Genomic DNA, 270,090 nt, shown 5'->3' on the forward strand with positions numbered 1-270,090 from the left:
GTAAATTAAGCATTAATTTATTGGAAGCCAACGGCGGATCCAGGGGGGGGTCATGGGGGTCATGACCCCCCCTGAGCTAGTTCCAGGACTTGAACTAACTTGGACTAATTGAAGAACATCATGATTTATTTATTATCTATTGTTATCAAAATTTAATTATAAGTTCTTAACTTGCCCGCGACTATGTGACCCCCTCCTGGCGCCAAAGCTGGATCCGCCCTTGTTGGAAGCGTTGACCTCATCGAAGCGTCAGTGTTGCGTGAGCGTAAATCATACTTCCTGATGGCTTCTAAACTGCTTTCTAGTACCGCATTATCCCAATAAATAAAGTACCAAGAAATAAATTAAACACGGAACTTCATTTGCTTTTGATTCCTGAATTTAATTGCTATTTCAAAAATCAACACCATTTAATCGAGGATGGGTCCGTTTTAAACGTTTTGCAGTTGCAATCGTGATTTGAGAAACGAATGAATTTTTCTTCTTTGCTCTCTGGTGCTAGCTGTAAACATCCAGCTTGAGTGCTGAACAAACGTTTGTGTTGCCAACGCAAATATACTAGTCTGCTGGCGAGACATTAATTGATTTTCGATTTCCATCTAAATACGAGGAAATGCAGTCACAATTATTAGAGTGAATTTCTTTTTTATCTCGACGTGATTGCGCGCCATTAATACAACTAGTGGACCCCCGGTAGTCGAAATTCGACTATAATTAATTGAAATTATAAGCTTGTATATACACTATTATGATTCTATTGTCAAAGACCATTATACTTTTATAATCACAGATTTCGCCAAGACTACACTTTAAATAAATAACAATAAAGAAAAAACAATATTTAATGTATTCACAAATAGACCACCGACTATAAGCAATAAGAAAAGTTTGACAATAAACAAATTCGACGATACTTGTAGTAGGTATGCATGCGTGTGTGGGTCAAAAACATGGTGGCGTGCGTAATGGGTTTTTTTTAATGATTTAATGTGATTTTTATGCATAATTTAAAAAAGTATTAACATTCTGCACTCTTTCTCTATATTCTCTACTAGCGACCCGCCCTCGCTTCGCTTCGGAAACATTAAAACACACATGAAACCAAAAAAAATAATAATAAAAAAATTAAAAAAAAGTAGCCTATGTTCATCAGGGACAATGTCGGCTTCTAATGGAAAAAGAATTTTTCAAATCGGTCCAGTAGTTTCGGAGCCTATTCGAAACAAACAAACAAACAAATCTTTCCTCTTTATAATATTAGTATAGATATAGATTAGTATAGATAAGTGTGGGAAATTTCATACTTCTCCGTCCGCGCAATTTTCGTAAAAAGGGGTACAAAGTTTTTGCTTCACGTATTAATATGAAGATGAAATGAGGTGACAGAATGTCCGCCATCAATATTGCCATCCCTTCCACCGAATAAACCTAGCATTTAATTCGACAAAAAAAATAAATAAATATTTGTCGTTGATATTAAAAAAAAATACGGACACTTTACTCTACTTACATTCTAGTTTTACCCCGAAAAGTACTTGGTCTAGATTTTACACTAACAAAACAACCCCGCAGTTTATATATTCTTGTTACGTACAAAATAAGTGTAAAAGGAGTTAGGCAATGTTTTTTTTCTTCCAAAAAAAACTGTGTCAACGAGCGTGTATAATAAAACCCTCGGACCATTACACCTACTTACGAATTGATTTCGAAAAGACTAATAAAAAGTTAGGCTGGCTTTTGTGAACGTATCGAACGAATTGCCTTGTAGAAAATATTATAGTGACCACGTGAAAATTTGTTCTGACGTTTTCATTTATCCAAACTATCATTTTATTGTACACTAGCGACCCGCCCTCGCTTCGCTTCGGAAACTGTAATTTATTATTGATTTCTCCACTATTTAATGGATGTTATTATATATATAAACCTTCCTCTTCAATCACTCTATCTATTAAAAAAAAACACATCAAAATCCGTTGCGCAGTTTTAAAGATTTAAGCATACATAGGGACAGACCATAGAGTTGTTGTAGGTACTTATTAACTCCATGGGACAGACAAATATAGGGACAGAGAAAGCAACTTTGTTTTATACTATGTAGTGATTACCGGTTCCTGTTCTACAGTACTGAAACTCTTTAAACTCATTGATAGAGAAATCAATATTAAAAATATTAAAATTCTAGTTTGCTTAGTTGTATTATAAAATTTTTGGTGTATTTAAACAGTTTAAAATATTGAATATTTAACATTGTCAAATGTTTTGATGCACAATTGCTAAGATCTTGCTTGAGATATGTACTTAGTCAGGTCATAAGTATTGTCACACAGTAAAAACTTTTCTTTTAGAATGCTAGCCACAAAAAAGTTTATTGAATTCGAATTTGGAATTGTTCATGAAAATAAAAATGTATACTTTTAGAATTTTACTCCTATTTTAAATATGGAGTGGACGCTTAAAGAAGACCGTGTTGCAGTTATTGCGTTGCATCGTTGCGGTTACGCGCCAATTCAAATTTTTAACATACTGAAAAATTTGAATATAACCAAAAGATTCGTTTATCGTACCATCAAACGATACAATGAAGACTCTAGTGTAGATGACAGGTCAAGAAGTGGTCGCCCTCGGTCTGTTAGGACTCCAACAGTGATAAAAGCTGTGAAGGCGCGAATTCAAAGAAATCCCAAACGTAAGCAGAAACTGTTGGCCCTTCAGATGGGGTTAAGCAGAACCACGGTGAAAAGGGTGTTAAATGAAGACTTAGGGCTTCGGGCATATCGAAGAAAAACAGGACATCGTTTGAATTCTCGTCTAATGGACCTGAGACTGAAGAGATGCCGCGCTTTGTTGAAGCGGTACGCGGGAAAAAAATATCGGGAAATTCTTTTTTCAGATGAAAACATTTTTACCGTAGAAGAGAGCTACAACAAACAAAATGATAAGGTGTACGCACACAGTAGTGAAGAAGCGAGCAACCGTATTCCGCGTGTCCAACGAGATCATTTTCCATCCTCGCTCATGGTATGGTTGGGAGTTTCTTATTGGGGCTTAACAGAGGTACATTTTTGTGAGAAAGGTGTAAAAACGAATGCAGTTGTGTATCAAAATACAGTCCTGACGAACCTTGTGGAACCTGTTTCTCATACCATGTTCAATAACAGACAGGTGGAATTGTTGGAATAACAAGATTCGGCGCCAGCTCATAGAGCGAAGAGCACACAAGACTGGCTGGCGGCGCGTGAAATCGACTTCATCCGGCACGAAGACTGGCCCTCCTCCAGTCCAGATTTGAATCCGTTAGATTACAAGATATGGCAACACTTGGAGGAAAAGGCGTGCTCAAAGCCTCATCCCAATTTGGAGTCACTCAAGACATCCTTGATTAAGGCAGCCGCCGATATTGACATGGACCTCGTTCGTGCTGCGATAGACGACTGGCCGCGCAGATTGAAGGCCTGTATTCAAAACCACGGAGGTCATTTTGAATAAACTTTAGTGTCATAAGAATCTATGTTTTGTTAAGTTCATTTTGGTATATGAATGGTTACATAATGAATAAACTTGTTTCAATTATTTTACATTAAACATGTGACAGAATTTATGACCTGACTAGGTATATATATATTTTTCAAATGTTACTATAACGTCTTATTTTAGCCGTGGGACATTGTAGAAATGATGTACTGAAATGACTAGTATGTTGAATGAAAAACTAAGACTATATACTATCGCAATTTCTAGATTCCTATTGGTTAGTTCGGGACTATTCCTAAACTAAAGGGATTACTGAACCCATGACACTTTGAGAGCCACAGATGGCATTAAGATACCGACGGAACCAGTACACTACGAAAACTTTGAGAATCCGTCACAATTTTGATATAGGTCTCTCTGGGTTGGTAGTAACGAAATTGATTTTTATTTTTGCGATTTTATTTTGTATCTCCCATAGACATTACGCGGATACTCCTTTAGCGGTCTCCCTACCACTCAAACCGGAAAGCATTACTGCTTTACGGCACGGCACAAACAGACTAGATAGTGGTAACCACCCGTTTGGCCTTACAATAGATCCCACCATCAGTAAATGCCGGACGATGTATCAGCAGCTGTCCTCTGGTATATTTTAGAGACGTCTTTTTGACCACCATGGGTGTGGTGATGTTATTCTAGACCGAAATACAACAATTAAAAGTGTTATTATTATTATCATAAACTAATTTAACGTCCGCTCTTTATGTTTAAATTCATTAATAGATTATTTTAAAAAGGTATTGCTGCGGAAAACGATTTTATGCTCTATAAAACATTCAATGGCATCGCGCAAAGGTAAGTGAGTAGTTAATACGTTTTCCTCCTTTCTGCTTTGTGAATAACCTTAGGTACGGGATCCGCATTTTGTTAATCAATGATAATAGTTGGTAATGTAAAAAAAAAATCGGCAAAATTAATTTAAAACCGTACAGCCCTGTCTGTGAATCCGGAATTATCCGGTTTACTTTCGTTTCCACTTCACAATGGGTATCTTGAAGTTTTCTGGGTTCAACATTCTGCCCACGTCAATAAAGCCGGCCGGCCGGTTTTCATCTTTTGTGATTGATCCGGGTATAGTGTATGACGTGGGATGCTTCAGTTACGATTTGTAGATAGTTGAATAAATAATTTTCGGCAGTCCTCAAATTGGAGTCCAATTTGAAAAGGTTCTTTTTTATATAGCGGTATCAAGAAAAGATCCAGACATTGTAATCTGAAATTCATGTGTTTGTCTCTTGTTTTTTTGTTGTTGTTTCTTTGTTGGCATTTAATTAGTGACTCTGCGCGATCGAGTTTCGCGCTCGACCCTAACGATTCGTTGTGATATTAAACTTTCGAAATTTAATTAGGCAGCTGTCATAGAAACTGCGCAGTTTGGCAAAAATGGAGAAGCCTGACAGAAGCTCTCGGCAATCCTCGTATGCCGGTCAGAACAAAAAGCAAAATATCCAAGACGGCCATTACACTTGCGATATATGGCGCCAAGTATTGTAGGTACGACGAAATGAAGCCACGAGCAAAAACTAAATGCAAACGAGATGAAAATGCTAAGATGATCAAGAGGAGACAATGGACTGGACAAATTGCGAAATGAGCGTATATGTACGTGGAAGTTTTGAAGTTGTTCCAATTGTTGAAAAACTCACAGAGAGCCGTTTAGATGGTACGGGCACTTGATTCGGAGGGATAATATTTACGCCGTTCACTGGGCAGTGGGCCTACCTGAAAAAAGGAGTGGAAGAGGACAATCTATGTACAAATATCACCCGAACACTTAGAAAGGCCCAACTTGATAGTGCGACAAATCAGGATAGAGATTCCTAGTGCAGACAAATTAGGAGAGCCGAGCCCACTAAAGAGAGATAAGGAATAGAAGATGAATATTAAACAGGTGATATGTAACCAAAAAAGAAATTATACATAATCAATTTGATATAAGTATCATCTTAGACAACTACATATTATGTTTAGTCAAATATATACGTCTTTATGGCACGAGTGACGTATCGTACGTATTTTTTCTGGTGGCAGGACCTCTTATGAGTCCGCGCGGGTAGGTACCACCACCCCGCCTATTTCTGCCGTGAAGCAGTAATGCGTTTCGGTTTGAAGGGTGGCGCGGCCGTTGTAACTGTACTTGAGACCTTAGAACTTATATCTCAAGGTGGGTGGCGCATTTACGTTGCAGATGTCTATGGGCTCCAGTAACCACTTAACACCAGGTGGGCTGTGAGCTCGTTTACCCATCTAAACAATAAAAAAAAATCTAAATGAATCATCATCATCATCTTAGGCCTTACAGCCCAGGGTGGGCCTTAGCCTGGTCCAGTATGTCTCTCCAGACTGCTCTGTTCAGGGCTTTCTCCTTCTAGTTCTTGACGCCGATATTTTTGAGGTCGCGCTCCACGCCATCCAACCATCGAAGTTTGGGTCTGCCACGACTTCTGCGGCCCTCTGGTTTGCCATAGAGCAATTGTCTCGGCATTCTGGTACTCTCCATTCGAACCACATGTCCTGCCCATCGTAGGCGTCCAATCTTTATAGTTGTTATGATGTTAGGATCTTTGTAAACATCATACAACTCGTGGTTATAGCGCGTCCTCCATATCTCGTTTTCCTGCACAGCACCGAATATCCGTCTTAGAATCTTACGCTCGAACACAAGTAGACGGTTCTCATCTAAATGAATGCCTAGCGCTAAATTCCTTTTCTTTAAACGTCTCTATTTCAAACATCTAAAATGAAAAAAATAAACCGCAAAACGTTTGCTTAATCAAGCCTACCCAACATTTTACTTCAACGCGACTTTTTCATTTTGTATTCTCCTTGTATAATGTGACAGAAGGCTCTATCCAATATTACTTTTATTTTCGCCGAAATTGACTTTTTATGCGAAAAAGTCTATTGCATGCGACGTTATTACCAGTACTACTTAATCTATCTTGTTCGTTATCCTATGGTGAATTTTCTAATACTGCTACTTGGCATTTCTGTACAGACTTTGTGGCTGCGATCGAACGAAGGTAAATTGTCCAGTTAATTATATATTAGATTTAATTTAATTAAATAGTAACTTACATAATATTTGTGTGAGTGTGCGTGCGTGCGGTTTTGTGAGTATGAGCGTATTTGTGTATGTATATATGAGTCGTCTATTATCAAAGGTGGCAATCTGTGCATTTGGACAAAAAAATGTTATTGATATGTCAATACAGATTGATTTGAATATAATCGTCTCCTTCAAAGAATACGGTTCAAAACCTGCATTAAATAAAGGTTAATACTTAACCTGTTATTTATCTAAGATGTCGTTCAGAAGAGTTTTGTGACTGCCAATGGAATACAAAGTCAATAATTCGTTTTTCTGATTTACTAATAATTGTCCAAAAGTCACATTGCCGGCTTTGATAATAGTCGACTCATATACACACAAGGTATTTAGGCATCTGTTCTGTTGTTATAATTTTTCTGTATGCACCTGTTTGAATTGCAATCCAGATTGTTATATTACCTAAATATTAGGTGACCCGGCGAACTTTGTTCCGCCTTAGAGGCAATAAATGAGCAGACTTTTGATTTCATCAAGGTCAATTTTTTTTATGGATAATTAATGTAAATTAAAATAGCAACTATTTTAATGAATATTTATTGGCCATGTATTTTAGCTGTTATTATTATTATTGTATTGGAACGAAGTTCCTTATCGCGCGTTGTGAAAGGGGGCTAGACGGAAAAAATTCTTACGAAAAGTTGTCACGACACTTTTTAGATCCGTCATTCTGACCAATCAACGTGTAGGCGCTTATCGCGTGACATTGCTCGTATCCGATTGGTCCGCGTAATGAGTACAGTTTCTCGAGATAGCGTTTCAACAATAGTAATTTAGTTTATAGTATTGTTTTTTTCTTCTTCATAATGCCGTAATTTATTATTATAACTTAAAAAAAATTTACAATTCCTTCACTAATTAATCGAAAGGAACTTCGTTCCATCCGGGTGTCCCTTGACACCTCTGAAGTTTTTTTCTTGTTCTTCTTCAGTCCTTTCACTCGCAATGTTTCGAATCCTAGTTGCATTACGGCTTCGTCGGGAAAGATTTGATCGTGTTGGTCGCGCCATGGCTTTCTTAATGATTACCTATCTCGGCACAATAAGCTAAAAGAGACTCGAAACAAACACATCAACCGGTCAACTTCAAAATTCTACTGTAATTAACCATAGACTTTTATTTGGTACAATTTTTCCTTATTAGGAAAGGCAAGGGGATCTAAGCCCATACAGCCTTGTCTGTTCTATTTAACCATAGACTACATTACGTTTAGCTGTCAGTTGCGTTCTGTTATTCCATATCAGTTGCGTTTAGTTACACCACGTTTTATGTCACGTCCCACGGGAACATGATAAAAAGTTCTTATGTCCTTCTCCTGGTTCTAAGCTACCTCCCCACCTTATGTTTGGAATTAATATGTATTTGTCAGTATCACTTGACTGAAGATTGGTGGTGGTATTTGCATACATACATTTTGCTGGTGCTAGGACGTCTTGTGAGTCCGCACGGGTAGGTACAAGCACCCTGCCTGTTTCTATCATGAAGCAGTAATGCGTTTCGGTTTGAAGGGCGAGGCAGCCATTGTTCAGATAAAACTGAGACCTAAGAGCTCATATCTCAAGGCGGCGGCATTTACGTTGTAGACGTCTATGGGCTCCGGTAGCCACTTAACACCAGGTGGGACCTGAGCCGTGAGCTCTGAGTCCACCCAAATCTATCTATCTATGTATATAAAAATGAATTGCTGTTCGTTAGTCTCGCTATAACTCGAGAACGGCTGGACCGATTTGGCTAATTTTGATCTTGAATCTTGAATTATTTGTGGAAGTCCAGAAAAGGTTTAAAAGGTAGATAAATATGAAAACGCTCGGAATTAAATGAAAATAACGATTTTGTTTTTCCGTTGATGTGTCCCCCGTCGGACGGATTCATTTTGTTTGTTTTATGTTTATTTTTATTTATCGATTGGGGCACTACGAAGTCTGCCGGGTCAGTTATTGTGCAATAAAAAAACCTACATACCTATTAGGTATATTCATACTTAGTACCTATCTAATATTTACGTAATCACTCCAAATCAGGTAGGCTACGAACTCATTTACAATTCTAGAACAAAAGAAAGACTGTTGTTTGATTAGCCGATGCCTACGCGCGCATTGCTGGTAGCGTGGACCTTTATGTTACTTATGACGACGCTTGCAGCTGAAAGTAAATATTGTACTTTTTGACGAAGCATGTTGCTGATAACTTCATTTCTGTAATCTGACGAAGCATGTTGCGGATAATAACATGTACTTTTAGGTTAGGAATATTGTGTTCTTTTTTTTATAATAAATAATTAAAAGAAAGACAGTTTTAATGGTTATATAGGTACTTGTTGGCAATAGACTGATTCGCTGACGTTGTGGTTAAAGACCCAGACTGCACGACCGAAGGTTCATTTCCTACATCGGGCAAACATTTGTGTGATAAACAGTTTTGTTTGCTCTTTGTCTGGGCGTTTAATATCTGCAAATGCATATACTAGCTTTTGCCCGCAACTCCGTCCGCGTGGAATAGTTACTTTGGCTTGACGCAAAATTTTACCCCCACTTCATTTACGTAGAAAGTGAAAATACATTTGAATGATAGAATGTTAAGGAGCTATTTAAACCCTCTATTTTGAAACATTCTTTATTGGTGCTCCGCTTGTATTGGTCTTACCATATTGTTATATAGCCTTCCTCAATAAATGGGCTATCTAACACTGAAAGAATTTTTCAAATCGGACCAATAGTTCCTGAGATTAGCGCGTTTAAACAAACAAACTCTTTAGCTTCATAATATTAGTATAAGCATATATTTAATCGTGTACAATGCTTATTAGTTTCTGGTTCCCATGGTACAGGGAAACCTATTTTTATATATTTTTCTCCCGGTTATAATTATCATTATTCTCATCTACATTTATACATATAAAATCTTAATAATTATACACAATTTTTTTTAAAAGATATTAAAAATACAATTTAAATAATAATAAAAAACTATATAAGCATAGATTGCCGCTGATGGCGGTGTCTGCGACACAAGCCACCAGTGGTTAGGACTCCAATGTGAGAAATCTTATTACAATAAGTATTTGTTGGGCGGTACTTGTGAAGTAGGTTGTGATTAAAAGTGCTCTTAGTTAAATACATTTTTAAAATAGTAAATCAGTTTAATTTTAAAGTGTAATGATATATATGCATAGACTGTAACACTTTTAACCTGCCGGCAGTGATTCCACTGGATAAAAACACTACAGAACTTTTTTTTTTTTATTAAACTTCACAATCAATTGATGGCGAGTGTGAGCCTGTGAGGATTGCTAATCTGTTTAGGAACCATTTCAGGGTACAATCACCCGGTCAGTTAAGTAGAGGTGCTGATGCTGGGGTGGTGGACCCGAGTCGACCCTCGCAAGTACCACCTCGGATAACAACGAAGGAAATAACTAAAATTATAATGAATATGACTAAGGGTAAGTCTCCCGGTCATGACCACCTCAGCATTGAGCACTTTCAACACGCCGGTCCGCATTTACCTAGATTGCTAGCGCTCTTATATACCTTCTGTATCAGACATTCGTATCTGCCCGGGGCGTTAATGAGAACGGTCGTTGTCCCGATTTTAAAAAATAAAACAGGCGACGTATCGGATCGTAACAACTATCGGCCGATCTCCCTGGCAACCATAACTGCTAAGGTACTCGATGCAGTGCTCGAGCGGCAGGTGAGTGATCATCTTACATTAAGTGATGCTCAGTTCGGTTTTAGACCGATGCTATCTACCGAGTGTGCAATCCTGTCGCTAAAGCATGTGGTGGGATACTACACGGAGAGGAATACGCCTGTTTATGCAGTGTTTCTCGATCTTTCGAAGGCTTTCGACCTAGTCAGGTACGACTTGTTGTGGGGTAAGTTGAGGCAGACGGGCGTACCGGGACCTTACGTGGACTTGTTCTCCCATTGGTACGAGTATCAGACCAATCAGGTAAGATGGTCAAACACACTTTCGGAGGAGTACAGGTTGGAATGCGGGGTGAGGCAGGGGGGCTTAACCTCACCGGCGCTTTTCAACCTGTATATTAATGAGTTGATCGAGGCACTCGGTGAGGCACGTGTCGGCTGCTCGATCGATGGTCACTGTGTGAACAGCATCAGTTACGCTGACGACATGGTGCTGTTGAGCCCATCGATCGGTGCTCTCCGGCGGTTGTTGTCCATCTGTGAGAGGTACGCGGAATTTCACGGGCTCCGCTATAATGTTAAAAAAAGTGAACTGCTCGTCTTTAAGGCAGCAAAGACAAAACCGAGTTATGTGCCACCAGTGACGCTCGGAGGTACTCCACTGAAGAGGGTTACTGAGTTCAAATACCTTGGCCATATTGTAACTGAGCACCTTAAAGATGATGCAGATATTGAAAGGGAACGGAGAGCGTTGGCTGTCCGCTGCAGTATGCTGGCCCGCAGGTTCTACCGTTGTACCGCACAGGTTAAGGTAACCTTGTTCAAGGCGTTTTGCCAGTCCTTATATACCTGTACCCTGTGGGTTCGATATGCGCGGCGGGCATACAATGCTCTCCGAGTGCAATATAATAATGCTTTCAGGATGTTGTTGGGGCTCCCGCGGTACTGTAGCGCATCAGGTATGTTTGCGGATGCTCACGTGGATGATTTTTCATCAATCATCCGCAAACGAACGGCCTCACTGATGCGTGGGGTTCGTGCGAGTACTAATAATATCCTGATGGTTATAGGTAATAAACCCGAATGTGCTGTTTTGAGACACTGGGTTCATATACATACCCATATACCAGGTGCCTCAAAGCAGCGCAGATTTATGAATTAAATGTTTAAATGTTTTAATTGCTAATTTTAATTTTAATTTTAATTTTACTAACATAGTTCTAAGTATTATTCAACTTACAACATATGGACTTAAGAGGGTCTGAATTAAATGAATTTTATTTTATTTTATTTTTTATTTTTTATTATAATAAATAAATGCCAACAATCTCACAATGGAAGGTATTCAGCAGTCCATGGCACAATTGACTGATACATTCAACAAGAAATTTGCAGAATTTGAGGTAAGACAGCAGAAACTGAGCGCTCCCTCCACTTCAACACTCTCCACACTGGAAGAAGAGTTTCTTGCTTTTAAAACTTTCACTCTGAATGCGCTTCGTGCACTACAGACTCAAGTGGAGCTCATTTCACTTGAAAATGATCGCCTAGAAATGCACTCAAGGAGAAAAATTCTTCTGATACACGGTGTTCCTGAACAACAGAAAGAGGACACTTTAGCTACAGTTGTCGAAACCATTGTCAGTAAATTGAAACTTATGGACTTTAATACATCTAACATTTCCCGGTGTCACAGAATGGGTAAAACATTTACTCCAGAAAGATCTAGGCCCATTCTTTTGAAGCTATGCGACATGAACCTGCGTTCTAAGGTTTGGGCTGCCAAGACTTCGCTCAAGGGCTCAGGAATAACACTCTCCGAGTTCTTGACTAAAAGACGTCATGATATTTTTATGTCTGCACGTCAACGCTTCGGAGTAACCAGGTGCTGGACTCGGGACGGCTGCGTTTACGTTCAGGGATCGGATGGGGTGCGACATCGTGTCGAAGTGATGTCTGATCTGGATGCTCTTGCCAAGACGACTATGCCGGAAGATGCTGCTCAAAAGAGGGCACAAACCGGCAAGGACACAAAGGAGTCTGCAGCTGCGACCAGACCAAAACGTGTGGCTGCGAACAAGAAGTAGTGTTCGTTCTCGGTGTCATTCACTGCTTCTTTATTTGTTACCCACTGCAATTGTCTGTCCATTATTGTCATTGTCCAAATTTAGTAATAACTGATGTAGAATGTAGTTTAGAATTTAGTTAAAATATTATTTTTAGTAGGTAAATACTCAAAGTTATTGTATTTTTGACTGTTGACATTACTTGTCATTAGTAGTTGTTGTTTTTGTATAAGGCTATGGAAGCTGCCATACAGCCACTCTGTTTATATGTTATTTGTTACGTTTTGTTTTTGCTGTTACATTATTCTTACGTTCTATTAATGTTTTAACAACTTTTTAAGTTTCCTTTTATTTTTAATTACCTATTAGTGTTATAATTAGTTATTTTTAATAATTTTGTGTTAATATTTTTTATTTTTTTTTGTATTTGTTTTGTTTTAATTTATAAATAGTTTATTTTATTTTATTCTACATCAGTTCGTAATTTACAATTGCACTTCATGTTGTATTTGGCAAATGCAATGCACATGGTAAAATTTGTTTCTGTCTTGTTTAAGTTTTAATTTTTAAGTTTTCTCTTCGTATCAGACGCCGGCAGGTTGAGTGAATGTATTTATTTTTTGTTTATTAGTATTGTTTATGTATATATATATATATATATATATTATTGTTAGTGTTATATATATTTTTGTTACTTATTTGTGTTTATAATAGGTATTATCTTTATGACTGATATGTTGAATTGTAGTGATAGTAGTGACTATTTATCTATTACTTCATCCAGTAGCGGAAGTGAAGATAGCTTCTTGAGTATCCCTTCTCTCGCAGAAACGTTGGACTCTAATTTCTCCGATGTGCCTAGGAATCTGAATGTAGTTCACATAAATGCGCAGAGCATTCCGGCTCATTTCTCTGATATGCTGGTATCTATTGATATAAAAAACATCCATGCTGTATTAGTCTCCGAGTCTTGGCTTAAACCGTCTCTTCCTTCTATCTCGTATTCTTTACCCGGCTTCAACCTAATTCGCAATGATAGAATCGGCAAAGGCGGCGGTGGTGTTGCCATATATTTACGCTCCCATATACCATATACTATCGTTAGCGCCTCCGACCAATCACCCTTGCCGAATGTCAGCGAGCACTTGTTCATTGAAGTCGGTCTAACACATGCTAAAATCTTACTTGGAGTCTTTTATAGCCCATCTCTTCACATTAATTATTTTTCTTCTTTTGAAAAGGTCTTGGAAGACCTACTTCCTTGCTATGAGCACACCATAATTATGGGTGACTTCAATACCTGCCTTCTTAAACGTGATCATCGTTCTTCTTCCTTAGAAAGCATTGTCACGTCGAGCAACATGCACATTCTCCCACTTAGCGCTACCCACCATTTTCCAAATTCTTCCCCATCCCTGCTTGATCTCATCTTAGTTTCTTCCCTAGCGCATGTTGCCAGGCACGGACAATGCTCAGCTGACTCTTTTTCCTACCATCATCTGATTTTCTTATCCTACAAAATTCGGCCTCCTAAACGTAAACCTACTGTTATTCTGCAACGCAATTTTGGTAGAATGGACATGGATGCATTTGTTGCGGATGCCAAAACTGTAGATTGGGAGCCTGTGATAGCGGCTAGCTCAATCGATGACCAAGTGGCAATATTTAATTCACTAATGATCAGTTTATATGACATCCATGCTCCCTTAAGGGCGATAAAAATTAAACATCAGCCGGCGCCTTGGATCACTGACCATATTAGAGATCTGAAGAGGAGGAAGTCTGCGGCTAAGACTAAGTATAAGTTGCGCCCAACCGAGTTTAACCGAACACGTTATGTTAAGATCAGAAATCGTTGCAATATGGTGTGTAGAGACGCTCAAAGACGTCACATTCATGATTCCGTTAAAGTTGAAGATCCAGCAAAAGTCTGGAAATTTCTAAGGTCATTAGGAGTTGGTAAATCTCGTCAAGAGTGTAATTCTACAAACATTAACATTGATCAGATGAACATTTTCTTTACTTCTTCGTCTTTATTAGATGACGTTGTTAAGTCATCTACCATTAATTCTCTTTCTAACATTACCGCTCCTGACCATTCTTCTTTTAAATTTCGTCAATTCACAGCTTGTGATGTTCGAAGGAGTATCCTTTCTATAGTGTCCAATGCTATCGGAACAGATAGTATAAGTCGTAATATGGTCATCCCATTAGTTGATATCCTGCTTCCTATTCTTTGCCACATCCTTAATTATTCAATTTCCAACTGTGTGTTTCCTTCTGTTTGGAAAGAAGCACAGATAATACCTCTGCCAAAAAAACCTAACCCTAAATCCTTTTCCGACTATCGACCTATATCCATTCTTCCTTTCCTATCTAAAGTCCTCGAACGCCTTATCCATAACCAGTTGAGTTCGTTCCTTAATAGTCATGATCTCCTGAACCCCTTTCAGTCCGGTTTTCGTCCTGGCCATAGTACAGTCACTGCTCTGGTAAAAATCACCGACGACATACGCCTGGGTATGGAAAACGGTCAGTTAACTGTGTTGACACTGCTGGACTTCAGCAATGCATTCAATACGGTTGATTTTGACATACTACTTGCCGTTCTTCGCTCCTTCAACATATCTCCAACTGTGATTGAATGGTTTCGTAATTACCTGTACGGACGCCGACAGTGTGTTCGCCTTGGTGAATCGATTTCATCTTGGTGTAATACATCTGCCGGAGTGCCTCAGGGTGGCGTTTTATCTCCTCTTTTGTTTTCTCTTTTCATTAATTCAATATCTTGTAATCTCACTTCGTCCTACCACCTTTATGCAGACGATCTTCAGCTGTATTGTCAGGCTCCACTTCCTCAGTTACATGATGCTATTCGAACTATGGATAGCGACTTACGCGTCTTATCTGAGTGGAGTAACGCGTACGGCCTTAAACTGAATCCAACAAAAACGCAGTGTATAATTGTTGGCAGCCAAAGGACATGCAGTAAGATAGAGTGGACACATCTGCCCCAATTGTCTCTTGACGGGATAACCATCCCGTTTAGTGACACCGTTAAAAATCTTGGTGTTATCATTGACCGCAGTTTGTCATGGGGACCACAACTGGTGTCAGTCAGTCGCAAACTATTTTCCTCTGCAGGTTCCTTACGTAGGTTGCGTAATTTTCTTCCAACATCTACTAAAATTGCACTTGCACAGTCTCTGTTACTCCCCATTATTGATTATGCCGACGCCAGCTACCTTGATCTAACCGAGGCCCAGCTAAATAAACTTGAGCGGCTTCAAAATTTTATCATAAGGTTTATATTTGGTTTACGCAAATATGACCACGTCTCTGAGTATCGAGTTAAGCTCAAGTGGCTTCCTATTCGTTATCGCCGGAATGTTCATATATTGTCTCTTCTTTACAGTGTCCTGTTTAATTCCTCGTCCCCGCGCTACCTTCAGGAACGTTTTGATTTCCTACATACTGCAAGCTCTCATTCACTCAGGTCATCGGAGAATTTAATGCTGAAGTTTCCGGCTCACGGGACGTCATTTTATGACCATTCCTTTGCGGTTGAAGCTGTCCGTTTATGGAATGCGTTACCTTTAAGCGTTAAACAATCGTCCTCGCCGGAAATTTTCAAGTCCAGATTGAAATCGCACTACTTTGCTTCTATGATATAGCTGTATAAGTTTCTACTTCTTTTGTATTTTATCTTGTATATTTTTAGTATTTATTTGTATTTAATCGTATGTAAGTTTATCTTATATGGTATTTATTTTTCACATGTGTATTTAAGTATATATTTTTATGTAAGTTTATTAAGATATAGCACCGTCCAGTTAACTTATTCCTCTCCCTGCAAGGTTGCCTGGAAGAGATCGCTTTCAGCGATAAGGCCGCCGATTTATATACCGACTTTTGTTTTATTACTTTACTGTGTACATATTAAGGTGTTATATAAATAAAGAGTTATTATTATTATTATTATTATTATTTAATAAACACATCGATCATATTATCTAAATTATAAAATGGTTACCCTATCTTAGAACACGGAACGCACAATTGGTTTGTAACAGAAATATATGTATTATTATTGCTTAGATGGGTGGACGAGCTCACAGCCCAACTGGTGTTAAGTGGTTACTGGAGCCCATAGACATCTACAACGTAAATGCGTCACCCACCTTGAGATATAAGTATCTCAAGTATAGTTACAACGGCTGCCCCACCCTTCAAACCGAAACGCATTACTGCTTCACGGCAGAAATAGGCAGGGCGATGGTACCTACCCGCGCGGACTCACAAGAGGTCTTACCACCAGTAAGTGTACAACCTACAACCAGTAAATGTATGTATGTATACATAGACTCCCTGTAACCGATTTCTTTGTCAAAAATAAGTAAATTACCCTAATCACCTAAGCACAGAGGTCCGACCCGTTTCAAGGCTCTATTCACAAAAGCCTGGACCCCTCCGCGAAAATCTGGCTTTAAAGTTAAGATTAGATTCAAATACGGGTGTAATTAAGCTACGAATCGTGCTTGAAGTGAAGGGAGAAGGATTGGCGTTTATTCGAGCCCGTTATGCCTCCACGAATTAAAAATTGCGCACTTTTTAGATTTGTTTAAGTGAGATTTTGTAATGGACTTAGAACTGGCTTCTTCACAGAACTACTTCCGATGAGCTACGGACTTGAAATTTCGAGAGAGTATTTTAGAATGAAATTTAAGCTTTTTCACGTTTGTTAGCCGATTTCAGAAACGGAGGACGTTCTCAATTTGATGGTAGGACCTCTTGTGAGTCCGCACGGGTAGGTACCACCACCCAGCCTATCTCTGTATAGCCCGAGAGCCCGTGGGATCTACCTGTATGTATTTGACCAGACCTGAATTTTCGTACATTGAGACCCCTATACCTACCATGCATGAGGTGGGGACTCACTAAGCTCAAAGTGGTCGACGCGCCGAGCGCTCAGGTAGGACAGGTACCGATTTTGACGGATTTTAAATCCATTTGACCACGTCTGCCGTTTTGAAATTTTGAAAATATATGATTATTATTATCGGAAAATAAGAATGGCAGACCATTATCGCGCATTTTACTTTGTGGCAGACCACTTTGAAAATGCTAAAAAAATTAAATTTTGAAAGTAATTGACCAGATCTGCCATTGATATAATAATATATGCTGTTTATTATAGTCTTAAAAACTTATATTGATCACGGCAGACCTCTACATTGCGTACACACATCAACATATAATAAAATCTGAGCTACTACCCGGCCAGATGTATATTATGTTTTCCGTTCACTGTTTTAGAGGAATATAATTTACTTGCGATTTACTTTAGCAATGTATTTACCGAAATTAATATTTTTTTATATTATATATACTAAACTTCATTAGTTAGACAATTAAGAAGTTAATTTTTTATGGAATAATTATAAATAATACGGTATAATGCTGATCAAAAAATAATTCAATTCCTCATTTTTATCATTCAACATTTAACTTGCCAGCTATACAATGCCAAAAAATCTAGTTATGTAGATGATGGAAGGTTCCAGCTATTCGTTAGCAACTATAAAGATTCAGACATCAATGAAAATTATAGAAAAAAATTTCAAAAATTTGAGGCAAGCTCAATACCACCGCATAAGAGTGAGCTTTATCAACAACTTTTGAGGACCCACTATATTTCTTCTATTTGGAGAAATGCTTACAAAAAGCAACTCACAACTTTAGACCCATTGGAGTATGGTTGGATTGAGCAGGACAACATATATGCCTTCAAAGGGTTCGAAGGTGACCAACTTCCATATTTTGTGAGTGACTTAATCACCAATGTTCCTGGTAAGTTGATAACAATTCTTTCTCGAACATGTTCAGATGAATTTACGTTCATTTTACAATTTATGCTTTATTTTTGCAGTATTCGATTCAATGGTTGATGAAGACGAGTCGCCTAACGATAAAGATGACTCCGATGATGATGATGATGAATGAAGATTGATATATATAATATGTAATGCATGCATGATATATTTTTTTAACTGATTTAACACTTTTAAATTTTGTCTTGACGAAATAAAAATGAGGAATTGAATTATTTTTTGATCAGCATTGTACCGTATTATTTATAATTATTCCATAAAAAATTAACTTCTTAATTGTCTAACTAATGAAGTTTAGTATATATAATATAAAAAAATATTAATTTCGGTAAATACATTGCTAAAGTAAATCGCAAGTAAATTATATTCCTCTAAAACAGTGAACGGAAAACATCATATACATCTGGCCGGGTAGTAGCTCAGATTTTCATGGTCAGGAACGACAGGCTCTCTGCTCGTGGTGGTGGTACCGTCATTTACTATAGAAGAGCCCTGCATTGCGTCCCACTCGATCCTCCCGCGCTCGCTAATATCGAAGCATCAGTGTGCCGAATCTCACTGACGGGACACGCGCCGATCGTTATCGCGTCCGTTTATCTTCCACCGGATAAGATCGTGCTAAGCAGTGATATCGAGGCGCTGCTCGGCATGGGGAGCTCTGTCATTCTGGCGGGCGACCTAAATTGTAAACACATCAGGTGGAACTCACACACCACAACCCCGAATGGCAGGCGGCTTGACGCGTTAGTCGATAATCTCGCCTTCGATATCGTCGCTCCGCTAATCCCGACTCACTACCCGCTAAATATCGCGCATCGCCCGGATATACTCGACATAGCGTTATTAAAAAACGTAACTCTGCGCTTACACTCGATTGAAGTAGTTTCAGAGTTAGACTCAGACCACCGTCCCGTCGTTATGAAGCTCGGTCGCGCTCCAGATTCCGTTCCCGTCACGAGGACTGTGGTGGATTGGCACACGCTGGGCATCAGCCTGGCTGAATCTGATCCACCATCGCTACCGTTTAGCCCGGACTCTACCCCGTCTCCTCAGGATACCGCTGAAGCCATAGACATCTTAACGTCACACATCACCTCGACATTAGATAGGTCATCGAAACAAGTTGTAGCGGAGGACTTCCTTCACCGCTTCAAATTGTCCGACGATATTAGGGAACTCCTTAGAGCTAAGAACGCCTCGATACGCGCCTACGACAGGTATCCTACCGCGGAAAATCGTATTCGAATGCGTGCCCTACAACGCGACGTAAAGTCTCGCATCGCCGAAGTCCGAGATGCCAGATGGTCTGATTTCTTAGAAGGACTCGCGCCCTCCCAAAGGTCTTACTACCGCTTAGCTCGTACTCTCAAATCGGATACGGTAGTAACTATGCCCCCCCTCGTAGGCCCCTCAGGCCGACTCACGGCGTTCGATGATGACGAAAAAGCAGAGCTGCTGGCCGATACATTGCAAACCCAGTGTACGCCCAGCACTCAATCCGTGGACCCTGTTCATGTAGAATTAGTAGACAGTGAGGTTGAACGTAGAGCCTCCTTGCCACCCTCTGATGCGTTACCACCCGTCACTCCGATGGAAGTTAAAGACTTGATCAAAGACCTACGTCCTCGCAAGGCTCCCGGTTCCGACGGTATATCCAATCGCGTTATTAAACTTCTACCCGTCCAACTCATCGTGATGTTGGCATCTATTTTCAATGCCGCTATGGCGAACTGTATCTTTCCCGCGGTGTGGAAAGAAGCGGACGTTATCGGCATACATAAACCCGGTAAACCAAAAAATCATCCGACGAGCTACCGCCCGATCAGCCTCCTCATGTCTCTAGGCAAACTGTATGAGCGTCTGCTCTACAAACGCCTCAGAGACTTCGTCTCATCCAAGGGCATTCTCATCGATGAACAATTCGGATTCCGTACAAATCACTCATGCGTTCAACAGGTGCACCGCCTCACGGAGCACATTCTTGTGGGGCTTAATCGACCAAAACCGTTATACACGGGAGCTCTCTTCTTCGACGTCGCAAAAGCGTTCGACAAAGTCTGGCACAATGGTTTGATTTTCAAACTATTCAACATGGGCGTGCCGGATAGTCTCGTGCTCATCATACGGGACTTCTTGTCGAACCGCTCTTTTCGATATCGAGTCGAGGGAACCCGCTCCTCCCCACGACCTCTCACAGCTGGAGTCCCGCAAGGCTCTGTCCTCTCACCCCTCCTATTTAGCCTATTCGTTAACGATATTCCCCGGTCGCCGCCGACCCATTTAGCTTTATTCGCCGACGACACGACTGTTTACTATTCCAGTAGAAACAAGTCCCTAATCGCAAAGAAGCTTCAGAGCGCAGCCCTAGCCCTAGGACAGTGGTTCCGAAAATGGCGCATAGACATCAACCCAGCGAAAAGTACTGCGGTGCTCTTTCAGAGGGGAAGCTCCACACGGATTTCCTCCCGTATTAGGAGGAGGAATCTCACACCCCCGATTACTCTCTTTAGTCAATCCATACCCTGGGCCAGGAAGGTCAAGTACCTGGGCGTTACCCTGGATGCATCGATGACATTCCGCCCGCATATAAAATCAGTCCGTGACCGTGCCGCGTTTATTCTCGGTAGACTCTACCCCATGATCTGTAAGCGGAGTAAAATGTCCCTTCGGAACAAGGTGACACTTTACAAAACTTGCATAAGGCCCGTCATGACTTACGCGAGTGTGGTGTTCGCTCACGCGGCCCGCACACACATAGACACCCTTCAATCTCTACAATCCCGCTTTGGCAGGTTAGCCGTCGGAGCTCCGTGGTTCGTGAGGAACGTTGACCTACACGACGACCTGGGCCTCGAATCTATACAGAAATACATGAAGTCAGCGTCGGAACGGTACTTCGATAAGGCTATGCGTCATGATAATCGCCTTATCGTAGCCGCCGCTGACTACTCCCCGAATCCTGATCATGCAGGAGCCAGTCACCGTCGACGCCCTAGACACGTCCTTACGGATCCATCAGATCCAATAACCTTCGCACTAGACGCCTTCAGCTCTGGGAGCAGGCTTAGGGACCTCGGTAACCGTACTCGTCGAACTCGACAAAGAGTTCGCCGTGCAACCTAACCCATGAATCAGCTCGCTGAGTTTCTCGCCGGATCTTCTCAGCGGGTCGCGATTCCGATCCGGTAGTAAATTCATTCGCGAAGCAGCTACTCTTGAGTTGTTAGGTCTCCTTCGGAGGCGCTCGGGTAGCTGTTAGCAAATCCCACCCCTCCTGGCTGAGCCTTTGCTCGCCCACCTGTCCTGGTGAAACTGGAAAGGCCTCCGGGCCACCAGTAATCCTTCAATCATAAAAAAAAAAAAAAAAAGCTCAGATTTTATTATATGTTGATGTGTGTACGCAATGTAGAGGTCTGCCGTGATCAATATAAATTTTTAAGACTATAATAAACAGCATATATTATTATATCAATGGCAGATCTGGTCAATTACTTTCAAAATTTTATTTTTTTAGCATTTTCAAAGTGGTCTGCCACAAAGTAAAATGCGCGATAATGGTCTGCCATTCTTATTTTCCGATAATAATAATCATATATTTTCAAAATTTCAAAACGGCAGACGTGGTCAAATGGATTTAAAATCCGTCAAAATCGGTACCTGTCCTACCTGAGCGCTCGGCGCGTCGACCACTTTGAGCTTAGTGAGTCCCCACCTCATGCATGGTAGGTATAGGGGTCTCAATGTACGAAAATTCAGGTCTGGTCAAATACATACAGGTAGATCCCACGGGCTCTCGGGCTAGTAGTGAAGCAGTTATGTGTTTCGGTTTGAAGGGTGGGGCAGCCGTTGTAACTATACTGAAGCCTTAGAACTTATATCTCAAGGTGGTTGACGCATTTACGTAGTACATGTCTATGGGCTCCAGTAACCACTTAACATCAGGTGGGCTGTGAGCTCGTCCACACAATTAAGCAATTAAAAAAAAATTGACTGTATTTTTTTATGTATGTAACTATGTGCTAGATAAAGCGATTTTGATGATTTTTTTTACTTTTAACTTTTTTTAATTTTGAAAGCCTTTCAATTTTATTAAGATCGTACTAGTAGTTGTTCTACATAGTAGTTTTGATATTTATGTTCTCTTTTTTTGTTTTGTTGAAGTCGATCTTCTTTGTTTTTTTTTATTCTGCTTTATTTTAATTCGTGTTCATGTGTGTTTATCTATATTCACGAAATAGAGATTTCCGATATTTAACTCCCTGATTTTGGATGCTGGACTGGATCTGAAAGTTTTTTATTGCTTAGGTGCGTGGACGAGCTCCCGGCCCCCCTGGTCTTAAGTGGTTACCAGAGCCCATAGACATCTACAACGTAGCCGCTACCCACCTCGATTCATGAGCTGTAAGATCTCAGGTTTTACAGCAACGGCTGCTCTACCCTTCAAACGCGTTACTGCTTCACGGCAGAAAAAGGCAGGACAGTGGTACCTACCCGTGCGGACATACGAGACGTCCTCTCTCTCTTCGATCGGTCCCTCACTGCTGAGGATCGTGACTCCGTCCGATTCCGTCAACCAGCTGTCTCCATCGATCCCGCCCTGCAGCCCGGTGGAGTGCGTCGCTGACAGGTATCCCCAATTCCTCCGCTATTTGGTCCGACCATCGTTTGGGACCTCTACCCCTAGGCCTTTTTGCCTCTATTTTACCGGTCACCACAAGGCGTTCCAAATTGCTGGTATCCCTGCGTGCAACATGACCAAAATACCGCAATATTCTTTGTAGGCAGGTTGTGGATAGACGTGGAATCTTTTCTATTTTGAACTGCCTGAGAATAGATATTGTTGGTGCGGCGTTCCGTCCATGGTATTCGTAGCATACGTCGCCAGCACCACCGAGACGTCCTACCATTAGTAAATATGAATTTCAATAGATTTGAAACCGTCTCCGTGCCATTCGTGAGCACATCCCTTATTATAAAACTATTGTGAGAGATTCATAACGCTTAAGTCCGAGTATACATATTATGAATAAAACGTAATGAGTTCAAAATACATTTGTTTTTGTAAGTCGCTCACGACCGTTGTAATGTTTACGGCCTAAGCTAGCCGTATTGTCCTTAATGCGTCCCAGTAATGTTAGAAAGCTCTCGTTGACAAATGTACTGAAACCTCTGTTTAATGTTCTTAGGTCGCCTGTACACTCGGAGATGTGACTATATGTATTATTTATCTTATGTGTAAAGAAGCAAATTTTGTAATAATTATTACTATATTGTGTATTTGTATATTTATAAATATATGTATGCGTGTATGTGTATATATATTTCACTGGATTGGTACACCGCGCGTAATTCGTTTCCAAATTATACTTGTCCGCCTGATGGTTGTCTGAAAGAGATCGCTCTTAGCGATGAGACCGCCAATTGTACTTTTTTGTGTTTAATGTAACGCATTGTTTTTTTTGTGTGGCACAATAAAGAATACTCTCTTTCTTTCTCTCCCTCTCTCTCTCTATCTCTCTCAAATCAAATCAAATCAAATCAAAAAAGTTTTATTCAACATAAATGAAAGTACATACTTGTTGAACGTCAAAAGAACTACCGCCAATTCACAAGAATTAGCCTCCGTCCTGAGAAGAATTGGCAAGAAACTCAGCGGGCATGTCTCTCTATGTAGCTACCGACATTTTATCGCTGAAATGCTTTTATTTTATGCTGTGACTATTGTGAAATTCGGGATCACTGATACACAATTTACCACTATGTACCCAATGTACAGGTTTCTAGAGACATTAACACCACAACTTTAAGATTTTCGTTTTGTTTTTATTGCCTTTATAAGCAAACGAACATACAGCCCACCCAGTGAGTGATTTCTGTCGCCTGTAGACAACAGCAATTCCAGGAGCACAAACAAGTTGCTGCCGTCGTGAAGGTCATGTTTTGTTTATATTGTTACCCCGATAAGAGTAACACCATCAATCGCTGAATAGCCGAACGAATATCGAAGGATCTAGTAACATCTAGAACGCTCAAGGAGCACAACGCCATCTATTGTCAGATAGCGGAAATATAATACTCGACTTGTGAGGAATATTTTCGACGATCCTAGGGATTTCGTCTCGACTATAGAGGCGTAGCAGAGATGGCACGTAGACAGTTAGTGATCGGAACTACTCGAAGCGAAACAGCGAACGGATCACCTGAAGCGAAGCGGAAGAAGCGAATTGAGAATTTTAAAGTGTTATGTGGGTGTTCTGAGTGATAAATACAGTTTTAAGTTGTACTTATGTCTGCTCCGTGCTATGTATACACTTCTAGAAAAGTTCCGGTCACCGTCCTCGTCGAACCCATCGCTTACAACGAATGGCTCGACGATTAAATTAACCCATAGACACAGCCCACGGATTTTCTCGCCGAATCTTATCAGTGGGTCGCATTTTCGATCCGGTGGTAGATTCTGCGAATCACTGCTCTTGCTAGGGACAGTGTTAGCAACAATCCTATACGGTACATACACTAAAATAGCATTTTTTACAATTTTTGTCTGTCTGCCTTATTGTTCCGGCGAATCTTTGGCACGGCTAGACCGATTTTGGCGAAACTTTCACTGATAGGTAGCTGATGATATATGAAGTAATTTAGACTACTTTTCTTAGACTAGCTTCGCCCCGCGGCCTCACCAGCGTTACGACAATAACTGCGGGCAACATCGCGGTGCTCAGCTATTAATATTAAAATGAAAGGGCGGATCGCTAATACATCTATATTTTTAAACATATTTAAGCATGTTTATCAGTCTCTGGTACACATAACCCGTTCAATCCTAAATTGGGATCGGATGATCGTGCGTGATTTGTTCCCATTTATTATTATTATCATTATAACAATAAGTTTCATAGTAACATTCGGTTTTAGTTCGTCTCCGATCTTAATGAAGACGACTGAAGCGTATGTTGTAAATTATTCAGCTCGTAAATATATCAGTCTGAGTTTTATCTCAATCCATTAACTAGCAGATTTAGAAGCCTGAACTCTTTCTATCTAAAAACGTAATTGGAATTTTGTCCGAAGTCAGTTTTGTTTTTAAATCCGACCGGGGCTCCGTATTCAAATAGATTCCCTTCTAAAGCTTTTCAGTTGGATGCGAGAAACAAAAATGGTTTCTCGTGATAAATTAATGTCCGTAAATACAACCGTATAGAAAAAAATATATTAAAAAAAAAAGGTCAGCTGTTGAGTCAATATGGCATATATTGGAAGTCCACACGGATCGTTACAACTATCCTGACTATTTCTGCCGCGAAGTAGTTATGCGTTAAGTAGTACTAGAGTCCAATTTTACTGTACAATGACCACCTTTTAAACAGGAAAGAAGAATCACTGTTTTGGTTTAGAATTGGCAGTAAGGAAATGCCTAACCGAGTCAGAATTTGCCACCAGTAATTTCTCTAGAACATATTCTACGACGAATTAGAAGCATGCTCGTTATGGTAGAGAGCGGCTTGGCTATGCTCATGGCATTGCTGACGTCGATGAGTGACGGTAACCATACACCATCAGGAGGGCTGTTTGCTCGTCTGCCTACAAGGGCAAAAAACTAAATGTTCCAAACAGAGAGATCGCAAATTTCCGATTTAGCTCCCCACCACGGTGTTTCCCGAGCGCTATGACATATCCTTCTTCAAACGAGGCTTGTGGAGAGTAGTACTTAACGGTACGCAGCGGTTTGACTCTGCCCCTAGCATTGCTGAAGTCCATGGGCTACGGTAACCACTCACCATCAGGTGGGCTGTATGCTCGTCTATCTACAAGAGCAATATGTTTTTTTTAGTAAAACCGCGCAACACAATAGTCGCATAGTCTATGTACAGCTTTAAGTCGAATCGTTATTTTTTCCGGTTGATATCAGGAAATGCTTGCTTAGGGCGACCACACGCCATCCAATACGGGTCGGCGAGCATCAGTACTTTTAACGTACTCAACCTAAGTACTAAACTTAATGTATAGTTCTGGTTACGGTTCAGTGGGCTATTGGAAGGATTTAATGAGCTTACGAGACGTTAAACAAAGTTGCCGGGTTTTTCATTTGTTTTTCTTGATTTTCTCTTCTGGACAGATTGCAAACGGGATTTAACAGGTTGACTGCTATTTAGGTCACCCTACGTGGCGCACTGAAGTAATTATGTCGATTTCTCCCTTCGATTTTCTTTCTAAGGCGCCAGAGTATCTTATAAACTCTGGGAAAGATGAATCCGAAGATACTGAGAATGAATCTGTTTCTAAGTGACCTAAAAGACTAAAACATACATGTTTTTTTTTATTTTTTTTATTGCCCAGATGGGTGGACGATTTCACAGCCCATCTGGTGTTAAGTGGTTACTGGAGCCTATTGACATATACAACGTAAATGCGCCAACCACCTTGAGATATAAGTTCTAAGGTCTCAGTATAGTTACAACAGCTGCCCTACCTTTCAAACCGAAATGCATTACTGTTTCACGGCAGAAATAGGCAGGGTTGTTGTACCTACCCGTGCGGACTCACAAGAGGTCCTACCACCAGTAAAATCGACATAATTACTTCAGTGCACCGCATAGGGCACTGGTGACCTACACAGCAGTCAACGTGTTAATCGCGTCGAGAAAATGTTTGCTGAACATTCGACTGTATGTATTACGATAATACAGAGTATTTTTCGTTAATTTTTGCGTTAAACACCGTCTAATCTTCAATAATCGTGCGAACTATAATACAAACTTTAATAGATAAGACTAGCTTTTGTCCGCGACTTCGTCCGCGTGGAATAGTTCACAAATAATGCTTTATTTTAGAACAAATTTGGTTAGCATAAAAAGCGTTATAGTGAGTCAACATATAGACATATGCTGTCATGGATTTTTTTTTAGATCCTTTATAGGGGAATTTTTTTGTCATACATTATTTTAGCGAAACTTTAACCGTTTCTGCAGCGCACGCAGCGGAAGCTCTCAAAAGGGAAAAAAAACGATTTTGAAACATTATTTATTGGTGCTCTGCTTGTATTGGTCTTAGCGTAATGTTATATAGCCTATAGCCTTCCTCAATAAATGGGCTATAGATAGCCCATTGACTTGATTTGACTGAAATTATTTCAGTACTAGCTGACCCGGCAGACTTCGTAGTGCCTCAAGCGATAAATAAAAGACACATCAAGGGGACACATCTAAGGAAAAAAAAAATTGTTTGTTTTTATATAATTCCAAGTATTTTCATATTTTTCCACCTTTCTCTGGACTTCCACGAATAATTCAAGACCAAAATTAGCCAAATCGGTCCAGCCGTTCTCGAGTTTTAGTGAGACTGACGAACAGCAATTCATTTTTATATATATAGATTAGAATACTGAAATAATTTCAGTCAAATCGGACCAGTAGTTCCTGAGATTAGCGCGTTCAAACAAACAAACTTTTCAGCTTTATAATATTAAGTATAGATGTTTAGAGGTCGTTTAATCTGGAATTTTCTTGTCATGATAAAAATCCTAGTTACAGAAACGACCATGCCTGATAGTTCTGTGTGACTTTACTAATGACTAGTTTCTCCTGAAATTAATTACACGAAAACAGCCGTTTAATTTTGATTGAACGTTCAACAAACAAATTTTCCATTTAGCTTTTTTTTTTGAAGTTAAAACAATTTCAATTTAATCCAGTTAGAATGTAAAAGCGTGTTTATTTAAATGTTTTAGTTTTATAAGATTAATTCTAATGAAGAAACTATCAAGGTTTCCTTAAGACAGTGCATTAATATATAGACCCCGTCTGGAAGTTGGCGCCGGACACCGCGGGCCTTTTTACTTCGTTTCCGGCTGTCTAGATGCTTCAAGAAATTCAAGCTTTTATCTTAATGTCATTTGTGTGCATTAGAAGTGCGATACATCTATCGCGTGAGTAAAACGCACAGATTACTCTCTCCATATTACAGTTCTAAATCACTTTAATGACTTTCTGGCGGGAACGCGAGGAGTGACGTTGTGTGATTTGTTTTATTTTGTCTATTAGTATTTCTTCGGGTTTAAATGTGTAATAATGGTGGTTTATTAACTGTTTAATATCTGTGAAAGTGGACAAATGTGGGAAAATGAAACAAAGCCGCTGGACGTAACTTCTCGGGATCCTCCAAAAAGTCCACTGAAAAAACCTTAGTAAATGACCACCATTTTGCTGAGATTATAATATTTCATCCCATATCATCTCATTTCATTTCATTTAATTTCATCCCAGTTGATTAATGTCTCAAATTAATAGTCTTCATTTCATTTCACTCCATAATATCATTTTTCATAAAAATATGAATATAAATTAAAATAAGACATGACTTAAAGGTCTCAGTTACCAGGTCATAAAATCCCTTAAAAAAAAAGAGTGTATAATCTATGTTCCGGGCGCTTTCGTTTTGAGTGTGAATGGCGTGCGCCCGCGTTTCAATGTAATTATCGTTTTAAAATTGAAAATTGTTTGCGTTTAAGAAAGATTAGGATTCGAAATTCGACACTGGTGACTAACCCATAGTTTTATTGAATAAAAATATCCCTGAGATCTAGCCCTCACTATATCTGGCGCCCAACGTCCCCTCACTATACACTTTAATTGCTCACAGACAAAACATGACATGACGCGGCGAATCGAGCATTACTCTACGAACTGCAGACTAAAATCCCTGCTCAATAATAAATCTGGCCGTTAACTTGACAGTTGAATCTGAATCACAATCAACACTTAATTACAACAATAAAATTAACATACAAATACACGATAAATAAAAAAGTTGTAATGGCTAATAGAGATGGGTGGTTGTTTGTCTGGCGCTCTTGCGAATGGTTCTATTTTTATTGAACGACTTGTCTTTAATGTGCATTTTTACTAGCCCAAGTTCCTGGGGCTCATAGATCTTTCTAGATAAATGCTCCCGCCATCTTGATACGTAGAGGGGACTTTATCTATAGTGCAGGGTACGGGTTTGTCAGAGGGCGCTGGCTTCTGGCATTTTGACCAGGCGCTTACTAGAGGATGCTGGGTGATGATTGTTTTTTTTTTCCCTTTTAGGCAAACGATCACACGGCCCACCTGATGGTGAGTGGTTACCGTCGCCCATGGACTTCAGCAATGTCAGGTGCAGAGCCAAGCCGCTGCCTACCGTGAAGGAAGGAGAGCTCATTCCAAAGCCCAATGGTAAGTGACAGAAAAGGTCTTTCTTAAAAAAATCTTTGAAAAGAGCTCTCAACTTTACATTTTGCTGATACTGTTGATCTCTGGTATTGCTGACGAGAGAAGGCGCCTGTCTACCACTAGTTTGACTATACGCTCGTCTACCTTGTCGTCTAAATTTTAGTTTGCGGACATAAACTGTACTATCAGCTTAGATTTTAATCTTTATTAAAAAAACCTTCAAAATAGACCTTTCTGGGACATTTTGGCGGGAACGCGAAGACCGAAGTAGTGTGAACTGTTTTGTTTTCTCAATGAAATGTTTCTTCAGATTAAAATTTGTAATAACAGTGGCTTATTAATTGTTTAGCATCTGTGAAAGTGCACAAATGTGGGACATTTAAACAAAGACGTGGGAAGTAGCTACACCAGTTCACCAGTAGTACAAAAGTAGTACATCAGTTCTTCAAAAAAGTCGAATGAAACAAGCTCAGTAAATACCCACCATTTTACTGAGACTTTATTTCATCATATTTCATCTCGATTCACATAATTTCAACCCAATTGCTTAAAGTTTCAAATTAATCAACTTTATCTGATTTCGGTTCATATTATAAGAGAATTTAAAAAGAAAATATACGACTTGGCTCAAAGGTCTCGTTACCAGGCCATAAAATGTACGAAAATAAAAAAAATCTTTCTGAACATTTTCATTTATTTATTACTCATATGATTTACAATACAATATTGCGAATTCAGATACGACAGTTTATTTATCACTACTATTCCTACCACGGGTACTGTTAATTCGAGGGCTATTCGGTTTAAGCGTCATTTCGCTTAATACGCGACATTTATATAAGTACTTTAGCACCGGTGGTAGGACTTCTTGTGAGTCCGAACGAGTAGGTACCACCACCCTGCCTATTTCTGCCGTGAAGCAGTAATGCGTTTCGGTTCGAAGGGTGGGGCAGCCGTTGTAACTATACTTGAGACCTTAGAACTTATATCTCAAGGTGGGTGACGCGTTTACGTTGTAGATGTCTATGGGCTCCAGTAACCACTTAACAACCATGTGGGCTGTGAGCTCACCACCAAACACAGCAAAAAAAGAATTTTTTTTTATTAAAGATACGTTTTATTTGGAATTAGCATCAAAACTTCGATGTTTTTAATTGAACTTCAATTACGAGGGCGGCACTGAAAATTTCGGGAATTAACGAAGTGACACAACATTACTATTTAAAAATGTATTTATTGCTTTTCGAAGTATTCTCCGCAAAATTTGACACATTTTCCATACGATGGAACCAATCATTGAAGCAACCATTCCATTCGGAAGTTGGGGTCTCCAAAATGGCCGTTTTGTAGGCGTCCACAGCTTCTTCAGGTGATGAAAATCTCTGTCCACGCAATTTATTCTTTATTTTAGGGAAAGTATAGAAATCATTAGGGCTTAGGTCGGGGCTGTACGGCGGATGGTCTAATAATTCTATGTTTTCTTGCTCTAAAAACTCTTTTGTTCTGTGCGCGGTGTGAGAACTCGCATTGTCGTGATGGAGGATGATGCGGCGGTTGCAGTTCTCTTTACGGAGTTCAGAAATGACCTGTGGCAAACAAATGCTAGCATACCATTCTGCATTAACCGTTCTTTGTCCCTCAAGAGGAATAGTCGTAACATGGCCGGTTTTTGAGACAAACGTGGCCACCATTTTTTTTGCAACACTCCGTGAACGAACAATTTTTGTTGGCTTTAACTCATTTTCGAACACCCAAACTCGTGACTGGTTTTTTGTTTCGGGTTCGTACGCATATATCCAGGATTCGTCACCTGATACAATGTTGTATACAGCATTTGAGGATCCTGCGTGGAATCTTTCGAGAGTTCTGATGCACCAAGTAACGCGAGCCGCTTGTTGCTCTTCACAGAGCGAATGCGGTATCCATCGGGAAAACAACTTTTTTACACCTAATTGTTCATGCAAGATTATTTGTATTCGACTCATGCCAATGTCTAAAGTTGCCTGAATTTCGCGGTATGTCACATGTCGATCTTCCTCAATCAGCTTACGCACAGCATCAACGTTTTCTTGGGTGACTGCAGTTTTTGGACGACCTTGACGGGGATCATCACTGAGCTTGACACGTCCACGTTGAAACTCAGCAAACCAGCGATAAATTGTGGTTTTGGATGGGGCTTCATCACTAAATGCAGAAATCATCCGGTCAATACACTGTTTTTGTGTGAAACCACTTCGAAAGTCATAATAAATCATCTCTCTTGAATTTTCTCGAGTCAATTCCATTTTCGCAACGACTAAACAAGTTTGACAAAACCTCGTGACAAGACCGATAATCTTTTTTAAAATAAATAAATGGTATTCGATTTTGAAAACCAAGGAGTTTTCAATTAAAAAGATTTTAATATGACAGGAACAGTGGAAATATTCAATTCCCGATACTTTTAGTGCAGCCTAGTAAGTTTAATTTATTGAAAGCTAGCGAACCGCCCTCGCTTCGCTTCGGAAACTGTAATTTATTATTGATTTCTCCACTATTTGATGGATGTTATCATACATATAAACCTTCCTCTTCAATCAATCTATCTATTAAAAAAAACCGCATCAAAATCCGTTGCGTAGTTGTAAAGATTTAAGCATACATAGGGACAGACAGGTATAGGGACAGAGAAAGCGACATTGTTTTATACTATGTAGTGAAGCTGAAGAAGTTTTTTTTTTGTTATGATAGTTTTTTTCTAAATAAATAGTTTTCTTCTGTAAAGTTGCAAAGAGGTCGCCTAAACGAAATAGCGTATCGCCCGTCGAATTATATTAGAGAGTGTCGCGGCGCCTGACTCGTTTAGCACAGCAAGCTAGCCAAAACGTCATACTAGAACATTTACTACTACCGGCACCGCGCGCTGACAGCATTCAACTACATTCTTAAGATACCTCACAATAATCATTATTGGCACAAGATCCTTCCTTTTCGAGAAAGGTCACATTCATACATTCATCGCAGAACAATCACGACTAAACCATTGTAAATTGTAATTAAAGCAAGTAGCAAGCATTCAATTAGTTTTATTATAGAAACAATAAAGCCCACAGTGTCTCGCGTAGACAGAGAGTTTTGCGGACATGCTCTTTTAATTTGCGTATTATTTATTTCCTGAAATCATAATCGGAATTCTGATTGCTCTTTCTATTATTTCTTATCCAGAGTATCACTACATAGTATAAAACAAAGTCGCTTTCTCTGTCCCTATATCCTTATGTATGCTTAAATCTTTAAAACTACGCAACGGATTTTGATGCGGTTTGTTTTTAATAGACAGAGTGATTGAAGAGGAAGGTTTATATGTATAATAACATCCATTAAATAGTGGAGAAATCAATAATAAATTACAGTTTCTGAAGCGAAGCGAGGGCGGGTCGCTAGTATGTATATAATTTAGTGAGAGCATGAAATAGAACGAAAAACATCAACACACACGACATTTTTTTTATTGCTTAGATGGGTGGACGAGCTCACAGCCAACCAACCAGACATCCACAACGTAAATGCGCTACCCACCTTGAGATATAAGTTCTAAGGTCTCAAGTATAGTTACAACGGTTGCCCCACCCTTCAAACCGAAACGCATGACTGCTTCACGGCAGAAATAAGCAGGGTGATGGTACCCACCCGCGCGGACTCACAAGTGGTCCTACCACCACTAATTACGCAAATTATAATTTTGCGGGTTTCATTTTTATTACACGATGTTATTCCTTCACTGTGGAAATCAATCGTGAACATTTGTTGAGTACGTATTTCATTAGAAAAATTCTGATTGCTCTTTCTATTATTTCTTATCCAGACTATTAATTTATTAATTGACTATCGAGAGCGCTTGAAATAGAACGAAAAACATCAACACACACGACATTAGAGCTACGAAAATAAAGCATCTCTTACTAGGATATTGTTTTAGTTCAAGCGCTTGTTAAAGATTTCTATTAAATTTCCTTCACCGGAAAATCACTAATCGTAAACGTCATGAAACTAAACACTTTTATGGTGCGTGGAAAGTGTGTTGTCGTCTAGATAATTAAACGTCAAACCATGAACTGAACACGTCAACAAGAGATATATATTGTTTCAGCCTTGATTCTCGCGTCTAATCTAGATTATTCTAGATGTTTTCGTTAAAAATGTGTGTTTATATTTTTCTCTGTTATTTCATTTACGTAATTTGGACGTAGTGTCCGTATTCTATAGTGTGATACGCCCAGTTTAATCTGTGGTTTGTTATTTGTATTCTCGGGATATTATGCTCCGAACACATGAAAGTCAACACACACCAATTCAACAATATAATAATATAATATGTGTACAATGTTCTATTATAAAGTAAAAAGAGTAAACGGGTCGCTAGGCACTACAAGACATAAATTAAAACTAAAATTATAATACGTTTTACAATCAACATAAATCGGCGCGCGCGAATCTCGCAATATGACGTCACGGGACACCTGCGCGTTCGGGAACTCCGATAGCATCCGATGACGCCCGAGTGCGACCGAGTGTTGCACGCTACAAATCGTTTTTTTTATTTTTTATTTTTTTATGATTGATATATTACTGGTGGCCCGGAGGCCTTTCCAGTTTCACCAGGACGACTGCAAATCGTATCTAGTGATCGCCTCATACTTTTGGGTAAAATTTATTTATACTCAAACATTCAAAGGCGACTGCACTAGATAATTTTTTCAAAAGTCTATATATTATGCCTCGGCAATAGTACTTTTTTCCAGATTAATTATGTCCTTTTACAACAATTTCTGCTGTCAGTAAAGACGCGATAAGGAAATTAAATGAAACTACCCAAAAGTTAATGTGAAAATCGCGTTGAGAGTCCCTTAGGGTAATTTATGTTTTTGGTCGATTCATTTCTTTCGACCCATTTATTTGGCAGAGTTGCAACTTTATGTACATGCTCATAGCATCAAATGATAGTAGATTGGACAAGGTGTAAGAAAAATAAAGTTTCAAAGCGGGACCTCACGGTACTTAGCAGGAATTTAATTTAATGTGACCCGCTCCATACAAAAAAACTACAAAACACATTTTTCTGACCAAACTATAAAGTTTTTGTAATTTTTATTCGATTATCGACTTTCAGTTGTTTTTTTTACTCAGCTCAGACAAAAAATATGGATACTTTGAAAATTCGAGTGATTTTTGAATACGAGTTCCGACGCGGAACTAACGCTGCAGACACAGCTCGCAATATCAATGTTGCGTTTGGAGAGGGGACTGCTAATGAACGCACCGTGCGATTTTGGTTTAAATGCTTTCGTACCTAATCTTCTTCAAAATTCTAAATTCATAAATCGGCAATTTCATACTTTAACCCTTAATATTACTCAGATGCTTGAATTCATAAATTAAATACATAATATAAGATTTAAAAAGGTTCCATTATTTTATCGCAGCAATTTATATCAGGCATGCAAGAACCCCTCTTATGTGAGGGCGTGAAGGCGTCTTCCAGAGCCAAAAGTAATACACAGTATTAATCAGAAGTCTTCTGACGTCCTTAACGCAAACGGGGCCCGGATTAATATGACGACAGTATTAAGGTCCGACCGAACTTGACCTTGGTTTCGCGCAACGTGGAAACGAGATGGTCATCAGACCGACGCCTTTATTATTTCAGCCCTTAACTGTTCGGGAAATGTACTGGAAACGAGAAAGGGCGGTTTATTACACTATTCCGTTGGACGAAATCATCGCAGATGAGTTTCTTTTTATTATATGAGGTTTCTGGGAATTTATTAAGATTTGGAGGGTGGGTCGTTTTTTTTTTTTTTAGTTCTTACGATACGGTACTTATGCTTTGTTGGGCGGTATTCATTTTAACTTTTAGTGTCTGTTCGTTTTTTTTGTTTTGTTGTTCGGGTATGTTTGGTTTATTTTAGGGACGTGGACAAAGTACTTTTTTTTATATAGTAATAAACTTGTAGTAAAGTAAATAAACCAGTTATAAACTTGATTTCGTTCGTAATAATACCTTTTATTGTACTTTTTTATCGAGTAACACTTCCGGTCTCACATAATAAATTATTTACGAACTAGTTAAGGTACATCCCAATGATTAGGCAATATATAGAACTTATTATTGTCTTATAATATAATTAGTAATTTCATAATTAAGTAAATAGTTGATTCATATTTCTTTATACTTATTTTATTGGCGCCTTTCGCTTGAAAGCTTACGGCGCAATAAACCTTTAATGTTATTTATGCTATATAATTCGATATTATTAAATAATAATTGTACGTAAATAATCAACAGAATAATTAAGACAAACAATGCTTAATATTACCTATTAAGTTTGTATTAAAATAGGTCAAGATGATTGTATAAATACAGGCGGTTAGCATATTTCTGATTCATTCGTATTCTGTACGTCCAAACGTGTAATAAAGAGAATATTATTATATTATTTTGTGTGGATATAAAAAGTTGCAATTGTCGCCACCATCCTGATAATCCTTTAACAATTTTGAATTGAGAAGTTGAGGAATGCGCGGTTGGGTAGGTATGGACATGTGATGAGACGAAATGAAAATGAGGTTGGTAAGAGAGTGTTAGCTATGAATGTGGAAGGCTATAGAGGAAGAGGTAGACCTAAGAAGAAATGGATGGATAGCGTGAAAGACGATATGTGTAAGCGGGGAGTGAGTGAAGAAATGGTATATGATAGAGGAGTATGGAAGGAGAAAGCATGTTGCGCCGTGGTGTCGTGAGTGGTGGTGACTGGGAGAATGGCAAGAGAATGATTGTATTTTGTATTGATAATCAGTTTCGGAGACGATCAATAGAGATCAAACATAATTGGGGTTCAGTTACAACGTATTTGTTAATGAGATAGGTCAGGTTATAGGCTAAACTAAATAAGGAATGTAATTAAGAATATGGTTATAAATTTAGATCTAGAATAGTACCCATCTCTGTCTGTGGGTGTCATATTAGATGATTAAAGATTCGCCGCAGAATGGCCTGCAGTATTCTATTCTGTCACTAATATATCAGACAACTACCATTGTCAACTGACATTTACCAGTGGCATGGCCGATTTTAAGCCCGCCTGGGAGGTTCCACCATTTCTCTATTTTTGCCGCGAAGCTATCACGCGTTCCTGTTTGAACTGTCCTGTGGGTAAGTTGTTATATAATATTTTCGAGACTTCATTTTTAAGACTTCATGTCTCATAATTGGTCGCAGCATTTCTTTGACTACGGCAATCTCGATCCCACTGCATATTATAATAAAAATCGTCATGTTTCATTGTCATAATAGATAATATTCCGTATTTAAAATAAGAAAACGTAGCCCTGAACAAGAGTGTAAATTAAAAAAACAGCATATTTTATTCAATTCTAAAGTGAAGACCATATAATATATCCGAACTCGTTTGACCAAAAACGTCCAGGAAGCCAACTTTTGACCGTATAACCAAGTCCAAACATTTATCGATATTATGACAGCTGCTTCCAAGTTGTTCCAATATAAACACCAACATCTGTTGACGATTGTATGCGATAGACGAAGACAAATCTATGTTTAATTGTATTGTTGTTGTTTTGTTACGAATATTATAGAATAGCTATCGCGCGAGTGTGCCGCCTGCCTTATTTGTGTATTTCATTATGTTATGTGACGTTGTGAATGAAAACTTATGTACAACTCTGAGGAATATCTCGGAGATAAGACTGTTAAATTACTTTTGTTTATTTTGTTACCCCACGTCCGGTGTATGTTGACAAAAAATAAAATTAACATAGTATTAAGGTGTTTATCGTTAGTATTGTTACGCGCTGGGGTTCTAGATAAATAAAATGTTCCACCAAAGTACAAATCAAAACTGTATTAACACTTAAAATACCCAAAACACTTAACGAACACTTTGAAATTCTCAATTCACTTCTTCCTCTTCGCTTCAGGTGATCCGTTCGCTATTTCGCTTCGTATAGTTCCGATTACTAACCGACTCATGACATCCTTGCAACGCTTTTATAGTCGATACGACATCTCTAGTATTATCGAGAATATTCCTCACAAGTCGAGTATTTTCGATATGCGTTTCCGCTATTTGACAATAGATGACGTTGTACTTATCGATCGTTCTTGACTATACTAGTTCTTCTGATCTTTATTTCTACTATTCGACTATAAACAGAAAAAAAATGAGGTTTGCGAAGAATTCTCTTCGCTAGGCAGTGGATTAGCTTTGCCCATAGCATTGCGGTTTTAATTCTTTTTACTGCTTCTGAGGATGAACGACCTCAACCAACCTTGTCACTCTCCTTGAGACGGGAGGTCCGAACCTCAATTGCTATGTGTAACCACCCTCTAAGCCGGAAATCATGACCGCCGAAATAGATAGAATTGCGATACCTAAACATTTTTGTTTACAATACGGACTAAAACCAAGAAATACGCAATTTTATAAACTTTGCATTACATTACTTTTTTTTTTTTTTTTTTTTCTACCTATGCTGATAGCCTTGAGAAGCTATTTCAGCTTCGCCCTAACGTTAGTAGGTGAGCTCGCGGGGCTCAACCGGAGAGTTGCTAACACTGACCCTAGCAAGAGCAGTGCTTCGCAGAATCTACCACCGGATCGGAAACGCGACCCACTGAGAAGATCTGGCGAGAAACTCACATTACTCGATTTCATTCCTTCAACTGGGAACTTAGTTGTGAACACAGTATTACTGATTAAGTACATACCAATTTTAGCCAGTCTGGCGCAGTGGCATCCCTATATTAACTACAGCAGGCGTCCTATTCTTTAGGTCTCGGCGAATTTTTATTAAGGGTTAAAAAATATATGGTCTTTTATATAACACGCAATGTATCCTGATTAAATGTGAACGGTCTCGCGTCTTGGTTCTAGAATTCCGGATCCGGAATTTAGGTATGACCACACCGAATGCTTCGAAAGTCCCGCACCATACTGCATAATAATTCGCACGCCAATTCAATAAACTTTAAACTTCAAGAGCTCGTTAAGCCAAATAGTGTTTAAGTTAAATAAATAAATAAAACATATATATTGCTATATATATATCTTGTAAGACGATTAAACAGTAAGTATTACATAAAAGTCTAACATAAAATATGTCTCTTGGGAATCTTTATCATCGTTCTTTATAGCGGTCACGTTGGGGATGTGAACAGTATGGACGAGTAGCGGGAAATTACAATTTTTTCCCCTAATTAATTGCTGGTAGCCTATGGGGCTATTTCAGCTACACGTAGTTTGGTAGGTTAGCTCACGGAGCTTGACTTGGGAGGACTTGCTAACGCTAGCCCTAGCAAGAGCAGTGGTTCGCTGAATCTTCTTTTTCTTCTCTGCGTCTATGGGTAATTTTTTTTTTCTTTGTTTATTGGGTGGACGAGCTCACAGCCCACCTGGTTTTATGTGGTTACTGGAACCCATAGACATCTACGACATAATTGCGCCACCCACCTTGAGATATAAGTTCTAAGGTCTCAAGTATAGTTACGGTAAGGGTAAGGGTATAGTTAAGGTTAGGGTAAGGTTGCACGTCGAACTCTTCATTGCATGTCACGTGTCTATCTTTTATTTAACGAACTCTTACCAAGATTTTCGCATTGGAAGATAGAATATCCATGGATGTGATGCTTGAGACAACGCAATACCGAGAACTCATTAAATTGTATTTTTTTCTCATAACCCTTTGAATGTTTTTCCGTGTATGAAAAACATTAGCTCGTTCTTTAAGCAGAAGCGAATAATACGCCTAACGCCGGTAATTACGGCAATATTGCAAAAAGTAATGTATTGTAATATCCATACAGAAATAACAAATATTGCTAAGCGCTGGGGTTCGGGATAAATAAATGTTCCATCAAAGTACAACTTTTACTTTTTAACATACAAGTTTGCGGTCGTCGGCCGTCGAGTAAAGATTAGCTCCGTATTTATCGTCTTTTAAAAATAGTAAAAGTAACATTTTGAGTGAGTAAATGTGATAATATTATGAGTATATGCCTGATAATCAACATTTAGTGTTGGTGGAAGAAAAATATATGTGATAATAATAAAAACAGTGATAAACTATTTTCGTTGCAACTCATAGTAAAACAAGTGAGTTATAAACAAATAGTGATTAATATCTACAAAAAACATATATTTAAAACTTGATTCATCTACATTAGTGAACAAAATACATAATTCATTGTGCATAAACTATAAACAAAGAGATTAAGTGTCAAACTTAACAAACAGCATCTGTTGATTACATTCAAATTTAAAAACTGAAGCCACTTTTTCAACTGTCATTAACAATTGGATATGGTCAACAATTTAGCAAGAATTAGTAATGTGGTATTAGCCCAGTGGGTTAACACGTTAGCCCTATCCAACAAGTTCTGAGATCAAATCCCGGTAGTCGAGTGTGACACTTTTTGTTATTTATTTAAATAATTTAAATTCGAATAAGTTATTTCTGGCCATTATAACAAACAGAGGGCGCGGACGCTGAAATAAATACTCAAAATAATTTATTAGAAATATTTACGAATACTAGAGGTCAATGACATATGTACTTTCAACAATGGAGGATAACAGTAATGTAACTATAAGAGACCGGAGACGATTCATGATGACTGGATCACTGTCCATGGAGTCAACTGACTCGCTAGAAGACGCACCTTCCAGTATAAATGCAAGGAGTATGATCGACCTGTCTACTCATACAATGACTAGTCATCAAGAAGTAATAACATCATTGCAACTATCCATTGAGAATCTGAAGAAACAATTACAGACTACTCGTAGTGAAAATACAGTATTGAAACAAAAATTAGATGAACAAATACATATCAATAAGCAACTTAATAAGCAAATAAATGGAACTACGGTATCCAGTTCAAAGAAGAAAAATAATAATAATAAAACAGAAATAAGAGCCATGAAACCAAACATAGAAGCTAGAAAATTAGATCTGGACCTAGAATTTCAAACGCCTAAGTCTTCTCCCCTGGTACCTAAAGATACAAAAGTAAACCTTAGCCTCAGTCAATGTGATGATGAATTATTAGAATCCTCCCACATTGACAGGAACAAACCAACTCTGAAACCAAGTGGTAGTAGGAGATTACTCATATTTGGAACACAACAGTGCGTTGGACTAGCGGCTAAACTACTTAAAACTAGATTATATACGAACTATGAAAAATACCGCATCACGGCTGTGACTAAACCGTTTGCTTCGTCTGAAGAAGTCTTCAAATGTTGTGAAAATTTGAACTTAAATAAGGATGACAAGCTTGTCATTGGTGTTGGAGAGAATGATACAAACCCTTTCAAATTGTTAATAGAGTTATCAGCTACTTTGAAAAGACTCTACGAGGTAACTGTGATAGTTTTAAGAATAAATTATAATAAATCTTTAAATGTGAGCATGCTTAATAACAATGTAAAATTAGTATGTAATAACTTTCCAAATTGTTATTTTATAGATTACTTTGGTTCTAGTTATAATAAAAATAAGTATATAATATGCCAAAAAATAAACTACATTATAGATAGTATAGATTATGATACGAAATACTTGTCATTGAAAAACAATAAAAATAGTACGTTACACACAATTGAAATAAAAAATGATACTTTAGGTAATTTAACTAAAAATAATTCAAGATATACTCAAATAACTATACTGGACTACTTTAAAAAAATAAATATACAAACCCCTAATTGTACGAGTATACAAGCATTACCAACAAATAATAATTTATTTTTTCGTAAATAATAAAGAACGTAATATAGATTGTAAACTAACACTATTGCATCAAAACATAGCTGGGATATTAGGAAAAATAGATTTACTTAAAATTACTTTAGATGAGCTTTATAGTCAGAATACTGATATAGATATACTATGCTTCAGCGAAACATTCCTCAAAGTAGGGGAAGAATCTAAACTGGTATTAAGAGGATATAATATAGCTAACTTTTATTCAAGGAGTAAACAAAGAAGGGGTGGAGTAGCAATACTATGTAAAGATTACATAAGCTCTAAACCTATCTTGTGGTTAAGAGACTTAGCATTAGAGTTTTCCTTTGAATGCTGTGGTATAGAGATTCCGGAATACAAATGTATAATTATATGCATCTATAGAACACCAAATTCAAGAGTACAAATATTTTTAGATAAAATCGAAATTGTATTAAGCACAATTCGTAATAAAACAAATAAGAAAATTATTGTCTGTGGTGATTTTAATATAAATTTATTAAAAAGCTCCAATGTATTAAATGAATATAAAAGAATAACACAAAATCACAGATTTAATATTCACATTAACGAACCTACCCGACAAAATGCGTGCTTAGATCAAATAATAAGCAATGTTAGTGAAGCAGAAGGCAAAATACATTCCCTGGGATTATCAGACCATGAAACTGGACAAACAGTCTGTATTCCTGTGAAATATGTAAAAAAACCACAAAAGATATATTACATTAGAAAACGGGACTTTGATGAATATAATATTAATAAATTTATAGAATACGTAGCTTCCTTGTCCTGGACAGAGGAATGTGAGATGACTGATTTAAATGCAGCATTTAATTCATTTCATGATCATATTGTTCTACTCTATAACTTATGCTTTCCTTTCAGAAAAATTAAAATTGATAACAATAAAAGCCAAAAAACGCTATGGATTACTACAGGTATAAAAAAATCATGCGTAAGTAAAAGGAAACTCAGATATTCATATATAAAGAATAAAACTACTAGTTCAAAAATTAAATATAAAAAATACAATAAAATATTAAAATCATGCATAATTACAGCTCAAAAAATTAGAAACGAACATCATATAAATAAATCTAGTAATATATGTCGGACATCGTGGAATATTATAAAGCAAAATGACAACAAAATTAATTCAAATAACAAAAGCAATATTAAACAAATTTTACATAATGGCAGAGTAATCACTGACACTACAGAGATAGCTAGCATATTTAACAATTATTACATTGAAATAACAAATGATGAAAACAAAAACTATAATAATATACAAGCAATAAATACACAAAACATAAATATATCTAGCTCAAGTATATTTTTAATGCCAGCTACATGTGAGGAAATTTATAAAACAATTCATTCTCTCAATAATACTAACTCAACAGGTTATGATGAACTGCCCACCTTTATACTAAAACAATGTGCAATAGCCATTACACCTGTACTCTGTCATATTATCAATCTTTCATTAACTGAAGGTACATTTCCTGATAAATTGAAAATCTCAATAGTGAAACCTATATACAAAAAAGGACATAAGGAATGCATCAATAACTACCGACCGATTACTTTAATACCTATACTTGCAAAAATATTCGAAAAAATCATGCATTCTAGACTCACAACTTTTCTTAATAAATCTGAAGTTATAAAATCTGAACAACACGGTTTTCAAAAAGGCAAATCTACTACACTAGCAGCTTTTAAACTCATTAGTAAAATTACTGAAAATGTAGACAGAAAAATACCCACGGTTGGAGTTTTCTTTGACATGACCAAAGCCTTTGACTTTGTTGACCATAACATTCTTCTACGGAAGTGTAATAATTATGGCATTAGAGGGATAGCTGAAAAATGGCTTAGTAGTTATCTAAGCAACAGACAACAATATGTTGAAATTAGGGATATTGATAATAACAATGAAGAAGTGGCTTTTAAATCTTCATTAGCGTATAATAAAGTAGGTGTCCCACAAGGGAGCATTTTAGGACCGCTACTCTTTATCATTTATATAAATGATCTCCCAGAACACATACATTACCCATGCAGCTTATTTGCTGATGATATAGCCGTTGTAATCACCAAAGATGCCACACTAGATTTAAATGATGAGATAAATGCTACTGTTAGTAAGGTCATAGATTGGATGAATAAGAATAACTTAAAAGCTAATTTAGACAAAACGAGATATATACAATTCTATAATAGACACAAATTTATTAATAACTTAAATATAACTTATAATAATAACACACTAAATGAATGTAATAGCATAACATTTTTAGGATTAAATGTGGATAATCAATGTAGCTGGAATCTTCACATAGATATTACTTGTAGTAAAATTAATCGATTCTCATATGCACTTTGGCGACTTACAAAAATATGTAATTTAAAAACTGCATTACAGGCCTATCATGGATATGTCGCCTCAAATATCAGATACTGTATACCCCTCTGGGGAAATTCTAGTCACATAAATAGAGTGTTCATTGCACAAAAGCAATGTGTTCGTGCCATGTGCAATATTCATCCTCTGACTTCTTGTAAACCATTCTTCCAAAAACATAATATTTTAACTGTACCATCCATATATATACAAGAATGTTGTTTGTTTGTTAAAAAGCACCCACAATTATATAAATCGTGTGGCGAGTACTGTCAATTTAATACAAGATACCCTACTAAACTAATGTTACCAAGTATAAATACTCGTTACTACCATACAAACTGTTATCCTATGACTATCAGAATATTTAATAAGATACCAAACAGCATAAGAGATCTTCCACTAACTCAATTTAAAAGAAAATTATATTTATGGCTGATAGATAAGGCTTATTATAGTGTGCAAGAATTTTTAAATGATAAGTGTTGTACATAATAAAATATTAGAATAAGAAGTGATAGAATGTAAAAATAGATAGATTTAGTAAATTTTGTGTTATAATTAATATAAAAATAAATTAAATTTTCGCATGCCTAAACAGGCGAAATATATGAAGCTATGTCCTATATCTTATAAACTATATTTCTGGCGAATAAAGATTTTCTTTCTTTCTTTCTTTAAAACTGTATTAGTACTTAGTGTGGCGGGTAGCCATCATACAACGCAAGATAATTGACAGATGCCTGAATTTCGCTTACGACATTTTCAAGATAAAGCGCATATATACAAGTTCCGAACAACAACATTCGGACCGTCGGTCTACCGAGCAATATCACCAGCTCGGTGGAAGATCTTCCCTTTATCGTATATCTCCCCCAAACTGGTGACCTGCGATGGAACAATCGCAATCTTCTGATTCATCATCAGCGCATCAAAAACTTCGGCTACCACAATCCCCGCATTCTCGCAGATGCAAGAAAGCAAGTCATCGACAGTCGTCCCACAGCAAGCCAGCATCGCAGCCTCAACAGGACCATCGCAGCCGACTCACCGCGCTTCCTGGCCCTACGGCACGCACCTACACTGCCTCATCGCGCAGCATTCAAGCTCAGTCTCGACTCACCGCAGACTTCGAGCAGCACTGGCGACAATCACGCAGCATTCAAGCTCAGTTTCGACTCACCGCAAACTTCGAGCAGCACTGGCACTTGCAAGCTAATCTCAGCACGGACAACGATAACTAAAAAATGACACGACCTCCAGTCTCGGAGGGGAGTGATGTGGCGGGTAGCCATCATACAACGCAAGATAATTGACAGATGCCTGAATCTCACTTACGACATTTTCAAGATGAAGCGCATATATGCAAGTTCCGAACAACAACATTCGGACCGTCGGTCTACCGAGCAATATCATCCGCTCGGTGGAAGATCTTCCCTTTGTCGTTAAGCTCCCCAAACTTAGAACACTTAAAATACTCAACAAACACTTTAAAACTCTCAATTCGCTTCTTCCGTTTCGCTTCTAGTAGTTTCGATTACTGACTGACTGCGTGCCATCTCTGCAACGCTTTTATAGCCGAGACGAAATCCCTAGAATCGTCGAGAATATTCCACAAAAGCCGAGTATTGTGTTTCCGCTATATGACAACAGATGGCGTTGTACTTCTCGAGCGTTCTAGATTCTACTAGATCCTTCGATATTCGTTCGACGATAGATGGCGTTACTCTTACCGGCGTAACATAATATAGGCAGACATCCGTAATACAACAAAAAAAAAAACAGATTTTATTTCTATAATACGAATCAGGGGAAAAGTTACCTCATGACTACATATTCTAAATGTATTACTGCTGTTGATACATCTACATTTTTTTTTAAAATTTCGGATAAAATCGCCTATCTCACTTTAATGTGGCATCGCAATTTTAAAACACAGATTAGTTCAAAGCATTCTCGCCCCAGCCGCGTCGTCATAAGCGCGATTATCTCGTACGCACCGAACTATAAAAGGTGAAACTATAAGAAAAAGCCAAGAGACATTTTAACGTTCACTCTTAAAAGCTAGATTGCACTGAACTTGTAAAATCGCTTTTATGTCCAAGACAAGATAGATTTGGTTAGGCTTTAAAATCGTGTCTCGTAAACTTTCTTTTGAGTGATACACAAATATATCTTGAGCTGTAGCGCACTGATTTATTGAAATGTTGTTTAAAATTTTTTTTATTGCTTAGATGGGTGGACGAGCTTCACATACCACCTGATGTTAAGTGGTTACTGGACCAAATAGACATCTACAGCTTAAGTGCGCCACCCACCTTGAGATATAAGTTCTAAGATCTCAGTATAGTTACAACGGCTGCCCTACCCTTCAGACCGCTTACTGCTTCACGGCTGAAATAGGCAGGGAGCTGGTTCCTACCCGCGCGGACTCACAAGAGGTCCTACTACCAGTGCAGTATATGTTCCAATACAAAGGTTTTCCTTACGATTTAGAACTAATCCGTATCCCTGTTGAACACGGCCGTTTGGGGCGAATATTAGCTTACTGAGTTTCTTGCTGAACCTTCTTAGCTGGTCGCGATTCCGATCCGGTGGTAGATTCTTCGAAGCACTTTATTTTTTTTTATTGCTTATATGAGTGGACGAGCTCACAGCCCACCTGGTGTTAAGTGGTTACTGGAGCCCATAGACATCTACAACGTAAATGCGTCACGCACCTTGTGATATAAGTTCTAAGGTCTCAGTATAGTTACAACGGCTGCCCCACCCTTCAAACCGAAACGCATTACTGCTTCACGGCTGAAATAGGCAGGGAGGTGGTACCTACCCGTGCGGACTCACAAGAGGTCCTAGAGGTTGTGCTTGCTTGCTTGCTTGCTTAAAATTTGTGCGTCGATGGAAGCTTTATTTATCCTGAACCCCAGTAACAATACCTACTTATAGAGAACTAGCGGCCCACTCCGGCTCCGCTCGGGTCTTTAACAAAAATTTCAACGATTTTTGACGTTGTTTTATTTTTTTAAATAAAAGAACACTTATTGCGGCATAACTATAATAGTTAGACATGTGCTGTCGCGACACTTTTTGTAAATAATAATGTATTCTACAAAGTCGTAGTACATTCTTTTGTTATATTATCAATAGCTTTCGCAGGGCACGCGATGTAGAGACTATTTTAGGTAAGTTTTTTACACTTTGGGTTACATTATTGGAGTAGTTTAGTAAGGATCCCTAAATTTTTTCAAAAAAGATTAATAGCCTATGTCACTTGGGAATAGTGTAGCTTCCAAACAGTGAAAGAATTTCTCAAATCGGTTCAGTAGTTTCGGAGCCTATTCAATACAAGCAAACAAACAAATCTTTCCTCTTTATAATATTAGTATAGATTATGGTATCAGCTTAATAAGTTTTCCGATCATTTTTAGCTCTAATAATGTTCCTTTCAATAGAAACAGCTATTGACTCTCAGGATCTAGAGTTCCTGAGAGCAAGCGACATTTGTTTACAGCATTGCACAGATGTCGAGCGTAGAAATTGTTTACGAACACATTAACTTGCAAACACAGACAGTTACATGCTTCAGAAGCCGGTAAACAACGTTTTCCCGCTATTTCGTAAATAGGGTGAACAGAATAACGCTCTTAGTATTGCGACAGACCTTGTAAACATCCTATCAATCATTCGTTTGAATTTTAGCGAACGATGCTTGAAGTTGGGCAGCTATTGACTTTGTACTTACCGACGATGATAAATAATTCGATACCGTATTCCGTAAAGAAAATTACGATTTAATCGATTACGGAATATAAGAAGGTTTCTTTTGTAATATAATTGTGAAGGTGGAAAAAAAGTCACCATATTTTTTTTTATTTTTTTTATTGCATAGATGTGTGGAGGAGCTCACAGGTCACCTGGTGTTAACTGGTTACCGGAGCCCATAGATATCTACAACGTAAATGCCGCCGCCCACCTTGAGATATGAGTTCTAAGGTTTCAGTATAAACTTATATAACTTTTGTATAAAATAAACTTAAAACAAACAAAAGGAATCCGTCCGACGGGGGACACATCAAAGGGAAAACAAAATTCTTATTTTTATTTAATTCCAAATATTTTCATATTTATCTAACCTTTTAAACCTTCTCGAAATAATTCAAGACCAAAATTAGCCAAATCGCTCCAGCCTTTCTCGAGTTTTGGTGAGACTAACGAACAGCAACTCATTTTTATATATATTTATTTATTTATTTATTTATTTAATATATTTTGTACACACAGCTGTTAGAAAATACACGTCAATAAGGATACAGAGTACAAGGGCACTACTTATTTCATGCTGAAATCTCTTCCAGTAGGTCCGCAAAAGGAAAGAAGAATTAGGAACACAAACCTAGTGCATACAGTAAACATTACATATAGTAATATATACATATTACAAGATACAAAACAATATATATACATACAAATACACACACACACACACACACATACATATATATAACATACACACATATACTTACTTTATATTATAATACATTATACAAATATATATAATTTATTTAAGATGGTAAGGATAAATAATGTTCCTTAACAGATTTCTTGAACGCTGCTATGGTTTTGCACGCTCGTATGCTTGGAGGGAGGGAATTCCAAAGTATAACTGCTTGTACAGAAAACGATTTTGCGTAAGCATGTGTTTTATGAACAGGGCAATTGAGGAGAGTTTTAATGTGTGTTCTACAAGGAGCAATGGAGGGACGGGCATAGGTAAAGCGATCACGTAAATATTGTGGGTAGTTAGGATTATGTAGGATATTAAATAGGAAGCACAACATTCTAGTATTTCTGCGGAAACGGACTGGGAGCCACTTGAGCTTTTTGCGAAATTCAGAAATATGATCATATTTTTTGAGACCAAAAATAAAACGGATGCACAAATTTTGCAAACGCTCAAGCTTATTGAGAAGCTCCTCAGTGGCATCCAAGTAGCAAGCATCAGCGTAGTCCAAAATGGGTAAAATGAGACTTTGGACAAGAGAAATTTTAGTTTCCAAAGGCAAAAAATATTGGAGACATTTGAGTGAATGGAATGCAAAGTTAACTTTGCTGCTAACATTGTTAACCTGCTCATTCCAGCTTAAGAAAGAGTTAAAGGTAACGCCAAGGTTTTTAACAGTTTCACTAAAGACAATAGATATTGTATAGATTTTCTCTCTTAAAAAATCTTCATTTCGAGAATGTTTCAACGAAGACAAACTACCGTACATTTCAATGTAATCGCTCGCTTATCCACTGAGCTATTCTGTCATACCGCTCATTATTTCAAAGCACACTCTTATATTTTAAGCCACAATTTCAGCAACATAACATTCCCCTTCATAATCGACTCTCAGAAGGCTACGAAAAATTCATAAGTTACAAAGTTATATGAAGGCACGCTATTTTTGTCTCCACTTACATTTATAGTTTAGCTAGAACATAGATCTAAGAAGTTTCAGAGGTGCCAATGAGCTCGAAATCATTGTGGCCAACTAACTGGTTTTCTGTGTTTGCCTGGTAATATTCAATAAACATTTTGTTAATCCATATCTCGTTTTAACCAAGGTTACATGTCCATTGATTTCGCATGTTAGCTGTTTTAAGTCTCCCATTATTCTAATATCAGAAATTCAGTAAAGCGACAGCCCTAAGACGAATATAAGTTTTGCATTTTAATGAAAAAAAGTTTTATGTATAGTTTAAGTGTATCCATAAGGATGTGTGTTTAGACATGCATAATGTTTTTATTTTTAAGCTATTGCATACCTTTTATCGCGGTCTTTGAGCGCGGCGACCGAATCAAGAAATTCCGTAACGAAAATAGAACCTAACACCCCCCCCACTCCGCCTACCATGTAGCTCGCGTTCAACACATTCACACGTTGCGCTTGTGTAGTGTTTGTGAATAAGCGCGCGGCGAGACGTCGCACTGCATGCGCATCGTGAAAAGTCTGCCCATCTCTCTCTCGCGCGGTCTAGCTTATGAGTGTGAAGGGAACAGTTAATGTTTATAAATGTAGTGTCTTATTTTATTATTAAATTATTATTGTCTAATTATATTTGCATAAGTTAATAAAAAATGCTATGTAATAGCTTTACCACGGCAGACCCCGAGTGCCACACGTTTTTTTTTTTTTTAATAACTTGATTTTCTGATTCTTGTCGAAGTTCTGTAGCTTTGCCCGCGTGTACTAGGTACACTTAAAATCGCACGGGTGGAGCTCAGCAATTTGATAAAAGCTAGCCTATTTTCTCTCCCGGAATCCAAACGATATATCGACGCCAAATTTCGTCAAAATCGGTTCATTGGTTCGGATATAAAAACGTACCTTATAGCGACTTTCATATTAATTAATATTGTTTGCCATGAACTAACAGTAAGTAGACCAATAATGACCAGATCCGCACTACCCTAGACACCACAGTTCACGATGCTCTACACTCGGCGGCAGATAGAGGAAAATGTCGTGGAATGATCCGGAATAACCATTTGTTGCGAGGAGGTGGTCACGACCCTCAGTATTGAGGAAAACCGAAGCAAGAAGAAGACCAGTAAGTAGTATAATAGAAAATACTAATCAGAATTTAGTAGTAATAAGGTTGTTTTAGTTAATAAAAAAAATACACGTCAATCGCATATCGAACTAAAATTTTATACCATACTAGCTGACCCGGCAAACGTTGTGTTGCCTTAAATAAGATTTCTAGGGAAATTCTACTGTAGAAAAAAAAACCTCATTTAACCACATAATACCTCGTTGTAAACAAAAAAAATATCCAAAAAATTAAAATAAAATATAAATATTTGGGGTGGACAACCCTTTTCCTACCTACCAAGGATTGTATGTATTTTTGTATGTTGTATCATAAAAAAATAGAAACTAAAAATTTTGTGTAAAAAATAAAAAATAAAAATTTAGGGGTGGACTACTCCTAACATTTAGGGGGATGAAAAATAGATGTTGGCCGATTCTCATAGATACCGGATAAGCACAAAAAATTTCATCAAAATCGGTCGAGCCGTTTCGGAGGAGTATGGCAACGAAAACTGTGACACGAGAATTTTATATATTAGATTCTTATGTTCTAGTGTTAGTAAATTCTCTCAGGTTGAGCCCGTCAGCTCACCTACCTGTTCGCGAGAATAGCCTTTTAGGCTACCAACGAGAAGGTAGGATCAAAAAAAAAAAGAGCAGAAGCCCATAGACATCTACAACGTAAATGCCGCCACCCGCCTTGAGATATAAGTTCTACTCGTAAGGTCTCAGTATAGTTATAACGATTGCCCCACCCTTCAAACCGAAACGCATTACTGCTTCACGGCAGAAATAGGCAGGGTGGGCGGACTCACAAGAAGTCCTACCGTCAGTATATATATAAAGATATAATATTATTTTTATGAACCTTTTTTGGTAAAAAATATATGGGGGACGGATCGTTTGTTTATGGTTCAAAAGCATTTTTTTTTTGTTTTTGTTAGATAGGCACATCTGTTTTCCGTTATGGCGCGAATTCGAGTTGCATCTGTTATTTAATTTAAAAACAATGCTGTTTTTTAATTTTATCATGTCTAGCGCGTATTGTGAGTTTCATAATGGAAAAACATCGAACAAAGAGTTTGTATTAAATTATATATCGCCAATGGAATTTCGCGTTTAAAATCATTGAAAATGTTACAGAAGGCTTACTTACGGTGAATCGACTTTATCAGAAACACGCATTTATGAGTGGCATAAAGCGTTCAAACACGGTCTAGAAATGATGGAAAATTTGCCTCGCCTTGGTAGGCCATCAACGTCTGCAACTGAAGTTCACATCGAAAAAGTGAGGGAAATAGTGACTAAAAAATTCTCATTAAAGTTTGAGGTAAATAGCCGCCGAACTTTCGGAGTCTCACGACTTGATCTCCCGATCCTGTAGACCGAATGGTAAACAGTCCACGTCGCCCAAAACACGTCATTACGGATCCTCCCGATCCATTAACGGTGCTTTTAGGTACCACAAGCACCGGCCATCTTTCTCGTCGAACCCGTCGCTTGCGACGAAGGGCTTGGCGAGTAAATTAACTCACAGACACAGCCCACTGAGTTTCTCGCCGGATCTTCTCAGTGGGTCGCGATTCCGCTCCGGTGGTAGATTCGGCGAAGCACTGCTCTTGCTAGGGTCAGTGTTAGCATCACTCCGGTTTGAGCCCCGTGAGCTCACCTACTAGTAAAGGTTACGCTGAAATAGCCTCTCAAGGCTATGTAGGGAAAAAAAAGACTGGATCCGCACCATTTTAAATAATCTCTTGGGTTTGAAACATGTAGCCGGCCAGTCCCAAAAGACCAGAATTTTCTCCAAAACCTCAATCGCTCAAGAATCACTGAGAACGAGTCAATTCCGACCCAACATTCCTGAACTTACTAGTGACGAGACATGGGTTTACAAGTTTGACATGCAAACTAGTGAACGAGCTTCGGAGTTGATGTCATCCCACTGAACTGAAACCGATAAAGCCACGCCAAAGTCGATCAAATGTCAAAGTCGCGAAAGCTATTTTCTTTGACTATTGCGGTGTTCTGCACTTGGAATTCTTGCAGGAAGCTCAAACGGTAAATAAAGAATACTAGATACTGACCGAGCTTTGATCGGTATTTTTATTTTTTTGATAGAGAGAAAGAAAGAAATCATTTATTCGCCAAGCATAGTGAAAATGAGTTATTACATAAGTTAAAAGCAGCGTGTATGCTTTGTTATTATTTGACATGCGAATTTTAGTGCAGTGCAAGAATTATCTAATATATAAAATTCTCGTTCGTCTCGTCTAATATATAAAATGTTCGTTCCCATACTCCTCCGAAACCGTTTGACCGATTCTCATGAAATTTTTTATGCGTATGCAGTAAGCCTGAGAATCGGCTACTATCTATTTTTCATACCCCTAATTGATTAGGGTTGTCCACCCCTAATATATATTTTTTTATTTGGACTTTTTGTTGTTGTTATAATGAGGTATTATGTGGTTGAATGAGGTTTTGTTATTTTTATTATATATTCCCTCATCGTTCACAGCACTACATACCTCTTTCACTCATTTACCACATCCTTACACACTTACAATAAGTTAGTTTTTTTTTTTCTACACTAGAAATTCCCTAGAAATCTTATATATGGCAAAACAATGTTTGCCGGGTCAGCTAGTAATATTATATAATTTACCATTAATTCATCCATAATTCAACCAATGATTAAAAATTCCATTTATTGTGTTTTTATTGTGTTTTGCTAGAAATTATATTTAAATACGAATTAAATATTGATAAAATGATGAAACATCAATAATATTTTTCGATCTTATCGACAGAATAATAGAAAAATATGAAATGGTTATTTAAAGAAAAAATCAAAATTATCGATAAAGTTGATTATTCGATATGAAACACGAACAAAACAACATGTTCTGAAAATAAATCGTAGCTAGATCGATTTATCGCCCCCGATATCCCCTACATATTAAATTTTGTGAAAATCGTTGGAGTCGTTTTCGAAATTCAGTTTATATTTTATATATACATATTTATATACAAGAATTGCTCGCTTAAAGATATAAGCTATGATAAGATTATTTGACGCGTTACACAGTGTTCAAAGCAGCAAATTCGACGAAAAAGGCCGGATTTGTGTAAGAGAATCCTTAGATTTTGTACAACAATAGTGCAAAAGGCCGTCATTATGAAAGAATTTTTGACCAAACCTCTATGAGCAACCATCTAGTTCAGCCGATGTGGCGCCAGTCGACTTCTTTCTTTTTCCGTAATTCAAATTATAACTTCGGGCACCCGTTTCCATTTCGGTAGATGACATAAAGAAGAATTCGAGGTCTCATCGCTAAGCTGAACTCAATTCCCTTTAAAAATGTTTTGATAATTGGATTATTCGTGGGCGTAACTGTATCTGGTTTGAAGGACCACCCTTTGAAGATAATAAAATAAACTTGGATGAATAACCTATTATTTTGTGTGTTATTGATTTCTTAACCAAACAGTACTCTTTATCTAAGAGCCAGTTACATATCTAATTGTTGTGGTGTTGTCCTCGGTTTCCGAAAGTCGTAGAGCCGTGAGCCCGTCCACCGATTTAAGAAATAAAAAAACCATAGCTAACTTCATTTAATATTTCATATTTATCCTTAAAAAATTATAAAAAAGTCGATGTGTGTATTTATGTATGTTCCCTATAGACTCCGAAATGGTTGAACGATTTTGATACATATAATTTTCATTTCAATTGGCCAGCGGATGATCCTGTGAGGGAGGTTGGTAGCGACCGGATAAAGATTACCGGGTGTACTTTAATCTACTACCGGATAAAATTCACTTTGAAATCAAAACAGTAAATAGAATTATACTGGTGGTAGGACCTCTTGTGAGTCCGCGCGGGTGGGTACCACTACCCTGCCTATTTCTGCCGTGAAGCAGTAATGCGTTTCGGTTTGAAAGGTGGGGCAGCCGTTGTAACTTACTTGAGATATTAGAACTTATATCTCAAGATTGGGTGGCGCATTGACGTTGTGGATGTCTATGGGCTCCAGTAACCACTTAACACCAGGTGGGCTGTGAGCTCGTCCACCCATCTAAGCAATAAAAAAAAAAGCTTAGAACAACTAAAAAAATGTGTGAGCAGTAAAAATGCTTTTAAATTTTATTTTCCTACCTATGCTAGTAACCTCGAGGGGTTATTCTAGATTCACCGAACTATGCAAAGAAAAAGACATTAGCTGAAATATTAATTCCATTGCCTTTTTTTAATCACCCGTATTACTTAACAAAGCTTACTTACTCACTTACTTTATCGCACCGCCTGCCATCGGAGTAGAGTTCATCCATACTACCTGGAGCCACTGCGGTCATCCACAGTGCGTTTCCAGAGATCTTTTTTGCCACGTACCATCCGGCTATGGAATGAGCTCTCCTCCACGGTGTTTCCCGAGCGCTATGACATGTCCTTCTTCAAACGAGGCTTGTGGAGAGTATTAAGCGGTAGGCAGCGGCTTCCACCACCACTCACCATCAGGTGGGCCGTATGCCCGTCTGTCTACAAAGGCAATAAAAAAAAAAATCATAGGCGTGATAGTCCTGAAACCTCTAATATTTCAATACGAATGTGTCGATATGTTGGCCCGCAAATGGCCTTCTCTTTAGATGTTTAACACCTTCGCACGCAATACGGTTAAGTGCAATTTGGCTAAACGTTTTCCATTCCGAATTCGCCGTGTATGATGCCTATTAACGGGGTTCGTGACATTTGGTTGTATACTTAAAAAGTCATATTTTTTTTTATTGCTTAGATGGGTGGACGAGCCTACAGCCCACCTGGTGTTCTGGAGCCCATAGACATCTACAACAGAATTGCGCCACCCACCTTGAGATATAAGTTACAGCGGCTGTCCCACCCTTCAAACTTAAATGTATAATGTTTATAGTTTTTGTTAAATAATTGTCATAGCAGCGCATGTTGTTACTATAAATTATTGTCATGTACTGCACGATCTGAATTAATTATGACTATTTTAATGTGTAATTTAAGTGAATTTATGTAATTCTTTTGAGAATAAAGAATATCTTTAACCCGAAATGTATTACTGCTTCACGGCAGAAATAGGCGGGGTGGTGGTACCTACCCGCGCGGACTCACAAGAGGTCCTACCACCAGTAATTGCGCAAATTATCGTTTTACGATTCGGCTATAGCCGAATTAAATACCAAAATGCCATACACATTTAATTAATCACTAGCACGATTTACAAAAATATTTCTTTATCGTACCAGCAACTGTTGGCTTCCCCTGAAATCACGAGTCGAACATTCTAGGCTTTCAAGTCAATCCTTTCAGCCGAATGCTCAACAGTTACAAGAATTGCTAAAGCATTACATAGTTTTTATGCAAAGCTATTAACAAGATGGCTGAACATAACATTAGTGGGAGTGTGAGTTTGGCTTTTTAAATGTTTTTTCAATTAAGGTAGAGTCCTGTGCATTGTTATTTTCAGACTCGCCCGGTGTACTGCTGTATTCCGATCGAATGAGGAATGTCGTGCTCCAATTAGCAGCAGGGTGTGTTGACAGCCTGTACGGGTAGGTAGGTACAGTAAGTACCCAATGATAAATATTGTTACGCGCTGGGGTTCGGGATAAATAAAACTTCCAACGAAGTACAAATTAAAATTCTATTTAACACTTAGAACACTCACGGAACACTGCGTAATTCACTTCTTCCGCTTCGCTTCAGGTGATCCGTTCGCTGCTTCGCTTCGAGTAGTTCCGATTACTAACTGCCTTCGTGTCATCTCTGCAACGATTTTATAGTCGATAGATCATCCCTAGAATTCTTGACAGGTCGAGTTGTTTCGATAATGGGTTTCCGCTATTTGATAATAGATGGCGTTGTACTTCTCGAGCGTTCTCGAGTTCTTTTATATTCGTTTCTGCTATTCGACGATAGATGGCGTTACTCTTACCGGCGTAACAACATTGCACATCGGCTAATTTCGGCTTCGCGGAGTGTTACCTCTGTCTCAAGAAAAATAAACAGTTCGACTGTAGTCGCACCGAAACGACTGACAAGCGTCGTGTGCGACAGAGACAACGCTAAATGTAGCCGAAATTAGTCAATGACTTCTTTTCAAAGGTCGAAGAACAATGTTTATCGCCAAGTACTGTACAAAGCTCTATTTCTGCGGTGAAAAGGGGGCATGTTAAAGTTTAGTTTTAAATATGAATAAAGATAAAAATATCGATATTAAATTCGCAAAACGCAATAAGTTTACTCCATATAATGAAAATAAAAAAAAACTGCCTTCCGTAATTACGCTGTCCCGAAAAAAAAATGCGTCGAAAAATTACGTCGACTGAAATTGGCGGGCTTCAGAACTTGTGTAATTTCCTTGTTATTATTTTTTTAGACGGAATTTCCTCATCATGTTGTCTAGGCGGCTGGCTTTCACAAAGATTTCTGATAAAAACTTAGACCGTAGCACCACGAAATGAGGGCTTACGAAGAAAACAGAAGCGCATAAATAAATGAATAGCTAAAAAAAACTAAAGGAACTCCGGGACTGCCGCGTTAAAGCCATTGCATAGCATTTTTATCAACTTATGCAATTATAATTAGACAATAATAAATTAATATTAAAACAATAATAAAAGGAGACCACCCTATATTTATAAACATTAACAAAAGCAAAACATTAATTGTCCCCTTCACACTCATAAGCTAGACCGCGCGAGAGAGAGATGGGCAGACTTTTCATGATGCCCATGCATTGCGACGTTACGCCGCGCGCTTATTCACAAACACTACACAAGCGCAACGTGTGAATGTTTGAACGCGAGCTACATGGTAGGCGGAGTGGGGGGTTTTAGGTTTTATTTTCGTTACGGAATTTCTTGATTCGGTCGCCGCGTTCAAAGCCCGCGACAAAAGCTATGCGAGCATTTCTCAAAATTATTGCACAATAGACTTTAGCCTCTGTCCCATTTTTTTAATATTTTGTTCCGGCTAATATATTTGTTCATTACTACTTTTTATAAATTGTGTAAGCAGTATAACTACTCTACTTATTAGAAAGGAAAAAAACAGATATAAATACAATGAGATTTTTTCATTAAAAATATATATCATAAATCAGCTTCAACCAGTTGTATGAAAAGTGCAGTGTCCCAATCTCAATATCTTACCAAACCATCGATCTTTAGTTGAATGGACATGGGCATTGTATAAATAAAAAATATTATTTATAGCCATAAGTCACAATTCATCCTAAAACATCCTTTTTAGCATTACTTTATAATTAAATTTCTAATTAATGATTTCAACTTGTCCCGTAAAAAGTTCCATCTAGAAATTCCAGTTTTTGTTACCATAATTCTGAAGAAATATGAGAATCGATTAATGCAAGTCATCTCGATTGGTTACTGAGAATATAATTGGATGTAAATAATTTTCTCAGTGCGCATTATTTTAGATATCTGACTTACGTCACGAAATTCCATTATCTTCATCAGCCTTTATCTGCCCACCGCTGGACATAGGCCTTCCCCAATGCCTTCCACATAATACGAAATAAAAAATAAACATAGAATACAAATAAATAACAACATAAGCCAAATAGAATTAAAAAAAATGTTATCCTAAACTGAGTCTCATAGATACTCTGAGTTTCTCGTCGGATCTTCTCAGTGGGTCATGTTTCCGATCCGGTGGTAGATTCTATTATTTTTTTTTATTGCTTAGCTGGGGTCCACCAGGTGTTAAGCGGTGTTAAGTGGTGTTAAGTGATTACTGGAGCCCATAGACATCTACAACGTAAATGCACCACCTACCTTGGGATGTAAGTTCTAAGGTCTCAGTATAGTTATAACGACTGCCTCACCCTTCAAAACGAAACGCATTACTGCTTCACGGCAGAAATAGGCGGGGTGGTGTTACCTACCTGTGCGGACTCACAAGAGGTCCTACCATCAGTAAAAAAGAGCAGTGCTTCGCTTGCTAGGGCTAATGTTAGCAAATTCTCTCATATTGAGCCCGTGAGCTCATCTGTCCGTCTGGGCGTAGCTAGAATGGCATCTTAGGCTACCAGTGACAGATAGGGAAAAATAATAATGTCTATGGGTTAAGTTTTGCACGTCGAAGTCTTTGAACGAACGGGTTTGACGAGAACGGCTACCAGGGCTTGGAATGTCTAAGCTTGAATCGATAGGATCAAAAAGGATTGCCGGGGTCGAAAATATAACTCGAAGTGGCTACGATAAGAGGATTAACATGTCACGCCGCTCTTTCCGTGAAGCGTTCTGATGCTGTCTTCCGATACTTATTTATCGATATGAATTCAAAGTCGCCGTGAAGATCTACATCACTTACGCTGGCTATCTTGCAACAGCGGGATTGTTATTACTTGGTGGGTGGATTCATGTGGGGGGGGGGTATGGCTGTCTAGTGACTGGCCACACTGGCATAAGTCATGACCGTACCACGTATGAGTAAGTAAGTCATGACGGGCCTTATGCAAGTTTTGTAGTGTGTCACCATGTTACGATGGGACGAATACGGGTACGGGTACCTACCCGTGCGGACTCACAAGAGGTCCTACCACCAGTACTATACTGAGACCGTAGAACTTATAGGTATATCTCAAGGTGGGTGGTGCATTTACTGCGTAGATCTCTATGGACTCCAGTAACCACTTAACACCAAGTGGGCTGTGATCTCGTCCACCCATCTAAACTATAAAAAAAGACCGCATAGAGATCCAAAACTATCCCGTAAGCCGATGCGAAACAACAATGCGTTCCGGTCCGAAATTATTTTTAATTTTATTTTTTATTAATGTTTTTTTTACTTACTTTTGTTTTTTATTTGCTTTGATGGGTGGAACGAGCTCACAGCCCACCTGGTGTTAAGTGGTTACCGGAGCCCATAGATATCTACAACGTAAATCCCGCCACCCACCTTGAAAAATGAGTTCTAAGGTCTCAGTGTAGTTACAACGGCTGCCCCACCCTTCAAACCGAAACGCATTAGTGCTTCACGGCTGAAATAGGCAGGATGATGATACCTACCCGTGCGAACTCACAAGAGGTCCTACCACCAGTATATGTGTCACTAATTTACCATGCCTTAGTCTGTCGAAGAAATTTAGTAGTATTTTAACATAAAAATATATATAATTGTATCATTGCTTTCACCCAATCGGCTATTTCTAATAAGTTACTTAACGATCTTCTGGGGAATAAATTTAGCATTTATATTAGGTATAATTTTCTCTTAATACCCTCAAATCTTAAAGCCAGTCAGTCAGTCATATAATAAACACAGGCCAAACACTCCAGGGACACGATCCCAAAAGCCCTTTCATGTGATGATAGCATGCGTGGGATAATTTATGTTCTACCCTTTAAGGTTTACTAAGTCAAATGTATTTCAATTTACGTACGTACGGTCTGTGATTAATGATCAGTACAAAACAGTAAATATTCTTCATGTAATCTTTTGCAAAGATTTTTTTTTGCCTAATTTGAGTAGGTAGGTTTTCTAATTAAAACTTAATTGAATATAATTGAGACTAGCGACCCGCCCTCGCTTCGGTTCGGAAACATTAAATTTTGTTATTGATAGCTGAGACCCGCGATGTTACTCGCGGGTATGGTCATAACGCCGGTGACGCCGCGGGGCGAAGCTAGTCTAAAAAAAGTAGCCTAAGTTACTCCTTATACCACCAGCTACCTATCAGTGAAAGTCTCGTCAAAATCGGTCCAGCCGTTCCAGAGATTAGTCGGAACAAACAGACACAGACAGACAAAAATAAAAAAATAATAATTTTGTATGTGTGGTATAAATACTTACGCATTTAGTAAAAAATGGTTATTTTATTATTATAAACAGACACTCCAGTTTTATTTATTTGTGTAGATATAGAGGTAGCTTGAATGTTATAAAAGGAAATATACGAATGAAATTAATACTTTAAATTATTATCTATACGCGGGAGCGTGGGTAGTGGAATTTTTTATCGAAATTCTACAGTCTTTATTTTGTAAAAACGGTCACGAACCTCAGCATTGAGGAAACTGAAACGAGATAGGATGAGATAGGGTTAAGGGTGGGGCAGCTGCTGTACTAAAAAAAAAAACTGTTACTTAGAACGCATCATCTCAATATTGGCGACGGCATTTACGTTGCCATTAACGTAGATAATAACAGCACCTCTTGTGAGTGCGCACTGGCGAAAGCTAGTCTTATCTATTAAAGATTATAGTTCGCACGATTATAGAAGATTAGACGGTGGTTAACGCAAAAATTAACGAAAAATACTCTGTATTATCGTAATACATACAGTCGAATGTTCAGCAAACATTTTCTCGACGCGATTAACACGTTGACTGCTGTGTAGGTCACCAGTGCCCTTTGCGGCACACTGAAGTAATTATGTCGATTTTACTGGTGGTAAGTAGGACCTCTTGTGAGTCCGCACGGGTAGGTACCACCACCCTGCCTATTTCTGCCGTGAAGCAGCAATGCGTTTCGGTTTGAAGGGCGGGGCAGCCGTTGTAACTGTACTGAGAACTTACATCTCAAGGTAGGTGGTGGCATTTACGTTGTAGATGTCTATGGGCTCCGGTAACCACTTAAGACCAGGTCTACTGTGAGCTCTTCCAGCCCCCTAAGCAATACAAACATAAAGAAAAGTGTGGTGTCGTGGGACACCGGATAGGAACGAAGTTCCTTATTATAAAAATAATAATTTTAAGTTCTATTCGAGGTATAAAGAAAATAATTATTCGGGTATACATTTTTTATTATGATTTTTATTGATAAAAAAAATACTACTATACAAGGTTATCAACTTTATTTTATTCACAATGATTTATAAGAAATATATAATAAAAAATATGTTATTTTTTGTACGTTACTACAAAGTTAAGTCGTACACCGTGTGCATTACTAATAAAAATCTTACGTTACGGACGTTTTTTCCCGGTTAGGGTACCCCTCCGCATCGTCCCATAAGGAACTTCGTTCCAAAACACTTAATATCTAAGAGTAATAGCAATGCATGTTACGAAAATGGAAACTTCATTATTAAAGTTCGAATGACAAAAGTTCGGTGATATAGAAAGCTTTAAAAAAAAATAGTTTTTAAAGAAAATGATCATAAACAAAAATAGTTTATGTCTCTTATATACTGAAGGCTATGAAGTCCTGAACTGATTGAGTTATGCTTATTCGGTATAGTTCCGCAAACTTGAGATTTTCTTTCTCCAAGATCCGACCTTGGACTTGATTGAAAAGGGTTGAAAGTTTCACTTTGGCTATACCCCCTTCAGTTTTTGTAAGTTGCTACAATGTAGTCAAGGTCAGAGGACCTACATGAAGTTAAATAAATTGGTTATTAATGACAACATTTAAGAGCTTGGGAAATGGACTATACTTATTTAAGGATCCTCTTAATTCCTACTTTTATTGTTTAGATGAGTAGACGAGCTCACGGTCCACCTGATGTTAAGTGGTTACCGGAGCCCATAGACATCTACAACGTCAATGCCGCCACCGAGATATGAGTTCTAAGATCTCAGTATAGTTACAACGGCTGCTCCACCCTTCAAGCCGAAACCCATTACTTCTTCACGGCAGAAATAGGCAGGGCGATGGTACATACCCGTCCGGACTCACAAGAGGTCCTACCACCAGTAATTACGCAAATTATAATTTTGCGGGTTTGATTTTTATTACACGATGTTATTCCTTCACCGTGGAAGTCATTTTAATAGAAAAATTGGTACTTGCCAGCGGGATTCGAACCCCGTTGCATCGCTACATACGCATGCACTGGACGTCTTATCCTTTAGGCCACGAGGACCACACTCCGTGTCGTGACGTGTCCGATTTTGTTGTATCTCCCTTGACAAAGCCATTTGTACTTTCCATTGCTGGCCTCATTGAGGGTGCGCTTGCTTGGACACTTGGCTAAGCAGTCTTGTACGGTGAAATTGCCCAAAACTGTTCACTTTCAACTCGCCGTGACATAAAGTTTCTGAAGAGCCGAGCTTAGCCTAAATAGGGTATACTTCGCGTAATGACGACACTATAAAGGACTGATTACATCACTATACATTCAGAATTCCTTTCAAATATAATATACGCATCCATCATCTTACTCAGTGTGAATGTATAAAGGCCTAACATTACGGACTGGCTCTGAATTATATTATTATGATTAATGATCACATCATATCTCACTATGCGGTCGGTTGTGGTTTCAATCGAGTAATAAGGTTTTAATGTGTCTGGTTGTTTGGTCTTCGAGCCTAAAGAACGCGCATTTGGAGTCTGAAGGGTAGGGTAGGTATTACACTAGTGTGATTAAAAGACCAAATGTTTGAAGTTTTTTAAATTTTTTTATTGCCCTTGTAGGCAGACGAGCACATGGCCCACCCGATGGTGAGTGGTTACCGTCGCCCATGGACTCCCGTATTGCCAGGGGCAGAGCCAAGCCGCTGCCTACCGCTTAATACTCTCTACAAGCATCGTTGATGGCTCGTGTGATGTCAGCATTTGGACCTTCACAGCGTACATATTAATTGTGTCAGCAAATGCCAAAAATGTTAAACAGTCCACACGGAATAGACTCAACCTAAGATTTTCTGTTGTGAACGTCAGAAAAAAAATATCGGTTGTCTGTAAAGTCGGTTTACTGACTATAGTTAAACGTGACAACGTCATAAGAAAATACGCCTCAGAGCGAGGTAACGCCGCACGAGTCATGGTTTTTCGTGCGTGCAGCCAGCTCCATAGAATTATAAGATGTTGTCATGTCAAAAAGAACTAGGGCTAGTTCACGGTATCTTCCAGTGTTCCATTTGCTTAATGAATCTTCGCTAAGTAAATGAGTCTGAACTAACAGAAGAGTTAAGTATGAAATAAATTTGCCCTTGATATTTAATGACGTCATTTTCTTATTTAGTTTTCGTCATCCACCTCGATTCTGCGTCCTGAAGAGTCCAGTGTGACAAAAGCCTTTAATAACGCGGTTTTCTATTAAAACTTACGTAATTCAAACTCGCTTCGATTTAGTGCGCCCGCTGATTCGTTGGGCCGCGAGACGAGCGGGCGTCTGTATTTAGATTAAAAATAATAATGAACAAATAATTATATAATCTTATATGGTTCTTTTTTAATGATAGTAGACATAAAACCTCTCGCATGGCCAATTCTAAAAAGAAAACATATAAAATAAAAGTCAAAAATAAAAAAGAAGACTATCGCCGACCGCACCGCACGCGCTGTACACGCACACGCCGCTTGTTTTGTCACCTATATACTTTTGGACAATAATTTAGAAGAGTGCTGTGTCAAGTCGTCAGGCCAGTCGCCGCCATTACGCGTCGTCCAGCAGTGACGTTGAATTCTGCAACCTAGAAGAAGCTAGCGACGGGTTGGCAGGTACGTCTACTCCTCATAACCTAGTCTCGGCCTGCCCCTCTTTTTGTGCATCTTTAGCGAAACTCGCCCCCGCAATAGCTTCCCTTTAAAAATATTGAACCAGCGCACCGCCCGTGGTGAACATTTATAAAGAGTTTTTCCCACTATCTATACTTCTATACTAATATTATAAAGAGGAAAGATTTGTTTGTTTGTTTGTTTCGAATAGGCTCTGAAACTACTGGACCGATTTGAAAAATTCTTTTTCCATTAGAAGCCGACATTGTCCCTGATGAACATAGGCTACTTTTTTATTTTTTTTTTATTTTTTTTTTTTGGTTTCATGTGTGTTTTAATGTTTCCGAAGCGAAGCGAGGGCGGGTCGCTAGTTATATATAAAATTCTCGTGTCACAATGTTAGTTACCATACCATACCATCTGAAACGTTTCGACCGATTTTTATGAAATTTTATATGCATGTTCAGTAGGTCTGAGAATCGGCTGCTATCTATTTTTCATACGCCTAAGTGATGAGGGTTGTGCACCCCTAACATTAATTTTTTATTTTTTGGACAATTTTTGTTTTGTTTTAATGAATTGTGTGGTTGAATGAGGTTTTGTTATTTTTATATTCCCTCATCGTTTACAACGCTACATGCCTCTTTCACTTATTTACCACATCCTTACACACTTACAATAACTTTGTTTTTTTTTTCTACACTAGAAATTCCCTAGAAATCTTATATATGGCAAAACAACGTTTACCGGGTCAGAGAGTAATTTCAAAAATTTTTGTAACACTTCGTAAAATATCGGTTTCGATTTGATTTTTAATTATTGTTTTTCAATTCGAGCCAAAGCTTTCTACAAAATGTCACGAGACTATATACATTTGGCGCGCGAGTTTTATCGCAATAGACATTAACCTGAACTTTTGTCTATTTTGATATCGGATTAACTCACTAAATCCTAACTGACTGGAACAAGCGACACACGAACAAACACGCTCTTTAAAATCGTGCTAAGACTGGTTCTGATTCTAGCTCCCAGAATTTCGATTAGCAGGTGTTGAGTCTGTGCTTATATAATGCGTATGTGATATTAAGCAGGGTGATAATTATTAATAAGACATGACAGTTTGCAACCTGTTTCTTGTGCGACGACTCGACACAGACTTTATTTTTTATTTTTATTGCTTAGATAGGTGTATGAGCTCACAGCCCACCTGGTTTTAAGTGGTTACTGGAGCCCATACACATATACAACGTAGACGCGCCACCCACCTTGAGATACAAGTTCTAAAGTCTCAGTATAGTTACAACGGCTGCCCCACCCTTCAAACCGAAACGCATTACTGCTTCACGGCATAGATAGGCAGGGTGGTGGTACCTACCCGCGCGGACTCACAAGTGGTCCTACCACCAGTAATTACGCAAATTATAATTTTGCGGGTTTGATTTTTATTACACGATGTTATTCCTTCACCGTAGAAGTCAATCGTGAACATTTGTTGAGTACGTATTTCATTAGAAAAATTGGTACCCGCCTGCGGGATTCGAACACCGTTGCATCGCTTCAACACGAATGCATCGGACGTCTTCTCCTTTAGGCCACGACGACGTCATAGCGTGACGATAGGCTTGTGGTGATTACGTTGAGTACCACCAATGCAACGTCTTATGGGGGTAAGGCATTCCGCATCAAACGCCTCCCTTTGCCACAGATTCGTATCTCCGATATACCCCGCCAACCATCCTCAATGTATAAGGCAAATTCGGGCAAATTCGTCCCATCTAAAAAAAGAAAAACATTTAAACAATCCGTTCTAATGGCCCAACGAAACACAGAACTTAATTTTTGAAGCGTAGAAACAAAAATAACTTGACCTAACTACATCCTCCTTGGAATGGGGGTGTTATATGAAATAAGGTAATAAAAAAAAACGAAAAACTAGAATGCGAAGTCCTTTAAATAAATTACCCAAAAACTTTGTTATTTTAATCAAGAAATTTTTTTTAGACACGTCGCAACAATAAAATGGCTTTGGATTCTATTTTCATTGCATTTAATAAAAGAATTATCATTTTGGTACGAAAAAAAATTTTCAAGAAACAATCTTGATTGGTTACAACTTATATAATTTTTAATTTTTTTATTTTTTTATAGCTTAGATGCGTGGACGAGCTCACAGCCCACCTGATGTTAAGTGGTTTCTGGAGCGCATAGACATCTACAACGTAAATGCGCGACCCACCTTGAGATATAAGTTCTAAGGTCTCAGTATAGTTACAACGGCTGCCCCACCCTTCAAACCGAAACGCATTACTGCTTCATGGCACAAATGGGCAGAATGGTGTTACCTAGTCGTGCCGGCTCATAAAACGCCCTACCATCAGTAATTGCTCTCAGAAAGAAGGGACCTCTTCTCTTCAACGCCGTTCTGAGTTTACAGCTTAGACATTTGTATGCCGGCCTCAGAATAATTTTGGAAGCTCTCAGACAAATTCCATTCGCGCTTAAATTTTCGCAATAATATCTTTTAATTAACTTTAATACGTTCTTCGAATTCCCGAGTCGTAAAGACATAATTAAAACGAATTTTATGATTTAATCTCCACTTTTGTTTATATCGTTTTCTTGTTTCCAATGGTTCGTATAGTTTTTGTTGTAGTGCACTGTCTTTTTTCCCTACCTAAGCTGATAGCCTTGAGAGGCTATTTCAGCGTAACCTTAACTAGTAGGTGAGCTCACGGGGCTCAAACCTGACGACTTGCTAACACGAACCCTAGCAAGAGCCGTGCTTCGTAGAATCTACCACCGGATCGGAAACGCGACCCACTGAGAAGATTCGGCGAGAAACTCAGCTGCTCTTGAGTTGTTAGGTTTCCTTCGGAGGCGCTCCGGTAGCTGTTAGCAAATCCCAGCCCTCTTGGCTGAGGCTTTGCTTATCCTGGTGAAACTGGAAAGGCCTCCGAACCACTAGTTATGCTTCAATCGTAAAAAACCTATCTGGAGACTATCATGTCCTCATATGTCATGATGCGTTACGAGTTTTCGTTCTTCTAACTCAGACTATACTACACACACTATACAAGTGCTCCTCCAATCATCGAAATTCGACCATAATCACTGATGTTTCAAGATTGAAATTTGTTTTATTCCCAATTTGTTTTTGGTTTTATAATCGATATATTTTGAAAAAAACTACTGATCTATTTCGTCTTGGCCTATTTACAATAACTAGAGGTCCCGCAGTAGTCGAAATTCGACTATAATTAATTGGAATTGTAAGTTTGTACACTATTATGATTTTATTTTATACTTCTATAATCACAAATTTCGCCAAGACTACACTATAAAAAATATTAACAAAGGCAAACAATATTTAATCTATTCTCAATTTGATAACAGACGTCAAGAACAAAAGTTTGACAATAAATAGTATGCATGCGTGTGTGCGTCAAATACATGGTATGTGGTGTGTGTAAGGTTTTCTTTATTGATTTAATGTATCTTTTATGCATTATTTAAAAAACATATTAGCATTGTGCACTCCTTCTCTATATTCTCTATAAGTGTGGAAAATTTCATACTCCTCTGTCCGCGCAGTTTTCGTAAAAAGGGATACAAAGTTTTTGCTTCAATATATAGATATATTTATTATTTCGCCGCTACATTATATCTTTAACGTCTCCTTTAGCCGCGCAAACGAATGTTCTTCCTACCTCATACCGCAAGATTGAAATAAAATCTCGGTGCGGCCAATAAAAAAGCGATTTGCATAAATTAAAAGGGGAACTGCGAAGACACGGCTGTACATTAATGCGATGACAATGTAATTAAGTTAATGCAATCAGAATGGTCATCACGTACAAATCGGGGTTAACTAAACTGAAGACGCATTCAATTTGATGTGAATGCATTCGATGCTGATTTGAGAAATAGTATTCGGAGATTCGGAGATTCGGAATTTAAGTCGTCGCGGCCTAAAGTATAAGACGTCCGGTGCATTCGTATCTAGCGATGCACCGGCGTTCGAATCCCGCAGGCGGGTACCAATTTTTCTATTGAAATACGTACTCAACAAATGTTCACGATTGACTTCCACGATGAAGGAATAACATCGTGTAATAAAAATCAAAACCCGCAAAATTATAATTTGCGTAATTACTGGTGGTAGGACCTTTTGTGAACCCGCACAGGTAGGTATCACCGCCTTGCCTATTTCTGCCGTGAAGCAGCAATGCGTTTCGGTTTGAAGGGTGTGGTAGCCGTTGTAACTATACTGAGATCTTAGAACTTATATCTCAAGGTGGGTGGCGCATTTACGTTGTAGATGTCTATGGGCTCCAGTAACCACTTAACACCAGGAAGGCTGTGAGCTCGTCCAACCATCGAAGCAAGAAAAAATAATTAAAAAAAGGCTTGGATGTAAGTGTATTTTTATTGAGACCAATCTAATTTGATTATAATGATAGTATCCTTAGAGTCGTAAATTACCTGCCAGTATTTTCCGAATATCGGGATATAGTAATCAGTCATTTTAACAACAAAACATCGATTGCAACATTAAAATACACAGATTTTACCCGCAACTGTGAGGTTTTTTAATTAAACACGCACTTCAGTTATATTGTTGAAAGGCAAACTAGAAACAGACTGAAGGGTACACACAGCTTTGAACTTCAGACTGATTGCACGGGACAGCATGCCCGTTTGTACCGCACCTACCGAGTTTGATAGTTGTGGAGAGCTTTTATTAAAAAACTTCGAAGGCACACAATGATCGAAGACCCATACGAATAACTTATTTTTATTGCTTAGATGGCTTTTAGCAGTAGGCAGCGGCTTGGCTCTGCTCCTGGCATCGCTGAAGTCCATGGGCGACGGTAACCACTTACCATCAGGTGGGCCGTACGCTCGTCTGCCTACAAAGGCAATAAAAAAAAGATGGGTGGACGAGCTCACAGTCCACCTGGTGTTAAGTGCTTACTGGAGCCCATAGACATTTACAACGTAAACGAGACCACTCGCCTTGAGATTAGAGTTCTAAGGTCTCAGTATAGTTACAACGGCTGCCCCGCCCTTCAAACCGAAACGCATTACTGCTTCACGGCAGAAATAGGCAAGGCGGTGGTACCTACCCGCGCGGACTCACAAGAGGTCCTACCACCAGTAACATAGATAAGTTAAGCTTACGTAAATATATGCAATAATGAGTGTGTGCTATGCGGGAATTAATTAAAAAAAGTCGCTCAATAAGGTTCATTCAGTTCAGTTTTGTTTGTTTTTAGTGGCATTATTATATTAAGTGATTCTTGATATTTATTGATTAGGTGATTTGGGGTTTGGGCAGAAAGGTGGTCTATCGTAAAACTCATGCCAAGTTCCTATGCAGCATGATAGAAGGACATGCTTACATTGATTGGAATTACTTGTTTGCTGTTCGTTCTTGTTTACTGGTGGTAGGACCTCTTGTGAGACCGCACGGGTAGGTACCACCACGCTGTCTATTTCTGCCGCGAAGCAGTAATGCGTTTCGGTTTGAAGGGTGGGGCTGCCGTTGTAACTATACTGAGACCTTGGAACTCATATCTCAGGGTAAGTGGTGATCTCATTTACGTTGTAAATGTGTATGGGCTCCAGTAACCACTTAATACCAGGTGGGCTGTGAGCTCGTCCACTCATCTAAGCAATAAAAAATAAAAATATAATAAATTAGTGTCTGCGTTCACGAATATTCACTTAACAACAGACGGGCCATCTCATTTACAAAACAAAAATACACTAATCTGTTTTGTCAAACGCGCCAAAACGAGTAATAATAATATCAAATAAATATCTTTTCACATGAATGTGTTAAAATTAATTATCAAAGCCCCCGATTCCTTTGAAATCGATGCTTCGGTATTAAATTTCTAAGCGAAATCATTGACCCGAATTCGAGATCAGCATCGAATCCGTCGTAAAACACGAAAGTCAGTGCCGAATCTGTACGTAGGTACTTATTTACGTAAATACACAAAGTCAATGAATCACGATGCTTCGTGTAACTTTGTTTTGATGTGCATTTTATTTTTTGACATGTACGCTTTTTTTTTATTGCTTCGATGGTTGAACGACCTCACGGCCCACCCGGTGTTAAGTGGTTACCGGAGCCCATAGACATCTACAACGTAAATGCTGCCACCCACCTTGAGATATGAGTTCTAAGCAGTTTTTACAGTACAACGGCTGCCCCACCCTTCAAACCGAAACGCATTACTGCTACACGGCAAAAATACGCAGGGCGGTGGTATCTACCCGCGCGGACTCACAAGACGTCCTACTACCGGCTACGCACTAACGTCTGTTGTCTTCACCTATCTTAATTACCATCATTGTTGCTATTTCAGCAAATCAATCATTTATTAAGGGTTTAACTTGTCGTCGGCTTTGTGGTAACTTTTTTTATTTTTAAACTATGATTTCTTGAGCAGTAAGATAGTCGTTAAATGGACGAGAATTGGGACTAAAATTATATGAACGTTTAGGTACATTTTTAAGCTATTGCATAGCTTTTATCGCGGGCTTTGAGCGCGGCGACAGAATCAAGATATTCCGTAACGAAAATAAAACCTAACACCCCCTCCCTCTCCGCCTACTATGTAGCTCGCGTTCAACACATTCACACGTTGCGCTTGTGTAGTGTTTGTGTAGTGTCTGCCCATCTCTCTCTCGCGTGTTCTAGCTTATGAGTGGGAAGGGGACAGTTCATGTTTTGCTTTGTTAATGTTTACAAATACGTATAGCGTGGTTTTATTTTATTGTTGTAATATTAAATTATCATTGTTTAATTATCAATGCATAACCTGATAAAAAATGCTATGCAATAGCTTTACCGTGGCAGTCCCCGAGTACCACACGTGTATTTTTATATAAGGGAGGAAAGAGCTTGAGAGAGAAAAGAGAGAGAGAGAGAGATAAATATTTAGGGGTCACGGAGGTTGAGTAAAAGAGAGCGATATATGAGCAACGACTCAAAACGATCTTCGATAATCCACAAAAAATGGCGGCAATTTAGTGAGAATTTGCTTATAGACAACACACTGACAGTAAAAATGCTCGCACAATTTTCTTGCTGTCGTAACTGATTCTAGAAAATTCGACGTCATTTCTCTTAAGGCGGCATTTACTTTGACAGACGAGTATCATTTTTCATTGGAATCGTATGTGTCTCTAGACCACGGTTCGCCTATTATTATCAGCTAAGCTATGTGCTCGTTTAAATATAACAAAGAAATGTGTCTTAATGTATCATTCAAAGTTGAAGTCGTCGTGGCCTAAAGGATAAGACGTCCGGCATTCGTATCGAGCGATGCAACGGTGTTCGAATCCCGCAGACGGGTAACAATTTTTCTAACGAAATACGTACTTGCCTGAAACGTTCACGATTGACTTTCACGGTGAAGGTATAACATCGTGTAGTAATAATCAAACCCGCAAAATTATAATTTGCGTAATTACTGGTGGTAGGACCTCTGGTGAGTCCGCACGGGTAGGTAAGTGAGACCTTAGAACTTATATCTCAAGGTGGGTGGCGCATTTACGTTGTAGATGTCTATGGGCTCCAGTAACCATTTAACACCAGGTGGGCTGTAAGATCGTCCACCTATCTATGCAATAAATAAAAATAAAAATAAAAATGTGTGCGTGTACTAGTGTACACACGTAAGAAGTGAAACTTCTTTATGGCCTTATTTTTCGAAAAATGATCTACATGCAACTTTCTAGAAATTGGTTAAATAAAGTTAAATTAGATAAAGTTTAAACAAAAGGATTTTATTATCATTGACATGAATACAAAAAAGATGGCGCGTAACGGAAAAATGTGACGCGTAACCGAAAAATGTGACGGTAAATTTTTTTCCAACGCCGATAAAGAAGTTTCACTTCAAAAAATGTGTGCGTGTACTAGTGTACACACGTAAGAAGTGAAACTTCTTTATGGCCTTATTTTTCGAAAAATGATCTACATGCAACTTTCTAGAAATTGGTTAAATAAAGTTAAATTAGATAAAGTTTAAACAAAAGGATTTTATTATCATAGACATGAATACAAAAAAGTTAAATTAGATAAAGTTTAAACAAAAGGATTTTATTATCATAGACATGAATACAAAACAGATGGCGCGTAACGGAAAAATGTGACGCGTAACCGAAAAATGTGACGGTAAATTTTTTTCCAACGCCGATAAAGAAGTTTCACTTCAAAAAAGTACCAACCATTTTGACTTTTTTTTCCTACCTATTCGTTGGTTGCCTAAGGGGCAATGCCAGCTATGCCCTGAAGCTGCAAAAATTTGGTAATTCTAGCCCTAGCAAGAGCAGTGCTTCGCAAAATCTACCATCGGATCGGAATCGTGACCCACTGAGAAGATCCTGCGAGAAACTCAGTGAGTTGTCAACCAAGGTGACATAAATGTGAGGAGTTAATTTTGAATTTGTTTTCTCATTTATTGGCAACCGATACAAACAAAACATTCTATTATTAATTCAATATTGGAACAAGAATTTTTTTCTCACGTTAAATTTTTATAACCTAAGCAATAATTTCGTAAAAAGGGATACAAATAACTTTGTATCCCTTTTTACGAAAATTGTGCGGACGGAGGAGTATGAAATTTTCCACACTTATAGAGAATATAGAGAAGAAGTGCACATTTTTTTTTAAATAATGCATAAAAGATACATTAAATCAATAAAAAAAAAAACATTACAGACACTGCCATGTGTTTGACACAACACATACATATAAATATACTATTTGTTTATTGTCAATGGTCAAACGTTTGTTATTGTTTGTGGTCAAATTGAGAATAGATAGACAAGCTGCGGGCCACGCGGAGTACGTTCTAAAAAATAGAAATTATATTTTATGAACGTTTATTCCGTACCAAATCTGACTTAAGACTAACTTATTACTAATCTTAATCTGACGGGAAGGGCATCGGACCACCGGTCCAGCGGATGCCGTCGTCTGCGAATTCCACAATTCAGCAGTTGAGTTCGCCGAAGATCTGCCTTTGCAGACATGCGTCAGCAGAGGTGCCCGACTTAACTAGATGAATATTGTTTGCTTTTCAGATTATTTATCTATAGTGTAGTTTTGGCGGATTATAATAAAGAAGTATAAATATGACAACAGAACCAAAATAATGATTAAACATAAAATTTTAATCAATTATAGTCGAATTTCGACTATTGCGGGACCACTAGCGTATTTAAATTTGTGTGAATTTGATTGTCAGCATTTTGTTTCTAGTTTCAACGTGTTTGTTATTTTCTCGTATGTGTATTTCTATTAAATGCGTCGGTAAAGCTTCGATTGTCGAATGTAAATAGATTATTTGCTTAAAGCCTAAAACACGTTTGTAAATGTAAATGAATCTTCGAAGTTGTAGCTTATAATGTGTGGAAGTATTCACGCGTTGCTTATGAGCTCTTGTAATCACATCAAGTGGGCCGTGAGATAGTCTCGCACGCCTTTCTTAACCCTCAGCGTGGAGTTCATTGTTGAGCATTTAAAATTAATTGAAAATTGGCCCACATATTTATAATTGAGACGCGACAGAATCCATAATTTCTGTATTATACTTTTCACCGGTGACATTTATCGCTTTCAAATGGAGGGAATTATTGGAAATTCAAAGGAGAATTTGCAGAGCGTCTAGCGCAAGAACTGCCGTGAGGAGCATGGAGATATTAAAATGAAATTCTCAAAGTACCTACATAGCGGGCGTGAAAAAATTTTTTCATTCGCGAAGCAATTGGTCTTGAGTTGTTAGGTCTCCTTCGGAGGCGCTCGGGCGGTTGTTAGCAAATCCCACCCCTCCTGGCTGAGCCTTTGCTCGCTCACCTGTCCTGGTGATACTGGAAAGGCCTCTGGGTAATCTTTCAATCATAAAAAAAAACATTTTTTCCCCTACCTATTTGCTAGTAGCTTAAGAGGCTATTCCAGCTTTGCCCGGAAACATTTTTTGTTGTGATGCATCATACAAACAAGTTATACAATTCAAATAAAACTACTATTATTCGATGACTTATGCGGGATTTACATTACGAAATTAGTGTCATGCATGTTGAGCTCAGTTTCACGAAAGCAGTTTCGATATATGCGAAAGTAATTTCGTTAAAAAATTTGTGTCGCGAAATCCACAGTATCGCAGTAACCATGGCGCCTTCAGCATCAAAGCTATATTTTGCTATATTCAATGTAGCTAAAGAAATGCTTATATACATATAAACTTAAAAAAAAACTATCAAGAAAAAAAAAGTTGGTAGATTCGAGGATGGTCAACAAGAAGGTATTTAGGTGCAATGAAGTTAGTCTCTGAATTAGCAGATGAAGATCCTGAGAGTTATAAAAACTATTTTCGAATGAGTGAAGATAATTTTGATTTTTTACTGTAGGTGTTTCGGGTTCCAGAGATACCCTTGTCGCTGATATTCATTAATAAGATCTAATTTTTATTCTGTACTCCATCGTTGGTTTGCCATTTTCAACGCTTGAAGCGCGTCCGAACTAACAATACACACGTCCGCACAGCGCAGGCCCTTTCGCGACATTAGTTTCACGTCGCGTCTACACTATGAAATTAGTTGCATGACACTAATTTCACCAAAAAATCGTGCAGCGCAGGAAACTAATTTGAATGCATGAAATTAATGCATGCATTACGAAAGTATTAAATTACACGTGAAACTGTTGGTAAAACTAATGTCACGAAATTTGTTTCATGCCACTAATTTCGTAATGTAAATTCGCCTTTATCAGCGGTGATATTGTCGGCAACATTTATAAAAATACATTCAGTCAAAAGAGTACCATCGGGAATAATAGATTATTTGTTTATCATTCCACATTCATTTTGTTTTTTTTTTTTTTTTAGATTGGCACAACTGTTTTTCATTTTGGAGCGGAGTTTAAGTTGCCCCTTTTGATTAGATAAAATATAACAGTGATTAAATTTAATTAATTAAATAATACAGTGCTTTTAGAGATTACATATTATATAGTCTGTATTGTGAATTTCATAATGAAAAAAAAAACGCTATGCTATAGAATAGTGATTTAGATCTCATGTCTTATGGTTTTTTTTTATTGCCCTTGTTGGCGGGCGAGCATACGATCCACCTGATGGTGAGTGGTTACCGTCGCCCATGGACTTCAGCAGTGACAGGGTCAGAGCCAAGCCGCTGCCTACCACTTAATACTCTCCACAAGCCTCGTTTGAAGAAGGACATGTCATAGCGCTCGGGAAACACCGTGGAGGGAAGTAACTTCATTTATGTTGTTGATGTCTATGGGCTTCAATACTAAATTTTTTTTCACGTAATTCAGCTTTTATATCGTCCTAACATTTCAGTGCTTTCAACTAAGTCAACGACTATCTTGTGCTTTTTTTTTATTTATTTTATTTTATTGCTTAAACGTGAGCTCACAGCCCACTGGTGGTAAGTGGTTACTGGAGTCACATTTATGGACCTCTTGTGAGTCCGCACGGGTAGGTACCACCACCCTGCCTATTTCTGCCGAGAAGCAGTAATGCGTTTCGGTTTAAAAGGTGGGGTAGCCGTTGTAACTATACTGAGATCTTAGAACTTATATCTCAAGGCGGGCGGCTAGACGGGCATCTAAGCAATAAATAAAAAAAAACATTTTTGTGTTATCTATACATTTTAGTAATGACTAAACTAGACTCGAAACTCTAGTTCACTCATTATTAATTTGCACTCAAACACCGAGAATTCCGAGTCGTCAATCTAAGACGCACGCGTGTGTTTTGTCAAAACAAATTGTAAATAATACATCGGTAAGTACTTTGAAATCGGTACGGTTTATTAAACAGTTAGGGTATTTACGGACTGGTGTAGGTGAAGAGTTTCGTCTTCTTGCCTATTTTTGGCCCGAAGTCCTCATACACTTCGGCCTCAAGGGCGAGACAATTGACAGACTTTATGTTGCACCGCAGATGTCAGTACTCACAGGGTTTTTTTTTTCGGCCGGGTGCCGAACCTTCTTCGAGGTCCCCGCGCCTAGGGGGCGCGCTGAGTATGTGGGCCTTGACGATCTGCAAGGTGTTGGGAGCAAGGCGGGCCCAAGGAATTATAGGGCGCAACCCACTAAACGACTTCCCTGTACTCTTACACCCGACGTCCGATCTCCGTCCGGCTTCAAAACCCGGTCAGAGTAGGGGGATTCCCGCAGTCAACACTACAACAAGACACGAGGCTCCATCATTACATAACCGACTCGATGACCTGGCAACACAGCCGCCGTCATCCTAAGCACGTCACTTCGACTCCTCCCTAACCACTCTCGGTGCTTTTAGCGTAATTACTGGGGGTAGGACCTCTTGTGAGTCCGCGCGGGTAGGTACCACCACAATGCCTATTTTTGCCGTGAAGCAGTAATGCGTTTCGGTTTGAAGGGCGGAGCAGCCGTTGTAACTATACTTGAGACCTTAGTGTTACCTTACTGTTAAGTAGATTGAGTGTCGTCAGCTTCCAAGATCATCTTTAATTTGTCATTGTTGTATTTAGCTGGCTGGACCGATTTGGCTAATTTTGGTCTTGAATTATTTGTGGAAGTCCAGAGAAGGTTTAAAAGCACGAATCTGTCTGGCACTCCTATGTTATACAGTTTGTATATCAAACCGTTGTGCCAGACTTTGTCGAACGCCTTCGCTATATCGAAGAAGAGGGCTCTTGTCGGGATGGATTTCCGCCTATTCAGCCTTAGTAAGATATGCTCCGTGAGGCGGTGCACTTGATGGACGCAGGGGTGTTTGGCGTGGAACCAAAACTGCTCGACTATAAGAATTTTATTCGCGGTAATGAAGTTCCAGAGGCGTTTACGAAGGAGCCGTTCGTATAGTTTGCCTATCGCCGGGAGGAGACTGATGGGGCGGTAACTTGCGGTTTCGTTCTTCGGTTTGCCCGGCTTGTATATGCCGATAACGTCAGCTTCTTTCCACGCCGCGGGATAGATGCAGTTCGTCATAGCAGCATTTAAGATGGTGGCCAACATTGTTATCAGTTGGGCTGGTAACATTTTTAGCGCGCGATTGCGGATGCTATCGGAGCCGGGAGCTTTCCGTGGTTGCCGGTTAGCGATCGCCTCCTTAACCTCGGAAGTGGTAATGGGCGGTAACGCGTCCGAGGGCGGCAGGGAAGCTCTGCGCTCGACCTCCCTGTCGACTAACTCGGTGTGTTCGGGGTCCGCGTATTGAGTGCTGGTGGTGCACTGCTCTTGCAGTGCATCGGCCAGCAGCTCTGCCTTGTCTTCGTCATCGTTAGCCGGTAGTTGGCCTGAATGGCGTACTAGAGGCGGCATAGTGACGATAGTTTCAGACTTGAGGGTCCTAGCTAGTCGCCAGTATGCTTGGTATGAGTGGGCGCGAGTTCTTCTAAGTAACTATCCCATTTCTCATTTCGGGCGTCGCTTAGGCGGGATTTGACCTCCCGCTGTAGGCGACGCATCCGAATCCGGTTTGAATCCGTGGGATATCGACCGGATTGCCGCGTTTCTGACTCTTAAGAGATCCCTAAGCTCGGGAGAAAGTCTTATGCGGTGGAAGCAGTCCTCCACGTCGACTTGTTTCGAAGACCTTATGATCGCGGTTGAGACGTGTTCGGTAAGGATGTTTATGGATTCGACTGTGTCCTCGGGGGATGGAGTTGAATCCGGGCCGCAGGGGAGGATTGGTGGAGCGGCATCAGCTAAGCACGTGCACAGTTTCTTCCAATCCACTATGGTCCTCGTAACTGGTTCATGGTTGAGGGGGCGACCGAGCTGCATGATGACGAGTCGGTGGTCTGAGTCGAGTTTTGACATTGCCTCGATGGAGCGCAAGCGCAGAGTTACTTTCCTCAGCAGTGCCAGATCTATTGTGCGCGGACGATGCGCGGCGTTGTACGGATAGCACGTGGGGGTCGGGGGGCTGAATATTTCGAATGCGAGGTCGTCTATGAACGCGTCGAGACGCCTACCGTTCACATTTGTGCGATGGCAGCTCCACCTAGTGTGGTGGCAATTTTGATCGCCTGCCAGAATGACTGCGTTACCCATACCGAGCAGTGTCTCGAGGTCACTGCTCAGGAGGAGTTTGTCGGGGTGGAGGTAGACGGATGCGATAACGATCGGCTGGTGTCCCGTCAGCGAGATACGGCACACTGACGCCTCGACCAAGCGCTAGACAGTACGGCCGTATTTATAGGGCTTGGTACATGTGAGCGTGTTTACACGTTTTTAAAGTATTGAAATTACAATAAAAGGAACTGTTTATACATCAATTTCTCATCGTAATAAACACAGAGTAATTAGTTGATGATCAGATGATCCGATTATCACATTCAATTATTATTATTTTTACAATAAGTAGGTAAATAGTCATATTTGTGCCGACATATACGTAGCGATTGAAAGAAAACGAGTATGAATTGCCCCTTATTTAAACATACCGTAAAGTTAGGTGTATCGCTCGAACGTACGTAAACATTTGCGTGAAATGAAACAGCGCCCGGTTTAGTTACAATGTTCGAGTGAGGCTAGTTGAAGTGGCCTGGAAAATTCTAGAATATGTTTAAATACTTCGGCAGTCACGGACGACTCACACTACACCTTTGAGACTTGGACCTCTCGTCTGAAGGTGGTGGATTTCATGTCTATAGGTATTGATGTCTATGAGCTAGTCTGGCAATTCATAGGAATAAAAAAAGTTGAACTACATTAGAGGATTAGATAATCAGTATTGACCAAAAAAACATCTTTCCTAATTACCGGACTAACTTTTCAAAACTTTAAGGACATTACGTGACGTCATTTGGGGCTATACGACAAATGATCCTAATGGAGCTTAATTCCATTAACTACTCTTGCAGCTAATTTTCAGTTGGCAGTGTCGCTAATAATTTAGTAATTACTAAACCTTTTTATATATTATATATTTATATATATAATTAATGCAGGACAGGTCTAACTTAATTACCCTATTATTATGTATTATTAAGTTAATGTGCGACCTAAGGGGGTAGACGCCGCGGGGCGCGCTACCAGCACTCTAGCGCGCTGCCAAGGAGTATCTTTAATAGAGCAACCGGTTGGCAGTGTATCGCGTCCCGATCCGATAGGCTGGTTCTGGTCCAGCGGGGTATTCCGGGACACCAGCGGCACCGTCTGGGTGGCCTGACGGCCTGCCGTACCGAGACGGCTGACGTTTAAGAGCCTTCGATTCGCCACGAAGGCTCCGTCGGCTGGGCGTCCTTGGGGTGAGCTGCGCTGTCTGGTTGCAGTGTTGACCGCGGTAATCCCCCAGCCTGATCCGGTTTCTGACCTCGGAGGGGATCGGACGCTTGGGCGAAGAGTGCAGAGGAGTTGTTTAGTGGGTAGGCCCTAAAATTCCTTGCGCCCGCGGTCTGCTCCCAATACCTTGCAGATCGTCAAGTCCCACATACCCCGCGCACCCCTCTAGGCGCGGGGACCTCGTAGGTGGTTCGGCCCCCGGCCCCATAATTAATACGAAGGATAAGAGAAATATACTGTTCAAACCAATTTTCGTAACGTAATTTCCCAATCTGATGAGATTTCGGACTTCTCACACTTTGGTACTGAGATATCGATATGAGTCAGTGTGCTTAGTGGGAGTTTTTTAACTTCTCGATAGCGTAAATGTTAACTCAAATTTGTATGGAATTATTCACTGGGTGGTAGGACCTCTTGTGAGTCCGCACGGATAGGTACCACCACCATGACTATTTCTGCCGCGAAGCAGTAATGCGTGTCGGTTTGAAGAGTGGGGCAGCCGTTGTAACTATACTGAGACCTTAGAACTCATATATCAAGATGGGTGGCGGCATTTTCGTTGTAGATGTCTATGTGCTCCAGTAACCACTTAACACCAGGTCGGCTGTGAAGCTCGTCCTCCCATCTCAGCAATAAAATAAAAAGTTAGAACAGCGCCCCTAACGACAAACGAAGGGAAACTGTTCAAACTCCATACAAGTTTGAGTTAACTTTAACGCGGTCGAGAAGTAAAAAAGCTCGCATTATGCACACACAATCGTGGCATTTCGAAAAGAGCCGTCGACAAGTCTTTGTTAATCTCTAGATCTTTTTTCATATTTCAACTCGTTTGATGGTCATCTATCAATTTATTACGCGGTCGAGTGGCACAAGCTTTCGGTAATATTTCCCTCGTAACTCTAGCCATCAATCAAATCTCTGAATCGCTTCGAATATTCCGGAAGCATTGTTGTGAACATCGGTACGATTTGCGTTTGGCTTTCTATTATTGCGATATGAACATATCCCGTATTGAGCCTTTTGCGGAAACGCAGTGTTGTGCTAACATAGCTGATCCTGTGGGCTGAATGGTAAACAGTCGACGTCGCCCAAAACACGTCATTTCGGATCCTCCCGATCCACTGACGGTGCTTTTAGGTACCCCAAGCACCGGTCATCGTTCTTGTCGAACCCGTCGCTTGCGATGATGAACTCGGCGGGTAAATTAACCCGCAGACACAGCCCATTGAGTTTCTCGCCGGATCTTCTCATTGGGTCGCGTTTCCGATCCGGTGGTAGATTCTGCGAAGCACAGTTCTTACCAGGGTTCGTGTTATCAACAACATCAGGTTTGAGTCCCGCGAGCTCATCTATGAGCCCGGTGATGTTGATATGGTGTCTCTAGACCATCAGCATAAGTAGGAAAAAAAAAGTGTTGTCTTAAAGATTTTGTGACAACGCGCATTGCAATGTAATTAAAATCGTTTGACTACAGGAGTCAAATACATTGGTCTTACACTGCTGGTTTGTGAAAATTGAACAGCCGTTGATTTATAACTACCCCTCGTGTATAGTATATCTGTATACCTTGTTGTCGCTTGTCAATTTTTGCTAGTATAATCTATATATTAATACGAGAAGTAAAAACTTTGTATCCCTTTTTACGAAAATTGCGCGGACGGAGGAGTATCAAATTTCCCGCACTTACAGATAATATAGAGAAGGAGTGCACAATGCTCATAATTTTTTTAAAATAATGCATAAAAGATACATTAAATCAATAAAGAAAACATTACACATACTACATACCATGTATTTGACGCACACACGCATGCATACTATTTATTGTCAAATTTTTGTTCTTGACGTCTGTTGTCAAATTGAGATTAAATATTGTGTCTTTGATAATATTTTTATAGTGTAGTCTTGGTGAAATTTGTGATTATAGTATAAAGTATTTAATAAAAGTATAAGATTATATTATAGTATATAAGTATAAAATACAATCATAATAGTGTTAAAACTTACAATTCTAATTAGTTATAGTCGAATTTCGACTACTGCGGGACCTCTAGTCTATAATAATATATCTACAGTGGATTTTACGGATGTTCCGTTATAACTAGTGAACCATGCATCCGATTGACTTGAAACTTAGACTTAAACTGTAGAAAATACATGTACTTAATGGATAGGCTAATATTTATATGAGTATTGGAATCCCTACACCAGTTGCGGGGGGCGTTAATGATGAGAATCTTTCTGGGGGTGAGAAATAATAATGTTAATTTTAAATGCCCAGCGAAGCGGACGGGTACAACTAGTATAATATTTTACTAAAAAAATATGCACGTAGAAAGATCTCCCGCAAGTTACGAAGTTAATAAAAGCAAGTTAATAAAAAGGCATCCTTAATCAATTTGTTTCATTCGTATTTAGGTACAATATTTTTTTTCATAGCATCAGATTTATTTTAGATTAGATAGTAAATATCTGTCGGTTTTCGTGAAATGTTATTTTCTTTTAATTAAAAACTACTATAATCATGAAATAGTATGTTTTAACTGAGATATTAAATATGCTAAATAAGGCATGGAAGTGGCAAATAGCCACGCAAAATACTTGTCTGCTCGACTCTTTATAATGATATAGACACTATTATACATAGGAATATGTACCATTGGAAACTTGTATAATAGGAAAAAAGTCAATTTCGATATGAAAATTCGTTCGTAAAACCTAAGTAATGTGTACTTATTTTTTTTTATTGCTTAGATGGTTGGACGAGTTCACAGCCCACCTGGTGTCATGTGGTTACTGGAGCCCATAGACATCTATAACGTAAATGCGCCACCCACCTTGAGATATAAATTCTAAGGTCTCAGTATAGTTACAACGGCTGCCCCGCCCTTCAAACCGAAACGCATTACTGCTTCACGGCGGAAATAGGCAGGGTGGTGGTACCTACCCGTGCAGACTCACAAGAGGTCCTACCACCAGTAATTACGCAAATTATAATTTTGCGTGTTTGACTTTTATTACAGGATGTTATTCCTTCACTGCGGAAGTCATTTGTGAACATTTATTAAGTACGTATTTTATTAGAAAAATTGGTACCCGCCTGCGGGATTCGAACACCGTTGCATCGCTACATACGAATGCACCAGATATCTTATCCTTTAGGTCAGGAGACTTCAAAATGTGTTTGCTATTCATAAAACCATTATCAATCTTAAATTGAATTTTAATTACTAAGAACGCCCATCCAAAATCTCAATTTGTTTTCAAATCAAACAAGACGTTAATTGAGTAATTGAATTTTTGTTCGTTTCTCGTTAAAATTTTAAAATTGAACGAATAATATTACAAAAAAGTAACTTTTGAAAGCGTAATCAGTTTTTTGCGCAGCCCTGAAAGATCACAAAAGCCGTCTCTTCTAACAAACTCTGGTGGCTAAATTGAAAAGATGCCTTGTGCCATACAAATGACATTGATAAATTACTCAATGCTGAAGGCCTGTCCAATCCTTTCCGTAAGACTTAAAACGCACTCAGAATGAATAAGCTAGGTCAACGACCTGAAACTTTTAAAGTTTTGAAATCCGAAACTTTTAAACGAACTTGAATATTCTGACTGAGTTCAAATATAATATGAAACATCTGCGGTGCTAGTTCAATTTATTCTGTGAACCAACGTGACTTTTGCTGTGAACTTTGATTCGTGGAAGAGCTTACGGTCGCTTCGAGTTTAGCTTAAAATCTCGTTCGTATTGGAAGAACTATCCTTCCTTTCAGAGTGTAACAAGTTATTGGCACAGAAATAGAAAACACCAGCTCAAGATAAGTTTGGTGAGTTTAGAGGTTTTTATTGCTTAGTTGGGTGAGCTCACAGCCCACCTGGTGTTAAGTAGTTACTGGAGCCCATAGACATCTATAACGTAAATGCGCCACCCACCTTGAGATATAAGTTGTATGGTCTGAGATATAAGTTCTAAGGTATAGTTACAACGGCTGCCCCACCCTTCAAACCGAAACGCATTACTGCTTCACGGCAGAAATAGGCAGGGTGGTGGTACCTATCCGCGCGGACTCACAAGAGGTCCTACCACCTGTAATTCCGCAAATTATAATTTTGCAGGTTTGATTTTTATTACACGATGTTATTCCTTCACTGTGGAAGTCAATCGTGAGCATTTGTTGAGTACGTATTTCATTAGAGAAATTGGTACCCGCCTGCGGGATTCGAACATCGGTGCATCGCTCAACACGAATGCACCGGACGTCTTGTCCCTTAGGCCACGACGATGACAATATCTTGCAGACAATATACAACACAATACTGGTGGTAGGATGTCTTGTAAGCCCGTAAGTGTAGATACCACTACCCTGTCTATTTCTGATCTGAAGCAGTAATGCGTTTCGGTTTGAAGTATAAGGCCGACATTTTTCTATAAAACTGACACTTAGAACTCATTTCAAGACTTGACCTAAAGGTCTTAGTTACCAGGTCATAAAATCCTATAAAAAAAAAAAAAAAAAAAAAAAAAAAAAAAAAAAAAAAAAAAAAAAAAAAAAAAAAAAAAAAAAAAAAAAAAAAGATTGGTGATCGTATGAACTTTGTTAATGTCTGGTGGATATCCATCCGCTTTCGATTCAGAATTAGCCATAGTATAAGACACTTTTTCTTTCGGCAGATGGGTTTCATTTCCTTATTGATTTTCATGAATGGATCGAGTAAATTAAAATACGCTTGCGTTTTCCATAAAGAATGTAGTTAATAAGTAAAGACAAAATTTTCAAGATAGTGAGTGACACAATGACATTAGTTATACATAAAAAAATATAAAATTATTTATTGGACGTCTAAGGTTTTTCGCGCGAACACTATTTCCATATCAGTGTTTCGTGTTCTTGTAGTGTATGGTCAAGGCTCATAGTCAGTGGGAATAAATCTATCTAAAGTGAGCATGTTCAATTACTGCTTCTCTTCTTAGTCGAATACTTCATTGCTGAAGGTTGTGTCCCTGAAAGCCCTTCGTGGCTCTTTGTACTATCAGCTTCCATTTGCTTCGGTTTTCGGCTTCTCTCAGGGCGTTCGCAACAGAGTCCAGTGAGCGCAGTTATCTGATCCGACCAACGGTTTGGTGGCCGGCCGGCGGGTCTTTTCCCTTCTACCTTGCCCACCACAATCAATCTTTCAAGGTTGTCTGGTGGCCGCCGAGCAATATGACCAAAGTAACCAAGAACCTTCTGGTAGCAAATCGTCGACAGTCTCGTTTCTATGCGAAGTTGCTCGAGGACAGATTTGTTTGTCCTCTTGGCGGTCCACGGTATGCGGAACATTCTTCGCCAATTATTTTTTTCCGCTTACTGCTTACCTTTCGCAAAAACTTACCTTTCGCCATAGAATATAAGAATTGTCAAAAATTAAGGATGTCGCACTCGACTGTTTATTTTTGTATTGCTTTTCCTCTCTTGGCCCTTACATCAGCGTGTCGCCCCTAATTTTATTTGCGTAATGGAACGCTAATCTCTAGCAACTTGCAAATTAAATCGACTGTCAACATTTGGTCTGTATGCCGATCGTTAACGAGTCAAACAGTTGAAGGGACAAGCAGCAAGATCGATTTTGTTTTTTCCATTTGGCGCAGAGCCATAACGCCTTTTTAAATGGAGAATAAAAACAGTCTTAGTCTACAAAAGACGCCGTTAGGATAAAAATCGGATCGAATCTTTAATGTTTGAATTATTTATCGACATTATTTACAAAAAAAAATCGATTCCCGCTACTTGTTCGATCGTAAACGGGAAAGCGGTAAATTCGGCATTCCGATTTGAGCAACCGACGCGCGTGGACGTGCTCATTGTTTTGTCGGAAGTGACTACCGGTGATAATAGATCATTGTTCGTGGCACATCTGTGGCCCAAGTGTTTCTCGGAATTTGTACCTGCGCCTAATTGCAAGGCATTGCCGCCCGGGAACTGTGCAGTGGTTCTATTCACTCTAATTCTATTCTATTTATTCTATTCACTAAAATTTCTAAAATTCCTAGAATCGCTTCGGCCAATTTAGTGTTACCGACGCAGGGGCCTCGCCGCAAGGCGAGCGCGTGTTTAAGTCCCGGGGCCGCCCCCCCCGGGCGAAAATCACGTAAAGATGGAGGAAAAACTTTTCATCGACTTCATTCGGGAAAAATATCCGTCAATCGCGCCCGAATTCGAAGCCTATAGGGCCTCATTTGGTAAATATTCTCCCCCCGCATCTCTCGCCGCCGTCGCCAAACATGCCTCGCAGGCATGCCTCGCGTGCCCCGCCGCCGGTCCGTGTTCAAGCGCACGTACGCACGCCGCCGCCGTAGCGTCTAACGCCCCCGCCCCCGCTACCCCCGCGCCCGCGTCAATCACGTCAGTTTCGTCCGTCGCGACCTCAATAGCGTCTAGTTCAGGCTCCGATACCGAATCGGAGATGGACTTCGAGTCCGCGACTAGCCCTCAACCCGGAACCTCGGATGGGTTCCAAACTGTAACGCGCGGTAAAAAGCGTACTCGCGTCGTGGAGTCCCGGAGCTCCATGACGAAGCAAACCAAGTCCGCGACCGCCTCCCGACCGCAGGTAGTCGTAACGCCGGAGTCGGACTCCGCCCGCCGCGTAATCCCACCGCCGCGCCCAAAAACCGCGCCCGCGCCTAAAACAGTTGTCCCGCCCCCGCTGATACTCCAGGAGAAGTCAGCGTGGAATCGCGTATCCCAGGCCCTTCAGGCCAACAAAATTAATTATACCCATGCGCGTAACGTCGCGCATGGGATTCAGATTAAGGTCGCAACGCCGGGCGACCATAGGGCCCTCTCTGCTTACCTCCGAAAGGAGAACATAGGTTATCACACCTATGCTCTTCAGGAGGACCGCGAACTCCGCGTAGTGATACGTGGAGTCCCCAAGGAACTCGACATAGACTACGTAAAGGAGGATCTGATCGGTCAGTCCCTCCCAATAATTAGTGTGCACCGGATGCACAGCGGACGCGGCAGACAGCCGTACAATATGATTCTCGTCGCGCTAGAATCAACCCCGGAGGCAAAGAAAAGAATCTCATGTCTCAAAACGATATGCGGCCTTTCCGGGGTCACCATCGAAGCCCCCCATAAACGTGGTACTCCCGGGCAGTGCCACAGGTGCCAGCTCTATGGCCACTCAGCGCGTAATTGCCACGCGCGCCCCCGCTGCGTGAAGTGCCTCGGCGATCACGCAACCACAGAATGTTCGCGTGTTAGGGAAACCGCGACGGAACCCCCAAGCTGTGTCCTATGCCTTAAGCAAGGGCACCCGGCAAACTACCGCGGATGTCCTAGGGCTCCGCGTAAACGCCTGAACCACCCAGCCCCCCGAACCGTCGACCCAAAGACTTCGGCGCCTTCAGTGCCGAAACCAGCCTTCGTACCGGCTGCGGTTCCCACCGTCGCGGCGTGGAAAAAACCGCTGCCGTATACGAAGGAGGGAACACAAAACGTACCCCAGCTCCCGCCTGCGACACGTCACGCGCCTCAGCCCCTGCTCGCACCTCGCCCCGCGCCCGCGTACCGCCCCCCGCAACCCTCAGTCGTCAACGACTTCGCGCTCGTGCGCGACTTCGTCACCGCGGTAAACTTTGACCGTCTGCGATCGTTCGCAGATGCTATCCGTAGGTCGGTAACCCCCGAACAGCGGCTCGCGGCCGCTTTCGATCACATGGACGTCTACGAGTCCGTGTCTCGCACGTTATAAAAATTCTTTACCGGTAATCAATGGCGCAAAAAGGTAGAGAAAAACCGTATTCCCTTACGTTAGCATTCTACAATGCTAAGGGACTCGCGCGGCAACGCGATCAAATTTTCGAATTCCTCCGCGATAATCTTGTAGATATTTTGTTAGTGCAGGAGACCTGTCTGAAGCCCTCGCGTCGTGACCCGAAAGTCGCGAATTACGTCATGGTTAGGAATGACAGACTCACCGCCTCCAAAGGCGGGACTGCCATTTACTATAGGCGGGCTCTGCACGTTGTTCCTCTCGATACTCCCTCGCTCTTACATATCGAGGCGTCAGTGTGCCGTATCTCGCTGACGGGACACCAGCCGATCGTCATCGCATCCGTTTATCTCCCCCCGGACAAGCCCCTCCTGAGCAGTGACATCGAGTCACTGTTTGGCATGGGAGACTCCGTCATCCTGGCAGGCGATTTAAATTGCCACCACACTAGGTGGAACTGCCATCGTACGAACGTTAACGGTAGGCGTCTCGACGCGTTTATAGACGACCTCACTTTTGAAGTAGTCGGTCCCCCAACTCCAACATGTTATCCGTATAACATCGCGCTCCGTCCGAGCACTATAGACCTGGCATTGCTTAGGAACGTAACTCTGCGCTTACGTTCCATCGAAGCGCTGTCAGAGCTCGACTCAGACCACCGACCTGTCCTTATGCAGCTCGGTCGCCCTCACAACCCAGCCACTGTTACGAGGACCATGGTGGATTGGAATAAGCTGGGCACGTGCCTAGCCGAAGCCGCTCCGCCAATCCTCCCTTACGGCCCGGATTCGAATCTATCCCCCGAGGACACCGTCGAATCCATAAACATCATTACCGATCACATCTCTTCCGCGATCATTAGATCTTCAAAAGAAGTCGATGTGGAGGACAGCTTCCACCGCATCAGACTGTCCTCCGAACTTAGGAATCTCTTAAGAGTTAGGAACGCGGCAATCCGGGCCTACGATCGTCTTCCCACGCATTCAAACCGGATTCGGATGCGTCGTCTACAACGCGAAGTCCACTCCCGCCTAAGTGACGCGCGTAACGATAATTGGCATAGTTATTTAGAACAACTCGCGCCCTCCCACCAAGCATACTGGCGACTAGCTAGGACTCTCAAATCCGAAACTACCGCTACTATGCCTCCCCTCGTACGCCCTTCAGGCCAACCACCGGCATTCGATGACGATGACAAGGCTGAGCTGCTGGCCGATGCACTGCAAGAGCAGTGCACCACCAGCACTCAACACGCGGACCCCGAACACACCGAGTTAGTCGACAGGGAGGTCGAGCGCAGAGCTTCCCTGCCGCCCTCGGACGCGTTACCCCCCATTACCACTGACGAAGTTAGAGACGCGATCCACAACCTCCAACCTAGGAAGGCACCCGGCTCCGACGGCATCCGCAACCGCGCGCTAAAACTCTTGCCAGTCCAACTGATAGCAATGTTGGCTACAATTTTAAATGCCGCTATGACGCACTGCATCTTTCCCGCGGTGTGGAAAGAAGCGGACGTTATCGGTATACATAAGCCGGGCAAACCGACAAACGAAACTTCTAGTTACCGTCCGATTAGTCTCCTCCCGACGATAGGAAAAATTTACGAACGGCTCCTTAGGAAACGCCTCTGGGATTTTGTTACCGCGAACAAAATTCTCATAGACGAACAGTTCGGATTCCGCTCTAAACACTCGTGCGTACAACAAGTGCACCGCCTCACGGAGCACATCCTGATAGGACTAAATAGGCGTAAACAAATCCCGACCGGCGCCCTCTTCTTCGACATCGCGAAGGCGTTCGACAAAGTCTGGCACAACGGTTTAATTTACAAACTGTACAACATGGGAGTGCCAGACAGACTCGTGCTCATCATACGAGACTTCTTGTCGAACCGTTCGTTTCGATATCGAGTAGAGGGAACTCGTTCTCGTCCCCGTCAACTGACTGCCGGAGTCCCGCAAGGCTCCGCGCTCTCCCCGTTATTATTTAGTTTGTATATCAATGATATACCCCGGTCTCCGGAGACCCATCTAGCGCTCTTCGCCGATGACACGGCTATCTACTACTCGTGTAGGAAGATGTCGCTGCTTCATCGGCGACTCCAGATCGCAGTAGCCACCATGGGACAGTGGTTCCGGAAGTGGCGCATCGACATCAACCCCACGAAAAGCACAGCGGTGCTCTTCAAAAGGGGTCGCCCTCCGAATACCACTTCGAGCATCCCACTCCCTAGTAGGCGCGCAAACACCTCCGCCGTTAGCCCCGTCACTCTCTTTGGCCAGCCCATACCGTGGGCCTCGCAGGTCAAATACCTAGGCGTCACCCTCGACAGAGGTATGACATTCCGTCCCCATATTAAAACGGTACGCGACCGTGCCGCCTTCATATTAGGACGTCTCTACCCTATGCTTTGCAAGCGAAGCAGACTGTCCCTCCGTAATAAGGTAACTCTCTACAAAACTTGCATACGCCCCGTTATGACGTATGCAAGCGTAGTGTTCGCTCACGCAGCCCGCACCAACTTGAAGCCCCTTCAGGTTATTCAATCCCGATTCTGCAGGATAGCCGTCGGAGCACCATGGTTCCTGAGGAACGTGGATCTCCACGATGACCTGGAGCTTGACTCTGTCAGTAAGTATCTACAGTCGGCATCGCTGCGCCATTTTGAGAAGGCGGCACGACATGAGAACCCTCTCATCGTAGCCGCTGGAAATTACATACCCGACCCAGTAGACCGAATGGTAAACCGTCGACGTCGCCCAAAGCACGTCATTACGGATCCTCCTGATCCATTAACGGTGCTCTTAGGCACCACAAGCACCGGTCACCGTCCTCGTCGAACCCGTCGCTTGCGACGAAGGGCTCGACGAGCGAACTAACCCATAGACACAGCCCACTGAGTTTCTCGCCGGATCTTCTCAGTGGGTCGCGTTTCCGATCCGGTGGTAGATTCTGCGAAGCACTGCTCTTGCTAGGGTCAGTGTTAGCAACTCTCCGGTTGAGCCCCGCGAGCTCACCTACTAACGTTAGGGTGAAGCTGAAATAGCCTCTCAAGGCTATCAGCATAGAAAAAAAAAAAAAAAAAAAAAGGTAAATTCGGAGACATAATACAGGGCCGCAATTCGATTTTGAAATTTTATTTAACTACGACCCCCCGTTTTGGTCAACTACACAATTTTTATTGCAAGACCGCACAACTTTTTTTTATTGCTTATATGGTTGGCCGAGCTCACAGCCCACCTGGTGTTAAGTGGTTACTGGAGCCCATAGACATCTACAACGTAAATGCGCCACCCACCCTGAGATATAAGTTCTAAGGTCTCAAGTATAGTTACAACGGCTGCCCCACCCTTCAAGCCGAAACGCATTACTGCTTCACGGCAGAAAAAGGCATGGTGGTGGTACCTACCTGCGCAGACTCTCAAGAGGTCCTACCACCAAGCTTCCAATTTTTTCAATAGACATTTAAAGAAATACTTTGTTGGAAAATTTAATTGGTTTTTAAAATCAATCTGCTTTTGGCACTCAAAAGAACCCAACCATAAATAATAAAAACGTATTACATAACATATTGCTTGACTCTATACATTCATTTCACAATCGAACTGTAATTTTCGATCAGAAATTACGTCATCCAATGACTTTAATGTTAAAAACAACGGATCTCTTCATTTTAAGAGCCCAATTCGACGAATGGCGAAACATAAAACTCCACTAAATCCGTCTCGATTCGGCCCTGTTTCAATGCAAATATCATTGGTTACAAACAGGCCGGGCATCGTAAAAACTCGGTAAGGACAGCACACACATATTTAGTTCGGTCGTTTTTGGGTTGTTTTTTTTTTCTAGTCATTTTACAACGATTTGCGGGAATTTATCGGGGATCTCCGCATTGTTTCGCCCGTCTATGTCCCGTTAAAAATGTATAAAACGAATTGCTTAGATTCCATTAATGTTTGATGTCGTCGGTCGGATAGACTTTTCGGATTTCATCTCACTAGGCCATTTATTTTCCGACATGTGAGTTTGTGTTTCTCTAGGTGTTGTATCTATACGTTAATATGCTAAAACCGTATTTAAGTATGTATGTCTCCGGTAATATATGTACTATATAATTATGTACTAAAAGGAATGGTTTGGGACGAAATTTTTTTTTTAATGCTTATATGGGTGGACATGCTCACAGCCCACCTGGTGTTAAGTGGTTACTGGAGCCCATAGACATCTACAACGTAAATGCGCCACCCACCTCGAGATATAAGTTCTAAGGTCTCAGTATAGTTACAACGGCTGCCCCGCCCTTCAAACAGAAACGCATTACTGCTTCACGACAGAAATAGACAGGGTGGTGGTACGTACCCGCGCGTACTCACAAGAGGTCCTACCACCAGTAATAAGTCTGCATGGTTTTGTTTAAAAGAAAATAAAGGTGATGAAAATAAATGGAATAAAACGTTTATTTGAACGACATATTTCTTTATTTATCTTAGCACAATAAAGAAGGCAATAAGAGAATACAATTTCATTACATGCTCTTATCTTTTATCTTTTACGTTTTTTTTGTCTACTTCAACGATATATTTTATAATAATATATGTGATTATTGTTTATAAATACATAAATAGTATTAATATGTTTGGAAAGGTTATTAATTTGGCACCAATATGTTATCAAAAAGCACTGTATTTTTTTTCTGGTTACGGAAGACAAAACTGCTTACGACTAATCCAATAATATCGAGGGGTGAAATGCTATTTGGTTTAACCGACATTTCCCTTAATACGCGACATTTATCATTGTAATTGAATATACAATTTCGAAAAAGGCACATGTCGCATATTTTGTCAAATACGTTTTTTCATATGTACATGTAGTTTTGAGGCTTACCTACACCCATTTTATAATAATTCCAGTCATTTTCAATTGCTAATTAACACTAAAATATATCTCAAAAGTTAATATTTTAAATTTTACACTGCTTTAGAAAATAATCCATTTTTTTTCATTTCCCGAACATTGTACATTTTTAGAGATGTGCCTTTTTCGAAATTGCATATTCAATTAAAGGTGCGTTTTATTTGGTATTAGCATTAACAATTCTATATTTTCAATCGAACCTCAAGTAAGTTTACAACATTCAAATAACTGAAGAAGTTTTTTGTTGTGATAATTTTTCCAATTTTTAAACTTAGCTCTCCTGTAAAGTTGCAAATATGTCGTTTAACCCATATTTTTTTTATTGCCCTTGTAGGCAGACGAGCATACGGCCCATCAGATGGTGAGTGGTTACCTTCGCCCATGGACGACGATCGCTGCCTACCGTTATAGACTTTCACCCGTCGATATGTTTCTACTATATCTCCATTAGACATTAGACATTAACCATGCCAGGGATACAGCCAAGCCTGCACCCTAAACAATACATTACAGACATAAATATTGTGGTTAACTTATTGTAGTTTATGTATCTAAAATATTCTCAGAGATACATTAAAATTAAATTAAAGGCTTCGTCAAACAGAACGCGTAATTAGCGCGCGTCAGAGCGTAGCAGTAGCGCTTATAGCGCTGGCGCTCTGTGTGACGGTATGTTACCACAGTAGTACATCACATCTCGGCGTCATAGCGCGGCGTTAGTTTAGCGCTCTGCCGCACGCTCAGTACGCGTTCTGTTTGACAAAGGCTTTAATGATTAAACATTTTCCGCGACATGACTACTAATTCATGATAATTTCTCATATTTATTTATATTGATATTAATATTAACAGAAACGTTTTAAAACTCTGACAGCGATGCTTGTCGAAAATATTGTTATATGTAATGTAATATTACTAAACACCAAAGTAAATACTACATACAATCTCTAAAACTTTCTAAATACTATAAAAATATTTATTTTGAGTTTTACTTCTCAAAGGTTTCCCTCCTAGTTCCTGTGATAATATCCTGCTTACAATTCATAAAGTTCTAATTTAAATAATGCAAACGCTATACAAAAGTTTGTTAGGATATATATTATTTGCCTTTCACATCACAGAAAATAAAATGAAATACAAATAAAAGAAAAGAAAAAAAAGAGAAAAAAAAGCAAAAGGTGGCTCAGCTATTGCTGTTCAAGGTTGATAAATCGAACAGCGCTGATTTTCAGTCAGCCCCGTTTCCCTTTGGTTCTTTGGGGAATGAAGGCTAGAGGTACGTGTGTACATACTTAGAATATGGTATAAATTAGTAAAACTGGTAAATTATAAAAATTTAAGAAAAAAACAAAACAAAAATCTAATTAAATTATAAATAATATAATAAAATATACGATTAATAACTTTTTACAATATCTCGTCTCTACAATTTTTAGGTAAATCAGCGTTTTGCTTTTATTTTTATTTGGCCTAAGGACAATTAGGTAAAAACAAATACAAGCACATCACGATTTCAGAACCAAAAGTTAACACATTTTTATGTTATCATAACAAATAAACAGTTTTTTTTTTAAATGATTAATATATTATAATTATAATTATAGGATTCAAATCCGTTTTCTAATTGCCGTCATCCAAATGGTTCTGAATTTGTTTTCTGTCTACAGAACACTGTTTCACATTTATACATATTAATGCCTTATTTTTTAATTATCATCAGATAAAAATTATCAAGGAAATTATATATTTGATTAAATTAAAAACTAGTATATAATACCATAGTAAGTAATAATATATAAACTATTAAATATTATATTTAATATACTATAAGGTATTTCTGTCTGCAAAAAAATATATAAATTTTGCAATGCTAAAGCGTTGTTAGCACAATATTCAAATGACGAGCAATACATAGATTGTAATCACTTGACACCTCCAAAATTGTACATAATAAATTGAAATAATGTTGGATTTAAGTAAGAGCGAGCCTGAAATTTAAGTTTTATTTTTAAATCGCTCGCGACAACTGATTATTTTATCCAATTGGATTTCTTATTTGATTGTGTGTTCTATTTAATTTTATGAATAACTTTTATCTAAAACTTTGAAACAGTCTTAAGTTATAAACTTGTAAACTACGTAAATATACAACTTACAAACCTAAAGCTCTACTTTGGCAGTAAGGTTAGCTTTTATTGTACTCTCTCTCTGTAAGACGAATCATTCACATCAAATTTAAATGTAATATTATGATTAATTATTTTGAAATAACTACCTGGTACTATTTCACTATCTGAGTTTCGTTAATGAGGAGAATTGTTTGGTTTTTCGTTTTTTAACTGATATAGTATGTTTAGCTAAGTATTTCTTAAAATGAATAAATTAACATGCATTGTTCCAGGTATCCGTGTTTAGTTTTGACTTTTCTTTCAGTCTAAGATTAGAAGATAAGTCTAAGGAATAACATCGTGTAATAAAAATCAAACCCGCAAAATTCTAATTTGCGTAATCACTGGCGGTAGGATCTCTTGTGAGTCCGCACGGGTAGGTACCACCACCCCGCCTATTTCCGCCGTGAAGCAGTAATGCGTTTCGGTTCGAAGAGTGGGGTAGCCGTTGTAACTATACTGAGACCTTAGAACTTATATCTCGAGGTGGGTGGCGCGTTTACGTTGTAGATGTCTATGGGCTCCAGTAACCACTTAACACCAGGTGGGCTGTGAACTCGTCCACCAATATAAGCAATAAAAAAAAATATATACGATACCATTATTGCCAGGTTCTAGTATATAAAAATCTTCAGTAATGTTATAAATATAAACTTTTACATCAAACATTGCTCGGAACGAATTGAAGTTGATCTAATTTAGTGTTTTTTGAAAGAACACGAGAAGGTACGTCCCATGACTTTGTTTCCTATATTTGTGAACTGTCATAGATACTAAACAGTTAATAAGCCATTATTACGTCTGAAGAAACACTAGAATAATAAAATAAAATAATTCACACGATTTTGCTCCTCGCATTCCTACGAAAAAGTCCTTCCAAAATAATCGTCATCCAAATAGATTCCGATACTCCGAAAATAGCAACCAAATATAATATATTCCAGTCAAATTTTTTGTTTAGCAACCCAGTCCACTGATGTTCGAACTAGTTTCTGTAATATGAAAATATCATTTTGACATCACTCACACAGTGTGATCAAAACGTAGCGAATCGCATTCGTGTGTATGCACATGTTGGATCTAGTTAGGCAGCGGGTTGGCTCTGCACCTGGCATTGCTGAAGTCCATGGGCTACAGTAACCACTCACCATCAGGTGGGCCGTGCGCTCGTCTGCCTACAAGGGCAATAAAAAAAAAGTTATTAGAAGCGTATTTTTTTTACTTATTTCGCTTTTGTATGTAACGGCCTTTAGTTTTTAGACATGGCGACTGTAATATGTATTTAGATCAATTACTCAATAAAACCATCTCTTTAGGAAGTGGCAAATATATCTGATCGAAGAGCATTAATAATCAATTGAAAAGTGTTTTTTTTGCCTACATACTACCATTAGGCTTGAGTGGTTGTTAGATTAGCTCACGGGGCTTTAGCCTTGTTCGGACTAGGCGAGTATTTTAGTTGAGTTCCGAGTAATTTAGTAGCAAATTATTATTTTTTGTTGCTTAGTTTGTGATTTTTTTGTTGCTTAGATGTGTTAAGTGGTTACTGGAGCCCATAGACATCTACAACGTAAATGCGCCACACACCTTGAGATATAGTTCTAAGGTCTCAGTATAGTCACAACGGCTACCCCACCCTTCAAACCGAAACGCATTACTGCTTCACGGCAGAAATAGGCGGGGCGGCGGTACCTACCCGTGCGGACTCACAAGAGGTCCTACCACCAGTAATAAATGTGTCTCAACACCAAAAATTTAGTCGAGTAGGTTAGTAAATAATTTAGTCAAGTCAATCCATTTTGTTCTATTTTTTCGGGCGTGTAGCGAGTAGTTTACTAAATTACTCGGTACTCGATTAAAATACTCGCCTAGTGCGAACAAGGCTTTAGAGACTTGTTAATATCTCTGTTGAAATCATATAGATCGAGAATGTTTTTGATATCGAAAAGCAAAACTAATTGCACTGTTGCCAAAATTAAATAAGGCAGTATCACCCTGAATTTAAGGTTCAAGTTTTTGTTGTATCGTTGCATCAATTCTGAAAGGCATGAATTCTCAAATCGACTGGATGATGACACCCAAATGTGCAGACTCACTTCTTACGTCATAATACGCTCATAACATCTGCCATCAGTGAGAATGTTGTTAACATCTTAATACACGTAAATTAATACAAAAATGCACGTATTTGGAGCAAAGCCAATTGTCGAAATAAAGAACAATCAAAACTAACGCATCTGTTATACATAGGATACAAATTACACTACCATATGCAATTATTTGCCGTCAGCATCGAGACATCAGCAGTTGGATGTGCTTCTATATGTTAAGCCCTACCGTTACGATCCTTCTCTTGTGACATTATTCTCTGCATCATTCAAAAAGACTTTTTCTGTGTATGTGATAAGTTCGTAAAGAACTTGTGTTACAGGTACCAGATAACGGAAATAAATGTAAGATTTTTATTATACACATACACATATTTAATATACATCCATAACCCTGGAAAAGACATTTTATATTTATCATACAAATATCTTCCCTTGGCGGGATTCGAACCCGCGACCCTCTTGTGTAGTGACCATGTCACTTACCACTACACCAGACGGTCAGACGGTCGTAAATATATTTTTGTTACCCCTATCTTGTGTTGGTACACAGACAAATCTATTTTTCTGTGTATGTACTAAAATTCGAAATTTAAAAAGAAATAATCCGAAAAATATTTGATTAGCTGTTTCTGTTAAATTTATTTGACGTCAATTGATTTTAGTAGTAGTAATAATAGTATTTAAACAAAAGTAGAGTAGTATTTAAACGAAACTTTCTTTAGTATTATAATCGTATATAAATATATTTTTGTTGTCCCTATCTTGTGCTGGTACACAGACAAATCTGTTTTTACCTTCTTTACTAACGTCTAATGTTATAGAATAAACGCTATTCGTTTTAACGTCTAAATTTAATATTTGTATCTGTTTATTGTTCTCGTTATCGGCTATTTCTACTTCATTATCTATTTGCACGTCTTCGTTTAGCGCGGCTATGAATTTCATGCTGTTCCGTCTAGTGTTCTCAACGTTTATTATCTCGCCTATTTTAATTGGATTAACTTTCTCCTCCTTGATTTTCTTGCTATTGTTCAGTAAGTTCTTCTGGGACGACACTCTGTTACTATACCTTCTCCAGAATGAATCGGAAGTGTTCTGACTGCTAGAAAACCCAGTCGAAGTGGTCGTATTAAAAGTGTCCCTTCTCTGCATCGTTTCCCTCAGATTCCTACTGCACCTCATCAATTTGTTTATCTTTAACAGCTTCACGAAGCCGTCCCTGAACTTCGACGACATCAGATTGTATAAAATCGGATTAATGGCTGAATTCAAATACAACATTACCCTACAAAAATACAAAAGTATATAATAACCATCTATACCTAACGACATTATTGTCTCCGGGGGGAATACGATGATCCATAACGTCAACGCTTTGAATGGTAGTAAGCATATGAAAAACGACAACACAACGGTACCCAACATCAGTATGACTTGTTTCCTATAGCGGATGACGTTTCCCGTTCCGCTGGTGTTTTTGCTGCTCTGCGCGATGATGACCGGATTCTCCATTAAGTTTTTAGCGATGACGCTGTATAGGACCAGTAGAACTCCGAGTGGCACGATGAAGAAGATCGCGATGGTCAGGATGAAGAATAAGGCGGACCAGAAAGTGTCGGCTTGGGTGAGACACACCGGCACCTCAGTTCCATCTTCGTCCTGCTCGTATGTGAAAGTCGCGACGGCGAGAATTGGGCTGTGGAACAAATATTATTTGGATTAATTTAGTACCATAACATCATAGATAGAGTTTAAAAAAATATATTCGTTTTTATTAATTTCGACATCAGTGATGAAAAAAATTATTAAACCTGATATGCAAGCTTTACAATTGTAAAACGAAGTGCAAAGCTCAACCAACAGCTTAGGTTGACGTTCGATTAATAGTTTTTTAGGTTAAAAAAGACGCGGACTAGCAAATTCGAAACCGGGCTATTACTATAACGTGTTTGCATTCCATCCTGTCACAAAATTAGGTAGGAATAAGAGCTGTATATGGGTGAGGGTGATTGGATGGAGGCTGCTAATAATACGGACCAATTAAACTAAATATAGGCTATAGCTAGATATGACCGTATGACTAAATGTCCGTATGCGCAGGATAGCCGGTGATACTCGAGTGTGCTTAATACGATGTGTGTTTCAATAGACACAGACATCGAAGCAGACAATAGATGGCGTTGTACTTCTCGAGCGTTCTCGATATTACTAGCTCCTTTGATATTCGTTTCTGCTGTTCGGCGATAGATGGCGTTACTATTTCCGGCCTAACAATAATGTGTGTAATGGTTTCTCTTTTGTTTGTAACGGGCAACCGCCATGGAACACGGATACTTAAAAGATGCCTGATACTCACTTACGACATTTTCAAGATAAGTTTGCATATAATACAAGTTCCGAACAAATAACATTTAGACTACTGGTCTACTGAGCAACTTCAACAACTTCGTTGGAAAATCTTCCTTTTCTCGTTTACCTTTCAAACTGGCAACGTGACCCTGACGTGATCTGTACACGCAACCTTCTGATATGACCACTTTCAGTATGATTTACATAAAACCCATAAAAATTGTTGATGTTCCTAAATATTTTATGAGCTTTGATGTTCCAATCAAGTTCTACAATATTGCTTACAGATAAGATAACAATCTTTATAATATTATTAAGCTCTTCATTACCCAGTAATTCTATTCGGCTATGCGACGTTATTGGCTCAGTTCTATAGCGATTCTGTCGCGATATATCATTTTATATTATGCTATTTTGTCATTTCGATTTGTTGTATTTATCACACAATATTAACTACGACTAGTGGTCCCGCAGTAGTCGAAATTCGACTATAATTAATTGGAATTGTAATTTTGTACACTATTATGATTGTATTTTATACTTCTATAATCACAAATTTCGCCAAGACTACACTATAAAAAAATTTAACAAAGACAAACCATATTCTATTCTCAATTTGACAACATATGTCAAGAACAAAAGTTTGACAATAAATAGTATGCATGCGTGTGTGCGTCAAATACATGGTACGTAGTGTGTGTAATGTTTTCTTTATTGATTTAATGTATCTTTTATGCATTATTTAAAAAAAATATTAGCATTGTGCACTTCTTCTCTATATTCTCTATAAGTGTGGAAAATTTCATACTCCTACGTCCACGCAATTTTCGTAAAAAGGGATACAAAGTTTTTGCTTCACGTATTAATATATAGATATCTGTGGTAAATAAAAACTCTTTAAAAGGGGTTCATTGATCAGTGATGATAGGTTTTCAGTCTTCGTCAAGCGATGCAAGTTCCAGTTTGAACCATTAGTGTACAGTATTACTAGTTCTGACCGCGGGCGAGGATCGGACGTTGGGTGAGAGGGTACAAGAGGATCCGTTTGGTGGGTAGGGCCCCAAAAGCAACCTTGAGTCCGCGGTCTGCTCTCAACCACTTGAGATCGTCAAGTTCCAAATACCCCGCGTGACCCCTAGGTGTGGACACCTCGTATGAGGCTCGGCCCCTTATTAATATATTATTTTGTTTATTAATATAATATATTATTTTAATTTAATATATTATTTTGTTTCTCGGTCCGTGAAAAAAAATTAATTAGTAGCTATGGTCTCCATTCAAGGCTATAACAATCACGACCGATCTGTGAAACGGTGTACCAGAAGAAGAATAAAATATAATAGTTTAAAAAAACTAACAAAATACGTTTTTATAGAAAATCCAACTAAAAAATATATAATAAATTTTAATGAACTTAATAAAGCGTGAAGTGCTTTTCTGGATATTATCAAAATAACCCTTCTACTCATATCTGTTCATAAAATATTTATAACTACTGATACCATGCGCCCCACGCTTTTTTTACAATAAAATCATTTTTTCTTACACTATTTTTAATTCAAATTTATTAAAATTTATTTTTTATTTTTTAGTTGGATTTTTTATAAAAGCGTATTTTGTTAGTTTTTTTAAACTATTTTTTGTTTTTCATTTTTTAGTTGAATTTCATTTTTTTCATTATTTTTTTAAACATTGAATTGTCATCGGACCTTAATAAGTATACTAAACTTCGAGTTAATCCGACGTTTTGAAGGGGGTCAAAATCATGTTCAAAGATTCCGTTACAAACAGACATACTAACATACATACGTCTGAAGCTAATAAAAGCGTATTAAAAATGTACCAACACGTACGTGCTTAGAGCGCAAGTCGATATTCAATATACATACATAAAATCATACTGTCACATAGAATCACGAAAAGTTTCGAGTTTAGCCTGAGATTTCGCAGTGATTTATCAGCCTTTCTAAAAAAAAAATGTTTTTTATTGCGCGGTTTATAAATGTCAGTGGCACGGCTTCCACGCCGCCCATTCATAAGTTTTGTTTTTGAAGTACTCTGAGTTTATGATTCTGCTGATTGCGAGAAACTTGTGCTAGTCGTTTGAATGACATTTTCTTATTTCTTAGATCCGCGAATAATCTCATACTCCTCGTGTAATAGTCACGGATGAGGACGTAAATAGTACGATCCTGGCTGAGCCCTTGCTCGCCCACCTGTCCTGGTGAAACTGGAAAGGCCTCCGGGCCACCAGTAATCCTTCAATAATAAAAAAATAAAAAATTATAAAAATTTTGTTCGTTTAATTAAAGTACCTCTTTGATTTTCTAATTTCCAAATATATTAAAATCAATAAAAATATTTCGTAGCGATCAAACAAAAAAGAACCGTCAAAAAACACTTAAATAAATATTTTTCGCAGTAAACAAGCATTTAAAATTTATAGACACGGTTCGTTTGGCATGAGCTGTTAACGTTTTAAAGTCTGTGGTCGCCGCTGTCGAAGTTAAGCCTTTCAGAGTGATGTTTGTCGTTTCAATTATCATTCCTGAGCATTATAATGGATCCTCAAATAATAATGTCCGCAGTAAATAATACTGAGTTAAGTGTTATGTTTTGTTGCATGATAAATTGATCATAAAACATAGGGGTTTTTTATTTTTTTTTATTGCCCTTGTAGGCAGACGAGGTCACGGCCTACCTGATGGTGAGTGGTTACCGTCGCCCATGGACTTCAGCGGCCAAGCCGCTGCCTATCACTTAATACTCTCCACAAGCCTCGTTTGAAGAAGGACATGCCATAGCACTCGGGAAACACCGTGGAGGGGAACCATAGCCGGATGGTACGTGGCAAAAAAGACCTCTGGAAACGCACTGTGGATGACCGCAGTGGCTCCAGGTAGTATGGATGAACTCTACTACGGTGGCGGGCGGTGCGATGGTAAAAACGAGATGACGATATCATCTCGAACAATTCCTCAGAGCACTCACCAAAATGCATCGTATTTTCTCATATTTAATTATGATTAGTAATTGTTCGGTGTTCAAAATGTACAAATTTTAGAGAAACACGTACATGATACGTATTCACTAACAACTTCCAAGATGAATAAATGGGGTAGGATAAATTTTTATATTGCTTAAATAGGTGGACGAGCTCACAGCCCACCTGGTGTTAAGTGATTACTGGAGCCCATAGATATGTTTTTTTATTTATTTTTTATTGCTTAGATGTGTGGACGAGCTCACAGCCCACCTGGTGTTAAGTGGTTACTGGAACCCATAGACATCTACAACGTAAATGCGCCACACACCTTGATATATAAGTTCTAAGATCTCAGTATAGTTACAACGGCTGCCCCACCCCACCCTTCAAACCGAAACGGATTACTGCTTCACGGCAGAAATAGGCATAAATAAATTAAAACCTGTAAAATACATGACTAATAATTAATGTAGTCGTTATGTCGTATTTATAATTACTTTTACGATTTAATCTCGTGTTTTTTTATTGTCAACATTACGATTACTAGCAAGCCATGGACTAAGTTCATTTGGTTTTGCCATAGACACAGCGAACTGAGTTTCTTGCCGGATTTTATCAGTGGATCGCGATTCCGATCTGGTGATAGATTCGGCAAAGCACTGCTGTTTCTAGGCCTGGTGTTTGTAAACCCTTTCAGATTCAGCCCATAAGCTAATCCATCCGTCCGCGCGAAGCTGGGATAGCTCCGTAGGCAGGGTAAATAAATCTGGATGGATGCTTCATAATTTTAAGTAATTCGCTTATATTTTAAGATTTAATTATGTAATTACTTACAGGCAAACGTCCTTATTGTATGCGAGTAAAATAGCGCCTCATTACAAAATACAATCCAAATGCTTCGCTACCTTTGTGTGGTTCGCGGACAATAAGAGTATAACAGATTGGGGGGGGGGGGGAAATAAATTAATTTCGGTATATAAATGAAGCAGCACACACATTTAATAATATACATAAACTGAAATATATATTGAAACCATAGCAAGACAGCGCGGTGTTTTCCCAATGATGATTTTTTTTTATATTTGAGATGATGTTTGAGAGCATACTCCCATGCTCGGTGTTATTTTTATGTAATGATTTTTTATTTCAAATCTTATTTGGGGCAAACATTTTTTTATAACATAGATGAGTGAATTAGTTCATTGCAGATCTGCTGTTAAATGATTACCAGAGTCCATAGACATTAAAAAATGTATTCCGCTACCCATATTGAGATTTTAAGTCTATACGTCTCAATTGTAGACAATTAAGACAGTTATCCCCCTCCTGGCTGAGCCCTTGCATGCCCAGCTGTCCTGGTGGAACTGGAAAGGCCTCCAAGCCACCAGTAATCCATCCATCAAAAAAAGATTATGCAAATGAAATTTTTTGCCAGGTTTGATTTTTGTTACACCACGTTATTCCTTCATCCTAGCAAGAGCAGCGCTTTGTAGAATCTACCACCGGATCGGAAACGCGACCCACTGAGAAGACCCGGAAAGAAACTCAGTGGGTCGTGTCTGTGGGTTAATTTACTCGCCGAGCTAATTGTAAAATTGCTTTTCTTTTGCGTCTCTCAAAGTCAATCTAGAATTCTTTTCAGATCTCGTTTGATCATGGACATATCTTTCTGATAAAAGACACCGTGGAAGGGAGGTCCAGTCATTCCAGAGTCGTATAGTGTACGATTTAAAAACAATACGCCAATCATTTCAATCATTTGTGAATTCAACTTTATCTCGTATATCTTTTAATATTGTAATAAAAAATAAAAAAATAATCATTCACCAAACTCGGGTAATTAATATTTAGCACGAATTCCTTTGTTTCAATATAAATAGTTCCAAAACATTCGGATGGCAAAATTTTATTGTTTCGGCGCATTGTTTGCACACAATGTGCACATAATTCGAGCGTTAACTTGAACTTGAGTACTCGTATTGTTCGAGAATGTTCTAGAAAAGCCTCGCCTGATTTATCGTCGAACGTTTTCGTACGAGAACTGCGCTGAGTCGACGGAAAATTTATTTAAATATGTAGTAGAAGTCTAGATTTTATTCGGTCAAAATTCTAGGACTGTCTATTAAAGGGCTGACGTAACAGGATTTTGTCGGATATTTTTGGTTTTCTTGAAGGCAAATTTTTAAAGGATTTTCTTTCTCTTTCTTTCGCAGGCCCAATCATACTGTTACGCCGATAAGAGTAACGCCATCTATCGCCGAATAGCCGAATGAATTTCGAAGGATCTTGTAACATCTAGAGCGCTCGATAAGTACAACGCCATCTATTATCAGATAGCGGAGCCCACATCGAAAATACTCGACTTGTGAGGAATGTTTTCGACGATTCTCGGGATTTGGTATCGACTATAAAGGCGTTGCAGAGATGGCAGTCAGTTAGTATTCGGAACTACTCGAAGCGAAACAGCGGATCACCTGAAGCGAAGCGGAAGAAATGAATTAAGAATTTTAAAGTGAGTGAGTGTGTGGAAGTGGCAATATGGTGTTAACTTGTAATTGGGTATTATTATTATTTTTTTATTGCTTAGATGGTGGACGAGCTCACAGCCCACCTGGTGTTAAGTGGTTACTGGAGCCCATAGACATCTACAACGTAAATGCACCACCCACCTTGAGATATAAGTTCTAAGGTCTCAGTGTAGTTACAACGGCTACCCCACCCTTCAAACCGAAACGCATTACTGCTTCACGGCAGAAATAGGCGGGGTGGTGGTACCTACCCGTGCGGACTCGCAAGAGGTCCTACCACCAGTAAAAGTTAGTGAGTGAGTGTTCTAAGTGGCAATACAGTGTTACCTTGTAATTCGACTTTTTATTTATCCCGAGCCCCAGCGCGTAACAATATAAACGTCTTAAAGGTGTTAATTTTTACGGTCGCTTTTTCGTTACATCTAATTTCAAATAATAATGAAGAAGTTTTGAATTTACGCTATCTTATTAGAGATATTGATTTGTATACCGAATCGAAACCACACTTAAATAGTGTACAATGCAAGGACATTGCCATCAATAAAGAAAACAACAAAGTGATCAAAAAACATACGTATAGAAATAGAGTTATCCATAGGCATAAGCGGACGACCTGTGGTCCACCCGGCTGTAATTGGCCACCCGTCTTCACTCAGACATGAGGACGAAGCCTCAATTGTGTTATAAAATGGCTCTCTCACCCCTCAAAGGGCATCGCTTCAGATATAACACCAATAATTACGCAAAATCATTAATTTTGGGCCTTTACTTTTGTTATACGATGTTATTCCTTCATCACTAAAGCCATTCTTGAACACGTAATATCATTTTTTTTATTTCCCTTATAGACGAGAATACAGCTCACTTGATCGTGACTGGTTACCGTCGCCCATGGACTCCAGTAATGCCAGTGGCAGAGCCAAGCCGCTGCTCGTTAAGTGCTCCACAAGGACCGTTTAAAGAAAGACAAGTGATAGCGCTCGGGAAACACCGTGGAGGGGAGCTCATTCCAAAGCCGGATGGTTCGTGGCAAAATAGATCTCTGGAAAAGCACTGTGGATGAACGCAGTGGCTCCAGGTAGTATGGATGAACTCTGCTCCAATGGCGGGCGGTGCGGTAGTAAAAACGAGATGATGGAATCATCTCAAACAATTCCTCAGAGCACTTAAGCGTGTATTTGCTCTATACACCGAATTATGCTCCATTTTTCTTGTAACAGCTTATAAAATAACTGAATATTTTTGTAAGCTCGATTCTACTAACATCTATCGCAAGAACTCAATTGTGATACTGAAATAAAGAAGACCAAGAATCTTTGCCATGACACTCTAAAAGTTATAACGCTCACTTCATATTTGACCTAAGCATAGGGATTGCGGAAGCTAAATTGAATTTCTTCAGTCCAAACGTCTCCCTTAGGACGGCGGTAATCGAATCAAAATACCACACACGCTACGAATATTAACTGAATCTGACTACACATTCTTGCTCTTGTGTCGTAGAGTTGTTCCTGAGAATGGTGTCTTTTTCTTTTGTCAGGCAGAGGGCTGACTGGCCCGTGGGGATGTGGGTCTTCTTGACAGGTGCTCTTGATGTTCCGCAGATGTTGGGTGCGAAACACGGGTCCAAAAATGTTTTTAGGGTCCTACCCACCAAACGACTTCCCTTGCATTCGCTCATCTGATGTTCGATTTTTTAGCAATTTTACTTAGCTCTTTCGTCCTTGTCTATTAATAAATTGTTACGCGCTGTGTTTCGGATAAATAAATAAATTATACCGACGTACAAATTAATACTATGATGTTGCCAGATGAATTAAAATAACTGATGTCTGAGTAAACAGGAACTTTATTCGTTCATGTAACAAATTATACAAAACACACGGATACGTAGATATTACAGTAGACGTACAATTCCTAAGGGTGGTTCTTGGAACGGGCTGCGGGGCTACCGCGTTCCTTAACCTCCTAGCTGATGCTTTTTCTGAGGGCTGCGGGGCTACCGCTCAGATCAAACTTGGGCAGACGAGTGGACTGCGGGGCTATCGCACTCGTTGCCGTCTAGCTATCGAATGTCATAACTGCCGCGCTGCGGCCTCTTAAATAGCGATCGTTGACGTCGTAGTGGGGTGGCGATGCGTAGATTACTCGTGGTTATCGTTGTGTGAGTGAGCGCGTCACAGTGCAGCGTTGTAGGTAAAATGTAGCATTGCTATAATACTGTATTTGCACTTAGAACACTTAAAACACTTCATAAACACTTTAAAATTCTCAATTCGCTTCTTCCGCTTCGCTTCGAGTAGTTCCGATTACTAACTGACTGCGTGCCATCTCTGCAACGATTTCATAGTCGATACAATATTTCTAGATTTATCGAGAATATTCCACAAGTCGAGTATTGTGTTTCCGCTATCTGACAATAGATGGCGTTGTACTTCTCGAGCGTTCAAGATGCTACTAAATTCTTCGATATTCGTTTGACTATTCGGCGATAGATGGCGTTACTCTTACCGGCGTAACAATATATAAACTAAGAGATAACAAGATGTGTGCAGCTTTGCAAGGCTTATATGGGAATAGTCCCGAACAGAAATAATAAATAGCTTTTCTTTCGTAAACAGCGACGGCTAGTTACCGAATAAATTAAACAGTGGACTTGTGGACTAGTAGGTAAGTTATGTTTCGTCACAACACTTATTATCCTATTAGCACGACACCTCATTTCCCTCGAACCCTTTTATACTGTTATATTAAATTATCGTGAGGGCTACTCCCGCTATTAAGGTCTCCCTGCAGATAAGACATGGTCGCATCAATTTACTGGTTATTTGAATTTTCGTGCTCACACATTATTTTAAATTGGACGAACCAACGTTTGGGGCTCCGAGCAAACCGACGGAGCACTTGTGGAGAGTATTAAGCGGTAGCCAGCGGCTTGGCTCTGCCCCTGGCATTGCTGAAGTCCATGGGCGACGGTAACCACTCACCATCAGGTGGGCCGTGTGCTCGTCTGCCTACAAGGGCAATAAAAAAAAAACACTTAGCGCTGCACTACACCAGGCAACTGACCGGAACCGATGGAGGCAGGCAGTAGAGAAGCTGAAGCGGAGTCACGATCCTCAGTAACAAGGGAGCGATGGAGAAGAAGAAGAAAGTTTATTTTTATCTTAAATACGTAATTTTAATCCATCTTCCATTAATTTATCTTCCATCTTTCGAGCCAAACTTGATGAATGCTCAGCGGTAGAAACAGAATGGCGGTTGGTCAAGTTGGTTATTTATTTAATTAGTTAGACATAAATAATTCTCGCAAACTTCTTCGACTCGCGTAAATCGAAAAATACTATTGTAAGGTTTGTCGTAAAATAATGAAACTTGTTAATGCTAAGACAATTTTCGGATTGTCAAATAGCAACACTGTTGGTAGGGAGCAATTACAGTAGTGGGGACGTGACATAGTAAAAAAGGCGGTAGTCTGAAAAAACGGGGCAGAAATCAGTGTTTTTTTATTTTATTTTTTTATTGCTTAGATGGTTGGACGAGCTCACAGCCCACCTGGTGTTAAGTGGTTACTGGAGCCCATAGACATCTACAACGTAGACGCGCCACCCACCTTGAGATACAAGTTCTAAAGTCTCAGTATAGTTACAACGGCTGCCCCACCCTTCAAACCGAAACGCATTACTGCTTCACGGCAGAAATAGGCAGGGCGGTGGTACCTACCCGCGCGGACTCACCAGTGGTCCTACCACCACTGTACTCGGTAGTGAGTAGATTGTAAAAGTGGAGTTACAAATAAAGCAATACAGAATTGAGTAAACTACTGCACTCTGTGTATTATTTCCTGACTGTGGGAGTGGAGTTCTACACTATAGTACTACTACTTTATTATTATAAATACTGTATTAGCATAGTAACATAGCCTGGTAGTTTATAGACCAGAGTGTGATACAAGCAACTCTTTATCCTGGGAAAATGCAACATGATACATTCTTTTTAAGTAACAAATTCAGATCTGGTGAAATCACGCGGCATGTCTAATTCAGGGAAGGGTTTTAAAGGGAATTTTGGCTAATAGTAAAATAAGATAATTGGAAGAGTTTTTCGGTCACCATCTTCGCTGAACCCGTCGCTTGCGACGAAGGGCTCGACGAGTAAATTAACCCATAGACACAGCCCACCGAGTTTCTCACCGGATCTTCTCAGTGTAGGTTCCGCGAAGCACTGCTCTTGATAAGGCCAGTGTTAGCAACACTCCCGGCTTGAGCCCCGTGAGCTCACCTACTAGTTCGGTGAATCTATAATAATCCCTCGAGGTTAATAGAATAGGTAGGGAAAAAAGGATGAGTTTTCTTAGTTATTTTTTCCGCGGAAACTATTCTGTAACATAACGAAATAAAACAAAAATATATTTGGCACTTAATTTCACATAATTTATTTATAATTCACGTCTTGTAATTTTTAAAACGAACGACTATTATCTACCATCACAACAAGAAAATAAAATTTATATACATTAAAACTTACGCTAAATTAAATAATACGTATAAGTCACTTTAAAATAAATTAATTCCACAAATCAATTACCTCTTTCTGTATAATATAATTAGAGGTCAAGCAAAATTATCACATCGCACCTCGATAACTTTTCAATTGAATTAACCCACAGGTATACCTTTTTAATTTAAATTCGCATCAAACTATTAATCTAGTCTTATTTAGTATAAAATTAAATAATTCACTATACAACAACGATTATGATGGACAATAATGAATTTATATCAACCTATTACTAAAACAACAGTCTGCTTCAAATATAACAAATGAAAATCAATGTTATTGAGAGCCATAGATGACATTGCTTGTGGACAATTAGGGAAAACGCAGGGTGAAAGTTGCTTTGAGAAATGAGGTCGAATTATAAGGACGCATCCGTCTATAAGTTGTAGACGCATCCACCTATGATATTATCTTTCGATTCACAAGCTTGAATATCAATAATGTGACGCGGATATCCTCAAAATCTTCAAGTTGTACTATCATTAAATCGAGGGGTGAAAAGCCATTTGTTTTAAGCTACATTTCGATTAATACGCGACATTTATATTTGTAACTAGCTGACCCGGCAGACTTCGTAGTGCCTTAATCGATAAATAAAAGACCCAAACTTTTAAATAAACATAAAACAAACAAAAGGAATCCGTCCAACGAGGGACGCATCAAAGGAAAAACAAAATTGTTATTTTTATTTAATTACGAGCATTTTCATATTTATCTACTTTAAACTTTTAAACCTTCTCTGGACTTCCACGAATAATTCAAGACCAAAATTAACCAAATCGGTCCAGCCGTTCTCGAGTTTTAGCGAGACTAACGAACAGCAATTCATTTTTATATATATAGATATAGATTAAAGGTCCGTTTAATGATATTAGTATCAACAATTTGATCTTTATAAATTAACTTCAATTAAATTTACCCCATTCAGACAGCTGAAGAAGTTTTTTTGTAATGATATTTTTTCCAAATTTTAAACTGTTAATTTGTAAAAATGTCGCATAAACCAAAGCCTTTCAATCCTCGAAATAATCATTATGCGTCTTCATAAATTGATCATCTGTTATTGTTCTATTTGTAATTTGGTTTTGGTAAACAATATTTAAAAGGATTTTCTCCGCATGCAATTTAATGAAATCCAATATATATATATATTTATTACCCTTGTAGGCAGACGAGCATACGGCCCACCTGATGGTGAGTGGTTACCGTCGCCCATGGACTTCAGCAATGCCAGGGGCAGAGCCAAGCCGCTGCCTACCGACGTTTGATAATGTCAGATAAATTCTTTTGTGTTCGTTTATTCGTGGCTTTATCACGTAAAATAATTATTTATTCTTAGCTATAAAGGTATTGAGCAGTAAAAAAAAGTTGTCAACCGTATTTGTTTGTAGCAGTAAACCTGTTGCTGGCTACATGCGTTTGAGTAAAAAAAACATTATTACGTGCCCTTTATTGTACATTTTTGATTATTTAAAACTAGTAATTTTGCCTTAAAAACATATAGCGTATAAATTCATCTCTAAATATTAATATTTTAAATTACATATAATTGGTACTTTTTTTTTTGACACGTCACAATTCGTAAATCTATACATAGCACATGGTATTTTGTATGTAATACAAATATCAATTTTCCAGTGCTCCTTAATCTTTGTTTTAGGTCACTTTAGTGCAAGTTTTTTACGTTTGTCGCTAGGGACGCTGTTCCAACTCCATACAAATTTGAGTTAACTTTGACGCGATCGAAAAGTTAAAAAACTCGCACTAAGCACACTGGACGTTTTTTTAAATGCACTGATTTAATAATGTTTTCTTAATTTCGTGCGGGGCCATAAAGCTCGCGAGTGGCGACCGCGTAGCTTTGGTAAGCTTCGAACGAGATGAACCGACGATCTTTTGAAAGTCGCAGGAGTCCGGACGAATATTGGGGAGCCAATCCGTCAGACATCTATGGGCTTATAGTTTTTGGAGTACATATATAGTCTTTTTGCATTAAAAGTGTACAAATTCCAAAAATATTCGAAATTGAGTTAATATGCGGAATCATTTGGTATCACCAGTATTTTTCTCATAAATACAGGCAAAAGAGCGTAGTTTAGTTTTTTTTTTTTAATTTACCTATATTTTGACTACTATTAACAAAATTAATACATCATTTTAACATACTTTAAAAGACAGATAATGTAACTGGTAAAGACTAAAAAGTAAATGTTGCAAAGATGATTAATATTAAAAATATCATATTATGTTAAACCTTTAAAACACTCTCCTGTAAAATTTCGTAAGTTTTAAGATTATACAGTTTTAATGCGAGAAGACGATGTTTTGCAAAGAGATTTCCCATACTTGATGGTGAATCTGCTGTCTGAATCTGCGTCAATATCATCACGATTCAAACGCGCTTGGGAAGACCTATTTTGATTTTGACACAATATTTTCGTCTTCCGTATCACGTAGCATAACTACCATAGAACTTTACATTCCTATACGTGTTTTTACACGTGTAATAATTAGTTTAAACCAGGGCTTCCCAAACTTATTTTGTTTACTACCCACTTTGAGAATAAATTATTTTTAGCGCCCCCATTTTTTCACCTATTAAAAAACCATAACAGCGAGAGTAGAGTCGGTGTCTAAGAGTCCTCCTAGATGAAATTACAAATCGCCTTCCAAGCCACTAACTACACAACACCCCTATTTTTTTCTGGGTCTCCTACCGGGGGCTTTAGGCCTGCAGCGCCCACAGGGGGGCGTTATCGCCCACTTTGAGAAAGGCTGGTTTAAACCAATAAACAATAATTGTACAGATTAAACATATCCGATATTAGTGGGATTTTAAACGAAACTCTCTGGGAATTCGTAATCCACACTCTTCGACTTCTGAAAAGCCACAACGGAATCAACTTTGGTCTTTTTACTGTAATTCATTACATTTCTTTCCGAATCAACGCTCTTTGCTTTCGCAGTGTTGATCAGTACGTTACGGCGCAACGAATTAGCTCGAGGTAGGTCTGCATCGATTTCTGATCGAATCACTTTAGGATTCAAATTGGAATGAATATTATCTGGCCTGTTTATATCCATGCATCCTTCGCTTCGCATTCTGTTGATTCGATTAGGGTTCAAATTTGAACAGACCGGCGCTGATTGCTGCCTTAAAAACGCTCTGTTTGGGAATATCCTGTCAAATAAGCTTCTCTCCTCGTCTTTGCTGTTGGTTTCCGCTTCGCTTCTATCGACGCTCGTTCTGTGGCCGAAGAATTTCTTCAGGCTGTTTGTAGTTCTGGTCAGACTACTGCTAGTCGTTGAACCATTCGTTATGGTCCTCTGCGTTCTTCTGTTCAGATCGTTTTCTTTTTTATAACAAATGCACACCTTACAGAAGCCGATTCTGAATTTGGACGACATCAAGTTGTATAGTATAGGATTTATAGCCGAATTTATATAGAGCATGACTCTCGAGAAGTACAAGATGTTGTACCATTTCTCGGAGCTTATACCGTCGAAGCCTGACGGTGTTATTATGATCCACAGCGTTAGAGCCCTGTAGGGCATCAAACAGAGAAAGAAACACAGCACAACAGTACCCAGCATCAGGATGACCTGTTTCCTAGCTCTCGCGTTATAAGGATCGACAGTTTTGTTCATGACAACCTTAGAAGCGGCCGTTATTAAATTCTTGGCTATGATGCTGTATAATACGATTAAGATGATCAGCGGTAGGAGGTAGAGGAGGATGATGATTGTGACGAAGAAAGTTATCTCCCAGACGGTGCCGGCTTGGGTCAGACATTGATTCACGACGGTCCCATTGACGCTGGTGGCCTTGTGATCGGCGATCGCGAGTATGGGGCTGCAAAGAAGAAAACAAATGATAAAAACACTTTCAATGTACACTCTAGTTGATATAGCGGCTTCTACTAACAAAAAAATGTAGTACAACATAATATACAAAAGCGATCTTGCACCGTACTTTTTCTGTATTATAAAGACAACAATAGAACTGTTCCTAATATAGCCGACGCTCCTTAGAATTCAATATTCTGTTCTATTGAGTACTGTTTATGTTAGTAATTGTAAAACGCATTTATATAATATAAAAAGCATTTTCAGATGTACCTTGGTTTGAGTTCATATACAGGGTGTCCCAAAAAGAATGGATAATCCTGAAACACCTCATAGTAGAGGTATTGAAGACACAAAATAAAAAAACCAAAAAAACTTAGGTAGTATCCAAATTACGTATTCAAACAAAACATTATGTTCCATACTACTGCGCGTTTATGTAATATACAAAAGCTATAAATGAAATCCATAGGGTTTTTGGTGTTATAACATTCTACAGGGACTATACCAATGGACTAAACCATATCAGTTGCTGTTGTAATTTTTTATAAAAATTAATTCGAATTAAAATTTTAATCATGAAGTGTAGTTAGTGTTTTTATCTGGTTTATTAATGGGTACTAACTGAGATTTTTTTTGTGTCCCCTATAGCTCTTCAATTAGATGTTTCAAGATTATCCATTCTTTCTGGGACACCCTGTGTATAAATTGCAATATAATAATTTGAATCTGTTTTATATTGATGAGATATTTATATTCGGTGAAGTAATTTCAAAGCGAACATGCTCAACCTAGTTTTTGGCCGAATTAGTATAAGCAATGTTAAATAATCAAGATAATTTATATGGCATTCTTCGTTTTCGGTCGTATAATTTGATTTATTGGTTGATGCTTAAAACGGTTTCACGAGATTATTTCTTAAATGAAGAAACGCAAGAATATATAAATGAACTAGCTTTTGCGCGCGGCTTCGTCCGCGTGGGATAGTTCACAAATAATGCTTTATTTTAGAACAAATTTGGTTAGCATAAAAAACGTTATAGTGAGCCAACCTTAACATACATACATATGCTGTTGAGGACTTTTTTTTAAATCTTTTAAAGGGGAACAATTCTGTCATACATTATTTTAGCGAAACTTTAACCGTTTCTGCAGCGCACGCAGCGGAAGCTCTCAAAAGGGAAAAAACCCCGATTTTGAAACATTCTTTATTGGTGCTCCGCTTGTATTGGTTTTGGCGTGATGTTATATAGTCTATAGCCTTCCTCAATAAATGGGCTATGTAACACTGAAAGAATTTTTCAAATCGGACCAGTAGTTCCTGAGACTAGCGCGTTCAAACAAACAAACTCTTCAGCTTTCTAATATTAGTATAGATTATTCTTAATTCTTCTCTTACTGCTTAATTCTTCTAAATGCATTGCAAAGGGTAAGACGGGGTTGCAGGTCACATCTCGACAAGCCCCTAACACTTCCAAGATTATATCGAGGGGTGAAAGCCTATTTTTATTTTGGCAACTTACAGGAGAGCCATTTCAAGTTCAAAATAATAAAAAAATTCTTCAGCTAAAACGAATTGAGTAAATTTAATTGAAGTTCAATTAAAAACATCGAACTGTTGATGCTGATACCAAATAGAACGCACCTTCAATAACAATGATAAATTTCGTGTCTTTGAGCTTTCGATATCAATATGATGAATAAGTAAAATTGTTGATTTATTATATGTATGTAAGTATAGCAGTATGTAAGTATGTATATTGGTATATATAAATCAATTAGTTATATATTTCATATTATATGTAAACGGTATACATCTCTTTAGTGTATTGTCAAAGGTACATCGCGACATACCTACTGTAGGTATACGACAAAGGGAAGATCTTCCACCGAGCGGGTGATATTGCTCGGTGGACCGACGGTCCAAATGTTGTTGTTCGGAACTTGTATATATGCGAGCTTATCTTGAAAATGTCGTAAGCGAGATTCAGGCATCTGTCAATTATCTTGCGTTGTATGATGGCTACCCGCCACACCTACTATATTTTTATCTTTTCCAGAATTTCTGTAAATTAAACGGTTGTCTGTAAGAGAACGCTTTTAGCGATAAGACCGCCTATTGTACAAATCTATCTGCTTTTTGACTGTTTTTGAATGTAAATTATGTATTGGTGTGCATAAAGTGTATTCTCTTTCTCTCTTTCTCACTGGTTATTCGTTTGAAATCTCACCTATTACGACATTATGAATGTACACATGAACTTAAAAAAACCTGTAAAAATTACTTTCTCCTTCTGACTAAATTCACATTAAATCCTTAAATGATATAATTAAGTCAAAATATTGGAGTATTAAAATGAACATTACAATTTTTGGGCACGAAATCAAATCGGGTCAGCGTTCGATTTGCCTTAGAATCCGGCACATGAGTCATCTAAAACTATTCGAAATGCGTGACATTGGCTTTTTTGGGCAATCTCCGCCCACATGCGGTTTTAGTTAATGGAACACGATATCGAAAAACCTATGTGTTTGCGGTTGAACGAGAAAGTCCTGATTTCGTAACAAATAATACATTGCGAAAGTATATTGTTGATTCAATTAGATGGAATAGAAACGTTTTTCTGTCGACTGTTTTGTCGAATGAGATAGCTAAATCTAGATCTCACTGGAATGATGTCTAGTAAAGATAACTAAATACATTATAACTGGTGATATAATTGACTAGATAAGCAAGTAGATAATTGCTTTCTACTTCGCGAATGGGTATTGGGTTTGTAATTAACCGGTAATTTGTTTTTGTACCTCAAACAACAGATGGCGTTAGCAACAAAATATTTTATTTTAAAGTAAAATTTTAAAATGTTTTCTGAAACATTTATCGTATGTTTGATCTTCGTATGTTTGAGAAATTTAAACAAATAATATTCAACTGAGATATTAAACGAAAAAATATCTTCAAAACTCTTTTTTGACTCGACATAAACCTGCCAACAATGAGTAGACGTTAAGAGTGTGTCGAAAGAAATGCTTTAATAAAAATGTACAAATAGCTTACTGAATAAATTCGCCCTGCACAAAATTCTATTTTGTTTTGTGGAAATTTTTACTATATTTATTTGAGTTTTAACAAGCCCGTTATTTATTGTTATTACTGTTTATATCCTTTATTTTGGTCGTTCGCATACAAAACGTGAACCTCAGCTGGTTTTTCTTTGATTCGAAATATCTCCGAAGTCATAACTTTTACAATTCTTTCGATGCTAACCTGAGTAATTCATGAGATCGCATTAATATCTGTTTTTCAATTTCTTCTGTTTGTTGAAATAACGTCTTTATATTGTGTTCTCACGAAGCTCTTATTATCGAAAATTTACAACAAACTAATTATGATTAGTATGATCTTAGGTATAATCGTCGAAAGATTTTTCACCAGCATCACAGTTCTTGTATTGATCAGACACCTAACAGACTTGAAAACAGGATTTACGTTAAAATGAAATTTAATGTTTTAATTAGATAAAAATGGTACATATCTAAGAAGCAACATTTAATACGAGATTTTGACATCACCATTTTTATGATAAACGCTACATTTAATCCGTTTGGTCTAAATGGCTTAAAGCCACTGTGCGTAAGGCAAAAGCATTTTGAACTAACTTTTATTAGCTTCATCTGTTTGAAAGTTTTATTTCTATAATTATTATTATGTAGGGATATTTTTATGTGTTCTTTGTATGTAACGGAATCTTTCAATGCTTTCTTCACAAACTTGAAGACGTCCGATTAACTTGAATATATGCATAAGTACCAAGTTTTATCGTGGGCTTTGAGCGCGGCGACCAAATCAAGAAATTCCGTAACGAAAATAAAACCTAACACCTCCACTCCACCTACCATGTAGCTCGTGTTCAACACATTCACACGTTGCGCTTGTGTAGTGCTTGTGTAGTGTCTGCCTATATCACTTCCGCGCGTTTTAGCTTATGAGTGGGAAGAGGACAGTTAATGTTTTGCTTTTGTTAATGTTTCAGACCGAAACGCATTACTGCTTCACAGCAGAAATAGACAGTGATAATCACGATAACCAAGCTAAAAGTACTTTTTAATTTAAGTTCAGCTTTCCATTACAGCATATTTTTTGTGGTTTTAAACTATATTTACCTACATAGTATGCCAGAGTGCATAGATACCATTACACGACCCATCTTGACTTTTTTAAGCCTCATTTACATGTTCATAGTTCAGTAGCATTTTCATTACCCTCAATTTTAATATACAAATTAGAGGACCAATTAATAACTGTTTAAAAACTCAAGCTCTTTATATTAACAGAAATATGGAAAGTGTATAATGGAGCAAAGTCTATAAAATTCATGAACCTACAAAATATATTTTGACTGCCGTCAAGTTTGTCTACGGAGAATACAGAACGTCATTAACAATTTCACAATCTGTCAGTGAGTCCAGCTACTCTTGTGGGTATGTATATCTTCAAGATCTAGTAAAAGTATGGATTATGCAATTCTGCACTTTATGTAACAGTAGTTTAGAACAATTTGTAGGCAATGCCTGTTTAGATAAATTAAAGATATCCTAGAAAATTCAGTGTCATATAGTTTTGTTCATTTAACAGTATTTAATATCAATATTAATACACAAGTAATTTGCAAACGAACTTAAATTATCTCTTAATTTCCAAGCAAAAAAATCGGGTTTTATTGATGGGCACTACGAAATGCAATCTAAGTAATTCATTTAGACGAATTCTCGACTCACCAAGATCCATCAAAGCAACCCGATTCAACACTACGAGAAGCAGACACATAAAGCATTTCACAATAAAGCTGTCACATACATTTATATAAGCGAAAATATGTACGAACCTTGCTTCACAAAGGGGTTGTTTCTTTAAGCGCTAAAACGAACTCAATGATTGTTAGCATTTGATCGTTCGCGAAAAGTATAAAATGTTTTTAGTAAAAACAAGTGAAACGCAATCACAGTCCGATGTTGCATTTATTTGTCCAAATAACACATACACTCATTCAAAATATCATGAAGTGCCAACAACAAGTCTTTCAAATGAACTTGACGAGCGATTCGCAAATCCAATCATCACTACATAGTGTAAAACAAAGTCGCTTTCTCTGGCCCTATATCTGTCTGTCCCTATGTATGCTTAAATCTTTAAAACTACGCAACGGATTTTGATGCGGTTTTTTTTAATAGATAGAGTGATTGAAGAGGAAGGTTTATAACATCCATTAAATAGTGGAGAAATCAATAATAAATTACAGTTTCCGAAGCGAAGCGAGGGCGGGTCGCTAATGTTTTATAATTTGTAAATGTAAATACTGGTCAAATGTTAAATATCACACACTAAACATATGTGTACTCATGATATGACACATCTTTCAGACAAAAATCCTGCTATGAAGATTGTTAACTGTACCATTTAGCATCGACATTAGAGTGTGTCGTAAAATTACACCTCAAACGACCGGTACAACAAGATCTCTCTGCACGCCTACGTGATTAAAGAGGAAGGTTTATATGCATAATAACATCCATTAAGTAGTGGAGAAATCAATAATAATTACAGTTTCCGAAGCGAAGCGAGGGCGGGTCGCTAGTGAATAAATAAATTACAGGAAGGTTAAGAACGCATTTTTAACTAAAAGTTACTCGGGCAATTTGCAATGCAAAAGAATATATTATCCGGAGGCTACCGTGCGTGATCCGTCTATACAAACTCACACTTTGAGTATCATAAATGTAAATCTATAGAAAAACGTAACCCTCAATTAGAAGGTGCTTTAAGTTCTAAGAAAGCATTGAAACTTGTAACAAGAATGAAAGCATCATGTTCCCTATTTCAAAATAGTCATGTTCTGAATGGAACAATAGGATAGGTGTTATTTTTTATTGCATTGCTTAGTGAATTAATTCAGTATTAAGTGATTACTGGGGTGCCAAAATATCTTAAGATTAATCCCACTAATCTTCTCAGGATATGAGGTCTATTTAATGCAATAATAATTATTCAACGCTTAAAATTCGAAAACATGATTGTTTGACAGCAAAAAAGTGCAGGACGGCTATACCACCGCATTTTGGGGTAGTGGGTCTTGTCTTGTGAGCATGCACGGCGCACCCCTATTCTACCTGATTTTGACGTGAAGCAGTAATGCATGGCTTAGCCCACTGAGCTTCTCGCCGGATCTTCTCAGTGGGTCGCGTTTTCGATCCGGTGGTAGATTCTGCAAAGCACTGCTCTTGCTAGGGCCAATGCTAGCAACACTCCGGTTTGAGCCCCGTGAGCTCACCTATACGTCAAGAAGAAGCTGAAATAGCCTCTCAAGGCTATCAGCATAGGTCTTATGGGTGGGTTAGACATTGTATTATTTATAGTTTGACTGAAATGAACTCATATCTCAAGGCAGATGGCGTCATTTGCTTTATTGATAACCACGGGCTCCGATAACCAATTAAGGTGGACCGTGAACTTGATCAAACATCTAAGCAAAAAAAATGCCTAATCATTTTATTCTCACATCTTGGAAGCTACTCGTGAGCATATGCTCTATGATATTTCCCTACAGTTTTTTTAATACCAACATAGTCAATATGAGTAGATCAGATGTGGTTTGCGTTACGAAAATTATAATATAAATTGTTGTATTTCACTTCTCGTCTTATATAAACCTGATGCCCATGGGCTTCAATAATAGCATGAGCTCGTTGGTCGGAAGATGCCAATTAAACAAAAGTATTATTCATTTCTCAGAATAATGTAGTTACAAAAAAAAATGAAGTTCCGCTTCAGAAAAGACAATCTTTAATTTTATTTTTAAATTTGATAATCTATTTGCATAACCAATGAAAACGATCCTCCTTTTTCGATATCAGTTGAAAAACTCTCATTCAATATTTCCAGTGTTAATAACTACGTACCCAATCGATCAAATAGAATAAAAAAGTATATATTCGACTTCAAGTAACTCCGAATGATATTGAAAATTCAATTTAAAAGAACAATCCAGTAAAATGCAATTCAACAAAACGTACGAACGAGGGCAACGTGGCGTCCGTTATTCCATTCGATTTGAATTTATTGGTTTTAACGCCATCTATAATTTAAAAGCGGAACCAATATCCGAGCACAGCTCCCGACCAGCGCTGGCGTTCAATAAGCTGTGAGATATATTAAAAATTCTCGAGAATAATGTAGTGTGTTTACCGTCTATACGCTTTGTACGAATTCTTTTGTGATACAGGGACTTTATTACACAGCCAGCCAAAGGATGGCGGGTATTCGCGAGATTAAAATTTATATAAATAGCTTAGAAAAATAGCCAATGGTCTCCCAAGTGTAGCTATCGTTTTAAATCTTAACAATAGATTATGCCCGATTCAAGAACTAGGAAAAAGTAATTGTTATCTTAAGCGCGAAGGCATGATTTATGGCAATCCGAGTAACTGATAGTATAAGCATTGAACAATTGAACATAAGACATAACCTTTAAAAGACATAACTAAACATACCATAACGGGTCAAATGATCCATTTTGATATTTGCATTGAAAATTCACGTATCGACGCTTGAAAGGCAAACGTGACTAAGCGACAATGCGTGAACTTTACAGTAGACTAATTTAAAGTTGAAATACTTGAAAACAAAATTTATTTTAACGAATCTAGCTGTAGTAGAATCTAGCTAGTAGCTGTAGGATTGAAATGATTTTAATAGACCTAGAAATATATATTTTTTGCGCATCGAATATGGTTATTGCCTATCATTTATGTACAAAGCAGTTATTGTCGCTTAGTCACGTTTGCCTTTCAAGCGTCGGTTTCATCTTATTGATTTTGCACATTTGACTTCATGACTTTTTCTTACCAATTAATCTACAGATAACTTTTTTTTTGTTCTGTTTACGGTACAGTACGGTAGGCAGCAGCTTGGCTCTACCCCTGGCATGAAAGACGTCTACCAGAGACGGTAACCACTCACCATCAGGTAGGCCGTATGCTCGTCTACCTACAAAGACAATAAAAAAAAAAGCAGTTGCTAACCGCTGCGTACACCTACTTATAATTAATTAGTTTTGGACAATGGTTTTAAGTATGAGACGGCATGTTCTAATATATCTAGATTCTTTTAAAAGTGCTAGTATTGAAAGATGAAGGGCCTTGTAGAATTTGTAAGGCTGTGAAATTTGAAATGTGAACTCCACAAGCCTTCAACATTTCGAACCAACTTAGGGACCAAGTGATTTAGTGAAAGAAAAAACTTAGGACAGTCTTTCCGAGACATAGACGCAATTAAAACTACTTATATGGTTTGATCTCCCGTTTTTTTGCTATTGTTATATGATTACCGTCATTATGTCATTATACATTCAATCGTCATTGAGCATGAAGACTGTAAAGAGAAAAGATAACAACAAAAAATCCGTAAAACTTGTTTCAATTAAATCTCAACAAAATCTTGCTCAATTATGTTTAACCTATAGCTATTTGATGATGAAAATGCAACCCGAAAAAACCTTTTAGGCATTCACTCATCTATATATCAATACGTGAAGCAAAAACTTTGTACCCCTTTTTACGAAAATTGCGCGGACGGAGAAGTATGAAATTCCCCACACTTATAGAGAATATAGAGAAGGAGTGCAGAATGATAATATTTTGTTAATATTATGCATAAAAAACACATTAAATCAATAAATAAAACATTACACACACTGCCATCTATATGACACGTCCACGCATATATACATGTATACTCTGTTTGTTGTAAAATTTTTGTAATTATTTATAGTCTATGGTCAAATTGAGAATAGGTTAATATTGTTTGTCTATAATATTATTTGTCTATAGTGTAGTCTTCGCGAAATCTGTGAATAAAGAAGTATAAAAATCTTTGACAATAGAACCATAATAATGTTGAATCTTATAATTAAAATGAATTATAGTCGAATTTCCACTATTGCGGCACCACTAGTAATAATTAAACGCTGATAGATACAACATAATGTTATTTAGGTCGACGGAACATTGCTTGTTTTTGTTTGTTTTAGAAGATTAGGGTTCTACTTAAAATACAGTGAGCTCCAATCTGGGAAAAGGGAACGTACAACTTTGTTAATTTCTAGAAGTTTTCTAGTTGTTTATAGGAAAAATGCTACAGAAATCTTAATTTATTAGTACGATGATTGAATAACCTCGAAGAGAGAGCCTCATTTTACTCGCGAGTACCTTTAGTTGATAGTAAAACAATGTTTTCTATCTAATTTACCTATCTAGGTAGAGAGAAAGGAAAAGGGGACGTACAACTTTGTTAATTTCTAGAAAATTTGTAGTTGTTTATAGGGAAAATGCTACAGAAATCTTAATTTATTAGTACAATGATTGTATAATCTCGAAGATAGAGCTCCATTTTACTTGCGAGTACCTTTGGTTGATAATAAAACAATGTTTTCTATCTAATTTACCTATCTAGGTAGAGAGAAAGGAAAAGGGGACGTACAACTATGTTAATTTCTAGAAATTTACTAGTTGTTTATAGGAAAAATGCTATAGAAATCTTAATTTATTAGTACGATGATTGAATAACCTCGAAGAGAGAGCCTCATTTTACTTGCGAGTACCTTTGGTTGATAATAAAACAATGTTTTCTATCTAATTTACCTATCTAGGTAGAGAGAAAGGAAAAGGGGACGTACAACTATGTTAATTTCTAGAAATTTTCTAGTTGTTTATAGGGAAAATGCTATAGAAATCTTAATTTATTAGTACGATGATTGAATAACCTCGAAGATAGAGCTCCATTTTACTTGCGAGTACCTTTGGTTGATAGTAAAACAATGTTTTCTATCTAATTTACCTATCTAGGTAGAGAGAAAGGAAAAGGGGACGTACAACTTTGTTAATTTCTAGAAAATTTGTAGTTGTTTATAGGGTAAATGCTATAGAAATCTTAATTTATTAGTACGATGATTGAATAAGCTCAAAGAGAGAGTCTCATTTTACTTGCGAGTACCTTTGATTGATAGTAAAACAATGTTTTCTATCTAATGTACATATCTAGGTAGAGAGGAAAAGAAAACAAATTTTGTCGACCTAAAAACTTTACGTACTACCGTGATTGTGTTCAGAAATAAAAACATCATAAAATATAGATAAATTCAGTACATAGACGAACTATCTGCTTTGTTTTACCCGTGACATTAAGGCGATTGACATTGACAACTATTCGAAACGCCAGACAGAGTAAAAAGTACATTGACAAGATGTTTTTAACAGTTTGTTTGAAGGGTTTGAAGTTTATATTTCAAGGTGGGTGGCGTATTTACGTTGTAGATGTCTATGGGCTCCAGTAACCACTTAACACCAGGTGGGTTGTGAGCTCGTCCACCCATCTAAACAATAAAAAAAAAGTTTAAATTATGTAGGGTAGACTTCTTCTTCTCTCTTTTGTTCTACCCGTGACATCAACGTGATTGTCATTGACAGCTGTTCGATACGTCAAAGAGAATAAAAAAAAATTGACCAGATGATGGTATCATTAATTTAAATTACGGAGGTCAGAATTCTCTTCCGCTTCTACCCTCCATAGTTTAAATAAATCTTAAAATTCAATAAAATCTCTTACAAAACTATTACCTTTGAAAACTAGAATCACCACGACAATTTCAATCTACCTGGATCATTAGATAGATTAGGTCCTTAATGTTGCAAAAATAAAATATATATTTATTTATTTATCTGTATTTATAGATTAACGTTACAAGTTCCATTTTGTATTATCAATTATGATTCTTTGTGAAAAGTACGCCTCTTTAATCCTGTTTTCTTGGTTGTGGCTAATTTCTGTGCGATAGGATTTTTATGATTGATTCTAACCTAACTTCGTTTTTACACAAAAAAAGATAACAACACAAAAGAAAAAATACGAAGCAGTTTTTTTGCGTTAAAAAAATATATTCTTATTCTATTCTTCAATAGTCACTAATTAATTCGACAGTACCTATAAACTATCAATAATTTTGTAACAACGAAGGACTGTTCTAGTGAATAACAAAAGTATTTCACCAATAGACAAAACACGCGATCGAAACTATCAAATGGCTGAACTCCCAACGATATCGCATGGCCTCGGTCATCCCCCGCGTTCATAGACCGCCCAATAAAATGCAAAGCGACCGGATTCCTTGCAAGTAATGTTTCTGTTGTTTTATGCGAGCTTAATATTAAGCTCCACCGGTTTCTGAGTTCGGAGTTTTCACGTGTTTCCTTCGCGGCCGAGTGCCTTTAAAGGATGGACGCAAGTGTACACATACGTCATTGTCTCGACAATTTCATTAAACGTAAACTTTGTCGTATGACTTCGTGACTCACGTCCCTATTACTTCGTAGAGTAAAGAATACAGTAATGCTAATAGAATCCAAGATACAGTTGCATTTTAAGACACTATTATGTTCCGATTTGGTAAGTGTAAGAAAGCCAATTCTATCACACGCAGTCAAGGTTTTTTTTTATTTTGCATTGCTGCTTAATTAGTCCGGTTATTTTTACTTTTTTTTCTTATCATCATCATCACCATCCTGGGGTCGGCGCAATATGTTTTCTCTTTCCATACTCCTCTATCACTCACTCCCCTCTTACACACCTAACGCCTTTCACGCAATCCATCCGTTTCTTCTAGGTCTACCTCTTCCTCTATAGCCTTCTAACATTCATAGTTAGCACTCTCTCACTAACCTTATTGTCATTTCGTCTCATCACATGTCCATACCATCCCAAACCCGCACTTCTCAACTTTTCTTTCTCAAGTTTTTTTTAAATATTTGTATAACATTCACGCACTGCCATCCAGCCCCAAATCAGGATTCTCTGTGTTATAGGTATCAGAGACTGAATGACCTACATACTTATGAGTCGTCTATTATTAAAGGTGGCAATCTGTGCATTTGGACAAAATATTTTTATTGATATGTCAATACAGATTGATTTGAATATAATCGTCTCCTTCAAAGAATACGGTTCAAAACCTTCACTAAATAAAGGTTAATAGTTAACCTGTTATTTATCTAAGATTTCGTTCCGAAGAGTTTTGTGACTGCCCATGGAATACAAAGTCAATAATTCGTTTTTCTGATTTACCAATCATTGTCCAAAAGTCAGATTGCCGGCTTTGATAATAGTCGACTCTTATATACGTTTAAATATATTCATATCAACGGATGAGAGCGGAAAAGTCGTAACTTGCATTTTGGGCTAAATCACTTTATACCATATTAAAATTTAAATACATTTAAGCCTTTCGTGTAAAGTTGGGTTCTTCAAGTTTCAACAATTCCGCTTTCTTCCATCGATAAATAAATAAATAAATATGCACTGAGCAGTCAAACACGTCAGCCAATTTACATGATTAAACATTAAAAACATACATTACTGTTACATTATAACATGGTGTTAATTGATAAACAAAGCCTGAACCGTCAAAGCTACAATTCTAGTCATTTCATCGGTAAACAAACTGATAATGTAATCTAAAGGAACAAGAAAACGAAGACTATTTATACATTAAATGCCTTTCATTCTATTTTGAAACTTACGTATATGACTTTTAGGGTTAGATATCTTAATCTTTACGATTAGAAAATTAGGTTCGCGCAACTAGAACGTAATGAAGTATTCACGTAAATGTATTTGTCTAATACTAAACGTGAACAATAAAAGGGAGGGAAATATTGTTGTGTTTACTAAAACTAATGTCATGGATCTAATATAGAATATATATGTAGGTGTGGGTCTAAATGAAATCACTCTTTTCTAGGGTTTCACTATACTTTTTATTTAATTCTTAGAGAGCATTTTGAACACGTCTTACTCCTAATGGCGGCGTCGTGCGAGAGAGCGAGCTAGAGCTACATCTGTTTCTACTCCCTTTCGCACAGCATGCGTTCAGAATCCTTTCACTCGTTCAGAAATGTTTTACAATAATTAGAAATGTTAGTAATAATTAAATAATTAAATCCTACATATATTTCAGATTTATTTATTTATTTATTCTTTAACATTGAAATGACTATCGAAGACGGTGTCAAGAAAGGTTCTCTGGAAAAGCTTTTGGGGTAAGTCAGTGTAGTGAAAATATAACTTCAAATAAACTTAGTAAGTACAAAAAATAGACGTCAACTATTTCATAGAGTTCATATTTTGGATAGTTAAACGTTGACGCTGGTATAGGTACTTCGTGAAAAGGTGTTACCGGTATTTTCCTATACCAACATTGATATAATGCTTTAATCTATAAAGTTAGTTAAGTCGTAAGTTTCTTGTAAAATGTGATAGCTACCGTCCATCTCATGTATATAAAATGTCATCGACTCCGAACAGTATATCGGGGTTAGTAGTAGTAGTAGTTTTATTTTTCCAACTGGAAAGGCCAAAGTGTCATATACCATACAGCCTAATCTTATATACATTTGTTTAACGGAAAAATGATAGTATGAAGTGAAATGAGATGATATGAGATGAAATATAATCTCTGTAAAATGGTGGTCATTTAATGAGAACCTTTCAGTGGACTTTCTGGAGGATCACGAGAAGTTACGTCCAGCGGCTTTGTAAATATAGCGGGGCTAAAATTTATATTACATCCATAATACGATCAATCAGTCACGTCGGTGTTGTCAACAACAAAAACAACGAATCAACTAGAGTTATTTGTGCTGTCGACGATGTAATCGATGACCGCTAATTATATAGATTTATAAGGTCTATTTTACTGTGTTTCATCATGAGTAAATATTCGATTTTCTATTCGATTCGATTTCATAGCTAGTGACTATTGCTTAAAACGCGAAGGATTTCTATAAAACCATTTTTGGTTTGGACTTATAACTTTTCTTTTCTTCATAGTGAAAGTCATTCGTGGAAATATGTAGGTATGCTAAGAACGTATTTTTTTTTATTGCTTATATGGGTGGACGAGCTCAGAGCCCACCTGGTGTTAAGTGGTTACTGGAGCCCATAGACATCTACGACGTAAATGCGCCACCCACCTTGAGATATAAGTTCTAAGGTCTCAAGTATAGTTACAGCAGCTGCCCCACGCTTCAAACCGAAACGCATTACTGCTTCACGACAGAAATAGGCAGGGTGGTGGTACGCACCCGCGCGGACTCACAAGACGTCCTACCAGCAGTAATAATCAGTAACTTATATAAGCTTCCAATTTAGAACCGATATAACAAATGCCTATTACATATATTCTATTTCTTGTTAAGCTCTCGTGCATACGAACTATTTCGTGTACAAAATGCATTCGTATCTAAGTCATTTAAATTTTTTTCAAATGACTTATATCCTTTACATACATTCACAAATGCTTTTCACTATGAAGGAAGGAAAATTTCTAATTCCAAACCAGTTTGATTTTACAGCAATCCCTTGCGTTTAAACCAATTGTCACTAGCTATAACGTAAGATTCGACATACGCCGAAATTCACCAACTCAGCCACCCCCGCACTAATATAACTATTGATGAGAACAGTAAAAGTATGCCACTGCGATAGCAGGGCACATCCGTGTTACCACACTCGGAATACCAAATTGAGATAACCATAAAATCTACGAGATATGTTCGGTACGTGGATCTAATATGACGCAGTGGATTTCAAGGCTTGATGCGAACATTGAACCCTTCAAGAGAACGTTATCAATTTCTCGTAAAAAAAAAAATCACTTGGTTTAAATAATCAAAGACCTGACGTACCTACGTCATACGTATCATTTTCTTCATTTAGTAACTTGTATTATGCGATGTAGGTAGGGATTGGATGCGAAAGACAAGAGACTGAAAAAGTATGAAGTGGAGTCAAGAGACCCACACTCAGCATTGGGTGGATACGGGTTGAAGAAGAGGCTTAAGCGTAGCAGTTAAAGATGGATCGTACTAGGTAAATCAGATACTAGTTCCGTCTGTTCCTAATCTTAAGAAATAACTAATCCCAATACCTAATCCACATAATATTTCTAATCTCATTCACAATCAATACTTTACTTAGCAAGCAATCTCAATCTGCCGATTCCTAATCTCTGAGTTCGTTATTAGTATTTGATTAATGTGATCGTTCGATAATTATTTGAATGATTATGATTAGACATTTAGGGATTGTCAAATACATTGCAATGTGTAAGTGAGTGAGATAGCGCAGAAACAGGTGAGAGCGTATGCTGAACATTCGATTTTATGTTTTAAGAATACGAAGATTAGGTGGATCAGATGGATTATACACATTGACAAAATGGGATTAGGTGTAGCCTAATCTCGTAAACTACCTAATACTCGGGTCTGTTCTAATAAACCCGACTCATCTCTAGTAGCAGTCGACGTCGCCCAAAACATGTCATTACGGATCCTCCCGATCCATTAACGGTGCTTTTAGGTACCACAAGCATCGGTCACCGTCCTCGTCGAACCCGTCGCTTGCGACGAAGAGCTCGAAGAGCGAATTAACCCACAGACACAGCCCACTGAGTTTCTTGCCGCATCTTCTCAGTGGTTCGCGTTTCCGATCCGGTGGTAGATTCTGCGAAGAACTACTCTTGCTAGGGCCAGTGTTAGGAACACTCTGGTTTGAGCCCCGTGAGCTCACCCACACGCTAAGGTCAAGCTGTAATAGCCTCTCAAGGCTATCAGCATAGGTAGGAGAAAAAAATGGTATTAATTTCGGAACAACTGATCGGCAAAAACTGGTTCCTCTTACTTTAATTGCCACTAAAGCAACGAAAATATCCGTGGCATTGTATGTTTGTATGTTTGGTCTGCGTTAAGTTCCCAATTCGTTTAATAGCATTGTTTGGGTTGTGAATTAATTTGTATTCATCAGATCCGTCTGTTGTGTGTTCGCCAAATTCAGAACACGAGATACTCAAATTTTCCCATATGTGGTTCAATTAAAGGTGATTCAGATGTTTCTGTAATTATGGTTCGTTCATTTTCACCACAAGTCCTTTCTTGGATGGAACAAGCGGTATATTTAGAATATTTTTAGTAATTCCAATAGAAGATGTGACCTCGCGTGTGTAGAACCTCAGCGTCATGAAGTCAGGGCATGGTGTCAAACTCTTTATCTAGGTATATCTATATATATAAAAATGAATTGCTGTTCGTTAGTCTCGCTAAAACTCAAGAACAGCTGGACCTATTGGTTGGCTAAATTGGCTAATTTTGGACTTGAATTATTTGTGGAAGTCCAGAGAAGGTTTAAAAGGTAGATAAATATGAAAATGCTCGGAATTAAATAAAAATAACAATTTTGTTTTTCCTTTGATGTGTCCCCCGTCGGACGGACTCCTTTTGTTTGTTTTAAGTTTATTTTATATAAAAGTTTAGGTATTTTATTTATCGATTGAGGCACTACGAAGTCTGCCGGGTCAGCTAGTTTAAATTAAAGATACTTAGGGTATTTAAGATCTGAATTTGTTTGATCTTGCCCCCTACGTTTTCGATGACCATAGAAGGCGCACTGGAGGTGGAGTTGTGAGACCGCACGAGCAAGCTCTATTGCCCTGTATGTCGCGAAGTTTCAGTGGAAATATAGCTGGAATAGCCCATTAGGAGAAGGAATAACATGTGTTATAAAAATCAAACCCGCAAAATTATAATTTGCGTAATTACTAGTGCTAGGTACCACCACCCTGCTTATTTCTGCCGTGAAACAGTAATGCGTTTCGATTTGAAAGATGGGGCAGCCGTTGTACTATAAAAACCGAGACCTTAGAACTTATATCTCGAGGTGCGTGACGGCATTTCCGTTGTAGATGTCTATGGGCTCCCGTAACCACTAATCACCAGTTGGACCGTGAGCTGGTCCACCAATCTAAGCGATAAATAAATAAAACTTAGTTTGCTTTAATTTTTTGAAGTCTTAAATACCGGCACCACAAGCCGGTGTTTTTTTTATTGACAATCTCATCTTTACTAAGATATAAATCTATAGTGGTTTTTACGGATGTTCCGTTATAACTACTGAACCGTGCATCCAATTGACTTGAAACTTGGTATCCAAGTAGAAAATACGTGTACTTAATGGATAGACTAATATTTATATGATTGTTGGGCTCCCTACACCAGTTGCCGGAGCGTTAATGATGAGAGTCTTTGTGGGGGTGAGAAAGAATAATGTTAATTTTAAATGCCCAGCGAAGCGGACGGGTACAGCTAGTTAAATTATAATTTTGTACGTCAAGCCGAAATTAGTTTGAATTTGCAACGTCGATGGTTGAAGTACCTACCTACATTTTAGTGCGTCGTCGGTTTTCGTTTAAAGTTTGAAGGGGACACAAGAGAGCTACTTCAGCAAACTTATTACATACTTGGATGAGCTTTACGAAGCCGAGATGGCTTCAACATTGCGCCTCATTGTGCCGGGAAGAGGTCGTTCGGAATTGGTAATTTCGAATTTTTAATGTTATATCTACTACATTATTTTGTTATGGATGCTATAATAATAATGGGGCTGAATTCTCAATAGTGTTTGGATTAAACTAACGTGTTTGTTGCGTCTATTTCTTAGAGGTAACTTGAGGTGGCCAAGAAAATGAATAAATGCGTTTACTTCTTCAAATACTCATTATATATATATTTTTAATTGTTTTACAAAATAGAATTGACATGCGCGTCCATCTTTTTTCTTCGTGTTATAATTTTAAAATTTGATAATTGGTGCCACTATTGCTTTTCCTGATTTGTGATTGGTTCGTGCGATATGACGTCATCGTTAGCCAATCACAGCCATCAATGTATGACGCGCCGTTGATTCGTTAACAGTGTTCTTCCACTGAATATGGTGATGTTTCGTGGCAGTATTGTCAGCTGGCGATTGGGAACTCGCCGATTTACAATATTGCTCGATTTTGTTCTTGATTTTTCTATTGTACTAAGGCTCGTGGTAAATTTAGTGCGGGGTCCAGACATGAAGGCGTTTCACCCTTGATACATGTGTCTGTTTTGGTCTAAAATATGAGATTCCCGGTGTACTTGTAAAGAGCGACTTTGTCGGTGTTCAAATTTCGCAGTTAAGTGCCAAATTATACATTCAAATACGTCGTACCTAATACATATTCACGAAAAACTTCACGAAGGAATAACATCGTGTGACTGTTAAAATACACAGGATTGGTGAAGTGATTTTTTTAAAATAATATTAATGTTAATGGTGTAAGAATTTCAATAAATGGCAAGAAATCTTTTACTTATGTGCAGATTTCATTCAACAAAAACATATGCTTAGGGTTATATCAAATAATATATCTATATATTAATACGTGAAGCAAAAACTTTGTATCCCTTTTTACGAAAATTGCGCGGACGGAGGAGTATGAAATTATCCACACTTATAGAGAATATAGAGAAGAAGTGCATATTACTAATATTTTTTTTAAAATAATGCATTTAAGATACATTAAATCAATAAAGAAAACATTACACAACTACATACCATGTATTTGACGCACACACGCATGCATACTATTTATTGTCAAACTTTTGTTCTTGACGTCTGTTGTCAAATTGAGATTAAATATTGTTTGTCTTTGTTAATATTTTTTATAGTGTCTTGGCGAAATTTATCATTATAGAAGTATAAAATACAATCATAATAGTGTATATACTTACAATTCCAATTAATTATAGTTGAATTTCGACTACTGCGGGACCTCTAGTACATTCAAATAACATTCAATCTAATACATATTCACGAAAAACTTCACGAAGGAATAGCATCGTGTGACTATTAAAATACACAGGATTGGTGAAGTGATTTTTTTTTAAATTAATATTAATGTTAATGGTGTAAGAATTTCAAGAAATGGCAAAAATCTTTTACGTATGTGCAGATTTCATTCAACAAAAACATATCAACGCTCGAAAGGCAAACATGACTAAGCGACAATGCGTGAACTTTACAGTAGACTAAAATTTAAAGTTGAAATACTTGAAAACAAAATTTATTCTAACGTACCTAGCTATAGTAGAATCTACTAGTAGCTGTGGGATTGAAATGATTTTAATAGACCTAGAAATAAATTTTTTTTGCGCATCGAATATGGTTATTGCCTATCATTTATGTACAAAGCAGTTATTGTCGCTTAGTCATTTTTGCCTTTCAAGCGTCGATATGCTTAGGGTTATATCAAATAATATATCAGTAATATTTGATTAGTCAATCACATAGCACAAGCATAGTATAAAAAAATTACAAAGGTGGTGAACGCCAAGCGATTTTTTGTCCCATTTAAATTTTGAAAAATAATAATAATTAGGTTGTTTAAAAACTACTAATGCTATAGAACAGTGATTCTCAACCACTGTTCCGCGGCACTTTTGTGTGCCGCCAAATTTCAAAAGTGTGCCGCCAAATTTTGCGAATATATAATAATGTTTATATTATTAAATTATATCATTTTAAAAGAAAAATATTTTAAACATGAATATATATTTAAATCCACAAAAAAAAATATTATAATATATTTTAGTTTATTTCGTATATTAAAATTTTTTGATAAACTATTTATGCAGAGTGTTGTAGTAAGTAAATAATTTCTATCTTTTTTTTTGTGTGCCGGCAAATTTTTGAAATCGTTAAGTATGTGCCGCAACAAAAAAAAGGTTGAGAGTCACTGCTATAGAACAATGAAAATATAGACGCGATTTTCCTATAAATTTTAGAATTGAGTTTTAGAAAATGCTTTAGTTGTAAGTTACAATGATTGCAGTCTTACTGCTTAGAGCGACGAAAAGGAATCATTTGATAATGAAGAAAGTATTAATAATAATATAATATAAATCCATGTAAGCTTTGTGTTGGCGTTGACGCTGACAGAACCATTAATATTTGGGTATGTAGGTAGGTATCTATTCCGACGTATCGGAATGGCTAAAAGTTCGATGTCTCAGCTACAGAAGATCTGGAAGAATAGAGGGATAGGCCTGAAAACTAAAACCAGACTGGTGCGGACTCTTGTTTTCTCTATCTTCTTGTATGGAGCTGCGACATGGACGTTGAAAGCAGCAGACCGAATGCGCATCGATGCTTTCGAAATGTGGTGCTGGAGACGCATGCTAAGAATTCCGTGGACAGCCTTCCGGACTAACGTGTCGATATTGAAGCAACTGGGCATCAAAATCAGACTGTCTACTGTATGTCTGAAGCGGATCCTCGAATATTTTGGTTACATTGCGAGGAAAGACGGCGATAACCTGGAAAAACTTATGATCACAGGGAAAGTTGAAGGCAACAGATCTAGAGGCCGCAGCCAGACTCGTTGGTCCGATCAGATCCGCACCGCTTTGGACAGTACAGTGTACAGCACGCTGCATGACGCCGTGGACAGGGGACAGTGGAAAAAAATCCTAAGATTGAAGCTCATGGTGATGGTGGTCACGACCCTCAGACATGAGGAACACGACTCGAGGAGGAGGAGGAGGTAGGTATCAGAAAAACATTCAACCATTTTTAATAAAACTCCTTGTGAATTAGCTTAATTATAAAAGTAAAAAGGACGATTCAAATTTGAATATAAGAACAGTAAAGCATGAACATTTAATTGTCGATTCTCTGTTTTAGGTTAGTACATAGTTATTTCATTAGTTGATATTTGTTAAGTAAAAGTTTAACTATATTTAATAAATAAAACTCTGTTTTAGATGAATCATATAGTGTTTTGTTTTAAGAAGAAAGATAATAGATAATCTTATATCCATATATCCAATAATATAAAAAAAATACATTACATAACTTTGACAAAGAAAACATTTGGTATTTTGTATTCAAACAAGATTATTTTTTCGCCTCAAAATCGAATCATTTTAAAGTATACGGGTAGTAATAACAAAAATTAAAACCTTCCATTCTATATTCATAATTGCGACCACATTTATTTTAATTTTATATTAATTAAATTTTATTAAATATACTTCCGTTATATACCTAATATAATAGCCATCGATTTTGTTAGTTTGATTGTTTTTAATAACCTTGTTGTTGGCACGTAGCGTTCTTAAAATAATTTCTATAAACACATTATCACGTGGGTGTTAGTCTAACAACTTTGTTTTTCATTTCATTGTACTACTTATTTAACTTTTTTTACTACTTGAACACAGGTCTTTGGGGCTCTGGGCCTAAGTAATCACCAAAGGTCATTGACCTTACAAAGTGAACGACGCCATTCACTTTGAACTATGACGTTGAAAGTTCAATTGAATTGTACAATTACTGATCATTCAAACTCGAAGACTGGTTGAGATAGGTCGGTTGTGGCTATCTGCGTTAACAATACGTCATCGCGAATTACGGCTGCTTATTGATATTGCATATTTGATATTTGCAGCGTAATTTAGAAAGAATAAAAAAGCTGTTGGTCGATTTTGAGCACTTCACATGATGCAATAAAGTCGTCATTTCCATTCCAGGCTATATGCCGTGGCCTTCGTGTTTGTCAAACGAACCGTTGCTCTATGAAAAGCGATCACCATCGCGAACGTACCTGGTGAATAAGGCCGCGAAGAACCAAACGAGTCCGCATATGAGGGTGGCCCTGGTCTTCGTGCACACGTAACCAGCTCTCAGCGGCTCGCAGATCGCGTAGTACCTCTCGAAGCTGATGGCCAGTATCGTCAGTACTGAAGCGTGGGTGACGGTCAATTCCACGAACGGCACCGCGAGACCTGGTTGAGAAAAAGGGTTTATTTTTATTTTATGTATACTTCTATACTTAATATTATAAAGAGGAAAGATTTGTTTGTTTGTATTGAATAGGTTCCGAAAGTACTGAACCGATTTAAAAAAAGAAAGGTGAATGTATATTGGTGAATCGAAATATATATAGATGAATCGATTTTGATGATTCTTTTTTTATTAGAAAGCTGACGCTTTCCGTGTCGTCTCATTTCAATGTAGTCCAGTTCTGATAATGGTATCCATGAGATAACCATATAAGCCTTAAATTTGCATTAAGTACGTGCGCGAGAGGGCTGGTGGTCGTGGCGCCGACGATCGCTGGTCCGGCGTTCCGAGGGGGGGGGGGGTTGGGAGAGATGTGCTCCGCACTAAACGCTTCACTTTCCCCCCTTTGCCTTTTCATGGGTTCTGTGTCATGCGAGGTTCGGACGCGGGTTGTTGAGCGAGGGCGGAAGTCCGGCGATTTCCACCTGACAAAAAAAAAAAAAGTACGTGCGCGACAATTAAATAAATAACTCAATAACTTTAATATCACGCCAACCGATTTTGTTGAGTATTGTTTTTAGTGTACATCATTTGTTTGGAATATCTTTTTTTTATCAATAAAAAAATGTATACCCGAATAATTATTTTCTTAGAATAGAAAATTAGTCTAAATACTTTACTTTACTTACTTACTTTACTAGAAAACTAGTCTCGAATAGAAAATTAATCTATACTTGATTAATCTATACTATATTGAATAGGCTCCGAAACTACTGAACCGATTTGAAAAATTCTTTCACTGTTTAGAAGGTACACAATTCCCCAGTGACATTTTTGAAATAAATTAGGGATCCTTACTAAAACTCCAATAATATAACCAAGGTGTAAAAAAATTACCTACAATACTCATTAGATCGCGTGCCCTGCGAAAACTATTGATGATAGAATAAAATAATGCACTACGACTTTGTAGAACTCATTATTATTTATAAAAAGTGTCGCAACAGCATTTTATGTCTAACTATTATAGCTATGCCGCAATAAGTGTTCTTTTATTTAAAAAAAGTAAAACAACGCCAAATATCGTTGAAATTTTTGTTAAAGACCCGAGCGGAGCCGGAGCGGGTCGCTAGTTATAATATAAATTCGAATAATAAGATTGTTACGCGCTGGGGTTCGGAATAAATGAATGCTCCACCATAGTACAACTAAAAACTGTATTGAACACTTAGAACACTTTAAAATTCTCAATTCGCTTTTCCGTTTCGCTTCAGGTGATCCGTTCGCTGTTTCGCTTCGAGTAGTTCTGATTACTGACTGACTGCGTATTTTTTTTCCCCTGCTTATGGTGATAGCCTTGAGAGGCTATTTCAGCTTCGCCCTAACGTGTAGATGAGCTCACGAGGCTCAAACCGGAGTGGTACTAACACTGGCCCTAGCAAGAGCAGTGCTTCACAGAATCTATCACCGGATCGGAAACGCAACTCACTGGGAAGATTCGACGAGAAACTCAGTGGGCTGCGTGTGAGTTAATTTGCTCGTCGAGCCCTTCGTCGAGGTTCGATGAGGACGGTGACCGGTGCTCGTGGTACCTAAAAGCACCGTTAATGTATAAGGAGGATCCGTAATAACGTGTTTGGCTGCGTGCCATCTCTGCAATGCTTTTATAGCCGATACCATATCCCTAGTATTATCGAGAATATTACACATTTCGAGTATTGTGTTTCCGCTATCTGACTGACAATAGATGGCGTTGTACTTCTCGAGCGTTCTAAGTGCTACTAGATCCTTCGATATTCATTCGACTATTCGGCGATAGACGGCGTTATTCGTACCGGCGTAACAATATTTGAGTTGATAGCTTGAAACCTTGAGGGATACTTATGTTCTAAGATCTGAGTCTCAATTTTTACAGTCCGACTACTGCCTGATCCCTCAAACCGAAATACATTACTGCTTCACAGCAGAAATAGGCTTGGTGGTCTCGTATGGGCTCACAAGAGGCCTCAACACCAGTAAAACTCTTCACATTACTCGGAAAGTACATTACAAAGCCTATCTGTTGCCTCTTTCACGACAACCATTTTATTAACAAACACATCTTTTCGCGACAAAATTTTCGCTTCAAATTTGGCCAGCGTTGGCTAGATATTCGCACAAAAACAGTTTTTTTGACACAGCACTGCCATAGCCGTGTTATTGATACGTTCCAAATATATACCACATAATCCGTCATTTATCTCTCTTTATGCTAACGAAAACCGTATTAGAATCGATTGCGTGGCTTAGAAAAAATAACCAAAGAAACAGACAAACATGTGAAGACTTTATTTTATACTTACACATTTGCAATATCTCAGGTGTAAATTTTACTTCACATTTGACTTGTTCGGTGAGTTATTTTCACGCTTGTTGCCTCAAAATCGGATCACTGGACCATATAGAGGTGTTCAAACGAATGCCGTTTATACGCGTTAGTGATCTCGGAACACGCAAAAGGATACTTCCGAATCGATTGTCATATTTACGAAGCATTATTAAGTCACTCAGGTTATTTATTATAACAATAAATTGCTGTACGTATTGCCGGCGTTAGGATGCCTATCCACCGGAGCGGAGCGAGGCAGCGGAGCGGAGAAACGGAGTAATATTAACCAATAAGATTGCACAAAATCATTTTGCAATCTCATGATTTTGATCATTTGCAATTTGATATTTTTGAATTTCGTCGTTGTCAAACCAAAATCTGCTATGTGCACTTAAAGTGAAACTTTTATTACACGTCTCAAACTTTTTCGTATGTGTGTTGCATGTCGCGTGACGGTCGGCCGCGGAGTAGGGATAAAGTGAAAGGCGCTCGACAAAGCAGCCAAGGCCAATATGGCGGCGCCTATAGTTCGCAGCAGCTGACCGTGTAGTGTATAGACTTATTGCTCATTTGTGCCAGTGCTCCACGCTATTTTGTTTGTTTTTCTAATATCGATAATGTGAAAAAAAGTTTCACACGTCTTGAGTGTATAAATTATGTAAAATGTTGATGAAAACGGATAAGCAACTTCTCGGTTCAGCTGACGATAAGCGGAACTCACAAATTCTTGACTGTTTATGCAGGCTACTTGTCGACAAAGGTCGAATTTTAACGAGTATTCATATAAAGTATTTCCTACCTTACAAATTTGCATGTACCCTCTTTGCATACGAATAAAACTTCCCCGTTCGCCTACTCGTCGACTTGAAACTCCTTTGTTCGCTCAATAAATAGAAATTCAATTTACAATCGAACTATTTATAACAAAAGTCAATATTCTATAATAATTTTATCTATTTTTGGATACTTTTCATGGACACAATGGTTTTTGTAGGGTGTCAATGATAAAACACAGATAAAAGGGATCATTTCGAGCAAGTCTCACGTGTCCCCCATTTTGATCTGTCTTCACTACATAGTATAAAATAAAGTCGCTTTCTCCGGCCCTATATCTGTCTGTCCCTATATATGCTTAAATCTTTAAAGCTACGCAACGGATTTTGATGCGATTTTTTTTAATAGATAGAGTGATTAAAGAGGAAGATTTATATGTCGACTCATCCGCAGAACAAAGTCCGATGTGATCATAGAGCAAAAACGAGTTATATAGCTAGGCGAAATAAGGGATACGAACTCTACGGACGTGTGTTTTTGGAATTTTTGTATCTCATTTAGTTTCGGAAATATATAATTGAATAACGTTCTATCTGTCGTTAGCTCCGCATAAAAACGTACGGAGTGATCAAGCGCCGGCCCGCACGGAGCGGCCGCACTGTTCGTTCGTCAGTCCGGCCGCTGTTCGTTGGACTTGTTGGAGAGAAGGCGTCTTTGTGTCAAGCGCTTAGGTTTTTATTGTTTGATTTTAAATTAATAATGTAACACGTATTTTGCTCGATAAAAGATATTTTTAGACATGTCACGATCACGGAAAATGTTGAATATGCTTAAGGCTGATACAGAAGACCCTGACCTTAGTTCATCATTTTCTAATGTAGCCGCTGTTCATATGGAGAAAAATGTAAATAATATTAAGTTTCCAGCTTTTCAGTTGTATTATTTCATAATTCACACGCTATTAAGTTCTAAATTAAAAAATATTATCTATATTGCTTTTTTGTTTCAATAAGTGCTTGTAGTCGATCGATGTTTTTATAAGACGTTTTTTGACGAATAGGTAATGAAACGCATTTTTAATGCAAAAACACAATTGGCGTAATGCATATTCACAGGAGTAATCAATCTTTCTATAATAATTAACTGTTAAAAATAAAAGCGTTATGAAATATTAGGACGATATTTTACGAACACTATTGAACCTCTAAGCGTTCTATGTGAATATGGGACATTTTTTTACGAACTCTGTGACGCGATTTGTTGGTTCGTTAGTAAGATGAGACGTTGTTACTGGGATAATGAAATCAGTTAGGACGTTAATCGTGTAAGAAAGTTGTTAAATATAACGATTTTTTATTTAAATGTTGTTAAATTATTTCTGTATAATTAAATTGTTTTGCAAAACACATAAATATAAATAGTATTTTATAAATTGTCATAAAAATATGAGTTTTTTTAAATTTTCAGTTGTAAATGATGATGATACTTGTAAGACATACAAACGTCACCTTTGCCTTCTGGACCAGTAGAAATCAGTCAGGAACTAGCTGATGTATTGGAAAAATGCTACATGAAAATAGTGGGACCAAGGAAATTACCTGCGACAGCTCAGTACCTAATCTCGTGCCTGATGTATCTGCCTTGGATGCTTACAGCAACCAACCTAGTATATTTTCTTTGAAAGTGCCTTTAAGTTACGAAAATTTACCACATATACAGCTTGAAGATTTAGAAGATCACCACAGACGTACTCCGTTCAATTTAGAACTGTCAGTACCAGCACTCATGCAATCTCCTACTAATATCCATTCGATCTGCAACACCGTATTCTGCCCTAATCATGTATCATGACCCTGAAAAATACAACACTAAAGCCATAAAAGAACACCAGTATCGTGACATTGTCAACTCAAACTTCAATCTAGGTTTTCATACTCCCAAAAAGGATTAGTGCGAGGAATGTCACGTTTTTCGATTGAATAAAAATCCAACTGACCAAGAGAAAGAAGCTTTTCAATAACACCAGACAAATCAGAAGGCAAGGCATTTAAAAAGCCTAGATAAAAAAGATGCTGAGAAGTCAAACTGAAACATGGTTACTGCTGTTTGATTTTGAAAAGTTTTACAGTGTCCTCTAAGCAATACAAATATATTTTACTATAACAGAAAGCTATCTTCTTTTAACTTTACGGTTTTTGATATGGGTAAAAAGAAGGCCATTTGCTATTTGTGGGATGAATCTGTGGAAAAAGTGGAGCAAACGAGGTAAGCAGTTGCCTCTTAAATTTTATACAGACTAATGTTGAACAAGGGACCAAGGAGTTCCGCTTTTGGTCAGACAATTGTGCTGGCCAAAATTGTAATCGCTTTGTATATTCATTATACATTTATGCCGCAAAAAAGTTCAACATATACATTACACACCGGTTTTTACAGAAAGGGCATACCCAAAATGAGGGGGACAGTATCCACTCTGTCATCAAGAGAGCTTCTCAAACCAAAACTATATATACCCCTCATTAATGGCGTTTATTAGTAAGATGGGCCAAGAATGAAGGAGAACCCTATGTTGTTTGAAACGTAACCCAGGATGACGTAATCGACTTTAAAAGTCTTGTTAATAATAAGGTTTGGATCAAAGACATTAAGGGCAAGAAGATTAACTGGAATAACATCCCAACAAATTTGTTTTTTAAATATGATCTAACTCAACCTGATTATGATATTTTAGTAATTCGTAGTAATACGAGGAACTCGGTACAAGCTGAACTAAAAGCTGCATATTCTGGACCTTTTGGTCAGGAATTATGATTCCTGCTGCGAAATATAAAGATTTAATGGATATGTGCCGCTCAGAACTTATTCCCTTAGAGGAACTCCATATTTTAACTCTTTGCCACATCACACTGTAACTGTTACTGCTTCTGAAGAATCGGATGATAATCTATCGGAATAATTTTATCTAGTGTCTGCTTCCTCTTTTTATTCCTACTAATTTAGCGAAGCAATGTTAATTATAATATTTAATGTTTGTCTACATGCCATTTCATTGCTATTAAGTATGTGCACCAGTTATAAGTCTAGGTTACTATGTAAGACTGATTGATTAATTATGAAGGCTGATTATTATAGATTAGTGATTAGTAGATTAGTTCTACGATTAGTGAGTAGATAGTTTACTGGTGGTAGGACCTCTTGTGAGTCCGCACGGGTAGGTACCACCGCCCCGCCTATTTCTGTCGTGAAGCAGTAATGCGTTTCGGTTTGAAGGGTGGGGCAGCCGTTGTAACTATACTGAGATCTTAGAACTTATATCTCAAGGTGGGTGGCGCATTTACGTTGTAGATGTCTATGGGCTCCAGTAATCACTTAACACCAGGTGGGCTGTAAGCTCGTCCACCCATCTAAGCAATAAAAAAAAACTTTGAGACTGCTGATTTTAATGTTGTTATTATAATTAATAAATTATAATAAAAAAAAATTAGTTTTATTATCTTCGTCCGCGTCTGCGTCCTGCGTCCTTCTAATTGATACATGAACCTGTAAGTTTTTTGTAATTTTTAGTGTTATGATTGCTGTTTATGATGATTCTTTATACCAGTTTTGAGATTTTTTCACTTAATAAACGATTTTAAATAATTACTATCTTTTTTATTTAGTTATATAGGAGGGCAGTGATGATATGAGGAACGTTATGTTTAAATATTTCAAGGTTGTTATTTACGTAGGACTCATTAGTAGTTAGTAATTCCAAAGAAAACCGACTCATGTTAATATAGAACGTCATTTAATTTACATGTGTCCATAAAACAACGTGTAACGTTCACTAAGGACCCTCGCTGTTTTGCCATAAAACGTCTTATGTTAATATAGAACTCACTATCTCCAGAAATAAAAGAATAACAGTTATAAACTACATAGTATTTAACAAAGCTGAGACGTAGTAACAACATACCAAAAAATTTAAACAACAAGTCGCACCGTTTAAAAGTTACACAAGTCAACAACTTCTTTAACCTCTACTGAAAACTAACAATCCTACAGATAGGACTATATTCTGCGGATGAGTCGATGTATAATAACATCCAATAATTAGTGGAGAAATCAATAATAAATTACAGTTTCCGAAGCGAAGCGCGGGCGGGTCGCTAGTAAAGTTATAATTAAGATTTTCTCTTAAGTAGTCTTAAGTGGTTTTCAGAGTTCATAGACATCAACAACCTAAATGCACCAGCCTACCTTGAGATATGAGTTCTGAAATCTCCGTTTTTACAGTATAACGTCTGCCCCACCCTTCGAACCGAAGCGCATTAGTGCTTCACGTCGTATAAGACGTCGAATCACCAGTAAAAATGCAACATGTTTCAGATATGAAACATTTTACTCATTTCCACAAAGTTCGGTGCTCTCCCCCATGCTTTTCATACTGCATATCAATGACATGCTATCTATTGATGGCGTGCGTTGCTATGCGGATGATAGCACGGGAGATGCGCGATTTCTGGGCCATCAGTCTCTCTCGAAGCGTTGTACACGAGAGGCGATCAAAACTTGGGTTTGAAGTGTAGAGCTTTCTGGGGCGGATCTTCAAGTGGGTGAACTAAATTTAGTTCAGTTCAATCCATTGAAGACACAGGTTCGCTCGTTCACTGCGAAGAAGGACCCTTTTGTCATGGCGCCGGAATTTCAAGGAGTACCCCTGCAGTTTTCCTCGAGTATAGGGATTCTGAGGGGCGATATTTCGAGCGAGGTCCAATTTCGGAGTCATTTGGAAGGTAAAGCCAAATTAGCCTCTAAAATATTGGGAGTCCTCAACAGAGCGAAGCGGTATTTCACGCTTGGGCTCTGGCTTCGCTTGGAGTATTGCTCTCACCTCTGAGCCGGGGCTCCTAAATACCAGCTACTTCCATTTGACTCCATATAGAAACGGGCTGTTTGGATGGTCGATAGTCCTGTTCTTACGGATAGATTAGAGCCTCTGGGTCTACTTCAGTTTTCTCTCTGTTTTAAACCCTATCTTCCATGGGAAATGCTCTGAGGAATTATTATTATAGGAATAGATTTAATGTAGAAAAACCTACATTTGTTCAGCTTGACATTTTTGAAAGTTTTAATTGGTACGGGCCTTTGCTCTATAAATAAATAAACACGTATCATTCTAGAAATAAATTGAGCCCGCATGTGTGTCTTCTATTATCTAGTTTAACGTATGTTGATAATTTTTTGAATCGCCATTTCGGTGAGCCTTCCAACTATAACTATATAAGACGGTGTTCCTTACTTCTGCCATAATTATACTTATACATAATAACAGTGTCAATTTTCCAAGTAATAGTTTCATTTTTCCAACAGGAAAGGCGAAGGTATCAAAACGTACAGCCTATTTTTTATACATATACTCTGTTATACAATATGGAAAGAAATGAGGTAAAGTTGACTTATTTGAATCTGTAATCAACTGAGATGAAATTAAATGAAGCGAGATGAGATGAGATGAAATAAACTGTCAGTAAATGCTGGTTAATTACTAAGACTTCAGTAAGATTTTTGCGGGAACCCGAGAAGTCACGCCCAGAGGCTTTCTTTCATTTTTCCACATTCGCGCACTTTCACAGATGCCAAACAGTCTAACAGTTCAAAGATTTTACGCAGAAAAAGTATTTATATATTGTTCCCAAATTAAATTCTACTTTTACAAATTAATTTGCTTAACAAGGGGCCGTTTTTAGATTTCGACGACAGCCTCTAATCAAAGCGAATTGAGTTTCAGGGTAACAAGGCGGTTATAGTGAAGACTGTTTGAATAAAAAAAATGTACAAAAAAAAGGAGGAAGTTTTTATATACATTTTTGTTTTATTGCTAGATGGGCGGACTAACTCACAGCCCACCTGGTGTTAAGTGGTTACTGGGGCCCGTAGACATCTACGACGTAAATGCGCCACCCACCTTGAGATATAAGTTCTAAGGTCTCAAGTATAGTTACAACGGCTACCAAAACGTATTACTGCTTACAGCAGAAATAAGCAGGGTGGTGGTACCTACCACCGATTTTATGACCTGATAACTAAGACCTTTAAGTCATGTCTTATTGTAATTTATTAAATATTCTTATTTTTATGAAAAATGATAATATGGAGTGAAATTAAATGAAATGAAGATGATTAATTTAAGACATTAATTAACTGGGATGAAATTAAATTAAATGAGATGAGATGATATAGGGTGAAATATAATCTCAGTAAAATGGTGATCTAAGATTTTTCATTGAACTTTTTGGAGGATCCCGAGAAGCTACGTCCAGCGACTTTGTTTCTTTTACCCACATTTGTGCACTTTCACAGATATTAAACAGTTAATAAACCACCGTTATTACACATTTAAACCTGAAGGAGCACTAAATAGACAAAATAAAACATATCACACAACTACACTCCTCGCGTTGCCGCCAAAAAGTCTCGTCTCCTGAAAAAAAACACTAACCTATTATCGTTCGGAAAGAGAAGACTAAATACTCCTTAAACGCGACGGTCCCACCTCGCAAATATGTTTGTTCACCGAAGTACGTACCAACGCGTAATTAATTTTACAAGTTTTTATGTGATCGTAACACGACTAACGGAATACGAGAGCCGTGTCGGCTTCTTTTATCTGATGTCCCAGAAATGGGAGGAGATCAACATAGTAGTAGTACGTTTTATGTGTTTATCGATAACACATAAATCCTTAGAGCAAAAATTAGCCACTTCGGTTGTCGAACGTAAAGCTAAGCGGTTCTGGCTGATCTTTATTCTTTGGTTACTGGGATATGGTGGAATATTGATGACGCGAACTTCAGAGAACTTGAAAATAAAGAAAATAACACTAAAGCTTCAAAATTATCTTCGGGTGTAGTATGAGGAAAGGCCTGTTCAGAATAAAGGTAGGTAAGATTGTTTTGTGGTTGGCCACACGACCTACGACCTACGAGGGCAATGAAATGTTGATAGGGTTTAGGATAAATAAAATTCTACCGAAGTAAAAACAAGGGCGGATCCAGCTTTGGCGCCAGGAGGGGGTCACATAGTCAAATTTAGATGCGTTCGTTCCCAAACGTTTGCCATTATACAAAGTTATTATATTATATTAAATTAATTAAATATTGAAGGTATGTAGTTACATAAAATCTGTATGGTGACAAAATATATAAATAAAATCATTATATTCAATTAGTGGTCCACCTAAGTCCTGGAACCAGCTCAGGGGGTGGTCATGACCCCCATGACCCCCCCCCCCTGGATCCGTCATTGAGTACAAATTAAAACTGTATATATCACTTAGAACACTCATAGAACACTTTAAAATTCTCAATTGACTTCTTCCGCTTCGCTTCGAGTAGTTCCGATTACTAACTGACTGCGTGCCATCTCTGCAACGCTTTTATAGTCGAGACGAAATCCCTAGAATCGTCGAAAACATTCCTCACAAGTAGAGTACCTTCGATGTGTGTGTTTACGCTATCTGACAATAGATGGCGTTGTGCTCCTCGGGCGTTCTAGATGTTACTAGATCCTTCGACATTCGTTCGGCTATTCGGCGATAGATGGCGTTACTCTTACCGGCGTAACAATATTTTCGGATTCGCTTGTAGATAATAGGGAGCCCTGTTTTGATTTCGGGCCGAGCATGTACATAACGAAAAGTATGTAATGCGGTTAACAGTAAAACGACAAGAACACTAAATCAAGCAGCTGACGGAATCGCAAGGAGAGTCGATTTTGAAGGAAATTTTTATAAATTGGAATTCATTTCGAATCGCATTATATTCGCATTTGCGCGACTGCTCGTTTAGCTCCGGCAAAAACTCAAATTTCAATCTGGAGCGACTGCTTTATTGAAATTTCACAACGACACCACGCGGAACTGTAACGATTTACTAAATTCCGAGTTTACTGATTAAATTTTAAATACTTTGGAGTTTTTGATTAAACGAGTAACAAATTGCTGAGAACGGCAACTAGAGGTTGATGGTATAGGGCAGCCGAATCGAGAAGCACTAAATTTTCTATCGACATTGGTGACGCCACCCCGAGTCTCTAATTACAAAACTTAATTTCTTTAATGGTGGTAGGATCTCTTGTGAGTCCGCACGGGTAGGTACCACCACCCCGCCTATTTCTGCCGTGAAGCAGCAATGCGTTTCAGTTTGAAGGGTGGGATAGCCGTTGTAACTATACTGAGACCTTAGAACTTATATCTCAAGATGGGTGGCGCATTTACGTTGTAGATGTTTATGGGCTTCAGTGACCACGTAACACCAGGTGGGCTGTGAGATCGTCCACCCATATAAGCAATAAAAAAAAAACTTTGGGATGTTTGATTATTCGAGTAATAAATTGCTGAGAACGGCAACTAGAGGTTGATGGTATAAGGCAGCCGAATCGAGAAGCACTAAAAGGATTCTGTCAACATCGGTGACTCCACTCCGAGTCTCTAATTATCTATATATTAATACGTGAAGCAAAAACTTTGTATCCCTTTTTACGAAAATTGCGCGGACGGAGGAGTATGAAATTTTCCAAACTTATATCAAATCAAATCAAATCAAATCAAATCAAATCAAAGGGTAGGTATAGAGAATATAGAGAAGTGCATAATGTTTTTTTTTTTAAATAATGCATAAAAGATACATTAAATCAATAAAGAAAACATTACACACACTACATACCATGTATTTGACGCACACATGCATGCATACTATTTATTGTCAAACTTTTGTTCTTGACGTCTGTTGTCAAATTGAGTAGGTACCTATAGATTACCTAAATATTGTTTGCCTTTGTTAATATTTTTTATAGTGTAGTCTTGGCGAAATTTGTGATTATAGAAGTATAAAATACAATCATAATAGTGTACAAACTTACAATTCCAATTAATTATAGTCGAATTTCGACTACTGCGGGACCTCTAGTAAAACTTAATTTCGAAAACTTTTCCTGTATGCATGGACAACGAATATTTAATTCGAAATAATTAGGAATAAATCACGCACGGTCATTCGGCCCCAATTTAGGATTCCCTGTGTTACGGGTACCAGAGACTGACATACATACTTATATACGTTTAAATATAGATAATAAACATCCAAACAAAAAGTAAACAATGTGTGTAATGAAACACATTTAAACGGCCGTTTAGTGTAGTGGTGAGTGACATGGTCACTACACAAGGGGGTCGCGGGCTCGAATCCCGTCAAGGGAAGATATTTGTATGATAAATATAAAATGTCTTTTCCAGGGTTATGGATGTATATTAAATATATGTATGTGTATAATAAAAATCTTACATTTATTTCCGTTATCTGGTACCTGTAACACAAGTTCTTTACGAACTTATCACGGGACCAGTTAACGTGGCGTGATTGTTAGTAAATATTTATTTATTTTATTTTATTTTACAATGCCCCATGTGGGAATAGAACCCACGACCCTAGGCGCAATAGTCAGAGCCACTAAGTGCCCTTGTAGCCAGTCGAGCATACGGTCTATCTGATGGTGAGTGGTTACTGTCGCCCATGAACTTCAGCAATGATAGGGGTAGAGTCAAGCCGCTGCCTACCGTTGAATACTCTCCACAAGCCTAGTTTGAAGAAAGACAAGTCATAGGGCCCGGGAAACAACGTGGAGGGGAGCTCTTTTTTTTCTTTTTTTTTTATTGAAACATTACTGGTGGCCCGGAGGCCTTTCAAAATTATAAAATTATAATTTGCGTAATTACTGGTGGTAGGCACTCTTGTTAGTTCGCACGGGTAGGTACTACCACCCTGCCTATTTCTGCCGTTGTAACTATACTGAGACCTTAGAACTTGTATGTCAAGGTAGGTGGCGGCATTTACGTTGTAGATGTCTATGGGCTCTGATAATCACTTAACACCAGGTGGGCGTCGTCCAACCACCTAAGCAATAAAAAATAAATAAATAAAAAACACTTCCACAGTCCACCGAATCACTAATGCCAACAATATGTATAATCGTCGAAGTTCGAATTGTTTTAGGCCCGTCCCACGCTTTGAGCCCACACCCGTGATTGTTTTCCCGGAAAAGGCATAGCGGTCTGTATAGTAATTTGTAATAAAATTTAAAATTTCATCAACCTACCACCACCCCGTTCGTAAAAGGTTTTCAGCGTTGTACATTCTCATCTCCGCACGCGTACTTTATTGCACTCAATTAGGGCACAAACAGTGGTTAGCTGGCAAGGGAACTGTGCTCTAAACTCGGGCAATAATAGACTTTAAACTCAAAGCGTTAAGGCTATATTTAGTTGTGTGCCCGTCGTTACACACAACGTCAGCATGTGTTGAGAATGGCTCTGAATCGGGTGTGGTGCAAGTTAAGGAGTTTTGGATTTGAAAAAATAAATAACTTTAAATACTTGGACGTTTATTAATCAATTCATCTTTCAGTAATAGTATTCTCGATTTAGAAAAGGTAATAATATATCTATTTGTTTAACAACACACTTTAAATTTTTTTCGTTCTATTTATTCTCTTAATTTTCTGTATTACGATATAGAGATTATTTTAAGATATTTAAATTAATAAAAATTCTAACTTTTCGTCAAAAAACAATATCAACTTGCCAAATAACTTTATTAAAAATATTTGGTGAAAAAGAAAAATATAGTTTAAAACATCTAATTTTATTTAAATCTGTTGCCGTTGCATTGGTTTAGTAGACCTAACTACGGCCTAATAGGCCTAATAAGGCTAACTGATTTCAACCGAAATAATTGAAACAAATTTTAACATACGGTTGAAGATTATAGATATACGGTAGAAGAAGATATAAAATACGATTAGGAATATGAACGCAGTCTGGATTCGACGCTTACACAGGCACCACGCGTTACCATAATTTGCGATCTGCGGCCGACACACCGCTTGGCAATTCACACAACAGTTTTTCACTTTACTTAAAACTGTTAGTGGTTTCAATTTTAGTTTAGCGATGCGTCGGTGGCGGGTACCAATTTTTCTAATGAAATACGTAGTTAACAAATACTCACGATTGACTTGCACGGTGAACGAATAACATCGTGTAATAAAAATCAAACCAACGTAAATGATCAGAATTAGACTCTTTATGGTCTTATAGCTGCAGTCAAATATGAGTCACGATCTAAAAGAGCTTTAAGAGAATTAAGGTAACGAACGGATAATCTTTCATTTTTTTTATTGCCCTTGTAGGCGGACGAGCATACGGCCCACCTGATGGCGAGTGGTTACCGTCGCCCATGGACTGCAGCAATTCCAGAGGCAGAGCCAAACCGCTGCCTACCGTTGAGTATTCTCCACAAGCCTCGTTTGAAAAAGAACAAGTCATAGCGCTCGGGAAACACCGTAGAGGGGAGCCCATTCTAAAGCCGGATGGTACGTGGCAAAAAAGACCTCTGGAAACGCACTGTGGATGAACGCAGTGGCTCCAGGTAGTATGGATGAACTCTACTCCGGTGGCGGGCGGTGCGATTGTTCGAGATGATGGTATCATCTCAAACAATTCCTCAGAGCACTCCCCTCATTTTCACCTTTCATTTTCGATTATCAATACCTTTCCTTATTTCATATCAATATCAATTTAAAATAATGACATCCTTCCTTGTTATATTTACTGGATTGACAATGATTTGCATAAACCAACGTTAAAGGTTTTTAAAACGTTCACCGCCATTAAAGCTTGTCATAACATGGCCGTATAAAATTGGATATGCCATAATTTTATTATAATAAAATAAAATATGATTTATGAGTTCAATCCCGCTCAGTTTATTAGGTCAATAAAATTATTGCATTGTTATCGATTTTTAAAATGCGTGCATTTTTTTCAATCAGATCGAAATTCTTTAAGTTGGTGATAATTGAACTTGAAATATTTCGTTATCAATTTTGTATGTAGGTAGTGGAATTTATGGTATGACCACCGATGGGCAGACTTAGATGAGAATGGTGGGCGATCGAACAATATGGCACCAAAAAGGGGAGGACCATGCCCATTAGTGGGTACCGAAGGTCTGAAAATGTTGATGATTAGTTTTTTTTTTTTTTATTGCTTAGATAGATACTCGTATATATGAAAGCTAGCGTTAAAATTAACATTATTATTTATTGTCATTATTATTAGGGAGTCCAACACTCATATAAATATAAGCCTATCTTTTTTCCCGATCCTGCGGAAAGAATGGAAAGCAGTCGACGTCGCCCCAAGCACGTCATTTCGGATCCTCCCGATCCACTAACGGTGACGAAGGGCTCGACGAGTAAACTAACCCTCAGACACAGCCCACTGAGTTTCTCGCCGGATCTTCTCAGTGGGTCCCGTTTCCGATCCGGTGGTAAATTCTGCGAAGCACGGCTCTTGCTAGGGTTCGTGTTAGCAACGTCCTCAGGCTTGAGCCCCGTGAGCTCACCTACTAGTTAAAGTTCCGCTGAAATAGCCTCTCAAGGCTATCAGCTTAGGTAGGAAAAAAAAAGTACATGTATTTTCTACATGGATACCAAGTTTCAAGTTAATCGTATGCATGGTACAGGATAACGGAACATCTGTAAAAACCACTGTAGATTTATATATTAGTGTAGATAATGTTATAAATGTAATTCAAAAACTAAAAAAAACACCCTTTAAATAGCAACCGGAGTAACAATTAGTTTCATTGTTTTTGTAATCCTGTTTATACTGATCAGGATATAGGAGCAAAGTTAAAATTGTTGTGTTGACATTGGTCCTTGATGCGTATGTAAATTTTCAGTTGATCAGACCTCTTGAAGTCATTGAAAATGGTGTTAAAAAGTAAGAAAGCTACTTCAGTGCCGGATAGATGGCGCTGACGCCAGTGATTTTTATCTTATGAACCATAGATCGAATTGATATGAAATCTATATACATAAAAGATAATGTATGTTCATCAAAATGTATCTCACTTGGTTAGTTTCTAAATCGTCTTTGGCTTTTATGTTTTAATATAAAATTTAGTATGGACGTAGCTAGTACTTATATGCTTTTAAAAGAAACTGGTATAACCTTTATCACAAAAGCCGCGGGAGAAACAGCGAGCTACACTCACAGAGGCGCAGAAATCAGGTTCGTTTTTATTTTAAGCTAAGTGCTTTCAACATTATAAAGACATACATGTTTTATTAATAATTCAACAGATTAACTGTTTAAATATTAAATTCACTCATACGAAGAATTCGACATTCATTACTTGCTGCATATTTGAAGTTTCTTTAGAGATGGCTTTTAATATGTAGACATACATTTATGAATATTTATTTATTGCATTTTTCGTTAAATGCACCTAGACATTACTTCATGTTTATTTTTAATACCTATGCTTTTATTAGCTTCAGACGTATGTATGTTTGTAACGGAATCTTTGAACATGATTTTCACCCCCTTCAAAACATCGGATTAACTCGAAATTCGGTATACTTGTTAAGAACCGAAGACAATTCAATATTAAAAATAAAATTGAAAAAATTGAAATTCAACTAAAAAATGAAAAATAAATAATAGTTAAAAAAAACGAACAAAATGCACTTTTATAGAAAATCCAACTAAAAAATAGAAAAGAAATTTTAATAAATATTAATTAAAAATAATGGAAGAAAAAAGATTTTATTGTAAAAAAAGCGTGGGGTGCAGCATGGTATCAGTAGTTATAAATATTTTATGAACAGATATGAGTAGAAGGGTTGTTTTGATAATATCCTGAAAAGCACCCAATTTATTTTTTTTTTTTTTTTTTTTTTTTTTTTTTATTGCTTGGATGGGTGGACGAGCTCACAGCCCACCTGGTGTTAAGTGGTTACTGGAGCCCATAGACATCTACAACGTAAATGCGCCACCCATCTTGAGATATAAGTTCTAAGGTCTCAGTATAGTTACAGCGGCTACCCCACCCTTCAAACCGAAACGCATTACTGCTTCACGGCAGAAATAGGCAGGGCGGTGGTACTTACCCGTGCGGACTCACAAGAGGTCCTACCACCAGTGATTACGCAAATTATAATTTTTGCGGGTTTTTTACTTTTATTACACGATGTTATTCCTTCACCGTGGAAGTCAATCGTGAACATTTGTTAAGTACGTATTTCATTAGAAAAATTGGTACCCGCCTGCGGGATTCGAACACCGGTGCATCGCAACAACGAATGCACCGGACGACTTATCCTTTAGGCCACGACGACTTCTCATTCTATTTTCTATTTTTTAATTGGATTTTCTATAAAAGCGTATTTTGTTAGTATTTTTAAACTATTATTTATTTCAGTTTCGCTGTCAGCATTCAGCTAGCCATTGTCGAACGCGCTAGAATCTAAAAGTGTATTAATTAAAAACATATAGAAGAGTACTCACACAACTCCTTCCCGAGAACCCAGGTTTCAGGCTTCGAATTGACTTCGACCAGCACGGTGGGAGTGCAGACAAGCAACACCATAAGGTCAGCGATACTCAAATTAACAAGGAATATATTCGTCGAATTCCGCATGTCCTTCGTTTTTAATATAACGATTGGCACCATCACATTCCCAATGACCCCTAAACACATGATCGCTATGCAGAACGTCATCGAAGTTATCTTTATGTAATGCGGTATTTCAGCGTATTCCGTGAAGTTGTTGTTCGTGTATCCGATGGTCGTGTTAGTGAGGCTCCCGTTACGGAAGGCATCGTCGAGATCCACGGCCGCCTCGCTCTTCGTGCGGTACTCTGTGACATTTTCAATATCGTTCCCATACGACGAGTACGCAACGTGCAGAATGTTCACATTCGTCTGTGACTGTGTGTAGTTTATCGTTGAAATCATGTGTCTCGATTCATTATTTCACATTGTTTTGTTTTCACTTTTGTGTTTTTTGTTTTTTTTTTTGTTTTTGAAAATTATTTCGTCCCGCGCGTCTTGTTTCACTCGTTGTGCCTGCAACAAAGAATAGTCCAATTATTGTTTTGATTAGATTCGTGGGTAGGAAAGTTTAGGTAGCAGTTATTTCTAAGTGGAAATGGGCTTAAACCACTAAGTTTCAGTCGGATTTTCTCAGCGTGTCGCGATTTCGATGTGGTGGTAGATTCAGCGCAGCACTGCTCTTGCTAGGGCTAGTGTTAGCAAAGTATCCCAGGCTTAATGCCATCAGCTCGCCTATCAAACCGACCAAGTTGGAATAGCCCCTTTAGTCTACCAAAGAATATTTTTTTACTGATGGTATGACGTCTTGTGGGTCCTCACGGATAGGTACCACCACCTATTTCTGCCGTAAAGCAGTAATTTGTTTCAGCTTGAAGGGCAGGGCAGCCGTTGTAACTATACTTGAGACTTTAGAACTTATATCTCAAGGTGGGTGGCGCATTTACGTTATGTTACAGTAACCACTTAACACCAGGTGGGATGTGAACTCATCCACCCATCTAAGCAAAAATATATTGTAATCTTGATGCTGCTCACCCGAAAAACCGAGCAAAACATTATCTAAACACACAGCTTAATGCCATCCTGTCTAGACGCATCCACTCCAAAGTTTAAACATTTCGGAATGCACATCATAGAGTAGCCTAATCCAGCTTTTATATGAATACAGAACTTAGTGAGCACGACCCGATTTACATGAATATGAGATAATAACGCCACGTGCGTTTTAAATGTGTTTTCGTTTATCTGTATTTTAATCTTTGAACAAAAGCGGTCGGGAAAATTTTAAGCTAAATTGCATACAAATAAATGAAATGGTTGAAATTATTTTAATCATGCAACGCGAATAAATTATGTTTATATTATTATAAATCAGTTTTAACACATTAGATATTAGCCAACAGAATTGCCGTTTTGTGTTTTTTTTTTATTCCTTAGATGGGTGGACGAGCCCATAGACATCTACAACGTAAATACGCCACTCACCTTCAGATATAAGTTCTAAAGTCTCAGTATAGTTACAACTGTTGCCCCACCCTTCAAAGCGAAATGCATTACTGCTTCACGGCAGAAATAGGCAGAGTGGTGGTACCTACCCGCGCGGACTCACAAGAGGTCATACCACCAATAATTACGCAAATTATAATTTTGCGGGTTTGATTTTTATTTCACGATGTTATTCTTTTACCGTGGAAGTCAATCGTGAACATTTGGTGAGTACGTATTTCGTTAGAAAAATTGGTACCCGCCTGCGGGATTCGAACACCGGTGCATCGCTCAACACGAAAGCACCGGACGTTTTATCCTTTAGGCCACGACGACTTATGTCGTAACGACGAACTGTAAAACTGTAAAACATCCGAAATTTTAAATTTATTTAATAAAACAAATCAGTATTTTTGTGAGTCTTAGAGTCAATTACAAATACTAGAGGTGCCGCAGTAGTCGAAATTCGACTATAATTAATTGGAATTGTAAGTTTGTACACTATTATGATTTTATTTTATACTTCTATAATCACAAATTTCGCCAAGGCTACACTATAAAAAGAATATTAATAAAGACAAGCAATATTTAATCTATTCTCAATTTGACCACAGACGTCAAGAACAAAAGTTTAAAAATAAATAGTATGCACGCGTGTGTGCGTCAAATACATGGTATGTAGTGTGTGTAATGTTTTCTTTATTGATTTAATGTATCTTTTATGCATTATTTTAAAAAAATATTAGCATTGTGCACTTCTTCTCTATATTCTCTATAAGTGTAGAAAATTTCATACTCCTCCGTCCGCGCAATTTTCGTAAAAAGGGATACAAAGGTTTTGCTTCACTTATTAATATATAGATTTTGCGTAATTACACCACTCTTTTTTAGAATCAAACTCTCTATTTTAGGTATATATATATAGGTTACACGGTCACAAAATCCTTTAGCTTACGCTACAGACGCATGACTTATAATGTGAAAATTTTTGTGACAAAAATGTTAAAATTGTAACTGAAATTAACCTACGCGTTTATTTACACTTTAAAATTTACGTCCTTTCTTACACTTTAAAGTCTTCGTAGCCGTCGACTAATCCGTCAGCATTTGAATTCTTGCTGACGTCATATTTAGCACAGACTAAACCGTAAAAACAGTTTTAATTATCCGTAAAATTGCTTTTATTTCTCGACTCATTATTTTTTTAATGAGACATAACAATACTTAATTACAATCGACGTTCGCCTTACTAATTGTATAGTCTTTGAGGAGCTCTGAATATAAATATCTTGGACCTTTCATACAAAATTCAGTAGCTAAAGTGGACTGAAATGTGTAATGAAGGTTTGGAGTGTTTGAAGCTTTCGTGTCGCATCGGACGACCGAAGTTCGACGGGGAAAGAGCTTTTGTTTTTCTCCACTTGATGTGATGTGGTTGTCGGAGCCCATGGACATCACTATGGAGGCCACTGCATTTAAGACACGAGATCTAAAGCGTACGGTTCGCAAACAAATAATGTTTAAACTACACGATAGATTTGAGATTTGTCTTAAAATCAATGGCGACTCCAACTAATAAAATTTAGCTGTGCATCTATATGCGTTTATAGAACAATTAAAAGAATTTAATAAACTGGCCTTTCTCCTCTAGGCTATGGGTTTCATATTGGTATCGAAGGGCTCTCGTAACCACATAATACTATTTGTAGATAAACCTCGAGTTTTTATTGCTTAGACGGATGGATGTGCTCACCTGGTATTAAATCAAATCACATCAAGACAAAAACTTTTATTCAACATAAATGAAAGTACGTAATTGTTGAACGTCAAAAGAATTACCGCCAATCCACAAAAACTAGCCTCCGTCAGGAGGAGAACAAGCAAGAAGCTTAGCGGGCACGTCTTTTTTTTTTTAATATTGGATTTTTTGTTAAATATTCAGAACCGGATTCTATAGCCATCACATAAATTCCGCTACCTATCTTGAGACATGAGCTCTAAATCTCCCACATAAGGCATAAGGCCCACCTGATGGTGAGTGGTTACACTGAGAAGATCCGACGATAAACTCAATGGGCTGTGTCTGTGGGCTAATTTACTCGGCGAGCCCTTCGTCGCAAGCGACGGGTTCGACGAGGACGGTAACCGGTGCTTGCGATGAAAAAAAAAACAGCTTTTGTTCCGGTATACATAGTAGCATGTTTTATATATAGTAGTATGTCTCTGAATCGTCATCAATCGTGATTCGTAAACAAATTTTGAAGACGATCTAACATTATGAATTTCTTGTAAAATTACAAAAATCTTATATAACCAGTAGGTAGTTTTTTTTTAATATAAACATTGTGTATTTACCCCAAACAATGAAGTTATATTAACATCATCAGATTCCTTAATAGCTAATAACCACTCCCGAAATAACTCTCTAAATAATTGGGATATTAAGCGTATCATGTACGCCAGTGATTCTCAACCACTGTTCCGCGGCACTTTTGTGTGCCGCCAAATTTCAAAAGTGTGCCGCCAAATTTTGCGAATATATAATAATGTTAATATTATTAAATTATATAATTTTAAAAGAAAAATATTTTAAACATGAATATATATTGAAATCCACAAAAAAAAAATTATAGTATATTTTAGTTTATTTCGTTTATTAAAATTTTTTGATAAACTATTTATGCAGTGTGTTGTAATAAGTAAATAATTATTTTTATCTTTTTTTTTTGTGTGCCGCCAAATTTTGAAATCGTTAAATATGTGCCGCAACAAAAAAAAAAGGTTGAGAATCACTGGTGTACGCTAACGAATTTATCGTGTGCGCGGGAAATTCTTGTTGCCTCCGGTTGTTTGCGGCTTATATTCACACATGTGATATTCGTATGATACAATAAATCGACTTAGAGCTAAACGTATTATAGTTTCATCGACATGTCATCGACCACGCCTGTTCCCGCCGTGAGCAGTAACGCGTTTCGGCTTGAAGGGTGGGGCAGCCGTTGTAACTATACTAAGACTGAACTGAACTCAAGGTGGTGGCGCATTTACGTTGTAGATGTGTATGGGCCCCAGTAACCACTTAACACCAGGTGAGCTGTGAGCTGGTCTACACATGTAAGCAATAGAAAAAAGAAAAAAAATTGTGCTGAGATTTAATTGTGTCTAGGAATCGCGTATGTCGAAAGAAAAATTATAGTTCTCGTTTAAATCTATTCTAGTTTTTTTTTTTATTAATTAGATGGATGGACGAGCTCACAGAACACCTGGTGTTAAGTGGTTACTGGAGCCCATAGACATCTACAACGTAAATGCGCCACCCACCTTGAGATATAACTTCTGAGGTCTCAGTATAGTCACAACGGCTGCCCCATCCTTTAAACCGACACGCATTACTGCTCCACGGCAGAAATAGGCAGGGCGGTGGTACCTACCCGTGCGGACTTAAGAGGTCCTACCACCAGCAAAAACCTCAGTCTTACCTCTAGTAACCTCAAGGTGTTATACTGGATTCGCAGAACCCGTAGGTGAGCTCACAGGACCCTGACCTGAGGACGTTGCTAACACTAGCCCTAGCAAGAGCAGTGCTTCGCAAAATCTACTACTGGATCGGAAACGCGAGCCACTGAGAAGACCCGACGAGAAACTTAGTGGGCTGTGTCTGTGACTTGAAAAATTATAGTACAGAATTACCAAATTACTCAATTTATTTCTATTTTCATGTCAAATAAATGTTGCCGGTTCAAAAAATAACTATTCTTCTATACATCTTTCCCATTTTATAGGCTATGGCTAGTAGATTTTCATAGTTATTAATACGAACATTTCAATCCCAATTTTATCTGCATTCACCCCTCGATTTCTATTATCCCCGTTTGACGGTACTAAATTTCTCCTAAGTGATAGATTGCTTTAGTTAGATAAACAATCACACTGTCCGTCTGGTGACATATGCATACTGGAAACTATGAATATCACTTGAAATATGAGATCAAAGTCTTAATTTCTTGTTTGGGTTCCAGTTTGGGGACAACTATTATAGTTGTCCCCCAAACTGATACGCGTGACTGCCTACTTTCCTCCAACTAGTAATGACTCACTTTTTTTGTTGTTGCTTAGATGTGTGGACGAGCTCACAGCCCACCTGGTGTTAAGTGGTTACTGAAGCCCATGGACATCTACAACGTATATGCGCCACACACCTTGAGATATAAGTTCTAAGGTCTCAAGTAAAGTTACAACGGCTGGCCCACCCTTCAAACCGAAACGCATTACTGCTTCACGGCAGAAATAGGCGGGGCTGTGGTACCTACCCGTGCGGACTTAAGAGGTCCTACCACCAGTAATAGTCACATCACTATTAATATTCCCCTCATATTACATACCTACTCTATTTCTGCCCTTATTTTACTTCACAAACGTATCTTTAATGAGCTCTGAAATTACAACGCAAACAGCGCGCTTTCTTAATCCAAAAAGCTCTAATTCAACTAGATGAATTATTTAAACGTAAGTAATTCATTTAATTCTGAAACTAATTATTTGTCTCCCCGTATTTCGGGTTGCCAGCGTTTTGTGGCGCTGCTTGCGGCGTATGCCACGTTACATTCGTCTTCGTCTTGGCCGCAGGGTTGCCAGTAATTTATAAGGATTTAGAATTTTCATGGTTGACGACGATCTTGGGCTGTATTAGAAGTCTGGATGTTTATTTACATGAAAAGGACTGGATTAAATCAAAAAAGAATTTTAAGTAGAAGGTTTTTGTAAACTTTTGGTGGTAACACGGTTTAGTTGTGAATTGTGTGAGCAGATAAAAGTTAATAGGTAGATACAAACATTGTACCTATTTCTGCCGCGAAACAATAATGCATTTCGGTTTGAAAAGTAAGGCAGCTTTTCGTAACTAAAATTGAACTCATTTCTCAAGGTGGTTATGGGATCCACCCTAAACAGTAGAAAGTCTGTGGATTCTTCAATCCCAATAATGCATGCTATGCACTAGCTTAGAATTATAATAAAAGCGAGACTTAAAACGTAAAAGTAGTTTTAATTAAGTCTACGGCTCTTTAATTATATCTAATTTTTAAGAAAATCTAATAAAATACAATAGGTAAAACGTTACTAAGACATCCCTATAATTTACCTACTGATACAGAAACAAAATTCGCAGTCTCAAATTTTCTTTCAGAAAGTCGAGGTTATTAGTCAAGTCATTAGTTCACTGGGAATTTCTATCTAATTAGCAAATGGCAAGTTTACAAACGACGCACGAATTAAGCCTTTGCAGTTAGGCCAAACGATTTAAAGGTTTGGGGCAGAATAATACAAACCAAATTAAGCACGTGTTTAAACTGTGAAATCATTTTAAAAATATATTTTTATGGACTTTATTGTTAGACTAGTAATCTCAGAGCATAACTAAACCTAACCGCTCAGAACGCTTTTCAAAATTTCTTTAAAGAAGTACACATAGCTTGCGGTATCGGTAAAATACTCTTATAAGTCTATTACCACTCTTAATCTAATACGTCAAATATACTAGACAGTGAAGCTTGGGCTCGTCTCAGCTGACAACAGTATCAACAGTACAGATCAAATGTAAATAATGTAATTAAAGTGTTATTTCTATATTTTTTTCTAATAAGTGTAGATATTAAACGTTTTGTTACTTTGTGAAAAGGATTTTTGGAAAAATTCTGGATTTCATATCTCTTAAAATTATATCTTATATCTTATAATTATTATTATATTAATTATTGTGTTTTTGCTCAATTATTCTTACTTTTCTAGTTTCAAAATGTTGTCAACAATTATAATTTCCGCAAAATTATAATTTGCGTAATTACTGGTGGTAGGACCTCTTGTGAGTCCGCACAGGTAGGTAGGTACCTGCCTACTTCTGCCAAGAATCAGTAATGCGTTTCGGTTTGAAAAGTGGGGCAGCCGTTGTAACTATACTGAGACCTTAGAATTTATATCTCAAGGTGGGTGGAGCATTTGCGCTGTAGATGTCTATGGGCTCCAGTAACCACTTAACATCAGGACTATGACCTCGTCCACCCATATAGGCAATAAAAAAAATAAAAAATTATATTGCACTGTCGACTTCACCTACAACCGAGGTGACATCTGTCATATACTTCTTGTCAATTTGTCAATGTTTTATATTGGATAAAATCACTTTGTTGGTTCAACTAAATAAATAAATAAACAGTGTACAAAAAAGGATTTGCAAAAACAGACCAGAGATAAAGCAGTATAAACAGTCCGAGACTGATCAAATTAAAAACTATGCGGAGAGCAGCTTCCACTTAATTAAGGACGATTAGAAGAACTCTGAAACGCAATGTTCCTTGGCGGCGAGATTGAACACGCGACCCATGGGGTACCGTTTTAATTTACTTTTAAATCTAATTTAGCCTCCCGAGATCGCCTCGCAGGAAGACCGGAATGTGCTTTATGCAATCTTAAACTGTTTTTTCTTGAATGCTATTAAGTTGAAAATGAGAGTATTCATTTTTAAAACTCAATAAAGTCAATCTTCTTAAAATATTAGCCCACTGAGTTTCGCGCCGGATCTTCTCAGTGGGTCGCGTTTTAGATCCGGTGGTGGATTCTGCGAAGCACTGCTCAGTGCAGGGTCAGTGTTACCAACTCTCCGGTTGAGCCCCGCGAGCTCACCTACAAACGTTAGGGCGAAGCTGAAATAGCCTCTCAAGGCTATCAGCATAGGTAGGAAAAAAAGAAGAAAAAAAAAAACTAGTATTTACTTCGTTTTTCGTGAGTCGTAAAACCAATTAAAATAACTTTTACGGTTTAATCTCGCTTTTTTTCATGTTCATTATTTATTATTTCATAAACGCGAAAAGTGTAAAGTTATCATAACGTTGGAACTAATATTATTGCACTTAAACCCGTAAAAGTAATTTTAATGATAAGCATTCTTGCATTTATACTCGCGGGTAGAGCCTTTGGGAGTACTTTGTACTTTGGGAGTGGGAGGGAAACCGTACGTTTGATGACGTCATGCCTAATATTGCAAGCAGCGTTGCCAACTCGAAATTCGTCAAGGTGGGAGATAGAGTTCTACAAGTTGGTAGTTTCCAACAAACCCTTTTTTTTTTCGGGTAGAGGGCCGAACCTCCTACGAGGTCCCCGCGCAAAAGGGGCGCGCGGGGTATGTGAGACTCTACGATCTGCATGGTATTGTGAGCAGACCGCGGGCCCAAGGATTTTAGGGCCCACCCACTAAACGACTCCCCTGCACTCTTACACCCGACGTCCAATCCCCTCCGAGGTCAGAACCCGGACGAGGTAGGGGGGCTACCGCGGTCAACACTACAACCAGACGGCGCGGCTCACCCCAAGGACGCCCAGCCGACTGAGCCTTCGAGGCGAATCGAAGGCTCTGAAACGTCGGCCGTCTCGGTACGGCAGCCCGTTGGGCCGCCCGGACGGTGCCGCTGGTGTCCCGGAATACCCCGCTGGACCAGAACCAGCCTGCCGGGTCGGGACGCGATACACCGTCGACCGGTCGCTCTATTTACTCCACGGCAGCGCGCTAGAGTGCTGGTAGCGCGCCGCGCGGCCTCACCCCCTCAGGTCGCCCCTTGACCTTCACCGGGGGGAGGCCGCTACCTACAGGGGCCGGGACGTACGGGCGTATTCCCGCCTCCGGCCCCCGGCTCGACGGCGACGGATCGGTGCGGAAAGGGAAGAGCTCTCCCTCTCTCGCTCCGCCGCCTCCTTCTGCGAGATGGTGGACTCGCAGAAGTCGAGCATCGCCTTCCAACAAACCCTACTATGAAAAGTTGGTATATCTACCACCCATACTTTTCAAGTCTTTTAGAGACCCTCCAATAAGAATCTGGCATTCTTAATTTACTTTTCCATAAGATCTAACAACGCCATGATGTTTTTTTTTTATCAAGCTGCCATGATATGACCTGTACATCAACCTGTAACGCCCTCTATTTTCGAGTAAATTCAATGAATCCATCAAAAGGTAAAAAAGCAAGAGAAAGATTACGAAAAATAAAAAATAAAAATAGTTTCAATATTATTTTCATGGAGTTGCTTTAAACTTTTTGAAAACTTCAGAAAGTCACTGCAACGAACAATTTCGATTAGTTTAGACTTCGACTGTCGGAAGGTAGGCGGTAAAATTTTAGAGTGATTACTGACGTAAGCGTGACATATGCGGTCAGCAATTAATGTGACATCCACTCGAACGTGCAAAAAATATGCACATCCACCGCTAACTACGCAATTATATCAATTTTGTAATTTATGTTACACCGTTTTTTTCTTCATCTTAAAGTTTTGTAAATAAACATTGAACGTGTATATATTTGCTAACATGTCAATAATAAATCGAAACTAGCCAAAAAAAAAATCCGTCCAATTCTCACGTCACAAATAAAATTGATTTACAACATCCTAATTCAACAACACACATTATAAAACACTAACATTATAATAATATATCAACGTGATTTTGTTTTAAATTCTCTTGAATAATGGCGGCGCCTAATTCATTACGCGCGTTCCTTTTGAGATACACTGCTGTGAGTCTCCAGCACGTGAATAATGAACTACATAAATAACTGATAAAGTCTCCGAGACGTACAACACAATATAAATAACATATAAAATAACAAAACATACAACATCCGAGAAATGTTTTGTTAATGTAAAATAGTTCTGTCCGTTTTTAGTTAGATGCTTCATATTAGCTCAGAGGGGGACAGAGCTCTTTTTTATTTATTGCTTAGATGGGTGGACGAGATCACAGTCCACTCGGTGTTAAGTGGTTACTGGAGCCCATAGGCATCTACAACGTAAATGCGCCACACACCTTGAGGTTTGAAGTTCTAAGGTCTCAAGTATAGTTACAACGGCTGCCCCATTCTTCAAACGAAACGCATTACTGTTTCTTACCACCAGTAAAACACCACTTATCTGGTGTAAAATGAGCATCGAACCTCATAGACATCATATGAATGCAAACTACAAAACCTCCAGCTCCCGCCCTCAAATCAGTACGCACTACTGGATCGCGGCAGAAATAGGAGGGTAATTATTCATTACTTACTTTTACTACACTGTATTATGTATTCACGGCTCACCTCCTTATTTTAATCTCAAATGTAGGGCATATTCTAAATATGTCTTTTCGTTCACTTTTATACGTATTTCTTTTATGAAGACCATTAGGGTGAAGACTGTTACGAATTATAATTGCATTGCGATACGTCGCGACAGAGATCTTTGAATGATCAAAAATATAAAAATAGAGTTCGGTCTCATACGATCCAATGTGATCGAACGAGGAGAACGAACGGATCAGATAGCGGTGATTCAATGGAATCGGAACTAAAGAAAAACTCATTTCGTTCATCGCCACTGTGACTTATCGACATTGGCAATATCAGGGGCGTGTTCCACGAAGAACGTTTTAAACTCGATACATTTATACAGTATAAGGTTCGTATATGTCAAGCTATATATTGACCCGGACCGAACAACACAGTAACGCACTTAGCACATACTGTTAACACGCGCAGCTCGCTGCTCTCCAAGGAAATACTGTCGGCCATCTTTTGTTTATTTGATCGGGGTGGCTTGTGTTTATGAAACATGTAGGGATACAATTAGAGCATTTAATAGTTTAAGACGAAAAGATTAAATTCGATCTTACGTGAACGAGGATCCTTATTGGTTATATGAAAGTTCGATCGTCAATATTTTTTTAAATGTTTTTATTGCATCGTGAAAAAATAATTTAAAGTGACGATTGAAATAATCTCCAATCGATCTCTAGTGCGGTCGATCCGTTACCACGGTCATCCAAGATGACCTAGTGATTTTCATTAGGTCTTCGGTCCATTGATTGATTATTGGCGAATTGAAATGCAATGATAAAAATGAAATTATAACGGCTCACAGATAGACAATTCAAAAATTCCTCAATTGAACTCATAATATGGAACACATTAAGAAATAAAAAGTTTTTTCGATAAACCATAATAATTCATAATCATTCTAAGCGATCCGCGATATTTAGAATATTGAAAATCGAAATAGTTATTCTTTATTGAAAATCGACTTGAAAGAGCGGCTAGTTAATTGGAACCCTGTACAGAAATAACTGAAGTGCTTCAGACTCTTTACTGGGTACTCTTTTGGGTAAGCGAAGAGCTATGAAAATTCACAGCATGCCACCTTCAACATTACTGAGACGGCAGTTCGAATAGGGTGATTCTGAATAAGTTGGAGCTATTTATAATTTAATTTACATGTTCACATAAAGCTCAGCTTATTTTATTTGTACCAACAATACAACTTATAAATAAACAGACAAAAACAAAACAATAAAGTACCATTTTCTCTTCCGTTTATCTACAGATTTTCTTTTTCTTTTCTTGTTCGGTAGCTATTAAAGAGGTTTATTGTTAACAATAAAAAAAGATAAAAGAGGAAATGTAAATACTATGAGTCTTAATTTTGAGGTGTCAAAGATTGTAGTTGATCATTGGACGCTCACGAGTTAAAATAGAATCAGAAAATAAAATTTCGATTATCTATATTCGCGCGTCAGTTCCCAGTGGCTAACTACATAATGATATGATGTTTAGTGACGTATTTAGAACTCAAACATAATTTGAATGTATATTTTTAATTTGTTAAGGTTCATAGATTAAAATAAATGCTGCTTTAAATAAATTTGTTTATTAATAAGTACATTTATTTAATACTAGCTGACCCGGCAGACTTCGTAGTGCCTCAATAGATAAATAAAAGACACACCAAGGGGACACATCAAAGGAAAAACAAAATTGTTTGTTTTTATATAACTCCGAGCTTTTTTATATTTTCTCACCTTTTAAACCTTCTATGGACTTCCACGAATAATTCAAGACCAAAATTAGCCTGATCGGTCCAGCCGTTCTCGAGTATTAGCGAGACTAACGAACAGCAATTCATTTTTATATAGATTAAGCTAAACTTTTTATAGAGATTAAGCTAAACTTGAATATGAAACTATTTTTACGGCTTTGCTGTGCCAGCCCCACACCTCACACAGTGGGATAAGGTGGAGACAAAGAGTAAAAAAAAGAAGAAGTGTTAATCTCGCGTTTATTATTGTAAATTATATTATTTCCGTCGTTTCAAACACTTTACAATTTTATTTAAACGAGAACGAGATTAAAAACCGTAAAAGTCCTTTTAATCATGTCTACGACTTGTAAAATGTATTTAAAAATTATTTTCTTTATTTTATTAACAGAGGTAATCTGTGGAAAATCTATACTAATCTATACTAATATTATAAAGAGGAAAGATTTGTTTGTTTGTTTGTTTTTGTTTGTATTGAATGGGCTCCGAAACTACTGAACCGATTTGAAAAGTGTTTTCACTGTTTGGAAGCTACACTATTCCCGAGTGACATAGGTTATCATCTTTTTTGAAAAAAATTAGGGATCCTTACTAAAACTCCAACAATGTAACCCAAGGTGTAAAAAAATTACCTATGATATTCTTTACATCGCGTGCCCTGCGAAAACTATTGATAATAGAATAAAATAATATAAATATAAATAACAAAATTATTAAATACAAAAAGTGTCACAACAGCATATGTCTTATTATTATAGCTATGCCACAATAAGTGTTCTTTTATTTAAAAAAATAAAACAACGTCAAATATCGTTGAAATTTTTGTTAAAGACCCGAGCGGAGCCGGAGCGGGCCGCTAGTATGGAATAAACCAACTCGCGTATAAAACAAGAAGTCGTTAGTATTCTGTCAACGATTATGTTCTTTAAAAAAAAAAGCTAAATACGTTTGAGACGAAGTGCGAACATAATTTGCACTAATTAATGAACTGATTGACGCGTGTGCTCGTAAAATCTGTCGTGTTAACCGATGACTTGCGCTAACCGAATGTAGGGTTCGGAATTTGTGTAATATAAATTACTAGAGGCCCCGCAGTAGTCGAAATTCAACTATAATTAATTGGAATTGTAAGTTTGTACAATATTATGATTGTATTTTATACTTCTATAAAAAATATTAATAAAGACAAACAATATTTAATCTATTCTCAATTTGACAACAGACGTCAAGAACAAAAGTTTGACAATAAATAGTATGCATGCGTGTGTGCGTCAAATACACGGTATGTAGTGTGTGTTATGTTTTCTTTATTGATTTAATGTATCTTTTATGCATTATTTTAAAAAAATATTAGAATTGTGCACTTCTTCTCTATATTCTCTATAAGTGTGGAAAATTTCATACTCCTCCGTCCGCGCAATTTTCGTAAAAAGGGATACAAAGTTTTTGCTTCACGTATTAATATATAGATTAAAAAAAACACTTACGACAAATTGTAGACATTCTTTAATACGAGTGATGTAAAGAATTTCGAATTCGTAACAATCGAATATTCGATGGATTAATAGATAAAAAAATTAAGACTTCAGCTAAGATAGCAGTAGTTACCGAGACGGCCGACATTTCAGAGCCTTCGATTCGCCTCGAAGGCTCCGTCGGTTGGGCGTCCTTGGGGTGAGCCGCGCCGTCTGGTTGTAGTGTTGACCGCGGTAACCCCCCTACCTCATCCGGGTTCTGACCTCGGAGGGGATCGGACGTCGGGTGTAAGAGTGCAGGGGAGTCGTTTAGTGGGTGGGTCCTAAAATTTTTTGGGCCCGCGGTCTGCTCTTAACACCTGCAGATCGTTGAGTCCCACATACCCCGCGCGCCCATCATGCGCGGGGACCTCGTAGGAAGTTCGGCCCCCGGCCCGAAAAAAAAAAAGGATAGCAGTAGTACTTAAGACACAGAATAGAAATGCATGAGCTACTGAAGTTGGTCATCCAGAATTTCTTTCTTTCTTCATTTGTATGAGTCAACGGGATTATATGTGTTTGCAATTTTTGCAAAACTGACCTGGAGATATTGCTTTTCCATGGCACAACTATCCAAAGGCGATCGATGATAATCATCGTTCTCGCGTGAGCTACAACCATTTGACTGTCCAAAAATTTTTATCGGAATTTAGGCGATTTCAAGAAAACAAATAGTCTTTTGTTTCAAACAGACCATTTGTTTTCTTCTTCTGAGTCGGTCTCTTCATTGCTGAAGATCATGTCTAGTTTGAAACGTTTTTATTTATTTATTTTTAATTGCTTACATGAGTGAACGAGCTCACAGCCCACCTGATGTTAAGTGGTCACTGGAGCCCATAGACATCTACAACGTAAATGCGCCACCCACCTTGAGGTATAAGTTCTAAAGGTCTCAAGTATAGTTACAACGGCTGCCCTACCCTTTAGACCGAAACGCATTACTGCTTCACGGCAGAAATAGGCAGGGCAGTGGTACCCATCCGCGCGGACTCAGAAGAGGTCCTACCACCAGTAATTACGCAAATTATAATTTTGCGAGTTTGATTTTTATTACACGATGTTATTCCTTCACCGTGGAAGTCAATCGTGAACATTTGTTGAGTACGTATTTCATTAGAAAAATTGGTACCCGCCTGAGATTCGAACATCGGTACATCGCTCAACACGAATGCACCGGACGTCTTATTCGTTAGGCCACGACGACTTCACCTACCTGCGCGGACTCACAAGAGGTCCCACCACCAGTGATGTGCCCTTTTCAAAATTGCGTATTCAATTATTCGCTGAAAGAGAAACCGATTGAAGTGCTGAAAACTCCTTTACGAGGCGTCAACAACGGCTGATTGATGTTTTGGCAAACGTTAAACAGAGTAATCGGCGAGACGTCGCGTTTTTGGCTTCACTGGAGTGGCACGTCTTAATTTAGGATCGTATTAATACAGCAGCTGTACGTGTGTTTTATTACAATTAACATTGTATGATCCATTATTTTTGGGATTACAGTTTTCTTTTCCGAATCTCGTATCGTTTTTTTTTTAATTTTTTTTATTGCTTAGGTGGGTGGAAGGAGCCCACCTGGTGTTAAGTGGTTACTGGAGCACATAGACATCTACGACGTAAATGCGCCACCCACCTTGAGATACAAGTTCTAAGGTCTCGAGTATAGTTTTTTTTTTTTTTTTTTTTTTTTTTTTTCCGTACCTCTAGCAAACAACAAAGCCAGAGATTCATGTTTACATTTTTTGTTTTGTTTTAATTTTAATTATAGTTTATACTCCTGCCCATAAGGGGCTTAAAAACTAGGTCACGCATTCATTCCGAGCCTCTTTATCATACCAGTTCTCGCATTTATTCCTCTCGTACTTTCATTCATTCCATTCATACTTTGCATTCCTAGCTGCGGTTACTAAAAGGAGGGGAGGGGAGTAGGGCTGTTGGGACTCTTTATTTCTATAATTATTTACATTTCCTTATTCTACCTTCAACCTAGTACATGTACACTTAATCCTATTTACTTAAGCTACGTTATTTACAACAGTAATAATATGTTAAAATATTATATGTTATAAAAATTTCTTATGTTCTATTTCTTTTATTAACCTCCTTTATAATTTTTATAGCATATTTTAGGAACAAGTTCCTCGCACAGGTTTTTTTTCATTAAATTGGGGAGTTCTCGCGCATGGAGTCTTTGGCCCAGTTCGACCTCCAAGTCGAATCGTGCTGAGCCAAAGACTGGACACTCCAGAAGCACGTGGGCCACTGACTCGTCGACGTAAGGGTCACAGATGCATGCTGGGCTCTCCTTGCACTTGAACCTGGCCAAGTACTCGGAGAACCCACCATGCCCTGTGAAGGCCTGTGCTACCTCCTTGGTCATTTCGATCTTTCTGATTATCCTGTATGCCTCGGACGCGATTGGGAAGTACAGCTTGGTGACTGAGGCCGTTTGTTCGGCGCTGTACCTCCGATCCCATTCGGCGAGCGTGTCCATGCGGATTACACGCTTCGCGAATGAGACCGGACACCGGTCATAGTTGGGTTTCTTCTTCAACCTCAGGGCGGCCGCTTTAGCCAGGGCATCGGCCCTCTCATTCCCCTCAAGTCCCGCGTGAGCCTTAATCCAAAACAAGGAGACGCTCTTGCCCTGCGTTTTGCAGTGACTAAGAGCGCCCCTCATCCGGACCGCAAGGACGTGAAGGGAATCCGGGTCAGCCACTGTCTGAAGGGCCGCCATGGAGTCGCTGAAGATGGCGAAAACGTTCTCTTTTCGCCGGCTGATCTCATTTGCAGCTTCACAAAGGGCCAAGAGCTCTGCCTGGTAGACGGTACAGTGGGGCGAGAGAGCAAGTTTGAGGGTTTTGGCTTCGGCCTCGCCAGTCCAGATGGATAGCGCGGCCCCGACCTTGCCCTCAATCTTGCTCCCGTCCGTAAATATACGCACCTCATATCCTCGATGTTCGAGGTATTGCTCCTCGTCTACCAGGCTTCGTAGCTCCATCCCAACTTGTTCCGCTGGATGAGGCCTCTCCAGTGCCGATGCCACCCGCTCGATATCCCTGTCTCCCAGCACCGGCAGATGCGCCCCCCTCTTGGCCACGTATAGCGAGGCCATCTCGCGTACGCGTAGGTCAAGGGGGAGCACCCCTGCCAGCACCAGTGCTGAGTTCAGGGATACCGTTCGGTAGGCTCGACAGAGCTTCTGTGCGAAGCTACGCTGGACCGCGTTGAGGCGCTTCCGCACTCCCAGTTTGTTTGCGGCCGGCGCCCACGCGCTCGAGGCATACAGGATCACGGGTTCAACCACTGCGATGTATATGGTCTTGATAACTTCGGGGTGCAGACCCCAGCCAACTTTGGCTGCCCTGGTTAGCCTTTTGTATAGGTTTGCGGCTTTAGCGCAAACATTGGCAACATGGGTGTTAAATGTAAGTTTATGGTCGATGGTGAGCCCTAACAACAATACCTCCTTAGACATGCCAATGTCTACCCCGCCCATGCTCAGGCGCGGGGTGTCATGCTTCAGCTTCCGCGTGATTACCATCGCACAGGTTTTGTGCGGAGCGAATTTCAGCTTGTTCATGACACCCCACGCCCGAACATACTCGAGGGCGGCATTGGCACGTCTCTGAACGTCCATCGCTGTATCCCCGTCGAAGAGGAGGACAACGTCGTCAGCAAACGCCTGGACGTAGTCCCCTCTGGTACTGAGTCCCTTAAGCAGAGGATCGAGCAAGAGGTTCCACAGGATAGGGCCTCCTATGGAGCCCTGGACGCATCCTTTTCCCGTGGCTCTCAGATGCTCGGCGCCCATGTAGCGGACTCCAACCGTCCTGTCGCTCATATAACTATTCATTACTCCCCGTATACCAACCGGGCACGACTCCTCGACGAGCCTCACCTTTATGGCCGGCCACCAGGCGCTGTCGAAGGCCCCCTCTATATCCAGCGAGACCATTAGGATCAGTTTCTTGTCAAGAAGCTTTTCTCTAATGCGTTCCAACAGGGTATATAGGGCGTCTTCGGTGCTCCTCTGTGGCATAAAGCCATATTGGTGAGCGCTCATGCTCGGCAAAATATGGTACTTTAGACGTGCCACTATCATCTTCTCATATACCTTCCCCAGCACAGGCAAAAGGCCAATCGGTCTGTGCGCTTTGGGGGTGGCGTAGTTGTTCTTGCCAGGTTTTCTGAGTATGATGACCGTGGCCGCCTTCCACACCTTCGGGAAGTAACGGAGCTCGAGGCACTTGTTTACGAGCGCCAGGAACAGCTCGGGATCACTGTTGACCGCTTCCTTACAAATGTCGGCGGTCAATCCATCGGCGCCTGGAGCCTTCTTGGGGTTGAAGGACCTCACCGATCTGTCGAGCTCGTGCATGGTGAACGGGGGGTCTCGAGCGCCGCCACTGTCGCTATCTAGTTCAGCGGCTCGCCCCCTCGTCTCGCCATGCCCGGGATCGTCCAAATCGGTAAGGTCCTCCGGATAAAACGTTTCAGCCAAGTACGTGGCTGAACTATCCGCGTCCAGCACTATCCCTTCCCGCTCCATGGGTATGTCTTCCTCCCGTCTCGAAACCCTGCCTATCACCCGATAAATCCCCTCCCACATGCCTTCGCGGTCCTGCCTCTCGCAGAACCCCTTCCAGCTTGCGATCTGGGCCTCTTTTATCGCAGCCCGGTATTTTGCCCGTTCCTCCAGGTACTCTTGCACCACCCTCGGCCTCCGGACCAGTGCGGCACATCGGATCCTCCTCTTTCTGGTGACAACACGCCGTTTCAACCCGGCGAGCTCCTCCGACCACCATGGCACAGAAAATTTCTCCAAATTTTTCTTTTGTGGTATTGTGTGTGTACAGGCGTTTGTAATAGTGTTAGTGTATGTTACTGTGATTTGTTCAATTTCCTGTATAGTGTTAATATTATTTATTGCGTCCCTGTTCAGTGTAGTGCTCAGCAGTAATTCGCCCAGTTTCACACGAAACTGGGCCCAATTTGCCTTTTTCGTGTTGTATATGCGTGTGGTTCTGTGTACTGTATGTCCTTTGGACTTGTGTAAATTAATTTTGAACTCTATACCATAATGGTCGGAACTCGTCAGGTCTTCCAGCACTCGCCAATCGTCCACCAGGCCGAGTACATCCGGTGAGCATGCCGTGATATCGACATAGCTCGTCAGGTGTCGCTCCCCTCGGATTACGTCGAATGTGGGAATTTCGCCTTGGTTGAGGACATGGAGACCGAGCTCGTCGAGGGCCCCCAGCAACGCTTCGCCCCTGCTGTTGGTCGATGGTCCTCCCCACCAGACACTCCTGGCATTGACATCGCCACCGATGATGATGTTGGTGGCTTTTCCTACCTTCCTTAGGTGGTCGAGAAAGGGTTCTATAGGCTTGTCCGGCTCGAAGTAGAGCGATGCCAGCGTGATTTCCCAGGTACCAGTACGAATCCCCACCACCACGATGTTATTGGTGGTGAGTTCTGGGTACTGTATAACGCTAATATTAGCGTCAAAGACGGCTATTGCCGCTTTTACAGTGCCCTGCTCGATCCTGGTATTCTGGAAGACCCTTACGCCCCGGACACCACTCATACTTTTATTGCCACCCACATACGGCTCTTGCAGAAGAGCAGCGATTGCTTGCCGTTTAGTAGCCTCCAACATCAGCTCGGTAGTTGCCAATTTCTGTCTTTGTAGATTTGCCTGGAGTATCCTGTGGGGAGTCCTTTCCGTTGGCATGACCTTAGCAATACGCTACCGAGGCTCTCGCTATCTCGTCCATGCGTTTTCTAATCGGGGTCTCGAGTATAGTTACAACGGCTGCCCTACCCTTCAAACCGAAACGCATTACTGCTTCACGGCCGAAATAGGCAGGGTGGTGGTACCTACCCGCGCGGACTCACAAGAGGTCGTACCACCAGTAAATCTACATATGTGTTTAGTCAAAAACATGTAGAATATAGGGACACATGTAAACAAAATTGTTCGTAGTCATAACATGCGGCTGCGCCCGCAAGCTCCGTTGCTATTTAATTTTTAAGTTCAGTCGCGAATAAACGCTCCGATTGACCAGTTGTGTTATTTAATTATCTCACTTCCATCAACGCCCCGAACCATTATTGACCACTACTAAAATAACTTCTAAAAACAAAACAGTCTTACAAAACATTCCTGCCCCTCTGTTCATCCACTGATTACCTAATTTATTTAGTGGTTCCTGACGATGCTTAGTCATTTATTAAATATAATTAATTTTTAACTCGTCTTTATATACTTGACTTATATCTAACCATCCATTTTACATCCATAACCGGATACTTCAAACCAAGCTAAATATCAAAACCAAAATGTAAGAACCAATACGGATACAATAATTTAATTCGGCAGTGGCATTTTTGAAGTTTTATACCAGCGTTCTAAGATCTTTTTTCTCCGTACCTATTCATTGGTAGCCTAAAGGGCTATCAAGTACACCAGATTTGGTAGGCGAACTCAATGGGTTAACCTAGGAGAACTTACTAACATTAGTCCTAGGAAGAACAGTGCTTCGCTAAATCTACCACCGCATCGGAATCACGACGAGAAACTCAATGGGTTACTAAGATTCTCAATTGACACTATTGGTAGAGTGTACTATAAGTTTTGGCTAGCACTATTTTGCCACGAATAAGTCGTTTGTTTGTATGGTACAAAAACAAGCCGACAATATAATTGAGACATCGACCTCAAGTCTCAAAGAGGGCGATAGCAATCACGTTGTGATGTTTATGGTCTCCAATAACCATACTAAGTAGGTCAGTTTATTCAAATTGCTTAAGTTGGTGGAAGAGCTCACGGCCCACCTGATGTTAAGTGCTTACCGAAGTCCATAGACTTCTACAACGTAAATGCCGCCACCTACTTTGAGATATGAGTTCTAAGGTCTCAGTTTATATAGTACAACGGCTGCCCCACCCCTCAAACCGAAACGCATTACTGCTTCACGGCAAAAATAGGCAGGGTGGTGGTACCTATCCGTGCGTACTCACAAGACGTCCTATCACCAGCAATTACGCAAATTATAATTTTGCGGGTTTTGATTTTTATTACACGATGTTATTCCTTCACCGTGGAAATCAATTGTGAACCTTTGTTAAGTACGTATTTCATTACAAAAATTCACTAGATACGAATGCACCGGACGTCTTATCCTTTAAGCCACGACGATTTAAAACATTTCTTTTTATTGCCCTTGTAGGCAGACGAGCATACGGCCCACCTGATGGTGAGTGGTTACCGTCGCCCATGGACTTCAGCAATGCCAGGGGCAGAGCCAAGCCGCTGCCTACCGCTTAATACTCTCCACAAGCCTCTTTTGAAGAAGGACATGTCATAGCGCTCGGGAAACACCGTGGAGGGGAGCTCATTCCATAGCCGGATGGTACGTGGCAAAAAAGACCTCTGGAAACGCACTGTGGATGACCGCAGTAGCTCCAGGTAGTATGGATGAACTCTACTCCGGTGGCGGGCGGTGCGATGGTAAAAACGAGATGCCGGTATCATCTCGAACAATTCCTCAGAGCCGGCCCCATGGAACATACGGTACAAAATACAGAGGGAACCGAAGTCCCTCCGCAGACCCAGAGGTTCCAAACGATCCGTGAGAATGGGATTATCGACAATCCGAACGGCCCTCCTCTGTATGGAGTCAAATGGAAGAAGCTGGTAAGAAGAACATATCACATACGTAATACAAAATGAAAATTCGAAGCGCATTTATTACTCACTTCCCGGATTAAAAGATTTTCAACACAGTATAAATTCTGGATAGCATCGGATCCCCCGGAGGGCCATTAGCGCTATGACTTTGCCACAATAAACTTTCTTCTGTCACGCATTCACAAATTTTCGACGCTGAACGTGAATGAAGTTATGCTATTCGTAAAAGAGCGTTAAATTTTACCACGTACTAAAACGGCAGCCATTTTCGCGTATATTTTATGCTTAATTTTAGCATCCTCAATATAACAATTAAAACTATTAATCGTTCGACTACGAAAACCCGTAAAGACATCGAACCGCCGGATATAATATAATGATAATAGAAAACGTTATATTAAATCGTAAAATTACTTTTAATTGTATCTACGACTCGCAAAACCGAAGAAAATAAAATACCTTCTATATTATCAACTAGCGGCCCGCTCCGGCTCCGCTCGGGTCTTTAACAAAAATTTCAACGGTATTTGACGTTGTTTTATTTTTTTAAATAAAAGAACACTTATTGCGGCATAACTATAATAGTTAGACATACGCTGTCGTGACACTCTTTGTAAATAATAATGTGTTCTACAAAGTCGTAGTACATTATTTTATTCTATCATCAATAGTTTTCGCAGGGCACGCGATGTAAAGAATATTTTAGGTATTTTTTTTACACATTGGGTTACATTTTTGAAGTTTTAATTAGGATCCTAATTTTTTTTCAAAAATGTTGATAGCCTATGTCACTCGGGAATAGTGTAGCTTCCAAACAGTGAAAGAATTTTTCAAATCGGTTCAGTAGTTTCGGAGCCTATTCAATACAAACAAACAAACAAATCTTTCCTCTTTATAATTATAAATAACTAGCGACCCGCCCTCGCTTCGCTTCGGAAACATTAAAACACAAATGAAACCAAAAAAAAAAAAAAAAAAAAGTAGCCTATGTTCATCAGGGACAATGTCGGCTTCTAATGGAAAAAGAATTTTTCAAATCGGTCCAGTAGTTTCGGAGCTTATTCGAAACAAACAAACAAACAAATCTTTCCTCTTTATCTTTATAATTATATAATAATATAATAATAATAATAATAATAATATTATAATTATAATAGTATATAGTATAAAAGTATAGATAATATTTTTAGATTACATTTACGACATTATACGCAGGTTATTGATACGAACTTAGTACTTTGCTGGATCCTAATGGTAATACACTAGTATTTTCCCATTAATTACAACCACATTTTTTTTTTATTGCCCTTTTAGGCAGACGAGCATACGGCCCACCTGATGGTGAGTGGTTACCGTTGCCCATGGAATTCAGCAATGCCAGGGGCAGAGCCAAGCCGCTGCCTACCGTTTAATACTCTCTACAAGCCTCGTTTGAAGAAGGACATGTCTTAGCGCTCGGGAAACACCGTGGAGGGGAGCTCATTCCATAGCCGGATGGTGCGTGGCAAAAAAGATCTCTGGAAACGCCCTGTGGATGACCGCAGTGGCTCCAGGCAGTATGGATGAACTCTACTCCGGTGTTCAACACAACACAAGTATACACAATAAAAAGCAACAAAAATCTCTCTACCATAATCATTTCGACAAGTAAGACGAATGAACCTCTCTATGTGATTATATAATGTATTGTTGGTACGATTCTATAACATTTTTTTTTATTGCGACAAAAAAAAATTTGGGGTCGCATGAGGTCACTTTTACTTTTTTTTTAAGTTTATTTAAGAAGATTATTCACCTAATGAATATGCCACTCCATTGTGCAACAAAAGAGAGTAACAAAATAATTATATAAAAAAATAAAGTAAGCTGTTATCGTCTCTGAAGGCCCACCAAAACTATTTTATAAAGTGAATTAGCCATTTCGGATTCTGAAAAGGCTTATACGTAATGTACACCTCCAATTTGTCGAAAATCTGTATATTTTGCAAAGAATTGTCGTATTTTTTTTTTTAGCTATTGCTTAGATAGGTGGACGAGCCCATAGCCCACCTGGTGATAAGTTGTTACCGGAGCCCATAACATCTAGAACGTAAATGCGCCACCCGTCTTGAGATATAAGTTCTAAGGTCTCAAGTAAGTTACAACGGCTGTCCCATCCTTCAAACCGAAACGCATTACTGCTTCACGGCAGAAATAGGCAAGGTGGTGGTACCTACCCGCGCGGACTCACAAGAGGTCCTACCGCCAGTAATTACGCAAATTATAATTTTTGCGGGTTTGATTTTTATTATAAATAAATAAAAATAAAAATAAAATAAAAAGCCTTTTATTTCTTGAATTTAAAAAAAGTTACATTACAAAAATTATAAAAAAATTGTTGATAATACATTAATAATAATCGATATTAATTATGATAGAATTCTTAATAAATTGTGTATAATATTAGTCGGATCAACATAAAATATGTAAAAAAGGTTATATTAATTTAGCATGCAGGCATGCAAGAACCCCTCTTATGTGAGGGTGAAGGCCTCCTCCAGACTTTTCCATTTGTCTTTATTTTTGGCAATTGTCTTCCAGTTTTTACCAGCGATTTATATTATATCGTTGTCCCAACGCGTTACTGGTCTTCCTTTCCTTCTAATACCTGCAGGCCCCCGCCATAGCGTGAGTCTACAGGTCCAGCGGTCGTCGCTCATCCTGGCTACATGGCCTGCCCAGCGCCACTTTAACTTTTGTGAGAAATCTAGTGCATCTATAACTTTAGTCTTTTCCCGTATGACATTATGTGGGATTTTTTGTATTTTTCTCACATTCGTAATGCTTCTCTCCATACTTCGTTGACAAGACCTGATTTTGTTCTTTACGCGTAGCGTATATTTCCACGTTTGGCAGCCGTAGGTAATAGAGGGGAGCAGGCACGTGTCCATTAGTTTCTTTTTTAAGTTAATAGGCATCGTTCCCTTTAGTATGTCTTTTAGACTCCAGAATTTTTTCCATGCGCCTGAAATCCTTCGTTCAACCTCTAATTCATTGTTTTGTTTTCCAAAGGAAATTTGTTTGCCTAAGTATATGTAGCTATCTACGTATTCTAATGGTTTTTCGTCGAGATATATGGGATGTTTTATACTGTTCGACATAATTTTTGTTTTATCTAAATTCATTTCCAAACCCACTTCATAGCTCATAGTTTTTAGCGAGTGTATCATTGATTCCATCTCTTTAGCACTTTCAGATAATAGAATAATATCGTCCGCAAATCTTAGATGGTTGATGAAATTGCCGTTAATATTCAGCCCTTTTCTTTCCCAATTTAGTTTGCTGAAGACCATCTCCAGTACCGCTATGAAAATTTTCGGAGATAGTGGGTCGCCTTGCCTCACACCTCGCCTTATGGGTATCGGTGGTCCTGTCGTCTCAAGTTTGACTCTACTTGTGCAGTTGTTATACAAATACTTTATTATTTCTATATATTTGTGTTCAACGCGTTGTGAGATTAGGGCGGTCCATATAGAAGAGTGTCGGATTGTGTCGAAGGCTTTCCGATAATCGATAAACACAACATAGAGTGGTTTCTGATATTCATTATATTTTTCGACAATTAGTTCAATTGCGTGGATATGGTCTATTGTAGAATATCCACGTCTGAAACCAGCTTGCTCTATTGGTTGGTGTTCCTCTATTCTCTTACTAATCCTCTTTTCGATTATTGATGAAAAAAGTTTGTAGAGTGTGGGTAGCAGACTGATAGGACGATAATTGCCTATATCAGTGGGATCACCCTTTTTGTAGAGTAGAATCATGTTCGACTCTGACCATTGAAAAGGTGTGGTGCCTGAATCTAATATAGAGTTAAAGAGCTGTGTCAGAGGATGTGCAAGATATTTAGAGCCTATTTTTATTGCCTCGTTAGTGATTCCATCGGGCCCTGGACATTTTTCAGCTTTAAGTTTTTTTATTTCTTCTATAACTTCTAAATCATCTATCTTTTTTATCTGTGAGACGTCTTCCGCTGGTAATTGTATGCTGGTGCTGACAGATATATTTGTAAAGTTTTGGACTTGACAATCATACAGTTTTTTGTTTAAATTGGTTGCGGTTTTCATAATATCAGTCCTATTATGTGATAGTTTATCTGACTCTTTTAGTTGTTTAATCCAAGGCTTGTAGGTAATTAGCTCCTTGTACGCCTTTTTAATGCTCCCAGTAGTACTTATATGTTTTTCAAATGTTTTTGATCGATGGAGCATGTAGTCTCTCCTTATGTTCTTACTTATGAGTTTATATAAAGCTTTTAGTTCATTTTTCAATGCTCTTGTTTTTGGTTTGGTTACATGTAGTTGCTGTCTCCGCTCCATGAGTTTCCTAGTATAGGCTGATATTACACTAGGTTTAGTAGTGTGTTTTTGGGTGTTTTGTGCGCTACGTAGACTTTTTTCTATGCCTCGAATTATATTATCGTAGTTTTCTTGTATAGTAGCATCCTCTTTATTTTGCAGTTGCTCTTCTTGCTTTTCTAAACATAGTTTGTATGATGATATTTCCATCTCGGTTTTCAATGTTTTTCCTAAACAGTTTGTGTATTTTGCACGGCTTTTCGTAATTTTTTGTAGTATAAAAGTTGCCCTTACAAGTCTATGGTCGGTGGGAAAGTTCACATTTAAGACTTGCACATTTAGAACATTTTTATCCAGATTTGTTAATATGTAATCGATTTCATTCTTTGTATTTCCATCTGGAGATCTCCAGGTCCATCTTAGATTTTTTGGTTTTTTGAAGAAGGTGTTTGTAATGCTCAGTTTATTTTCGTATGCAAAATCAATCAGGCGCTCACCTCTATTATTTCTCACCCCATATCCATGATTTTTCATTATCAGGCTCTCTTCTGGTCTAGGATTCCCAATTTTAGAGTTAAAGTCGCCCATAACTATTATGTTCTTACCTGCTTTCTTAAAGTTTCATTGATAGTGTCGTAGAACCGTTCCACCTCGTCTTCATTCGAAGCCTCTGTGGGTGCATAGACTTGTAGTATATTTAGTTGATATCCATTTATGTTTAGTTTTAGAAGAGCTACTCGCTCTGATATTCCATTAAAACTGACGATGTTTCTTTAGAGATATTTCTTTACAATAAAGCCAACACCATATAATCCTCGTGTTTCCCCCTTATAACAAAATATGAAATCGTCGTACTCCCTGACCGATGTTCCGACACGTCGGACCTCAGAGAGGCCGACTACGTCATATGTTGTGTTTTTCAAAGAGTCAATCAGTTCTATTAATCGGTGATTTGTTGATAAGGTTCTCACATTATATGTTGCCACTTGGAATAAATCGTTTTTAGTGTGTTTTGTCCTGGTAAGGTTTTCTGGAGGGTTTTGGTCGATCTCTCCCGCGGTGACCGGCCGTGGTGGGAGATGAGGTGTCGGAGGGGCCTTTTTTAATTGTTATTCTTTGTTGTTGTTAATTTGTGTTCCATTTTTTTGTTTGTTTTCAGGCTGATCGTGAAAGGTTTCAGTGGGAATATAGTTGAACTTTGGTTTTTGTATGATAAAATCCTTCATGTTTGATGTCTTGTTCTTTTTGTACGTTTGTTTTTGATCTTTATTTACTATTTGGTTGTTTGCATATAACTCTGGTGATTCAGATAAGTTTCTTTTATTATTGTGACTGCGAGGATGGTGTTGTTCTTTATCCTTTAATATGATCAGTTTGTCATAACTGAGATAGGCCTTATTTCCTAATTGTTTCTCTTTTCTCAGTTGATTAAGGAGCTCTTTACGCTTATTTAGGATATCTAATGGGTAGTCCTCTTTCAAGTAATATGTCGTGTTTTCCAGTAGTTTTTTATTTTTCAGGATATTTATTTTTAATCCCACTGTGCTGAAAGTTATTTTTATTGGTCTAATTTTATCCTTCTTTTTTCCTAGTCTTCTAACCTCTTCTATACTATAATTATTATATTGGAAGTTAAAATGTGTATTTATTAAATTTATTATGGTATTCTCCAACTCATGATATGATTTCTCTTGTTCCTCAACGCCGAACAAGATTAGATTTTTGCGTCGAATGTATCTCTCAAAGTTTTTTATCGCTGTGTTTTGTTTTTGGATTTTTGTTTCGAAGATATCTTGTTTCGCTTCAAGATTCGCGAATTTTTCGTTTAGACTGCTAATAATAGTTGTTTTTATTTCCTCTTTCATTTCCAACATTTCTTTTTTTGACTGTCTAATTTCTTGATTTTTATTACACGATGTTATTCCTTCACCGTGGAAATCTATCGTGAACATTTGTTGAGTACGTATTTCATTAGAAAAATTGGTACCCGCCTGAGATTCGAACACCGGGTGCATCGCTCAACATGAATGCACCGGACGTCTTATCCCATAGGCCACGACGACACATTGTCATTACATTGTCTCAAATTATCATTCCGCGCACACTCCATTATAATGTGAAAAGCATCTTCCCCTACATCACACTTTTACTTTAAGGAAAACACTATTAACTGCTGTTTGTGGTTTACGTGAACTGTGACCTAAGAAATCTACGTCACTATGTTGGCTAGAGTTCAATGGTACCAAAATGAAATAGAAAAAGGCGCACGTGCCTTGTTACCCACGGTATTAAATTCCTTAAACGTCTAGACAGTGGACAAACCAATTATTGTGTAGTTGCTTTAGTGCTTTACGTAATGTCAATCGGAAACAGCCGTGTTCAGTGTGCTTAGTGCGAGTTTGTTAACGTTCTCTATAGCGTAAAAGTCAACCCAATTTTGTATGCAGTTGGAACAGCGCCCCTAGCGGCAAACGTAGGCAAACGATCCCATTCCATACAATTGAATATACAATTTCGAAAAGGCCACATCTCTGAAAATGTAAAATGTTCAGGAAATGAAAAAAAAAACATTATTTTCTAAAGCAGTGTAAAATTTAAATTATTAACTTTTGAGATATATTTTAGTGTTAATTAGCAATTGAAAATTACTGGAATTATTATAAAATGGGTGGTAGGTAAGCCTCAAAACTACATGTATATGAAAAAACGTATTTGACAAATTATGCGACATGTGCCCTTTTCGAAATTGCATATTTAATCATGAGCCAACTTTTACGCTATGGAGAACGTTAAAAAAAAAACACGTGTGGCACTCGGAGACTGCCGCGGTAAAGCTATTGCATAGCATTTTTTATAAACTTATGCAATTATAAATCGACAATAATAATTTAATATTAAAACAACAATAAAATAAGACCACGCTATATTTATAAACATTAACAAAAGCAAAACATTAACTGTCCCCTTCACACTCATAACCTAGGCAATGCAATGCAATGCAATACAATGCAATGCAAACCTAGATGAGCAATTAGTGATATCAAACTATATTTTTAAACAGTCAAAGTATTCGTCAAAATATTTGAAATTTCGGAAATAAAGTAACGACAATAAAAAACGACAGCTTAAATAATAAAATTATATTTAATTAAGTCGTTTAAAAAAATGCAATTAAAACCTTTTTTTTTAAATGTAATGGCAATAAAAAAAAGTTTTTTTAATGAATCTAAATAGAGATGCATCGGTGATTAAGCTTAAATTTCGATGATTGAAGCAATACTAGTTATATGTTCATTATAATTCAAGGCACTTTTATTTTAATCGCGATTCCGTAAGTGAAGGTAGCTATCAAAAAAAACCTCATCGTGTCAAGTGACTTTTTGGCGGGAACGCGAGGAGTGAAGTTGTGCGATTTGTTTTATTTTGTCTATTTAGTGTTTCTTCAGGTTTAAATGTGTAATAATGGTGGTTTATTAACCGTTTAATATCTGTGAAAGTGCACAAATGTGGGAAAATGAAACAAAGCCGCTGGACGTAACTTCTCGGGATCCTCCAAAAAGTCCACTGAAAAACTCTTAGTAAATGACCACCATTTTACTGAGATTATATTTCATCCCATATCATCTCAATTCATTCCATTTAATTTCATCCCAGTTGATTAGTGTCTCAAATTAATCATCTTCATTTCATTTCACTCCATAATATCATTTTTCATGCAAATATGAATATAAATTAAAATAAGACATGACTTAAAGGTCTCAGTTACCAGGTCATAAAATCTCTTAAAAAAAAAAAACGTGTCAAGTCATTGACCCGACGTTTTTGATTTTTTTATTATGGCGCATAATTTATTAGTCCTCGCGTGACATGACATTCCTCTTTAACCCGTAATCCCTTACATAAATTTCGTGAAGCAAACAAAATAAAGCTGCTGCCTTGCGAACGTGTTTCTTTCGTTCTAAGCGTGATCACCAAAATGATTCCTTGAAACCAGCCAAATAAATCATTAATTCCTGTGTCAATTAATTAATAAAATATGATTACAGCGTCACGTAAACTGACGCCCGTTACAATCTCTCGTAATTTATGTACACAGATTGTTAAGGCTGAAGAAGTTGTATTTTTTTAACACGGTTTTATTAGCTTGATCCACGACATTACGTAATCTATTGATCCCACGTAATTATCAACTTCATGAGGTCCGATTAACTTGGAAATTACTTAACTAATAAAACATGTTTTTCTTTTGTTTTTAAACTACATATTTACACGATTTTTTACTGGTGTTAGAACCTCTTGTGAGTCCGCACGGGTAGGTACCACTGCCCTACCTATTTCCGCCGTGAAGTAGTAATGCTTTTCGGTTTGAAGGGTGAGGCAGCCGTTGTGATTATACTGAGACATTAGAACTCATATCTCAAGGTGGGTGGCGCATTTACGTTGTAAATGTCTATGGCTTCGGAGACCACTTAACACCAGGTGAGTTGTGAGCTCGTCCACCTATTTAAGCAATAAAAATAAATGTAATGGACGTGACGTCAGCTGCCATGCCCTACCGCCAGCCAAGCCGCCAAGCCATGTTAACACGCCCCCTTCCGCCACTGCCACTAACCAAAGCCAACGAAGGGGGGATTAGTGTTAATAAAACAAGCCAAGCCAGCCATTTCCACCAGCTTTCTGCTTTCTCGCACAAATAAAATAACTTGTTGTTACGCTGCTGGTATTTTTTTTGTAGCTTCATTTGCAACATAAACAAAAAAAAACGATAAACATCTCCACTTACCTATTTACTGGTATCTAAATATGTAGTTCTTCGAGTTACTCTAATAACGATCAGAATCGAAAATCCTCAACTAAAATGACTTGAGCTCTGCTATGGCGAGTCATAAGCCTGAGTAGTTTAGTAGCACCAGTTAATTTTCGTTGGGAATCAATCACGCACGCTCAATATACACCCTTAATTCTTGTGCAATTGAGACGTTGATTGTATGACACTAAGTTGGAGATTCGCCATGTTGAGACCGAACCGTCTACACAAGTAAAAAAAAAACAATTAGTGCGCAATCTCCGAGAATAAGTCCACTCTTCTGTTCTTCTTTTTTTTTATTGCTTAGATGGGTGGACGAGCTCACAGCCCACCTGGTGTTATGTGGTTACTGGAGCCCATAGACATCCACAACGTAAATGCGCCACTCACCTTGAGATATAAGTTCTAAGGTCTCAAGTATAGTTACAACGGCTGCCCCACCTTTCTAACCGAAACGCATTACTGCTTCACGGCAGAAATAGGCAGGGCGGTGGTACCCACCCGCGCGGACTCACAGGAGGTCCTACCACCAGTAAAATGTGATATACTTATTAGTGATATACTTATTTTGAAAGATAAATCTCCGATCTAAAGTCTTCCCTTTAGTCGTGGAATAAACATGAAAAAATTCCACCATTACAATAACTGGCGATTCGGAAATAGCATTCGTTAAATTAAAAACAAATAGCATTCGGTTCGCGGAATAAAAATTACACTTACAATGAATTAAAAAAAAAGTTCTTTGCCTCGATTTTATCTGATCGCTGTCAGCATTGTTGACTTCCGTTTTGATACGAAATCTTTTGATGTCAAAATATTATCTTTTGTCTTAAGGATGTAACGCTTGGATTAAAATCGTCTACTATTCAGGGCTGCAAAGACTTAAATGTTTAATGAAATTAGGTCACGGCGACATCCGTTTTTATTTAAAACGTTACAGGCATTTTTTTACATGAAAATATGTATTTGTTGTACATGCATTGTATTATGTGCAGGTTTTTTTGCGGCTTCCATGAGTCGTTTACATAATTAAAACGACTTTTACGGTTTAATCTCGCCCTCCTTAATCGTCTGTGACCACAAAAAAAAGTGCGTGCGTACAAAGTACACAAGTCAGAAGTGAAACTTTTTTGGCGAACTAATTTATAAGTCTTGCTTATATTTATACAAATCTAAAACTTTATATTACCGAGACTTAGAGGAAGGGAAAAAGGAAGATATGTTCCCGCGAAGTCTGTCAAATGTCAATCTCAAACCTCAGTGTTGACAGTCACATTATGTTTAGATTTCTAAATTGTAAATGACTAATATTTTGCCAATTGAATTGACTAATTTAATTTCATGCTATTTGATTAATGTTCCAAATTCTTTTCATTTCAATTCCTATTAACATTTTTCACAAAAAAATAATAGAATATTAGGCTGTATGGTATGATACGTCTGCCTTTCCAGTTGGAAAAATACAACAACTACTACTACTGACATTTGACAAGTACTTAATTTCAATAGTAGTTTGACGTCATTTCCGTTGCATACCTGCGTGACGTTCTGTAAAAATTTTACCCACATGCGCCAAAAGAAGTTTCACTTCAAAAATTGTAAAGTACTCGAAGCGTCGGAGATAATTGACAACAATAAAAGCGAGATTAAACCTTAAAAGTAGTTTTAATTATATCTCCATAAGATGTATTTTATATTGCAAAGCGTCGTGTTTTTGTCGGTTCACGATCTTTGGACTTACTATAAAATAAGACCTACACTTTGTGAGTCCGCACGGGTAGGTACCACCGCCCCGCCTATTTCTGCCGTGAAGCAGTAATGCGTTTCGGTTTGAAGGATGGGGCAGCCGTTGTAACTATACTGAGACCTTAGAACTTCTATCTCAAGGTGTGTGGCGCATTTACGTTGTAGATGTCTATGGGTTCCAGTAACCACTTAACACCAGGTGGACTGTGAGCTCGTCCACAAATAAAGTCAATAAAAAAAAAATTTTAAAATACGTAACTTGAGTAATTAAAACAGTTTCATAAGAATTGTAATCATAACAAAGGACTTTCGAAGGTTCGTAAATCAAGTTTATTTTAAAAAAAATTTTTTCAATTCATTTTTTTTATATTAGGTTCCTCTTTAAATCATCATGACCTGACTGACCGACGTTACGGAATGTAGTTTGAGAGTCAGGAATCGGAAAGTACATTCTTACACACAAACTATACTACATTTTTCAAATTAGTGCACAGAATAAAGGCGTAATGTAAGTGCCATCTCCGGCTGGGGTCAGAACCCGGTCAGAGTAGGGGGGCTCCCACGATCAACACTACAACCAGACTCGTGGCGCCACCTGACGACTCCTGACTGACGGGTCATTGAGGCGATCCGATCTCGACATTGACGACACCGGTCTCCACGGCACAGCGGCCCGCCAGGCCGCCCGGGCGATGCCACTGGTGTTCTAGAATACACGGCTGGGTCAGAACCAGTCTACCAGGTGGGAACGCGACACACCGCTAACCGGGTTGGTCTTCCACAGTATGTTCTGCGACGACAGCGACGACGACAACACGGACCGCAGCCGAACTCATCGTCCCATAGTCCTGATGCCAGCGTGCTAGAGTGACGGTAGCGTGCGATGCAGCCTCGACCCTCTCAGGTCGCCTTGTTACCATACCCCGGGAGGAGACTGCCTCCTTACCGAAGCTGGAGGAACGCCCCCCTCCGATCCTCAACTCGACAGTGGCGACAGTCCACCGAGAGGGAAGAATAGCTCTCCTTTCGCGTTCCACCGCCTCCTTCTGCGTTACGGTGGACTCGCAGAAGTCGAGCATCGCCGGCCAGATACATTAAAACGTCGACTCAACGTACAAAATTGACTCACAAAGCAATGCATAAGTGATTTTCGTTTTTCGAATTGATCCAATCCGGATTCGAACCGTTTCCTTCTTAGCGGGATAAGTCGACAATAAATTTTAATCGAGCATTACGTTCGTTATATTCATCTATCAAGTGAGGCTTTTGTGCCCGCCACCGTCACGTATAAGATTACTAAACGCAAAATAAAGGCATTCTGTCGCTGCCAACTTAAAAGGGAAAGTATGTCAGCTTATGAATATTAATATTTGGATTGTACCCAATAATGGAATTGTGAAACGGATATTTGCACAGCGATACCATTTTCGGGATAACTTTTATGTTTATCTTAAACCACCTCACGGCTTTATTTAATTTAATAAGTCGATATATTATGTTTTCTTTTTTAATTACTGTTAAGGTCATGTAACCAATTATTTGATTGGTGTTACGCGGTTATTGGAATTTAAAGAGGCGACAGTTCGAATTCTGTGTCGACGTCTGGTAGCTTCTCAAAAGGCAGTTTGGCGTTCTATTAGCAACGGTAAATACGGACTAAAAACTGGGTCGTATCTTTGTTTGCCAATGAAAATTCGATAGAACGGACATGTTTAAGTTTAGCTCTTTTAACATACTGAAGAAATCAGGAGGTTAAGGCTTTTGAAAAGCACGAATGGATATGAGATTCTATCAAAACAGAGTCTCTAGCTAACTCGACAAAAAACCGCCCCTAATGACGAGAGCTGTGAATATTCACCCAAAAATTCAGAGATCCACCTTAGGCTGTACTTAAAGTCTCATAGAGATTGCGATCGTTTTGTGGCCTCGTGTGTACACTGGCAGGTCGCCAAAGCTTTAGAACGCCGATACACTGATCTACAGAACCGTACCATGCCTTTATATCAAGGACGGATTTTTCCGTTCATTATTTTGACCTAGTTGAGATCATTTTCAAGGCTATAGAAACCTGACATTCTGTTTAGTTACAAGGCAATGGCTTCGAAGGCGATATTACTATATTTGTGAATAAGAATATATTGTGAACGATTTGCTTGCATTGTTGAATGCGCAGAAAGAAACGATGAAGAAAGATCATGTGAGAGAAACTGATGAGAACTGAATTGAACAGAAAGGCGGTCATGACCCTGAACTTTGAGTAACTTTAAAATGTCACTTATTTTATTTACTCAGATGAGCATTCGCAGATAACATCACAATATAAAGTGGCTACAGTCTTTAGATACGACGATGCTACAGCTGCTGGTTTTGGGATATTATCTCTAAGTTTCAACTGCAGGAAAGGCTTAACCATATCGGTAAGTGGCTAGAAAAAACTTACTACAGGTAAACAATTGAAAATTAACACCCATGCTACACACAACATGCTACTATAATGCTGGTCTATGGTAGGCAGCAGCTTGGCCCTGCCCCTGGCATTGCTGACGTCCATGAGCGACGGTGACCACTTACCATCGGGTGGGCCGTATGCTCGTCTGCCTACAAAAGCAATAAAATATAGGCGTTTGTTTGAATGTTCGGAACAAAGAGCAAAAAAGCTGCTCATCTCGCAATGTTGGCTCGATGTGGGAATCGAATCCGCGACCCTCAGCGCCACTGTCAAGGGCGCTAACTGCTGGACCATCGAATCAGTCTTAATTATCTTAACTAAGCGTCATCCTAATTGCCTGTTTAACTTGATCATGTCTAGATCGTACACGAGTGAGCTTCCAATTCTATTAAGTCTGTCCTGAAGATTAAGCTTCATTCACATACAAACGTGTCACTATTTCAATAAAACAGTTTAAGCTTTGTTCTTTAAAAGCTGTTTTAAAAATGAAACCATACTGTATACTGTGTTCAAGGTTTTTGTTTATCTTTCTAGTCGAGGTTAAGGTACGTCGAGTCGAAGATGTCACTGCTTGGAACCATTTAGAACTGTCGTCAGGATTGCAAGCTATAATTTATGAACTGCTTCTATTTCCCAGGTATACCATTTGTATTGCTGATAAACTGCTGTTCAAGTATGCGCTGTGTTTTTATTGTCCTCGAAGACAAACGAGCATACTACCCACTTATGACGTCATCAATTTCTGATACACAACAAAGCCTTGGCCTCCTGATGCGTCTATTAAAGGACCTTCTTAAATCAGGGTGAATGAGCTCACGGCTTATCTAGTGTCCATGTTGAGACACGTTTTTCTAGTGTCAGTATTTTACAGTAGAATGGTTGCCCCTCCATTCAAACCGAAACGCATTGCTGCTCTGATAGCCACTTAACACCAGATGGACCGTGAAAGAAAAAGCAAATAAGGAGTACATTCTGGCGTATCATCATCATCATCATTTCAGCCTATCGCCGTCCACTGCTGAACATAGGCCTCTCCAATAGATTTCCAGTGCGACCGGTCCATTGCCACCTGCATCCAACGAGACCCAGCGCTTTTTACTAGGTCGTCGGTCCATCTAGTAGGTGGCCGTCCCACACTGCGTAGGACTCTCGTATATTTCTCCAATAAGACATCCGTCTCTGTAACCCTACCGCGTTAACATATATCACGTGAATTAATCAGTAGCTACACGTGTCGTGGTAATTGACACGAACATTATAACGCGACAATGACTTAAAGGAATTAATGCGAATTTACGCTTCGCTCGCAGCAATTTCGGTTTGAACACAATTTAGTTAAAACTATTTTGACAAGTGACCCAGATTGTTCGACACTGGGTGAATTGTGATTATTTTTTCCCTTATCTATAGGCTGGTAGCCTGAGAGGCTATTCAAGCTACGCCCGGGTAGGTGAGCTCAGAGGCTCAACTTGAGAGAATTTGCTAATACTAGCCCTAGCAAGAACAGTGCTTAGCCGAGTCTACCATCGGATCGGAGTCGGAATAAGAAGATCCGGCGAGAAGCTTAAATTGTGAATCAGCATAGGTAGATAGATACTCAAGTATAGTTAAAACGGCCACCCCACCCTTCAAACCGAAACGCATTACTTCTTTACGGCAGAAATAAGCAGGGTGGTGGTACCTACCCGTTCGGACTTATAAGACGTCCTACCACCAGTATATAAACATTTTTGAATGGTTTTAAATTCTGTGACTGTGTTAATGACATGAGAAACGTACAGTGAATAAGAAGAGTTTAAGGCAGTAATATATTATTTAGGTGAGTCAACAATATTGGACTTGGGCTCAATGAAGTCCCACACATTTAAAGCAGATAGATATTTTGAGTAACTCAAAATCTATGCTGTTTTTTTTTTTTTTTTGCTTCATAGGAAGAACGAGCTCATGGTCTACCTAGCATTAAGTGGCTACCGTGAGTCGTGAAGTCGGCATTTCAATTGCAGTATTGAACAACTCTTCAAACCAGTCACTTAAAATCAAATAACACTCACTTAAAACCAATTCAGAAGATATTTTATTCCGACAACAATATCGACTAGGGTATCAGGGCTACAGAGTTCAAAGGAGGTCACTTGCGACACTGATCTTTTCAGATTTCAGCATGCATTATTATTCAAATGTTCATAGTTCTTTAAATAATCCTATTCTATTTTTAAAAATGTTAATGTTTCTTTCTTTCTTTGTGTGATTGAAAGGATAGACATGTACCAGGATGTCAGAGTTCAAAGGAGGTTACGTTCTTACGTAAATATAGAACGTGTATTGATATGTTGTGTTATTTAGGTAATCCCAAAGCAACTGACGCTACCGAAGCATGTACGCTTAATACGATTTGTTGAATTATTATCAACACTTTACACAATAGGGTGTTTATGGTTTTGTGTTCGTTGGGATTTTTTTTTCTTGTATGACAGCATTCTGTTATTATTAAAAAGTATTTTTGAAGTGAAAATTTCTTTAGAATCGTTGTGATTTCAAACCGGATGCAACGGAAAAAACGACAGGTAAGAGACACAAATACAAAATGTGTAGGATGAAGCCAGCAAAGAATGAGACAGAAATATACATACTATTTAATACAGCGCCATCTGTGAGATTTTTTAATACTAACGTGTGTATGAAAGCTCTTGTAGTGAATTTTAATTTAGGATTATACGTGAAATTAAAATATCAATTCACAGAGGGCGCTACCTTACAATTATTTACTAATGACAAAATTTTACATATACTTAAGACGTTTAGGATAATTGTATTTTAATTTTGGAAGGTTTCACTTCTACCACGTGTGAATTGCACACATTTTGTTTTTTTTAAAGATCACCTAATAAATATCACAGGTGAAGTACGTGAGATAATGCGCGAAACATAACAATTTAGTTAGTATTTTATTTGGTTTTTGCAAAGTCTTAGACATAATTTTAACCTCGCGTTTATAGTTTTCATTTCACTATTTCTCCATGTCTGTGTGCTTAGTGAGAGTTTTTTAACGTTCTCGATAACGTAAAAGTTTTTTATTTGTATGCAGTTGGAACAGCGCCCCTAGCGACAAACGTAAGCAAACTTTCCGGCTTCGTACAAATTTGAGTTGACTTTTACGCTATCGAGAACGTTAAAAACTCGCACTAAGCACACTGATACAATCGCCCGGGCCACGAAAACCGTAGAGTATCCGAAAACTCGCAATTGTATTGCAAAATTAGTTTATGATGAACATATTATACTTACTAGAGGTCCCGCAGTAGTCGAAATTCGACTATAATTAATTGGAATTGTAAGTTTATACACTATTATGATTGTATTTTGTACTTCTATAATCACAAATTTCGCCAAGACTACACTATAAAAAATATTAACAAAGATAAACCATATTCTATTCTCTGTTTGACAACAGACGTCAAGAACAAAAGTTTGACAATAAATAGTATGCATGCGTGTGTGCGTCCAATACATGGTATGTAGTGTGTGTAACGTTTTCTTTATTGATTTAATGTATATTTTATCCATTACTTTAAAAAAATATTAGCATTGTGCACTTCTTCTCTATATTCTCTATAAGTGTGGAAAATCCACGCAATTTTCTTAAAAAGGGATACAAAGTTTTTGCTTCACGTATTAATATATAGATGTCAATATATTTTATATTATTTGAATATATTATTTGACGTTCAACAAGTATGTACTTTCATTTATGTTGAATAAAAATTTTTTTTGATTTGATTTGATTTGATATAGATATAAGCATTTTACTATGTTTCCCAAATTGAAAAATAGCTTATCCCTTTTGTAATGATGTCGATTCGGAAACTATGTCTGCGCGAAAATCGTAAATGTGATTTTTAAGACATATAAAGTAGACATATAAAGATTTGGTAGCGCAGAATTTCTTACTACCGCACTGAGCGCCTAGTAATATTTAGACTAGAATATGATAAATTAAAAATATTATCACAAATGTGAAGTCCATACTGTCGTATCAAATTTATATTTTAAGGAATGAAACAAACAGTTAGAGCATCTTGAATGTGGAAAGATGTAGTGCTGAAGGAAAAAATGGAATGCAATGTTGCTGACGAGGATGTCGAAGACGGAGGAGTAGAATAAGGAAAGCTGACCCCACCACCATGTGGGATAAGTAGCTAGGAAAAGAGAGAGAGAGAGAAAGAGAGAGTATTGAATCTACACACCTCGCCCACTTAAATAATGTCCCAAAAAATATAAATATCCTGGTCGCATTAAGGATAAATTTGAAAATTGTATTAGGCATAGATTGCAACACTACATGTCCGATTTCACTGAAATAACATATTGTTTGTGAATTCTTAATTCATTGCAAAGGTAGACTCCGTCGGATAAGGGGTCTATGTCGCAAATGGAACAATTGCACACAACCAAGCCTACCGCCACATGTACCATCTTAAGCTTAATCTCTCATTTTTTTCAGTCTGCCGCCTTTTTTATTATGCCACGTCCCCAGTACTCTTATTGCTCCCACCAACAGTGTTGCTATTCGGCAATCCGAAAATTGCCTTAAAATTAACATTATAAACTTTATTTTAATTATTTTACAACAAACCTTACACTATGTAATTTAGGCTCAGATCGCCATTATGCGGGCGATGTTGTCTATATGAATAGCGTACGTCGCGAAGTTCGCGAACTGTCTTAGTGAAAACGAACTTGTAACTTTGAACAAAGTTCAACATAACACTTCACACTCCCGCATCGTGGCTATTGGCAAATTGTATTGAAACATTTCTAGATTGTTAGTTCGATCCAAACTAGAACACGATGGTAATGGAAACTGATTGTCGGAGAAATTCTAGATAATTTTGAGGTCGCATATCGGTAATGTTAGGCGTAGTGTATTCGCGATTGAAATTATTTATCAATGCTAATTGTAGTTGGAACACTAGTTGACAATTAGTATGAAAATACAGGAAAAGTATTGAACAGTGACATCTTTTTGGAAGGAAGTTCCTTATGGGACGATGCGGAGGGGTACCCTAACCGGTAAAAAACGTCCGTAACGTAAGATTTTTATAAGTAATTCACACAGTGTCCGACTTAACTTTGTAATAATGTACAAAAAATTATATATTTTTTATCATTCATTGTTCACGACCTCAGAGCGTTCGTTTGCGCAATACACTAACTCTTATGCAAACAACTGTGAATGAAGTGTACCACAATAAGTTCGCATGTTACCGAATGACCGTGGATTGTTGCGAAACCTCCAGTTTTATTTTATTTATACCTCAAATAGAATTTAAAATTAATATTTTTATAATAAGGAACTTCGTTCCTATCCGGTGTCCCACGACACCACACAATTTTTTTTTTTCACTTTTTTTCTATTTTCATTTTAGTTTACGTATTTATATGTATAATTAATAAAATGCAATATACCTCTAGAATTGAAATGGCACCTCTAGGATTGGAGTGGCTAAATCAAAAATTCTTGTTTTTTGGTTTCAATACCTACTTTAAGCCATTTTTTTTTATTGCCCTTTTAGGCGGACGAGCATACGGCCCACCTGATGGTGAGTGGTTACCGTCGCCCATGGACTTCAGCAATGCCAGGGGCAGAGCCAAGCCGCTGCCTACCGCTTAATACTCTTCACAAGCCTCGGTTGAAGCCTCGTGTGCGCTTGATTTGAAAGAGACGGAAAGTGTAATTTTCTTTTTCTAGACTAAAATATGAATTTAATTTTGAATTAAAAAAAAAGTAATTTTATAAACTGATAGAATACATGTTTAGAAATCGTTCAAAGTATAAAAATTAGTTTCTTAAAATTTTGAGTTAAGCCACTTCTATTGTAAAGGTTCGGTATGTTGATATGATTAAATAACCCAAAGAGGCTAGCTTGATGTCATAAAAGCGGCGACGAATATTATTGTTCGTAACTTCTATATATGGAAAATTATCTTGAAAATGTCGTCGAGATTTAGGCATTAGTCAAACATCTTTTTTTCTATATATAGCTCCTACCGCCAAATGGAATTTGCCATAAAAACACCCGTGCCCACGTTACGACATCAAAGTATCTTAATCAGCGCAGAAACAAAAATATTTAGATAAATTCGCGTTGAAACAGTTAAATCTAACGAGCTAGTATGGCGTAAACGCAAAAAAGTCGATATGCGCCAATTTCAGAACGAGTAAAACAACTTTAAACATCTAAAAATAAAGATTATTTTACGTTTCGCTGCTGGTCATGTAAACGACCTTTCTGTCTCAAAGAATAATTACATTATTCAGTTTTTTTTTCTTCTTTTTATCTTGAATCTAAACTGCTTGTTATATTAATGATAATTTCTTAATGTTTTATTCACGAATGACATTGTATGATCTATGTGATAAAGTAACAATGTTTTTAAATTTTGCATTAGAAAAAATGGCATCTAAAACATTTATTTCAGTGAGAAGCGTTTTTTGTTTGTCTAGGCGAGTGAACGTGAACACCGCCCACCTGATATTAAGTGATTATAGAGACTTTTTTTTTATTGCTTAGATGGGTGGACGAGCTCACAGCCCACCTGATGTTAAGTGGTTACCGGAGCCCATAAACATCCACAACGTGAATGCGCCACCTACCTTGAGATATAAGTTCTAAGGTTTCAAGTATAGTTACAACGGCTGCCCCACCCTTCAAACCGAAACGCATTACTGCTTCACGGCAGAAATAGGCAGAGTGGTGGTACCCACCCGCGCGGACTCACAAGAGGTCTTACCAGCAGACTTAGACACTAGACTTAGACTAAGACTAGAGTTGCATAGTGGCAAATCCCCACTCTTGAAATTGGGAACGAATAACTCTTTCGTAACCTTACCCAAGAACCTGCGACATTGCCACTAACATTAAAAAATAAACGAAAAAATATTTCCTTATCTTACTGTACTCTTCGTATTGTTACGAGATTCCCTTTTGCTTTGCAGTGAATACATTACGTAAATATTTTGATAGCCTACATCGAGCAATGAGACCCACAAACAAATCAACCTTGATATGATTATCAAACATTTTCCACACTTTTAGGCGTTCGAAAAGAATCAGTAGTTAAACCTATTGTACAGCTTGCAAGTGAATTATCTTTGAAAAATCTAAATTAATATTAATAATATATTAATAAAAAATATATTATAATCACCCATTTGGATCATATTATATGAATTATTATTATTAATATTATGATGAATATATTAATAATTAAAAATACTTTTATGGTTTAAGCAACACGATTTTTTTTTGTAATCGGTAGTAAAACCGATACTTTTAATGGGCATTAATTAAAAAACATAAGTGCCAGTTTTTATATTATATATTTTTCTTAGTGTTAATAATAATTTAAGTTAATTTATTTTTGTTATTTAACTTGTACATAAATGACCTTATCGGTGAGCTCAGCAGCACTCATACCGGTTGTCATATTGATAGTGTATGCGTCCATAATATTAGCTACGCGGACGATATATATGGTGCTGCTGGGACCATCGGTAGGTGCTATTCGTAAGATGCTGGCTATATGCGAGACCTACGCTGGGGAACATGGACTGACCTACAGTAAAGCAAAAAGTAAAGTTCTGCTTTTCAAGGGTAAGTCAGGTGCACCCGTTCCAGTTCGTGTTCCTTCAATTAAATTATATGATGAGGAACTGCAGAGAGTGACCAGTTTTAAGTACCTGGGCCACATTGTAACGGATGATTTGTCCGATGACGCAGATTTGGAGCGGGAGCGCAGGGCATTGGCGGTCCGAGGAAACATGGTTGCCCGTAGATTCGCTCGGTGCTCCTCCCCAGTAAAAATTTCTTAGTTTAAGGCATTTTGCCAATCGTTTTACGCGAGCAGTCTATGGGTGCCCAGCGGGCTGCCAGGGTCCTGCGCGTTCAATATAACAACATCTTCAGGGTGCTATTGCGGCTGCCTCCCTACTGCAGTGCGTTGCAAATGTTTGCTGATGCCCGGACGGATGGCTATCAAGCTATAATCCGAAAAAAGGTTGCCTCTTTTTTAAGACGAGTGAGAGACAGTAGTAATGGCATCCTCGGGATGATTGCTTCTCGCGCTGATTGTCCGATCCAACATAAATGGATGTGTATAATTACCGGACAAGACTGACATATCCTTATTATTATTTTACTCTTCATTATGAAATGTGTATGATTTTCTTTTTATTTTATTTTTTCTCCAAATTAATTGACTGATTGACATAATGATAGCTAATATTGACATAGAGTGGTTACTACTGTATTGATATAATTATGTGTTTCTAATTCATTTCCTTTGTATATTTAATTAATTGAATTAGTATATTGTTCATTTTCTATTTGTATTGTTGAACTGTTGGTGTGCTGACTATTGTATTATTATTATTTTATGGATTTTTCTGAAATAAATGTTTTATTATTATTATTATTTATTATAATAATATTTACTTACTACGACTCAATTTCCAAGTGTTAAGATAATAACTATTAATATTTACATAAAAAGCTATAAATCAAAATTTTATGGAGAATACGGACTCACACGCTCAAACACAATTGGTTTGCATAATCAACACGAACAACCCGTTTGCACAACTAAAACCCTTTAAGCAATAAAACATATTTATTGTCATAGATATTGTCACAGACGTGGATCAGTTTTATTGGCGTATGAAAGCAGATCGTCTGATAAATGTATCTCATAGTTTATTACATTAATTGTCAGTCTTCAGTTTATGGTACCACCGGGTATGCGCTCCCTTGGAAAATACAATCACATTATTTATATTTCCTACCTAAGCTGATAGCCTTGAGAGGCTATTTCAGCGTAACCTTAACTAGTAGGTGAGCTCACGGTGCTCAAACCGGAGTGATGCTAACACTGGCCCTAGCAAGAGCAGTGCTTCGCAGAATCTACCACCGGATCCGAAACGTAACTCACTGAGAAGATCCGGCGAGAAACTCAGCGGGCTGTGTGTATGGGTTAATTCGCTCGTCGAGCCCTTCGTCATGAGCGATGGGTTCGACGAGGACTGTGACCGGTGCTTGTGGTACCTAAAAGCACCGTTAATGGATCGGGAGGATCCGTAATAACGTGTTTTGAGCATAAAGTATAACTTAGTAATCCACTTAAGCTTCCGGCTTTGGAATGAGCTCCCCTTCACGGTGTTTCCCGAGCGCTATGACATGCCCTTCTTCAAATGAGGCTTGTGGAGAGTAGTTAACGGTAGACAGCGGCTTGGCTCTGCCTCTGGCATTGCTGAAGTCCATGTGCGACGGCTACCACTCACCATCAGGTGGACCGTATGCTCTCGTCTGCTTACCAGGGCAATATAAAAAAAAACAAGGATCTTGTAAGAATTATTTTTCTATAACATAAACCAACTGAATCGCGCTAAGATAGAAAGAAACAAATCATTTATTCGTTAAGCATAGTGAAAATGAGTTATTACATAAGTTAAAAGCAGCGTGTATGCGTTGTCATTATTTGACATGCGAATTTTAGTGCAGTGCAAGATAATTATTACGATAACGACATTTTCAAGATAAGTTTGCATGTTTACAAGTTTCGAACTATGACATTCTCATATCCAACCAAGTCGACAGGGCAACGCAAGGCCCCACAACGCCCGAAACATGTCTTGTCGGATCCCCCGCATCTACTCTCGGTGCTTTTAGGGCCTTCAAGCACCTGTCATCGTCCTCGTCGAGCGATCCCTTACGACGAAGAGTTCGAAGAGCGAACTAACCCATAGACACAGTCCGCTGACTTTCTCTCTAGGTTGCCATTCCCATTCGGTTCTATAATACATATAATACATTTCCTGGTGGTAAGACCTTCTGTGAGTCCGCGCTTGTAGGTAACACCACCCTGCCTGTTTCTAGCGCGAAGCAGCAATGCGTTTCGGCTTGAAGGGTGGGGCCGCTGTTTTAACTATACTGAGACCTTAGAACTCATATCTCAAGGAAGGTGGCGGCATTTACGTTGTAGATGTCTATAGGCTCCGGTAACCACTTAATACCAGGTGGGCTGTGAGCTCGTCCACACATCTATGCAAAAAAAATTAAAAAATAAAAATCTGCGAAGCACTGCCCTTTCTAGGACCAGTGTTAACAAACTCTCTCAGGTTGAGCCCGTGAGCTCACCTACCGGTCTGTAACTACAATAGCCCCATGGGCTACAACGAATTTCCAGGGAAAAAATAACATTCGAACCCCGTCCTTACTGGTCGAGCCTTTCATATATCAACGTATTGATCATGAATTTCATCATACCTCACTCCTCATGCGTAAATAAAATACAGGCTTGTAAAATGAACAATCGCGTTTATTCTAATTTTATTATAATTTAATTACAATATACCATGCGCGGACTAAAAGTCAGGAACGGAAGAGACTTTTGCCATGAGAAAATCTTAAAATTAGCTAACTTAGGATTTAGGTGTTGCCATTACGATTTTACAATAAAATTCTAATGTACATATTTCGATTGAACACCTCAATTCACATGAAATTTTACAATGGCAGCTCTGACCTGTGTGCACAATTTATTCACAAGAGATCCAAGGTAAAGGTTTTTCTTCACGTGTGTACATATTATTTAGATACAACGTCTAAACCGTAAACTTGTTTATTTAACAAAGCAAATGTTTATTCATGACGGAACCATAAAGGTTTCCGCTAGATTGGTTTGGTTGGTTTAGGCCACTGACTTTACTACGGAAACGATAGGCGCTTGCATCGTATTTCATATTACGGCCCAGATAGTGTTTAGTGGTAAACAGAGGTCTTAGAGATCCTAAGGATTTTTAATCACTATGAGCTCTTTTTCTTTTTCTCCACCTTATCCCACTTGGTGGGGTCGGCACAGCTAATTTTTCTCTTCCATTCTCTTCTATCAGCCGTCATCTCAACACTCACTCCTCTCTCTCTCTCATATCGTCATTCACACACTCCATCCATGTCTTCTTCGGTCGACCTCTTCCCCCTCTACCGTGCACTACCATTTCCATACATATCCTGGTCACATGCATCTTCTCTCTACGCATCACATGTCCATACCACGCTAACCGTCCGCTCTTTAATTAGTTGATTACCGGGGCTACTTTCACACTACCTCTCTAATTACTATGAGCATTAGAAATATTAGCAAAAATACTTTGATAAAATCAATTAGAAGCAAATATAATTTGGTATGCCGTGATTACGAATATATATATTTTTATTTGCTAAGGCGAGTGAAGGAGTTCTCTGCCCACCCAGTGTTAAGTGTTTTTCGGAGCCCAAACATCAACAAATTTAATACCACCACCCATTTTTATTACGCGATATAGCTCTTTCATTGTGTGTCTGAATCATCCGAGAACAAGTGTCAATTAGACATGCCAAGTGTCAATGGCATAGGGCCACGACATATTCATCTGATTTTATGGTTTTAATTACCTAATGTAGTTTCTTCGCTGTGATCATCTACAATACATTGTTCTTATAAGACTCGTGTCTGCCCCAAGCTTCGAACTGCGGTATAATTGCATCACCCGGCGCAATCAGACTGGGAATCTGCTTCTTTTGTTAGTTAAAAAGATCGGCAAAGATTGTTTTTTTTTGCATAGGCCTCCCGCAAATCGCCATAAGTCCGGGTCGTGGCATTTCCTCTTCCACGTAGAGCCTGCGACGGACTTTATGTCGACTACACACCCATAGATAATAGACATAAATTAGTTATAGATAAGCAATTCAAGCACTCAACAAAAATGATTACGGGCGTCGGCCGCTAGATGGCTTCGCTTCGATTAGTTTCTCAATGCTCCTGTAGGCAATAACATATTACCTATATTTTATTTTTAATGAAGAATTTTGTAAATTTTTAAAACCACAAATGGAAATAAAATGTAATCAATTGGTTTTATATTTATTGTGTTTAGTTATACCATAATTAAATGCCTTAACTTTAACAACATATAAGTTTAGGGGCCTCCGCTACAAGATGTCGCTAGTTTCCATACAGAAAATTATTTGTCTTAAAGTATCGCAGTTTCAGGGTCCTGTTCCCACCTTTGGAACGGTCGTCCTTTTAATCTTTTCCCCTCTCGAGGATACCGCTCAGTTACTGATTTAGTCCGTTTTTCTGTTTTACTTCTTATTAGATGACCTATCAATTTCGACTTTATTTTTTTAATTGTGTATGATACATCCGCTATCTTTTTTTTTCTTAGATGTCTGGACGAGCTCACCACGCACCTGGTGTTAAATGGTTACTGGAGCCCATAGACATCCACAACGTAAATGCGCCACCCACCTTGCCGGCCCTACCCTTCAGACCGAAACGCATTACTGCTTCACGGCAGAAATAGGCAGAATCGTGGTACCTACCCGCGCGGACTCACAAGAGGTCCTACCACCAGTAATTATACAAATTATAATTTAGCGGGTTTGATTTTTATTACACGATGTTATTCCTTCACTGTGGAAATCAATCGTGGACATTTTATAAGTACGTATTTCATTAGAAAAATTTGTACCCGCCTGCGGGATTCGAACACCGGTGTATCGCTCAACACGAATGCACCGGACATCTTATCCTTTAGGCCACGACGACACATCTTTGTTTTCATAGGGATGTCTTTTAATTTTATCCTTCCTTATAGCATTTAATATGCTTCTCTCCATACTATGTTAGCATGTTTGTAATTTTTTTGAAATACATCTAAGTTAACAGTCGTGACTTGAACATAAATTGAAAAACGTTGTTGCCCCCAGAAAAATATCCAAAGCAAATATGAAGTAGGAATCGATCCTCAATCTATCATGCCCGTTTGACTGTGCACACTCGAGAATGCATTATTCAGTGATGTCTTTGCCCTGTGAAGTGACCCGTAGGGTTGGCACTCGCTAGCCGACGCAATAGCTTATGACGTCATTCAGTAGCCTTTTTTATTATTTCGTACGACTTTGACGATTCACCTTCGAACTGCTATGTTAGTGTAGAGAAATTTTAGAAAAATAAAAATCAGGCGTTTGCCGGCGAGAGTTTTATATTTTCAATTGAAATTGCTGTATTTGTTTTAATATAGATTTTTTTAAATAATATAAGCGTTTTTTTTTTAAATTGCCGTTGTAGGCAGACGAGCATACCATCTGATCGTAAGTGGTTACCGTCGCTCATGGACGTCAGCAATGCCAGGGGCAGAGCCAAGCCGCTGCCTATCTATTTAACGGTCGTTACTAAACGGAAGCTTATTAATAAATCCAGATTAGGTTTAGTCAAATCGAATGCATTCATCATAATGTTCAGGCTAAAACTGGCGATACCGTAAGTCTAGATTGTCGGAGCGAGTCATTTAGGTCAAGTGGTAGACATTTTTAAGTGCTCCTAGCCAAAATCATCAGTCTACTCGTCATCAAGACGCTAGCGACAGAAATATCGAGAAGCTACTAAAAATCGTAATAAGAACCTGATAATCAATTGATTTTAAAAGAAATTGAAAAACTAAGGGTTTTTTATAATGAAACTCAGAAATGAACATCAATTTCGATAAATCTAAATACATCATGGTCAACTTCAATTTTTCATGTTGGATTAAAACATGTCCCACCGTGCACTAGAGCTATGCAAAAGCGCAGTTTTGACTAATCTATTCCCAAAGAGACTGTTCTTTGTAAGCTACTAGCTTTTGCCCGCGACTTCGTCTGCATGGAATAGTTACGTTGGCATAACGCTAAATTTTACCCGCCTCTTCATTTACGTAAAAAGTGAAAAATATTTTTGAATTATAGAATGTTAAGGAGCTATTTAAACCCCTATTTTGAAACATTCTTTATTGTTGCTCCATTTGTATTGGCTTTACCGTGATGTTATATAGCCTTCCTCAATAAATGGGTTATCTAACATTGAAAGAATTTTTCAAATCGGACCAGTAGTTTCTGAGATTAGCGCGTTCAAACAAACAAACTCTTCAGCTTTATAATATTAGTTGTTTTTTTTATTTATTACTTAGGTGGGGGGAAAAGCTCACAGCCCACCTGGTGTTAAGTGGTTACTCGAGCCCATAGAAATCTACAACGTAAATGCGCCACCCATCTTGAGATATAAGTTCTAAAGTCTCAAGTATAGTTACAACGGCTGCCCTACCCTTCAAACCGAAACGCATTACTGCTTCACGGCAGAAATAGGCAGAGCAGTGGTACCGTGCGGACTCACAAGAGGTCCTACCACCAGTATAGATTACAGACTAAACAATTTTTCAGACAAAGCCGTCTCCATACTTAACAATTTCGTCATCAAGCAAATATCATTCATACACTCGCAGATTAGATGACCTACTGACCAAATACTGTTAAATAAGTAACGTTGTACCGCGTTATATCTGATAATGCGGACACGGAGCCGCTACTGACAGGGATATTGTTCATAGGGTGGCTAATTAAACGAACTGATGATAAGCCAAAGTATTTGCGTGTTCATCGTTTATTTTTTTTGATCTAATAAAAAGGCTAACCACAATTAGCCAATTAACTATAATTAATTTGAATATTTATTCATGTTTCCTTAGATGGGAGGATCAGCTCACAGCCCACCTGGTGTTAAGTGGTTACTGGAGCCCACATACATCTACAACGTAAATGCCGCCAACCACCTTGAGATATGAGTTCTAAGGTCTTAGTATAGTTACAATAGCTGCCACACCCTTCAAACCGAAACGCATTACTGCTTCACGGTAGAAATAGGCGGGGTAGTGGTACCTACCCGTGCGGATTCACAAGAGATCTTACCACCAGTAAAGTTGTGAACATTTGGACTGTTGGTCTACCGAGCAAATTCCCTGATCGGCTTTTACCAGCTTCTTACCGTTGTCGTTTTCCGCGTAATTTCGTGTAAAGTATCTTTCTGAGCATTACATGTCCTTCTTCTTTGCCATTTTGAGAAGGCGGCACGACATGAGAGCCCTCTCATCGTAGCCGCTGGAAACTACATACCCGACCCAGTAGACCGTATGTTAAACCGTCGACGTCGCCCAAAGCACGTCATTACGGATCCTCCTGATCCATTAACGGTGCTTTTAGGTACCACAAGCACCGGTCACCATCCTCGTCGAACCCGTCGCTTGCGACGAAGGGCTCAACGAGCGAATTGACCCACAGACACAGCCCACTGAGTTTCTCGCCGGATCTTCTCAGTGGGTCGCGTTTCCGATCCGGTGGTAGATTCTGCGAAGCACTGCTCTTGCTAGGGTCAGTGTTAGCAACTCTCCGGTTGAGCCCCGTGAGCTCACCTACAAACGTTAGGGTGAAGCTGAAATAGCCTCTCATAGCTATCAGCATAGGTAGGAAAAAAAAAAGTCCTTCTTCGAACGAGGTTTGGAAGAGATCTTGTGCGATAGGCAGTCTTCTGTCTGTTCCTTGCTATCCATGAGCATTTCCAAACTACACGTACAATACAACGTATCTCAAAAATATCGTTAGTATGATTCGGGTATAGTATATGTTAAATATCTTCTAGAATATGACAGCTTTAGTTAAAGTATGAATTCTAGAACCATACGGTATGTAGCAAAAATAAGGAAACGCATTGTGCGATGCGCAATGTCTAAGAAATACGTTGTTCTATTGAAATTATTCTTCTACATATTTTTAACTGTGCTCTCTTGGCTAAGCTTATCAGTTTTAACAACTCGAAATTAGGCTATAAAGTATTTATAATGGGTCTTAACAATTGACCCAGGTTAGTATGCGAAAACGCACCACTCTAGAAACCCCATTCTACAAAGCCAATCACGCGGCCAATGATCGGAAAAGTTGGAAAGGCATAACAAAAAAAGAATCGGTTGTCTGTAAAGTCGGTTTACTGGCGATAGTTGAACATGAAAACGTTATAAGAAAATACTGATGGAATGGTTTCATTTTTCAATTATCGCAATTATCGTTGCTATAAACAATTGACACCACATTCACTTTTCACTGAACTTCATACTTGACGAAAATATGTAAATGTGTTATTGTATAGCAGCTGCTGTCCACGCGGTTGCATCGCTCACTCAAGTAGGAGAGAGACAGATGTCGAACGCTGCCGAACGCGGAGGCCGATTGTGCCTCTTTGTCGCTCGTTACACGCTCTCGCTTGCACTTCAAGCCTTAAATGGAACGCCTCAGATCGAGGCAACGCCGCATGAGTCATGTTTTTTCGTGCGTGCAGCCGGCTCCATCGAATTATAAGACGTTGTCACGTCAATAAAATCCTGTCTAAATATGATGGTCACGACCCTTAACAGTCAGGAAACGACGCGAGATGAAGAGGACTATGCGAAACAGCATGCCTATTTTCTCGGTTATGGTTGGACCCGAAAATTTTAAAACAAGGCCATTTTGACACCCAGCGCTGATGAAAAACGGAAAATGACAGTTTCGGTGTATTTTTTTATTAAAACACAAATTCTTATCGTGAACTCATAATTGCGGTAATATGCGAGCAAGTAAAACCGGTCCATAAGCGACATCGATAAGCAAAAGGAAATTGTTATTGCGAGCACTTTCAATGTCTTCACAAGTAGTCCTGCAGTTGTATTGCGTTCTGCAGTCAATTATGTGTTTTGTTCTTTTTTTATCGCAGAGTTTAATTTTGCTTGTCCCTACTTTGTGGGTTGATAACGCGTAAAATCCACCAACCTTATATCTAGCTTCTGTAAAGTAAAAATAACAGGATTGTATGCCGAAAACATACCTGCATATATATGCCTACGAGAATTAAATGATTATATTATGTCGGACACGGTCATTAGTTTGGTAGCTAAACGAAACGCAGCACGATTCCCGAGAGATGGCAGCACGACTGCGGTATCGTCGGAACTCGGCTAACTTCGTGCTACGACAGAGTCTAGCCGATGGAGGCGCGTAGACGCCATTACGCTTACCAACCAGCCTTCTTGAAGAGCGGTGCCTCCGTCCTAAGAACTGTCATTCATTTTCATTTGCTAACGTCAAGAGAAGATTTCGAAATTGTTCTAAGAAAACAAACGTGATTGGTGTACTCAACATTTCTTTTAGCCCGATCACCCTATTCGCCCCTACGATGTCTGACGATGATGTTAATATTTGTGGTTTCTCCGACATATAGCTGTTTACTTAGAATAGTTCACAGCGAAAATGGCCGAGAAAGGGGCGTTGAATATAAATCGCCTTCAATCCCGGCGATCCGGGGACTAATTAAATCATTAAAACTTTTATAATAAAAATGAAATACCGGCTGAACTGCTAAAGACATTATTTAGACGAAAGTTTATCACATAATTATTTGCAGTCTAGAAAACCATCAGTCTGACCACCGAGCAAGAAAACTCGAAAAAAAAATCAGTTGATTAGCACAAAAAATAGCTTTTATCGTCGACTTTACTCGCCTTGATGTAGAAATATACTTTTGGATAACGTAAACAACACGTATGCAAAATTTTATGACGATCGCTTCATTGGTTGATACGTGAAATCGTAACAAACAAACTGGCAATCACAGCACTGATACATGGCTAACGGAATTTAGAGAGAGAAAGAGAGAGGAGAGAGAGGAGAGAGAGAGAGAGAGAGAGAGAGAATATACCTTATTGCACACTAAAATACAATCAACAGTAAAAACAACAAGCAGATACATTTGTACAATAGCCTGTCTTATCGCTAAAAGCGATCTCTCATAGACAGCCGGTTTAATTTACAGAAACTATGGAAAAGATAAAGATAAGATGTTGCGGTAAACTATTAACAACACAAAATTAAAGAAAAAATATATAGACAATAATTAGATATATACCGTTGACATTTAATTTGAAATAACTAAATGATGATTCACGAAACCATTATTTACCACATTATAAATGAAAATAAATAATTAAACATAATTTCTCTTTAGTGACAGACAACAGAGAGACAGATTTCTGTAAATCGACACTTCATTTTATTCTCTAACTAGCGACTCGCCCTCGCTTCGCTTCGGAAACTGTAATTTATTATTAATTTCTCCACTATTTAATGGATGTTATTATACATATAAACCTTCCTCTTCAATCGCTCTATCTATTAAATAAAAACCGGATCAAAATCCGTTGCGTAGTTTTAAAGATTTAAGCATACATAGGGACAGACAGATATAAGGACAGAGAAAGCGACTTTGTTTTATACTATGTAGTGATTACATACACTTGTCTTTGTTTTCGCGAACGATTATGTTACTCCATGTCTAACATTGATTGTTGATCTTCGAAGCCGCGAAATAAGAGACGTTTGAAGCCAACGCGACCCCAATAACGTTGTATACCGGAAAAATTTACTGCTATTTATGGGCGGAAAATAAGAACCGGGTTTGTTTGTCAAGTTTTTCCTTGTACAAAAAAAAGGAAGATAAAAAGGACATTTCATGCAACTTAGTTCCACAATGGCGATTGTAATTTTTTTTGTATTTCGACGACAATAACTCATGAGCTACACTGTGTCCGGTCAATAAAATCCAAAAGTTTCGAAGAGTAATAAACAATCAGTGGACAGTATAAATAAGAGTGAAGGCAACATAATGAAAGCCAGGAGTTCTTTCTTGGAGAGACCGGAAAAGATTTTATTGAGAACAATTTTAATGTCGATTGGTTTTTTTATTTTATTGGTAAACTCCCAAATAAGTCGCGTTAGTTTGTAAGTAATAAATTGAATGTTTTACACAAAAAGAATATACATATTCATTTTTAAAACAGTAATTTTTTTTGTAACAATTGTGAGATTATTGATAAAAATTGAGATGCTTTATCCATGATATAAACTGTATTTTATTTACATCAAAATACAGTTTATCTTAGCAAAACTATAGCACAAATTGAGTAGCTCTCATAAAGAGAAACAACATTTAAAGCTATTGCTTCACCAATTTTTTATTTTTTTATATTTTTACAATTCAAAAAATGTTTTTATATTTCTTATGTTCTTTCTAATCTTTCAATATTCAAATTTTCATTTATGTCATCTTTATAACAAATTAACCTCTTTTAAGATAATTCGTATAGAGGTTATATTACATGTGCATAAGAACCCTCCAAGGTGAACGAATAAAATCCTGTGTTAAAAATCCAATCAGTAATCATAATTAATATAAATGATCGAATAAAGATAGAGACATGCCCATAGAATAAAAAAACAATAATTTTAAAATATATTCGTGATCCTTGAACTTCGATAACTATTGGATCAAGAGAATAACGAAAACTTTTCATCCATTCAAGAACGTTGCAAATTAATGCCAAGAAGTTTATTTACGGTTTTTGTTTTAACTACAGCGTCTATTGTTTGTATATAAAATATTGTTTTATTAAGCGAATATCGAAATGGCTTCTTTGTAATTACAGTAAGTTTCCGACGAGTTGAATGTTTATTAATTGTGAAACTTCTTTATTTAAAAAAATCCTTTCAATCAAATGTTTAACCCCGTTTTCTTGGAATAAAATAATATTTTCTTGGAATAGAATAAAATAATTAGAAGTCGTCGTGGCCTAACGGATAAGACGTCCGGTTCATTCGTGTCGAGCGATGCACTGGTGTTCGAATCCCGCAGGCGGGTACCAATTTTTCTAATGAAATACGTACTCAACAAATGTTCACGATTGATTTCCACGGTGAAGGAATAACATCGTGTAATAAAAATGAAACCCGCAAAATTATAATTTGCGTAATTACTGGTGGTAGAACCTCTTGTGAGTCCGCACGGGTAGGTACCACCACCCTGCCTATTTCCACCGTGAAGCAGTAATGCGTTTCGGTTTGAAGGGTGGGGTAGCCGTTGTTACTATAATTGAGACCTTAGAACTTATATCTCAAGATGGGTGGCGCATTTACGTTGTAGATGTCTATGGGCTCCAGTAACCACTTAACACCAGGTGGCCTGTGAGCTCGTCCACTCATCTAAGCAATAAAAAAAAATTAAAAAAAATATTCGTATTCTCTTCGGTATTCGCGATTTGTAGACACAATTAAAATTAGTTTTACATATTAATTTTGCGTTTATTATTTCATGGATTTTTTACGCAATTTTGGAGAACTTTACAGTTTTCGTGGGCGCAAACGATACAAATTGTATTCGTCGTTTCAATATTGTGATAAAATAGTTTCTGATACCTTTACGATGATGGTACGTTTATTAAAGAAAATGCGAAATTAACCCGTAAAAGAAGTATACTTAGTCTGGCCATAAATACTGTTACAATTAAAAATAAACAAAATATTAGTATATCAAATGTCTAATTCTAATCTTGTTACACAAACAATTTTCAATTTTTAAACGATAATCACAATAAGACGCGGGCGCGCAACTCACACTCAAAACGGAAGCGCCCGGAACATAGATTAAACACCCTCTGTCAAAAGATGGACATATAGATAAATCTATAACTAATATACTTAGTCTGGCCATAAATACTGTTACAATTAAAAATAAACAAAATATTACATTTGAATTTGGAATCTGTCATTTTTATATGATTGCTCATTGAGTTTTCTCATTTTGGCGCCAATACATTGTACAATGTTTTGCGACATTAAAATGGAGTGGGGTGATAAAGAGAACCGAATCGCTGTGATTGCATTACACAAAGTAGGTATGGAGCCAAATGCAATTTTTAAAACTCTCCATACGCTTGGTATTAGTAAAATGTTTGTGTACCGGGCTATTAATAGGTGCAATGAGACCTCCTCTCTTTGTGACAGAAAAAAATCTGGCCGACCACGTAGTGTTCGTACGAAAAAGGTGGTCAAAGCAGTAAGGGAAAGAATTCGAAGAAATCCTATCCGAAAGCAAAAGGTTTTATCTCGGAGATGAAGATAGCACCTAGAACCATGTCGCGTATTTTAAAAGATGACTTAGGACTTGCAGCCTATAAGAGACGTACTGGTCATTTTTTAACTGATAATTTAAAAGAGAATAGGGTGGTAAAATCGAAACAACTACTGAAGCGGTACGCAAAGGGAGGTCATAGAAAAATTTTGTTTACGGATGAGAAAATGTTTACAACTGAGCAACATTTTAACAAACAAAATGACGGTATTTATGCTCAAAGCTCTAAGAAGCTTCCCAATTAATCCACAGAATGCAACGTGGGCACTATCCGACTTCAGTGATGGTTTGGTGGGGTATTAGCTATGAAGGAGTGACTGAGCCATACTTTTGTGAAAAAGGTATCAAAACATCGGCACAAGTGTATCAAGATACCATTCTTGAGAAGGTAGTGAAGCCCCTCAACAACACCTTGTTCAATAATCAAGAATGGTCCTTCCAGCAAGACTCGGCGCCAGGCCATAAAGCTCGGTCTACGCAGTCTTGGTTGGAAACGAACGTTTCGGACTTCATCAGAGCTAAAGACTGTACGTCGTCTAGTCCCGATCTTAATCCGCTGGATTATGATTTATGGTCAGTTTTAGAGATTACGGCTTGCTCTAAACGCCATGATAATTTCGAGTCCCTAAAACAATCCGTACGATTGACAGTGAACAATTTTCCCATGGAAAGAGTGCGTGCTTCTATCGATAACTGGCCTCAACGTTTAAAAGACTGAATTGCAGCCAATGGAGACCACTTCGAATAAGCTTTTTATACTTTAAATTGTTTTATATTTATGTATTAAACTAACACACTGTAAAAGTAATAAATGTTATTTGCCATAGAATATGTTTTTTCCTTTGTCTCAGAATTTTTGGCAAGAGTAGGTAGATGTATAGATAAGTATAAGTATAGATTTTAAGTATTACACGTTATTGTTGGATTTCTTGCACACGAGACGATACTAGCAACTGAACTGGCACAACGTCTATCATATCTTAATGCGTGAATACTTCAGGTTAGATAAAGGCATTATGGCAGATCGGGTTCAGAACAAGTTTAGTAGCTAAATGTGTTTGAGCACCGAAAATGTAGTCGAGTAGGTTAGTAAATAATTTAGTCAAGTCAATCCATTTTGTTCTATTTTTTCGGGCGTGTAGCGACTAGTTTAGCAACTAAATTACTCGGTACTCGACTAAAATACTCGCCTAGTGCGAACAAGGCTTAAGGGATAAGACGTCCGGTGCATTCGTGTTGAGCGATATACCGGTGTTCGAATCCCGCAGGCGGGTACCAATTTTTCTAATGAAATACGTACTCAACAAATGTTCACGATTGACTTCCACGGTGAAGGAATAACATCGTGTAATAAAAATCAAACCCGCAAAATTATAATTTGCATAATTACTTGTGGTAGGACCTTTTGTGAGTCCGCACGGGTAGGTACCACCGCCGAGCACCGTCAAGCAGTAATGCGTTTCAGTTTGAAGGGTGGGGTAGCCGTTGTAACTATACTGAGACCTTGGAACTTATATCTTATAGAATTCAGATCTTAAATATTTAATGAAATCTCGTCGCCCTCCTTGCATCGTGTTCCTCAGTGCTGAAGGTCGTGACCTTTACGGAGCATTTTTACTTGGATTATGTTCCTCAATTCATTTATTTTATTTTTTTATTGCTTAGATGGGTGGACGAGCTCACAGCCTACCTAGTGTTAAGTGGCTACTGGAGCCCATAGACATCTACAACGTAAATGCGCCACCCACCTTCAGATATAAGTTCTAAGTACTCAGTACAGTTACAACGGCTGCCCCGCCCTTCAAACCGAAACGCATTACTGCTTCACGGCAAAAATAGGCAGGGCGGTGGAACCTACTCGCGCGGACTCAAGAGGTCCTACCACCAGTAATAAATGTATGATACTCTTCAGAATTAACGCTAGAGTCATATTTTGCGCGGTATAGGATTTACTCCAAAACGTATTCTGTTTCACTCAGTCAAGCAGGCCGGTGAACTTCATCTATATATGAACTTCAACAGACAAACTGTCCCTAAATCACGTACAATAAATCACGTAGCGCTTTCGAGAAATAAAACTGTCAGAAATATTACGGAACAAACTCTGGGAGACCCCAAGATCCCGTGGGGGACCCGAGACCAAAGTAATTCGTTCCTGAACCAAAATTTTATGAAACAACTTAAAGTCTGTTTATTCTGTCCTCAGATTTCTTCGAAAATGAGCTTTTATTATTTAGAGATAACTTCATTTGGTATTTACGGAAGTTTTTTTTTTTTTGTTTTAACAAACTGTTTGAATTTCGAAAATGATAGCGATTGTTTTAGTTTTTTGTTTGTTTTACGGGAAACGTAGCTGACGACTCAGAACAGTGCCCATTTCGTCTTCTCGCATTAAAACTGTATAATCTCTAAACTTACTAATCTTACCGGAGAGCGTTTTAAAGGTTTAACATGTGATATTTTTAATATGAATCATCTTTGCAACGTTTATTTTTTACCAGTTACATTATATCTGTCTTTTAAAGTAAGATAAAATTATGTATTAATTTTGTTAACAGTAGTTAAAAAATAGGTAAAATATAACAACAACACAAATGACAGTTGTAAACAGGTAAACAAAAATGACAGTTGACAGTATTTATGTTTTTTTTTTTTGGTGTTTATGGCCTGGTATCTAGACCTTTAGGCCACAGTATTTATGAGAAAAATACTGGTGTTGATGATGAAAATGATTCCGCATATTAACTCAATTTCGAATATTTTTGGAAATTGTACACTTTTAATGTGAAAAGACGATTTCTGTTTGATTTCGTTTTGAGCATTTACAACACAACAATCACTAGTGCTAAGTCCACATAATACGCCCGTTTTATTTTCTTTCGTCTTTTGTAACTATCTCGTCTCGTCCTCGTCTATTTATACAAATAGCATTATTACATGTAATGATGTTTTGCAGCAAGCGAATCGTGCCTTAATATGAAAACTTTTTATCGCCAATAACATGAAACGGTTGTTTGTCTTTTTGTACTTAAATATATTTTCACGTACAAGAAAGTTACGAGTGTTACGGTCTTGTTGAAAATAAAACAATTTTTATCTAGAATATCCCCTTCGGTTTTCATGAGTCTTCGACATAATTACCACACGACAGCCCACCGCACGAACATCTCGGTCCTACATCAGCTTAAAATGGAGAACGCTCAACGCCTGTCTGCCACATGTCTGCAACGCATAATGCGCTACTTTGGCCACGTTGCCCGCAGAGGTGTAGACAACTCGGAACGTCTGATGGTCACTGGGAAAGTAGAAGGAAAACGTCCTAGAGGCCGGAGCCCCAAACGTTGGTCCGACCAGACCTCCGAGCTAACCAGCGGACCACTTAGCGTTGCACTACACCAGGCAACTGACCGGAACCGATGGAGGCTGACAGTCGACAAGCTAAAACGGAGTCACGATCCTCAGCAATGAGGGAGCGATGGAGAAGAAGAAGAAGTTTTTTTTTTATTTCGTTTTGTTATTGGCGACGTTTGAAATATTTTACAGTTTTTGTGGTCGCGGACTACTAAAGCGTCACTCGTTTTCGACATTTGAATATCGTGTATGACATTTAAAAACGCGAGAGCTAAACCGTAATTAAAAATCATTTGAACACGTGCTCTAAATATTGCTTAATAACGGCAACATTGTTTAATGTATTTTAGTTATTAGTTCGCGGCTGGCTAACAATCTATGAGAGTGACTTTGCCACAAGAATACTCAATAACCTGAAACGGCTGATGGTGGCAGGGAAAGTGGAGGTGAATTAGCCGGAGGGGTCACGGCCCAATTTATTGGACCGATCAGATTTCCAACCAAATGCATATATTCGCCAAGTGGCTGAATAAGTCCAATGCCGGTATATTGTTCTTTAATTGTTACTTTTTTCCTCCCTTTTCGCTGGTAGCTGAAGGGACTATTCCGGCTACACGCGGACGGGTAGGTGAGCTCACGGGCTCAACTTGAGAAGACTTGCTAACACTAGCCCTAGCAAGAGCAGTGCTTAGCTGAATCTACCACCGGATCGAAGTCGCGGGTATAGAGGAGATCCGCCGAGAAAATCAATGAGCTGGGTCTATAGGTTAGTTTGCTCGAACTCTCCGTAAAAGGCGACGAATTGTATATGTATGTTGGTGACAACGTGAATGCGGCCGTGCACCTTGGGACATAGCGTTGAGGTTGCCAATGACTTGTAAAATCGTTTGTCTCCACCCGGAAACCATACCGGACATATAACTACTGATCGTCACAAATTCCCTCAGCATCTTCAAATGTCATGTTCATTTTGCATAGAATATTAAGTTTGTCTGACTTTTTAATCGGCGACACTAAAACTCCAGAATTTAATGGTATTATTAACGATGATTAACGGAAGACACATTATGATTACGAGAAAGTCAGTGGGCTGTGTCTATGGGTTAGCTCACTCGTCGAACGAACGACAAATTCGACAAGGACTCGACATTCGCAGTGGTTAAAGAACCTAAAAACACCTAGAGCAGATCCTGGGAATCCGACCAGACTGGTGGTAGGACCTCTTGGGAGTCCGCACGAGTAGGCACCACCACCCCGCCTATTTCCGCCGTGAAGCAGTAATGCGTTTCGGTTCGAAGGGTGGGGTAGCCGTTGTAACTATACTGAGATCTTAGAACTTATATCTCGAGGTGGGTGGCGCATTTACGTTGTAGATGTCTATGGGCTCCAGTAACCACTTAACACCAGGTGGCCTGTGAGCTCGTCCATCCATCTAAGCAAAAAAAAATAATAAAAAAAAATTCTACGAGTGACGACGGCTTTGAATTTGCAATGCCGAGATCGAATATGGTTGTTACCGAGTCACGACCCTCAACAGTAAGGGAACGATTCAGAAGACAGATTCGCATTGGGAGACAGCGGCTTGGCTCTGCCCCTGGCATTGCTGAAGTCCATGAGCGACGGTAACCACTCACCGTCAGGTGGGCCGTATGCTCGTCTGCCTACAAGGACCATAAAAAAAAATAAAAATTCGCGCTCATCACTTTGAGAGAAGCGTTCTTGAAAGCTTCAAAAGCGTTTTCGTAAGTCAAGATTGTCACGGTCGCTCAGAACAGCTCTTTGTATAGAGCACGAATTTCTTTCGCGCAGTTGAAATAACAGCCCGCCTTTGCCATAATGATATGAGGTTTAGACTCTGAACTAGGTCGTCTGTATGCAAACGAACAGTTTCAATAAAACGTATTGTTGAGCGCCGAAAATGAAGGCAAGGCTTCGTACAATAATACATTCTTTGTCCATTACATTAATGATTGTTTCCGCGGAACACGAAAATAACAACAAATCGGTAAATCAACGTCTTTATTACGTATTTATAAAGAAGTATCATCCGAAAACTTTCTGAATAAGTAGATTATTACTACAAATTACACATTTGTTTTCTTGCTACCTTATTTTAACTACATTAGTGTTTATATTAGAGAGACAGAGACAGAAAGAGGGAGGGAGAGAGAATATAATTTATTGCACACCAAAACACAATTAACTTTTCTTGTCTCTTGTTCACTGGTAGCCTATGTATGTGGTAGGTATTCCAGTTAAGCCCTGACAGGTAGGTGAGCTCACGGGCTCAGCCTGAAGTAAATTTAACACTAGCCTTAGCAGGAACAGTGCTTCGCCGAATTAATTGCTGGTGGTAGGACCTCCTGTGAGTCCGCACCAGGGTACCACCACCCTGCCTGTTTCTGCCGTGAAGCAGTAATGCGTTTCGGTTTGAAGGGCAGGGCAGCCGTTGTAACTATAGTGGGACCTTAGAACTTATATCTCAAGGTGGGTGGCGCATTTACGTTGTAGATGTCTATGGGCTTCAGTAACCACTTAACACCAGATGGGCTGTGAGCTCGTCCACCAACCTAAGCAATAAAATAAATAAAAATTACAAATAAAGACTTGCATTATTTATTTATTTATTTATTTTATTTTCTGTGTTTAGTTGTACAATAATTAAATGCCTTAACTTTAACAAAATATAAGTTTAGTGACATTCGCTACAAGATGTCGCTAGTTTCCATACAAAAAAATATTTGTCTTAAAGTATCGCTGCTCTGAAACCAGCCCTGGATATAATTAACATTCAAAAACAGTCAACAGCACGTATGATTGTACAATATGCGCGGTCTTATCGCCAAACATGAAGCGTTTTATCTAAAAAAATACTGAAATAGATACAGCAGGTGAGTCGCGGTGTACTATTAACAATATTTAGAGTGGAGTTATGTTAGATTTTAGCATAAAATTTAGCTCGCACGAATTGATATAGAGAATGTTTTTATATATTAATACGGATAGTTTTGAGCAGAATCGAAAGACAAGATAAAATTGGATTAATTCATTAAGGTCAGTATTGTTACGCGCTGGAGTTCGAGATAAATAAATGTTCCACCAAAGTAAAACTTAAAACTGTATTTATCACTTAGGACACACACACAGAACACCTTAAAATTCTCAATTCACTTCTTCCACTTCGCTTCAGGTGATCCGTTCGCTGTTTCGCTTCGAGTAGTTCCGATTATTGACTGACTGCGTGCCATCTCTGCAACTCTTTTATAGACGATACCACATCCCTAGAATTATCGAGAATATTCCACACAAGTCGAGTATTGTGTTTCCGCTGTCTGACAATAGATGGCGTTGTACTTCTCGAACATTCTAGATGCTACTAGATCCTCCCATATTTGTTCGACTATTCGGCGATAGATAGCGTTACTCTTACTGGCGTAACAGTATCATAATCATTCAAAAGATGGCGCTGTATAGAGGGAAGCACCTACCCATAATGAAATCGACCAGTTTTTCTCCGAGAAATGCCCTCATTTCACATGCCCAAATAAAACATTTTGATCTACATTATATCGCCGCGTTTCTCGACCGTATTTTTGTTCCTACTTATCACATAACGATTTGGAGCGAACATTAAGACCCTTCGAACCATTTAAGACAGCGTGAGATCATAAGAAAACCTCGAGCACTTATCTCCGAAGCTGATAGATTCCAATAAGAATTATTATTGTCTTTTTTTATTGACTTGTCTTCACGCGGCCCTTTCCGCGCAGACAACAATGCGAACCGATCGTTCTGGAAAATTTATGCTTCTGCAAATGGACTACACAGATTAACCCTAACAATTTATTATCAATCCAGAAGAAAACCTTTAAAAGCCTCGGCCAATCATTCTCGGACAATGAATCGACGAAAATCGTTCGGCCAAAGTGAAATTTTCCCGAGTATTCGATTTAATCAAACCGTAAAATTCGCTTTGATGTAATGTTGCCGCGCGTCGATTCCTCACGATTAATCGAATATTCGGGGTTCTTGTTTTAGAGTTTCATTAAATCATTCGAATATTTTAGTTTTTTTTTTAACATTAAATAAGTATCCGTAATCTGACGCTCTAAACGATTATACTTCGAGAGATAACATGCTAATCGAGTTTGTTTGTATTTGGCGAGTCAAGTTCGAACCCACTTTTACGTCTGATCCAAATTTTTTTTCATTAAAAAGAATCATTATCAATCTTTAATGTATTTTCGAATATTTTTTCATTAGGTGACGCGTCTTTCGCACCAACGTGTCTATTCTGAGAGAGCTTCATATCAAAACTAGACTTTCCGCTATATGCCTTCGTAGGGTGCTGGAATAGGAGCGGCTGATGGTGACAGGAAAGGTAGATGTCAAACGTCCCAGAGGACGCAGTCCCACGAGATGGTCGGACCAAATACGATCTTCTCTAAACATCAACTTCCACAATGCCCTTCATGAAGCTAAGGATCGTAGCAGATGGAGCGAAACCGTACGGGAAAAACTGATGCAGCGGGGGGGTCACCACCCTCAATAATGAGGAAAACGACGCGAAGAGGACTTTGGTATCTATACGTACTAACCATATAATAAGTCATAAAACCACTGAGAATATTAAGAGTTAAGGTTTTTTTTCTTCACATTACGCACATATTATTATGTACATCAACTTACACTTAATAATACTTAATAGAGGTCCCGCAGTAGTCGAAATTCGACTATAATTAATTGGAATTGTAAGTTTGTACACTATTAAGATTGTATTTAATACTTCTATAATCACAAATTTCGCCAAGACTACACTATAAAAAATATTAACAAAGACAAATAATATTTAATCTATCCTCAATTTGACAACAGACGTCAAGAACAAAATCTTGACAATAAATAATGCATGCGTGTGTGCGTCAAATACATGGTACGTAGTGTGTGTAATGTTTTCTTTATCGATTTAATGTATCTTTTATGCATTATTTTAAAAAATTATTAGCATTGTGCACTTCTTCTCTATATTCTCTATAAGTGTGGAAAATTTCACACTCCTCCGTCCGCGCAATCTTCGTAAAAATGGATACAAAGTTTTTGCCTCACGTATTAATATATAGATAATGCTCAAATAACTTAATAATACCTACTTATCGGACTAAATCACCTTATAAATGTTCCAAAATAGCTTTTCTATATGCTACAAGTCAGATGTCAGCATTAGAGAACTTAGTATCATACAACCTACAAGTACCTACCTATTTATTTACGTATATAAGTATGCATGTCAGTCTTTGGTTCCCATACCACAGAGAACCCTAAATTGGGGCAGGATGACCATGCGTAATTTGTTCCTAGTCATTAATATATATTTTTATTAAAATTAGTGAAAATTGTTCCAAGATTACCATTCATTTTATTTTATTAGGTAACCCTGCGTACAAGGTAATCGCGCCTAAATCATTGAATCCCCACATTCCGTTCAGGTAATGAACTTATCCGTATAGAACCGACTGAATTAATATAAAAAATAAAAATAAAACGCTACGGTGTCTTGTAAGTCATTTGCATGTTTTTTCTTACGTTGGCGGAATACGCAAAAGGGTCAATTCTATTTTTAATACAAATAATAATTATAAATATTTATATCAGTAAAAACTGTACATTTTGTTAGTATTTATTTATTTATTGCTTAGATGGGTGGGTGGACGAGCTCACAGCCCACCTGGTGTTAAGTGGTTACTGGAGCCCGTAGACATCTATAACGTAAATGCGTCACCCACCTTGAAATATAAGTTCTAAGGTCTCTAGTATAGTTACAACGGCTACCCCACCCTTCGAACCGAAACGCATTACTGCTTCACGGCAGAAATAGGGGGGGTGGTGGTACCTACCCGTGTGGACTCACAAGATGTCCTACCACCAATAAAACCAGTATCACTTATAATCTATATTAGTAACTTAGAAAATTACATAATATTTTTTTGAGAGTTTTTCATAAGCGCTTGCTGCAAAGACTATTAACTGGAACTCGTTCGATCTTGCTCGATATGATGTTCAGAAGACTGTTGCCACTGTCACGCAATAACGATTCACTTCTCTTCCGCATTATTGCAAATGCCAATGCCGGTAATAATACCGTCGCACCGTAACGACTTCGCTGCTGTTCGTAATATGAAATGTCCGAAGTTAGACTTCCGAAGAATTCGGAATAATAAATTCGTTATTTCTTACTGTACTGATTGATGTGTAAGAAGATAATGTTGTTACGAACTGGGGCTAATGTCAAATAAAAACTATCACCGAAGTTCTAATGAAAACTCAATTTACGATAATTATTACTGGTGGTAGGACCTCTTGTGAGTCCGCGCGGGTGGGTACCACCACCCTGCCTATTTCTGCCGTGAAGCAGTAATGCGTTTCGGTTTGAAGGGTGGGGCAGCCGTTGTAACTATACTTGAGACCTTAGAACTTATATCTCAAGGTGGGTGGCGCATTTACGTTGTGGATGTCTATGGGCTCCAGTAACCACTTGACACCAGGTGGGCTGTGAGCTCGTCCACCCATCTAAGCAATAAAAAAAAATTAAAAAAAAAGACTTCGCTATCACAATTCACTTCTTACGCCATCATTTTGCTTCAAATAGAACTGTCTTCGTATGCCCTATGTGACAACAGCAATGTTCTTGTTCAAAACTTACAAATGTGTGCAAGGTTTTTTATTAAATAAGCTCGAAACAGCTTTTGGCTGAACTTGCTCTATGTCTACATTTCCATTTCGTTCGAATTGTTTTCCTAGATTTTGTTAATTATCTAGAATCTGGAATCAAGATTAATTTATTAATTTTATTGAAAACATTCTAAAAACATTAGCTGTTTTTAATTGATTTTTATAACACGATCTTATTCCTTTACCGTGGAAGTCAATCGTGATTATTTGGGAAGTACGTATTTCATTAGAAAAATTGGTACCCGCCTGCGGGATTCGAAACACCGGTGCATCGCTCAACACGAATGCACCGTACGTCTTATCCTTTAAGGCCACGACGAAATTGATGATTCTTTGAAATTTATACGTGATTAACTAGCATCGAAACGTTTTTTTAGTACTTCGTTGGGTGATTAAATCACGGCTCAACTAATGTTAAGAATACAACGGATACAACGTAAATGGTTTTTTTTTTTTTTTTTTTTTTTTTTTTTTTTTTTTTTTTTTTTTTTTTTTATGATTGAAAGTTTACTGGTGGCCCGAAGGCCTTTCCAGTTTCACCAGGACAGGTGGGCGAGCAAAGGCTCAGCCAAGAGGGGTGGGATTTGCTAACAACTGCCCGAGCGCCTCCGAAGGAGACCTAACAACGTAAATGGTGCCACCTACCTTGAAAGATGGGTTCTAAGTCTCAGTTTTACAGTACAACGGCTACCCTACCCTTGAAACCGAAACGCATTACTGCTTCACAGTAGCGTGTAGTACTCTCACTAAGACACAGTACCGCCATTTCGAAGATTAATATAGAAGCGGTAATAATATAGGCAAGTTTTTGGCTGAGCCCTTGAACTTTGCTTACGTGAGATATAGCTCAAACAAGAAAAAAATAATTGAATAATATAAAAAAAGGACAAGCCCACTGAGTTCGTTTCTCCGGGTCTTTTGGGAATCGGTGACAGAGTAGACATTTAATATTTTGACATTCAAGAAGTACGCTAAAAAGTCTGTGTTATATAAAATAAGTTTCATCTTGTTTCAGCCAAAACAAATAAACAAATCTACCCGCTCATTAACAAAAAACATTTGCCGAACTGATTAACTTCAAATATTAATTATCTCAAAATCAACTAAAATTACTTTTTCCAGTGGCAATAACTTAACCAATTCAAATAAAATAGTTTCTTCATTTTATGGTATTCTTCATTTCGTTATTTATATATTAACTAGAGGTCCCGCAGTAGTCGAAATTCGACTATAATTAATTGGAATTGTAAGTTTGTACACTATTGTGATTGTATTTTATACTTCTATAATCACAAATTTCGCCAAGACTACACTATAAAAAATATTAACAAAGACAAACAATATTTAATCTCAATTTGACAACAGACGTCAAGAACAAAAGTTTGACAGTAAATAGTATGCATTCGTGTGTGCGTCAAATACATGGTATGTAGTGTGTGTAATGTTTTCTTTATTGATTGAATGTATCTTTTATGCATTATTTGAAAAAAATATTAGCATTGTGCACTTCTTCTCTATATTCTCTAGAAGTGTGGAAAATTTCATACTCCTCCGTCCGCGCAATTTTCGTAAAAAGGGCTACAAAGTGTTTGCTTCACGTATTAATATATAGATTTAACTTAACTTTTACGATATCGAGAACGTTAAAAAGCTCTCACTAAGAACAAAAATAACCAAGCCAATAAAACACAAGTATCCCTTACGTGTGTATTCTCGTAGTCGAACAGATAATAGAGATGAAGAGATTAGCGACGATCCAGCATTCAATTGTCTAAATTTGTGTTCCCTGCAAACGGTAGGTGTTGCCCAACCGTACGATACTGTGACCATGCAGTTTCAATTTTATGGGACAAGTCCTTGGTTTTTTTTTTCACTAAATGTAAGTACGTTTTGCTGGAGCTGATCACTCTTTTTTTTTCTTACATGTGTGGACGAGCTCAGCCCACCTGGTGTTAAGTGGTTACTGGAGCCCATAGACATCTACAACGTAAATGCGCCGCACACCTTGAGATATAAGTTCTAAGGTCTCAGTAGAGTTACGACGGCTGCCCCACCCTTCAAACCGAAACGCATTACTGCTTCACGGCAGAAATAGGCAGAGTGGTGGTACCTACCCGTGCAGACTCACAAAAGATCCTACCACCAGTAAAGTAAGTACGATTTGCTGGAGCTGATCACGCGCGCCACCTACCGTTTGTTGGTGGCACTATTTTGCCATACTTCAGGGACGAAGTGCTTAAAAAAGCTGAACCTAGTTCTACAATTGGACAAACGGTTCACGGTTTGGTATTATTTACGTTTAGCGTGCAAATATATAAAGTGAAGTTTATTTTTATTAACGGAAACAGTTTTGTGTTAACGTTTTTTTTAGGATTAAAAAAGTACATTAAAAGGATTATTTCATTTCCGATTTTATTATGGGAGAAATTATTATAGCGTGTAATTCATTTTGAACAGATACTTAATAAAATTAATAAACCCAAAATCAATAAATAATAAATCAAAATCAATGAATGAATGAATGAAAGAAATGAATATGTTAGAGGATGTCTGAAAGTAGCACATGTGACAGAGAAGCTGAGAGGTGCACGTTTGGGATGGTATGGACATGTGATGAGACGAAATGAAAATAAGGTTGGTAAGAGAATGTTAGCTATGAATGTGGAAGGATATAGAGGAAGAGGTAGACCTAAGAATAAATGGATGGATTGCGTGAAAGACGATATGGGTAAGAAGGGAGTGAGCGAAGAAATGGTATATGATAAAAGAGTATGGAAGGAGAAAACATGTTGCGCCGACCCCAGGTGACTGGGAGAAGGGCAGGATAATGATGATGATGAAATGATGACTTAATAAAATCAATACTAAAAAAGTATTTATTCAAGTATGAATTCCCAGGCGTTTCCAAAGCTTTAATTACTAATGAAATACTTGTCCATTGATGTGTATACACAGCACAGTCTCATTTCGGATGCTGCCAACAAATTAATTAATTAACTTCTTCTTAAGACAGGCATGAATAATCGAAGAAAATCAGACGCAAAAACATCAACCGCCCTCCGCGACTGACGCCACGGATTTTATTTCGAACAAAATCAAACTGAATCCTCATAAAACTAGAGTCGCCTACACAATGACCAATTTGAGGAACATAAAAAAACAGAACAATAAACACATTTTTCATTACCACTTTCGTTTGAACGTACAATAAAACTGCCAATTCAATTATTAATACTTACAGAGACGTTGTAAACATGATTGTTTTCATAGAAGCTATGCCTATTGCTTGGCTAGTGGACGTTTTATCTGTTTGTCCGTTCCGATGTCATGGTGAAGAATTGGGTACTACTACATTATCGCCCTTATTGACAAAGTGCCTTAGAGAATAGAGATGACCCTTCATCGCCTTATTATCGCCGCACTATCTGCTACCAGAACAAAGATCACCCCTACTGTTAGGAGGTACATCACCCGCAGCGCTCTTAAGTCCCAATTTTGGGCACATATCAAAGAGATTTTATAAGGTTCCTCTTTGGTAAATAGTAACTCTGATTAGCGTCGACTAGACATTCACGGGCTACTGTAGGAATGAAGTTACGATATTTCGAAAAATCGAAGATATATAAACTAGGACCTATGTATATAATAACCAGTCGTAAGGCTGTTGTTGGCGTAAATATATTCTTAAGGCCTATTCTATTGAGTGTTGAGCAAAGATTGTTCTACTCTTCAAACTGCAACGCCTATTCCGCTACGAGAATAAGCAGCATGGTGCTGGTGAAGTTCGTTGAGCACATGCTCAATCCATACTTATTTGGAACAATTGGTATCTTTCCTACATATCAACCTCATGGAAATCGCATCATTTTAGCGAGTACACCAGACCAGACTTACCCATTAGGCCACGACACGTTACGTCGTTTTGAAGTCGTTGTGGGCTAAAGGATAAGACGTCCGGTGCATTCGTATGTAGCGATGCACCGGTGTTCGAATCCCGCAGGCGGGTACCAATTTTTGTAATGAAATACGTACTCAACAAATGTTCACGATTGACTTCCACGGTGAAGGAATAACATCGTGTAATAAAAATCAAACCCGCAAAATTATAACTTGCGTAATCACTGGTGGTAGGACCTCTTAGGAGTCCGCACGGGTAGGTACCACCACCCCCCCGCCTATTTCCGCCGTGAAGCAGTAATGCGTTTCGGTTCGAAGGGTGGGGTAGCCGTTGTAACTATACTGAGACCTTACAACTTATATCTCGAGGTGGGTGGCGCATTTACGTTGTAGATGTCTATGGGCTCCGGTAACCACTTAAGACCAGGTGGGCTGTGAGCTCGTCCATCCATCTAAGCAACAAAAAATAAATAAATAAAATATAAAAAAATTGCGGCCATTATACATTGTGCAAAATTACAATACGTAAATAGCATCATTATTATAGTAAAAACAATCTGAAGCGGCCGATTTGACAGTCGAGATTACAGACGTCATTTTGACACACATCCATCGCTAATAAAACACGCCGAACTATAAATGTCGGCTGAGATCAGACTGTAACTCATTAAACTGAATTATGTTCGGACTGAAAACTAGGGATGAGGAAACATCATAATTCGGTATAACAATCTGAAATTTATGAACTGGTAAATGAAATTAATTTATGAATAGCCACAGCTGACTATGCTCCGTTGTAATTATGATTGTGAAAGTGTTTGTTGTTCAAGAGGGACTTTAGAAAAGTCTATAAATCGACGACTCTTACGCGATGCCGGTTTTGAGAGGACGCACGAGGTATTCCGGTTTTTAGTCTGGAACCTCAAATTCAAATTCAAAATTCAAATTCAAAATCATTTATTTCAACCTGGATGTCAGCACAACACACTTGTTGAATGTCAAAATATAAATGAAAATGTTAAGTCTACCACCGATTCCAAAAAAAGGCCACAGTCCTGAGAAGAACCGGTGAAACAAAGTCAGCGGGCTTTTTTTTTTGTTTTTTATATTTTTTTTTTTTTAAATAAGTAAAAGTATTTGCAGTATACGCAAAAACAAGTCAAAAATACAATTAATTAAACGAATTCCCAGGACTTCTCACGTGATTGTCCGAGCCCACCCAGGACGGATGTGAGGGAGATAGGCGCTTCATTTAAGCCGTGATATGGGAGATGACAGCATTGCGATGACCTCGTAACAATAGTTTGTGCAATTGTTTGGAAGATCAATTTCCTCCTCCGCCATCACTCATCTGTCTGTATTGGTTTAATTACTTCACATTACTTTCTTTAATGAGTAGCTTAATTCGAGCTCACAGTTCTCCTAGTGTATATATGTCAACCAAACCAATAGACGTGACATTGTAAATGCTACCTTGAGCCATAAAGTTAGAGTCTCAATTGAATTGTACGACGGCTGTTGAATTTTGAAGCCGGAATTAATGTTTGCTTCCACTGCATTATGGTCCCTATCCATGCGGGCTTATTATCACTCCCTGACATTAGTATACGCTGATTGGCCCTCGCAGTATCCTAGTATAATGCTCAGAGAACTCTGCCGCTAATTCCCCGGTGAATCCTTTAGACGCCTTTTACGACACCCACAGGCAGAGATGAAGTGGCGCTATTTTAGGCCTCACCACCAATTAGACTTAACTTCACAAGACAAATAACGTCTTTAGAGCGTATTCAGACTGTGAGCATAATTAGCCGAATAAAATTACGCATAATAAAATATTCAAGCAAAAATTCTCGCGAATAGCAACTCTATACGAAAAAAAAAGATATTACTAACATTTAGATCTCATTCTCGAAATAAGATAAGCAATCAAACTGTAAATTTGTTTGTGTTACAATCATTTTTATCGTTCACATTTCGAACACTAATAAAATAGTTGTGTACTGCAATTTTTTTGAAAGGCGAGACGTATTAAACAAATAGCCTTTCTTTTATACGACACGGTCATTACGAACTAGATAAATGTTTTATTGTGATCAGAGGGGATGCTTTGATGAATTATGAGAGATCCCGTTATTTTGTATCTGATGATACAATGAAATCCCGTTGTGTTTCTTACGAGACTTTATTGAAACGAAGTTCCTTATGGGACGATGCGGAGGGGTACCCTGACCGGGAAAAAACGTCCGTAACGTAAGATTTTTATTATTTATGTATAATGTATAGTCTACGTGTTGACGGTTATTATTATTATTCATATAAATAGCTGTTTTTTTGTATATTAAAATATTATTATATATTTTTTATAAATCATTGTGAATAAAATAAAGTTGATAACTTTGCAGTGTAGTTTTTATTTTATTTTTATAAATAAAAAAAACATATTAAATAATGTATACCCGAATAATTATTTTCTTTATATGTACCTCGAATAGAACTTAAAATTAATATTTTTATAATAAGGAACTTCGATCCTATCGGGTCTCCCACGACACCACACATCTATTTTTTATATTTGTACAGTAGTTTGTTTAGAGGTGTTTGGTTTTGTATTTTGATAAATTAACGAAGTAAAGAAGCAAGAAAGTTGGTTAAATTAAATAAAGTAGGTACAAAGCGGGGATTTTTCCCTCGTAATTTTTTTTATAGGACACAGACTATCTTAAAATTACAGAGTAGTTTACTTAAATCTAATTACAGACTGATTAGCTTATTATAGATTATACACAGCACACAGACACGGCAAAGGCGATAGTTAACACCCGTAATCTGTTTTGTGCCGTCATCGACATCGGACTTGAGTTCACCGTTTGGGTTCCGAGAGATTATTTCTGATTGTTTCCTGAGTACTATGACGTGTCTTCTTACAGCGAACTATCTAAACAATCCCAAATGTCAGATAACTGTTTTTTGGCACCACTTTAGTGACTAAGGTTATTAGTTAAATTTTGAGTATTATTTAATGTTTAATTAAACTATATGTGAATTTTTATCTCATAAACATTTAAATAGTATTATTAAAATGGTTTTCAGCGCGACTTTTAAGGAATTCCAGATATTTTTGGATGCTGTTATAAGCATTTACTGGTGGTAGGACCTTTTGAGTCCGCACGGATAGGTACCACCACCCTGCCTTTTTCTGCCGTGAAGCAGTAATGCGTTTCGGTTTGAAGGGTAGAGCAGCCGTTGTAACTAGACTGAGACCTTAGAACTAATATCTCCGCCTCTGGGCCACCAGTAAGCCCTCAATCATAAAAAAGAAGGCACCAGACCAGGTGGAAGGTTGGTCATGCGTCACTTACCAAGTCAAGTGGAGAGTTGGCGGCTATTTGCTTGAGTGTACTAGGCTTTTTTTTATTGTAGGCAGACGAGCATACGGCCCACCTGATGGTAAGTAGTCACCGTCGTTCATGGACGTCAGCAATGCCAGGGGCAGAGCCAAGCTGCTGCCTACCAGCCGCAAACTGGGAGAAGTCGCGATTGCTCGTGAGGCGCATAACATCGACCCACAGCAATGATACTGACTGACGACCACGACCGCTCTGATAACAGTCATACGCCATGCGAAAACGAGTTTAAAGATTAAAAAAAAGAAAACATCCGATTAAAAAACTGCATTTATTTTTTTATCTTTGCGACCTTGGTCACAATTTTTAGGCTTAATAAATACAGGTAATAACACTGTCATCGGTCTTTATAAAGTGCGCAAATTTCTAAAGGTAATATGTCGTGTTGAAGATATAGAAAATTACATATAAGATAACTCAAAACAAACCAAGCTTTAAAAAAAACGTGTTAAAAATTTAAATCGGGAATATCCTGGATAGAAAAAAATCATAAGCACCCTAAACTTAAACGCATTATAGAGCATTTGTTTCGCTGTATCTTTATGAAGACATACGAGGGGTCGGGATTTTGTAGAGGCGTTCTTTGTATCCAACTGTCACATGTTCGGGGTCAATGTGATTGATCGTTCGATGTTTTTTGAATATTCAAATTTCGAATTACCATTTCTTCTTCTATTGTTGACGTTTTTTTTTTTCTTTCTTATATTTTCTTATTCTTTTCAGACTTTATCTTTTCAGAATTTTTCTAATGAAATACGTACGCAAAAATGTTCACGATTGACTTCCACGGTGAAGGAATAACATCGTGTAATAAATATCAAACCCGCAAAATTATAATTTGCGTAATTACTGGTGGTAGGACCTCTAGTGAATCCGTGCGGGTTGGTACCACCACCTTGCCTATTTCTGCCGTGAAGCAGTAATACGTTTCGGTTTGAAGGGTGGGGAAGCCGTTGTAACTATACTTGAGACCTTAGAACTTATATCTCAAGGTGGGTGGCGCATTTACGTTGTAGATGTCTATGGGCTCCAGTAACCACTTAACACCAGGTGGTCTGTGAGCTCGTCCACCCATATGAGCAATAAAAAAAAAGACAATTAGCTTCTTGTGACGCCATTTTTGCTAAAATTAATCTTGATTTAAAGTGTGATAGTCTATATCGGCGCAAGCCTGTTATTTAGTTATCTAAGGTGGTTAGAGTTAACTGTTTCCTCAATGTAAATATTGTTGAATATCTGTTTTTATATTAGAAAGGGTTTAAAAAAAAGAAAACAGATAAAAATTGTTTATTTGTTTTTAATAATTAAAATATTTGAAACTAGCAATTGAAATTAATTGGGGCAAGTGTCATCGGGAGCGCGGTTAGAATTGTACTGAGTGATCTAATCGGCAACATAACTATCCTGAATTACGATAATATGATTATGGACCTTATGGTTATGTTTATGGATTATGCACCTTACGTTGCAATTTTTTTTTTATTGCCTAAATGGGTGGACGATATCACATCCCACATGGTGTTAAGTAGTTACTCGAGCCCATATACATCTACAACGTAAATGCGCCACCCACCTTGAGATATGAGTTCTAAAGTCTCAAGTATAGTTACAACGGCTGCCCCACCCTTCAAAGTTTAGGTACATTAAAAATATAAAACAATGTACCTACGCCCTAAATATATTTTCTAAGTATCGAAGAATCTAGAGTAGGTACACATTAATTCGGAATAACACGTCGCATATTTCCTCAAAAGACTGACACTACACGACTCATGCGTCGCGAAAAATCACGCAAAATGAGAAATAAAATGTATTACAGAAAAGAAAAATTGATTAAGTAACTATTATTCAAAATTAAAACAGAGTAGCGAAAAATTATCGCTTGCATATTTATATTTGGGTCGATAATCGTGCGCTGAGAGATTGAGGACGACGCTTTAGTAACGAGGGTTGTCATTTACAGAGATTTTTTTTTGCTCTAGATTCGTAATTATATTATCTGTGTATACCGAGTTCCAATAAGACACTTCATTCCGAATAACCCGCCATTTTTTTTTTATGGTTGAAGATTTTCTGGTGGCACGGAGACCTTTCTAGTTTCACCAGAACAGGTGGGCAAGCAAAGGCTCAGCCAGAAGGGGTGGGATTTGCTAACAGCTGCCCGAGCGCCTCCGAGACCTAACAACTCAAGAGCAACTGCTCCGCGAATGAATCTACTACCGGACCGGAATCGCGACCCGCTGAGAAGATCAGGCGAGAAACTCAGCGAGCTGATGCATGGGTTAGGTTGCACGTCGACCTCTTTGTCGAGTTCGACGAGTACGGTTACCGGGGTTCCTCAGCCTGCTCCTAGTGTTACAGCTGAAGGTATCTAATGCAAGAGTTATTGGATCTGATGGATCCGTAAGGACGTGAATAGCCCCCCATTTTAATAGTTGTCATGAGTGAATCTGTCACTAATTGACAGATGACAAGTAAAAACTATGTACGGTAACTGATAAAATTTTAACTTTAATTCGTTGAATTTATTAAAATTCCTTAGTATTTTTGGATCGAAGTGAATTAATTACCTTCTCGGCCCGTCTATGCAAAATATTAAAAAATTGTGAAACTTTCGATTTTGTTGAAATGTTCAGAAAATCTTCATTGGTCTAGCGGTTGATCCGGTGAAGTTTGGAAGCAATCGAAACAAAGCCAAATCAGACATCGCCAACTATGTAAAATGAACAAAATCTTAAAATTTTCAGTTTCTGTGGATAGTTTGTTTTAAAGACTCAAACCTCATGTCTCAAGGCCGGCATTCCCGTTGTAATGTCAACCGGTAACCGCTCAACACCAGATGGGATGTGAGCTCTCTTACTGTTTCTTTTTTTCTCCACCTTATTCCACTAGGTGGGATCGGCACAGCTAATTTTTCTCTTCCTATCTCTTCTATCAGCCGTCATCTCAACAATCACTCCTCTCTCTCTCTCATATCGTCACTCACACACTCCATCCATGTCTTCTTCAGTCGACCTCTTCCCCGTCTACCTCACACTACAATTTCCATACATCTCCTAGTCACATGCATCTTCTCTCCACGCATCACATATCCATACCACGGGAGCTCTCTTAGTTAGCGAAGTAATAAAATACAATTATCCTAAACGTCTTAAAATTTTGTCATTAGTAAATAATTGTAAGGTAGCGCCCTCTGTGAATTGATATTTTAATTTCACGTATAATCCTAAATTAAAATTCACTACAAGAGCTTTCATACACACATTAGTATTAAAAAAATCTCACAGATGGCGCTGTATTAAATAGTATGTATATTTCTGTCTCATTCTTTTGTATTTGTGTCTCTTACCTGTCGTTTTTTCCGTTCATCCGGTTTGAAATCACAACGATTCTAAAGAAGTTTTCACTTCAAAAAAAATCTGCGTATTACAATGTTTCCACAACTTTGCATAGATATTTACAATCTTTAGAAGTCGACACGTGCACCGACCAAACTATAAATAACCATTTGTCGTCTTCAAGCATCGTGAAAGCAATCCACCAATTAATTGGCCAAACGAAACCAATATTTTCTCCAGCGAACAGCCAACCATAAAGTTTGTCCACTTAAAAAAAAACACACATAATTCGTTTCTCCTTTCCATTATATTGTTTTGATATATTCGGCGCGTTTATATGATACAGTGGACGCGGTGATAAACTCGCGTATAATTATTTATAATGCTCATTCCCGTTGTTTACGCTTATTTGAATTCGTATCAAAAATTTATTTCGATGCTTTTGTCGTGTGTATCTGTAGCGGCGCGTTCGCGGCGTCGGAACGTGAATAGAAAACTTTAACATGGCTTTTCTTTTCGGTCGGTCGATAAGCTCGCGTTCCACCCGATGTTTAGTGATCACTTTTAAGGCCTCGTCAAACAGAACGCGTACTCAGCGTTGCGTTTTAACGTCGCGCTCTTTTCGTGTCACACCAATTGACTAGATGAGCCTAACGTTCCTTGACGCAACGTAACGCTAAATCATAGTGCCTTTCGATAGCAGTGTGAAAATTTAAAAGTATTAAGGTGTCGAGTGATTCAGATGTCATTGTATAAGCATGAGTATTTTCTAACTAATTCTATCATTTTTTCGGGCACTATCCAGTATTTTAATACACCTTCACTCGGACGCTGAAATAAAATTTGTAAAAAATTACAACGCCTGACGTCAAAGCGTCCTAACGCCGCGACAGAGCGTCGCGTACTGCTAGAGCTGGCGCTCTGTTTGACAGTACATTACCATAGTAGTACAACACATCTCGGCGTCATAGCGTGCCTCTATTTAACGCTCTGACGCGCGCTAAGTACGCGTTCTGTTTGACGAAGCCTTTAGTGAGCCGGAGCGTCGAACTAGCTTGTGTTACCAACGTTTTAAAAAAAACGAACTACCCACATGTGGGTTACGGACTAAATAAAATTTAAGATTTGTTTTTCAGTTACTAAGGTCGAAAATCGTATTGCAACTGCTTCTTTGTTCAAGGTTCACTTGAGACTGATACTTTCACCGTTCGCTCCTTCTCGTTCAGCTCCCTAAGTTTCTTGGCCTTGTCAGTAGGTCACGATTCCGATCCGGTGGTAGCTTCACTGCTCTTACTAGGGCAAACGTTAGCAGAGTACTCACGGCAGAATTAGGCAGGGTGGTGGTACCTACCCGCGCGGATTCACAATAGGTCCTACCACCAGTAAAGTAGTCCCCACATATTAACTAAGGCTTTGACCTCTGACTAGGGACACGCAGTCAAGCTCAGGTGTGCTCATCACTGATTGTTTGAAAATTATCGCGTGCCACCTGTCCTATATTGATGGTGCTATAGAACAAATCTTCTCTAGTATGATAGCCGCACGAACTGTCATTGCTATCGGATTAATTAACTGGAAACGCATAAAAGATAATCAGGCGGTACAAAGATTAATTTTTATTTGTACAGTATACAATTGTACAGTGAAAAAATATGTTACTGGTGGTACTTTATTAATGGTGGTAGGACCTCTTGTGACTCCGCGCTGGTGGGTACCACCACCCAGCCTATTTCTGCCGTGAAGCAGTCATGCGTTTCGGTTTGAAGGGCGGCGCAGCCGTTGTAACTATACTTGAGACCTTAGAACTTATATTTCAAGATGGGTGGCGCATTTACGTTGTAGACATCTATGGGCTCCAGTAACCACTTAACACCAGATGGGCTGTGAGCTCATCCACCCATCTAAGCAATAAAAAGAATATGTAATATTTATTGAGGCAAATTCGTGGAAAGCGACATTTGCAGCCAAACGCTACAGTGCTCGCTTCGTGATTCACAGATTAATTTCGTGACGAGAAAAGTGCCGCGTTGCTACGCAAAGACAACATTTCTTTTTCCCTGATAATTCATCTTTCTTTCTTTCTTTATTCTTTATTTGTACACACTGTTAATATAATACAGTAATTGCGATTAGATTTAAAAAAATGGCGAGCTTAACTCAACAATTGAATTATCTACCAGCTAACCGTTCTCAAAGAAGGAAAGCTTTACATGAGTGGGTAGATGAGTACAATCTAATTAATTTAATTATTTATACTATAGACATTAACAATAAAAATAATAAAAATAAACACTAATACATAATATATACATACACAATTACACACATAAATAACATAAACATATACATACACGTACATATATAATGAAATACATAAAATGAATACATATAAATAATACTAAATTGATAATAGTGCTCCTTTAATTCATGTGTTACGTACAACACGTTCGCAAGTGTATACCCAACCGGATTTTATTGTAGTGTTTTATTTAGTTTTTTTTTAGCTTAGATGAGTGGACGAGAAGCCAATGGTGACTGGCAAGGTGAACGGAAGAAGACCACGAGGTAGAGGCCGACACGTTGGACTGACCAGATCCGCACTACCCTCGACACTACAATTCACGATGCTCTACACTCGGCCGCAGATAGAGGCAAATAGCGTGGAATGGTCCGTAATAAACTCCTGTTGCGAGGAGGTGGTCACGACCCTCAGTGTTGAGGAAACCGAAGGAAGAAGAAGAGTGGACGAGCTCACGACCCACCTGGTGTTAAGTGGTTACTGCAGCCTATAGGCATCTAAAACGTAAATGCACCACCTACCTTGAAACATGATTCCTAAGGTCTCTGTTTTTACAGTACAACGGCTGCCTCACCCTTCGAACCGAAACGCATTACTGCTTCACGGCGGAAACAGGCAGGGTGGTGTTAGTACTAGTGGGGACTCACAAGATATCCTACCACCAGTAAACGAATGTAATATGAACTCTATCTTCCTCATTTTATGATCTAAATCAATATGTTGATTATGAAAACGGGATATTATGTGTAATGTCTTATTGTGGGATTTCATCCTTGTGTCATCTCTCGTATATTAATATGTCTTTCGTTCTGTTACGTGGATTTATTAGGAAAGCTTTTTAAAAATAAGAAATATATTTAATTCTAAAAATTAAAACATTTAAAATTGACCATTGAAATTAATGGGGCAAGTGTCACTTGGAGCGCGGTTAGAACTGAACTGCGTGATCTATCGGCAACCTGACTAAGCTGCATGACGTCGTGCACCTTACATTGCCTCTTTTGATACATTCAAAATATATAACAGTTCCCTCGACTAGCGTAGGTACTAACGATTTTGATCTCTGCGGCCTGGTTATACTACCTTTTATAATTCAGCAGCAATATTACCACCAAATTCTGGAGCTTTAGGCGACTGAGGACTCAAACAGACTTAAGATTCTATGCAAAATGAACATGACATTTAAAGGTGCTGAGGGAATTTGTATCGGTCAGCAGTTATATGTCCGGTGCGGTCCCAGACGGAGACAAACGATTTTCCAAGTCGTTCGCAACCTAACACTATAGCTCAAGGTGCACGACGGCATTCACGTGTTATCAACATAAGTCTACAACTCTCCGATTATGACGAAGAGTTCGAGCGAACTATCCCATAGACACAGCCCACTGAGTTTTAGTTTTTACTGGTGATAGAACCTCTTGTGAGTCCGCGCGGGTAGGTACCACCACCCTGCTTATTTCTGCCGTGAAGCAGGAATGCGTTTCGGTTTGAAGTGTGGGGTAGCCGTTGTAACTATACTGAGATCTTAGAACTTATATCTCAAGGTGGGTGGCGCATTTACGTTGTGGATGTCTATGGGCTACAGTAACCACTTAACACCAGGTGGGCTCGTCCACCGATCAAAGCAATAAAAAATATAAAATAAAAACTTTCTCGTCGAACCTTCTAAGTGGGTCGCGATTCCGAACCGATAGTAGATTCAGTCAAGCCTTGCTCTTGCTAGGACTGGTGATAGCAAATTCTCTTAGATGGAGCCCGTAAGCTCATCTACCCGTACGCACGAAGCCCAAATAACAACAATGCCTGTTTCCGTGATCCTAATATTTCAAATCTATATTTAAATAGGCAAAGAAAGTTTTATAACGGTGAATTTTCTGTTATTTGCATCAAACCATATTTTTTTTATTTTGCCCAATAACAAATTCTACTGGTGGTAGGACCTCTCGCGGGTAGGTACCACCACCCTGCCTATTTCTGCCGTGAAGCAGTAATGCGTTTCGGTTTGAAGGGTGGGGTAGCCGTTGTAACTATACTGAGATCTTAGAACTTATATCTCAAGGTGGGTGGCGCATTAACGTTGTGGATGTCTATGGGCTCCAGTAACTACTTAACACCAGGTGGCCTGTGAGCTCGTCCACACCCATCTAAGCAATAAAAAAAAAGCTATTTACGAGCTTAAGGAAAAAAAATGAAAGTTTATATTTATTTACATAATATATTACTTGAAATTGAAATTAAGTCTTGAAGTTTCAATGAACACAATATTTAGATTCTATTACATATATGACGATAGTTACATAATACTTGAGCACAATAATATTTGGATATATTAAAAATGGTATACGACACACATTCATAACATTAAAACATTAACGCTGTTTCCCCGAATCAACATCGGACATAGTCAAAGCAATTTGTAAAAGTCATATTTCTCGTATAAAATTTTCGGATCATAAACACAATATATTTCCTTTGAAATTTTTTATTCGAATTAGTCGAAGCGAACTAGTTGATTGCTGTGACATTGCTCTGTTTTATTTGTCGCTTTAGATGGCAGACTCACGCCCCAACTAGTCTTAAGTGGCAATCGTGAATCCAGTCACCCATAATGCGAAATAAACCCCAAATCACATAAAAATCTTAAAAGTCATATGTGAAGTATATCATTTACTCTTTATTGCCTTCAAATACAAATTCTTTTAAGATGTCATTGGCTCACTATAACGTTTTTTATGCTAACCGAATTTGCTCTAAAATAAAGCATTATTTGTGAACTATTTGTGAACGCCACGCGGAGGAAGTCGCGCGCAAAAGCTAGTAACTCAATAAAGGACAATTTTGTAGATGGCAAATGGCAATGTGGGCGGTTACATAGGGCAGTACTGTCTGTCAGAGTCACAGGCTTACCCACCGCAATAGGGACAGCACTAATTGTCAAAGACAACGTTCCATGTCCAATGATTCTTAGCGGGAAAGCGAGGAGTGAAGTTATGTGATTTATTTTATTTTGTCTATTTAGTGTTTCTTCAGGTTTAAGTGAGTAATAACGGTGGTTTGCTAACTGTTTATTATCTATGAATATATTATATTAGATACCAGGTGATAAAATCCCTTTAAAAAAAACCACGTCCAATGCTTGTGCAGTACTGACTGTCGTGCCCGATGTGGAAACTGGTGGTAGGACCTCTTGGGAGTCCGCACGGGTAGGTACCACCACCCCGCCTATTTCCGCCGTGAAGCAGTAATGCGTTTCGGTTCGAAGGGTGGGGTAGCCGTTGTAACTATACTGAGATCTTAGAACTTATATCTCGAGGTGGGTGGCGCATTTACGTTGTAGATGTCTATGGGCTCCAGTAACCACTTAACACCGGGTGTGCTGTGAGCTCGTCCATCCATCTAAGCAATAAAAAAAAAAAAAAAAAAATTGAACCCGCGACACTCAGCGCAACAGTACGGGACGCAAATGACTACCCACCGACTTAGTCAAGTACAGTACAGCTTGTTTTTTTTTCTATTCATGTTCACGACCTACTCACGACGAACGAAGTCACAAAACTTAGTACCCCCTTTGTTTTTAACACTGGGGAGTCCATTTACGGATACCCGGTCGAGGGGGGTAACGGACCGGGTTATTTCGGACTCCGGTGCCTCCTGAGACGAAGAAGGGGAGAAGAGAAGGACCGAGGTCCTCCCACTCCCCCAATTTCTCACAGGAGACTACGCCTTGAAAAAGGCGGGCGAGGCACTTACCCCGCAGAGCCGACTACCGACTAAACCCCATCGAGCTCCACCACGCCGACTACACGAAACTTATCCCTACAAAAACCGTAAAATATTCGAAATGTCATAACTAACATAACGATAAATAATTCGAGATTATACCGTAAAAGTATTTTTAATTGTGTCTATGACTCGCTAATACCGAAGACAATTCTTTAAGATATTTTATAACGGTAGTTCCGTGGTTCCTGGAACACAGGACTGATACAAACAGAGCGTTTTGGATCTCGGGTATTTACCACCACCCTCGTGCATATTTCTTACATGACGCTGTAGCAGTAGCCATCATACAACGCAAGATATTTGACAGATGCCTGAATCTCGCTTACGACATTTTCAAGATAAGCTTACATATATACAAGTTTCAAACACCAACATTCGAGTCCGGTCATCGCTCTCGTCGAACCCGTCCCTTGCGACAAAGGGCTCGACGAGTAAATTAACCTACAGACACAGCCCACTGAGTTTCTCGCCGGATCTTCTCAGTGGGTCGCGTTTCCGATCCGGTGGTAGATTCTGCGAAGCACTTCTCATGCTAGGGTTCGTGTTAGCAACGTCATCAGGTTTGAGCCCCGTGACCCTCGCTCACCTACTAGTAGTTAAGGTCACGCAGATACGGTCTTTCTAGACCATCAGATTAAGTAGAACAAAAAAAAAAAACAGGCCGTCGGTCTACCGAGCAATATCACCCGCTCGGTGAAAGATCTTCCCTTTGTCGTATATATCTACAGAAGCAACCACTTTTTTCGGTTTTTGAAGTGGGATGACCACCATTCAGTATAATTAGAACCGTTTTAATTCAGTACAATTACAACCGTCTCAAAGTGATAGACACTGTGATTTCAAATTGTATTAAGCATTTTTACATCCGTCGGTTTATTTCCAAAAGCTCGCAACGACGTCTTCGTCCACTGCACTCGCTCGGCGACATTTAAAACTCGACATGTATTTAATCCTCTGAGGGATTTGCTTTTCGTCACACGAAACAGAACTTTGTTAATTTGTTGAATTTAAAATGAAGAAACCACCGCCAAATTCTAATAGGAGCTAAAGACCTGAGGAGGAGAGGGTAATGAACCCGAGTTTAGATTTTTGCAACAAATATTTATTGAGAGAGAGAAAGAGAGAGGGAGAGAGAGAGAGGGAGAGAGAGAGAGGGAGAGAGAGGGAGGGAGAGAGAGAGGGAGAGAGAGAGGGAGAGAGAGAGGGAGAGAGAGAGGGAGAGAGAGAGGAGAGAGAGAGAGAGAGAGAGAGAGAGAGAGAGAGAGTATTCTTTATTGTACACCAAAAAACAAATAAACACTGCGATACATTAAACACAAAAAAGTACAATTGGCGGTCTTATCGCTAAGATCGATCTCTTCCAGACAACCATCAGGTGGACTAGAATCATTTGGAAACGAACTACTACTATTGAAATTTTTTTCTCCCTAACTATTCGTTGGTAGACTAAGTGGCTATTCCAGCTACACGTGGGTAAGTAAGCTCACGGACTCAACCTGAGAGAATTTGCTAACACTAGCCCTAGCAAGAGCAGTGCTTCGCTGAATCTACCACCGGATCGGAGTCGCGACCCACTGAGAAGATCCGACGAGAAACTCGGTGGGTAATTATCGTACTAAATGGTACGTAAGCGAAAATTCTAGAAGGTCCTAAAGCCGGCATTACACCCGTCTTCAGTCACATAATTTATTGACTATAGAGACATTCCTTCATAAACGATTGAAGGTATCTTCGGAACTTATATCACGGAAACCCTTAAGACGCGAGAAGTTTTGCGGTAAAAGTAGTTTTAATTATAATAACCTTAACAGAGTTAACCATTTCGCACATGTGAGCAGTCCAAATGAATCAGCCTTATAATTCATATTGAGTGAATCAGAAAGTGGAGGTGATTCGTATATTTCTACGCACATTGAAAATATTACATCATAAAATTTGTAATTATTTTGAATGCTTTGGAACGAAGTTCCTTATGGGACGATGCGGAGGGGTACCCTAACCGGGAAAAAACGTCCGTAACATAAGATTTTTATTAGTAATGCTCACAGTGTACGACTTAACTTTGTAATAACGTACAAAATAACATCTTTTTTATCATTCATTGACCACGATCTCAGAGCGTTCGTTTGCGCAATACACTAACTCTTATGCAAACAACCGCGAATGAAGTGTACCACAATAAGTTCGCACGTTACCGAATGACCGTGGGTTGTTGCGAAACCTCCAGTTTTATTTTTTTATACCTCGAATAGAACTTAAAATTAATATTTTTATAATAAGGAGCTTCGTTCCTATCCGGTGTCCCACGACACCACACATCTTTTATTTATTTTTTAATGTCCTTGTATGTAGAGGAGCATACGGCCCTCCTTATGGTGAGTGACTACCGTCGCCCATGGACGTCAACAAAGCCAAGAGCAAAACCTCGCTGCCGACTACCTGTTTGTTCAATAACCAAATAAAACGACCCGTGATCGATTTTAACTAACCGAAAAACACATACAAACCGACAACGTTACTTTTGTATTTATATAAAAGACGTAAACATTTTAATAAATTCTCGCTAATGACATACTCATCTCTTTACGAGTTTTATTAAAATGTACATTTTATGTTCTGATGTTTAATAAAAATAAATTTATTGTCTAATTAATATTTTTAATTAGATTAATCACGCATGTGCTTGTAAAGGATTTAAGTTAATGCATTTTTGTGATTATTTATTTCGTTTTTGTTGTTGTAAATAGATGAGCCAGCTTACGGTCCATCCGATGTTAAGTGATCACGGGGTCGCATGGACAACAACTCTTCTACCATTCAGAGTGGACGGAACAAATGCTTTGCAGCGAAAATAGGAGAAGTTGTAGATTTATGGTACATTTGGTACATTTGGTACATTTTTTTTTTTTTTTTTTTTTTTTTTATTGCCTTTGTAGGCAGACGGGCATGCGGCCCACCTGATGGTGAGTGGTTACCGTCGCCCATGGACTTCAGCAATGCCAGGGGCAGAGCCAAGCCGCTGCCTACCGCTTAATACTCTCCATAAGCCTCGTTTGAAGAAGGACATGTCATAGCGCTCGGGAAACACCGTGGAGGGGAGCTCATTCCATAGCCGGATGGTACGTGGCAAAAAAGATCTCTGGAAACGCACTGTGGATGACCGCAGTGGCTCCAGGTAGTATGGATGAACTCTACTCCGGTGGCGGGCGGTGCGATGGTAAAAACGAGATGCTGGTATCATCTCGAACAATTCCTCAGAGCACTCCCCATGGAACATACGGTACAAAATACAGAGGGAACCGAAGTCCCTCCGCAGACCCAGAGGCTCCAAACGATCCGAGAGAATGGGATTATCGACAATCCGAACGGCCCTCCTCTGTATGGAGTCAAATGGAAGAAGCTGGTATTTGGGAGCCCCGGCCCAGAGATGGGAGCAGTACTCCACGCGAGGCCGGACTTGTGCTTTATAAAGCAAAAGTCTTTGTCCAGGCGTGAAGTACCGCTTCGCTCTGTTGAGGACTCCCAGCATTTTGGACGCCAACTTGGCTTTGCCTTCCAAATGACTCCGAAACTGGACATCGCTCGAAATGTCGACCCCAAGTATCCCGATACTCTCGGAAGGTTGCAGGGATACTCCTTGGAATTGCGGCGCCATGACAAAGGGGTCCTTCTTCGCAGTGAACGCGCAAACCTGTGTCTTCAACGGGTTGAATTGAACTAAGTTCGATTCACCCCATTTGGAGACTCGCCCCAGAGAGTTCTCCACTTCAGACACAAGTTTTGATCGTCTCTCTTGCACCACGCTCCGAGAGAGACTCTGATGGCCGATATATCGCGCATCCCCCGTGCTATCATCTGCATAGCAATGCATGCCATCAATAGACAGCATGTCATTGATATACAGGATGAAAAGCGTGGGGGAGAGCACCGAACCTTGTGGAACGCCAGCGTTAATGGTCATGGTATCAGAACAGTCACCGTCTACAACGACCGTGATGCTCCGCCCATCCAAAAAGCTAGCGATCCACTTGCAGAGACCCTCGGGGATTCCGTAAGATGGTAACTTCGATAGAAGTGCCCTATGCCAGACCCTGTCGAAGGCCTTCGCGATATCAAGGCTCACAGCAAGAGCCTCGCCCTTGCTCTCCAAGGCTTCAGCCCACCTGTGAGTAAGGTATACAAGAAGATCGCCAGCTGAGCGACCGTGACGGAAACCGTACTGTCGGTCACTGATCAGCTGGCGATCTTCAAGATACTTCAGGAGTTGTGTATTTATAATTCGCTCCATCACCTTGGAAAGCAAGGAAGTTATCGCGATAGGCCTGTAGCTCGATGGGTCCGACCGGTCACCCTTCTTGGGGATAGGGTGGACGTGGGCGGTCTTCCATGAAGACGGAACCCTGTTAGTGCAATAAGAGAGGCGATACAAACGCGTTAGCGCAGGTGTCAGCTCAGGGGCGCACGTTTTCAAAACCACTGCGGGGATGCCGTCTGGCCCACTCGATTTATGGACGTCCAGGAGTCTGAGCTCCCGCCTGACTGCACACTGTGTGAAGCAGATTTCCGGCAGGGAGCTATCACACCGGGGGATGTTCGGTGGTGTGGCACCCCCGTCGTCCACAGTCGAGTTCGAGGCGAAGAGTTTGACCAGAAGGTCAGCCTTCTCTTTCGCGCTGTGGGCCAGATTGTCATCGGACTTGCGCAGTGGTGGGAGACTAGACCTGCAGAAGTTTCCTTCTGCAGCTTTGGCGAGCGACCAAAAAGCACGGCTCCCGGAGGGATAGCTCTTCAATCGCTCGCCAACTCTAGCGACGTGCTCCGACTTCGCCTTGGCAATTACCTTCTTGTAGGACCTGGAAGCGGCGTTATATTTCCGCCTTTCCCCTGAGATGTTAGGATCCCGACGTCTCCTGGCATTATCCCATGCCACGTATGCGGATCGCTTGAGGTGTGCAGCATCCCTGCTGGCATTGTTATACCAGGGTCTGCTGCGACCCCCAACGGGCACTTCAGAGGAGGGAATAAACAATTCCATCCCCTGGAGCACCACGTCTTTAAGACGGTCCGCACAGACGTCAGGATCAGCAGAGGAAAAGCAGAACCGCCCCCATGGGTAGGATGCGTAAAATTCACGCAATCCATCCCAGTCTGCTGACATATACCGCCAAACTCTTCGATACCTGGTCGTCGTTCGACGATCAGGACGAGAGAGTGGTACGGCAGCACGAATAATGCAGTGATCAGACGATCCAAGCGGAGCGTCGACCACCACACTGTATCCGGCCGGATCTGTGGTCAGCAGAAGGTCCAACAAAGAAGGCTCGTGCCCCTCGATATCTGGGACACGGGTGGGCTGTGTCACCAGCTGGGAGAAGCCGTAGGCCAAGGCGAAATCGTAGGCAGTCCGACCCGGGAGGTCAGTGGTTCTGGATCCCAACCACTCTTGGTGGTGAGCATTAAAGTCTCCAAGAACCACTACCTCCGCAGATGGGTACTGCTCAAGCACGCGGTTAGTCCCCTCTTGCACATGCTCAAACAGAGCTGAACCTGCATCACTGCTGTGGGACCTGTACAGGCACGCGTAGATTCGGCTACGGCCCCCGTGATCTACGCGCAGCCACAAGAGGGACAGGTCCCGTTGTTCGAGGCCCCGAAGACGGCGACAACAGACATCAGCCCGGACGAATACGCACACCCCGGCTTTACGCAGGAAGTTGTGCTCCAATACGTAGCCGGGGTATTCAAGGTATGAGGTATCATCCGGAGCAGATATCTGCGTCTCCGTTAAAAAAAGCAGGGCAGGCTGCGCCGTCTCAAGGTGGTGGTGTACGGCGTCAAGGTTGCTATGTAGGCCCCTGACATTGCTGAAATCCACATTAAATGTGGAATGGGGGACCGCCTGTGAAACCCTTTTCTTTTTTTTTGTCGTCTTCATGATGTTTATGTTTTCGGAGAGTAGGATTAGGAGAGGTAGGATGTTGGAGGTGAGATCGAGGCAACACCTGAATGAAGCGCGGAACATAGTACGTGCTCGACCACGGATTGCGTGAGAGACTGACGCAGGGCATGGAAGGGCCCCCAGTCCACTCTGCGTGCGATCGCCGGGATCCACTCCGGTCTCCGACTCCGGCACGACGACCGCACGGCAGGATTTTACACCGGTTGGCGGGACAGCTTCCCGGGGCGGAGTTTAGTAGAGACACCCGGGTTCAGGTCCCCTACTGACCGGCGGGCGGCAGCGGGTACCGTTTCACTGGGTCTCCCTATACCCCCGTCAAACAATCACGCCCCGTGAGTTCGCACGCACGTCTGCTCCGCAAGTTCCAGGCGTCACCAAGACTCAACCCCAACAAGGAAGGGGAAAGGGAAGGGATAGAACTGGCTCTCCAACCCACACGCCGGAACACAGCTAGGCTATTTGGCGGCGGACTCTAGTTGGAGGGTGGTCGCCAGCCAGTCGGACTAGGTCCTACCACCGGTTATGTTTTCGGCTCCCGTTTAGCACCACCCAGGGGTCACTTGTAGGGAATCGCGGGTTAAACCTACGGAAGCGGGAAGCACCAACCCCCGAAGTTTGGCATTTGGCAGTAAGAGATAATTTTACTATCATGGATAAGATAAGGTGCTTGTTGTACTGTCTTAATTTTTTTAGTCTTTAACAACAGAATATGAGCACTTGTGAGCATACAAAAAGCGACGTAAGTACCCAATAAGTTACTAAGAGACTGTTAGAGTAAAAGAAAGATACACTAATCTGATTCCTTCAACTTTTGATATCTAAGAAAATATAGAAACCTCTAGAAGAATATCGGCTTTTTATTTATTAAAAAGTATTACTAATATTACTATTTTTATCTTATGTTAGAACATAGTGAATATTCGGATAGACAAACAGATAGACGGAATAGACAGTTGACTAATTAATACGTAAGTAATTTGGAATGTCCTACATTTTCTTTATAATAAATTAATGTTTTTTTTATTAATTTAATATCTTGAATATGTTGTTATGTAATGACTAAACCAGTATCTACTTCAATGTAATCGGTCATTGTATGTTTAGATTGATATCGGAATAATATAATTTTTGACGTTGTATTTTAACAGTTAGTTATCCTGATTTTTGTCAGAATAGAAAAATCTCTATAGTTTTAAAATTTCAATTATAGCAAATATAAATGTATGTATAAAAGAGATTATATGTGTGCATATATGTTCACCTAAAATTATTTTACGTAGTTAGTTTTCTGAATCCTCTTATGGTTTTTATGCGTTTTTTATACAAAATGCATTTTGCTGCGGCAATACCGCATTAAAATATTTTCTTATTTTATTTAGTCATAGTTTATTATTCGAGTACTATTAGATTTTTTTTTAATGGAAACAGATGAAATGTTTTAAAAATTTAACATCGCTACAAACATATTTCTAAATAATTAAACAAAACAAAGTCAATACTTACATTTATGCTCAATAATACATCGGAAAGTCACAAATTAAAACACTACACATAAAATAAGAAAATTTTACAAACACAATACTATTACGGTTTTTTTTAATACGACACAATAAGATTCGTTTCACGTAAAAGAACGCGCGGAAAACTTTGTGGAAGCGCTGTAGCTCCTCACCGCACAACCGAACTCGGCGCCAGTTGCGCGACAACTAACTCAGCCCCAAAGAGTATTTTCTCTGAACGACACGATTTTTCACTTTTGAATTTCGACCACGCGTCGAAAACGCGAGGGCGGGAAAGCCGCGTGCGAATTATGAATGTTACGTTGTCTATGCTCTGACGTAGTATTTAATGTAATGCGCCAATGGCCGGTGTTCCAATTTCGTATGTGGAATATTTTTTTTTTTTCGTAGTTGAATCAGAAAACATGTCGGCCTGTTATAAATATTATCGGGTACCGTCACTCAAAGACATAAATAAAATGTTGATAAAATATTTGTGTAGAAAGAAATTGAATTCAGTGTAACCGATGATTTGGTTGATAAATAAAAACCGTAATGCACATTTCAATGGAACCATTTGATTTGTGAACCTTTCGTGCCAGTAATGAATAGGTTTTATCCATTGCCAATTGTAGTACATAGTTTTAATTTAAATTACGTGTACCTAACACGAGATAACTATAACTCTGTCAATGTCGGTCCCAAGCCCGGATGAGAAAAGAGGAAGGTTTAGTTGGAGTTCGACCTGTCAACCGTAAAACAGTCAACGCCGAATGTCTGGCGGTGGTTAATTAGCTGGACTCAAATAATGCCTCAGTGGACTTGAAGAACTAAATCTCTTCCAAAATCATGGCTGTGGAAGGACACGGAACCCCGCGATGTGTATTTTCCCAAGAAAGCCTCATGAGGCCACGGCATTAAGGATTATCTATGCAAGGGAAAACGATGAAGAAATATGAAAAAAAAAAACAACTCTCTTCGACATCATTTCGAAAAAAGAAAGGGACAGGTGTATCTTTCGAAGCGCGTTCCAGGTCTATTTTCGTTCATAAATAAATACAGGAGAAAAAAAAAAACCCGAGAGCTCCAAGATCAAAGCGGCCTGTAATTTGTATGTTGTTCCGCAGATTGGTCACGTTTCGTCCGTTGTTCTCGGGCTAAATGCGTTATATATTGAGTTCGGTTGTACTCGACACCGGATCAACAGGATTAGGGTTGCACGACCGAAAATCAAACAAAAAGATGTGTTGTGTCGTGGGACACCGGATAGGAACGAAGTTCCTTATTATAAAAATATTAATTTTAAATTCTATTCGAGGTATAAAGAAAATAAAACTGGAGGTTTCGCATCAACCCACGGTCGTTCGGTAACGTGCGAACTTATTGTGGTACTCTTCATTCACGGTTGTTTGTATAAGAGTTAGTGTATTGCGCAAATGAACGCTCTGAGATCGTGGTCAATGAATGATAAAAAAAGGCGTTATTTTTTGTACGTTATTACAAAGTTAAGTCGTACACTATGTGCATTACTAATAAAAATCTTACGTTACGGACGTTTTTTCCCGGTTAGGGTACCCCTCCCCACCGTCCCATAAGGAACTTCGTTCCAAAAATATCGCTTTTTAATTTGATGTTCCAATAACTAGATCCGGATCGCGAGACCTTACTTTATAAATAGCCTTTTATTATTTCTACTACCACACTGATGGTATGACCCCGAAGTAGTTTTGGCCTCCGACCATAAGCGCCACCAGTTGTTCCAACGCTGAAAAAACACGTAGCAATTCGGCACTTAGAGCACGCGCAGATCCCACAGCATCAGACCAGGTTCTTAGGCTTCCCTACGAGAGAAAGCGCTCCTTGGGTACACCCGATTCGCAGCCCAATCCTGCTCCTTCCAGACTATATACTTGTAACTATACTATGACCTTAGAACTTATATCTCAAGGTGGGTTGCGCATTTACATTGTAGATGTCTATGAGCTCCAGTAACCACTTAACATCAGGTGAGCTGTTAGCTCTTCCGCCCATCTAAGCAATAAAATAAAAAAATATATGCCCGAGCCACGGAACCTCCCCCGGAATAAACGAATAGCCGAGATGGCTACAAAAATAATATTGTCAAAACCTGCTTAAGGTAAAATCACATTATTTAATATGAAATTATCACGGGTTCCAGTACGATGCATGAGATTCAAATTCTCATAGTGACTGGTGTATTTTGATCACGTAGATTATAGACCAGACCATATATACAAGATCTACAATTTTATATATTCGAAGAAATGGGATTATTATTTTTATTACAGGTCTCGTAATGGCCTAAAGGATAAGACGCCAGGTCTATTCGTATCGAGCGACTGTACCAGTGTTCGAATCCCACAGCCAGGTCAATTTTTTTTAATGAATTACACACTTAATATATTTTCATCTCTACGAATAACTTCCCCGATGAAGGAATGACTACATGGAATAAAAATCAAAGCCGTAAAAAATATGATTTGCATAATTAATTACCAGTGTTAGAGCGTCTTGTGAACCGTTCCGTTCCCTTTTGTAGAGTTTTTTTTTATTTAAATTTTTTTTTATTTATTGCTTAGATGGGTAGACGAGCTCACAGCCCACCTTGTGTTAAGTGGTTACTGGAGCCCATGGACATCTACAACGTAAATGCGCCACCCACCTTGAGATATAAGTTCTAAGATCTCAGTATAGTTACAACGGCTGCCCTACCCTAGTTTGGTGGCCATTTAATAGTACAACAGAACTGAGAATAGAACACATGTCTTAGAGTGGGTGTCGGCATTTACATTGTTACTATCTAGGAGGTAGCAACCAAATGGGTCCTGATTTCGTTCGCACTTCTAAGGAATATAATATTGATAGCTACCTGACCCGGCAGACTTCGTAGTGCCTCAATCGACAAATAAAATACCTAAACTTTTGTATAAAATAAACTTAAAACAAACAAAAGGAATTCGTTCGACGGGGGACACATCACAGGGAAAACAAAATTGTTATTTTTATTTAATTCCAAGCATTTTCATTGTTATCTACCTTTTAAACCTTCTCTGGACTTCCAGAAATAATTCAAGACCAAAATTAGCCAAATCGCTCTAGCCGTTCTCAAGTTTTAGCGAAACTAACGAACAGCAATTCATTTTTATATATAGGAGATAAGATAAGATATAAGATAATATGGCTTCGTAGCAACTTCGTAGCCGAAACGTAGTTGCGTAGCATATAGACCCTATTCGTAGCACATAAGGTATTTATATTAGACTTACCACAATTTAATAACAATTTTTAAAATTCTTCTTATTAATAAGGTATTCTGCGAGTCTGTACAAGTTGGGACTGTCTTGACTATTTTTGATAGATAGATAGCTACTACGAGGTTGGCCATAACTGGGCCCGGAATATGTCCAACTAAATAAGGTTTAGGTAACGACAAAGGAAAGATCTTCCATCGAACGGTTGAAATTAGTCGGTAAAATTACTGGTGGTAGGACCTCTTGTGAGTCCGCACGGGTAGGTACCACCACCCCGCCTATTTCTGCCGTGAAGCAATAATGCGTTTCGGTTTGAAGGGTGGGGCAGCCATTGTAACTATAGGTATACTGAGACCTTAGAATTTATATCTCAAGGTGGGTGGCGCATTTACGTTGTAGATGTCTATGGGCTCCAGTAACCACTTAACACCAGGTGGGCTGTGAGCTTGTCCACCTATCTAAGCAATAAAAAAAATTGAAAAAAATAAGAAACATGTACCCCAATTTTAACGTTCGTGTAATACTGCGTACCAACAATCACAGCTCGTTACAGACAGTTCAAGGCAATAAATTATATTTTTTACGATATTTTCAATCAATACTAGATACATAACTCATATCCTTTTCGTCGAACTAAACCATAAATCAACGTGACTTATTTTACTAATCTAAGTCACAGCGGGACGTATATTAAACGGATTGTCGCAAAAATAATGTCATTTTGTGTGTATATGTTTCAAGTTTTTTTTTTGTTTCACACTAAAAATAATTTGCTATAAATAAAATTTAGTTATTAATTTTAGAAGCACCTCTAAGGTTCAAGGTGTAATTGTACTGTGAGATGCATTAAAAATGCACATACTGAAAAGAATATAATAATTAAAAAAATTCATAAATAAATAGTTTGACAAAGTCGTCTTGGATGCTTCTCAAGGTGCCCCAAAACTTTGAGACATAAGGTCTTAGTCTCAATTTTACACTAGAAACAAAAAATGTCTACAAAATGTATAATTTACTTACCAAGAGAACCACAATCTAATTTTATTCTAAAATGAAACTATCCAGTACTGGATTCAAGGAAATATACAAATATCTAAGCCAGTGATTCTCAACCACTGTGCCGCGGCACTTTTGTGTGCCGCCAAATTTCAAAAGTGTGCCGCCAAATTTTGCAAATATATAATAATGTTAATATTATTAAATTATATCATTTAAAAATAAAAATATTTTTAACTTGAATATATATTTAAATCCACAAACAAAAATTATTTTATTATTTGCTTTGCAACGCGGTTTTTCTTAGTGCCAAATTATGATGAAGCGGCGTGCATAGCAATGGGAATATGTCTCAAGTCGACGCACACTTGCCACTTCTGCGTACAAAACGTGTTGTTTTAGTGATAGCTGGGATTCACAAGGTGTTGCATAGTAGTTACTGCACCTTTTTTTTCGTTAAAATTGGCAAATGTATCTAATTCGGTAGTAAGTAAATAATTTTTATCTTTTTCTTTGTGTGCCGCCAAATTTTGAAATCGTTAAATATGTGCCGCAACAAAAAAAAAGGTTGAGAATCACTGATCTAAGCCAATACATCTCGGAATTTCAGAAGAGCTTATAGAAGAAATTGTTATGATCTCAAAAAACCAAAGTCGTAAGCCACAACTAGTTTATAATATACAAGCGGCCCGATCCGGCTCCGCTCGGGTATTTAACAATAATTTCAATGATATTTGACGTTGTTTTATTTTTTTAAATAAAAGAACACTTATTGCGGCATAACTATAATAGTTAGACATATGATCACATATGCTGTCGCGACACTTTTTATAATTAATAATGTGTTCTACAAAATCGTAATACATTATTTGATTCTATCATCAATAGTTTTCGCAGGGCACGCGATGTAATATATATTATAGGATATAGATATTTTAGGTAATTTTTTTATACCTTGGGTTGGAGTTTTAGTAAGGATCCCTAATTTTTTTCAAAAAAGATTATAGCTTATTTCACTCGGGAATAGTGTAGCTTCCAAACAGTGAAAGAATTTTTTATATCGGTTCAGTAGTTTCGGAGCCTATTCAATACAAACAAACAAACAAATCTTTCCTCTTTATAATATTATTAGTATAGAAATATAGATTACGTAAAAAAAAGCAATATTACCGTTTGTTTGTAAATGAAACGACATCGTAAATCATAATATTTATGTGATGTGTACATGACCTGATCCGAATGATTTAGTCAAATGAAAATTCTATGAAAAAAAAAATCGATAGCAATTCTATTTTATTTTAATAGATTAAATTTCCTTCGATTTTCTTAAATAATAAACGGAATTAGAATTAATTTTATGGTATAAATTACACTTATTATAATTCGTCATAGTATTATTTCCGCCATTTTGAATACTTTATAGTTTTCTTGGTCACGGACGATTTGAAGTAGTTTAAATCCATCTCTCAAGGGTGTTAATGTAGTTATAGATCACTTATTATAAGGCAGAAGATCAACCACAAATCGAAAACGTTAGCAATGGACTTGTGCTGTAGAATACTGCTCTTTGTGAGGTTCAATTTAATACCAGATCCTTTGAAGATATTGTTAACGCGACTTAAGTTGTGCCGATATTATTTTATCCACCGACTAGCGGATCGCTCCGGCTCCGCTCGGGTCTTTGACAAAAATTTCAACGATAGTTGACGTTGTTTTATTTTTTTTAATAAAAGAACACTTATTGCGGCATAACTATAACAGTTAGACATATGCTGTCGCGACACTTTTTATAAATAATAATGTGTTCTACAAAGTCGTAGTACATTATTTTATTCTATCATCAATAGTTTTCACAGGGAACGCGATGTAAAGAATATTTTAGGTAATTTTTTTACACTTTGGGTTACATTATTAGAGTTTTAGTAGGATCACTAATGTTTTCCCAAAAAAGGTTATAGCTTATGTCCCTCGGGAATAGTGTAACTTCCAAACAGTGAAAGAATTTTTCAAATCGGTTCAGAATTTTCGGAGCCTGTTCAATGCAAACAAACAAACAAATCTTTCCTCTTTATAATATTAGTATAAATACACTTCAGCTTGTCAAGATTTCAGAGATCTGATAAACATTCATGAGACCCTCTCAGCTGCTAAACGAACTAAAATACAGTTTACAGTAATAAATTTGCATAATTATTAAGTAAGTAGGTGTATATTCTGAGCCCACGTGGATCATCTGGCATACTTCTGGATGAAAGAGACACGCATTTTGGTTTCAAAGGCTCAGTATTCCCACTAAGACTCCCAAACTTCAATCATCTCTCAAGGAGGCAGGCGGTGTTCATCTTAAGATGTAGATTAAATCTATCATTAAGCAGACCATGAGTTTGTTCATCCAACTAACCAAAAACGGCTCGTCTGCTTACAACGACAATAAAAAAATAAAAACCTATAAAAAACTGTGCTATATATACAATTCATATGGCCTCTTAAAAGCACTGGCCTCTGACATCTTCGGCCTCCAAGTCTCATATGTGCCGCACGCTTCCTAGGGTGCGGTGCCTTAAACACGTCATTACGGATCCTCCCAATCCATTAACGGTGCTTTTAGGTACCTCAAGCACCGGTCACCGTCCTCGCCGAACCCGTCGTTTGCGATAAAGAGCTCGACGAATAAATTAACCCAAAGACACAGCTCACTAAGTTTCTCGCCGGATCTTCTCAGTGGGTCGTGTTTCCGATCCGGTGGTAGATTCCGCGAAGCACTGCTCTTGCTAGGACCAGTGTTACCAACACTCCCGGTTTGAGCACCGTGAGCTCACCTACACGTCAAGGCGAAGCTGAAATAGCCTCTCAAGGCTATCAGCATAGGTAAGAAAAAAAAATAGAAGGCTTGGTTACTCTGACGTGATATCACCCACGTCTATCAATATAGGGATAAGTCAGAATCCGAAGAAAAAATATTCAATGAATCATTCGCTCTTAGAAAATGTAATAATGTTATTTTAAACACAAATTCTGTTGCATTTTTCTCACGATTATCCTTATTATTTGTAAACAAACAGTTGGAGAGTATGAAATGATTCAGTGCGTCATTCGTTCAATGGAATCTCTAAGAGGAATAATAAGGACATTAAGTTTCTAGTGATTCGGCGACACAGAAGCTAGTTCTGACACCTAGGCCGAGTGTTGTCAGTTCAATTCCGATTATTATCTATTTAAGTTTACTAGAGGTCCCGCAGTAGTCGAAATTCGACTATAATTAATTGGAATTGTATAATAAGTTTGTAAACTATTCTGATTGTATTTTATACTTCTATAATCACAAATTTCGCCAAGGCTACACTATAAAAAAATATTGATAAAGACAAACAATATTTAATCTATTCTCAATTTGACCACAGACGTCAAGAACAAAAGTTTGACAATTAATAGTATGCATGCGTGTGTGCGTCAAATACATGGTATGTAGTGTGTGTAATGTTTTCTTTATTGATTTAATGTATCTTTTATATGCATTATTTTAAAAAATATTAGCATTGTGCACTTCTTCCCTATATTCTCTATAAGTGTGGAAAATTTCATACTCCTCCGTCCGCGCAATTTTCTTAAAAAGGGATAGCAAAGTTTTTGCTTCACGTATTAATATATAGATATTTAAACGTATACAAGAATGTAGATGTAGTAGTAGAGAAAAAATACTATAGTACCGGGTTAATTGTAGGAAATTTAAAGTATAATAATAATCTTTTTAAAGCAATTATTTTTTAATCTATTATTTGTATTCCTTGATTGTTACTAAAATTTGGTCATTTTGCGATACAATACTGAACGCAAAAATTAAATTAAAAAGGCGCAAATATATAATTCAAGCTAACGGAACTCTTGCAAATGTAGCCCCCAATGGACCCAAGCATTGAGGGGGCAGACTACAAAAACGCACAAAAAACCTCTGATCTCCACTTGGTCCGAATTTGCGGGACCGACTACAAAAACGCACAAACAACCTCTGATCTCCACTTGGTCCGAATTTGCGGAACCGACTACAAAAACATACAAACAACCTCTGATCCCCACTTGGCCTGAGAATTGCGGGACCGACTACAAAAACGTAAAAACAACCTCTGATCTTCATTTAGCCCTAGAATTGGGGAACCGACTAGAAAAACTCAAAAACAACCTCTGATCCTCATTTGGCCTGAGAATTGCGGGACCAACTACAAAAATAACATTTTTAATAAAACCAACACCCGGACGTGAGAAGTCGCTCAACAATCTCGACACCGAGATATAATTCTAAATATAATTCTTTGTAGTTACACGTCCGGACCTTGAACTGCATTCTTGGTATAGTTACTTTTAACGTGTACCGCGTACAGATGATTTCGTATCTTGCGGGGCAGCTTCCGAAAACGAAACGAGATTCTACTTTTCATGTGTGCATTATACAACATTGAATTGAATTGAAACACTGTAATATTATGTTAGCACACGAAGATTACTACTCTGAAATTGCGCTCATTGAAAGTACAATACGTTAAAAAAAACGTAACGCAAAAACTCTTGTAACGGTAGCTATCATAGAACAGAACATGTTTACCAAATGCCCAAATCGCCGTAACGACATTTTAAAGATAAGCTTGCATATAGTTCCGAAGAATTTGGACCGTCGGCCTACCGAGAAATCACACCCGCTCGGTGGAAGATCTTCTTTTTGTCGATTCTTCCACACTTTCTTGCTCTTTCGTCTCTTCGGATATTAATAAAAAACCGGTCATCGTTCTCGCCGAACCCGTCGCTTGCGATGAAGGGCTCGACGAGTAAATTAACCCACAGCCACAGCCCATTGAGTTTCTCGCCGGATCTTCTCAGTGGGTCAGTGGAAGATTCTGCGACGCACGGCTCTTGCGTGTTAGCAGCGTCGTCAGGTTTGAGCCCTGCGAGCTCACCTACTAGTTAAGTTACGCTGAAACAGCCTCTCAAGCTATCCAGATTAGGTAGAAAAAAAAAAGTTACGAACAGCGTTTAGGCTTAAACGTCTAGGCTTAAATCCCGCCACTCTAACTCTCAGATTTTACAGTACAACAGCTGCTCTGCCCTTCAAACCGAAACGCATTACTGTTTCATGGCAAATATAGGCAGAGTGGTGGTACTTACCCGAGCGGACTCACAAAACGTCCTACCACCAGCATGATGCGTGAGTCCTCCCATGCACCCGTAGAACTTATTATCCATGCTTGAGACTTGCATCTCCTTTCTCAAGATTGCGATCTCAAACAGCTCCTGTATCTGGCTTCAGGTCCGCAATTCCAGTTACGAAATTCGAAACGCGAGTCATAAAAGTCAATTATAAAGTCGTTAACATTGTTTACAATCTGCCTTATAGTTTTGCATCACAACAAACAGTCTATATCAGTGCAGGTTTCGCAATGTTCAATGTATATAATCTCTTGAAACAAACATTTTTACGATTGCGCGCCGCGTTTTGTTTTATGAGTGCAAAGTAAAAGTTGGATTAACGTGTCCAATAAAGTTGATTTTGTATTGAAGATTTAGGGATCCGCCGACCAAAAATTGGGAGTGCATATCTATTTAATTTTAATTTACAAGAAACTGTTACGGTACGGAACTCGGTGCAAATATATCCGTGAAAGACTATATTATGTGAAAAAGGAGAGTGAGCGATGAAATTTTATATGATAGAGAAATATTAAAGAGGATATTAAAGAGGAGTATTAAAGAGGATAGAAGAAGAGTAGTAAAGCATGAAAGAGGAGTGCATGCAGCAGATATACAAATGTTGAGATAGATGTGTGGAGTGACAAGAATGGACAAGATAAAAAATGAGTATACCAGAGGAAGTGTGAAAGTAGCCCCGGTAATCTACAAATTAAAGAGCGGACGGCTAGCGTGGTATGAACATGCGTAGAGAGAAGATACATGTGACTAGGAGATGTATGGAAATGGTAGTGCAAGGTAGAGGGGGAAGAGGTCGACCGAAGAAGACATGGATGGAGTGTTGAATGACGATATGAGAGAGAGAGAGAGAGAGAGGACTGAGTCTTAAGATGACGGCTGATAGAAGAGTATGGAAGAGAAAAATTAGCTGTGCCGATCCTATCTAGTGGGATGAGGTGGATAAAAAGAAAAAGATAGAGGAGTATGGAAGGATAACATGTTGCTTCGACCACAGGTGACTGGGAGAAGGGTAGGAGAATGATGAATGATGAATGATGATATGAACGGTGCAATAGATCTACGTAACCAACCACTACCACTACCACCACACCAAACACCAACACTACAAATCTATAAGAAGGAGCTCATGCAAATCGCCTTTCTCTAGAATTGAATGTTGATAAAAACAAAGACTTCAACAACTCAAGTATTATTTGGTAAAATTCACTTACCAGGAGTAACGTGGTTGGATTACGACACCAGTCTGCATATTTTTGTCCATTACAAGCTGTACGTCCCAATTGAAGGGCAGAGCAGACGATTCTAATAATACAACTCAGTCTTCGAGCTCATGTCTTGAATGTTTCTCACGATGCATTAAACACCGGTAACCACTTAAAACCAGGGAGGCTTTGAGTTCATTGAACTGCTGTTTTATGAAGAAAACATAGTCTAGAACCTTCTAATAAATTAAGACCAATCAACTTCGTATAATAAATAATCGGACTTCTATGATTTGTTGTAGTGATAAGCGTCGGCCCGCTGAAGTAGACTCATACTAATACGTATCAGGTCAGTAATACATATTTCTAGACATCCACATAGATACGGAGGGCAAAAAAACATGGCCCTGCCAACGCCGTGTATATCTACTATAGTAAATACGACAGGTTGTTTGCTGGTACATGATTTAACGTATAAATAATATAAATAACGTTTAATAATAACAAATGATACAAACGCTTCTACATATTGACTTCCAATTTATGGATTATACACACAAATATCATACTGTTGTTACACCGGTAAGAGTAACGCCATCTATCGCCGAATAGCCGAACGAATATCGAAGGATCTAATAGCATCTAGAACGCTCGAGAAGTACAGCGCCATCTATAGTCAGATAGCGGAAACACACAATACTCGACTTTTGTGGAATATTTTCGATAATTCTAGGGATGTCGTATCGACAATAAAAGCGTTACAGGGATGGCACGAGTTAGTAATCGGAACTACTCGAAGCGAAACTGCGAACGGATCACCTGAAGCGGAGCGGGAGAAGTGAATTGAGATTTTTAGTGTTTGTTGAGTGTCTTGAATGCTCTTGCTAGGGTCAGTGTTAGCAACGTCGTCAGGTTAGGGCCCCGTGAGCTTATCCACATGTTAGAGCGAAGCTGAAATAGCCTCTCAAGGTTATCAGCAAAGGTAGAAAAAAAAATTAGATCAAGCGAAACCGCCGGTCACGTCTTGTGTTTCGGCTTCTGACGCGTTATATAATAGGTCAGACAAAAGTTTTCTGAGCATAATAACGTACAATAGAATATTGAGAAATCAGATATTACGTTTGTTTTTAAGGTAAGACTTACTCTAGCGCTATTGTTATTTGAAATTGGATATGGCGAAAGAGTGATGATAAAAGAGAAAAGCATTTATTTACGTTACATTACGTACAACTGAACAAAAATAATAAATTAATAAATAATATAAAATGCCTTTATTTCAGGCCACTTAAGCCCATAAAATTTCACATACAATTATTAAAAAATTTAAATTAGATAAAAATAAATAATAATACTTTGTAATTGGTCCTTGGCACACCCTTAAAATTATTAGATCATCCAGTGATTAGCTTAATATGACGACGCTTTGCTGTGTATTTTCGTAATATTAATAACTGTCTAACTTTTGGTTTCGGATTTTTTTTAAAGAATTTAAATTTATTTACGCACATCCCTAAACATTTTTCAAAACAAAAGTGGCGATATGCCGCGGCTTGGCGCGCCCCTGGCTTTGCTGGCACTCTTAAGCAACGGTAACCGCTCACCCTCTCGTGAGCGGTATGCTTGTCTACCTATAAGGGAAATAATAAAGATAAAAAATAACTTATGCTGTCACCTTTTAAATCAGCTATTTACCAGTAAAGGGCCCGTCGAAATAGATTCAGTAATTTCGAACACAGGTAGCCAAAAACATATTTTGTTTGTAGCAAATACGGAAAATACTTTCATATTACTGGTCGTAGGACCTCTTGTGAGACCACCGCCCTGCCTATTTCTGCCGTGAAGCAGTAATGCGTTTCGGTTTGAAGGGTGGGGCAGCCGTTGTAACTATACTGAGATCTTAGAACTTATATCTCAAGGTGGGTGGCGCATTTACGTCGTAATAAATTACGACGTAAATAATAAATTAACCCATAGACACAGCTCACTGAGTTTCTCGCCGGATCTTCTCAGTTGGTCGCGTTTCCGATCCGGTGGTAGATTCTCCGAAGCGCTGCTCTTCCTAGGGCTATTGCTAGCAACGTCCGCAGGTTAGAGCCCCGTGAGCTCACCTACTTGCTTGGTGAAAAAAACCAAATTCGAACCGTTAGTTTACCGAGCAAAAAAATCACTAGAATAATTACCTTTATATGTTTTTTTTTATTTTTTTTTATTGCCTAGGTGTGTGGACGCGCTCACAGCCCACCTGGTGTTAAGTGGTTACTGGAATCCATAGACATCTACAACGTAAATGCGCCACACACTTTGAGATATAAGTTCTAAGGTCTCAGTATAGTTACAACGGCTGCCCCACCCTTCAAACCGAAACGCATTACTGCTTCACGGCAGAAATAGGCGGGGCGGTGGTACCTACCCGTGCGGACTCACAAGAGGTCCTACCATCAGTAATTACGCAAACTATAATTTTGCGGGTTTGATTTTTATTACACGATGTTATTCCTTCACCGTGGAAGCCAATCGTGAACAATTTCAAATGCGTCTCAATTTATAATCAGGATATCTTACGTTTAGTTTTTTTTTTTTGTATTATACAGTTATCATCAGTTTTGTACGAAACCCAGACAATTTTAAATAAAACTAAAGACGTATTATAAAAGATTAATAGAATGAGTAACAGAAATTCAAAGCCACGAGCGTTCGGGATTAACGCGATGTGAGAATGGACACGCGCTTACGTCCACGTTGGAATTAGGATTAACATGATAGTTATACGACATTTTTTTTTATGTAGACGGGGTAGACAGAGACGTTGTCTTTAATGCAATAAACTGTTGAGTTTAAAGCCGACCCATTTTTCCGTTCTTTGTAAATTAATTAGTATATAGGCGTGTGAAAATAGCTGCTTTTTTTAAACGTAAATAAAACTAGTTGTGTTACGTGGTTGCACCCGAGTTCAATTTGTGAGTGTATTTAATATATCTATCTACAAGGAATAAAATATTTCAAAGCTTAATGGACGTAAATTTAAAAAAAAAAAAATCTAATACATACATGAAACATATCCTTAAATTACTAATACATTTTAAAAAGTATAATATATATTTACGTCTTTTTTTACATATATTTTACATATATAAGTGATTTTTCAAATTTTTTAACGGTCGGTTTGTTAGATTTTTATTTAATACATTTGATGTAATTGATACTTTTTAAATTTAAGTTAATTATACATTTTATTACAGAGCTTTTTAAACTGAAATCGTCATTAAAACCAAGGAGAATTCACTTACACATTTATACCGAAGAATATACTAAAATTCCACGATCATTTTGAAGGAAAATTAATTGAATTCCTCGTAATTATAACTAGGACAATAAATCGAGACGAGAACAATGTTTATTTATGTACATTCATTAATGAAGTGACTCAATACAGGTAACCCTTCTATAGCACGGTACTTCTATATACAACACGATAGCGAAATTGTTTGTTCAAAATCGGAGAACGGAGACCGGTGCTAAGGGTACCTAACAGCACCGAGAGTGAAAGGGAAGGATCAGATAGGACATGTTTAGGACGAGGGCGGCTTTCTGCTACCCCGTTACCTGGGTCGGAGAAATAATTTGAGCTGGCCACGATGAGAGCTTTAACATGCTGTGCCGCTTTCTCTTCAGATACTCAGGTAGAGAATCTAATTCTAAAGCGCCGTGGAGATCTACATTCAAATCAAATTAAATCAAAACAATTTTTATTCAACATAAATAAAAGTACATACTTGTTGAACGTCAAAAGAACTACCGCTAATTCACAAAAACTAGCCTCCGTCCTGAGAAGAATTGGCAAGAAACTCTGCGGGCATGTCTTTTTTTTTAAACATTAGATTTTTGTTTTTTGATATTAGATTTTTTTTAAATATTCATTTTTACAATGAGTATTATAACGTAACAATTATTACAACATTGAAATGCCCGGAGCGAGCGAGTCATTCCCAATTTGTGCAATCTTCTAGATAATCATTCCTCACGTACCACGCTGCTTCAACGGCTATTCCGCAAAAGCGGTATAGAATGATCTGGAGAGAGTTCATGTGGTTGTGAACTGCTTGAGCAAACACTACACTTGCATAAGTCGTCGTGGCCTAAAGGATAAGACGTCCGTTGCATACGTGTTGAGCGATGCACCGGTGTTCGAACCCCGCAGGCGGGTACCAATTTTTCTAATGAAATACGTACTCAACAAATGTTCACGATTGACTTCCACGGTGAAGGAATAACATCGTGTAATAAAAATCAAACCCGCAAAATTATAATTTGCGTAATTACTGGTGGTAGGACCTCTTGTGAGTCCGCACGGGTAGGTACCACCACCCTGCCTATTTCAGCCGTGAAGCAGTAATATGTTTCGGTTTAAGGGGCAGCCGTTGTAACTATACTTGAGATCTTTGAACTTAAATATCGAGATGGGTGGCGCATTTACGTTGTAGATGTCTATGGGTTCCATTAACCACTTAACACCAGGTGGGCTGTGAAGTCGTCCACCCATCTAAGCAATAAAAAAAATTAAATAACATTTTTTACAAATATCACGCACGTTACATGCAGTTACCGTGGCATGCTATCAACACAATATCCTGATTCGCACGTACGAAGCCCGTGCGAGTCTCTGGTACAAAATATAGGACACGTCATCACACTATTAAGAGCGATACGTTTTCCTCGTGTCTTGCATCACAGGGCTAGTCGTCACAGCTAACATCCATTTTCCTTCTTATTTTGTTGCCTCTTAATCACTGCGATTCCGCTGAATGAGAATATCAAGGTCGCAACGTCAGTTTGAAAATAATTAAAAACTCTGTTTTCTTGTAGCAATTTCGTTCTAGAGTTTCGTTCGATCCTTTACATGAAACTGCTCTGTTTTAGAATGTGCCAAGACCGGGAGTGAACTACAGACGTAAAAGAACTATTTCTTCTGCTCTTATTGGTAATTGAAAATTATGTCCGCGTGTAAGATTGTAATAGTTTAACTATTCTTTCAACTCTCCTCCTCGCTGCTGAGGGTCGTAACTATTATACTTCGACATGATTTTACTCCTTGTAATGTCCCGCCAGCGCCTCCGATCATTGGCCGCATGAAGGGCGTCGTGGAATGGGATCTCTAGTGTGGTGCGGATTTGGTCGAACCACCTTGTCGGACTGCGCCCGCGCGGTCTCTTTCTTTCAACTACGTGAGAATAATCGAACAGTAACTAAGAACATTATGATACGCAGTACAAATTAAGAAGTAGTGGTATGCGAAATGAATATTCTATTATATCAGCCCACAGACGTCCACTGCTGGGCAAAGGCCTCTCCCCAGCCTCGTCACAAAGATCGGTCCTTTATTTTCATTCCTAAGAACTGACTTCTGTTCACTGTAGTATTGGTGTTTCTCGCCGGATCTTTTCAGCGGGTTGCGATTCCGATCCGGTAGTAGATTCATTCGTGAAGCAATTGCTCTTGAGTTGTTAGCTCTCCTTTGGAGGCGCTCGGGTAGTTTTTAGCAAATCCCATCCCTCCTGGATGAGCACATTCTCGCCCACCTGCCCTGGTAAAACTGGAAAGGCCTCCAGGGCACAAGTAAACTCTCAAATACAAAAAAAAAGTATTGCTGCGTGAACCGAAATGTCAAATTCGCGGGATTTGATACTACCGTTATTCAGAAAAAAATAATATAATTTCAAAACTACCTTCCTCTGTACAAATACAAATATATTTTGATCACGCAAAAAGATTGACAAGCACCGGTCTATTTTGATCACGCCGCTGTCATTGTAAATAGTTGTAGTGATTTATTTACAGCACGGCGGGAGACTGAGAGGCGGCAGGTGGACTAGACTTGTCTGGATTTCGGCCTAGACTAGACTTTTATACGAGACACGAACAATGCAGTATATAAGGTTTAGTATATCAATATCAAAATGAGTGCTGATGGCTTTTAGTGCCTTAAGCGTAGCATGCGTAACAACTCAAAGGGAATATTGCTATAAAGACTGAGACTCTGCTGTCAAAATTGAATAAATTTACGACTGGTGAAAATTATTTTTATTCATTTTTTTTATGGCTGTTTCAATGGACGAGCTCACAGCCCACCTGGTGTTAAGTGGTTACTGGAGCCCATAGATATCCATGACGTAAATGCGCCACCCTACTTAAGATATAAGTTCTAAGGTCTCTAGTATAGTTACAACGGATGCCCCACCCTTCAAACCGAAACGCATTACTGCTTCACGGCAGAAATAGGCAGGGTGGTGGTACCTACCCGCACGGACTCACAAGAGGTCTTACCTAAATTGTTATTTCCTTCGGCTTCATGACTTTCGATCATAAGTAAATCGCTGTAGTATTTTAACTTCGGTTTTTTGAACACCTCTGATGTGTGATGATGTCTATGTGTGTCTGAAGTGATTCTTTTTTTGGTCAGCCTGCCACCGTTTTCTGTATTATGTCCCTTATCCTTATTTTAATAGGATCTGAGGAGGAAAATGTTTATTGGCTTACTTCACGGACACAAGAACCCCAAAAGTGCCTTAACTCCCGACACCAGTCCGGGTCCCGCGCTATCTCTCTCCAGTCGGCGACACGGAGGCTAACAGGAAAATTACTACATTACTTCACAAAAGATCCGAAGCATCGAAGTATCCGTTTTCCCTCTAAAGACAAATGTAATCTATATATTAATACGTGAAGCAAAAACTATGCATCCCTTTTTACGAAAATTGCACAGAGAAGGATGAAATTTCCCCCACTTATCTATCTATACTTATATACTCTATACTAATACTATAATGAGGCAGGATGATGGTACCTATCTATGCGGGCTCACAATACATACCAACCCACTTAATAATTACGCAAATTTATTACTGTAAAACTGTATTTTATTTCGTTTAGCAGCTGAGAGGATATCATGAACGTTTATCAGACCTCTGAAATCTTGACAAGCTGAAATGTATCTATACTAATATTATAAAGAGGAAAGATTTGTTTGTTTGTTTGTATTGAATAGGCTCTGAAACTACTGAACCGATTTGAAAAGTTATTTCAGTGTTTCGAAGCTACAGTACTCCCGAGTGACATGGGCTATAATCGTTTTTGATAAAAATTAGGGATCCTTACTAAAATAATACTAAAATAATATAACCCAAGTTGTAAAAAAATTACCTAAAATATTCTTTAGATCGCGTGCCCTGCGAAGACTATCGATGATATTGTAGAATAAAATAATGTACTACGACTTTGTAGAACACATTATTATTTACAAAAAGTGTCGCGACAGCATATGTCTAACTATTATACTTATGCCGCAAGAAGAGTTCTCTTATTTAAAGAAATAAAACAACGTCAAACATCTTTGAAATTTTTGTTAAAGACTCGAGCGGAGCCGGAGCGGGCCGCTAGTAGAGAATATAGAGAAGGAGTGCTGAATGTTTATTATTTTTTTGCATTAAAAATACATTAAATCAATAAAAATACACACTACCACGTATTTGACACACGCACGCATATATACTCTTTTGTTTATTGGTAAAGTCTGTGATCTAATTGAGAATAGATTAATATTGTTTGTCTTTAATATTATTTGTCTATAGTGTATTCTTGGCAAAATCTGTGATTGTAGCAATATATTTAGTCTTTGACAATAGAACCATAATTATTTTCAGAAAATGTTGTTTTATTCGTGTTTTCAATAATCAACTCTTCCCGACATCTATTGGCGAATAATAATACTATTTTTCTTAATTGAGGGCAATTAACCGCTTTAAAGACACAACAAGATGGCATTATCAAAAAAAAAACCGGTCATCATCTAGTTTAAATTAATTATGGTCGAATTTCGACCACTGGGCACCACTAGTATTTAGTTATTACGTTAAACCAAACAAACAGTAACACATGGCTTCGTACATGTGGTAATAGAGATGAAGAGCGATTAAGCTTCCTTACTGTTCTCCTTGTTCGATGCTTAAAGACATTTCAAACGCCTTGCGTCTTACAGCCAGACATTCAGCATTCGCAACCGATATATTTAACTAGGTTATTCATTGCACGGTTAGAATATTAAAGGTTACCCGTCCTTTGATTAATCGTCTTTCTAATTAATGAGCAAAATAAATGTAGCGGAGAGCTATATGATTTAAAATACGCCAGTGAATCCGCGTTACGCTCCGCTACTAATGCGAAACAGAGGCATTTGCTACTAGTATTTTAAAAAGTCTCGTATTTAATTTATAAAAGTAATTTATAAAAGTATAAAATACTAGTATTATAAAGGTACTAGGTACGTACTAAGTAAGAGGTACTAGTATTATAAAAAGTCTCCTCTTATACCAAAAGGAACTGTAGTTAATTTTGCCTTACCTTAATAAAATTATTCTCCACCTGATGGTTGTTTAGATCGTTCGTAGTAATTTTTTTTTTTATTGCCTAGATCGATGGACGAGCTCACAGCTCACCTGGTGTTAAGTTGTTACCGGAACCCATAGACATCTACATCGTAAATGCGCCACACACCTTGAGATATAAGTTCTAAGGTCTCAGTATAGTTACAACGGCTGCCCCACCCTTCAAACCGAAACGCGTTACTGCTTCACGGCAGAAATAGGCAGGGTGGTGGTACCTACCCGCACGGACTCGCAAGAGGCCCCACCTTTCGAGCCGAAATGCCGAAACTAGTATTATAAAAAGTCTCCTGAACTACCAAAAAGAACTGTAGTTAATTTTGTCTTACCTTAATTATTCTCCACCCAATAGTTGTTTAGATCGTTCGTAGTGATAAGTCCGCCTATCGCAGTTTTGTACGTAATGCCTTTGTTTTTTTTGTTTTATATTGGATTAGGTACAATAAAGGCCACTTCACTCCACGAATTAACCTTAAATAATTATGCAAATTATTACATCTCAGAGTCTTGAGAAAAATTGACGTTTGGAGCCTCTGGGTCTGCGGAGGGACTTCGGTTCCCTCTGTATTTTGTACCGTATGTTCCATGGGGAGTGCTCTGAGGAATTGTTCGCGATGATACCAGCATCTCGTTTTTACCATCGCACCGCCCGCCACCGGAGTAGAGTTCATCCATACTACCTGGAGCCACTGCGGTCATCCACAGTGCGTTTCCAGAGATCTTTTTTGCCACGTACCATCCGGCTATGGAATGAGCTCCCCTCCACGGTGTTTCCCGAGCGCTATGACATGTCCTTCTTCAAACGATGTTTATGGAGAGTATTAAGGGGTAGGCAGCGGCTTGGCTCTGCCCCTGGCATTGCTGAAGTCCATGGGCGACGGTAACCACTCACCATCAGGTGGGCCGTATGCCCGTCTGCCTATAAAGGCAATAAAAAAATAAATAAAAAAAAAAAAAATATTTTCGGTGTGAGTAGCATAACAGTTCTGCACGAGAAAGTACTGCTACCACTATTCTTATCTCAGTCAAAAAACTAAACGCATTTCCAACCATAAAGGTCATTAATCCAATTTATACAGAAACTCTAAACGCATTTCCAACTATAGAGGTCATTAATCCAATTTAGACGTCTACTGATCGAGACTTTTTTTATTGCTTAGATGAGTGGACGAGCTCACAGCCCACCTGGTATAAAGTGGTCACTTGACCCCATAGACATCTACGACGTAAAGGCGCTACCCACCTTGATATGTAAGTAACAAGGTCTCAAGTATAGTTACAACGGCTCCGCCCTTCAAACCGAAACGCATTACTGCTTCACGGCAGAAATATGCAGGGCGGTGGTAACTACCCGCGCGGACTCACAAGAGATCCTACCACCGGTAAGATATACTTCACATCATAGAGACGCTTATCAGGTGAAGCGTGCGTTGTCACCTCGGCCCATCAAATAACCTACATATTGGCATTGTCAATGAAAAACTAGAAACGAAAATACATAAAAACGCCTTTTTAGGTGCACAGGAAACTACGAAAATTGAATCCTACAGGGAAGAAGCACAGTGATCGCCATCGCAATACTGTCGGGCAAAATCTACGCAGATCCGGGTTTGAAACTCAGTTACGTTAGATAAGCTCCGTGCTGGAAAGCACACACCAATATACAGCAGAATGGAAGTGACATGAAGATATGATGTTAAGTTTTTTTTTTTATATTTGTGAGATTACTCGTGACCCGGAAGCCAGCTCCAGTTTCATAAGGGCGAATGGGCGAGCAAGGGCTCAGCCAGAAGGATTTGCTGATAGCTACCCGAGCGCCTCCAAGGGAGACCTAACAACTCAAGAGTAGCTGCTTCGCGAATGAATCTACTAACGAATCGCGATTTTGACGAGTGTGTGACACTAGTGGTCCCTCTCTAGTCGAAATTCGACTATAATTAATTGAAATTATAAGTTTGAACATTAATAAGGTCAAAGACTATCAGACTTCCATAATCAAAGATTTTGCCAAGACTACACTACTACTACTATCCGTTCCTGTTCCCATTATCTGTGGTCGGGTCTCCTCACTCTACGGCGCCAGGCTGATCTGTCCTGGGTTGTCGGTTTTGGCAATTGGGCTCTCTTAAAGTCTCTTTCGATGTTTGACCACCAGACAAATATTAATAAAAATAAACAATATTTAATCTATTCTCAATTTGACCATACTTTCTGCAATAAGAAAAGTTTGACAATAAGCAAATAGTATGCGTGCGTGTGTGTGTCAAATACTTTGTAGTGTGTGTAATGTTTACTTTATAGATTTAATGTATCTTTTATGCACTATCTAAACAAAATATTAACCATTATACACTCCTTCTCTATATTCTCTATAAGTGTGGGAAATTTCATACTCCTCCGTCCGCGCAATTTTCGTAAAAAGGGGTACAAAGTTTTTGCTTCACGTATTAATATAGTGATATAAACGAAGCGGCCAAAATGACAGCATATCATGTCAATGTAAATCAATGAAATGGAAGTAGTAGTAGAGTTCATCTATACTACCTGGAGCCACTGCGGTCATCCACAGTGCGTTTCCAGAGAGCTTTTTTGCCACGTACCATCCGGCTATGGAATGAGCTCCCCTCCACGGTGTTTCCCGAGCGCTATGACATGTCCTTCTTCAAACGAGGCTTGTGGAGAGTATTAAGCGGTAGGCAGCGGCTTGGCTCTGCCTCTGGCATTGCTGAAGTCCATGGGCGACGGTAACCACTCACCATCTGGTGGTCCGTATGCTCGTCTGCCTACAAGGGCAATAAAAACAAAAAAAATGGAAGTCAAGCAGTGTAAGTATCACAAATCCGTTATACCTATTAAAATTTACTTATATATAAATCACGAACCTCGTTAAATCGATATGACGAAATCGATTATCTGATCCTGTCTCTAAGTCCTTTAATGTTATTCAACGACTTTTTGTCTGCGCTATTAAAATATTACACTATATACGTGATTTGATTTAAATGGCCACCATCCTGTATATAAGTCTTAAAATCTAGGGGGTATCGACAAAAGGAAAGTCTTTCACTGAGCGGGGGAATTTACTTGGTAAGCCGACGGTCCGAATGTTGTTGTTTGGAACTTGTATACATATACATATGTAATACATGTAACTAACTTTACTACATTACATATATATATGAGCTTATCTTGAAAATCTCGTTAGTGTCATTCAGACGTCTGTCAGATATCTTCTGTTATACATATAATAATAACTACCGCTACACAAAACAAAACAAAAAAACATGTTACTAAATATTATAAGATAGCCGTTCTATAAATTTTAATTCCGTATTATAAGCAATATGATCCAGAAAATCCCTTAAACCGAACTTGACTCTGATTCTAAACGAATTTTGCGACAAGAAAAACTTTATTTGGTACAAAATCTTAACATTCCCTTGGCTATACCAGGTGCCCTAGAGAAACACTTCGAACACGAAGGCAGAATCCATGACACGAACACTCAAACAATCCAAAGGGATTCCATTTTGGAGTGTTCCTGTAACTAAAAAAAAGACGTGTGGCACTCGGGGACTGCCGCGGTAAAGCTATTGCAAAACATTTTTTATCAACTTATGCAATTACAATTAGACAATAATAATTTAATATTAAAACAATAATAAAAATAAGACCACGCTATATTTATAAACATTAACAAAAGCAAAACATTAACTGTCCCCCTCACACTCATAAGCCAGACAACGTGAGAGAGAGATGGGCAGACTTTTCATGATGCTCACGCAGTGCGACGTCACGCCGCGCGCTTATTCACAAACACTACACCAGCGCAACGTGTGAATGTGTTGAACGCGAGCTACATAGTAGGCGTATTGGGGGTGTCAGGTTATTTTCGTTACGGAATTTCTTGATTCAGTCGCCGCGCTCAAGGCCCGCTACAGAAGCTATGCAATAGTTAAAAATTTGTGGTGTCGTGGGACACCGGATAGGAACGAAGTTTCTTAATATATTAATTTTAAGTACTATTCGAGGTATAAAGAAAATAAAACTGGAGGTTTCGCAACAACCCACGGTCATTCGGTAACGTGCGAGCTTATCGTGGTACACTTCATTCACGGTTTGCACAAGAGTTAGTGTATTGCACAAACGAACGCTCTGAGATCGTGGTCAATGAATGATAAAAAAATACATTATTTTTTGTACGTTATTACAAAGTTAATTCGTACACTGTGTGCATTACTAATAAAAATCTTACGTTACGGACGTTTTTTCCCGGTTAGGGTACCCCTCCGCATCGTCCCATAAGGAACTCCTTTCCAAAACACAAACGATATCAGACTAAAACGCACATAATGTTGCTATTAAAACTGAGCTGACGCATGTAGTCAGCGGTCTTGCATGTCTCCGTCAGTCATCATCGATTTGTTTAACACGGAATGATCATTCTCAATCCAGTTCATTTGCTTTATGTCTTTAGTAACAGCCAACGACTATGTCATTGTGACTGACAAAACCGCGTGTGTTTTAAATTCGAAGAAGCCGTGACCTAAGAAATAAGACACACAGTATATTAATATCGAGCGACACGACAATATCGCTGAACCAATTTTCCTAATTAAACACGTATAATACTTAATATAAGTTCACGAAAAACTTTCAAGATGAAAATTGAATAAAGAGGTTCCATTCCCAATGAGATGAAGATCCCATCTTTCATTTAAAATATGTATATGTAATATACCTATATAAATGACTCCCGCCTCATGTCTCAAGGAGAATGGCGACTTTAACTTTGTCTATGGGTTCCAGTAACCATTCACCAGAGGTGGGAAGTAAACTAACCTGACAAAGCGATAGAAAAGGTTTGGTAATGATTTGAGTACAGTGGTGTCACTAAGCGGCGCCTTGGGATAGGTTCCTAAAATTATTTACAATAACTTTGAGTCCCTGTTCGAAGCATAGCAACCTTATTTTCCTCGCCGCGGCGGAAACGGGGGAGAGGCGTGGACTTGCAAAATAAGACGACGTGCATCAACGAAAAAACGCAACGTCATTTCGGATTCTCCCAATCCACTAACGGTGCTTTTGGGTACCTCAAGCACCGGTCATCGTAAATTAATTAACCCACAGACACAGCCCACTTAGTTTCTCGCCGGATCTTCTCAGTGGGTCGCGTTTCCGATCCAATGGTAGATTCTGCGAAGCACGGCTCTTGCTAGGGTTCGTGTTAGCAACATTACCGGTTTTAGCCCCGTGAGCTCACCGACACGTCAAGGAGAAGCTGAGATAGCCTCTCAAGACTATTAGCATAGGTAGCAAAATAAAAAAGTAATGTGAATTATCGATTGAAGCACGTTCGTATTATTAAGTCAAAAAGGGAGTAGAGACGTCACTTTTAGTTGTATTTAATACTTTAATGGCATAAGCCTATCAACATTTAAAAATAAGTCCATCGATAAACAGTTAAAATTGCTAGGGTTCGTGTTAGCAACAACGTCAGGTTTGAGCCCCGCGAGCTCACCTACAAGCTCGGCAAATCTAGAATAACCCCTCGAGGTTATTAGATAGGGTAGGAAAAGAAAAACGCATAATCATTGTCATTGTAAAATAAAAAATTGTAACCGTAAAATTGTACAAACTTAAATCCGAACAATAAACCAGCTTTAAATACAGTCCACTTTTATTGAATAAGCCTTGCACCCAACATCTCATCGCAACGTCGCCAACGTACCTATTCTACGAAAAATGCTGTGTTTTTCCGAAACAATATCATGTTTGAAAAATATATATTACTAGCCGTACTCGCCCGCTTTGCTGGGCATTTAAAATTAACATTATTATTTACTGTCATTATTATTAGGGAGTCCAACATATAAATATTAGCCTATCCATTAAGTACATGTATTTTGTACATGGATACCAAGTTTCAAGTCAATCGAATGCATAGTTCAGTAGTTATAACGGAACATCCGTAAAGACTACTGTAGATTTACATATTATTATAGATGTAGGTATTGGAACAGGTTGCGCCGAATTTGTTTCACTGCTTCGTCTGCTTTTGCCTCAAAGGAATCGTGCATGCAAAGAATGGGATTCCGTGGTTTCTTGATTCTCAAAACTATGTTACAACAAAATTTCATACAGTAAAATGTAACTGGATATAAAGCTGTGCACGTTCAAACGATTTTGGCAAAAAAAAAAAATCAAAATAAAAACTACATCCGTCCAAAAGCAATGTTATCCGCATAACTAATTCTTATTCTCGAAAGATCCCACTCAAAGTGTCATGTCCGCAACAGAAACTAATCTGTTTACGTCAAAACTTGGCTTAATTCATTCCCTGCACATCCATTACCGTTTTTCCGCCAATATTTCGACGAACCTAAATATATTTTAGTACAAAGAAGTCGATGGATAAGCGAATATTTTTTTGATGCTTTTGATGGGGTGACGCTGTGAGAAATTACGCGTATGACATATGTGTCACAGCGAAATGACGGGAGATTTAATATATCGTGTTTGAGTGTACTTTTGGGGTCGGAGCGTGGTGTTTTGACGTGGCCTCATAACGGCTTGACATGAAACGCACGGACAAATTAGAATTTGGTTGTGTTTTATTTTGTCACCGAAATTAATATGAAAGAGCTAGAAATAGAATCTGCAGTAAATATTACTTGATGTGAACTCGCGATAATGAAATAGAAATACTTAAATTATACTGAATGCTAAAATATATCTATATAATTAATACGTGAAGCAAAAACTTTGTATCCCTTTTTACGAAAATTGCGCGGACGGAGGAGTATGAAATTTTCCACACTTATAGAGAATATAGAGAAGAAATGCACAATGCTAATGTTTTTTTTTTAATAATGCATAAAAGATACATTTGACGCACACACGCATGCATACTATTTATTGTCAAACTTTTGTTCTTGACGTCTGTGGTTAAATTAAGAATAGATTAAATATTGTTTGTCTTTATTCATATTTTTTATAGTCTAGTCTTAGCGAAATTTGTGATTATAGAAGTATAAAATACAATCATAATAGTGTACAAACTTATTATACAATTCCAATTAATTATAGTCGAATTTCGACTACTGCGGGACCTCTAGTAGATATAAATAACAGAATATACAAATTTCGGAGGATAAAACTTATAGGAATTGTTATGAGATACTTAGTAAAGACGAACATGTAAAGACGCTCAATCAACTTTTAAAATTTTGCATAGGTACTTATCAAGGGTAGATGGCAAATTAATAATTTTCTTACTTGGAACTAAAATGCGAACCAGAACAAAAATATTATTTATTTATCATTAAATTAACATTTCTACAGTTTAAAATACTTACAGAATAAAAAATGCTTCACTTTCTTTTAGTAAATATTCACTGGTGGTAGGATGTCTTGTGAGTCCGCACGGGTAGGTACCACCACCCTGCCTATTTCTGCCGTGAAGCAGTAATGCGTTTCTGTTTGGGTGGGGCAGCCGTTGTACTATACTTAGACCTTAGTACTCATGTCTCAAGGTGGGGAGCAGCATTTACGTTGTAAATGTATATGGGTTCGTCCAACCATCTGAGCAATAAATAAATGAAAATAGTATCCAAATTACAAATGCCACATTCTTGTGAACCCTGTTAATAATATTATTGAGACATCCGCCTGTGTTTGACTTTACGTACTAAAAATATTGAGGCCGCTTGGTACGCACGTCAACCTTCGACATTAACAGCAGTCATTAGAAATATCATTGACCCTTCACGGGAGACATTAAAGACGCCTCGCATAAGAAACAATTTGTTTTATGATCAGCCTATGGCTATCGCCAATACGACGTTCGGTTATAACGAGTTATAACTTAGAAGTCCTTGGGAGGTTTACGACTTGACTCATACAGGGCGTTGTGAGCTACACGAGATCAAAGACAGATGTCTGAGCTCATAGCTATATGTACGCAATACCAATAAAACAAAAGATTTCAAAAAGTTCGATTCTATGTTATTTTGATTTTATTTCGGTCGGTAATTGATGATGAAAAGATGAAGTTATTTGTTAAGGGAATTTATTAATATATTCTTTTTAATACTGTATAAACTATTATGTGTATGTATATATATAATAATTTGTGATTGTGTATATATGTATATAGGTACCTATTTACTCTGCACTACCTTTGTTTGACTGGTAGTGAATGCCTTAAGCATTAATTCCGCCAATTTTTAACCGGTGATAGGACCTTGTGAGTCCGCACGGGTAGGTACCACCGCTCCCCCTATTTCTGTCGTCAAGCAGTAACGCGTTTCGGTTTGAAGGGTGGGGCAGCTGTTGTAACTATACTGACACCTTAGAGCTTATATCTCAAGGTGGTCGGTGCATTTACGTTATAGATGTCTATGGGCTCCAGTAACCACTTGACATCAGGTGGGCTGTGAACTCGTCCACCCATCTAAGCAATAAAAAATAATGTAAATTTTACATGAAGTGTAATAAATAAATAAATAAGTAAATTAGGACGATTCTGGCAGAACAGATGAGGTTAAAAAGTTCTTGAGTGCCAACCTCGCATCAGAAGGTGTAATGTGAGTAGACCTCCAGCACGGTAAACGGACCACATGGGGAAAGACGCGGGAATCCGCTGGATGCGGTCAAAGCAAGACCTATTATTATGACGAACCTTGGCGAGGCCTTATAATGAACGTTTACAAACCGAATTTGATGGTGAATGTTAATAAATTATTTTACTGGTGTATTTTAGTGTTCATAGCTTTATGTACAGTGATTTTTTTTATTGCTCTTGTAGACAGACGAGCATACGGCCCTACTGATGGTGAGTGGTTACCGTCGCCCATGGACTTCAGCAATGCCAGGGGCAGAGCCAAGCCGCTGCCTACCGCTTAATATTCGCCACAAACCTCTTTTGAAGAAGGACATGTTATAGCGCTCGGGAAACACCGTGGAGGGGAGCTCATTCCATAGCCGGATGGTACGTGGCAAAAAAGACCTCTGGAAACGCACTGTGGATGACCGCAGTGGCTCCAGGTAGTATGGATGAACTCTACTCCGGCGGCGGGCGGTGCGATGGTAAAAACGAGATGATGGTATCATCTCAAACAATTCCTCAGAGCACTCGTGTAATAATTACCAAATTATGAATACTAGAGTTCGACCTGTTATGGAAATTCCATCGAAGCACGAAAAAATAAAACAATTTTTTATATTTCTTGATACTATAATTAAATTAAACAAAAAAGAGGTACTTTTGGCGGGAACGCGACTATTGAAGTTGTGTGATTTATTTTATTTTG

General features: G+C 38.6%; 2 protein-coding genes across 5 annotated transcripts; one reads left to right on the plus strand and one right to left on the minus strand.

The window, feature by feature from the left end:
• Window positions 1-96,418: 96,418 nt before the first annotated feature.
• Ethr (ecdysis triggering hormone receptor) lies at window positions 96,419-241,958 on the minus strand. 4 transcript variants are annotated; one of them, XM_038020522.2, is made up of 4 exons: window positions 241,680-241,958; window positions 151,537-152,098; window positions 133,824-134,004; window positions 96,419-97,678 (listed from the first exon to the last, which is right to left on the minus strand). In XM_038020522.2, exons 2-4 carry the CDS (start codon window positions 151,985-151,987, stop codon window positions 96,685-96,687), a joined length of 1,626 nt encoding a protein of 541 aa, XP_037876450.1. In that variant the 5' UTR covers window positions 151,988-152,098; window positions 241,680-241,958; the 3' UTR covers window positions 96,419-96,684.
• Window positions 132,188-134,601, plus strand: LOC134201487 (uncharacterized). The gene is made up of 2 exons (XM_062676345.1): window positions 132,188-132,761; window positions 133,750-134,601. The coding sequence occupies exons 1-2, from the start codon at window positions 132,208-132,210 to the stop codon at window positions 133,796-133,798; spliced, it is 603 nt and encodes a 200-aa protein (XP_062532329.1). The 5' UTR covers window positions 132,188-132,207; the 3' UTR covers window positions 133,799-134,601.
• Window positions 241,959-270,090: the final 28,132 nt, after the last annotated feature.

Source organism: Bombyx mori, chromosome 26 (assembly GCF_030269925.1).
Source record: "Bombyx mori chromosome 26, ASM3026992v2".
NCBI lineage: Eukaryota > Metazoa > Arthropoda > Insecta > Lepidoptera > Bombycidae > Bombyx > Bombyx mori.

What these genes read in the sequence shown, in the direction of transcription:
- LOC134201487 (XM_062676345.1), top strand. Translation starts at nt 132,208, where the DNA reads ATGGCTAAAAGTTCGATGTCTCAGCTACAGAAGATCTGGAAGAATAGA. An exon ending in GACTCGAGGAGGAGGAGGAG is followed by an intron (nt 132,762 to 133,749) that starts GTAGGTATCAGA and finishes TTTCCATTCCAG; the next exon opens with GCTATATGCCGTGGCCTTCG.
- Ethr (XM_038020521.2), bottom strand. Translation starts at nt 151,987, where the DNA reads ATGATTTCAACGATAAACTACACACAGTCACAGACGAATGTGAACATT. An exon ending in GGTTCTCGGGAAGGAGTTGT is followed by an intron (nt 134,005 to 151,536) that starts GTGAGTACTCTT and finishes TTTCTCAACCAG; the next exon opens with GTCTCGCGGTGCCGTTCGTG. An exon ending in TTCGCGGCCTTATTCACCAG is followed by an intron (nt 112,259 to 133,823) that starts GTACGTTCGCGA and finishes TCTTCTTTGCAG; the next exon opens with CCCCATACTCGCGATCGCCG.